Here is a 288,358-nt window from a genome sequence, read left to right on the forward strand (position 1 = left end):
CCAGGGAATGAGTGAGGTCCCTTCCCCAGAGATGGTAACAAATCCTTTTGACTTTAAAAACAGAACCAAATTGCCTCCATTTCTTCTTAACTAAGAGGTTACCTCACAAGGACTTGCGGTTAATCAGGTGGCAGCATTTCTTCATTAAGATGAGAGTTCCCTCCCTTCCTGCTTTATAATATAGTTTTTTTTTGTTTATTTGACCCTAGTGGAAGCAAATCAAAGACGATGTAAGAATGTGCCTTTAGGAATACATGGGATTAACTCTCTTTTGCAAAAAGTTATTGCAGTGTTCCAGAATGGGAAAACTGGGTAATAGAAAGATGTTAACTTACTCCAAATTTAAATTCTCTCAGGATGTCTACCAGCTCCAGCTTCACCAACTGTCCTGTGTTGCCTTTGCCTAGGTTCTGTCAGAGGCTTCCATCTGATAACCTGTGCATGACCACCGTGGGACCGGCTGGGTGCCACCAGGTCACGTTCAAGCCTGACTATGTGGAATGGATTCCCAGTGGGGCAAAACTTCAACCCAATAGGAGGGCCTTTCCTCCACCTGCACTGACTGGCTTAAGATACTGTTCACATACTTGAGAACACAGTACAGTGGGTTAAAGAAGCAGGTGCAGACAGCTGCAGAGAACTTTCCTGTACTGGCTCTCTCTCCTTCCTCAATTCACTCCCCTTCTTCCTCACAGTGCTTCCTGGGGCTGCACCCCCTAATAAATTTAAGTCCTTTGTCTTGGCTTCTACTTTAGGCAAAAGCCAGGCTAAGACACACTTTTACAGGAAGAACAGTATTCTGTAGTTCACTTGGAAGAATAAGCTATCACAAAGTGTTTCATTCTTTTATGAAAGATGAAACATGATAAAGGACCAGCCCAATCAAACATTAACCCATATTATAAAACCGTAATGATTATATTAGTGTGCTCTTCATGCAAAGAGAACGAGGCAGAAAATTCAATTAAATAGAAGAACTCAGAATTAGCTGCCTACTGTGTTTCTGGTCCTATGCTATCTACTCTACATGAATTATCTCACTTAATCCTCCCCACAGCCCTGTGTAACAGGTATCATTTATGTCATCATTTTCTAAATTAAAACAAAAAACCCAAAGCCTGGAAGCTTTCCCAAATTTACCCAACTAGTATGCTACAGAGACAGGATTTGAACTGTTTAGTAATAGAAAAGTATATAATAATATTCAGTGAAAAATAAGCATGTAAAATTATATATAGGTACAATCCTCAGGTGATAAAATGTTAAAATGAATAGATAAAAAGATTAGTAGAAAATAAATCCGATTCTTAGATGTTTCCAGATTGGAATTCAGGACAACTTTTTTCTGTTTCTTTGGAACTTTTTGTGCTGCGGCAGACACACACAAGATGACTACACTTCCAGGTGTCCCTCTAGATATGGTATCATGATCCATTCTGGCCACTGAAGTATGGGAAGTATTGCGTATGCCACTTCTGGCCCTGGCCCTGGCTGTCTGCAGAGGATCTAGCTGATGATTCCAAGATCCCAAAGGACTCCAACGCCCCAGAAGGCAGTGGAGCCACTAGATGAAAGAGGTTAGATCCCTAGTTGCTGCTAGCAGAAGAACAACCAACAATAGGACCATGACATAAATAAGAAATAAATCTTTCATTGTGTTTATTTCTCAATTAAGCTACTGAGCTTCGGGATTGTTTAACAGTCATTTTAATTATCTTAACAAATACATGTAGTTGCCAATTTTTTAATGAAAAAGTAATTCAAACAAAATAAAACGTTAGTTTTTTGGCTCAAGAATTCCAAATTTAGCCAGTGATTTTTTTTGGTTTTTAACTCCCTTGAGGAGGTAAGAAGTTCTATGAATTTCTATGAAATTCTATGAAGCACACTCAAGGCACTAATACAATAGCAACAGTAGCAACAACAACAATAACTAACTCACTTCAGGAATAGAGCTTCACGAATTTGGGTAGTTGTATACAGTCATGTAACCATAATCAAGATCTAGAACATTTCCATCACCCCTAAAAGTTTCCTTGAGCCATTCTGTGTGTATCACCTCTCCAGCATCCTGCCCCAGGCAACCACTGACCTGCTACACTACATTTCGCCTTTCCCAAATTTTCATATATGTGGAATCACACAGTTCGTAATCTCTTGTGATCGACTTCTTTTGCTTAACCTAATGATTCGTCCATGTTGTTGCATATATTAATATCCCGATTCCTTCAGTTGTTGAGTTCCCCTTTTTGTCAGCATGGAGTCTCTTGAGTTCTAGTTGTGTACCACTGCCCAGTTAGAGACTACATTCCCAGGTATGGCTGCAAAATCAAATTCACTTCAATGAGAGGTGTGCAGAAATAAAATATGTGATTTCTGTGTTACTGCCTTAACAGCAAGTTGTCCTGAATTTCTTCTTCCTGATGGCTGAAAAATGTGATGACTAGAGCAAGCATGGAAGCCACATGTGTAGGCAGAGCACCTCCTTACCGCCCCTGCTCGAAACACATTCACTTAGGAACTGCGACAAGGGAACTAAACACATTTCTATCTTATTTAAGGAATTTTGGATCTCTCTGTTACAGCAGCTAAGTAATCAGCCTAAAAAATGGACTCCCCATGAAACAGAGACTATTTTGTGTTAATCTTTGTAATCTCATTATGATCTAGCTTAGTGGTTTATATTGAATAAACTTTCAGTAGCTATTTATTGGAATGAAAAGTGAATAAATGAATGAATTAGATCTACATGTAATGTTAGCCCTCAGAGAAATATTTTAAAACTTAAAATCCCACATAACTTTTATTTTTTCAATGATTTCAGATAAAATATGTTCTGCCAGATTTGGCCTTGATTGTTCTGCCAGATTTGGCCTTGATATATCATAATATGCCTAAAATTAAAGTTGGTAATGTAAAAGTATAGAAAATGGACTAACTCTTAGAGATAACACCTATATAATAATGCTTTATTTTTTTGTTTTTAAAGTATTTTATAGAATTGTAAAATAATATAATCAAAGGTAAAATACGGATAAACAATTTAAACTAATTTCACATCCAAATTTATACTTTGTTCTTTCCAAGAAAAGTTACCAACTTCCAAATCAGCTTAAACATTGCTATTAACAATTAACTGGAAATATGTGTTTCATAAAAGGTAACCAATACAAATCAAAGAGCTTGATCTCCCACTAAAAAAACCTGATTCCATGCTGACAAAATCTGATCTAAATGATTTTTAAATCTATTCCTGCATTCCTTGGAAAAATTAGCTGTGTGAAAAATATAATTAATTTAAAAATGTAATACAACTCAATAGCAAAAAATAAACAAATAAACCAATCAAATTAAACAACAGGCAGAGGAACTGAATAGACATTTTTCCAAAAAAGACATACAAATGGCCAACAGGTACATGAAAAGATGCTCAACATCCCTAATCATCAGGAAAATGCAATTCAAAACCACAACGAGAGCTGAATGAGCCAAGATGGTGGAATAGATACACACTATGCTTGCCTCATCCCATGAACACGTCAAAATTACAACTAAATTATAAAACAATCAACCTGGAGAACCATCTGAAGTCTAGCTGAGCAGAAGTTTTAAAACTAAGGATATAAAGAAGAAGCCGAGTTGAGACTAGGAGGAGGAGTGGAGACGTGAAACAGATGAAAATTGGGAGGGATATCTCAGCCACGGAGGTTCCCCACAGAGGAGCGAGGGACCCCAGCCTCACACCAGGATCCCCACAGGAGTACTGATACCAGGAAAAGATACTACATAAGGCCACCTGCAAAAAATGTAGCAGATCTACCTTATACATAGAAACAGAGAGTCAGCCAAAATGAAGAAACAAAGAAATATGTCCCAATGAAAGAACAGCAGGAAACTCCCCAAAAAGAAATTAAATGGAGGCAAGCAACATATCAGACACAGAGTTCAAAGCAATGGTTATAAGGATGCCCAAGGAACTTAGTGAGAACTTCAACAAAGAGATAACAAGTACAAAAAAAGACATAGAAACCAAAACAAAGAATCAGTCAGAAGTGAAGAATACAATGAATGAAATGAAGAATGCACTAGAAGGAATCACCAGCCGACTAGATGAAGCAGAGAATCGAATCAGAAATTTAGAAGACAAGGTAGCAGAACACACCCAATCAGAACAGCCAAAGGAAAAACAAATAAAAAAAAAAAAACACAGATCTTAATTTTAGAGACCTCTGGGACAACATCAAGCGTAACAACATTTGCATCATGGGTATCAGAAGGAGAAGAGAGAAAGCAAGGGATTGAGAACCTATTTGAAGATATAATGACTGAAAACTTTACTAACCTGGCAAAGGAAATAGACATACAAGCCCAGGAAGCACAGAGTCCCAAACAAGATGAAACCAAACAGGCCCACACCAAAACACATTATAATTAAAATGGCAAAGGTTAAAGACAAAGAGAATCCTAAAAGCAGCAAGAGAAACGCAACTAATAACTTAAAAGGGAGCTCCCATAAGATTGTCAGCTGATTTCTCAACAGCAATTCTGCAGGCCAGAAGAGATTGGCAGGAAATATTCAAAGTGATGAAAAAGAAGGATCTACAAACAAAACTATTCTACCCAGCAAGGCTAACATTTAAAATTGAAGAGCTTCCCAGACAAGAAAAAGCTAAAGGAGTTCATCACCACCAAGCCAGTATTACAAGGAATGTTAGAGAGACTTCTTTAAGATGGAAAAATAAAAAGATTAAAAATATGAATAATAAAATGGCAATAACTACATATCTATCAACAATTACTATTAATGTAAATGGATTAAATGCTTTGATCAAACACATAGGGTGGCTGGGGGCCGGCCCGGTGGCTCAGGCAGTTGGTTGGAGCTCTGTGCTCCTAACACCAAAGGCTGCCAGTTTGATTCCCACATGGGCCGGTGAGCTCTCAACCACAAGGTTGCCGGTTTGATTCCCACAAGGGATGGTGGGCTGCACCCCCGGCAACTAACAATGGCAACTGGACCTGGAGCTGAGCTGCACCCTCCACAACTAAGATTGAAAAGACAACAACTTGACCTGAAAAAAGTCCTGGAAGTACACACTGTTCCCCAATAAAGTCCTGTTCCACTTCCCCAATAAAATCTTTAAAAAAAAAAATAGGGTGGCTGAATGGATAAGAAAATAAAACCCTTACATATGGTGTCTACAAGAGACTCACTTCAGATTGAAAGACACCCACAGACTGAAAGCAGAATGGTGGAAAAAGATTTCATGAAAATGGAAACGGAAAAAAAAAACTGGGGTAGCAATACTTATACCAGACAAAATAGACTTTAAAACAAAGGCTATAATAAGAGACAGAGAAGAACTCAGTAATGCCACTTCTGGGTATTTATCTGAAGAAACCCAAACACTACTTTGAGGTGACGTGTACATCCATATGTTCGTTGCAGAATTGTTTACAATGGCCAAGATGTGGAGGCAGCCTGGGTGTCCGTCAATGGAAGAATGGATAAATAGGAGATGGTACACATATACAATGGAATATTGCTCGGCCATGGAAGGGAATGGGTTCTTGCCATCTGTGGTTACATAGCTGGACCTGGAGGATATTGTGCTGAGTGGAGTATATCAGACAGAGAAAAGACAGATGCAATGTGATTTCACTTATATGTGGGATCTAAAGAACAAAATAAACAAAATAGAAACACACTCATAGATACAAAGAACATTTTGATGGTTGCCAGATGGGAGGGATGTTAAGGGGATGGCTGAAAAATGGGAAGGGATTAAGAAGTACAAATTGGTTGTTACACAGTAGTCATGGGGATGTAGGGTACAGCAGAAGGAATATAATCAATAATATTGTAATAACTGTGGTGTCAGATGGGTACTAGATTTATCGGGGGATAGATGGGTGGGGGTTGGGGGACAGGGTGAAAAAGGTGAAGGGATTGAGAAGTACAGGTTGGTAGTTCAAATAGTCATGGGGATGTAAAGCATAGGGAATATAATCAAATATGGTAACAGCTATGTATAGTGCCCGGTGGGGACTAGACTAGTCAGGGGATCACTTCTTCAATTATACAAATGTCTAACCACTATGCTGCACACCTGAAATTAATACAAAATAATACTGAATGTTAACTGTAATTGAAAAATTTAAAAAAGGGGGAAATGTGAAGGGGAATAAGAGGTTCAAATTTCCAGGCATAAAACAAGTAAGTCACAGGGATGCAACGTACAGCATGGAGAATATCGTCAATAATATTGCAACAGCACAGTACAGTGTCAGATGGTTGCTGGACTTACGGTGATCACTTCTTTAGGTAGATAAATGTTGAACAACTATGGTGTACACCTGAAACTCATATAATACTGTTTGTTAGCTATGCTTTTTAATAAAAATCTTTTTAAAAAAACACAATGAGATACCACTTCACATCTGTTACGATGGCTATTTTTAAAAGAAAAGAAGTAAGTTGATGAGGATGTAGAGAAAAGGGAAGTCTTGTGCATTGTCGGTGGGAATGTAAAATAGTGCACGCACTATGGAAAACAGTATGGAGGTTCCTCAAAAAATTAAAAACAGAACTACCATATCACCTTGCCATTCTACTTCTGGGTATTTATCCAAACAAAATGAAAACATTACTTATAATAGCCAAGATATGAAAACAACCTAAGTGTCTCTCAATGGATGAATGGATAAAGAAAATGTGATTAAATATATTACTCAGTCATAAAAAAGAATGAAAATCTCACCATTTGCAACAACATCAGTGGACCTAAAGGGTATTATGCTAAGTGAAATAAGTCAGACAGAGAAAGATGAGTACTATATGATCCCACTTATATGTGGAATCCCGCCCCCCCACCACACACACACACAAAACCATGCTCATAGATACAGATAACAGATTGGTGATTGCCAGAGGTGGAGGGTTGGGAGGTGGGCAAAATGGGTGAGAAGGGTAAAAAATACACACCTCCAGTTATGAAATAAATAAGTCATGGGATACGATGTACAGCATGGTGACAATGGTAAATAATATTGTAATTGCATAATTTGAAAGTTGCTAGGAGAGTCGATCTTCAAAGTTCTCATCACAAGAAAAAAAACTCTGTAACTATATATGGTGATGGATATAACTAGACTTATTGTGGTGATTATTTAGCAATATATACAAATATCAAATCAACATGTTGCACTCCTAAAACTAATATATATTGCATATCAATTATACCTTAAAAAATAAATGTGTCAAAATGTTTTTTTTAAACTCATCATTGTAATAACTTAAAGACCTAGGTGAAATATTTACAGCAGAAAAATCAACAGGCATTTCACAAATATGATTTTTAAAAGATTGTGTTGCTTGCTCATGGATAAACTACTTCTACTTTGATGTCAGGTCTCCTGATGTTAATGCTTTGGTGAAAAGCTTCTTCCATGAAAAATCAAAGAAATAGTGTAGAGTCTAGATGTCAATCTACAAACATTGAGTTTTAGGGCTTACACTATTGGGAAGTGTCAATGTCTTCTTTATATCAGAGTAGTTAAGCAATTGCCAATTCATTTATTAAGAACTTCTAAAAATGATTTCCCACCAGATCTCACTCCACTCTAAGGGTGCAGCTATTTTTAAGGTTAAACTAATCCTTAGCAACTATAATTGTGTATACTCACCATCAATTTACTTACTAAAGTACTTGTTAGAAGTTAATTCTAACTTTAAAAAATGATTTTTTATCTTAGCAAATCAATGTCTTTAATTAGCATCCTTTTAGTTTAATAAACTATAAATGGTATGTCTGCATTGTATTCACATTGATATGTCAAACTACCATTTTTTCATTTAGGATAATGAAAAATCACTTAAGGCCATTTACACAGATGACATGTAAATTTAAAGTCGCTATCCATCACTAAAATATTACCTGAAATTATTAAAATGGCATTTTATTTTACGTAGAAGTTTTCTAATGTGAATTTCAAGTAGAAAGTGAGTTAAATAATTCCACAAATAGTTTCTCCCCCAAAGACTTAACCAACTGTTATTTGCAGAAAATTTTCAACAAATAATAATTATTTGCCCTACAATTAAAACTAGTATGATTATTTGAAGTTTAGAATTCCGAATGGAAATTTCTTTTTAATAATAAAAAGAGTATTTGGGGAGGACCCACTTATCTCTGGGATTGCATTTTTCTTACTATTATATTTTCCTGTGAGAGACTCAGCCAGTTTTCCTAAATTTGGGTCACAGAGAATTGGAATACTATTGTGTAATTTAATAAATTACAGTAAAAAGGGTCTCTGAAAGAGCTCCCTCTATGTGTGGTGAATTCTACTTGTCCCTTGGGTGGGGAAGAGGAAGACGGGTTGGTTGGAAGGAATGGGAATGATGAAGGTATGCTGGGCAGGGAGGTATAAAGTCAAGGTGAAAACATCCACCTTCCCTGTTCTAAGGCAGTGCTACTCGAGCTGGCTAAGAACGACCAATTGCCCTGGGGGTAGCACACACCACCTGGAACTGACAAACGGGATTAAGGATGGTGATGGGTGGCTGTTGGCTCGCAGACTGTCATCTGTGCCTCTTTGTAGAACCAGCTGCTTTCTTGGATTGAGCAGATTAATTCCAGGCCCGAAATGCAAAAGAATCTTAGAGTCATGGGATGTGAGAAGTGAAGAACTGGATGGTACTGCCCTAATATGCAGAGGCCCAGATATTTCACATGACTTTCCTGGATCCCACAAAGGACGAGTGGCTATGCTGGGAACCCAAATCTCATGACCTCTAGCTCATGTCCTTGTAGGGCACACAAAGTTCCAGTGTGGTCACAGTCCTCAGGCCATCTTGCTTCTGCAGTCACGCCAAGAGCAGCAGGGCCAGTGCGGAAGCCACAATGCAATCAGCACTGCATGCTTTGCTCCTGGTTCAGGCCTTCTGAGAAAGGTTACTGAGGACTTTGAAGCACTCCCCCAAATCTCCTACTTCTTAGCGTCTTTACTGTTCGTCATTTGGCAAGAAAAGGGGTGGGCAGAGAAGACTTGGAGTCCATGAAAAGACATTGTATAGACATTACTGCCACTAAGTGGCTTTAGAATTATTCACCTAGGCATGTAATGGCAAAGTAAAAATAAATCTAGAGGCATTTCACTCAAATATTTCCTCCAGTTAGAAGGGTAAATTCTCACACCACCACTTCGACAGGTCTTCATAAATGGGGCCCTGCAGGAGTTCATCTTTTTCCCCCACAGTTCCTACTACAGTCGTGTTCTCTTCTGCACACCTGCACTAGCCTTACTACCAACAAGTCTACCCTCATGGGCCTACAGGGTATTATGCTAAGTGAAACAAGACGGACAGAGAAAGACAAATACCATATGATTTCATTTATACATGGAACCTGCAAACCAAAATGAGATTGTTTAACACTGATGTTCCAGTGACCAGTCTGCCTGGGTCATCCATAGTACTCCTCCCCATACCCGAGTTTTAGAAATCATTTTTGTTACTGAATGCTTCCTTTGTGCAAGCATCATTTAAAATATTTTTCATATAAAAGTCAGTTATACCTTGCAATAGCCTCATGGGGTAGACTCTGATATTATATCACTTTACAGATGAGGAAACTGAGTCACAGAGGTTAAGTATGATCATGTGTCCATTGCTGTACTAGTAACTAACAGGCCCAGGACCTGAACAGGGGCATCTTGGCTCTTTGCCTCTTTCCTATTAACCACGTTTTACTGCCTCTCTAAAGGTCAGCTAGTCTGCAATAGCTGTGTGTGTGTGTGTGTGTGTGTGTGTGTGTGTGTGTGTGTGTGTGTGTGTCGTGCGGGGCGGCCTGCGGGGTCTCTGCTCCCACTCCCCACATAAGAACGCAGGACATGGTGAGGCCAAAAAGGAACACCCACGGAGCCATAGGCAAGGGAGTCATACCACTATGGTCTCACTGGAGGCTGGGTTTACACGACGTGCACCCTGCTGTCCTCTTTGCTGCCAACCAACCCACTCTCCTCCACTCTTCTTGGCTTCCCTCCGTAGCCGCGACAGTTATATTAGTGGCCAATGGCTCAATGGTTACAGCTGACGGCCAACCAGCCACAGCTAACGGCCATCTACTTCCCGAGCCAGCACCTCTCCACCTGAGGCCGAGAGCCTGGAAACTGCTCTCTGGGGTGCTGTCCCCACAGTGTGTGTGTAATATAGTATAGTGGAAAGAGAATTGATTTTTAAAAAAAATTTATTGGGGAATATTGGGGGACAGTGTGTTTCTCCAGGGTCCATCAGCTCCAAGTCATTGTCTTTCAATCTAGTTGTGGAGGGCACAGCTCAGCTCCAAGTCCAGTTGCCATTTTCAATCTTTAGTTGCAGGGGGCACAGCCCACCATCCCATGTGGGAATTGAACTGGCAACCTTGTTGTTGAGAGCTCACACTCTAACCAACTGAGCCATCTGGCCGCACCTCCCTATAGAAGCCCTGAGGCAGCTTGCTGTCTTCAATCCAGTCATAGAGGGCGCAGCCCACCGGCCCATGAGGGAATTGAACCGGCAACCCGATTTTTCAGAGCTGGTGCTCTAACCAACCGAGCCATCCGGCCGCCCCAAGAAAGAGAATAGAGTTTATAGTCAACACTTGACTGGGTTTAATCCCAGCTCCTCCTCTATAATGCTATGTAGCGTTGGACTAGTTCTAATGACTTTGTTTCCTCACCTGTAAAATAACAGAAATGATTAAGTCACCAAGCTTGAGGAATTAAATAGGTATTAAATGGAAAAGGTCTAAGTGTGCATGACTCAGAGTAGGTGCTCAATTTAAGTGAGCACCTTCTCTTCCCTTGTTGAAGAGAACAAGGTTCTCAACAAGGTCTCAACAACAAGGTTGCCAGTTCAATTCCCACATGGGATGGTGGGCTGTGCCCCCTGCAACTAAAGATTGAAAATGGCAACTGGACTTGGAGCTGAGCTGTGCCCGATTACTTAATCTGGCTGATCTGGTCAGTCTATTATCATCAATATAAATCTTATTAAGAAGAGTTAAAGAAGAGTTAGAATATACATCATGAAAATGATATATAATACTTCCTTTCAGCCTGATTCTTTGGCTTCCACACGCTTAGGTGTTTCATTAGTGTCAAAAACATGAAAGCAGTCCCGAGGAACTGGATTTTCAATGAGAAAAGGATGAGATACAGATTGACCAATATTTAAATTTTTGTTGTATATTTTTGTTTCTTGTATTTCAATAGTCTCGATATCTGAAATTGTTTGTCCTGGGCATTTTCCTTTCTAGGACATATGCTCAGGGTCACAAGAATATCACAGCCCATCACCTGCTTCAGATTTGTTCTTTTTGCCACTTGTTAAAATTTTTAAGAGGTTTTGAATGGTGAGAAAGGCAATGATCCTGTTCAACCCAAGGCAATTTGTATATTCCTCGTTCAAAAGTTGTCTAATGTATTGGACCTGTCCAAAAGTGTGTCCCAGTTTATCAGAAAAAGAACAGTTTCCAGTTCCAAAATTAGAGGTTAGACCTCTTGTAGCCAGCTCTGCTGAGTATTCCACACTCCACACTCCTCGGCTCAGGATGGAGCTCTGTCAGCTCAGGTCTGAGATTCTGGAAGGTGTTCAGTTCTCACAGCTCTTGACCACAATGTGAAGATACTTCAGGAGAGCTTCAAGGAACTGAACCTTGTGTAATTGACTTGGGAAAATGTATTTGTTGCCTGTACAATCACAAATGGAACCTTTTCTATTAGGAAAGTGTCATAAGGAATGTGGATAGCCAAACCATTTATTTCTTCTGCAGAGGACACCGTGTCTTGCTTGTTTTAACACATGGTGCAAGGCTCTCAGTACACCACCAACTGAAAATCATCACAGCCTTAACTGAGACAAATCCTAGCCTTCCCACGCTGTCATGGAATAGCAGTATTCCATTCTCTGCCTCCACATAGCAAGTATTTAACATGTTTTGAGCAAAATACTTTCTGTGCTTCTGTCTTTGAGGAATTCCACATCCTCTAGTGTTTGGTGATTCAACGTTGACCTTGCACACTGCTGTATTTTACAATGGGCTTTTAGAGTGAGTTATATCCAGGGATAGAAAAAAAGGACATGGAAGGAAATACAGAAACACCTTGACTAATAGAGTAGCAGAATAGAAAGAGAATTAGAGCCGGACGAGCTGGTTCCAGCTCTGCCACTTGCTAGCTTTGTCACCTTATACAATTTAACCTCTCTGAGTCTCAGTTTTCTCATCTGTAAAATGGGGGTAACACCAATCTTACATAAACTGGATCATAAATAGTGAAATAAAAATAAGTATTATTTTCTGTGCACTTACTGTGTATAGTATTTGGTCCAAGCACTGTAATGTTAAACTCATTTAATATTTACAATATTAAGGGATAGAATTCTATAGTGATCCTGATTTTACAATGTTACAGTGAGAAACCTGAGGTACAATAATAGCCATAATGGGAGTCATTACTATCAATAACTATAATGTCATGAATACTGTTATGATCTAAAAGCGTTAACAGCTAACAATGAAAGTAAAACCAACAGAAATTCTTCACTTTAAAAATGTATTATAAAAGCAAGATTTGTATAGGAAAAAATGAGTAGGGGTAAGATAAATCATTCTTTAGACTTACACATGATTTCTTTCCCATGCCTCTTTCTCTAAAATGATAGGTATTTATGAAAACCATTTGCCATGAATAAGCCTTATTATGTATGTATACAGCTCTATAAAGATGTAATTAAAAACTGAAATTATTTGCAAGTCCTAGAGAACAGAGAAAATGGGAGAAAGTATAAAAACATAATTTAAAAAAAATCCCAAAATTAAAAGATAAGTTTCCAGATGATAAAGGGCTAGCATAGCAAACAAGAAAAGACCTTCACCAAGGCACATCATCAATGAAATTTAGGAACATCAGAAAAAAGAAATGATCCTAAATGCTTCTCCAAAAGGACAGACAAGCAAACTAAAACTGCTTGCAAAGAGTCAGGTATCAAATAGTATCGAACTTCCCAATAACAACACAGAAAACTAGGTGGCAATGGAGAAATGTCTTCAAAAGTTTGAGGCAAAATTATTTCCAAACCTAAAACATTACACCCAGACAAATTAGCAATTATTTCTGACATTTTATGATATTCAAAGACTCGAAAAATTTACCTCCTATGTATACTCCTTCTCAGGAAAATACTAGAGAATCTGCTCCACATAAAAAAGAAAAAAAAGAGGAAGCAAATAAAGAAAAGGGAAGACTTGAGATACAGGAAATAGAGGATTTAGGAGACTAAGGAAATTCCCAAGAGTTAGTGAAAGAATGTTCCAGAATGACAGCTGTGCAGCAGTCCTGGATAGCAAGTCCATATTTGAGCAAGAAGATCGAAAGCCATGGGAGAGAAATCTCCAGAGAGGGGAGAAGGGAGCTGATTGATTTGCTGTGTTTAGCTTTTGGGAAAGTTATTTTTCAGTTGTTTGACAGATATGTTACAGCATTCAAATACATTAGGAAGAATAAAAAGCTGTACAAAAAAAAAAAAAAGAAACAGTCAAAGTATACTACCTGAATGAGCCATAGAAAAGATTTATGTAGTCCTATTAATGCAAACAATGACTGCTGATTTAGCCAAAAATTGAAATTTCATTGTACTGAGAAGATGGGAGATGGAGAGCGGACGGGATGGGGTAAGACAACTATAGCCTCGGCTACCTTAATATCAAATTGACATTGTCTAGAATTCATAAACCAAGAAACTATATTATAGACATATTACTATGTGGAGAAGCAAATGAAAGAATTGAATTTGGCTGCCTCTGGGTCATCAGTTTGGGGGTTGGTGAAAAGACGTAGGGAGGAGAGTGTTGATATTCAGTAAGGCTTTTAGGTGTGTGTGTGTGTTTTTTTAATTGAGATGTAGTTGACATATAATATTATATTAGTTCCAGGTGTATGAACTTTAAGGTTTTTTTTAATTTCAAAATATGTAAATATGCTCATGTACTACCTTATAAATGAAAAAACAAAAATAAATAAGGTATTTTAAAAAGGCTCATCTTGAGTAGGCAACTCATTGGAGATGCCACTAACTTTAAGAAGCTGCGTTTAGAACCATATTAAGTGATTCGAATCTGATGGTTAAAGATTACAATTTCTGTTTTTTTTAAATCCTGAATTTAGGAAGTTTATTTTAATGCCCAAAACGGACAGAAAAGAAACAGAACAATTAAGGACGAGAGCTGTTCAATCAGAGAAAGAGAAGTAAAGAGGGGAAATTAAAAGAAGAGCAAATAAGTTAGAAGAAAGCACTTGAAAAAGAAGTAAACATTGAAAGCCGAGGAACTTGGTTTCACGTATTCGGTAGAAACGGGACAGAAGACTGACTCACAGAGATCTATGCTGGTCTACACACACAAAGTAACAGAGGGAAAAGATTTAATGCAGGCAAACAAAACATTTAAAAAATTACTAGTAATTAATCTGAAACTAGTTACTAAAAAGGTTACTTTTTTTTTCTTTTGAGCCTTAGAAAGGAGACCCATGAAAGTATATACCGTGTTTCTCCGAAAATAAGACCTAGCCGGACAATCAGCTCTAATGCGTCTTTTGGAGCAAAAATTAATATAAGACCTGATTATACTAAATATATTATATTATATATTATATTATATTATATTATATATTATATATTATATTATATTATATTTTATATTATATTAGTTATATTATATTATACTATACATATAGTATATTATACTATACTATACTATTATATTACACTATATTGTTAATTATATTATTATATTATAAAGAGCTGGTCTTATTTTAGTAAAAGACCTGGTCTTATACTAAAATAAGACCAGGTCTGTGGGGACAGAATCCCAGAGAGCAGTTTCCAGGCTCTTGGCCTCACGTGTAAAGGTGCTGGCTGGGGTAGTAGATGGCCATCAGCTGTGACTAGTTGGCCATCAGCTGTAACCAGTTAGCTATTGGCCACTGATCTAACTGCTGTGGATGGGCTAGCAAGTGCGGATTGCAGTTAACAAGTGGTTTGGTTGGTTGGCGGAGAAGTGGACAGGTGGATTGCAGATGATGTGGCTCCTACTTCCTGTATCTCCAACCCAGCCGCCAGCGAGAACATAGTGGTATGAACCCCCTATCCATGGCTCCGTGGGTGTTCCTTTTTGGCCCCACCATATCCTGTGTTCTGGTGCAGGGAGCGGGACCAGAGACCCTGCATTACAGGGTCTTGTATTAATTTTTGCTCCAAAAGACTCATTAGAGCTGATTGTCCGGCAAGGTCTTATTTTTGGGGAAACAGGGTACCTAAAAGCGAGAATAGAACTAATACACTTCGAAACGGGAAAAGAACATTTCCAAAGAGGCTGAAAGCCTCCAAGTGTGAGTAAGAGATTCCCATGATGGGGAGCAGGCTTCTATGGAACAGAGGGGAATTAAGGCAAATGAAGATCTGGGGAAAAGGCCACTCAGAAATGTAGCGTTCTCCGCCGCCCCCCCCCCCACAATTGGGAACAGGTTTGACTCTGAACTAAAACTCCTTTCCATCTTCTATAAGTTAATAACTATTTGTACTACATACATTTCCAAATATTCTGAGCTTCTGGGTAAAGTGGTATTTAAAGCATCATTTCTATCCATCCAATGCATTACGAGATTTGAAAGCTTGTGCAACACTAGGTAGATTATTCTAAAGCAAAAGTTGCCATTCTGATGCCACCATTATTTATGGTACCAGAAGTCTGAAGCCCTTTAAACTGTGTGAGAAGAGGAAGAAAAATGCATTATATTTTCTGTAAGAAGTGTAGACACTGACTGCTTGTTCTACAATTCATACAGTAATTTATTTTTTAATCATTTCTCATTATAGTCACAAGAATTCTAGGAATACACACAGCTCTGGTCTGGAGTATTCTTTTTCCCCTTAAGTTCTGGGCCTGGGTTTCAGTTTCTGTCCTCTGGTGAGGAAGAGCAAAGTGAGAGTCTTTCTGAGAGATCCCACCAGTCCCCTGCGTCCAGCTTTGTCTTATGTTTGCCTTTCATCCACTGGACAGCGGGCTTAGAGAGGTTGTCTCTGCCAACAGCCTGCTGGGGGCTAATTATTGCAAAAGGTACCACGTACATTAATTGATTTTAGTTTAATATGATTTGTAAATTTCGTTTAGCATGTAATCTACACGGTCAGTTATGACTAAATCCCAGGTTGTGTTCCTGCTGGGAACTGGTTCTAGCCAATGATCCTCATGTGTCATAGAGTTTATTCATGCAATTCAGTCAATTTTATTTTTCCCCTATGGGAAGACCTCTCTAATAAAATGATATAAAAAGTGCATTTATTCCACAAATATCTGTTGAGCACCATCTTCTAGGTACTGAGGATTCAACAGCAAGTCAAAACCTACAGAAAGCCCCACCTTCATGAAACTGATCTTGGGGAGGATAATGCCAAGGGAAGGAAAGGCAATACGAAACTAGGTTTCTTTTTAATGACATGTGCGTGTGGGCCAATGTTGTAAGAATTTTTTTCATGAAATGTGGAGAATTTATACAGGTATTTGCCATGTAAAACACTTCTGGATTGGAAAACTTCAGTTGGAGATTGGTTAATTCGTGTGGTAACATTTTACTAAAGTAGAATGAAATCAAGTTATACAGCAACTCTCTATACTATAGATTTGGTTATGGTGCAAACAAACACATGTAGTGCTTAGATGTCACTTCCTGTACCATGAGAGCCTATAAATTGTTATAACCTAATTCCTATATCATCACATGGTTCTCCTTAGATGTAGCAAGATCTCTATTTCTGTAACCTTTTAGAATACAGTTTCAATGCTAATGTCTGACATTAGTCAATGACAACCATGCGCTGCACGACATTCAGCCAACAATAGACTCATATACAACGGTGGTACGCCATAGAGCCTAGCTGTGTAGTAGGCTGTACCACCCAGGTGTGTGTAAGTGCACTCTGTAATGTTTGCACAGTGACAAAATCGCCTAATGATGCATTTCTCTGAACGTCTCCTAGTCATTCAATTGTGCATCACTGTACTATCTGCCTTAGGAGGCGTCGTAACTATTATATGAGAATTCTCTATTTATAGTCACAGAGAAGCAGCAGCAGCAGCAACGATAACAGAAAGGACAATAGTCAAAGTTGTGACAATCATTCAGATTTTAAAAAGGAGATAGTGCAGTGGGAAAGAATGGGCAAAGAACCGAAAGAATGGGCAAAGAATCGCCCAATTAATCCAGTTGGCTTACATACAGAATTACTACTCTACTTCCCCTTGCCAGGCAAATGACAAGAAGAAAGTAAAAGGGTGGACTGCTAGGGAGTCACAGACAGCGTAGGAGCCCGTGTCACGGCAACTTGGGTAATTGAGGTTCCTTCTAAGTTCCCCATTAACTGGGGATGAAGACAGCTAGTGGAATATGGTTAAACGATTTTTTATTTTGTTTTTTCATCAAGGCAGAGAATGGAGGGAATCACTCATGGCATTGCACTAAAATAAAAGACTAGTGGGAAAGGCAGTGGTTCTGCAACTTTCGTGTGCATCAGAATCTCCAGGCGGGCTTTTGAAAACACAGATGGCTGGGTCCCCAGCATTTCTGAAGCAGTAGGTCTGGAATGGGACCAGAGAATTTGCACTTCTAACAAGCTCCAAGTGTTACTGGTGCTGTTCGTCCAGGGATCACACCTTGACAACCATTTGAGTGAAGTATACAAAGAAAGCTGTAGAAAAGGGAGGGTGTATAGTCTAAAATGACCCCCATTATCTTTGTGCCCCTCTTCTTGAGTACAGGTGGAATCTATAAATATGGGATATCATTACCATGATTAAGTTAATAAATTGAGTAATGTAAAGAGATTATCCTCAGTGGGTCTTACCTAATCATGTGATTCCTTAAAGAAAGGTAAAGAGTCAGAGAAACATGTTCCAGCTAGCCAGGTAGAAAGCCATGCTTTGAACTACCTTTGCAGATCACATGTCACTGATATTTAATTAGACAAATATTTATTAACTGACTACTATTTGTAAGACTCTAGTGGGTTTTTTAGACATCACAGTTCTGTTTTTCTAATAGGAGGAATAATATAAGAACACAAACTATTTTTCTTCAAGGAAGATTATAATAAAACTCCTAAGAGTTAGTTAAAAACTCCTAAGAGACATAAGCAAAGTGTTATAGCAATTTAAAGGAAGAATGGGTCACATCTGGCTGGGAAAAAAAAGATTTAATAGAGACAAAGGCATGAGAGAGAGTGTTAAAAAATAAGATTACCATAGACCAAGAGATTAGAAAAAAAAAGAGCAAAGGGGTTGGATAAATTGGAGTATACTATATTCCAGGGAAAGAGACCAAATAAACAAAGGCTTAGCTGTATAAAAATATAGAAGGCATATTTGCAGAATTACAGGTAGTCCTGTACGGCTGGATGATATGTACCAGGAGGGGAGCAGAGGAGGATAAGGCCAGAAAAGTAAGTTGTAAAGCCTTCTAAATATCAAAGAAGAATCAATAATTGGGAGAAGGAAGTGGGAATCAGGGACGAGGCTTCTATAGTGGGACTAGAATGAACTGATTGGACATTATGCTGATGATTTACCAACCTCAAATTCCTTCTTTTCTGCTAACAGGTCCAGGATTCTTCTAGAGCCTTATATTACCTTCCCATTAAATATGAACACGTGTTTGGGGATATTAAGAATAGGAATATGAGGTACAGGAGTCCATTATACTTAGAAGGAAAACCTTCTCAGCAGTTTGGAAATCTATCATCTATTTCTCCAGCAATTTACACGTACTGAAAACAGCTTATCCCTACCTTTATTACTCACTCTTAATTCTAACTTGGTATCTATATCCCAGTTGCTTAACCTTCATTGCCAATTTGGTCTTCGTTTAGTGAGATTTTGTCTCCTTGGCTTTCCCTTTCTAAGGACAGAAAATTCTCACCGTGCTCTTCTGATAGTGGTCATTAGAATGTAGCTATCTCTATGAGTCAGAAGAGTTCCTGGTTCCTGATGTTGGTCAATTTTCACTAAGAAGTTAAGAGTAAATGAAGATAATTCCTCACCATGTATGGTTTCAATCCCTTTTTGCTCTGTGCACCCCCCACCCCATCCACTGGGCACTGCTGTGTCCACTGGGTACATCAGGCCCACAAGGCCTAATAGGTACCACCACATTTTATGTGAATGACCAAACACTGTGGTCACTTCCATTCTACCATCTCGTCTACACTATATAACTGCATGGTTTTCCGTAAGAGGTAGAGATATCATCATAAGATTATAGAACACTTCCCTCCCCAATACCATCACCTCAACAGAGCTCCAGAATAACAGTGTATTGCAATAGAAAGAGCTGTAAGACACAGATTCTACTTAAGAAGTTCTTAGGGAAACCAAAAGATAGCAGGGGAGCTAAAACACACACACACACACACACACACACACACACACACACCTAGAGGAAACTGAAGCGTCTGGCACAGCTACAGCACACATTAAACACAGCCCAGCTCCTAGCCACATTAACATAATACTAAAAGCCTCAGTTCCTATTACCATATATATCATGTCTGGCTTTCAGCAAACAGTACAAGGCATGCTGGAAAGCAAGATGAGGTTAAGACACCCGTCTTGCAAATGACATGCTGCCCTTCTCCTGCTCCTCTTCCCAATGGCAGAGGGAGAACTTAGGACCAACTGAGACTGTGCTTTGAAGTGAGGGAAGGCAGAGAGTTGTGGTCTCAGCAGCACCAAGGGGATCCGCAGCCACGTTACATGGTTGGAATACTGGCTCTGCTACTTACCAGTTGTCTGTCTTGCTTGGCATTTCCACACTTCCTATTCCCAATCTGTGAAATGGTCCCTACAGAAACCTCACAGTGTTGTTTGGACTGGTAAATGGAATAATAACAAATTGGGCACTTACAGTTCACCAAGTACATAATAAGCACTTAAATATATTAGCTATGATGATTCACCATGGCTAGAAGTTATTCAGAAGTTATCTAGATTTCCACCATGTTTCCCGTTCTCTTACTATTAATAATATTCCTGTATTATGGTAAAGATTGTATTTTGATGCATGGTGTAGGTAAATACCAAAGAGCCAGGGTACTAATTTTCTGCCTGCAAAGAAGAAATTTTATTTGTTCCTTTCTAAATTCAACTATATTTAGAGCACATTAATACATCTAGTGTCCACTGCTTCATTTCTAAGAGATTTTGATGCCTTCATTTCCTGGTGTTAAACTAAAATTCACTATCAGCAGTAGGTACCCACTTAAATGATCAACAATTCTCCATTAGAAGAAAAACTCAATTCTTATAACAGCATGACTAAAGGATGATGGCTTTTCAGAGTAAGAGTGTCCTAATCGGAGAAGATGATTTCTAATTTTAAAGAATTTAAGTGAAATATTTTACCTATCAGTATAATAAATAGGTGATTTAATACATTGTATTATAACTTGTGAACAAAACTACTGGCTATAGGTTTGTTTAAGTTGTTTGTCCATTCGATATTTGACTTTTAAGTGACTACCATGGCTATGGGTTTGGGGCGGGAGCAAATGATCTCCCGTGTCTTTCCACTGAAATCCCACACCATGAACATTTGATATATTTTACCTGCCTTAAAACACTCATTGCTTTCCATTTTGGTGCCTTACTTTAATTCTTGATGAAATTGTTTCCTTGCTACAATGGTGTATCCAATTCTCAATGATTATTCATAAAAGTACCGTATGGTTCCAGTTATTTTCAAAGTCAAAAATATTTATAGTCCTGACCCTGCAATGCCTATACATATACTCTTTCAGATGAAGCCACACACACACATTTGTTGTACATTTTTGTGGTGACAGAAAACTGGAAATAATCCAAATACCTACTAGCAGGAGAAAGGTTAAATAAATTATTAAATTTCCCTATGTTGGAATATTATGCAACCCTTAAAAACAATGATATAGATATTATCTAGATTTAAAAGAATAATGTAAATATTTATGCACTGATTGCAAATATGTAAATATGCTCAAATAATATTGATAAAAAATAAACCTGCAGAAGAATATTATCTCAAACTCTGTTAAAAACAAACAAAAACCACATTGGCACACAGAGAATTTATAGAAGGATACCAAAAAAATCTGTTAATATACTTAATTCTGGGAAGTAGGGATAGGGAGGGAGAGGTAAAGAGGAATTTACTTTCCACCTTATTGTCAATTTTAAGTTTGAATGTCTTAGTATTTATACAAATAAATGACTAGAAGGATTTCAAACATATATTTTAGGTACAAAAATAGGTTTATTTTTAATAAGTGAATGATTTATTTTTAACAAAATAATATGTAAGTTTATAATCGTATATCATTTTTAAATACTATATATTTTTTACATGTATTGATAAATGCAGGCATAAATTAATGTCTGGAACCATAAAAGAATGTATTAATTTGGAATTAAATTATTATTTGAAAAAGTATTTACTTGACAAAATGCCTGTTAAAAGTGTTTTGTTCCCATGCTTGCTAACTTAAAATATCCAGTCATTTTTTGGGCCAAGAGTATAACTTCCTGAGGTGCTGGTAAATTTATTAGTTCACAAAATGCCTCCCCAACAATTGTAGACACTGTAACAAATCAACTGACAAATAATTGAGTTGCTATACTGCAAGGAGGATTTAAAAATATATTTTTAAAAAATTATTGAAGTATAACAGACATATTAAAGTGAAAATCAGAAGCTCAATGAAATATCACAAAAAGAACACCTTTATAACCATTACCCAGGTCAAGAAATAGAATATTACTGGTACCTAAAAAAAGCCCTCTTGGTCCCTTCCCATTTCTAAATCCTCCCTTCTTCTAAAAGATAATAAATACTCCAATTTTTATCACTATCAATTAGTTTTATCTATTTTTAAATTTTATATAAATGGAATAACAATGGTTAGTTCATTCTCATTGCTTGAATGGATATTTTACAATGTTATTTACATAAATGCTGCTATGAACCTGTCTTTCAGTGTACGTGTAAATATGTATGCATTTCCACCAAGAAGTGGAATTACTGGGTCATAAGGTATGAATCTGTTCGGTTTTAATAAATAACAAAATCATTTTCTAAATTACCAGTACCAATTTACATTCTTACCAGTAATATAGGAGTACCTATTGTTACACATCCTTCACACATAGTACTGTCAGGCTTTTCTACTTTATCCATTCTGGTGGATTTGAAGAGATATCTCTCTGTGGTTTTGATTTCTATTCTCCTGAAGAGTAATGCTATCTTTTCATATCTTCATTGGGCATTTGGATATCCACTTTTGAGAAGTGACTGTTCAAGTCTTGCCCACTTATCTTTTGGTTATATATCATTTTGTATTGATCTGTATAAGTTCTTCCATATTCTGGATATGAGCTCGTTTATACAGGTTGCAAATACTATCTTTTCCTCTGTGGCTTTCATTTTTACTCTCATTGATTTGAGTCGTAGAAGTTCTTAATTTTAATGTAATCTAATTTACCAATCACTTTCTATTTAGTGCTTTTTGTGTTCTGTTTAAAAAACTTTCGCCTATTTTAAGGTCCTGAATATAATCTTCTATTTTATATTCTGGAAGATTTAATGTTTAGTGTTGAACATTTCATATTTGTATCTACAACCTGCTTGTAATGGATTTTTTGTGTATGCTATGAAGCAAGGGTCCAGTTTCATCTTTTACCATATGGATAGCCAATTCACTCAATATCATTAATTGAAAATATGTCATCTGTCATAAACAAAGAGACCATATGTGTATGTGAATTAGATTTTAAATCTCTGTTCTGGTCACTCAGTCTTTTTTTCAATCTTTTTGCCAATTCACGCCCTTAATTACTTTTATACAAATCATATTTGATAGATGAATTCTTCTACACTTCTTTTTCTTCTTTAAGACTCTGCTATTCTTGGTCCTTTGCATTTCCACATAAATTTTAAAATCAGCTTGTCAGTTTTCATAAAAACCTGCTGGAATTTTTATTGGGTTTGAATATATTCATTACATTAAACTCATTGAATTTAGAAAGAACATCTTTATAATACCAAATTTTCCAATTCAAACATATTTATTAAGGTCTTCTATGTTTTTGGTAATGTTAATAGTTTTCTGTGTAGAGGTATACATCATTTATTAAGCTTTTCTTAGGCTTTTGATGCTTTTTAAAATTATTCCACATGGTACATTTAATTTTTTTTCCTTTTTCTAAGTCCTACCTATAGCTAGCTGGTACACAGAAATACAACTGATTTTTGTATATTGATTAGGTACTCAGCCTTATTGCTAATGCTGTTATTAATTCTAAAAATTTATCTGAAGATTGTTTTGACCCAATCGTATCTCCTGTGAACAATGAACATTATTTTTTATTTCCAATCCTTATATGTTTCTTGTCTTTTTCTTGCCTTATTGCAGTGGCTAGGACCTTCATTACACTATTGATTGGGTATGTTGATATTGGGTATCATTATCTCACCCAGATCTTAGTGAGGTTTTCATCATTTCACCAATAAATACAATATTTGCTATAAGTTTTTCTCTATAGGTATTTTTGTCAAATTCAGTACATTTCCTTCTATTCCTAGTTTCTTAAGATTTTTTTAAATAATGAATAAGCTGTGTTGTACCAAATGCTTTCTCTGTATCTACTATGATATCTTGTAATATTTCTTCTTTTATCTGTTAATATAAATTCATTAACGGATATTATAATGTTGAATCAGACTTTCATTCCCAGATTCATTTAACAGTCCTTTTGGACAAAGGCACCGTATAGTCCCTTTTGCGAAATCATTTGGGCCATCTCCAGTTTCTCTCTCTCCTGTGTCTCTGTCTTTGTCTCTCTGTTTCTCTCATTCACCACTGCATCCCCCTAACATGGCACCTGACACCCATGGGGTCATCATAGGTACTAGCACTTAATAGATACTAAATAAACATGTGATGACAGCAACTAGATGCTTTTAGTTTAATTAGACAGTCTGTATATATCATATATCACAGAACTCTGTAAGATCTTTTTCTTTTAGCCTAGTAATTGTTTGCATCAGATTTTAGGAAATAGCCCAGCAGAATGAAGTAATATGTTTAGAATTCCTTTTAATAAGGGCATTAAAAATTAGTATATGATTTAGGTGCTGTGTTTCTATGAGAATATCCTGATTAGGATTTCTGGAGAGTCTGTTAAATCATTTATTTTAGGAATAGGCTTTGGAAGTTGAGAGACCTTGATTCTAACGCCTGCTGTTGAGGGAGGAACACGCCTGGCATATACTCAGGAACGTTGAGCAGGCTGAGGTGGCCAGAACAGAGTGAAGAGGGGGGACTGTAGGAGGTAAGATTGGAGAGGTGGGCGTGGGCAGATCATGTAGACCTTGAAGACTATTGTAAGGACTTCGGATTTAATTTATTGAAAGGGTTAGCCATTGGAGCGTTTGAGCAAAGAACATGATTTGACTTGATCAGTGACATGAATTGACTTGGGTTTTTACAGGGTAAGTCTGGCTTCTCTATTGAAACAGGCTGAAGGGCAGCAAAGGAAGAAATAGGGAAACCCAGTGAGGGAGATTATAATAGTCCAGGTGAGCATTAATAGTGGTTGGACCCACACGGTAGCAAGGGAACTGATGAAAAGTAAACAAATTCTAGATGTATTTTAAAAATAGAGTATATGAATTTTCTGAAAAATTGAACATGGGGCTTAAGAAAAAGGGGTCAAAATTAACTCCAAAGTTTTGGCCTGAGCCTTTAGAAAGATGGAATTACTATTGTGTGAAATAAGATATTCAGATTGTAGAAGGAGGAGGTTTAGGGAGAGGGGTTAATACCAGAAGTTCAGTTTGGGATAGTTTAAGCTTGTAATATCTATTAACCATCCAAACGGGGAGGCCAAATAAGCCTGGAGTACACAGATTAGGTCCAGGATGGAGATATTTATTTGGGAGCCACTAGCATGAAAATGACAATTAAAGCCAAGAAAATGGAAAGATCACTTAAGGAAGGTATGTAGACATAGAAGAAAAGAGATGCATGGACTGACCCCCAGCAGTATTTAGAGATTGGGGAGAGGATAAACAAGAGGAACTGAAAAGGAGTAGCTTGAAATTGAATAGGGAGACAAGGCAAGTATGGTGTCCAAGTACAGGAAGTATTTCGAGGACAGAGGATAACCCATGAGGATCTGCTATCCGGTATGTGAGGACTGAACCAACCTGGGCCTAACAATATTATAGCACATTGGATGACTGAAGAAAATGCTGATGCGAAGAAGGGAGGTAATTTCAGTTCTTGAATGGATGAGAGGCTATGGGATTCAATATATCAGTCAAGGGGCTCACTTTGCCTTATTGCCAGTTAAGGAGAAAACAAGAAGAAAATCTAAAAATGCAAAAGTAGGAAGTCATCTGAGCAATAAGAAAATATATCCTAATAAACCTGTAAAAACCTGAAATGCGGTTATCTGGGGAGTTACTTCAATTTTTAGAGACACTCCATAAATAAAATAATGCTTTTCACCTGGCAGTGGGGTAGGGCACTCCTGTTGGATAATGTTCAATTTCATCCCATTATTCGATATGCAATTAAACTTGCTTACCAATCCCTTAGTAGAATGCACACACACACAAATGCCTCTAAGAATATTTTTGAACAGGAAGGGAAAAAAACCTTTCGATTAAAAGAATAATTTTTGTTATTGTCACTGTTTCATAAAACAAATTGTGGTAGGTTATTCTTTTGCCAGCTTAATAACCAAGTTGGAAAGAGGGACCCAAAGCAAAACCTATGGAAGTTAATGTTCTAAACACTCATTAATGTATAGTAAAAGACTAAAATGACCCAGTGTTTAGCAATTCTACTTCTGTAATAACATGAGTATTGAAACTGGAACATTTTACAAATATGAATTCGAAAATTTTGGCTTGATCCATGTTACATACAAGTAGTAAAAAACTGACTTTGAAATATTAATTTTTAATATCCAGTTTCAGACTTTTTTCAGTCTTAAAAATCATGCATTATTAAGAATTAATGTACAAGAGATACTGTTTCACTATTCAAAACTTCTACAGTTCGCATTCTAAATGAGTATAATGTTAAAAATAAGCCATTCCTGTACACACTTGGTTGTTTCCTTTATTGGAGATTACAACAGTTCTGTTTCTACCTTCCTGGGATGAAAACTAAGGGTGAGATGAGGTGAGCTGAGTGGCTGGCTGTGGCAGAGAAACAGGAACAGTGAAGTGACAATAAAAATGCTTAGTCATTAAACGACCAGCACTTACTTACCTAGACAACATAACATCCAGATTTGGTAAGCTAGCCTAAATACTTTTCCAGTTTTCACGACAAAACCAACTCACATAAACATAAATAACTTAGATGTTTGGGTTTTTTTAAGAACAGTATTCATATTGGCACCACACATTGTACCCTCCACCCCACCCTATTAGATTAGTGACCTTGGTAAACTCACCTCTTTGAGACTCAGTTTCTAAAGAATCTTCCTGGCTTCATAAAGTTACTTTGAGGAGCAAGTGAGATTTTAAGTGGTAAAGAGCCCAAAGCTCTTTGAATGATTATTGTGATTTAATAGCAATACATTAGTTTCCTAATTGTAATTATGTTTCAAGGGTGGAGAAAAGAAGGCAGAAGTTCCTATATTTGTGTGGTCTTGAACTTCAATGTCATTGATAATGCAATTGGATAAAATTTTAAAAAGGTAGCAAAAGATATATGAAGCCAAAATTCCCTAGCCCATGTCTAAGTTAGTAACTCCCTTCATATTCCTCAGACCCCTGTGCAAACGGACGAGTTGTACATATTCACTTGTGGGAGTTAAAAAAAAAAAATCTCTATTTTCTTAAACATACAAACAGAAAATTATATTAATATCATCATCAGTGATGGAAAGAATGTAAATGTTTTATGACTAAAACTGCACATATGTTCAATTATTTTGTTTTTAAACAGTAATGAAGTAGTATTAAATAAAATAAACAAAAGTAAGGTAAATAAAGAGAACAGGTGTTAGGGATTCAATTAATGGGAGACATCACAGATTTTGTTTATTATAGCATCCATAAAAAAAACTACGTTTTTATGAGAATTCCACAACTTACTTTCTGCTATGACACCTGCTTTGAATCAAAGAAGAATTACTGAGTAGTTACAATCAAACCACCATTTACTGGACACATCCTACACGCCTAGCTCCACCGACTGCCTTCTCAATATACTAGTGTGCGCCTTTTGGAGAACATATTACAGAGCACCACAATTTTGCTTTGTCATTTTAAGGAGGAAACCATGATCTCTCTGCGTCTTCAATCGCTCTTAGTACCCTGCTCTATTTTTCCACAGCACTTGATCCTCCTCTAACATAGTGTATATTTTGCTTACTTATTTGTCTCTTATTATGTGTCTCAATCCACTAGAATGCAAGTTCTGCTGAGCAGGGATTTTTGTCTGGCTGGTTCCTTGATGTATCCCAAGAATTTAGAATAGCTCCTGACACATAGAAGCAGATGAATAAATATTTGTCAAATGAATTCTTCTTAAGTGTGCCTCTTTAGAAAGATTAGGCACTCTCCCTTGGTTCCATGCTAGGTGCTAGGTTTATAAGGTTAAATAACGTTTTTGCACCTTTTGACTTAATATTTGATCTCAGTGTTATCTTACTGGACAGCTTTATCCAGTTTTGTACAAACAATCCATCAATGTTTTCTGTAATGACTGTCCCCGATACTGAAAGAACAGTAATTGCCTTAAATCAATAGTTGGCTCCATCCAAAACTTTCTTAAATAATCCTCTATTTCACTGTGATTTCTTTTCTTCTAAGATCTTTGTTAATGACTTGCATGATGTTAGAAAGGTAATCTTTCTCTGTGAATGTTTCTTTGCGAAAATTCATTATTACTTGTATCTATTTTACACTCTTTCTAGGTTTTCGGGTTTTTCTGATAGTGTGACTAGGCCCTTTTTATCATTATCTTCATTTTCTTCAGCTGTCCAGTCAATACTTTTTTTATTTTACTAGTTTCAGGTGTACAAAACAATGCAATACTTAGACATTTCAACCCCCTCCCCAATCTAGTGCCCCTCTGACATTGTATATATCTATTACAATGCCATTGACTCTATTCCCTATGCTATACTCCATATACCATGACCATATATATATATATATATATATATATATATATATATATATATATATATATATATATATTATAGTTGACATACAATATTCAGTCTATACGTTTTGTTTATCTCATTTTGTTCTTTAAAATTTTCAATCACTCTGTGTGTATGTGTGTGTGTGTGTGTGTGTATGTGTGTGTAAAACTGTCTTTATTCTTGTAGAAATCAGTATTGATTCTGAGACATTACAACTTTTAAACTTTACGTACTTTCACCTTTAAAATTTTTTTGGTAGGCTCTGAGATTTCTTCCTACCCTGCAGTCATTTGTTTTTGACTACAGGTAGTTTTAAAAAATAGGTTACCATGATCTTGTGAATGATACAGATCTATGAGCTCTTGACCTGCTGCTTAAATTTCCTTTCATGACAACAACATCTTGTGATATCTTTAAAAACTTTCTCCTCCCCACCTCTATTTCTTAATTTTTCTAAAAATTTAAAATGTGCATATTGAAGGCACAATACCTTGAGAGTTCTACATATTAATTTTGTATTCTGGTTGGCAACTTATTTTGGTCCAAAAGGAACTACTATAGTTATGACCTCTTGGTTTCATATACCATATTAATATAAGAATTTTTAAATTATACTGCAAGAGTCTATTATGTTTGTGGGTTATGCTAGAAACAACGTAATATTAGATTTTTTCCTCCAACTCTTAGTTTTCCCCACTTGAGGTATTCACTCTAGAAGATACATCTTGACCTTTTCTGTCTTCATTAGCTCCAAAAACACACATATTGTACATGTCCTCACATTCATGGACAAGCTAATCTAGATCCTTTTCTATTCCAGAGCTACAAAATTCTAATTCAGAATTTAAGTTATTTTGGAGGGTGGATACCTAACAACTTTTGACTGCTATTTTCCTTTGTTTTTGCCTAGTCATATTAAAGATGTTTGCTCCAAAAAGCAATCTGTTCTCCCTTGGTTCTCAGAACTCAGTTATACTAATACCATACGTAATAGTACTAAAATGTGATGGCTGATCCCTTAGCTCATTTAAAAAGGGCTCCTGATTTTTCAGCTTTTTTACTTCCTATCAGATTAAAGTTCAGGTCATTAAGTACTCTGAGACAAATTGTGATCTGCTTCCACTCCAGTTTCCAATCAGGACCCTCTTCCTATACCAGCCATAGATGGCGTTTATGTATCATAGCAGACGTTAAAATATATTTACTTTACAGATGTGTTCATCACTTTAACAAGAGTTATTAGCCATGGTATCTATCATGAAAGAGTTTATAATAGAATGAGAAATAAGATACTGAACAATTGCTTATGAAATAAAGATGATAAAAACTTGAGTGGGTGGTCAGAGACTAGGGGAATCAATGAAGAATAAAGGACAGATAGGGAAGGATGAGGGTGGGGAGCAAAAGCATCTTCTCAAATATGGGAGTAAGAGGTAATGTTTTGTGTTTGTGGAAACGCACTAGAGAAGAGGGAATGTAGGCTTGTAAGCCATTCAAAATTTTGTATATTATGAGAAAATTTACAGAAATATTGAACGTGTAACAAAATATTCACTATCAAATATTTCTTTTGCTCATAATTCTTTTTCTGAGTATGAACATTTTCTTTATGCTTTTTAGAATTTTTGTCTTGGCACATCCCTGGATATGATTTTATGTTTATTGAGTACAATAAAATTTAAACATGGTATTTATATTAGATTGGTGCAAAAGTAATTGCGTTTTTTGCAATTTTTTTTTTAACCTTTTAAACCGCAATTATTTTTGCACCAACCTAATAGTTATGACCTGGGCTGGAGTCCCATTCTGAACTATATATGAAGTGTGTGACTGTAGCTTCTCTGAATCTGTTTCTGTACGGATGAGATGGAAATAATAGCTGTTCATGTTACAACGAAGCTCAAAACAATTATGTGATAGATTATAAAAGGTCTACAAATGATGTGTTCTTTATTAAAATTGTAAATGTGCATTTACAAACATAGAATAATAGTTCTTTCCTTCCTTTTACTTCTTTTTTTATTCTAGGATTTAAATGCAGGGGATACATGATTCACCATTTTATTGTGGACAGAAGCTTTCATTCTTTATCTGGAATGTGGCAGCAATCATTCTCTAGTTAGATCTAAATGATTGAATTGCAAGGTGAACTGTATTGGTGACTAACTCATTTTCCCTCACCTCCAGCACCTTTTCTTCCCAAGATCAAGCAATTTTCCTGTGTAATGAACTGTATCTGCTATCAAGTGGCCTGGAAATTAAGAGGTCCACAGCACCTTCCAAGTCCTCATTTCCTATTTGGTATCATGATGTCTTTTGCTGCTATATCACTGATCTATGTTTTCCAAGGCTATACAAAGGAGAAATGCAAAAATGAATGAACTGCAGAACAATTTTATATATGGGGGAAAGCTTCAATCAATTTTGAATTATCCAGGAGATGGTTTTCTAGCTAATGGGTTGTCAAATTCTTTGCGTCAAATTCTTTTGTCTGGTTGATAGCCTTTTGGTCAGTTCTATGCTGACTAGCAATGGAAGGGGAGTAGACTCAATAAAGACATGGCTTAAAACCAACATCAACCAACAAAAGCAGATTTTAGCAGTTCAATTTATGACCGTAACATATGCAAAGTCTGGAGAAAGTGAGTTCATAGGAGGACAAAAATATGTAAGTAAACTAGGTAATAAAAAAATTCAGGCCATTCATTTTTTATTTACTATGATTCTATAGGTACAGAAAATAAAGCAAGGAAGAGCTAATCAATTTAGTCAATCATCTCAAGAGACTATATTTTTCTCATATAGTCAAAATCTTTAATCTTTTATCAGACAATATTTGAGTAATTTTTCCTCTAATCATTTCTGCTATTTATAATATTTGATGAACAGTTAATGTTTTTTATTCATATATTACTTTTTGGCATTTACTAAAAACGTCACCAATTACATAATGAAATAGCTGCCAAAAAATCTTGGATATTAGCCCCTTATCAGAGGAACTGTTTGCGAAAATCTTCTCCCATTCAGCAAAAAATCTTTCATACTATTATGATATTAGCTGAAAAACAGTAACAGATATTTGTCAGTGATTTTACCAATCAAAAGCACAGTATCAAAAATGGATAAAATCAGGAAATAAGTTGAGCTACTAAAGAAAAAAGGTAATTATTTAATGACAGTAATTCAATATACATAAAATGACTAAATTCCACAACTATTTACAATATTAAAATAATGTAAATTGCTACTTGTAATAGAAAAACATGTTAAATAATGTTGACTTCAAATGTGCATGCTTATGTACCAATTTAACTAAAAATGATTTTATCAATAACTAAAATATGGCTACTGAAGATAAAACAACATAATTATCTAAACTTACACAGCAACAATATAAAACAATATTAAAGCTAAAAATAAAATAATAATTTGGCTCTTTGTGGGCATTTTTTGTGATCTTTAGGAACGCTTTATATAGTAAGCTAGAAAGAAAAATTTAATTAAATTCAGTAACATTTGACAGTTAATAGAACTGGCCAAAATGAAGGCAGATCATTTCAGAGACAAAACCGGTCATAAAACAAAAGCCAGTCCTCTGCAAAACCTTTGGAAACAAAAAGCAAATTATTTTTCAAAACTCTATCAGAGTAGATTTAACATAATAGTCAAACAGTTGTTATACCATTTCATTTCAGACCTCTTCTTACTCTGCCTTTTGTACTTTTTGCTTTTGTATCTGTTTTGACGTTTGCACTATTCAAAAGCACCTCCATCAGAGGGTGAACAAGAGAAAGAAATTAAAAATAATCAACTCAATTTATGCTAATCAACTTAGTTAATATTAAATAGGTTCCAATAAAACACAAAAGAGCTAATTATTCAAAATTCATTAATATTTGACTTTAGGAATAATTTCTATAATGATAAAGCTACAGTGAAACTTTAACATTCTGTTTTACAGTTTTCAAAATTATTTCCCCATTTCATGTGATACTCACCAAAACCCTGGAACTATACAGGCAAGTCTGGTTTATATAGGGAAATTAGGTTTGATTCTGCAGAAAAAGAACTCAGGCTCAGAGAAGTTAGGTGATTTGTCCAAGGTATACCCACAGTAAAGAATTGAGAATGGATTCTCAAATCTCATTCATTCATTCATTCATTCATTCATTTGCCTTTTGCTAATACTAAAACTGTTCTTCCATTTCCTAAGTGCCCTTTTCCAGATGAAGGCTGTCATGATAGAGAGCCAAGAAAAGCCATCTGAGATTAAGAATTTACCATAGAAAATTAGCAAAGTGGGAAATTGGCCAGAATTGTATAGTTTGGATGTAGATCAAAAGTAAAAATACTGGCTAAAAGATTTGTAATTTTGTCAGACTATGCTATGCCTGTGCCCATTAGCAGGGTTAAGAGTTGACTACATATTTTGCAGCTTTCAATAGAATCACTTTATCAAGATGTTGAATATCAGTTTTTCTAGTTTACAAGTACCACCCCTTAGTGAATAACTGTATATACTCAAAACAGTTTGTAGGAAGATCACCTAGTCCTTTGCATCTATTATTAAAAATTACCATCGCTCATGGCTTTGAATAGATAAATGTGTTAATGACACAAAATTCAAAAGTAAGTCTTTCAATTCAAAGTAAGTCTTTCATAGCTAGCGAGGCATCATTGCTTCTAAACCCTTTCAATGGAGACAGATAAACAATACACTTTTAAAAATCATGGACGCATACTGATATCTTCAATTTAAATAAATTCAACACCTTAGAGTTCTTCCTCATTATTTTCCACTCCATGTTTGTATCTCTCTCCTTCCACATGAGAATCCTGGAACCTCACTGTATTTCCCATTTGCTCTGTTCTACGACATACGCAAAACAATTCTGTACTGTATTTTCCACGGTGAAATCTGTACTCTACAGAATCTATATGGGGGTGTCACTTCTACATGTCAGAATTTTGTCACAGACAAAAAAAAAAGTAAGTCTTTCTCTCTCCTGTACTTCTGCCTCCCAGAACTACTCTCTAGAGGCAAACATTGCCACCATGTGTCCTTCCACAGATTGTCTATGCACTTACACGTGTGTGTGCGCGCGTCCATGTGGGCGTATGTGCAGTAATAGCAAACTGTACACACTGTTCTTTACCATGGCTTTTTACCTGACTTAACTTTTTACCTCTGAGAGCTTTTCAGATCAGCTGTTTCATTCTTTTTACATGATTGCATAGTATTCCTAGAAATTCCTTTGAATTACTCTCCAATTTCTAATTTATTTAATAGTGAAGTATATTTACTCAAGAATTCCAAAATTGCTAACCTTTGCTAGCATATAAAAAGATCCTTGCAGTTGACTGATTATTTCTTAAGAGCAAGCAAGAATTAAAACTTATAAAAATTCTAAATCCTTTTAATAGACATTTTTAAAACAATCCAGTAACATGCTTAACTAGAATCTAAATGAATGTGTATGGCAAAAACTAGGCATTATTGTAACTATACAAACTATATATGTGAAAAAAATTGAATACTAGTGTTGGGGTAGAAACAGAGATGACCGCTTTTACTCTAAATATTGTGTAATGTTTTAGTGGACACATTTAAGTGTCTCCTTATGTCTCGTGAGTTGATAACACCTTCATTCAAGTAGTAGGTCCTGAAAGAAAATGAACCAGATGAAGACATAGGTACAGAGGTTAAGAAATGGAGAGGTCCTCTGTGCATATCTAAAGGTATTCCAAGTGAGCCCCTGGCCACTCTCCTATTCTTGGATTCTATGGAAGGAAAAAGAAAAACAACAAAAACTTACATCCTCATTATAAATTCCTTTTTTTTTTTTTTGCTTAGGTTGGTTTGAATTGTGTTACACAGAAACTGGGAATATAATCAACAATGCTGCAAAGATTTTGTAAGTCCAGATGGGCACTGGACTTATCAAAGGGATCACTTCTTAGACTGTGTAGAAGCATGACCAATGTACTGTACAACTGACGCTGAAATAGAATATTGTATGTCAATTTGAAGTAAATATATATATGTACGTGTGTGTGTGTGTGTGTGTGTGTGTGTAGTCCCGGGAGGTGGAGTATCACATAAAGGGGACAGTGAATGGTATTGCAGTTATGTAAGATGTCAGAGGGATAGTAGCTTGGGGAAGAGGAGTTACCACTTTGTGAGGGGTATAAATGTCTGTTATGTTGCTTACCTGAAACTAATAAAAAACTAAGACAGTTTTCATATTATTTAATGATCTTTAACTTGTATTTTTAAAAAGGCCTACATGCTATCTAATTGCATTGCAAAGAGTGTTATCCTAGGGTAGTAGGTTTACTTACTGTGTAGACAATTCTTCAGATAATGTAATTAATGTAAGCCAACAGTATTTTTAGACAAGATAACAAATATTCTAACTGTTTAACAAACATGGTAATATCATTTCTTTTTGTCCTTTAATTACAATCATTCCACCTATGCCTGAAATGACATTTTCAGAGATAAAAATTATCTTTAGCCTTGAACAAAAAGGGACTGTGTAGGAATTATAGGGAATTGTGTTCTTAATATCCAACTCTAATCATTGTCTGAGAATTTGCTTTTCTTGTTTTTATTACCTATCATTCACTGTTTACCATGTGCCAGGCACTATGGAAAACACTTCACATACCATATCGTATTTGTTCTTCACAAATCCCAGTGCCAGAATGACTCACAAATGGCAGGAGTTTTCCTTCTTTTCCATAACTATTGAGTGTGAGTCCCATTAGACAGGCATTGCTTTTGGGGGAAAATACAAAGATAAAAAGCGCAGACTAGGAGTTGGATATAACACATATAGTAAAAGTGATAAATGCTACAACGATGGTATGTACGAGGTACTCTGAAGGATGTGAGGGAATTACTAGCTATGTGGGGATGGTTGTCTAATTGTCAAGATTTCTGATACACCTGGAGAAGTGCTGCGATGATTTGAAATCCAGGGAAAGAAAAACGAAAATGCCTACTTGGACATATGTAAGGTAATCTGGAAGACAGCTGAATATGAAAGGGAGGATGTTAGCTTTTATGCATTAGGCTGGAGTAAATATAATGGTGGAAACAGCAAGTATCAAATAATACATTGCAGACTCTTTTGTATATTAATTTATCATAATTTTGATGGCCTGCCATGTACTAAGGCAGTACTATAACATAGAAAGTTCACTACAAGAATGTATAACCAGAAACAATTTTACTAATACTGTAAACATTGAAAATACTAATTACGCTTTATATTCCTCAATTTGTAAAAACAGCATTACACTCTTGTTAATATAACCTAGAAATGGGCCTCATCTGTGCTTCATGTGGATTGCCACGTCTTGTGTCTGTGTTGCTTTTCCTTGCTGAGTTACTCCTTTATAAATGATTATTCAAGAGAAAAAAAACTTTTAAAGCTCTCTTAATGCATGATGTTCTGCTCACTTTTTCTTTTCCCTCATAGAACACTAATTAACATCTTGTATAATGTGGATACTCAGCTTTTAAAAAAACCCTTTCATGGCTGACAACTGTTTTTAATATAAGGTCCCAAATCCTTAGCATCTCCGTATGATCTGGTGCCTGCTTCCCTAACTCTGAAGCCTCATCTGGAATATGTATTCCCTTTATTTGATGCTTTCATTCTATTGGAATTATGTTCTTAATATCCGACTCTGATCGTGGCCTGAGAATTTTCTTTTGTTGTTTTTACTACCCATCAGTCACTATTTACCATGTGCCAGGCACTATGGAAAACACTTCTCGTACCACATATCTTATTTGTTCTTCACAAATCCCCCCAACGCACTATAGTTTTATCTGGAGATTTTTGCATATGCCGTGACTTCTTCCTTTAACACTCTTCCCCCAACTCTTCTCCTGACAAATTCTATCACTTCTCCAAGAAATTCTATCACTGCAGGTTAGTTTAGATGTCTCTCCTATGTATACTGTATCTCCCGAACATTTGTGTAACAGCCCCTTTGACAATCTGTTTCTTCCACAACCTGTAAGTGTCCTGCAGTCAGGGATTGTGCTAGGCATTTATAGCCCCATGCAGTGTCCATCACGTAAAATATGCTCAGGAATACTAGTTGAATAAATGAACCAATGAATAATGATTAAAACTTCTATTGTGGCACAATGCTAAATGTTACCTAAAAAGTAATGAGCAATTAGCATAATGCTTTAGAGCTGTTTGTAAAGAAAAACAATATTTAATAAATCAACATTCAATAAAAACATATTTCTCAATCATGAAACTTAGAATTTGCATACTTTGGTAGACAGAATTACTGGCCAAAGATGTCCATGTCCTGCTCCCCAGAGCCTGTATGTTGGGTTATATGGTAAATCGGAATTAAGACTGCAGATGGAATTAAACTTACTAAGCAGCTGACCTTGAAATGGGGAGATATCCTAAATTATCTGGGTGGACACAGTGTCATCACAAAGGCCCTTATAAATGGAAGAAGGCAGAAAGAAAACTAGTGAGCTGGCAAAATGAGGACTCTGCCTGATGTTGCTGGCTTTGAAGATGGAGGGGGTTGAGGTAAGGAATGTGGGTAGCCTCTAGAAGCTGGAAAAGGCAAGGAAACAGGTTCTCCCCTAGAGCCATCTGAAGAAACCCAATCCTGCCAAAACCTTGATGAAACCCATTTTGGACTTCTGACTTCAGAACTGTAAGATAATATGTTTGCATTATTTTATGCCACTACGTTCATGGTAACTCTTTTACAGTAGCAATAGGAAACGTCACACACATACCCCCATTGAACAGGATTACCTTTGGCTGCATGTGTGAGAAAACCTAGGATAATGGTAGCTTAAAGAAGATACACATTTCTCTCTATATAAGAGATCTGGAGGGAGGAAGTCCAGGGTTGGTTATGGTATTCTAGTGTCAAGAACTCAGGCTCCTTCAGTCTTGTTGCTCTGTCTTTCCTAACTTTAAGGAGGTCTAGCTGGCAGATCTGATTCCCACCAAGAGGAAGAAGGGAATGAATGTTGCACCACCTCCTTTTGAAGGATGTCCTAAATGTTACACACATCACTTCCACTTATATCTCATTGGTCAGAACTGAGTAGCACAGTAGCACCTAGATACATGCAAGCTTCACTCAAGCAGCCATGTGATAAGAGTGGAGGGTTCTATTAATAAACTGGGAAGAAATATAATGGGGACAACTAGCTATCTCCATCTTAATACCATAATATTGTGATGTTTTCCCCTCATCTCATTGTTTTAAGGCTATAAAAATCTCTCCTAGATTTTGGATTAGGGCAGTGTTCATTCCACAAATAGTTATTGAATAATTACTATGTAATAGACTGACGAATTTCTAAGTATTTACCAGATTTTGCATATATGAACATTAGGACATGAGTGTATGGTTGGTCAATGGATGACATTTATGTCACACTTAAAGTTTAGTGTTGTAATTAATGGAAATAGAATTCTTGGTTGATAATAAGGTGAAAAAATACATTTTATTTTTATATGTGTATTACCCAGGGACCTGGTAGGAAACAGATGGCATTCTCAAAGGGTAAATTGAAGACAGTCTGATGAAGAAACTATTTACAGAGATGTGGGCACGCTTTAAGGGAACCAATAAGGGATAAAGTACCCAAGGACTCACAACAGGAGGAAACCACTACCATTTCTAGGCCTGGAGGAACAAAGAGAAGAAGCAGTTTCTGGAACTTGCCAAGACCCGTAGTTAGGGTACAGGGTTGTCTGACTAGAGCCATGGCCTTAGGTAGAGGAATGAAGCTACTGCCAAAAGACACAGACAGGCAGGAGGGAGTTTGGGGGAAGGGGAAATAAATATCCTGACCTCTCTCTCTCTCTTTCCTTCCTCTGATCATTTGCCAATGCTCCAAATTGGCTGAAACCAAATAGAAACCAGAGGGTAAAGAAACCTGGGTGACGTGGTCCACAGAAATCAGCCGCTCACAGCATGGAAAGGCAGAGAATGGACTTTGAGGGACAGAGAATAACATGAAAAGGCAAAGCATATTACAGAGCTAGAATAATTCAAAATATCTTGAATAAAAAAGAAAAGGAATTTATCTAAACAGAGCTGTGTCAGACCTGGGATAAAGAAAGATGGAGGAAAGAATGATTAAAAAGTAAAACAGTGGAGGGGGCACAGTGTGTGATCTATTTATGTATGTAGAATAAAAAGAGTGAGCAAAGAAATAGAAGCATAAGATGAAAGAATGAGAAGGGTCTGACCAGGGATCTTAAAGTTGCGGATATATTTGAACACAGGGTATGTCTAATTGGCAACTTTTTCATGTGAGTTCAACAAAATACTGGGACATCTAAAACCTGTTATTCACTGAAAATATTTTAAATATATATATTCCAAGGATACAGTGGCAGTAACTGAATATCTGTGGAATACAGAAGGCCAGAACTATAGGTCAAAGAAACAGACATACTCTGTAAGAAAACCAGCCAACTGCTAAAAGAAGTTAAGATGCCAGAGAAAAATACATGAAGACAAAGGGGGAAAAAAACAACAGAAACAGGTATCAGCCCTCTGATATCATGGTGAATACTAAAAATTTACTCAAATATAAAATATGCAAGTTGCTCTCTCTCTAGCACAAATTATCTATAATTGTTTAGTATAGAAAAAATGCTATTCATGTTCATGTGTGATATCAATATTAGCAACTATAACCTATCTTCTGTGGAATTGAAAGCAATTTAACTACTGTAATTTTATGAAAAAGATTAGCTTTATTTTTTGGATGTCCATTAACCTCCTTCAAACATCTCTAGTTTTATACTTACATCTCTCCATATGAGACATGTTCCTGAAAAATTGCCCCCCAAATAAGAAGTTCCATGTGTTAACATTTCATTGACTTATATTAAAAATAGGAGCCTTGTTCCCCAGAGGGGGAAATGGCATTTTGTGGTGCAATAGATAATAAAATCACATGGATGTCTGGGGAAAACATTTGTCCCTATTATTCCCTCCTGGAAGGCTATATCATGGGTCCTAAAGACAAGTGTCGGTTCTGCATCACCCTCTAGTCATATTTCCTTCCTGCCTCAATCATTGCAGAATGTGGTGAAACTGCAGGCAGCGAAATTACGACTGCCCTCTTTTGTTTCATTGTGAATCACACACATACCTAGAGTCACTACTGAGCCAAGGATTGAGGAACAACTTTAGGGGATTCTAAATTCTGTACTTTGATGGATAACAGGTATCAAATTTCTTCTTTTTCCTTCAAGCTCTAATGTTAAAATCACATGTTAACGTAATTAACTTAATTAACATAATTAATGTCATCCTTCCATGAACATGACCAACTTTTTTATTTTTATGAAGATTGTAGAATGATATAAGTTATACTTGTCAAATGTGTTCAGGAACTTAGGTACATGGAAATCAGACCCAATGTGGAACACCATGAAATATCTACATTTGAAACTTAAAATAATTTTATGTCAAATTTTACCCTCACTTACACATGAATCTCATATGGAAAGCAAATAGCAGGTGCAAAGGGTTCATGAAAAATTTATAGGAAAAACTCAATACTGAAAATATTCTACCCATTTACATTTTTCCTGTAAATTTAGAAAAGATTACAGTAATTCATTTTCAGCAAAATACCTCTTCTTCAGCATATGCAATCCCAGTGCTCACTAGAAGTAATGTGAACATTTCACTGACATTAAAAATAGTATATATTGAATAGTATATAGATGATGGCACTACAATTGCTAAAATCCAACAATACAGAATACACGTTAAACTCTTATTAGTATCCCACCATGTTTGATTTAAATGAACTTAAATTCTAATAAATTTATTCCTTTTCTAAATTTATTTTAAAGGCTTTTTCCAATTTTTTAGTTATATTTAAGAGATAAGTGCTATCACAAATGCTTCAAGTTTAAAGCAGCAATTTATTCTGAGATTTACTTTTGTCTGCTTTCTTTCAAGACCAGATTTCAATAACTTGGGGAACATTTACAATAAAGTATATTAATAAAATATTCAATTTATAATATACATGATTACAGGACTTTATAAAATTGAAATTTTGTGTAGGAAGAGTTGGAATATCAATAGTATTTCCTGTACATATTTTTTAAAATAGGGATGAACTGAGTTAATAATTTGGGGAAAATGATTATTGAGAATCTAAAATCAAGACCAATTAGTCTCAAAATAAGACAGGATATAAATGACAGTAAATAGCTGTTTATGTCCATGATTTCAACTGCTCCTACGAACAAATGTGATGAAGGTAAATTAACAATCCTTATTTTATAGCCAAGAACAGATTCTGAAAAGATCAACAGTATTATTTTAAAAATATTTACTTATTGAGCATGTACTATGTGACTAGGTATTCTGCTAAGTGCTGAGGACACAGGCATGAACAGAATAAAATAATAATAATAATAATAATAATAATAATAATAATAATAATAAATCTGTTCACATGGAGTTAAATAAGTCTGGCCCAAGCTAACTAAACCAGTAAGCACTAAGGTATGGAAGAAAATGATTTCTACTTTGTACCTGAGCCCCTTTCACTTTATCTCTGATTTCAAGGTGAGGATGAACACTGAAGGAAACTTAGTAGGGAGGTACAAGACAGGCAGGAAGATAAAACAGTGTGTGATGTTTCCTAAGTTTAAGAATAAACCAAACGTATGCTAGAGTTAGAAAGTATTTTTTTTTGGACTGGAAATTACGGTAACTGTAAAAAAGTTGTGTTTGTTGGGGAGGGGGCGGTGTTGGCAAAGGACAAATTCTATAACCTGATCCAGAAGGCAAATGAAGAACATTACACAGTTATAAAAAGGTAGGAAACTTACCACTTGAATAAAGCAAAGCATGGACACCCTTCTGGTTCTAACATGCCCAAGTGCAGTTAACATGGCATTGAGGAAAGAGAGAACTGCCTGTACTTAAATGATCATTAAGAATAATGAGCAGTTTTGGCACGGAGGATGAGAGTAGATATATAGACATCATATATAGCAAAGAATATTTACAGTCACATTTCATGCACCCGTAAATAATGTATTCACTTCTCAAAGTCCCAAAGCCAACGTGAGCGAGAAAATTTTCATTTATACTTATATTCAGGATTAAACTAATATTAAATTACCAGACTTCAGCTGTAAATGTCAGTTGAAAGGTTTGAAGAGATTATTAACGAATCTTCTAAGATTCTGGAGGGTGTTTAAAAGATTCTTTTAACATAATAAAGAATCTTGCAATAGGTCTGACAAAAATCACAGGCATGCATTTATCGAGCACCTACCGTTGTGAGCACTGTGCTGGGCAACTTTATTTCTAGTCCTCTAATGTCATGTTCCAGTTTTCTCAATTTCTATACCAATAATTCGTAGACTGTTAATTTATAACTGTATCATTTGAAATACAGCTCAGCTCATTGATTTCATAAAATTGGTCCCCAAGACTGTCCCTCATTTGAAAGGGAGGTGGGAGAAGTGGAAAGCTAAATCCTACTGACTACGTCAGACCTGACTTCCTTGGTATTTGTGGTGTTATCTATACGGTCTGTTGGACATGCCCCAAATTTATACACAGTCAGGGACTTGAGATAAGATGAGCAACCTGTCTCAAAGACCGCATTTGTTGGCCATGCTTGTTGCCTTAACGTCCTGCGTACGGATAACTGCCCGTTTAGATGGTAAGCCATGGCCTGTTACCACCTTAACTTTGAATCTTGACGCCCCAGATCTCGTGGGACTGCTCTAAGGGGAAAGCCCGGAGGACCGCTCCGCGCAGGGCGGCTGGGCGGGGGGCAGGCGGAGGTGACAGGTGAGTCGGCTGTGGACGAGGAAGTGAGACAGGGGCGGTGTGGGTATGACTCATTTGGCTTCCCCGCCGAGGTGGCTGGCAAGCGGAACTTCTAGCCTCTCTTTCGGTCCAGCTGAAGTTCTATCTCATTGAAGTCACTTCCCATCCCGGTTGCCGGAGGGGAAAAACCACGCGTGTCAGGGAAGGGAGTCAGAACGGCGGGGCGGGGGTCAGGTAGCCTCCCTCGTGACGCCGCGCGTCCTCGCGCTCGGAGGCTGCTTCCCAAAACAGTCCTTCACCGTCCCCGGACCTGCCCTTCTCCTAACCCGGGGAACTCCCCGGGGGAGTCCGGGGCACGACCCTCTGCGGAGCCCCGGGGTGCGCCGAGCGGACGAACGCTGCGTGGGAGCGGAGCCTACCCTTGAGGCAGAGGGAAGACAGGTTGTTCCGGTGACTGAGGACACAAGGTCCCGACTAGAATCGGTCAGACCCGTACGAGCCCCGAGCGTTCGCGGCGGGTGTGGCCAGCTCAGAGGCAGAACGCCGGGGGACCTCCTCCTTTACCTTTCTCACAATGACAGCCTGTCGCCCGTCTGACCAGGTCCCCACAGTTTCCCAATGTCTCCCTCCCCCATCCCAAGACACCTGAGGGAAACTTTTCCCTCGCCCCTCGATTCAAACACAGCTGTTTCCAGCGTTGCCGCAAACCGTCCTCTCCCTAGCAACAAGGTTCCGGCCGTAGAGCGAGCGGCTCTAGGTGTAAGGAAGGTGATGTCGTAAAGCCGCGAGTGTCGTAAACCAGGTGCGGTGGGGAGGGGGGAGGGGTGGAGGCGGAGGGGTGGGGGGGTGGAGGGAGGGAGGGGGAGGAGGTGACTCGAGCATTTAGACACAAGCGAGAGGATCATGGCGGATGGCCCCAGGTGTAAGCGCAGAAAGCAGGCGAACCCGCGGCGCAATAACGGTGAGTGGCGGAGGGGACCGGGGAGCGGCGGAGTCAGGGGGAGCCGGGCAGCCGGGGCGCCCCGGGGGTGAGGGGGGCGAGCCGGGCTGGGGGCGGCCGGGGCAGGGACTGGCAAAGTGGAGTGGGAAAGTAGAAAGTAGTGCTCTCTGCCCCCCTCCGCTGCCGGAGCCGCGCCGCGGCCGCTCGCTCTCCCTGAACCGTTATGTCTCTTACCTGGTCTCTCTCCGCCTAGCGGCTCCTGCCGCCCCTGCCGCCTCCCTGGACCGTTAGCCGGCGCCGCCGCATCCCCGGCGCAGGGCGAGCGGTCGGGACGCGGCGGCCACTTTTCTGGTCCCGGGTGGAGAGGCTGTTGCTTCTTTCTCACTTTTCCCCACTCTTCTGCCCCTCGCGCCTCCCCGCTCCCCCTCCTCCTCAGCCCCCTCCGCCGTATTCGCCCTCGGCGCCCAGGCCCCCGGGAGCCGGGAACTAACTTGTGCCGGCGCTGGCCGTGCAAAGTGGCTTCCGCGCGTCGCGGCCCCAGCCCGCGCCGTCGCTTGGGGCCCCGCGGCTCGGGCCGGGTGGGTCGCTGCGGGCGGGCGATGGGACGCGGTGGCCCGGCTGCGTGTCGCCCGTGCGCGCGTGTGCGCGGGCGCCGGCGGGGCGCGCCGCGGGGCGGCCGGGGCTCAGCCCGCCGCGGTAAAGTTGGGACCGGCCGGCGCGCTCGCGGAGCGGGGCTTCGCGGCGGAGGCGCGGGTCCCTAAGTGCCCCTCCTCCCCCGCGCCCCGGCCACCGCGCCCTGGGCCGCCGAGGCGAGCCCTGCGAGGGAGGTCCGCGTCCCGCGGGGCGCTGGCGGGGCGGCGGGGACGGCGGGGCGGCGGCGGGCGCCTACTTGCTGCGGGGGGCGATCTGTGGAGGGCGGCGAGCCGGGCGGCGGGTGTGTGTGTGTGTGGAGTTGTTACCTGGTTAGAGACGGGGAAGCAGCCCAGACAGAGCTCCCTCCCCGGGGAGGACTCCTGCTCCGCGCTGGGATGGGGCTGTGTGCGTACGCCTCTCTCTTTTCTCTTTCGGTTTTTGGGGAAGTTGTTACCTGAGCCGGACGCTCGGAGCGCTGAAGCCGGATAATGGAGCTTGGATGGCGCTCGCGGTCTCGGGTGGAAGGGGAGTGGGGGAGGGGGAGGGCGGACTGACGGACGTGCGGGTCGGCTGCTCGCTCTGCAGCTGCAGTGTTTATTGATCGGTGCTGATGTGCCGGGGAAATACACACCCCTCGGCCTGGCGTGAGAGTTTTAAATAAATAAAGAGAGAGACAGAGAGAGAGAGCGAGAGCGAGAGAGAGACCCGAACATGTGGTGGTTGTAGCACATTCGCCTTTGCCAGTTTGGAGAGACGTTGTAAGTTGATTGTATTTTTTGCTTATCTCAGGGGCGATTCTGTGCTTTCTCTCCCTCCGGTTCAGCAGCGAAATGCCTGCTGATTGTTATTGTCTGGACAGTTCCTGTGGCGAGAGGGGCAAGACGTGTCCGCCCGGGGGCGGCAGGAGCGCGGGGAGAGGCCCCCGCCCGCCGGCCGGGTACCTGTTTGTATAATAATGGGCGGCAACGGCTCCGCCGCCGGCTGCGGCCCAGGCTATATAAGGAATTACACGTACATTTGGACCGAGGGGCTTGTCTGGGTTCCTGCGTTATTTTTAAAACGAGTTTTTAAGAGTAGGGAAATAAATGCGCCTATAATGGAATCACGGTCTCTTCCAGAAAATGAGGAAATGCGTGTTTAAGTAAAAACTCTCGCGATCCCCCCCCCCGCCCCCTCCCCCGCGCCCGGGCTCCCTTTTCTCCCTCCCCTCTGGGATGCGAAACGCGAGGTTTTGTAACCTTTCCTGGCAATTTTAGATTTTGTGTGGGATTTCCTGTCTAGAAGCAGATACGAAGGTTTTTAAGCTGTTTCAAGATGTTTCCTGACAATCGTAAACATTTTAATATATTTGAGCCAACATTAAAATCAGTGCTCCCACGAATGATTGCCGTTATTCAAATATTTGCGTTTAGAAGCACCAAGCAATTATGATCGATAACTAATATTTTGTATCCTCATTGTGAGAGATGACTTGTTACAGTAAGGAGCAGAGCCTAGGCTATTGCAATTTTAATTTCCTGTTTTAGCGTCAAATACTGTGTGTTCTGTATTGAGCTGTTGCCGCTGTTGCTGATGTGGCTTTATGAAAGGTAAGTTGGTTCGGAAAGGGTTGTTCGCTTTTTACCTTATTTAAAATGTTCATCGCCATAGAAAGGGGCTTTTCTTGTTGCTGACGACATGTGTGTGACATGTGAGCCTGAACCACCCAGCGTCTGTGCAGCTGCTGTAAACATGTTTACCTGAGCAGGAAAGAATGGATTTTTCTCCTAAAGATCCTGTGATGTGAATATTACACCCATAAGGCATATCAACAGATGACTTAAGGGGGAAAAAAGCTATCCTGAAAGGTACTTGAAATCAACAGGAAAAAGAGGTTCTCGGTCGCTGCAGCAAATGGCAACTTGTGCAGGTAGAAAAAAGATGGTGTTTAGTTTTCTCCTGTATGTATGTCAGCCCCCTCCTGTCTGCTGCTTTCATTCTCAAGGGAGGGATTTATTTACCACGCTTACTGTCAGTGTTTTTCCTTTGTTTTTAATATTAGAAAAACAGATTTGGGGCTGCTTAGCACAAAATGTCTTGTCTGCAGTATGCATTACTCTGAGAAAACAAAAGGTGTTTAAGATAGCACTATGCTACTACAGGTATCTTCCATTTTCGTCACTTTTGGCTCTCTCCTTGTGTTTCTTTTTGTTCTCAAATGCATTTCATCCATTGCTGATGATTACTGCCGTGCTATTTGATTAAGCTTCATAATTTGCAAATTAAAAATGAAGTTATATATGCCATTGTGTTATGAAACCTCAGGGTAGGTGCTGGTTAATATTTCTTAGCAACGCAATCATATTTGAGTTGCAGTTGTTTATTGGAGAGAATTGCTTGGAAAAACGTGAAGTCTGAAATCTTTTTTAATGAAGAAATAAATGATGTATACGGTGGCAGGTAGTCATGGAGATACTTTATGCTATTATTCATATATAAAATTTTGTTCATTTTAAAATAAGATGTGCAGATTTAACTGCTAAGCCTCCAGTAAAATATTTTAATTTCCTTTCTGGAATATATTTGCAGAGTAGGACATTAATTGGAGAATCAAGTAATGTAACTTGACAGGGGTAAACGAATTGAGCAAGGTGTGGCCAAAGCATCAAACCTTATATAGGAACTTTATGATAATGATGTTAATCATCTATAAAAGAGTGGCATTAGAATTGTTTAAATCGATTTTTAACCATTTATAATGTAATGCTTTATTGTATTTTAAAAATCTGTTTTCTCATTTTCCACTTCTATTCTCTGTGTGGTTTTTTGTATGCATGTATGTGTGTTTATGTGCATTTTGGAGAAATGTAGTCTAGCTACTAATGACCACATGATGATTAATTCACTTTACATGGAATAGCAGGTACATATCTTTCTGTCATTTGCACCATTTTCACTTGCTGTCTTTGGAAACCACCAGTAGAGGATGCTAACAAAAATGATTATTGGTGTAGTGGTACCATAAGTCTGTTTATCTCCTGTTGATTGGGACCTCTGTATTGATTGGGATCTTTCTGAGTCTTACTGTATTTCAACTAGCCTTGGATAAATTCGGCATAGGCATGTTCTACTCTGATAGGACTGGAGAGGTAGGAATGTTTTAACGTGAACATTTTTATGATTTTGAGCTTTTTAAATCTTGAAATCGAGTTTGCTATCAATTTAGTCTTGCTTGAGACAAGTTGTATTATTGCCTTTTAAAAAAATCTTTTGTTTCATGTTGTTAGGTTTGGAGAAGAACATGTAATAATTGGCCCATATTTATTTTGCATATTTACTATACTTTTTAACCTTTTTTATTCATAGTAAGAGGCCTCAAAAAAGATAATTTTAGAGGTCAAAAGATGTAAATGGGTAAATATGCTAAGAAAAATTGCAATTAATTGATTGGTAATAGTGTGTAATTATTTTCCTGTTACTTATGTAGACTTAAACTATGCATGAGTTGGCAGACAACTACTAATGAAGGTGTTAACTGGCAGTCACTCAAATGTTAGTGCTTTTTCGGTTATATCTGTTTCTTCCCCTTCTATTTAAGAATCAGAATCAGGTAGTACATACATTTTAAATTTATCAATTGTAAATTAAGGAATGTAAGTTGGTTTAGAGGTTTTAAATGCAGCAAATAAGTCTATTTGTTAATGATTGTATGCTTGTATTAAAAGAATCCTTTTCAAGAAATATGTAAATTGATATTATAACTTATACATATAAATAGTTGCACAAGACTTAATGAATTTAGTTATGTCTTTTTGGTTTGTGCCCTTAAATAATTAAGTTGATATAACTGTAAACTTTTGGGAGCCTTTCATTGATCAAATATTAGAAGTATTTATTTCCCTAATTATTTTTAATGGTGTTTCTATAGATGTGCCAATACCAGTACTGTAATGGAATAGTAATACTGTTTATCCTGAATTAGGTAGAATTACGTGAATTTTCAGGTAAGCCTGTGTGAATTTCTCATTTTAGTACATCATGGTTCTTTGTGTGTGTGTAAATACAGTTTTACATTTCCTGATACATATTTCTTGATAACATAATTTCCTGATACATAATTTGGTCATCTCCTAATAGAGCTCAGTAGTGACTCGGTGTGATTCATTTACTTTTTTTATGAACTGGGAAGCTTTACTACAAAAACCATGACATTCATAATTGTAGCATGGAGAAAACTTAAAGTATATTATCAATTGAAAGGATCAATCACTTGTTAAGATGACCCTCATATAAAGAGCATATGAAATTGGTTAGTACTTTTTTTCTTTCTCTAGTATTTTTGAAATTCCGGACCCTATGTGTGCAATTTTAGTCTCTTTGAAGCATGTGGTGAGAAAGTTCTACCAAATTGGGAATATTTCAAAAATAATAGCACAATTATTTCTCATAGTTGTGTTTTTATTTTCCCCCTTTTTTTGCTTTTTCCTGTATAAATCATCTTTAAGCATGTGATTAGAGCCAGATGTAAACATAGATGCAATATGATGTGGAATTATATTGTTAGCTACTCTTAACTACCTGTATTGAATTGCAGTAGAGGAGAATAAAAATTGTGCAGATATTGGAACAAGATACGTACTACTGTGCAGAAGTGTAATGAGATATTAGAGGACTTGATGAAATTGTATAAATAGTATTTAGGATTGAAAAAAGTTTCTTAATCTTTATGGCTTAATCACTAATTTATGAGGAAATGCATATTCATTTCTATTAATAATAGCTAAAATAAAAGCTCATTGTTGAAAGAAAATTTTTAAAATTTGAATTAGAAAAGTACCCCGATTAGGAAATATAATGAAATGGACTTTTAAAAGGCTACATGTTATACATATTACCTGCTAAGTAATCATTGGACTAGATTTAAGTTAAACATAGAAAGTAAATGGGTATACACCTAGTAGAAAAAGTTTTTTAGCAACCCAAGTTAAAAGCAAATCTGATCTATTATCACACAGGCATTGATGTAGGAAATTATATTTTCCTTTGAATGGAGCAGTATTTTAAGAACTGTATTCCTAAAGGGAGTATTTTTAGGACATCAGCTTACCAAATAAAAATTTTGATTATGGTGTGAGCAATGTCTAGATTTTAACATTGATGGAGGTGGTTTTACTGCTTGTTAACCTGAAACTGGGCCCCTTGAAAATATGGCAATATACCATACTACTTAAATAGCAAAATGCTCTGATAAGTAAAATTTATCTTAAGATCGTTTCCAGAGAAAAAAATATTTAGAACTCACTTCATTAATTTTTTTAAAACATATTTTGGAGTATATCATTTACGTGTAGATAAATTGAAAGATTCCTAAAGGGAAGGGGGAAAAAGCCGAATTCAAGTCTATACTTGTATTATAGCTATTATGTTGTTAGATTCTTGAGTTTTCATCATCTAAGAAGTCATTTTTATCTCTCTTGTCTCTTCAGTCATCTTTCTGTTATTTAATACATGTTCTGTTACTTAATTCATGTTCACCAACCTACAATAATATGTTGTCATTTTCTTAAGGTCTTTATATCCATTTAATCCACAGCTCTAATGGAATGTTTGGTTTTTTTGTTAAATGCTGAATGTGACTAGATTGTTGATTTAAAAAATCATCATTCTCTCGGAATCTTAGATTTTTTCTAATATGGAAGAGATATTTAGAGATCATTTTTTAATCTCAAAATTGATACAGATAAGCTGAAATTTACAGCCTTCAAGTAGAAACTAGGTAAGACCCTTTAGCATGTGTCTTGAGAGGCATTAATAGTGACATGGTATAGCATATGGTAAAATCCTTTAAGGAGTAGGTGTCTGAACCTAGGCTCAAGTTAGCCTTGCTCTGCCTTGGATAGGGTGTTTCCCGGAAAATAAGACCTAACCGGAAAATAAGCCCTAGCATGATTTTTCAGGATAACATCCCCTGAACGTAAGCCCTAATGGCGTCTTTTAGAGCAAAAATAAATATAAGACCCTCTTATTTTCGGGGAAACACGATACTTGAAATGATTGTGAAAATCACTGTATCTCTTTAATGTTTTCTCCTTTCTGCCCTAAAAATCTAAGTTGCTGTTCACTCCTATTGCTACATAATTTTTCTAAATCTCCTGATACGGTTGTTTTTTACTTTTGAGAGGGTCATGGAGGGGGAATAATTGGAGGAGAGAGAATAATTTTATATGAATTAATATTAACTAAGAAAATAAATGAAATAGTTTTGGACTGGAGGAATTTTGTAGAATCATCCAAATCCATTTGAGCAGATAAGTAAACAGATTCAAAAAGGTAAAAGGACTTTGCCAAGTTCCTATTACTAGTTAGATAAGACTAGGTTACTGCTTTTCAAATTCATAGCTCAGTATTCCTTTTATTAGACCATTTGGAGCATATGTATCTGTGATGGTAACAAGCAAAAACTACATGCCATGAATTTTCAAATTTATCATAGTTAAAACGAAAATGTATTGTGTAGAATGTTCAGTCATCTCAGAAAAAGGGATTTCTAACCATTTACATAAATCTGTAAATGTAATAGTTAATATGACTATACCACTTAAAGCACTTCAGATGCAGGGAATTAGTTTACTGATACTTAGAGGCATACTCTCATTATTTGGATTTTAATTTTTCCTCTTCATTCTCAGCCTCAACTGCCATTTACTCTGTCCTTCCCAACTCTTACTTGTACCCAATCTAATATGTTTTTATATATGTACTTGCCTCTGTTCTAGTAAAATTATGTAGTTCTTTGTGTGTTTTGCCTCTGTGTAACTGCTGTCTTGCTCTATACTTTCTTCCCTCAGCATGTTTTCAATCTGTTCATGTTGTTGCATGTACTTGTAGTTCATTGTTTCTAACTGTGCAGTATTTCATGGTTTGCCTCTAGTATAAGTTACTTGTCAGTTCCCCTAATGATGGATGTCCAGGTTGACTCCAGCTCTTAGATACAAATAATTCTGTAATAAATGTCTTTCTACATGTTGCTAACATCTGTGGAAGAGTTTCTCTGGAGACATATATCCAGGTGTGTTATTGTTAGGTTATAGGTTAGTCTTATGTTTGGTATCACTAAATTCTGCCAGATTGTTTCTAAAATGGCTACACCAATTTTCACCTTTTCCAAAAATCTATAAAAATTCTAATTTTCTCACATTTTACCAATTTTTGGTATTGTACAATGTTCTACATTTTCCTAATTTGACAGTTAACTAAAATAGCATTGTTGCTTTCATGTATGTTTCTCTTTTTGCCATGGAGAGTGATCATTTCTTCATATCCATGCTATATACCATTTGAATGATCCTTTCCATGTCTGGCCTCTTCATATCCTTTGCCCTTCTTTTTAGTTAGGTTTCCACTTCTTACTCATTTCCCAGAATTCTGTTTATTTGAGAGACTAATCCCTTGGTAGTTTTATTTCCTAGCGTGTCAGTCATCTGTTGATTTGACTATGGTACAGGCATCCTTAATTTTAATGTATTTAAATCTGTCAGAATTTGACTTTGTGGGTAGTAAGAACTCCATCCTAATCCATAAATTGCAAAGATATGCTAATTGTTTTGTAGTTTTACCTTTCATATTTAGGACTTTTATGCATCTGGGGTTCACCTTTTCAATATGGCATTTCTTTCTTAAGCGGAACAAACATAGTGGTCAAGAGTTTGGGTTGATCCTGTAATTTACTAGCTTAGTCACCTTGACCAAGTTACTTAGTCTCCTTGTGCTTGAATTTCCCCGTATGTAATATGGGTATGATAATTTCAGAGTTGGGAGGGTTAACTGAGACATATAAAGCACTGTGCCTAATACATGTTTTAAGTATTCAATAAATGTTTGTTTAAAATTTTTGCTTACATTATTAGATTATTTGTTTTAAATATATTTTGTATCAATTGACATTTAATTTCTTATCCTCTTGCCCAATATTAGCTCAAACAGCCATCTAATAAGATGATGTTGCAAAATCTGTTCATTGTTTCTGCAGCTTTGACCTCAAACATTGCTTAGTTGTTCTAGGCCAAATGATAAGGCTGTTTGTTAAATCAGTAATAGAACAGTAATGTACACTGAAGCCTCATATTAATGCTTTTTTGTGACGTCTTTCAGCTTGAGGAAGGCTGCTTTGGACTCTCTTTAGGGGCATTATATTGGGAAAGACCTCACCATTTACTGTTATGTAAAATATTGGCATGGACTTGACAGATAATGTCTGGTGTTACTCTGTTGCATGAAGGAGCCAAGTCCAAGGAAGCTAAACTTTATATTCCCTATTTGAAAAGCCTAAGGAGTGTGGAGTCCATAGCTTTTCATACACTCATTTGGTTTGGAATATATTTAAGAAGATGCTTGTCTTACTGTGCTTTTATGGTACAGATGAAGGAAATCTTAAGACAACAGTTAAAGTCATGCCCTGTTCGGATGTGTGTGTGTGTGTGTGTGTGTGTGTGTGTGTGTGTGTGTGTTTTAATAAACTTTATTGAGGTGCAAATATACACCATTATGCATGTACATTTTGATAAGTTATGACATACACCTGTGTAAACACCACCACAGTCAAGATACAGAACGTTCCCATCCGCCCCCAAAGTCCCTGGTACCTGGTCTCAGTCAGTCCTGCCCACCTCTGGCCCAAGCAGCCAGTAATCTGGTTTTTACCACTAGAGGTTAGGTTTGCTGTTTCTAGAGTTTCATGCAAACAGAAGCATACAGTGTGTATTCTTTCGTCTGCGCAGAGTAATGTTTTTGAGATTCGTCCACATTACTGTTGGTAGCAATAGTGCATCCTTTTTGTATTGCTGAGGAGTATTCCGTTGCATGAATATATCACAGTTTCTTCATCCATTCACCTACAATGGACTTACTATTTAGATTTCTGATTCTTTGCCATAGAATAAAGCTTCTGTGAACATTCACAGGCAAATTTTTGCACAGGTATATGCTTATATTTCTCTTGGATAAATACCCAGAAATAGAAGTGCTGGGTCATATGGTAAGTGCAGGTTTAACTTTATAAGAAATTGCCAAACTGATTTCTAAAGTGCATGTAACATTTTATATTTCTACTACTGATGTATGTAAAGTTCTAGTTGCCACAATCCTTGCAAACATTTGTCCATATTTTTAATTTCAGCTATTCCAGTAGGTGTGTGTTAGTATCTTTTTTACTTTAATTTGGATTTTACTGATAATGATGTTTGAGTATCTTTTGATGTACTTAAGGGCCATTTGTATATTTTCTTTTGTGAACTGTTGCAATCATGTGTCTGCTTTTAATTGGATTGCTTGTCTTTATTACTGAGTAATGAGTTCTTTATATATTCTTTGTTGGATGTAGCTTTTTGGAATATTTTTATCCCTTTCTGTGGCTCATCTTTTAATTTTCTTAATGTTCTCATTGTAATGCCGAAGTTGTAAATTTTGATGAAGTCCAATTTATAATTTAATTCTTTTAGGCTGTGTGCTTTCTGTGTTCTAAGAAATCTTTGCCCACTCCAAGAAGATGTACTTCTATATTTTTTAAGAAATGTATAGTTTTAACATTTAGTTCTATGATCCATTTCAGATTAATTTTGTCTCTACCCTGTTTTGATCTTCATCTACAAGCCTGCCTGAAGTAGCCTTGAGTAGATTGCAAGAGACAAAAACTTGGTCTTTACTCATCAAAATTCGATATGAGAATTTCTATTTAAATCTTTTAAAAAATATGTTTTTCAGTACTCAACTATGAACCAAAGCTAAAGCTAGTAGAGGAACACAAATCCTGCTGTTCTGGTTTTATACGTTTTTAAACTGAGAGCAATTGTGTTGTACTCGGCGTTTTCAAAAATTCTCATGTCCTTGACACATTTGTAATTCATGGAGACATACTTCAGTAAGGCTAAAGTTTCAGGGAAAGATGCCCAAAGAAAATGGCCATAGTTAAGCAAAATGTGAATGTTATCTTCATGGTCTCTAATTTCCTGTATGGTTTCAATGAGTTTAGCACTATACCAATTCTTTTTCACATTCCATAGCTTTTTACATGGGGAATTTGTTTAAATCTACCATTTATCTTGAGTTCATTAAGGGACATGATTTTATTTTTTTGACATGAAAATGTACGCAGCCATCTCTAAATTCCTTGCATACAGGTTCCCTGCTGTTCTGCTGAAGCTGCAGTGTAAAGATCTCCAGTTACCTCCAAGAACCATGAACCTTTCTCCATCTTTATCTTATTTTACTTCCCTGTATTTGATATTGCTGACTCTGCTGGAAAGTTTTCTTCCTCAGCTTCCATATTATTACTCTTGTTTTCTCATCTCTTCCCATTCTTTCTTAGAGCTTCCTCTTCGGTATTACCCAGGGCTGCTTCTCTTCTCACTGAATATGCCCCACGTAGACGTCTGACCCAACCCAACGCTCTTAGTTTTAGCTGTGCTGGTGTTTTCAAAATCTTTATCTCTTGCCCAGAACTAGACTGAGCTTGAAATATATGTGTACAGTTGTCTCCACCTGTATATCCCATAGGATTCTCAAACTTGACTTGTCCAAAGTTGAACTAACTCCTTTTATCTCCCACTTAGGCTTGCTTTCCTTCTGCATTCATTGTTTTGTTAGTGCCACTGCCAATGTTTATGCTTCCAAGTTAAAACCTAGGGTTAACCTTTCCTCTCACAACCTGATAATCAATTCTGTCATTTTCTGCCTCCGGAATAGCTCTCAAATCAGTCTCTCTCTCTCCATTTCTATTTCTGTTACTTTACGATCCTCCTTTTTCACCCAAACTCTTGTACTAGCCTATTGTTTCTCTCCACTCTTCTCTGTCATGCTGGTTGCTTCCAAAATTATCTTTGTAAAAAAACAAAAGTCTGAGTCAGTCATTCTCCCAATTAAATCCCTTCCCTGGTTCTTATTAACTCACTGGATAAAACTAAGATCCTTAACGTGACACACAGGCCCTGATTTATGATCCTTTCTATTGATACTGCTTCTTTCTATCTGCTGCCCACCTCCCTGCTACCTATGATTCATAGATCCCTGTATCTATAAGCTTTTTCCTCCATGTCTTTGAATATGCTTTTGTCCCCTGTACCTGAAATGTACTTCCTTTTTCACTACCCCATGTTTTCCGGTGTATTTTGAAAGGTGAACAGGAATTCCTCTCAGGTATTTCTTCCAAAATGCTTTCTCTAATCCCTTTTCCATTTGTCATGGAAAGTTAGTTATCTTCTGTTACACCTGTGAATCTGTCTTTCATACTTATTGTACTTACTCTCCTGTATCATGGTTTGTTCGTATGTCATCTTCCTTGACTGTGGTTTCCTTTAGCATGGAGACGGTCTTACTCATGCTGGCATGCCAGTAGGCGGGAGTAGTATTTGTAATGGCATGCCACACGCAGCACCTACTGCATTTATACTATTACTGTGTGCCAGGTGCTGCTGGGAGTGCTTTACGTTTATTAGCTCATTTGATTCTCACAATAATACCATCACTATTTTTAGACCCTTTTTACAGATGAGGAAAACAGCAAAGAGAGATTAATGTACCCAAGGTCACCCAGCTAATAAGGAGTAGGACAGGGATTTGAATTCATTTAGTCTGACTTTAGAATCTGTGCTCTCAGCCATTGCTCTTCGTTGCTTCTCAGCGCCTCTGACACATGGTGGGCATTCAGTGCTTGTTGAAGGAATGATTAAAAATGTCACTGTCCTGTTCCCCTCTGTCCCAAGGTAACTTGAAAGACTTGGTAATGTACTTAGGCTTTGTTTTCTTGTGTTTAATGAATATTTAAAAGCATATACATCTGAGTTGGTTATAAATTATTTTTAATTGGAAATTGAGAGGTTTTTTCAGTCCATTCTTAGATTGGTGATTTTTCATTTAAATTAGAATAGTATTTCCTTTAACTATTTTTTCCAATAAAAAGGTAACTTATACATCAAATAAAGCTACTCTTACCTTGGCATGAATTATTATTATGTCAGTTACCTTGGTATAAATATTTGATCTTGATTTTTAGCTACATACTTTACCTCTCATTTTGTTGGGGCTAAAGAAAAAATGTTTTGTTACTTAGGTTAATTATAGTTACATTTATTTACTTATTCATACTTGTGTTTTTCATGCCCTAGTAAAACGTGTATGTCACTGGACTAACTCCCATGTAATTCTTATTTTTAAAGTAGTATTTTTCCGTATGACTTTTTTATTCCTTTTTATCACCTATTTCTATTTCTTGAAAATTCATTATAACTACTGTTATTTTTGCCATATATAATGCTCACTCTTTTGCCCAGATTTGTGAGAGAAAAATAAGAATGCACATTATACAGAGTAGTACTAATTCCACTATCCATATGTGTTTTAAATTCTTTTATTTATCCTTTTGAGTTAAAAGTATAACTCTGGGAATCAATAACAATATCCATATGCAAAATAATACGCCAGAATACAGTAATTGGATTTGTTTAACTTACCACAAACTTGCAACCACAAAGAGTTCTTGGCCTTTATGATTGGTAAATATCATAAATTTGTTACCAGTACATAAAATTTCTTATATCTTGTATCTGTTCTTGTGTTTTGTAATTATTTTACATAAAATTTCTTGTACCATAATATGTTAAAAAATAAATAATAAAATTCCTTTATAATACAAAAGATGAGTACCTAAATTTAAAAAAATATACAAATTTGAATTAAAAAATTAAAATGGAAGATATTTTTCCCCTGAAAGCTTGGGCCAAAAACATGGGTGAGCATTATACATAGGAGCACGTTATACACGGCAAACTATGGTAATTTGTACCTTATTTTTTGTTTTTAAAGCGCTCAGTTTTTTTATACTCCGTTTAGCTCTGTTTCTGTCTTGAATATTCTAGATATTAATTCATAATTCCTTGTGATCTGGCATCTTTAGGTGCATTTATAGAAAGAGCTTTGAACTGGGAGATAGAAGTTTTAGATTCTGATACCAAATCTGCCATTAATTGACCTATGAAATTAGAAAAATAATTCAAGTTATTTGGCCCGACGTTTGTTCATCTGTAGAATGAATATGGAGGATTACAGTGAGCTAGGCAATGAGACTCTGAAGGTAAAAGATGTAGTATTTTGCCCTAAAGAGCTTACAGTGTACAGGGAACAAAAATAGGAAAACAAATCTTTAGAATATAGTTTGGTAACTAATGTGATACTCTGCTCCACAAACATAGGGGGGATGGATAAGTCTTAAAGGATGTGTGTGGATTATTTTAGTAAAATGTGGAAATAAAATTCCAAACGGGAATAGTATGTGTAAAAGTACAGTGAGCGCACGTGCACAAACGCACACACATTGTGGGACATACAAGTCACATATGTTGAACTCTAGAGGTGAATGGAGGAATAACTAGAGATGAGGCTGGAGAATTATAATAGATAGGAAGCAAACAGAGAAAAAAGTTTTATATCGCCATGATTGGATTTATCTTGGAAGTGGGGGATTCCCAAAGGTCTTGCAGAAGGGAGTGACATGATTATATAACTCACCATTTCATATTCCTTATGTATTAAATGATTCAAAATTAAAGAATATATATGCTTGCTTTACTAAAAGTGGGAAAAACTATAAAAGTAAATGCTTCTTTGTCCTGTTTTCCTGAGTTTTTGCTTGTATATACTATAATGTTAGTAGATTGACATAGTATTTGCTCTAAAATGGTGCTGCCACCACCATCACTGTCACCACTGTTGCTTTTACCATTATCGTCAATATCGATATAAAAGGCTTACTTTAGTAGGGTGGCCTTGGTTAGAGTTGGATACTGAAATCTGTGTACCAAGTTGGCTTTGCACTTCTGAGCTCGGCACTCTTATAAGGAATTGTGTATTTTTATTTCTTTTTTCTTTCCAAATCAGTAAATCACAACCCATACAAGAGTGTTGTAGACTTAGAGTTTTAAGGAATAAGGTGGTTTTACTGCCATTCATTATGGTTATCCAAAGGTGTAAAATCCAGTGTTGAATATTACTAGATAGTTTTCTAGATTGTTTCTGGCACTTTTTAATGGTCCTGTGTGGAGTTTCAAACATGTTATAAGGTAGGTACTTTGATATTAGTTCTCTACCATAGATATTTTATAAAATACAGTTAGGTGATCCTTGCAATTCTTTTGCATAGCATGATCCCAGTACTTGCTTGCCTATGATAAATGAGGCTAATGAGTGAGCTGGCTATTTTATTGTCTACATTAAAATGAGCATCTACAAAACTTGCAAATTCCAAGTAAAATGAAACTTTACTTACCTGAATGTTTCTCATTCAAAATAGCTGTAGGCCTGGTATATGTTTGCCTTGTTGAACAAAAAAAAATCATTTTTTTTGATACAAGATACATTAAAACCAGTGCCTTTTTAGAATAAAATACTAAGTGCTGAGGAAAACACACGTTATTGTGTTTTAACCACTACCGTGTTTCCCCAAAAATAAGACCTATCCTGAAAATAATAAGCCCCAGTTAAGATCATCAGCCAGATGGATGCATTTAGTACGTTATGACAATGTTCCAGAAGAAGACATGACTGTATTTGAATAAATGTAGATTGTTATACATGAAAAATAAGACATCCCCTGAAAATACACCCTAATGTGTCTTTTGAAGCAAAAATTAATGTAAGACCCGGTCCTATACGGAATAAGATCCAGTCTTATTTTCAGGGAAATACGGTATGTTAATAATTGTTGTGTAAACAAAAGTCTTATCTATATATCAGGTTTCTAAATATTCCACGTGTAACCTAATTTATATGTTAATTATGGGGGTTTTGTGCTCCATATGTTCTGTACTATACATTTTTCGTCAAAAATTTAAAACTTAACCTCATTTTACTAAGTACTCATTTTAACTTTTTTAAAAAGTTTATTGGGGTGACAATGGTTAGTAAAATTACATAGGTTTCAAGTGTACAATTCTGTAATATATCATCTATATATCACATTGTGTTCCCACCCAGAGTCAGTTCTTCTAACATCACCATATATTTGACCACCTTTACCATCTTTTGCTATCCCCCCACCCCGCCCTATCCTGTGGTAACCACTTGCTGTGATAAAATTAATTAATACATCCACTAGAAAAGAAATTGAAATTGACATTATTAAATACAGTTGAAGATGCACATATGCAGGGATCCAGTATTTCCATTCCTACGTACACGTCTTCGAGAAACCTCTCTACAGAGGTATCAGGTGATGTATGTAGTTGTTCGTGTAACCCTGTGCATAATAACAAAACAACAAAACACTCAAATATCTATCAACAGTAGAATGAATAGTGGTATATTTATACAATGGAATGCTATATAATACTGAAAATGAATGAATTACAGCTGTGCTCAACAACTTGGATTATCTTGGGAATATAATGCTGGAACAAAACAAACCTTAGAAGAATATACAGCATGGTTTCAGTTATATAAAATTCAAGAACATGCGAAATGAAGTAATATATTGTTTAAGGCTACCAATATAGTATAACTGTTAAAGGGAATGATAAATGTAAAATTTAGGGATGAGTGAATAACATGAGTTTAGGGAGGGACATGAGAGTACATATAAGAGCTAAGGTAAATCAAGTATTTATTGTTTATTCTTTGTACCTTAAACTTATTTTATAGAATTTTATAGAATTATCAATATTTAATATTAATGATTACTGATACTGGATTTAATATAGCATAATAATTTCTACCCCTAGGTGTGAGATACTCTAAGATGTATTCATTTATTTCAAGGGGTACAGACAAATTTAGTTCTTTTACATTTTTCTAAGTATTAAATTTACATGGTTTTCTACCTTCATAAAATTTTCATTTATTGACCACATTGTAAGAAGTTTGAGAAAGGCATTGCCTTACCTTATATTTTCCTAACTTAAAACATATATGATGTCTATTTATACAACTGCATTTGTGCATATAACATTTTGTTTCAGAATAGTACTATTTTTTTTATTTATCAAACACTTAATAGTATTTATGTATTAGACACTATTCTAAGCACTTTAGAAATGTTAATTCATTTAATCTGGATTAAAACCCTATGAGGAAGATACTATCCTCATTTTATAGGAAAGGAAACTGAAGCACAGAAATTGTTGCCTAAGGTCACAAAGCCAGTAAGTGGAGCCTGCATTCCAACTTAGGCTGCATGGCTCCATACTGGGTTTAACCACAAAGCTGTAAAAGACCATATATGAAGTAGATCTCCAAGGGGAATATGCCAACCTTTCAATATCTTTTAATTAATAGGGTACTGTTATTGAAGTTTGCCAACATATTGTCAGACTATGATGAAATGATTATGTGATTTCCTTTCCTAAGACCGTTAAAAGTAATATTGGCAAATGATTTCTTATAGATATTGCTTAAATTTACTCTTAAATGAAATTCGTGTCCCTATATTCGTGAAATGAGAAAAGTAGGCAGGTAAAAGTACCTCTGAGTCTAATTGCAGATATACCCTGCTGCACAAATGGTGATAGTGACCTTACTTCTTTCGAATGTGAGTTGAAGTCTTAATTTAAAATCAGAAAGTTTAAGTGTAGCATGTATACATTTGGGAAAGCAATATTTGATTTTCAGGGATGTTGACATGATACTTTTAGGAGATTCTTATGGTAAAATAGTTAGACTGTGAATAGAGAAAATTAGGCAGTTGTGATTTGAGAAGAAGCTAATAGTAATATTTGAAAGTGAGGCACTAGGGGTAAAGAGAAGTATCAGACACATCCTTTTAGAGCAACGGTTCTTTACCCATTAATGGGTCACACTCATAAGAACCTAAGTCTATAGGAATTTCCATGTAAATCACGGGTTTTATAACTACATGAAAGTCTTCCCATGGGTCAACTCCTAACCCTGTTCCCATTTTAGAGCCTTTACTTTAGAGGTTCTTGAGAGATTTCATCCTGTAGCTGTATGAGTATGCTTATGATAAATGGTGTCTCTAAGAATTTCAGCTTTTCTTTGTGTTGCTCTTTGTTAGCTACTTCAAATAGCTTAACTTTCAGTGACACATGGTTTTATCAGCAGAACATATGACTGTTAACTGATTTTTTCCTTTTGAGCTGAAACTATGTAAATTCACTTTCAGAGGTTCTTCAAAAGACAGTATTTCCTACTTAATTTATGTGAGTATCCTATTTTTCTTTTATAAGATTTAAGCACATATGTAGCATACTCTATGCAGTTATTTACTTTAAAAAAAAAAGAAGGCTCTTGCAGCTGAGATAAAGACATTCATTTTTTAAGAACACATGTAAATGTACAGCAATTTGCAGCTCTGGCCATTGGATAATTTGGGATGTTCACAAAGAACTTTGCATAATTATGACAGTGTCCATCCACATATGGTGTTTGCCCCCCTTCTTTGTTAGGGAGATTAGGTTATATAACATATGGTATTTTATATTATTTTAAATTAATCCATCTTAGGCACAGCGCAGGAGAATAAATTAGACCCTTGGCAGATTTTTGGGTATGAACTTCATGAAACGTTTCTTGGAAAGTGAGAAATATTTCTTATTTTTTTTTAGAATCTTATATTGGTGATATTAATTTCAGGAGTACAATATAGTCATTTTACATATTTATAGCTTACAGTGTGATCACCACATTAATTCCACTAATCATCTGTCACCATGCAAACTTATCACAATATTACTGCCTATATTCCCTTCCCCCTTATCTCTATTCTCCCACTCCCTCTTTTATGGTAACCATCCCTTTGGTCTTTGTTTTGTTCTGTTTCTTTTGTTTTGTTTTGAGATGCCACATATAAGCGAAACCATACAATACTTGTCATTCTCTGCTTGGCTTTTTTCACTTACCATAATACCATTTAGATCAATCCATGTTGTCACAAATAACAAGATTTCATTCTTTTGTATTTCTACATAATATTCTACATAATATATATATATGGATAAATATATATATATATATATATATATATATATATATCATCTGTATATACATACTACTTTTTTATCCACTCATCTATGGTTGGACAGATAAATATTTCTTTATTGTATCTTTTAAATTAATGCAAAATTGCTTTGTTACTCCATCCTTTATTTTTGTGTGTTAAGGACGGTAGAAATTGATATTAATTTTTTTCCCTTTAAAAAAATTGAGTAAAATGAGACCTCTAGGATAATTACATTATTTAATTGGTGGCTTTAAGTATCCATGTTGTTACTCTTTTCCTCTACTAAGCACATGCTGCTTTTGGCACAGGCTGTATTTCCTTCAGATGTCAAAATACTCAGGGAAACAGTTTATGTATTATTAACTTATACTTTTGGTACAAACTTGGAACCACTTGGAGGATAAACTATAGTAATTTAAAAGTCTGGTTTTTGTTGAATGGAGCTGCAGCTAATCTTTAAAATCCATTGATAACATTTTAGTAATAGCACTTAACATTCAGAAAGGAAAATAAATCACCTAACTTTTCATTTTCAGTTTTATGTAATTTAACAATTTGGTACTTGATCACTTATTTGCTATTCTTGGTATGAGAATCAGCTGGTATAATGTAACAAATATTGAACGATTGCCTACTGTATTGTAGACACTGTGGTAATTGCTAGAGATACAATAATGGATAAAGCTGTGGTTCTGCACTTGCAGAGCTCACAGTCAAATGATGGCAGAGTCACAAAAATAGATATTTGTAGTACAGTATAGTCACTATAATACAGAGAAATGGAAAAAATGGCCAAAGAAAGCATTACTGGAAGAGATAAAGTGTGAACTGAAGGGGGGATAGATACTGTCTGAGAGTCGAGGTGAGGAAGACAGAGGGGAATGCGAGCAGGGGACCAACCTAGGGCGGAACAGGAGCAAAAGCACGTCGTGGAGAAACAGCATGACGTGTTCTGAAAGTACAAGCAGATGTGTGTTGGTGGTAGTATAAATGAAGGACAGAGAGTGAAGGAGAGGTATGAAACCAGATCATGGAAAGTTTTTTTATGCCATTTTTAGGAGCTTAGACTGCATCTCTCGTTGTATGCTTTGGGAAGTCATTGAAGAGTTTTAAGCAGGAGCCTGATTTGATAAGTTTAATAGATTACCCTGGTAGCTCTTGTAGGTGACAAATTTGAAGGGAAAAAGATTGGAGGTAGGGAGGTCATTGGGAAGTAGTTGGCTTAATGGGAGCTGAGAAGGGCTTAATAAACTAGGGCTGTGTTACTAGGAATGTTAAGGAGGGAACCGATTTCAGACTCTTCACATTTGTTGTTGGTAAATAGTAAATTCAGCAGGACTTAATGTTTGGAAATGACCAGTGGGGGAGAAGTGGACAAGTTTAACCTCAAGAGTTTCTAGCTGGGTGACTACGTGGATGATGGTGGCACCAAAGAAAGATTACACGAGTAAGGAGCAACTTACAAGCTGAGGAAGTCAGTTTTGGATACTTCAAGGCTAAATGGTCGTGAAATCATCAGTGAGGGAGATCGAACAAGCCAACTGACTTTTTGAATCTGATCTGCGGGATGTGAGCGGCAGCTCTGGGCTGGAGAAATCAATATGTAACAGGTGATGGGAACCATGGGACCGTATAAGAAGTGGATGTGGGCTGAGGAGAAAATAAAAGAGGGAAGATGACAGGATATTGGGGAGCATCAGTTTTTCAGAGTCAAGTAGGGAAAAATAAGCCCCACAAAGGAGAAAAAGAGCTAACCAAGAACAAATAAAATCATCAGTGGACCGACTTCTGGATCCAACTGAGACTAGAAACCACTTTTTTTTTCCTTTATTTTTTAAATTAAAATTAATGGGTGACATTGGTTAATAAAATTATGTAGGTTTCAATAGTATAATTTTATAATATATCGTTTATTAAACTACACATTTTAAATGGAACAAATTTATATGCATAGTTGTGATTTCCTTAGATGCCCTCTGCAGCCTAAATGGTGGAGATCACAATGTAGCATTAAACTAAGATTGAGGTTATGATTTTAGGGAAACTAATGTGTTGAAGTTAGAGAAGTTTAGATGATCAGCTGTGGCAAATATTGCATATTATGTGCTGTGCATTATTCTGTATATATATTAACTCATTTAATTTTCACCACAGAAGATTCTAGAATTAGAGCAGGGAGGTACGTTTTGTTGTCTCTTGTATTCTCAGTGCCTGACATATAGAGTGGGCTCAAATACTTGTTGAATAAATGAGTGCATATCAAGTACATACTTTTATTCCCATTTTACAGAAGTAGAAGCTGGACAAGGAAAAATTAAGTAATGTATGCTATTCATTGGCAGAGCTAGTAGGGAAGGAAGTGAGCTTAGGAGAGGGAACCGATAGAAAATTGAGGGATTCTCGGACTGGAGATGTATCTCTATGAGGTGCAGCAGAAATGAAGGCATGAGGCATATACAGAAGAGGAGGAAGAATGTCAGAGTAAAATGTTGGAGTGTACAGTTTTTTGAGGTGGAGGTGTTCTGGATGCTGACGAAGGGTCAGAGTGGAGTAGAGAATGTTCATTGTTGAAGCTCTGTGGGCACCTGTGTAGATGTTGGAAGAGTCTAAGGTTATAGAGTAGAAGTTTGGGTAGAGAGGAGCTGTTGTCTGGAGATGTAGAGATGAGGAAGGATAGAGCATGGAATAGATGGATGTCCTTTTTTTTTCTTTTGAGTTCCAGCTTTTTAACATAGGTTAGATCTGGTTTGCAGAAAAGACAGGAACAAACTGGGTTTGCTGAATATGATTTATTTTACCCTTCTGGATATGGATAATCTTGGTGGAAAACTTCAAAAGTACTCAAAATATAAATACAAAAGTTGAAAGTTTTCCTGATATTCCAGGCATAGTTAAGGTATGAATTCTAAATGTTACATTTCTTCCCTGCAAAAAAAACCCCAAAAATACCAACTTCACTTTTTCTTCTAACGTAGTAGTAGGGCAAAACTTTCGTTTGTGTGTGTAAGCAGCACAGCTCACCTCGCTTGGTAGCTGTTGGGTACACGTCCCGAGGATGGTACAAGCAAAATACACTTGCTCTTGGAAATCTTTAGCCACTGCCCAGTGAATTGCCGTTGGTTCCCATTCCCTCACTGATCCTTTTTACCCTGCTCCTTCCCAAGTCTCTCTTTGAAGGCTTTTGTTTCAAGAAGCTCTTGATAGCTTTCTTTCTACATTACATTATGGCAGAGAAAAAAGTAAAATCCATTTTAGCACTGAATTACAGTTAACATTTTAAGTTGAGCATTTTCAGAATGTTTTGATAACCTAAGCAATCCTGTTTCATGTTTAAAGAATAGTTCAATTTAATATTTCATTTGGTTTGAAAGGCTCTAATTTCTTTTAACATACTTTGGTAGCATTGTAATTTCTGTCCTGAATATTTCCCTTCAGAAAAATAAAAATATTCAGTTATTTATTATAGAATTGTGCTAAACTTACAATTTAAACCATAGCCTTTTTTATCTAGAATTTTTCATTTTTTGGTTGTACAGTAATGCAATTTTGTGTTTGTGTGTGTGTGTGTGTGTGTGTGTGTGTGTGTGTGTGTGTGTCTTTCCCACAAATGAGAATCATCCTATGAAAAGCTCTTAGGAAATTCAAGGTAATCAAATATGTTATAAAACGTGTATAATGAAAAGGTTGGAGGAGATGCTTTTTAGAGCAGATGTACTCTGATTTTGTGGTTCTCTATACTCTGCCCACTTCTTAGTAAAGAGCAGCTGAAACACTGCTAAAGGACCTTTGACACAAAACCAATGAAGGCCCCAAGTATGATTTCACTTTCACCTCCTTTGTAAACCTAAATGCTTGTCAAGTCAGATGTGTGTATAGAGCTTTTCACTGAATGTCCCTTTAGGAGAAGAACAAAGCTGGGGGTCAACTTGGCACAATCCCAACATTTATTTGTTCTATTACAGAGGTTTGTTGGGGGTTGGGGTGACAGTTCTTTCTGAGAAGAACGTGGAAACCAAGTGTAGGTGGACTTGCTGTCTTCTCCACACTGTTCCCAGCAACTTCACTGGGTTCCAGTGATTTCCATGTTAACAGAAAGCAGACTAGGTGGGTTGCTTGTCGGTATTTGTGGTTCCCATTTGATCCAAGTATCTCTGTTATATAATAGGCACATTAACTGACAAATTAAATCAAAGCAAGTATCTCACTTTTGGAAGTACCTCACTTTTCCTTTGTCAGAAAAATAGATTGTCTCACAGGAGTTACTATCATAAGTTTTTCATGTGTTCAAGGATGTGTATAGTACGTATAACGTTATTGGTGTTTTTCTGTGTAAATTTTTGTAAATCTGGTAATTTTGCCAATTTATCAATTTTTAAATATAAAATAGTGAAATATAAATTTAATATTTAATTACTATTTTAACTTTATAGTAATGAAAATTGAAAATTCTTGAATCTTATTTTTTTAAACCTTCTGATTTAGGTTCTGATAATTTATTTGAAAATTAGGAATACGCTTTTAATAGCAGAAGCTGTCCTTACTGGTTATCATTGACTAGAAGCAGCAAACAGTTGTTAATTGTTAAAATATAAGAAGATTGTAGGGGACCATATGACAAAAGAACGACGTAGGTTTGCTTTACCTCATAACTTTGTTTCAGAAGAAAAGCTCTGTTCAGTGCCTTGGGTGAAAAGACCAACCCCCACCTCCTTTTAGAGGACGATTATGGGAAATTTCTTGCTAATTTGGACATTTCAACTCACAAGAGTTATTTTGAACATACTGAGCTGAAGTTGTGGAATGGTTAAGAACTTAATTCATTTTTTCTTGTTTTGCTGAATCGATAGTTTAGTGATTAAAGTTTATGCTGTTAACAGATTTAATAAAGAAATATTAATTTAAAACTTTAATGAAAAGCCTTACAGAGAGGTGATGTTCAATAATTTGATATGGGAAAACATAGAAAATCAAAATATTTAAAGATTTATCTAGATAATAAGATATGACTAGAAGAAAGATGTTTTCTACCAGAACTTGTTTTGATTTTAACAATTTTGGGAGAGCGTAGGGAGTTGGGGAGGTGATTAAGCCCAGATTAACCACTAACATGCTAAATATCCAAGCCCGTAGGCATTTCACTAAGCCACTTATGTTTTCAGCATTTTTGTCGACTAGTCTTTTCATTTACAGGGCTCTGAATTTACTCCTTTTATCCATAACTACATTTAGCTGAAGATTAAAGCATACATTGTAATAGATGAAAAGAGAATTTTTGGAATTTGTATTATGTAATAAATTTTATTAAAGCTATTTAAAATATAAACATGAATTTCAACTTTTAGAATTATTTTAGTGACAGGAAGGTAGACTGGTAACCTAAAATTAATCTTTTTCTCTAAGTTTGTTTTGTCACATTCTTTAGCTAACATGGTAAATATAAACCCTCCTTGCTTTAAGTAATCCAGGTGGACAAAACTACTTTCCATATAACTCTTGATGTTTCCCACAAAGTTCATCTTTACTAAGCAGAACACGTATGAGACCAGTAGTCTAAAAGGAGGCTATTAGTAACAACAGCCTCATTCATTCATAGGAATCATCATGTTATAAGGGAAGTCAACTTCTCTAGATCTTACACAGGGTTTTGAAAATGCTGAAAGAGCCTAAAACACTTTTCTTTGCAGATCAGCAGTCAGAAAAAGATAAGAACACTTTCATTTACTCTAAATACTGTATCACTTTTGAAAAGGATTTGAATAAGACTGACTGAAATACAGATTTTTAAAAGGGAAAGGGACTTGAAAAAAATCCAGTCCATTTGATCTGGTTATTCTATAGCTAGGAACTGAGAACCTCAAAAAGTTACGTGATTTGGTGTAGAGCATAGAGATATTTTGAAGCAAAAGATACAATTTCCTTCCTGGGTTTGGTTGGTCAAAAGTGTAAACAGTCATTGTGAAAATATATGGAGGTTATAGGGGACCATATGATTAAAGAACTACTAGTTTAAAGTTTGTTCACAGTACCTCATCCACTTTGTTTCAGAAAAAAACAACAACAAAAATACTATTCAGTGACTTGTGTGAAAAACTGACCTTCCTACAAACACAAATTATGGGAAATTTCTTGCTAACTTGGGTATTTCAACTATTTCAGTGTTATTTTTAGGAACCAGATAGTTGTTTTTCAGAATGAAAGTTAGGGAGACTCAATAGCATAAGCGTTGTTAATGTGTGGAAACCTCAGACCTGAAATAAAGGTAGAATGGTATCAGTTAGGTACTTAAAATTTGAATGAAACAATACCGTTTTGAGACATTTTATCAGTTGTCCTTAAAAATTTATTTTAAATTAGATGGGTTTGGGAGCAATAAATTTTTTTGTGTGTGGCAAAAAATGCATATATATAAATGGAACTTTCGTATATCAGTTGTTCTTTTCTGTTTTCGAGGTGAATAAGGCATTCTAATGTGCTCATCTGTTATGTCTTGATAACTCTAGAACAGACCACTTCCTGAAGAGAGTAATGAAATAGTAACTAAAATAGGAAAAAAAAATCCTGTAAAAAAAAAGTAATGTGTTTTTTCACTGGCATTTTAATCTCGGTATTGTTTCCTATGTAAGGGAAATTGAATAAATTTTGTCAACTTATACATAAGTCCTATTTCTGTCTTAAAGGTATAACCATACATGTCTGATGATGTCAATTATCAGGTCTTTCACTTACAGCTTACAGAATAAATATTATCAGACCTTTGAGTCTTAAATAATACGAATATTGTTTGCACATTTTTTTGCTTGTTTGTTTTGATGATAGATGCACAAAATATTTTTCCATCCTCAGACTGTACTTCTGCTAATTCAGCCCTATCTTTGGGGTTACGATTAGACAAGATTTACTGTTTTTTAATAGAGAGATTTTTGAAAGGCTTCGAACTATGGAGGATCGTTTGATACTTTGATAAGTGAGATAAGGATCGTTTGATACTTTGATTTAGTGCTTTAAAAGAGGACTTTAGAAAAAAATATCTCTCAAAACACTTGGAAGGTATCTATTCTAATTTTCCTAAGTAAAATGCAGTACAGCCTTAGAAAAGGAAAGTCTTTAAGTTTTATTTGGGGTTTAGGAAACTCATTTTATTTTCACTCTAAAGTGATTGATTGATCAGGGCAGGTTTTTGTTCCCTGTAAAGTGCTAGGGAAAGAAAATGAATTGTGCAATGCCAATTAAAAAAAAATTAAAGCAGATATATTTCTTAGAGAAAGATCATACTCTCTCGCCCATAATCTTTTCTTCTTTAAAATAAGGTTCCTCTCTTAGTTCTGTAAGTCTTAATATAATAATATCTTACTCATTGAATAGCTAAGGATTCATTTGATTGAAAACATTTATCCGATCACTTGGAAATGATGTCATAAAAATGGCAGCATGAGGTGAGCCTCTTGAAATCTCCCCAGGAATTTACAACAAATTGAGTAACAATAACTCCACAAAGAACTCCCTGCACAGCAGACAGGCAAGATGAAGAGGCCCACTACTGAAATCATCTGAAGATGGGCAAATTGAACCAGCGGGGAAGGAAGGAAGGGAAAAGTGTGGAGACAGAGCCGCACGGGCGCAGGACGCAGACCCCGAGCTCTCTGCATCCTGGAACTACTGCAGCTGTGGGAGAGGGAGAACCCGGATTGCTAGGACTCTGCTTATGGCTCACAGGACTGAGGGGGCAGCGTATAACACGGCTGAACCCAATGATCACGGCAGAGATCTCGCAGCAAAGACTGAGGGAAGAAGGCTGAAAACGGTGGTTTAAGCCCTCACTGCCAAGTAAAGAATGGAAGCCTTAGGCACTAAGACTAGCTGCCCCCTTCCTACCCTCCCAGAGCTCACCCTGCCCTCACCTGCCCAGTGCTAGAAGCAGAACAGTAGCAGTGTCAGATCAAAAGAACAGAATATTTTCAATTCTGAAAACTGTGGTCCGCAGACACGGACTCGCAGCCCAGTTAGTTCCAGCAAAGGGGAGAGAGCCGTAGAAGCGAACTGGCTGTGATGGTGGTCACCGCCATTGCTCTGGGTTACCTCTCACAATCCACCCCGCCCCTGTCTCCACCTATCTGGTCGGATCCCTGAAGGAGTAAACAGAACTGCTGAAACACGGGCTCTGAATCTGGTGCAGGAAGAGCTTTGGAACTTCAGAAGTTCTCCACATCCCCCCACGGAGGTGTCGCCCTATGATCCAAGCGAACTGTTCACAGAGGAGAAGGTCACATTCCAGAGAATCCCCCCATTGTGTGAGAAGCCGGAATAGTGCAGAGAAAATGTAACACTACAGTGCAAGAATAAAAGGCTGCAGTCAGAGAGAAAATAAAACATTCTACCATCACCTACTGGAAAACAAAAGAAAGATCTCTTTCTATCAACTTGTTGCAGAACCCACTCCTGTAGATATCTAGGAAGAGAAATAATAAATTATTAATTGCCGTGAAGAACCAAGGTAACAAGACAGCTCAAAAAGAAAATGAAAAGTCTCCAGAAAACGAACTTAAAGACATGTGACTTAAATGACAGAGAATTCAAGATTGCAGTTCTTAAAAAACTCAACAAGATCCAAGAAAACACAGACAGGCAGTTTAATGAACTCAGAAACACAATTAAAAAAAGGGAATATTTTACCAAAGAGATTGAAATTTTAAAAAAGAACCAAATAGAATTTCTGGAGATTAAGAATGCAATAAAAGAAATGACGAAGTAGCCAGCTTAGGTAGTAGAGTTGAACAGATGGAAGGAAGAATCAGTGACATCGAAGATAGAAATCTGGAAATTACACAGATGGAAGAACAAATAGACTTGAGACTTAAAAGGACTGAAAGAACTCTACAAGAACTTTCTGACTCCATCAGAAAGAGCAATATAAGAATAATGGGCATACCAGAAAGAGAAGAAAGGGAGATCGGAATAGAGAGTATATTCAAACAAATAGTCGACTAGAACTTCCCAAACTTGTGGAAAGAACTGGATCCTTGAATCCAAGAGCAAATAAGACACCTAATTACTACCTCAATGCCAACAGGCCTTCTCTAAGGCACATTGTGTTGACGCTTTCAAAAATTAACGACAAAAAAAAGCAAATCCTCAAGGCAGCCAGGGAAAAGAAGATGGTAACCTACAAAGGAAAGCCCATTAGATTATCATCAGTTTTCAACAGAAACTACAAGCCAGGAGGGAGTGGAATCAAATATTCAAACTACTGAAAAAGAAATTATGAGCCAAGAACATCATATCCAGCAAAGATATCCTTTACATGTGAAGGAGGAATAAAGACCTCTCCAGACACAGAAGCTGAGAGAATTTCCTAACACACGACCTGCGCTACAAGAAATACTGAAGGAGGCTCATTCAACCAGCATAAATAGGGATGATTTGTGACATCCAAAACATAAAACGGGGAAGAGTAAAGGCCTGAACCGGAATATGGGAATGGAAAAAGTAACCATGCTGAAGAAAATGGAATACTCTAAATCTGAAACTTTCTTTTACATAAACTTAATGGTAACCACTCAAAAAAAAAAAAATCCAGAACTGAAATATGTAGCATAATCAAAAGAAGAAACAGATGGAAAAATCATAGAATATGAAAAAATCATAGAATACACAGAAATAATAGACAGCAACAAAAAGGCAAAGAAACAATGGAGACATGGTCTTACCAAAAAACCAAAGACAGAATGATATGCAATCCTCATATATCAATAATCACCCTAAATGTAAATGGACTAAACTCACCAATAAAAAGGCACAGAGTTGCAGATTGGATCAAAAAATCTAAACCCAACCATATGCTGCCTCCAAGAGACACATCTCAGCTACAAGGACAAACCTAGACCCATTCCAAGCAATTGATATCCAGAGAGATGCAGATGTAGCCATACTGATATCAGACGAAACAGACTTCAGGATAAAAATGGTAACAAGAGACAAAGATGGACATTTCATAATGATAACGGGGACTATACAACAAGAAGACATAACAGTCATCAGTATTTATGCTCCCAATCGGGGAGCACCGAAATATACCAAGCAACTACTAACAGAACTAAAGGGAGAAATTGACCAAAACACAGTTATACTAGGGGAGTTAAATACATCATTGACAGCTATGGATAGATCATCCAAACAGAAAATAAATAATGAAATAGCAGTCCTAAATAACGCATTAGATGAAATGGACATAATTGACATATATAGAGCACTTCATCCTGGAACATCAGACTATACATTTTTTTCTAGTGTACAGGGAACATTCTCAAGGATAGACCATATATTTGGACATAAAACTAGCCTCAGCAAATTTAAGAAGATTGAAATCATACAAAGCATATTCTCTGATCACAAGGCTTTGAAATTGGATATCAGCTGCAAAAAGAAAGCAGGAAAAACCACAAATATGTGGAGATTAAACAACGTACTTTCAGAGAACAATCAAAGAAGAAATAAGTGGAGAGATCAAAAGATACATAGAAACAAATGAGAATGAAAATACATCCTACCAAAATTTTTTGGATGCACCAAAAGCAGAAATTTATACCATTACAGGCCTATCTCAAGAAACAAGAATAATCCCAGATAAATAATCTCACATTACACCTTAAAGAACTAGAAAAAGAAGAACAAATAAAACCCAAGATCAGCAGAAGAAAGGAAATAATAAAAGTCAGAGCAGAACTAAATGAAATAGAGAACAAAAAGACAATGTAAAATATTAATGTGACAAAGAGCTCGTTCTTTGAAAAGATTAATACAATTGACAAACCTTGGTTAGACTCACTAAGATAAAACGAGAAAAGACTAATAAACAAAATCAGAAATGAAAGGGGGAGGTTATCACGGATGCCACAGAAATACAAAGGATCATCCAAGATATTATGAAGGACTATATGCTGTCAAATTCAGTAACATAGAAGAAATGAACAAGTTCTTAGAAATATATAGCCTTCCTAGGCTGAATCACAAAGAACTGGAAAATCTAAATAGACCTATCACCAGTAAGGAAATTGAATCAGTCGTCTGAAACCCCAAAAGCAAAAGTCTGGGACCAGATGGCTTCACTAGTGAATTCTACCAAACCTTCAAAGAGGATCTAATATCTGTTCTACTCAAACTCTTCCAAAAAATTGAAGAGACAATAATACTCAACTCATTTTATGAGGCCAACATTACGTGGATACCAGAGCACAGAAAAGAAAACTACAGACCAATATCTCTGATGAATACAGATGCAAAAATCCTAAACAAGATTCTAGTAAATCGAATACAACAATGCATTAAAAATGTTATTCATCACGATCAAGTAGGGTTCATTCCAGGAGCACAAGGATGGTTCAACATACTCAAATCCATTAATGTGATACATCACATAAACAAAGTAAAGGACAAAAATCATATGATTATATCAATTGATGCAGAAAAGGCGTTTGACAAAATACAACATCCATTTATGATTAAAACACTTAATAAAATAGGTATAGAAGGAAAATACCTTAATATAATAAAGGCCACATATGACAAACCCTCAGTTAATATTATAATTAATGGTGAGAAACTGAAGCCCTTTGCTTCAGTCCTGAACGTAGAGGTTCAGGAACATGACAGGGATGTCCCCTATCACCTCTGCTTTTCAACGTTGTTGGAAGTCCTCACCAGAGCAGTCAGGAAAGAGAAAGAAAAGGCATGCAAATTGGGAATGAAGAAGGTAAATTGTCACTCTTTGCAGATGACATGATGCTATATATAAAAAACCCTAAAGACTCCACCAAAAAGCTATTAGAAACAATGAATGAATACAGTAAAGTTGCAGGCGACAAAATCAACGTACAAAAGTCCTTTGCATTTCTATATACTAACAGTGAAATCTCAGAAAAAGAAATAAAAAAAAAAAAACAATTCTTTTGCAATTGCAACAAAAAGAATAAAATACCTAGGAATAAACTTAACCAAGGATGTGAAAGACCTATATGCTCAAAACTATAAGACATTTTTAAAAGAAATTGAAGAAAGACACAAAGAAATGGAAAGACATTCTGTGCTCATGAATTGGAAAAATCAACATAGTTAAAATGGCCATATTACCCAAAGCAATATACAGATTTAATGCAATCCCCATCAAAATCCCAATGGCATTTTTTGAAGAAATAGAACAAAAAAATCATCAGATTTGTTTGGAACCACAAAAGACCCCGAATAGCCAAAGCAATCTTAAGAAAAAAGAACAATGCTGGAGGTATCACACTCCCTGATTTAGCTTGCACTACAGGGCAACAATAATCAAAGCAGCATGGTACTGGCAGAAAAACAGACACGTAGACCAATGGAATAGAATTGAGAACCCAGAAATAAACCCTCATAAATATGGACAGATAATTTTTGACAAAAGCAAAAAACATACAATGGAGAAAAGACAAGCCTCTTCAATACGTGGTGCTGGGAGAATTGGAAAGCCACGTGCAAAAGAATGAAACTGGACTGCTATCTGTCACCGTGTACCAAAATTAATTCAAAATGGATCAGACCTAAGCATAAGACCTGAAACAATAAACTGCATAGAAGAAAACATAGGCACTAAACTTATGGACCTTGGGTTCAAAGAAGATTTTATGAATTTGACTCCAAAAGCAAGGGAAGTAAAAGCTAAAGTAAATGAATGGGACTATATCAAACTGAAAAACTTCTGCACAGCCAAAAAAACCATCGACAAAATAAAGAGGCAACCAACTGAATGGGAGAAGATTTTTGCAAACAGCACCTCTGATAAGGGGCTAATATTCAAAATATACAAGGAACTCAACATACAACTCAACAACAAAAAAACAACCCAATTGAAAAATGGGCAGAGGACCTGAAGAGGCATTTCTCCAAAGAGGACATACAAATGGCAAAAAGACATATGAAAAAATGTTCAACATCACTAATCATCAGAGAAATGCAAATAAAAACCACAATGAGATATCACCTCACCCAAGTTAGAATGGCTATCATCAACAAGACAAATAGTAACGAGTGTTGGAGAGGCTGTGGAGAAAAAGGTACCCTCATACACTGTGGGTGGGAATGCAGACTGGTGCAGCCGCTATGGAAGGCAGTGTGGAGGTTCCTAAATAAATTATGAATAGAATTACCATATGACCCAGCAATCCCTCTCCTGGGTGTCTACCCCAAAAATCTGAAAACATTTATCGATAAAGACATGTGTGCTCCAATGTTCATTGCAGCATTATTTATGGTGGTGAAGACATGGAAACAACCAAAATGTCCTTCGATAGATGAATGGATAAAGAAGTTGTGGTATATATACACAATGGAATACTATTCGGCGGTAAGAAAAGATGAAATAGTGCCATTTGTGACAACATGGATGGATCTTGAGAGCGAAATAAGGCAGACAGAAAAAGTAGAGAGCCATATGATTTCACTGATATGTGGTATATAAAACTGAAAAAAACAAACAAATGAAGGATCAAAAACTCATAGACACAGACAATAGTTTAGTGGGTACCAGAGGGTAAGGGGGGTGGAGGTTTGGAGATGAGGGTAACGGGATCAAATATATGGTGATGGAAGGAGAACTGACTGGGTGGTGAACACACAATGTGAGATACAGATAACGTATTACAGAATTGTACACCTGATATCTATGTAACTTGACTAACAGTTGTCACCCTAATAAACTTTAATAAAAACAAAAAAGGAAAGAAAGAAATTCAGTGACAAAGGGAAGAGGGAACTGGAAAATTACGGAACCCAGGGACATATTTAGTAAAATCATTTTAACTAAAAAAAAAAAGAAGGAAAGAAAGAAAGAAATCACTTGGAGAAACTTGTCAAATTTAAAGATTCCCCTAAGATTCTTTTTCAATTGTCATGAAGAGGGTAGGGGAAGTGGAATCTGTATGCTAAACAAATGTCTCAGAATTCTTTAGATTTCTCAAGATTAGAAAGCACCACCTTAGTCAAAGGTATAAACTTCCATTTATAAAATAAATAAGTCATGGGGATGTAATGTACAGCATGTTATAGTTAATAATACTGTATTGCGTAGTTGAACATTGCTAAGAGAGTAGATCTTAAAAGTTCTCATCACAAGAAAAAAAGTTTGCTACCATGTGTGGTGACAGATGTTAAGAAGACTTATAGTGATCGTTTTGCAATATATACAGATATGGCATCATTATGTTGTACACTTGAAATTAACATAATGTTATTAATATATCAATCATAACTCGATAAAGAAAAAGAAAAGAAAACACTTATTTGGCCTACATTCATGCATTTTTTAATTTGTTCCCCCTACACACACACACACACACCACTAGTGAACACTACTATAAAAACTTTCATAAACATTCTATATTGTTCCATTATAGTTCTTTTAAGTGGATATACCATCTCCTCATTATTGGACAAGTGCTTTATTTTAAATTTTTTTCTTATTATAAATACCTGACATGAATATTGTCTGACAATTTACCCTAGGATAGCATCCTAGGAGTGGAATTATTGGGCATACCGTTTTAAGGCTCACAGTACATATTGCTAAAGTGCTTCCCAAAAGGCTTTATCAGTTTATATTCTTCAGTGTGAATTTCAGGATGCTTTTGGGAGGCTGGTGAGGACATGTAGCAGAGAGAACCAGATGATACATAGAAACATGGTTTCTAGTCTCTGCTATGCCACATACTAATTATAGATATCTGGGTTATAAGGTAACTTGGGTGGACCTCAGTTTCCTTACCATAAACTTAAATGAATTCTAAGTACTCTCCCAGCTGTAATTCTCATTCTATTTTAAATAAAAAATGGGTTTAAACAAGGAGAATCAATGCTAATATTTTACGAAGTGGTTTGTCTGGAAGGAAAGGAGAAGCAGGGATAATCCAATGTACCTAGAGGAGGGAGGAAGCTAGGCCAAGTGAACAAGACACCTGGTTTACTCTTTGAGTATTTTATCTGAAGAAAAATGGAGTCCAGTCAAATTATATCATATAAACACTTCTTTTGAGACTTAGAGATTTCAATTTTAAATACAGAATGAAAGTATAAGGAAATATGTTTGAAGCTTTTCAAAAGAAGTTGTGTTCTGTGTGGGTTACAGTTTACAAATCCAATCCAAAAAAAAGAAAAGTTTGTTAAAGATTCAGACTCACGCAAAAGGCACAATATTTTCATATTTTTAGAGTAAATGACTTTGTGGTGACAAAGGGGGCAAAAATTCTGTATCATCTCAAAAACTGTAAGGAAAGGTTACCTGGGCATAGGTTAAACCTGATTATTTGTCTTTTCAAGAAGGAACTACCTTATCTCTGCCTTTATTCAAAGAAGACTTAATCTCTATTAATAATTTAGGCAACTAAACAGCATTAGTGGTTGTGAGAGAAATCCGACTCTAGCCTTCATCTAGCTCATCAGGAATCAATACTACATTCCAGACTTCAGTAAAAAAAATCTCGATGGCGTGTCACCAGTGGAGAGAGATTTTCTTGCACCAGTTTAAGGCATTTAATTATTAAACAGATACAAATAAGAGTAATAATAAAAAGGTTGAGAAATTAGCATTTTTTATAATTAGCTTTCTAAATTAAGAATAACAAAAAATAGTTTGTTAATTCTTAATACCCTGTGATGAAAGTTACTAGGTGATTTTTTTTTTGTCTGTTTTTAAAAATTGACACTTTTGGTGTGATAGTAAAATTGTCAATTAAAAATGTAAATTGTGTAAAAGTATAATTTACAGTGTTAACAATGTTTTCAAGTAGAAAAAAATCAAATGTTTGCTGAATAGTGATAGTTTTTAAACTTTGTTAGTCTTTGAGTTCAAGTATAAATGATAGATATTTAGAGTTAGAAATAGTGAGTTCGTTGCCTGACTGAATAAATAATTCATATGGCATAAAAGCGGCTTTTTTTCTTCCCAGTTCCTTTCTCCCCATTATATTCACTTGCTCTCTTTTAAAAGGATCCTTTACAGCCAAAGAGTAACTTTATGTGAATGTGCAAGAGCTTGGGCATAGTAGTTGCAACCTCAGTGTTAGCTGAATATCTGGGGTCACTTAACAAAATGAAGAATCTGTTTTAACTGTATATTCTCCAGTGGCAACTAAAAAAATATATAGTCATTATAAATTGTTAAGCTCTGACCTTATGGTCAAGTTGTCTTAGGAATTTCTTTTAGTAAAGAACATTTTTATTTTTGGATCTAGTATCTTTCGTAGTGTCTGCCTCAAAGCAAAGTTGAGTTTTAAAATGAGTAAATCATAAATAAATAAATAAATAAATAAATAAATAAATAAATAAATAAATAAAATGAGTAAATCATCTAATTCTGGTTTTTTAGAAAGCTTTTTACTAGATTAAATTACATTGTCAGAGTTAGTCTGGTAAACATGAAAAATTTTTTATTCTTCATATGGTATTTTAGACTTCTTTGTTTTCTAGGAATTATGTAGATTATATTAAATATTGATGTGGAATTCCATATTTTCTACCTTTTGTTATAGCACCAATGTACAAATTCTGCTAGGTAATTTTTTTTTTTTTTTTTGCTGTTTAAGTCATAAAAGGCTCAATGTTTTAGTGGATCAAAATAATTGTCTCTCTAGCCCAGTGATCACTCTGACAATGACACCACTGGAGATGACGATTATCTTTCCTTAATCAACTACATCCTTCTTTTTTGTAATAAATTAGTGTCTGATATCCTTAAGAGATTAAGGGGGAGGAAGGAGGTGAAAGGGGCTGAAGGAGATCAAATATATGGTGACGGAAGAAGATTTGACTTGGGTAGTGAACACACAATGCAATATATAGATGTATTATAGAATTGTACACTTGAAACCCATATAATTTTGTTAACCAATGTCACCCCAATAAATTTAATTAAAAATTGATAATAAAATGTTCCTTGAAATTTCTGTGTTCAGCACAATTTCATTGTATAACAGTACTTTTATATTTATGTAACAGAAATTTAAAGTAAGATACAAGACTGTAATCCACACTTGTTATCAACTGGAAATATTTATGAATTGATATTTTGCTGCTTCTCCAGAGAGCTGCTTCTCTCACTGCTATTTCACTGATACAATATTTACCCTTGAAGAAGTTTCTAAGTAACGTAAAGCATTATGTTTAGTATAATTCAGCTGTTGTATAATTCAGTGTTTATTGTATGCTATTCGTCATGACAAATAAGTTGTAATACATAGACTAATACATTTTATCTGTATGTTCTACTTTGATATGACCATACTCTCTGTTACCTGTTTACCTTTCTTTTTTGAATTTCAAGTGATGCCTTCTTATTTTCTTATTTGTAAGACTTAGTGATTCAGTCAATATTAACTTTATACATGCACAGTCATTGTGATTTTATGACACATTATGATTTTAAGTACTGAACCATTAGTTTTAATCTAAGTATAACCCTTAGTAATTATTGAAACTTAGGCTTTACCATGGTTTTTCACAATTATATTTCAGTAGTCACAGAAACCACATATTTTTGGTTTTTATTGGCCATTTGAGTGTTGACATTGGTATTGTTGAAATACATTTCTAAGTATTTCACTTATCAATTGCTGCACAACAAGCCACCCTAAGACGTAGTGGCTTCAAACAATAGTAATATTTCTCTTCATTTTGGGTGTTGATTGGGTGAGTCTTGTGTGTAGTGTGGTCTGTCTGGGGTGCTAGGAAGGCAGGGCAGTCCAAATGGCCTTACTCACATGACTAGCAATGAATGCAGGCTGCCAGCTGGGGACACAGCTGGGGCTGGCCCCAGGGACCTTGGCTTTCTTACTTGTGCTTCTCTTTGAAGTTAATTGGGCTTCCTTACTGTATGATAGCTGAATTTCAAGAAAGAATGTTCCAGAAAGCAAAGGCAGAAGCTGTAGCTCTTTAAAGGCCCTGATTCTGGAGTTACCTAGAGTCACTTCTGCCCATTTTAGTGGTCAAACAGGTCACAAGACCAGCCCAGATATTGATTTGGTTTTAAAGGATGTCTACAAAGACAAAAACCAAATAAATAGTATGTTAAGTATAACAGACAATTGAAAGAATGAAGGTAATCATAAGGAAGAATTTTTGGACAGTAGTAAAAATAATTAGATATTAGAATAGGTTTCCCGGGAGAATATTTTAAAGAATTTAACGTGTAACAGTGTAATGGATTATGTGGGATGTGTTGAAAGTGAAAACAGGGAAGAAGGGGACTTAGTTTAGTTAAGCCTCTCTGTTTATTGAAAGTTAGGGGGAACGTTTCATTTTCTCTAGGAAAAATGAATGAGATTGGAATCCCATTCCATCTTCCTATTTCTGAGTATTGACTTTATAAGTTATTTTGGGGAATAGCTTTTAAATTTTATGTAAAGCACTGTTTTTTGTATCTGTGTTTTTGGGGGGTACATAGCACACAGTGAGAACCTTTAAAATTACCTATTTGCATAGCACTTCATTTCAGAGCATGTTGATGCATATTTTCTTGATTCTAAGAGATCACCAATTGTAAGACACACCCTTTGATGTAATAACTTTCCTCTCTTTTTGGAACAATCAAATACTATTCTTGGGGAAGGGAGGAGCATTCTATATAAGGATTACTCTGAATTACTTTTAGCCATAGCCACATGCTGCCCTTGACCTCTGGCACTTTGGGGATTGATAGCATAATTCAGAGGCACATCCAGGAATTACTTTGACTTGGTTTCCATTTCCTATTTAATTAAACTTGTAGCTTTTTTATTTTTATTAATTATATTACGTATCACTAGAAGTTAAATAACTACTCTGGAAAGTCATCCAGAAGAATTTAACAGACAAGTATTTGGTACCTGCTCAGAATTATCTCTTACTAAACCTTTTAAATATAAATACATGTCAACAGGCATTCATAATAACTTTTTATGTCAATGCTGCATTCTAGTGATCTTTATAAAGACACTTCAAGAGGTAATTAGGGATTTAACGTTAAGTTAAAATTCAACTGTGTATGGTTCTATCAATGTAGATAACTGAGGTAACAGATAAAAGGCATATTCTTAGTTACGTCTTAAGTCCGTACATGGATAGGCAGTGACAAGATATTATAACCTGTGTAATGTCTGGCAAGGTTCTTTGGATATCTACTGTAAGACTCCTCTTGATATGAAAAATGTTAAAGTGAAAAACAATATGCATTTTAGACTTGAGAAAATACACTATTGCGTCCCCCGCAAATTCCCACCCCCATACACACACAGGTACATAAGAAAGAGAAGGAATTGGATAGTGTTGTGTGTTTTTTAATTTAAAAAGTTTATTAGCGTGACAATTGTTAGTAAAGTTACATAGATTTCAGGTGTACAATTCTGTATTACATCATCTATAAATCCCATTGTGTGTTCACCACCCATAGTCAGTTCTCCTCCCATCACCATATATTTGATTCCCCTTACCCTCATCTATCACCCCTTCCCCCACCACCTTCTGGTAACCACTAAACTATTGTCTGTGTCTATGAGATTTTGTTTCTCATTTGTTTGTCTTGTTCTTTTGTTGTTTTTGGTTTATATACCACATATCAGTGAAATCATATGGTTCTCTACTTTTTCTGTCTGACTTATTTCATTTAGCATTATACTCTCAAGATCCATCTATGTTGTCACAAATGTGCCTATATCATCTTTTCTTACCGCCGAATAGTATTCCATTGTGTATATATACCACAACTTCTTTATCCAATCATCTATCGAAGGCCACTTTGGTTGTTTCCATGTCTTGGCCACTGTAAATAAAGCTGCAATGAACATAACCTGAATAGACATTTTTCCAAAGAGGACATACAAATGGCCAATAGACATATGAAAAAATGCTCAACATCACTAATCATCAGAGAAATGAAAATAAAAACCACAATGAGGTATCACCTCACCCCAGTCAGAATGGCTGTCATCAACAAGACAAATAGTAACAAGTATTGGAGAGGCTGTGGAGAAAAAGGAACCCTCATCCACTGTTGGTGGGAATGCAGACTGGTGCAGCCGCTATGGAAGACAGTGTGGAGGTTCCTCAAAATTTTAGAATAGAATTACCATATGACCCAGCAATCCCTCTCCTGGGTATCTACCCAAAAAATCTCAAAACATTTATCTATAAATATATATGTGGATAGTGTTCTTAATTAAGGTAAAGAATCTTGAGTGTTTGATGCTTAAGGTCAAACAATAAGTGGTAGATCTTATTGGGATTATAAACCAGGTCTTCAAGACTTCCAGATATATGTACTGTACTATGCTACCCTTTCAACAGTAATTTAGTAATGGATTAACTTCAATTTAATGAAGTTCAGTTTTTCAACATATATTTATTAAATGCTATTAATTATATGCCAGGCATTATATTAAATGATATTGTAAAACAGTAAAGAAGACAGATAAGTTCTATGTCTTCATGAAACCACCAATTTTGGAAAAGACAAACTAAACAAATAATTACAACTAAGATGAACATTAAGGTAGACGTTATAAGGTGATATGAGAGTATGTTACAAGCAAACCTAACTTGGCCTGGAATGGTGGGGCAGTGTTGATGGTCAAATCAGGGAAGGACAAGGGAAATAACTTTTAGGCTGAGATGGAAAGAATCAGCATTAGTCAGAGAGCATTGCAAGTAGCAGACATAGCATCTGCAAAAGCAAAATGAAGAACTAAAAGGATTCTGGTGTGGCTGAGCATTGAGAAAGAGAAATAAAGGTGAAGAGGAATGCAGGAAACTGATTATGTGATCTTGTTCAGGATTTTGGCATTTATCGTAGAGGATATTGGGAAGCTGTGGAAAGGTTTTAAGCAGAGGTGTAACATGATTAAATTTTCATTTGAAAAACATGAGTCTGACTGCAGTGAATGTAAAAGCCTGGTGTTAGAAGCTATTTCTGTAGTTCAGGTTGGAGATGATGGATACATCAATGAAGTTGGACAGATGGGATAGATTTAAAATTTGGGAGGTAGACAAAGCCTAGGGATTTGACAGAAATATAAAACTAATATTGTTCCAGCTATAGAATTTTACTGCAAGTTCATCTTCAAAATCCTCATCGTACCTTGTGCTTGATGTTAGGAAGTGTCTGTATTATAGAATATAATTTAGAAAGTATTGTTCCTTAAAAAATAATTCATGAATTGAGCTAATTTCTGTCATTATGTGTTTGATTCCATTAAATAGTATAGAGTGAACTTAGTTTCAAAATACAACTTGGCATCTTAATTTATATGGTAAAGCATATAAGTAATTTTTTTCATCTAAGTAATTTTGTACATACATGATGTATATAAATATAGTGCATGTGATTTTGTTCACACAACTTATTAATCAATATCAGGTTTGAAATGTGACTGAATATTTAGGACTTTCCTGTTCTTGGTTGATTGGTCAAAACTTAGATGAGGAATTTAAACAGCTTTGTTTCAAATAGCATTCTATTAAGAAAGACTTTTTCCTTTATTATAATAAGAATTTATTGCTGGATCATTGGTTCTAGAAATAGGCTCCTAGTTAAATTAGAAGATTCAGGAGGAAAGAGTTTTAGAAACATGCTTCCCTGAATGCCTTACGAACTGCTTTATTTCCTTAGCCAATAGTATTTTTTGTGCACTTATGGCTATTATTAGTCTGATGTTCTGATTGTGGCCCTGTGAGTATTTAGGCTGATTGTTGCTAAATTTTTCATTTTTTCAAAAGGATCCTGAAATATATATTTTCATGTGAATTTGTTGGTAATTTAAGTGTTTTTAAAACACTATAGTAATAAAGTCTATTACTATATGGCAAACTATGCCTGTGGATGAATTTGGCCCACAGGCCTCAGTTTTACAGCCTCTGCTTTGTTGAGGTCTTTAATCACTATATAAAGGTAAAAGATCAAAATTATTTCTAGGCAGGGTAAACGTCAAAAGGAGAGAAGGGAAAAGGAGGAGAAAATGAATTACTTTTTAATAAGAAGTATAAAACTAATTATCTAGTTGTACTTTTAGTTTAAACTGAGTTCAAAAAGAAATTCACTGTCCCTAGAATAATTTTTATGTACATCAGAGTATACTTCTAGCTACTTCCACTATCCGAATATGTGTAACTAGAACTCAGGGAAATGTGATTGTTTGGGTATAGGGAGCCAGTGAACCATAGATGAGAGTCTAGTGGTTCTCTCTTAAACAGGAGTCAAGTATAGCAGAAACAAGAGACAGTTGATATCAGAGAGAAATCAGACTAAGAATATAGCACTCTGAGTATATACTGGACCCATGAAAGCATTTCTGTATTAAAATCGTACTTTGACTTTTATATTAATGATCAAGAAGCTTTGGACAGGCACTCAACACGGTCCACTAATAGGTGCATGAAGGAGTTTGTATTATCTGAAATTTTTGCTTGCGTGAAACACCATCTTTCCCTATCAACCCCAGGAAGTACAAGGTAAATCTGGTTAATCTACTCTCTAGCAAAACTTGTATAGCTTCTGAATTGAAGATTTTTTTCCCAAAAAAATTCTCATCACTTAATAGACACCTCCCTGTAGAATAAACGATGTGGGCCATGAATGGAACAAAGTTTGTTTAGGAAAATACAGTTCTTTAAATTAGCTTTATTTTAAAAAAATGTATATTCTTTTCCTCTTCTCCAAAGGATTTGTGTACCATTATCTCTGTAGTAGTGTCATCCTTATTATCTGATTATAAAACTGAAGGCCAATTTATGAGATTATTTAGAGCAAAAATAAATACTTATTTTTAGAATTTTAAAAATCTTTGCATAGAAAATGCTAATTATATATTTTAAGTACCTATCATTTTGACTAAAATATTATAACCAATTGGCATATTTCATTTCTTTCAGTTTTCAGATTTCTAAGCATTAGCCCAATATTTTAGTATCTGGGTCACACAGTCATTACAAACAAATCTAGGCCAAAATGCTTTATGCTTCTCAGTTGCCAGCTTAGTTCTCTGACCATACTCCGACTTTTCTTATTTGGTTCCCTTTCTGTTTACTTATTTTTGCACAGTACTATGTTAGTTCTTTTTATAGAACTCATCTTATGTCTTTTTGCCCCTGAATCAAGGTAACAGAGCAAATAAATATACTGGTGGCTGCTCTGTTTTAGAATTGTTGCTCTGCAGAGGGTCACACATGTTAAATTACCTACTGCAGTGCTAATTATTGTGTGAAAACTTGTTTAAAATGCTAGAGAAACTGTGTTCTGGCTCAGAAACTGTAACATTTTTTAAAGATTCAACCTGTATGCAATTTGGTACTGAGAGCCTCAAAATTTCTAAAGCCCCTACAAAATTTTTAAATGTTGCCTTATTCCATCTCGTCATACTAGATGGTATAGTGTTTTTCTTCAAGTAAAATGAGAAGTCTTAATGTCATGGTATAAAAGAAAGGAGAGGGAAAGAAGAGAGGAGTAAATTGTAGCAGCAAAAATTTCATCTTCACTTTTGAAGTACTGTGGGCTGTAAAATTCCATCTTGAAACATTTTTTAACTTTGAGTGGGGTAGAGTTTACTGGAAGTTTCCTAGTTACTTAGTACAGTTTTCCTTTTCTTAAAATTAAGAACTTTATATACCTTTCTGAATTTTCAATATTTGTTTTGCTAAATTTATTATTGATTTCACAGAACTGTATCTCATTTTGAAAGTATAAAATGCTAACAGGTATACTTCTTGAAAGTTTCTAGATAAATTAATAATTTATTCATTTAATATCATTGGACATTCAATTAATACATTTTCCAGATAATAAATGTTTACCTTCTTTGATTGCTAAAATATTTCATCTCAACCATTCTTATTGTAAAGTATCTTAGAAAGCCTTATATACTTTAATGACCTTGGATTGTTGGTGAATATTTGTTAATCCAGTGTCTTCAGGGGCTACTAAGGTAGGTCAGTAGAGCCATTTGTCCTTACAGTTCTCAATAGCTATCGTTGCTTTTTCAAAGCGCGATATTAACTATTATACCTACTAGCATAGAGAGAGGTGTCTGTGAATAAAGTAAGAGAAAGAAGGTTCTTAACAGGCTTGAAGAGCACTTAAGTGAGGCAAGTACTGGGACTTTATGATGTTTATTTTTGTTTCACTTAGTGCCTAACCTCTGCCCCAGGAGCCTGCCCCTTGATACCTATCTTAGCCTTAAAAAGGGGGTGGGGGGGCATGGTCCTTGGCAGTGTTCCAGATAGTAATAATTAAAAAGATAACCTTAGATTTTGGAGCTACAAACTGATGGGGATTATAACTAGATCATTTAATAGCTGTGGGATCTTAGGCAAGTTCACAGAGATAAAATGGGTATGTTATACCTCTCTCAGGGTTATGAGTGAGGATTAAAAATGATGGATCTTAAATCTAGTGTAGGTGGTATTTTAATAAATGCTAGTTCACTTTCCTTACATTTTAAGATAAGTGACCCATTTAATTTGGAAATGACATTTGACTATTTTAGTATGATTCTGTAAAGATTAATGAGTGAAAATCCCTAAAATATGGTAGCTGTTAAGATCTGTTTATTCAGAAACAGATGGTATATAACAAGATATTGTTGATTAAATTGATCATGAATAAAACATGGTGGAATACTTTCAAAGATGGAAAATCTTAAAAACAAATTCAGATTTAAAAAAACTTTTTAAATAAAATGTGAAAAGCATCCTTTTTTAGCCAATAAAACTAATCATGTTGAAATATTTTATAAAAATCTCCAGAGTTTATAAGCTAGTAAGTGCTATTTTCTTATTGCAACGGTAAATGATACCCTATATACCATGTGTCTAATTTAAAAACCTTAGGGGCCGGCCCAGTGGCTCAGGCATTTAGAGCTCCATGCTCCTAACTCCAAAGGCTGCCAGTTCGATTCCCACATGGGCCAGTGGGCTCTCAACCACAAGGTTGCCAATTCAATTCCTCGAGTCCTTCAGGGATGGTGGGCTGCACCCCCTGCAACTAAGACTGAACACGGCACCTTGAGCTGAGCTGCCGCTGAGCTCCTGGATGGCTCCATTTGTTGGAGCACATCCTCTTGATTGCCGGTTCAATTCCTCGACTCCCGCAAGGGATGGTGGGCTGGGCACCCTGCGACTAGCAAGGGCAACTGGACTGAAAGGACAACAACTTGACTTGGAAAATATCCTGGAAGTACACACTGTTCCCCAATAAAGTCCTGTTCCCCTTCCCCAATAAAATCTTAAAAAAAAAAACAAAAAAAAACAAACCTTAGAGTTCTCAAGGCCATTTTTCATTTACTAGTGCCACAGCAGTGAAGCACCTTTATTGCAGTGAGCTTCACCAAAACAATACTGCATAGGTGTTCTAGTAAATTGCATATTTATTGTTACGGAGTTTTATAATTGTTCTTAGCTTTTATGTAATCCATTTGCAGATCAGACTATAGTATATTGTCCATTTAATAAGTATACTAAATACACACCTAGTGCCACTGGGTTTTGATGATACTAGAGTGAAAAAGCAAAAAAGCATGGCCACTGCCTTTAAGTAGGTGTCTCGCAGTAATATAAACTACTTGAGAAGATCCACACACATAATATAATGGAATTCTACAAAAATTGCCTATTTAAAACTTTCAAAAAAGGCCAGGGAGTGGGACGGTGTGTGGAAGCAGGGTTTGAGCAAGAATCAAAGATACAATTTAAAATTTTCTTATGTTTGGGAATAACAACATGATATTTTAAAGGTAAATCCTCTCTAACAAAGCAAGGATTCTCACTTCCAAAGAAAATAAATGAGTTTTGTTGTTGAGAGTGCTTCACAGGTACTTGATAATGTTTATTTGTGCTGAATATAGCAAAGCTTTACTATTGATCCTTTTTATATTGGACAAGTTGAATTTGTGAATATTTTACATTTAACATACATTTGTGTGCCATACTACATATAGGGAACATAATCAGTAAACTCTAAGTTATCGCTTGTATAGGCATATGTGTTCAACGCTTCTTTCTTCCTCAGTAGCACCTTTAAGACCTTTTGATATATCATAAAGAAAAAGCAGTTGTGAGCTGTTTGGCTCCAGCAGACGAGAGCTGATTGAGTGTGTTTGTATTTTCCTACTGCCAAGTCTTTGCTCAAACTGCTTTCTCTGCCTTTGCTACCTAAGGTGAATCCCTGTCCTCTGCTCTAAACTAAGGCCACCCCAAGCCCACTTTTGACAGCTTCTACTATCTGCAATTTCCTTCATCCTGAAATAAGAGGTTGGAGTAGAAAGTTCCTAGAAAAAACAGGTAATCATCCGATATCTGGTTTGTTCCTCACAGCCAATTGATTATTTAAAATAATCCTTTAGATTCTCATCCCTGTCCTTTTTCAAAGCCAGGGTAAGACTATCATAACATACCCCATCGTGCATTCCATTGGCAAAACAGGCTTTCTGAAGTACTAATTAAGGTTTTGAGGAGAGGGAGTCATACGACCATCCTTTCCAGGATGCAGACTATGTACTCTGCGGTCCGTGTACTATCCTGAAATGTCTGTAGTACTCCAAGTTCCTGCTCTCTGCTTCCACTGTTTCCTTTGACCTGAAATGCAGTTTCTCTGTACCTACTAAAATCCCTTCTCTGAGCGCCTAGCTCGTACTTTCTCATTGAGCTGGAACAAGACTACTGTGATACTTGGAAGATGATGAGAGGTTATTTTCCCAAAGAGATTCTTACCTTGTATTTCTCCTTAGCAAGTATACCACATGAAATGAGTGGGCAAATATTTGAACATTTGAGTCTCATGCTAAGTTTAGTCACATGATTATTTTTTAAAAGAATTACTTGCTGTTCTCTACCCAAAGAAGAAATTAAGTATATAAGCTTGTTTAGCTGTTTGTTGAACCCAGGACTCCTTCCTTATTTCTGAGTTCCTCTCTACTCTTGAGTACATAATAGAGTCATTGGGAAATAACCCATTGGGGATGGGTTGTATGTGTTTTGGAGAAGGAAGTAAATCTATCATTGGACTTTTAAAACAGGAGCCTTTTCTGTTTTAAAGTATTTTGCTTCTTGTTATTTTATTTATAAGGTTGAATTGATGCAAGCATATCTATTTCCTTTAATACAGTATTTAAAACTTTGGTGTGATATTGAATTAGAATCTCTGGGCGTGTGGCCTAGGACTCTGCATTTTTATTAAGCCTCAGTTGAGTGCTTACAAAGGTGGTGGTGGTGGTGGTAATAATGGTAGTGATAATAACAATTGTGATATTCTGCTTTTGAGGGTTATATGTGCCTGGTGTACTCTTCTAGACAGTTTACAGCTATTAACCTACCTAATGTTCACAGCAAGCCTATGTGGTAAGATGTGATTATCTTCCTTTTTCAGACGGAGAAACTGAGGCAGAGAAATTAAATATAATAACTGTTCCCAAAATAACTTTCTTATAAACATGGTAAAAATCCATGGAGTGAGGGATATTTCTTTGGTTTATTAAAACAACAACAACAAACACTTTGTAAAGGATTGCTGGGAATGATACAGAGAAGCTGGTTTTTATATGTATTGGCATATCAATATGCTAATTCTGTATAGACTGCTTCAACAACTAGACCTAAGTATAAATATCCTGTATTGCTTTTAGGAGGCCAGTCACAATTCTAGGTGAAAAGGCAGGCATACACACACATACCCACATACTTAGCATCCTGAGGAAAACGTTACATACACACTATATTGAGACATTATTTTGTGACCAAATGGAATATAAGTAAAACTCTTTGAGCTCTTATCATTTTCCTTTAATAGCTTAAGATGAATCTTGACTTTATATGATAAAATGTTTATCTTATTTTTAATAAGAATGGTATGAATAGTATATGCCCTTTGGCTCATAGATTAGACAGTAAGGTGCAGGGTGTGATGGTTGTGGTGGTGGTAGGGTAGAACTAATTTGTTTAACATCATTGCCGGTTCAAAAGAGTTTTGGTGACTGACTTTAGGTGTTGCTAATGAGTACTCTAACTTTTGAGACCACTAGAACTAAAAAGTATATTTTACTAGAAACATCTTATGAGTCATGACTAAATAGACAGTGAAATCTAAGTTGAGTTAGTGGCCAACTTTTATTCTTACACCTAAATCTAAGCAGTATTTCAGCTATTTCTTTTTATATTTCCTATTTACAATGTTTCTGACTTATCTCTTGCTGACCATTTATATAGAGGGTGCCAAAAAAATGTATACTTTTGTATTCATCTTTTGTTATCAGTACATAATGAGTATTACAATTTTAATAGTTTTTTTTTTCCTTTCTTAAAATGTGTATACATGTTTTGGCACTCTCTGTATATAGTTGGGATGAGTTTTATCACTTGAATTAGTCAAGACTTTTTATTTCTAATGCTATCCATGTGGCATGCTTGCATTGCTAGACTGGATAAACTGGATAAAATAGGATTCTAGGAAGTGAAAGAAAAATAGATGTGATGCCATGGAGCATTCTAGGAAACGTTCTTTTTTAAAAAAGTCTTTTATTTATTTTAAGTGTATTTTCCCAGGATCCATCAGCTCCAAGTCAAGTAGTTGTTTCAATCTAGTTGTGGAGGGTGCAGCTCACACTGGCCCATGTGGGGATCAAACTGGCAACCTTGATGTTACGAGCATCGCTCTCTAACCAGCTGAGCTAACCGGTCGCCTTGGAAATCTTTTTTATAGAAAGTTGTGATAAAATTTTATATAATCCTCAAACTAATGTTCTTAGTCTATAAGAGTGGGGCGTAGACTAAAGGTTTGCCTTGAAGCTGATAAAGGTGGAAGTGGAGGTATCGGGTTTAAATTAATCATATACTTTTCTTTCTCTTATATTATTAATTGGTTTATTGCATTTTCTGAGGCTGATGATCTGAATGTTTGAGATTTGACATGGAGGTTAAAACATTGAAATCTTTCTAATAATATTATATCTCTTTCTGGGGTGTAACTTTTATTTCCTTGATTATAGTAAAAGAAGCATTTGTTCTTACTGGGTCTTGATTTTACTGCTGACTTGCTGTGTCACTTTGGACAAATAATGTCCTATTATTGGACCTGTTTCTTCACTTATAAAGTGAAGAGTAATGTTAAATTATAAAACTCTTACAAGTGGATTAGTAGAACATATTTAAGATTATACACACACACAGTGCAAGTTACTTCCTGCACCCCATTGCTGGAAGGTGCAACTGGTTTTGTTGCGTAGCTGCATTATTGGTAACGTTGTTCACACCAAGAGAATCATTCTGTGCTTATTGATTCATGATTTTGTTAATCTGCTAGGGCTTTTCAAGATTGTCTTTTTTTTAAAGAAAAAATATTTATTTGTAATATAAACAAAGTCCTGTTACTGGTTTAAGATTATGTCTCTTGGATTAAAAGTTAAATTATCACCGTGATGATTGGAATCACTAGGATGTGTGACATGAACAAATTTAGAATAATTTCTTACACTGAAAGCCTGATTTTTAATATTTGTGTATATATATTTACATGCTCTATAATTTCATTTGGCTAAGGAATTTATCTTTGATCTTTTGATCTTCTTCCAGAGTGAGGACATAAATACTTCCATAGCCATATTCTATATTTAATTATTATTATTATTATTTTATTATTATTTTTTTTAAGGAGGGCGCAGCTCAGTGGCCCATGCAGGGATCGAACCGTCAACCTTGGTGTTATTAGTACCATGCTGTAACCAACTGAGTTAACCAGCTAAACGTATATTTAATTAATTTTTGCTTTATGGGTTTCATCAGGCTAACTAAGAGTAAATCAGGAATATGTATATGTGTATATTTCTGCTTCAAAAATGCTTCTTGATATAGTCTTCTCAGATCAGCTCCACATGTAACAAACCTATTCCAACAATTTAAGCTGCCCCAATCTACTTGTTTCTTTCTTGGAATTCTAACCATTCATATGTCTTTATGAGCTGTTTTCTCCTCTCCTCAGCCCCATGTCAAGTTTTGGACTATAAACTCCTTGAGAAAGGAATTAAACTTTTCCTTTGTTTCTCATAGTACCCAGGAAACAACTCTATTAGTCTCTGAATAGTTTGCAAATGTTATTGCTATTGAGGATTTTGGATTAAAATTATTGGATAGAATAGAATAAGCCTGTTTCTAGGATATCAAACTGTTTGGGGCCAGTGTGATTAACTCAGAGACATTTTGTTAAGCTGTAGGCTTTGTTCTGAAATTAGTTTCTCTTTTTAACTATAAGTTGATATTCACTGTATGTTCTCACTTATATAAAACTGTGGTATTAGGTTATCAATGTCTTTCAGGGTATAAGTTGGCTAGCTGTGCATGCGCATGTACACAAGAACTGTGTGTGTGTGAGAGAGCGAGCAGGCACACAGAATATCTGAGAATTTATGCTAAATGCTAAACATGTATGTTTAGCATTTTAATCTGAGTCTTGGATAACTACCTAGTTATGTGCCCTTAATTTTGGATCTGTTATAGTTGACATTCAGAAACAGTTTTTAATCAGTGGTAAACACGATACTTTAGGAAGATAAGGACATGTTTTCCTTTCCTTTCCTGTTTTCATTTTAGCTTTCTTCCATTGTATATTTGTCAAAGGCTTAAATTGTCAAGGATAAATAATTATTGAAATGGACCAGCTTATAGCCGGGCAGAAAGGATATTGGGGCTCTAAGGTATATCTTAACGTTTGGGGGCAATTTAATATGCATAATTTTTGAGAAGCATCAAAACAGACTGTAAAACTCAACAGTTATATAACACCTAATGGTCAAAAATCATATATAATTGATAGGTTCTACAAAGATTAGCTATAAATGGTAATTAAGAGAAAAAGAGCCTAAATTGGTGCAGAAAAGGGGCTGAGTTGTTTTTACACTATAATTAGAAGTTGATAACTATAAATTTTATCTTCTCAATACAAAGAATAATGTTTTCAGGCAGGTCATGTCTCTTCAGTGCAACCTTGAACTTCTTATGGTATGCGCTACAAGTAGTTGATGGTTTAATAAATATGTTATGAATATAGATGATACTTTCAAAGTGTTTCCAAATATTTCTGACTATAATTTATAGATATATTATTGAATAAATGCCATCTTTATCATGTGTTAATTTGAGTTACAGAATAATTGAGTGAACTTCTTTTGGAAGCTTCAATTGAAGTTTACTTAAAACCATTCTCTGAAGATACTAGAATTTTAAAGGATTTTTGGAGGGGATGAGGGCGGTGTTGGTCCTAGCATTTCTTCTTAAACATAATTTTATGACTGCTTGAAAGGAGGCAAATGAAAGTCATTCACTTTATCTTCAGTTCAGAGTCATTGCTCATTATCAATTGGTAGGTGTGGAAACAACTTAATAAAGTTTGGGTAATGTAGTTTCAGTTTAAATTCTCAACTGGCAATTGGCCGAAAACTCCCATCTGAAGACATGAGCATCCAAATGTCATTTTGTGATTTGGCTACTGTCTGCTTGACATAGGAAGGCCCTGTCAAGAAAAACTTATGGAGTGACTATCAAAAGAAAACCAATGGTAAGAGTTTTCACTTAAATTATGATGTGTGTGTATGTGTGTGTGTGTATGTGTCAAGCGCACTAACTTTATAGATAAGAGATTTTATATGCTTAATGTTGATAAAAACATTTAAAATGTGAAAATCAATTATATAGTTCATGTCCAGTTTAAGAAATTCAGTTTTTTGTACTGTAGTTATTTCTTTTTAAAATAGCTTAAGTGTTGCTTAAGTTTAGCTTTTTAGAAAAATTATACCAAACTGAATTCATCTGTTATTTTCATAGATGCTTCTTATTTAAAGTAGATGTCATAAATTTTGTAATAGTCTGTTGATTTCTGTTTCATTTTTTCATTTCCATTGTAAAATGATAGAGGGGGCAAAGAAAGTATAACATATAATAATACCACTTAGTTTAACATTAGCCCTTTAAAAATGTATCATTGCTACTATACCTCTGTGGAAAATACTAAATTCTCAAGATTATATATTTATATATCCAAAATAAAATGCAATAGCTGTTTATAATAGCTATACATATGATACCACAGTATCAAATTTTGGTGGTGAAATCAGACAGCTTTCCCCTGCCTTACACATGTTTGCACTGAGAAAATAATTCAAATTTGGCTACATTTTTATGTGCTTCAGGTGACCTTAAAATTTAATATTTTTATCCTCATTGTATTTGGTTCCTACTTATCCCTTTATTTGGACATTGATGTTGTGTCAAATCTGTGATTAGTTACGTTCACTATGGGGAGGAATGGAAGTAGTAGCTTATAAAGGTTGAATTCTAAAATCACTGTTTATCAGAGCTTATTCTAGTGTCTCCAAGGACATAGTAGCTTTGTGATAACTGGATATTGTGCAGTGAAGGTCAAATATTAATAATAGATTGTGACTCTTGTCAAACTTACGATTTTTGAGATTGAGATAGTTTTGAGTAATTTTTTTCTTGCTCAGTTAGAGATGTCTGAGTGATGTTAATTGAATTTGACCGTGTTATTAACTGTTTCCTAGAGCTTAATAATGAACATATCAGGAATAGCACCTGACAAGTACCTAGCATAGCATCTGTTATCCTGTAAGCATTCAAACGTTGACAATTAACTCAGTACTGTAGATGGCAACAATTGTCCTTCAATCTATCCAGTAATTTGATTTTTATAAATATTGTCTGTTACTTGCCAGCCATTCAGCTAGGTGCTGAGGATAAAACGGTACAATTAAAAACAGGTATTTCCTGATTGCTCTTGAACTTACAGATGTTAATTGCAGTGCAGATAAAATTACATAGACAAATGTAAAATTGCAACTGGAACCAATCCTATATAGAAAGGTATTAGTTGCCATGAGAGTGGAAGCAATATCATTGGTGTGTAAATAAAGCATAGAACCCACACATTTATTTCTTGAAGTGAATTGATAACTTGTTTTTTGAAAAAGTTTATATTAAATGACTATCTTCTAAGCAAAGTATACAGAAAGACTAACTTCTAACCATGGAGAAATAATTTTTTTATGTTATAGTACTGTTTTCTCAGATTTCTTAAGAATTTACAACGAAGCCCATGAAAGTAGCATTCTTATTTGAAAATTTCACTTACAGGAGAGAATTCTTACAGGGTCCTTTATAACATTTCAGGATTAAATGTATTGAATAATAACCCCAATTTCTTCAACTGAATTTAAGTTAATTAAAGGATGTTAACCATAAAATAACTTGTCCTCTCCTTAGCAACTCTTTTCCATTCTACTATCAATCCAGTACAGGGACTTACTTATCACTCATTTTATATCATTGAATTGTTACATGCAGACATTTTTTAATGGTAGTGTGATTTCCTTGACTTTTATCCCTTTATAAAGAAAATAATTTTAAACTTAGTTTTTTAATAAATTTATTCTACAATATATATATTTATTAAAAATTTGAAAATAAAATGGTTGAGCATTTGGATGCCTAAATGTTTACACTTTTTTGTAGGACACAGAGAATCTCATCTAAAGGAAAGACACTAGTGATGTTTGAAAAATAATGAAGTTAACTTTTTTTTCTAATTTATTTTTTATTAAATTTATTGGAATGACATTGGTTAGTAAAATTATATAGATTTCAAGTATACATTTCTGTAATGCATCATCTATCTATTGCATTGTGTGTTCACCACCCAGAGTCAGTTCTCCTTCCATTACCATATATTTGACCCCCCTTACCCTCTTCTACAACCCTCCCTCCCCAGTTGTTTTCATATGTTACATCTGTCAGCATTTTTAAAAACCTTCATTGAAAAGTAGCTCTTCTTTATTCAGCTGATAGTATAAACAAGCTGAATCAGAGTATACAAGCTGGTATGAATCTAAAATCAGAAAAGCTTACTTTTTTATAATATAAATGATCTTTCCCTAATTTACTACTAAAATATATAAACCATTTAAAATATCAAATAAGTATAAATCTTTGTCAAATGGCATAAACTCAAATTAAGTTGATCGTTAAATTTTTCCTCAAAATTAGTATGTTGAATTTAATTTCTATAGTAAGTATCTAAATTTAGTTTTTTCTGGCTATACTCCAAAGAAGGTCACCAACATCTTTTTCAAGTACTGACTTGACGATCTTAGCTCAAATACCTAGGCAGTTACACTTGACAATGCAGGGAGAAAACTGTCCTTCCCATTTCTTCCAGAAGGACAGTCTTAAGACAAATGTTCCTTGCTGAGTAACATACCTTGTAATGCGCATGACATTGTTTCTTTGACAGTTCCTTTTTGGTTCTGTGCTGTTAGCTTTCATTGGTCCATGATTTCAGGTGGAGAATTGGGTCTTTAGCCACATAAATACAGAGGGTGCCAAAAAAAAAATGTATACTCATTTTAAGGAAGTAAAAAACTGTATTAAAATTACACTGATAATAACCACTTTGAGCACCTTTATAACTGCAGAAGTCAAATGTGACTTGTATTCATCTTTTGTTAATGATATATATTGTGTTACAATTTTAATACATTTTTTTCTTTTCTTAAAATGTGTATACACATTTTGGCGCCCTCTGTATATTTAATATACATAGGTATGTAAACATCACAGGTGGAAGATGATATATAGCATTTCTTTTATTGAAATGAATGAAAAATGACCCTTGTTTCTAAGCAATCAAAGGTCTACCAATAGTTATGTTTTTAACTATACAACTTTCAGTATAGCAGACAATGAAGTACCTGATTGGGTGTGTATGTTGTAATGTGATGGCTTCTGTTTTGAATTTGGGGGTTACTACTGTCAAAAGAAATGGTGATTAATAGTAGTGTGGAATTGCAAGTTTAAGAAAGGAAAATTTTAATAAAGGTTATTGTTTATAATTGTGGGAAGTAAAAGAACGTTTTCCGTTCAATATAAGGAAGACCCTTTTAAATGTGGGAAATAAAATAGATTCCTCCAAGATTCATTCTTTTAAGAATTTGATAGAAGTTTATAAAGAAGGAACTCTTGGTGATTTAACTCATAGGATTATTTGAAAGAAATTTGTGGCACATCTTAAAATTAATATATTTATAATGATATATATATAATATTTTACTTTACTATTATATGAATAGATTCTACTAGCAATGTTAAGCTACTACTTATAGTGGGATCTTTTTAAGTGAACTTAAGAGAGAAAAGAGCAAATCCCATTCATTCATTCATTCATTCTATAAATTCTTACTGACAACCTGCTGTATGTCAGGCACTGCACTAGCCACTGGGGGCATAGTCACAAATAAGACTGATGTGACCCCCTGGTTATAGTAAGTATATCAAGAAAGATAGATATTAAATAAGTAATTACAAAAAAGTATAGCGTTTCGTGACATTATAATAACAGCAGTTCTTTCTTAAGGATACCTTGAGAATTGCTCTATAGTATGCTAATCATTTAATCAGTTTACTTTCCTCATGAAATGAGGTTATTCATTTTGACATAAAAATTGGATAAAAATTATTTGAGAATGGATTGTAGAAACTACTAGAGACTGAAGTAGTCTTGAGACGTGTGTGTGTGCATGTGTGTGTGAGTGTATCTTATTTAAAACAAGAAACTGCTATAGAAAGGTCTTCAACTTTCTGAGGTACCAAGAACTGTGAATATGAGCAGAAGAAATGCATAATGCCTATAATGTATATTATGCATTATACAGATAATCTAATAAAATTATTTGTATCAGTGCTACTTTACAAATTTCTGAATTGTGGTTAAAAAGTTGGGTCTAGAATCATACTGGCTGTGTTTGAGTATTAACTCTGACACTTAAAAGCTGTGCCGTCTTAGGAAAGTTGTATAACTCCTCTGTGCTTCAGTTTCCTCACCTTTAAAATGGGGATAATAAGAGTGCATACCCTACAGAAAAATAAATTATTGATGCATAAAATGCTTAAAACAGTGTCTAGCACACAGGAAGTGCTTATGGAAAGGGCTCTGTACGCTATTGTTGTAGTTAACAGTAACAATCATGATAACTTCCTCACATCAAAAGTGTCCTATCTAATTCACAGAGTTGGGCCAACTGAAATAATTGCAGAATGGTGCTTCAGATATGTACATTATACTACAAGGAGCTGTTATCTTTATTCTACCAAACAACGTGTCAGTGAAATTCTCACCCAAGTTTCGGGACCTCTTAGCAGAAACAGCCGTCACTCCAAGTCCTGCCTCCATAGATGGCATCTCCAGGCCCAAGGTTATCAAGGTGATCTCATTTAACCTGAGATTTACTTTATCTCAGGCATCATGGAGATGACCCTTGATGTTTAAGAAAGGAAATAGCACAGGTGTTCTGTTTACTCAATGGAAGATATAAGCCCAAATCAGATTAGAGTACGTTTGTCAATGAAATGACTGTGTCAAAATTAAATATTCTTTTCCCTGCAGAAACCTCAACAAAGGATCCCTTTCTATAATATGTCTCCATTATATTTGTAAAATTAATCATATGTAGCACTGCTAGTTATTTTATGTACCTTAGTAAGAAGCAAATTGTTTTGTCTCAAGATAGTCACATATTACATTATCTACTTCTATACATAATTTGTAAAAATATTTTTAAAGTTGTAAAAAAGTATATTTTTATCTAGATTTTTTTAAATTAAAGTTTATTGGGGTGACAATTGTTAGTAAAGTTACATAGATTTCAGGTGTACAATTCTGTATTACGTCATCTATATATCACATTGTGTGTTCACCACCCAGAGTCAGTTCTCCTTCCATCACCATATATTTGATCCCTTTTACCCTCATCTACCACCCCTCTCCCCCCGTACCCTCTGGTAACCACTAAATTATTGTCTATGTCTGTGTTTGTTTCTTCATTTGTTTACTATATCTTTTAGTTTGATATTCTATAGCAAAATATTTTAAGAATTCAGTAATTTTTGCTAAGTAATTCTTGTTGGAAAACAATTTCAGGGTAAAATTTAATCTGACATTTGCTTTGAACTATGACTGTATGGCTTATGTCTATTTATGTAAAAAGAGAATTTATATATTTGTGGATTAATTCAATTTAATTATCATAAGTGCAACTTTAATGAATTGTTTTCAGATGAAATATTTGAATTAAATCTGAAATAGGCATTTCATAACCTAGTGTCTTTATTTTCATTTGCAACACAGACCTGTTTGTTTCATTGTAAGATGCTAAAAGAGAAAATTCTTTGAATGCACAAGTATGGTTTCCCACAACCACAATTTGTTTAAATAGAATTAATCAACAAGTGCTTATTGAAAACTTACTACCTATCTATCACTTGATAATAGTAATATTATGGCAGCCTAAAAGAGTTATGCTGTCACTCCACTTAGGCCCTGGGGAGACTAGAACAATGGAAAGAACACTTAGACATGCGATAGAAAATCTAAGATCTTGTTTCTGCCCTGCCACTAATAAACAGAGAGATCTTAGATACATGAACCTATTAAGATTATGAGGCTCTCTTAGCATCTTAGTCTCATTATATGTGTGTGTGTGTGTGTGTGTGTGTGCACTGACGTGTATACACACATATATTTGTATATCCATCCCAAATTATTGCTCCAAATTGAAATGAAAAGCTAAAAATTCATGAAGTATTTTAATGTCCAAATATACTAAGCAAAGAATTCTATACTATCAAGTATTTTACATGATTTCATGTGAAAATACATTATTGATTGTTATATATACTATTTCAGAACTTCTCAAATATTCCCACATAAATTATATACTGTTCTTCAACTTCACAAGGGAAATGAAAATTCCTTTAATTTCAAACTGATTTCCTTGTTACACGATTAAAATTTTTTTCTAATAAACATTTTCAACAGGTACCAAGTTATTTTTTTATACCTTTGGACTAATTTTTTATAAACCAACTTGAAATAGCTGCAGCAGTCATTAGCAACTCTGCTGTTTGCAATGCTATAGGGCCTTTCTAGTTCTGCAAATAGCATCATGAGTTCTCAGATTAATTTACAAACTCATTAAAAAGTAGATTGCAGCATTTTAAGAGGAAAACAAAGCATTTATGTACATATGTACACACACACACACACACACACACACACACTTCTTTGCTTTACGAAATGATCTCTCTAAATCACTTAAGTACTGTGTACTCCTAGTAAAGAGGAGTAGTTGGGAGCTGCTGATTGAAGCACTATTGTGTTATCCAGCTCTGTTGATCTGCTAACCATAAGAAGTTGGTTGGTCTGCCCATTGAACTAGATGCTACTACAGTCATAATTGGAATAATTTTAAATACAAAAAAATCAAAGAGTTAAAATAACAGATGCCATTTATAGGCTTAATAGAAGATTTAAGAACACATGTATTTGTGAGCTGCTACATTTTAAATGATAAAATGTTATAAGGGCATTGAATGCAAGCATTTTTGAACAAAGATAATATTTAAATTTATGAATTATTTGGAGGCAGTATTAGCATGCAACCATATGAAAGAAGACTGAAATTTATAATAAAATTTAACATAAAGAAAAGATATTTTTCAGGATTTGCTTACTGTGGTATCATATGGAAGAAACATCTTATACATCATTAACTAATCAATACAGTAAAGGTGAAGTCAAGAGCCAGCAAAAAGAACCTCCGCAATTTCTGTGAAAATAAGATGACAAGTAGACATTCGATCTCATGCTGTAGAATGCTTTTTATTAAGAAAGGAATAAGTGTTGACTGCTCTTTGGTGGAGGAACAGGTGGTGGAATACACAAGGCCTGTAAGGAAGTCTTTCAGGTTTAAATGTGGATCTGCTATATACTTTACCTTCTATCATTTGGAGCATACTGTCTCCTATTATTTGGCTGAAATTAATCAGTCTTATTCAGAAAATTTGACCTATTGAAAGTTCATTTACATTTTTAAGAGGAGCATATATTAATAAATCCAAATAATCTATGTATGTTAAACTTTTGTCTGTCATTCATTAGAGTACCTGAACCTACTAAGTATAAAACATCGTGCTGTTTTATATTTAACACAGTGAGGCTGTAACATACTACCTCCTATTGTGTGGCTGAGACTAATCTGTCTTATTCAGAGAAGGGAGTATCAGTTGGTTAAAGAACGAGTCATTTGAATCATGGGACAGTTTTTGAAAATGCAGACCCAAGTAATATGTACCATTAAAATCAGAAGGCAGTATGAGTTTATTGAAATATGAAGGAGGTAAGAAGATAATAAAATAAAATAATTTCCTTTGCATTGGTTCAATGTGCTCTAAAAACAGTTATATCTTTGTTAGTTTATTTTGGGAGTGTATAAATTATTTTTGTGAAATTTTGTTTTTCTAAGTTACTATTGAATTAGAATTTACAAAATTTTTTTCTCTACAAATGTACATAAACACAGTAACAATATGTACAAATCAAATTTAATTTGTTAATGAATTTTAGAATATGGTCACCTCTGTGCCAATCACAGGGCGATCTGTCATATCTTTTGCATCTTTTGTCTAGGTTGTGAGTGTTTGGTATGTAGTATGTTAGTAGATAACTCCATTTTTACTTATACTGGAATATATTTGGGTTACAAGATCATGTTCCAGGTGCCTGATTTTTAAAAGCTTATTCTAAAAAATTTCAAACATATACAAAAGAGAGACTTGTGTAATAAACTCCCTGCATCTATGGCCCAAATTTAAGAATTAACAAAAATTTGCCACATTTGGTTCATCTATTTCCTCCTTTTTTTCTCAAGTAGTTTAAAGCATATCCCAGACTTCATCTTTTAACTCCTGTATTATTCAATATTCATTGATATTTTTCTTATATAAGCATAATACCTTGCCACTTTAAACAAAATAAACAATACTTCTTTATTACCTGACATTATCTCTCTATTTAGTTTCCCCTGCTTTTGATTCAAAATGTCATTTTACATTAGGTTTGTTTATTTAGAATCCAAACAAGATTCATACAGCGTTTGGTTGTTAGGACTGTTCTATAATTAAAATGTCTGTTATTCCCCTCCACCATTTTCCCTTCCTCCTCCTCTCACACCTCTACCCTCCTTTGCTTCTCTTCGTCTTTTCTTTCCTTCTTGTTCATGACTTGTTAGAGAAACTGGGTAAACTATCCCATAGAATAGTTACCATTCTGGACTTTTCTGTTGGCTCTCCTAGATAAACTTATTTCTCTAACCTCTAAACTTTCTGTAAATTAGAGTTTAGCTTAAAATACTTATTAGATTCAGGTTAAGCTTTGATTTTGGTGTGGAGGGTTGACAGAAATACCTCATACATGGGGCTGTTCCTTCATACTGCATCACGTCAGGAAGCATATACTGTCTGTCTCCAATAAGAGTTTTCCATCAACCTTTCCTTTCGTAGTTTCATCCATTGCTAATTAGTCTCTGAATCAATTCTAACATTAGGGTTTACAAGATAATGCATTTTTAAATCAGCCACCGTTTCTTCATGTGTTAGTAGAAATTCTTTTATAAAGAAGAAATTTCCTCATAAACTATGGCTTTTTGAACTCCCTGAAATAGTTCATCCTAGAAAGAAACCTGGTGCTTTTAACATCATCTTTTAAATACCTAGTTTAATGTCCAGTAGTAACTTTAGATGTGAAGAGCACATAGCACGTAGCAAGTCCCCATGTAATTGTAGGATTTTTATAAAATAAAGATGTTTCTTATTTGATTTTCATGAACATTGTCAGTATTAGGATAACTTTATATAGTCAACATATAAAAGGAGTTGAGGACCTTTTCCTGGTTCTTCTTGGTCAAATATTCTGCTTTGTGATGAGTCACTAGTGATGAGTTGATCTTCAAAGAATAGGGTACGTTCTTAGGTCAGCAAGCTGAACAGCATCACCTAGCAGAGTAATAACATTTAGGTGGGGATGATTTTATATTGCTCAAATGATATAAATTCAGGGATAAACAGTCACCATTTTTATTACATTTATTGGGATAACATTGGTTAGTAATATTATAAATTTCAGGTGCACAACTTTGTAATATGACATCTGTGTACTCTATTGTGCACTCACCACTGGAAGTCTAGTCTCCTTCCAACACTATATATTTGACTCCCTTTATCCAATTTGTCCTTCCCCACCTCCCTTTTCTACTGGTAACCACCATTCTGTTGTCTGAGTTTGGGGGTTTTTCTTTTGTTTGTTTATGTTTTATGACCCACATATGAGTGAAATCATCTTGATCTTGTCCTTTTCTGTCTGACTTATTTCACTTAGCATAATACTCTTAGGATCCATCCATGTTGTTGGAAATGGCAATATTTCATCTTTTTATAGCTGACTAGTAGTGTTCCATTCTATGCGTGTGTGTGTGTGTTTTGTGTGTGTGTATACACACACACATATGTATCACGTCTTTTTGTTATTAGTTTATTCAGTAATCACCACTAACTCCATTTTTATGTAATACTGCTAATGAACATAACCTGAAGAAGAAATAAAACCAAAATATTTTTTTAGGTGACATGATTGATTAGGAAAATCTATGGCAGTATCTTTAAAACTATTTATAAACAAAATTTAATAATGAAGAGTTGTATATACTATATTTTTATACTAGCTAAAAAACATAATGGAAAAAGAACCCAATCAGAATGGTAACAAACAAAACATAATACTTAGCAATACATTTGAAAAAGATGTTAGTCCTTTAGAAAGAAACCATAAAGGAGTGACGTCAGAAATATGGCCACATGAGGGGTTCCCTCTTGAAGTTACAAGTTGAGTAGGTGTAATTCAAAGAGATCCACACATCAAAACATCTGAAGGTTGGCGAATTACTGCAAACAGGGGAGTAGGGAAGGGAGAAGTGCAGAGATGGGAGTGTGGATATAGACCAGCTCACTGTAGTCCCGGGAGAGGGGGGTATTGAGACTCCAGGTACACACTATGTGACCCCAAGCATTCCTGCCTGAGTGATCATCATGTAATATGGCTGAACCCAGCATTCGGAGCAGAGACTTCGGGCCAAGACCAAATACAGAAGTGCGACAACTGTGGTCTAACAGCCCTCACTGCCAGGCAGAAAACAAAGGCACGGAGCCTGCCTCCCACCACTCTCACAGAGCTCGCCTCCCCCACACCCACCAGTGCTAGCAGCAGGCCCCAAAAGAAATTGTAGCAGTGTCAGGTTAAAGAGAAAAATATCTACAACCCTGAGAACTGAAGAGAGAGTTCTTGCCTGGCAGATGTATATTGCAGCTACTACCAGTGATAAGGGAGGAGATACAGTGGCGGCAAGGCAGCTATGGTCTGGCAGTCACCATTACTCAAGAGGGGAACAAAGACACAAACACACCAGGGGGTCTCTCCCAGCCCACGCTGCCCACACTTTTCCCTACTGATCCCAGCAGAGGCCCACAGGACTGCTAAGGCACGTGGCTCTACATTTGGCTGCAAGGGCCTTTGAAACCCATCACCCGTCACCCACCACATCCTCCCATGGTGGTGGTGCCCTGAGACCCAGGTGACCTGGTCACAAAGGAGACGGCCACCTTCCTCTGCGAGAAGCTGGAACAGGGCAAGAGAGAATAAAATGCTCCAGCACTACCTACTAGAAAACGAAAGACCTCTTCATATCAACCTGCTGCAGAATTCACTCTCATAGAAGCCGAGGAAGAGAAATAATTACCATGAGTAACCAAGGTAACAAGGCAGCTCAGAAACAAAATGAAAAATCTCCAGAAAATAAACTTGGACATGGAAATGTGTGACTTAAATGACAGAGAATTCAAGATGGCAGTTCTGAAAAAACACAACGAGTTGTAAGAAAACTCAGATAGACGGTTTAATGAACTCAGAAATAAAATCAGTGAACAAAAGGAATATTTTATGAAAGAGAATGAAATTTTTAAAAAGAACCAAATAGAAATTCTGTAGCTGAAGAACTCAATAAAAGAGGTGAAGAATGAAATAGCCAGTTTAGGAAATAGAGCTGACCAGGTGGAGGAAAAAATTAATGATATTGAAGATAGAAATCTGGAAATGACGCAGATGGAAGAAGAGAGAGACTTGAGAGTTAAAAAAAAAAAAAATGAAAGAGCTCTAGAAGAACTATGTGACGCCATCAGAAAGAGCAATATAATAATAATGGGTATACCAGAAGGGGAAGAGAGACAAGGGCCCAGGGAGCCTATTCAAACAAATAGTTAACAGCTTCCCAAATCTATGGAAAGAACTGGATTCTTGAATACAAGAAGCAAACAGAGCACCTAATTCAATCTTAACAGGCCTTCTCCAAGGCACATTACATTGAAACTTTCAAAAATGAATGACAAAAAAAAAGAATTCTGAAGTCAGGGAAAAGAAGTTTAAACCTGCAAAGGAAAGCCCATTAGATTATCATCAGATTTTTCAGCAGAATCTCTACAAGCTAGGAGGGAATGGAATCAAATATTCAAACTATTGAAATAGGAATTACCAGCCAAAAATAACATGTCCAGTAAAGTTATTTTTTAGATCTGAAAGAGTAATAAAGACCTTTCCAGATATAAAGAAGCTAAGGGAATTTTCCACCACAAGGCCTGCATTACAGAAAATACTGAAGGAGCTTATTTTACCTGAAACAAAAAGACAAAAGGATACAAAACTATGAGTAAGAGGTCTAACAGGCAGATGGAAGCAGGAAATGGCAACCAGTACACAGACTAGGGCACGACACACTTAAACATAACATAAAGGGTAAAGGAGATTTAAAACACATTAATAAAAGAGAAAAAGACAATTTGCTGTTGTTACTAAGAAATTAACTCACAGAATAAATAGGTATAATTTGTGACAACAAAAACATAAAAGGGGAGGGGGTAAAAGACTGAATTTGCAAAAGGGAATGGAGATAAGATGCATGCTCAAGAAAAAGGACTACTGTATATATGAAACTTTCTTTTACATAACTTTAATGGTAACCATTCAAAAAAATACAGAACTGAGACACATAACATAAAAAAAGAGGAAACAAGGTGGGGGGAGGAGGACATAGAATACCATCAAAAATAACAAATCAGAACACTAAGGTAAAGAAACAATGGAGACACTGAGCTACCAGAAAACAAAAAGATTAAATGGCTATAGGAAATCCTCATATATCAATGATCACCCTAAATGTAAATGGACTGAACTCCCCAATAAAAAGGCAAAGTAGCAATTTGGATTTAAAAAAAAAAAAGCAATATGTTGCCTTTAAAAGACAAATCTCTGCTACAAGGACAGAGACTCAAAGTTAAAAGATGGAAAATGATGCTCTAAGGAAATGGGATTCAGAGAAAAGAAGGTGTAGTCATACTTACAACTGACAAAACAGACTTCATGATAAAAAAGGTAACAAGCGACAAAGATGGATATTTCATAATGATAAAGGGGACAATACAACAAGAAGACATAGCACTTGTTAATGTATATGCTCCCAATCAGGGAGCACCAAAATATTTAAAACAACTACTGACAGAACTAAAAAGAGAAACTGACAAAAACTCAACTATAGTAGGGAACCTAAATATTCCATTGACAATTATGGATAGATCATCCAAACAGAAAAACAATAAGGAAATATCAGCTTTAAATGACACATTAGACCATATGGACATAATTGACATTTTTAGAGCACTTCATCCTGAACACCACACTGTACAGTCTTTTCTAGTGCACATGGAACATTCTCAAGGGTAGACTATATGTTCAGACACAAAACTAGCCTCAGCAAATTTAAGAAGATTGAAATCATACCAAGCATATTCTCTGACCACAGTGCTTTGTAATTGGAGATCCATTGCAAAAGGAAAGCAGGAAAAACCACACATGTGGCGATTAAACAACATGCTACTAAAGAATGGTCAAAGAAAAAAATAAAAGGAGAGATCAAAAGTTACATAGAAACAAATGAAGATGAAAATACATCATATCAAAACTATTGGGATGCAAGCAAAAGCAGTACTAAGAGGAAAATTCATATCATTACAGGTCTATCTCAACAAACACGAAAAGTCCCAAATAAAAAGCATTACATCTGAAAGAACTAAAAACAGAAGAACAAATAAAACCCAAAGTCAGCAGAAAGAAGAAAATAATAAAAATTTGAGCAGAATTAAATGAAATAGAAAATAAAAAGGCAATAGAAAAAGTTATGCACCAAAGAGCTGGTTCTTTGAAAAGATCAATAAAATTGACAAACCCCGGGATAGAATCACTAAGGAAAAAAACAGAAGACACAAATAAAACAGAAAGGAAAGAGGAGAAGTTATGACAGGTACCACATAATATACAAGAATGCTTGAAGGATTACATGCCACCAAATTCAATAACCTAAAAGAATGGACAAGTTCTTGGAAATATATAAGCTTCTTAGACTGAATCACAAAGAACTGGAAATCTAAATAGACAGATCAACACTAAGGAAATTGAAACAGTCATCCAAAACCTTCCCAAAAGTAAAACTCGAGGACCAGATGGCTTCACTAGTGAAATCTACCAAACATTCAAAGACGATTTAATACCTGTTCTCAGACTCTTCCAAAAACTTGAAGAAGAGGCAATACTTCATAACTCACTTTATCAGGCCAACATTACCCTGATACCGAAATCTGGTAAGGATAACACAAAAAACAAAAACTACAGACCAGTATCTCTGATGAATACAGATGCAGAAATCCTAAACAAAATGCTAGCAAATTGAATACAACAATACATTTAAAAGATTATACATCACGACCAAGTGGGGTTCATTCCAGGGGCACAAGGATGGTTCAGCATATAAGGTCTGACAATTAAATTCATGAACATATCCTAGAATAAGTGCTACATACCTCATTGCTGAATATCACTATGGTCACCTTCAAAGTACTCCCCTTGAGAAGCCATGCACTGACGCCAGTGCCTTATCAACCTTTCAAAGCAGTTTTGGAATTCTTTTTGGAACGGCCATGACAGTTATCATCGTATTACCATTGATGACCTGAATGTCATCAAAATGTCTTTCTTTCAATATTTCTTTTATCTTTGGGTAAAGAAAGAAATTATTGGGAGCCAGATCAAGGGAGTAGGAAGGGTATTCCAATACACTTATTTGTTTTCTGGCCAAAAACTCCCTTAGTGTGAGCTGCTGCATTGTTGTGATGCAAGAGCCATGAATTGTTGGCAATAAGTTCAGGTTGTTTTCAACCTGAACAAAATAAAGGATAAAAATCACATGATCATATCAATATATGCATAAAAGGCATTTGACAAGATACACATCCATTTATGATTATAACACTTAATAAAATGAGCATAGAAACAAAGTACCTCAACATAATAAAGGCCATATATGACAAATCCACAGCTAATACCATACAATGGTGAAAAACTGAAGATTTTTCTTCTATGATCAGGTGCAAGCCAGGAATGCCCATCTCACCACTGTTAATCAACATAACTTTGGAAGTCCCATCCAGAGCAGTCAGGCAAGCGAAAAAAGGAAAAGGAAAAGCATCCAAATTAGGAATGAAGAAGTCAAATTGTCATTCTTTGAAAATGGCATGTTTCTTTGTATAAAAAACCCTAAAGATTACACCAAAAAAAGCTATTAGAAACAATAAACAAATACAGTAAAGTTGCAGGATATAAAATCAGTGTACAAAAATCCATTGTGTTCCTGTATACTAGCAATGAAATTTCAGAAAATGAAATGAAAAAAGAAATTCCTTTTTAAAATTGCAACAAAAAGAATAAAATACCTAAGAATAAACTTAACAAAGGTTGTGAAGGACCAACACAGTGAAAACTACAAGACATTATTAAAAGAAATTGAAGAAGACACAAAGAAATGGAAAGATATTCCATGTCCATGGATTGGAAGAACCAACATAGTTAAAAATGGCCATATCACCCAAGGCAATATACTGATTTAATGCAATTCCCATGAAAATCCCAGTGGCATTTTTTTAAAAAAATAGAATAAAAAATTGTCAGATTTGTATAGAATCACAAGACTCCAAATAGTCAAAGTAATTCTAAGAAAAAAGAACACTGCTGGAGGTATTGTACTCCCTGACTTCAGCTTGTACTACAGAGCAACAATAATCAAAAAAAATCAAGGTATAATGTTAGCAGAAAAATAGACACAGAGACCAATGGAACAGAATTGAAAACCCAGAAGTAAACCCACATATATATGGACAGATAATTTTCAACAAAGGAACCCAAAACATAAAATGGAGAAAAGAAAGCCTCTTCAATAAATGGTGCTGGAAAAATTGGAAAGCAAAAGAATGAAACTAGACTGCTATCTGTTACCACATACCAAATTTAACTCAAAATGGATTAAAGACCTAAACAAGACCTTAAACAATAAATTGCATGGAAGAGAGCATAGCTACTAAACTTATGGACCTTGGCTTCAGAGAGGTTTTTATGAATTTGACCTCAAAGGCAAGGGAAGTAAAAGCAAAAATAAATAAATGGGACTATATCAAATTAAAAAGCTTCTGCACAGCTAAAGAATCCATCAACGAAACAAAGAAGCAACCAGCTGAATTGGAAAAGGTGTTTGCAAACAAGATAAGGAGCTAATATCCAAAATATATAAAGAACTCATGCAACTCAACACCAAAAAGAAACAATCAATTAAAAAATGGACAGATTACCTGAACAGACACTTCTCCCAAGGAAAAAAAAAAAAACAGCCAACAGATATATAAAAAAATGCTCTTCACTATCTATTAGGGAAATGCAAATCAAAACAGCAATGAGATACCACCTCATACCTTTTAGAATGGCTGTTATCAACAAGACAAGTAGTAACAAGTGTGGAGAGTTTGTGGAGACAAAGGAACTTTCATACACTGCTAGTGGGAATGTAAATTGGTACAGCCACTATGGAAAACAGTATGGAGGTTCCACAGAAAATTAAGGACAGAGTTACCATATGACCCAGCAATCTCTATATCTGGGTATCTACCCAAAAAGATATGAAAACATTTATCCATAAATATATATGTACCCCTATGTTCATTGCAGCATTATTCATGGTGGCCAAGAAATGGAAACAACCAAAGTGTTCTTCCATAGATGATTGGATAAAGAAGATGTGATACATGCACACAATGGAATATTACTCGGTCATAAGAAAAAATATTACTCAGCCATGTTGTCATTTGCGACAACATGGATGGATCTTGAGATTACCATGCTAAGCAAAGTAAGTCAGACAGAAAAAGTCAAGAACCATATGACTTCACTCATATGTGGCATATAAAACTGAAAGCAACAATCGAACAAAACAAACAAAACTCATAGACATAGGCAACAGTTTAGTGGTTGCCAGAGGGTAAGGGGAGAGGGGGAGTGGTAGAAGAGTGTAAAGGGGATCAAATATATGGTGATGGAAGGAGAACTGACTCTGAGGGGTAAACACACAATGTGATATATAGATGATGTATTACAGAATTGTACACCTGAAACCTATATAATTTACCTAACCAGTGTCACCCCAGAAACTTAATACATTTTTTAAAAAATGGACAAAGGCCTGAATAGATATTTCTCCATAGAAATTATGCAAATGGCTAACATGTACATGAAAAGGTGCTTGGACATCATTAGTCATCAGAGAAATACAAATTAAAACCATAATGAGATGGCATCTCACACCTGTCAGAATGGCTATTGTTATTTTTTGCCATATATCTTTTTTTGTATTTTTTATTAAATTTATTAGAGAGTGGTTATTAAAAAAACAAAAGATAAGTGTTGGCAAGGATGTTGGTGGGCATGTAAATTGGTATAGCCATTATGGACAATAGTATGGAGGAGGTTCCTCAAAAAAGTTAAAAATAGAGCTAGCTTATGATCCAGCAATCCCAGTTCTGGGTATTTATCCAGAAGAATTGAAATCAGGATCTTGAAGAGATGACTATACCCCCACATTCATTGGAGCATTATTCACAATAGCCAAGATACGGAAACAACCCACATGTCCATCAATGGATGAATGGATGATGAAAATGTAGTATATATATACAATGGAATATAATTCAGTTTTTAAAAGACAACCTGCCATTTGAATAGCATTGATGGAGCTGGAGGAAATACAAACATGGAAATACAAATACCGAATGTTCTTACTTATATGTGGAATCTAAAATAGTCCAACTCAGAGAAGCAGAGAGTAGAATGATGGTTACCAGAGGATGGGGAAAGGGGAAAATGGGACAGTGATGGTCAAAGGGTACAGAGTTTCAGTTATGCAAGATAAATAAGTACTGAAGATATACTAACTATAACTATTTAAAATTTGTAGAAGGTAGATCTTATGTTAAGTTTTTACCACACACACAGCAATAATAATAAAAAAATAAATTTGATAAAAAATAATGAAAATAGAAAAGGGGGAGAAAACTTTGGAGGTGATGGATATGTCTGTGGCCTTCATTGTAGGGATGGTAGTTTCACAGGCATATGTTTATCTCCAAATCCATTGAGTTGTATACATTAAATGTTTACAGCCTTTTATATGTCAATCATACTCCAATAAAGTGGCAAAAAAAAAACCATTAACATTTGAAAACATATTAAGATTCAAACAAATGAAAATGAACTTTCTGAAACATGAGAATATTGGCACATTATTTGGCAGTAATAATTTATAGATTATTAGGTTTACTTCTAACTTTTAGAATTCCTACTGATTTATTTTATAGGGATTCTTCAAAGAAGGTGTCACCCTACTACATATCAAAAACTTTTAAAGCAAAAGTGTCAAAAACAGTAGTAATGATACAGAAATAGATGTGTAACCCTGATACTAGAACGGATCCCTCTGCCCCTTGGAGATTTAAATAGAAATTTTCCTTGAACCCCTGCGTTCTTGGTCAGAGACTCATGAGAAATGCCCCTTGTCCTGTGAATTATGCAAAGTCCTGTGCCTGACATATGACCTCATATTTCTTGCCTCTGCTTGCATGCCACCCTGATTTCTGCCAGTGTCAATGCGGATGTGAAATCAGTCCCTTCACTAGTTTCAAAATTTTTTTTAGCATTTCATGAGTTTAAAAACTCTGAGTAGGTGATACAACCAGCACATTATTATCTTAACTTTTTGCGTAATACATTTCTGTCCACATCCATGTCCTCGTTCTACTCACATACTTTCCTAAATTCATGCAGTTGCCTTCTTAAGGGGAGTTCTACAAAGCAAACATTTTTCCCATCTTGTAAAACATGGATTATTGGAGAATTATGAGGAATCCAAAATTAGTCCCATGTGTGAGGTCTGACAGTTAAGTTCACGAACACATCCTAGAAAAAGTGCTACATACCTCATTGCTGATATCACTATGGTCACCTTCAGAGTACTCCCCTTGGGAAGCTATGCACCGACGCTGGTGCCTAGTCGATCCTTCAAAGAATTTTGGAACTCTTTCTGGAATGGCCATCAGAGCTGTTATCTTATTCTTGATGTTCTGAATGTCATCAAAATGTTTCCTTTCAATATTTCCTTTATTTTCGGGTAAAGACAGAAGTCATTGGGGGCCAGATCAGGTGAGTAGGGAGGGTGTTCCAATACAGTTATTTGTTTACTGGCTAAAAACTCCCTCACAGACAGTGCCGTCTGAGCTGGTACATTGTTGTGATGCAAGAGCCATGAATTGTTGGTGACAAATTCAGATTGTCTTAACTTTTTCACACAGCCTTTTCAGCACTTCCAAATAGTAAACTTGGTTAACTGTCCAATTGGTACAAATTCATAATGAATAATCCCTCTGATATCAAAAAAGCTTAGCAACATTGTTGCAACAAGTTCACGAATTTAATTGTCTGACCTCGTATGATACAATATTCTTTCCTAAAGGAGTGGCCACTTACAGAATATTCATTCTGTGGTATTAGGTAGTGGTATTTAGTGATACAACTGCAAGACTGATTAGACAAATAAATGTTTTCATCCTTTATACAACGATAGGAGTTAAAAAGAAAAAGCATAAAAAATAACTTTACATCTCATATTTGAAGCATTAGTAGAACTCATCAAGGTAAAGATGTAGTTCAATATTAAAAATTTTGTTAGGTTAAAATATTATACTTAAAAGGATTACAGAAAGTTGTGGAAAATATATGCATCAAAAGTTACAAAGAAAATATTAACTATAATAATTTATGTTGTAGAATGTGCAGATTTAGACATCGATATCCTAATACATAAATGACAAAAATCTGACATTAAGATCCTGAAAATAAAGAAACACAAATAATAAAAAATGTGAGGGTAAAACATTTACTCATCCACTTATAACTTACAAAATAAAATGACTTTGAGATACAATTTTTTCATTGTTTTAAACGAGCCAACTTTTTAAAAAAGAAATCTAATTTTGACAAGATAAATAATAATACCAAATTTGGGTAAGGTAATACAGGAATATATGCTGAGAATCGCAATAATGTTCAGATATTTCACTTGTAAGAATTTAAGAAATAAATACTATGTTCATTATAATTCATGTGTGTAGAAAAATGCCAAATTTAGAGACTACAGAACATTAATGTAAAATACTATATTGTCTTAAATGATTATTTTTGAAAATTGTAAAACCACTGTCCAATGGTTTTCTGTGTTGATAGAAATACTCTGTAATTTTCACTGTCCAATAATGGTTAGCCATTAGCCACATATGGCTCCTGAGCACTTGAAATGTGGCTAAGGCAACGGAAAAACTGAATTTTTAATTTTATTTAACATTTAAATTTAAATACTCACATGGAACTAGTGGCCACAGTATTGGACAGTGCAGTTCTAGAAATATGGAAAAATGTTAGGTGTAAGTGAAAATAAATTAGGAAGTTTATATGTTGTGATTACAAGTATGAAAATACCTATATGTACATATAGAAAGTGATATTCACAATTAAAATATTTGTGTTATAACATTCATAGACACAACAGTTTAGTGGTTACCAGAGGGAAAAGGGAGGGGAGAGGTAGAAAATGATAAAGGGGTCAAATACATGGTGACAGAAGATTTGACTTTGGGTGGAGAACACACAATGCAATATACAGATGATGTATTATATATGATTGAAACCTATATATTCTGTCACCCCAATAAATTTAATAAATAGATTATTGGAGGAAAAAATCCTATGACCATCTGAATAAATGCACAAGTGATGAAAGTCAGCATGTATTCAAGATATATAATCTCAGCAATCTAGGAGTAGAATTTCCTTTACTACTTTTCTTTTCCTTTCCTTTATTTCACCATGTTTACTGGTGTAAACATGTAAAAATGTTTTTACATGTTTCCTATCAGGAATAAGATTAGGGTGGCCCACTGTTACTGGTTCTCTTAACATGTACAAGATGACTCTGTCCAGTGTTGTAAAATGAGAAAAGAAAAAAAGGCATAATGTTTAAAACAGAAGAAAAAGCCTGCTAGTATTCAAAAATGATATGATTGTGTATGTTGAAATTCAAAAGGGATCTAGACATAACCTTTTGGGATTAATAAGCAAACTTAGAAAGGTTGCTGGAGAGAATATCAATGTACAAATATATCTGTATGTATCAGCTTAATTAGAGTATAAAATTTCAGAAAATGATAATTTTCAATACTATCAAATATTTACAGATCAATTTAACAAAAGATTAGCAAGAGTTGTTGGAGAAAGCTGTAAAACTTGAGAGAATTTTAACAGTCAGATATCCCACATAACAGTTTGCATGGTTTTAGCTTGTCTCCCTTTAATGCTGTGGCTGCCCTTCCCCTGCAAGATAAACGTTAACAGTTGGGAACATTACTTAGCAGAATGTGACTGAGATTACATTAAAGGCATACAAAGGAGACTACCGTTTTGGTTTTATATGACAGACTTCCAAGCATATATTTCACCAATTTTTTAAAAGCCACTCTTTCTCTTGATACAAGAAAGCGAAAAGACTTCCTGTTCAGAATGCATGAAATGAAATGAACCTATTAAAAGGAAGTTTTAAATAGAAAGCAAAAATTGTGTATACTTTTACTAAAAATTCAAGCGACACCCCCAAAAACTTAAGAAACAAAATAAATTTACAAGAAAATGTCATTTAAATGCTTTGAAATAATTTTCCCAATATAAGATAGCTAAAACGGTAATGTCACGTTTGTTACTGCTTAAGTGTAGTAAATGGCAAGGCCCGTACTACATTTGTTTTTCTCTCTGTTTCAAAAATGCAAAAATGTTTCTTTGGGCCACTTTAGCCCTTATAGATTGTTTAAGAAGGGCAACCATGTGTCCCTATTTTCACCTGTAGTCCTAGTGTAAGTATGAATAATCCCTTTTACATATTTGAAAGTGTTTCAGTTTGTATAGCAGATTATACGGTTACACTAGTTTTAAGTCATTGCCATCATTTTTGACATAGCAAAAAAATAAATAAATAAATGGAGAGAGGGAGCAAGAAAAGAGAATGAGAGAAAGTTCCTAGAAAATAATATTTGACTCCCAAAGTAAGTACTTTTTAAAATCTTTATTGATGAATAATTAATAAATATAAATGTGTATGTTTAAAGTAAATATAGATAGATAGATGATAGATAGATAGATAGATAGATAGATAGATAGATAGATAGATAGATAGATAGATAGATATTTGTGGTAGGATTGAAGGAAATGGGTGATTTTTAAAAAATGCTAATTACAAGGTCAAGTGAAAAGAATGCAGCCCTCCAGCATTACACTGTTCAATATGGTGGCCACGCACTGGATAAGGCAGTTTAAATATTACTTAAGTAAAATTTAAAGTTTAGTCCCTCAGAGGGCTGCGAGACAAACTTACCGCAAGAGTTAAAAGAATCCAGATTGGAAAGCTTGTATAAACAAGCCTTATTAATGCTTTTACTAATTTACTACCCAAGACCAAATTTTGTTTAGATTCCTCACTAATGAATACTCAAATCTTGCTTAGATTACTTTCTAATGAACATTGATTTTCTTTGTCCTGTCAGTTTCTTACAAATTCATTGTTTCTTTGTCTAAAAAGTGTAAAAAGGATCTTAGTTCAGTCATCTCTTTGAGCCTCATTTTATGATCTGAGCATCATGTTATGATTCTCCTGTGCACATATATTAAATTGTTTTTTTCTCTCGTTAAAAAAAAATTAGTCACACTAGCCACATTTCAAGTGCTCAATAGTCACACATGGCTAATGTTCACCATCTGGACAGAGTAGATACAGAGCATTTTTACATTGCAAAAAGTTGTGTTACACAGTGCTGCAGACAGAACTGATGAAAGTAGTATACTGGAACAAGTCATTGAAAATTTATTAGTCGATCATTTCCTAAGGTCACTAATGAATTAAAACTGGAAATTGGATTCAGTATAAAAGTGTAAGAAACAGTATCCTAAGACCCTACATTTGTAACCTAGATCAGCACTTCATAAAGTATGGGCAGTGGACTAATGCTGGTTTTATCAGTCTGTGACTAAATGCTTACTCTCAATTTCAGTACTTGTTTAGAAACTTTTATAGCAAGGTGATATTTCTGTGTCATCCAAGCAAATTACCTATCTTTTCTCACCGAGGGATTGACCAGTTTGGTTATTAAAAAGTTGCCTAGAGAGTTTTATGTACTTTGAGCAGTATAGTCCATGAGCATGGGTCCACAATGGAAATAAAGAGTCCTTCATTGCACAGTATGAGAGACATTGGTCAAGATAAAAAAGAGCAAATACGTTGCTCAGGGCAGTTTTGTATAGAACCTAAATTAGTTGTTAGTATAGCTTAATAATGTATACTTACTTACAAGTGGAATTAAAAAATGAACACTAAATCTCTGAATGTGGTAAATTTAGACTTCATTCTTCCTGATAATGGAAATGAGGCAAAAGATCCATTATCCACAAAATGAGTAAGGATTTTAAAGAAATTCCTAGTCAGTGCCTCTGTCCAGAGAACTTGTTTCCTCGTTTTACCTCCTGGGCCTGGGAGATTCAACCAGCTCGCAGAAACTTTTCCTTTCAGCAAAATTTCCAATTTAGCATTTTCCTTTACCACTTTAAAGCTCCTGTTGTCATATTGTTGCACTTACCGTGTTTCCCAGAAAATAAGACCTAGCTGGACAATCAGCTCTAATGCGTCTTTTGGAGCAAAAATTAATATGAGACCTGGTCTTATTTTGCTGTAAGACTGGGTATGATATGATATGATATGATATATGATATTATATGATATGATATATGATATAATATATATTTTACTATAAGACCTGGTCTCATATTAATTTTTGCTCCAAAAGACACATTAGAGCTGATTGTCCGGCTAAGTCTTATTTTTGGGGAAACAAGGTAGTTCTTTGTAACTGTTTTTCATCCCTTACCCGGAAAGTTAGTTTCAGAGGCTTACAAGATGTCCCAAATAGGAAAATTGTTTTAAATTAAGTGAGCTATTAAAATTTTGTTTCAAAATCTCTTCCTTTTTTTTCATGTTTTAAGCCTGATTTCCTGATACAACCTATTAAATCGAATTATTTGTGAAATGTGGAAAGCTTTGTACTACTATAATCAAGGCATAATGTGTCAGCTAAAGCATTATTTTAATGATAAGAGGGAAGCATAAATCCTAAATTTACTACCTGTTTTCTTATTGTGGTTTTGGCTATACATTAAATGGTTGTCTATACCCTGAAATAAAATATTCTATATGCTGTATCCAGTTTGTTTTGGACTGATTCTATTTTGTGGAATTTCAGGTCAAATGGAATCTAATACTTTGTAATAGCCCTGATTCTAGTGGCCTTGCACTTTTTATTAAGTATTTATACATACATATTCAGTCCTTTATCAGTATTATTGATCTATTTGTTACTGATTTCAGTGTTTATTCTTTTTCTCCCTAATTTATCAAATTTGGAAGGAGTTGGAAAACACTTGAAGGAAATCAATCTCTGTTTTTAGTAATAGTCTATCAATTACAGAAAAATACATGAATAGTATTCAGCATTTCTTGTTAATTATTTTAAGATTGAAAAAACATATTAAAATAAGTATGAAAATTATACTGATAGAATGGTATCTCCTGATTTCAGTTTTTTAGGCAGAATTACAGATAGAGAACCGTATTATCGCCTAATTTATATAGACCTCTTCAAAAGATAAAAAATAATACAAAAGTATTAAGAAGGCATGTTACTTTTTATCTACCTTAATATTCTTATTCTTATATTTGATATCTGGTAATATATTTTTAAGGTACAGCGTGTGATTTCCTGATCTTAAAATATCCCATTCCTTTTCAAGAGTTTAGGTTGCAAAAATTACAATATTTTTCTCATAAATATTTTATATAGCTTTTTAGAATATATTATTTAATATGTAATTAAAGGTTGATATTGTTAATATCTTTTATATAACACATTTTGAAACTGCTCAGAACATTTGTAGACTTCTGATTGTTTTATTTTATGCAAGTTTCAACCTTGAGAATATTGACTAATTGGTTAATATTCTTTGTATCACATTGGTTGTATCATATTGGTTAATATTCTTTGTTTTTAGTGCTTATTATGTGCCAGGAACTACTTGAGATTTTAAACACACACACACACACACTCTCTCTCTCCATTTCCTCTGGGAGCTTGCATTCTAGTAGATTACTTCATACATGATTCTGTGGTGTTTAACACAACTTTTCTGTGTTAAGAGCTCCTACTTTTCTGTTAGTTTTCAAGAAATGCATATGTAGTTATTTGGAAATACAGATTTATAGAGATAGGACAAAATTTCTTCAAGGTTCGTTTAACTCATTGCTTTTTAATGAGTTTAGCTTTACTAATTTTTTAAAATGGAATTTACAGCTATGGTCATTTGGCAACCCAGAATCTTTCCCTATTTTTCTCAACTTCCCAACTGATAGTTCAGTGCTGGGATGGAAGTTGAACTAGTCACTTTAGGTTTTGGGTTTAAGAAATAATATTTGAAGCATATAGTATTATTTAGGGCAGATCCTTTTTTTTGAAAACCGAGAATGTGATTCTTGGAATACCATTGAATTTACCTAATTTATTTTCTTTAAAACCTACTTTTTGTAATATGGATAGATAAACTTGAACCAGATGGTATAATCTCAGTATAATATTTTACTCTTCTCTCATCCTTCAGGAAAATCTTAAAACTTCCACCACAAGAAGATTAAAAAGAGGTCCCTCCTGCACCAAGAAAGATCTGCAGATCTTTTTCAGTGTTCTTGGAGGTGCGGGGTGTGAGAACTTGATCAGTTTGTGTCAACCACCTTGTTCTCTAAAGGTAAGCACTGTGTAGTGAGTGCACATTCATGGGCCCAAGCTCCTAACGCAAGACTGGTTTTGGAATGCTCCATTGAGGGTTTGAGACCATCATCAGACTTTCTCACAGAAGGGGGTCTAGGCAGCCACTTGTGGACAGAACATCACACACATCTATAAAGAGATGGTTTTCATTGTTTAGAAGTAAAGCATGTCCTAGGGATGTATGGATGTTTTCGTTTTGTTTTGTTTTTTTAAATCTCACTTATAATAAGACTTATCTTTCAGTTGAGTCTGCATCTTAAATCAGTTTAATAACTGCTGTGGCTGATCCCTCATCAAGAACTCTTCTTGGGTATCTTGACATTTACATTCAAGAAGTTTGAAACAGTTACAGCATTTAAGCAGTCTGGTGACTTATTAGCTTAAATTGAATAACTAGCTTTGAAGAATTGCTTTTCATGATCTTTTTGAAGCTGTTTCTTACCTTTACTTCAGAGAAAACCCCTCAACCATTTTTTAATCTCTATTAAGCTTCAGGAAGTATGGGAGCAAAGTTCTTCTCAATCTTTATTAGGTATATGATCATAAAATTTCTTAAGTCAGATTCTAATAAAAAATATCACTTAAAATCAGCAGTGTTTTTCCTATCTTGCAATGTTTTCCTGTCTTCAGAAAATGAAGACTATGTAAATTGGTCCACCAGGAAACCTTGTGAAGGATAAATAATGTCTCAGCTTTACTTCTAAACTCTAACATCAGAAAACCTTATTGTCCTTTTGTACAATTTATTGACACCTCTCAAAATCACCAATCCTAATTTAAATTGTCATTTGGTTATTCATTGGCTATGAAGAAGAACAAGGAGCATGTTGATTTTGGAAATGTCATTAATATTAAAAGTAGATTAGTATTAGATTAGAATAACATTGTCTGCCACAAAGAGACTAAATATCTAACAAAATGTTTCAGTATAATCATTAGGATACTGTAGTATTGGCAGTAAGAACTGAGTGCTGATGAAAAAATTAAATCTAAGTGATTTTGGAAACTTTAGTTCTACAGAATGTGAACTTCTTATGAACAATTAAATTTGGGAGAAATCTGCTCATTTTTATCTGGTAGCTGTCTTTGTTTATGGTAAATTTTATTGTCTTTTCAAAACAATTGTCCTTCTAATATTTATGTAATAAAAGATATTGAGGAAAAATAAACCCCTTTGTGTTTGCTGTTTGAATGAGAGAAAAAATACAACTTAGACTTTTTTTGAAAAAACCTTGAGAACCAATTTACTTTTCATTATGGTAATATTTGAGGAGTTAGAACTAGTTTTGCTTATTGTAACTGCAGGTACCTTTAAAAGACGTAAATCTCCAAAGTACATAGAGGGTATATTAGTGAAGAAATACAAATTATTGGATATTTAGAGATAACTTCTCTATATAATTTTTTTTGAATTTTTATTTGTAAGAGTATGTTAAATATTTTTAACTTTTATAACCGCATGGAACAGAATGAATGAATGTCTTCACTGTTTGGGTCAGTTGAGAAAAAAAATTGAATAAAAGCTAAACCACCTACTGAAAATGTAAGATGGGATATAAGAATAACTAAACATGTTATTTCTTACATAAACTAAAGCTTTATTATAACAGCATTTTTTAAATTTAAAAAGCCCCCCCACACTTTAAAAAAATATTTGTCTTAGGATACTATTGGCAACATATTCTGTAAAAAGAAAACTTTATGTCACCATTCTAGAACTACTGTTCTAATTTCAAATCTGTTATGTGGCATGTATGTATATATAAAATGGGGACCACTGAAATTTGGAGTATCAAAAATAAGATCTTTTCTCAACAATTCTTATAAATAACTTATCAGGCAACAAAATAAACTTGTTTTATAATTTGATAATATATAGGAATAAAACCCAACATAATGGCACTGAGGGAGTCTTCCATTGGAACTAGGATCTGGGATTGATCTTTATATTTGCATAGACATACTTAATCATACAATATATAAGGTACATACTACTGTTTGTTTTAAAAGGATCATAGCCAATCCATGGAAAACAGTCCCTATTAGAAATTTAGTTCCCTTAGTATGATCATGCTCTCTACCTACTCTAATAGCTAGAGGGAGGTGAGAGAGGAAACCCTGTGATTACCAATATTTATTTTTTTAGGGAAGGAATAACAAAGAAATTCTAGCCCAACCCTCTCCTTAAAGCCATCAAGGTCAGCATTGTCCAGTAAAAATATAATGCAAGCCACACATATGAAGTACATATGTAATTTTAAGGAATTTTTTTTGTAGCCACATTAAAAAAGTTAAAAGAAACAGGCAAAATTAATTTTAATTATATTTTGTTTAACCTAATATTTTCAAATATATTATGTCTAAAATATTATATATTTAACATAATTCATATTTATAAATTTATCATACAGTATAATAAATAATAAATTTAATATATAATATGTAATATATTATATAATTATAAGTATATATAATTATATATAATTTAATATATAATTATTTTTATTATTTTATATAATATGTAATACATAATATTATATATAATTATTACACTATAATTATATAATATAATCAAATGTATTTAAAATATAATCAATATAAAAATTCATGAGATGTTTACTTTTTTCATACGGAGCATTCAAAATCTGATGTATATCGTATACTTAGAGAACATTTTATATTGGACTAAACTAGCCACATTTCAAGTGTTCATAGCCACATGTGGCTAGTAGCTCCCATGATAGACCGTGCAGATCTAGAACAAGAGTGGAGCTCTCATTTTAGCATCATCCATTCTGAAGTCCATTTGGTAATGTGTGAACTCCTCTGGTTTAAAGTCCCCAGATTTAGCAGAACACTAAATAAAACCAACAAAAAACCAGGCTGCCCAGTTTAATTTGAATTTCAGTTATATCACAAATAATTGTTTAGTGTAATTATGGCCCATGCAATATTTGTGACATACTTGTAAAAAATTGTGTATCTGAAATTCAAATTTAACTGGGTGGTCCTGTATTTTACCTGGCAATCCTACCCTGGTTTAACTGAGTAGAAGACATCAGGCTGGCTGCCTAGAAACTTCTAGGACTAGACGAAAGAGAATTTTCCTTTGCAGAGGATTTTGATAACCCTCTGAAAATTAGTACGCAAACCAGAAATTATCTGTATCCCGTTTCTTACCAATCCTCTAAAGTGTTTCAGACAAAATAGCAGCTTATCTGACGGGGGCTCAGTCCTTACATATTTAAACATTTTATGTCTAAATCATTACATTAAGCTATAAGCTTTATGAAATTTTATGAATTGAATGATTAGTTACTAGAGTTTATAAAATATAAATTGTCTAACAGCACATTACTAGTATCACATCTTATGAAAAACAGTCCACCCTTGGTGATAATCTCAGCAGTTTTCAGGGTCCTGGCTGTTGCCAGTTATTTTCCTTCCATTGGTTACCACTGCAGCTGTCACATAACTCTCTAGTTGGCGAGTATTAACACAAAATATTAAATTGCTAAATGCCAGGATAAGGCTTACCTTACAAGTATTTAAGCACTTGTACTTCTCTGCTCTAGTGTTGACCATTGGATCCTAACCCAGTCAACAACCAGTCAGTTCTTATACCAGTAGCTCTCATTCCTCCTAAGGGCTTCTTTTACAGAGGAGCAGCTTTCCATTCTATGCTTAAAACATTTTTAATTTTCGAATTTTAGTACCATTTTTAATGCATGTAACAACTTCTTTAGTAGTGGTTCTATCCCCCTTAAGCTCTAGAGGAAAGACCATTTATAATTCATGTTCTCTAAGGACAGTAATTACACCAGCTCCACACTGCCTCTCAGAGGGAACACTTGCCTTCACCAGGTGAACGACTATAGGTGACAGCTCTGCTTCATTACTAACTAGGCAGGTAGATCCAACTGCCAGTGTGGTTTGGCAATTTAGTACTTCAGTTTAAGTCATGGCGCATTCCAAATCCATTCACACTTAGGAGAATGTACCCAAGAGTGTGGATGTTTATAATTACTGCATTTCCTTCAGAGAACAAGAATTACAGGTAAGTATCTTTTTTTGGCAGTGATCCAAAAATTATTTTTAAGTAAGAAATTTAAGGATCAGAAAGTGTTCTCCTTCCCCCAAAATAGTCACCTAAAAGATCTGAAATATAACCTGCATTATAATACTTTTCTTCCTCACTTTAAGAAGGAATTGAACCTGGCAGCGGTTGTGGGGTTAGGAGGAGACAACTTATTGTCACTTAAAAGCTGTGAATCTCACGTATTTCCACGTCTAGAAATATCCTAGGTTTATGTAAGAATCTTATTTTGCCTAACTTCTAATGTCTAAGGTATGATTTATTTTGTCAAATTAACACCTACACTGTGTATAGATACGGTGTTCAGCCTTTCCAAGCTGATATCTTTAATCACAATGAGTAAATTAATGGATTGTTTGGGTTTTCACTTTTATTCTCAAGACTGGCATCCTTTTCTTTAAAGGCTTTAAATTTATTTCTGAAACAAAATTTAAAGCTACAAAATACTGTGGGTATACACTAGCTTCCTTATTACTGAGTGATATTTGGATGAGCTTCACAGGGTCTGTGAATGCCTTGAAATTATAATTATATTTTGTATGCACATGTTTTTCACTGGGAAGAGTGTCCATAATTTTCGTCATATTCTTGAAGGGTTTTGTAACAAAGATTTGATGAGTAACTACTAATCTAGTCTAATGTCATTAACTTTACCGATAAACTGAGTTTCAAAGAATATAAGTTACTTGCCTTCATTCATTTGAAATTTAATACTTGTAAAAACTAAAGTTTATTTCTAAAAAACGTACTTATTTTTAGAAGGAAAAAGTTTTAACTTGAATGAATTAAACTTGAGAATACCAGCCTAAATGAGAGCGGTTGATTTGCTAATAGTTTTTTCTGTTCTACCCTTTGACTGGAATCGTTGCTGGGTGTTACATTAAAAACGGCCCCTCAATAACGTATGAGACTGTGTGATAAATTATTTAAGATGGATTAAAGAAAAATGAATTATCTATTTTAATTTACATCCTAATTTTCTCTTTTCAAATCCTACCTCCAAAAAGAGTAACTGAACCCCAAGAAAATAGGCAAATAATTTTATTTTTGTTATTTCCAGAGTATTAAAAAGGTAGTTAATTGTCTTAACATCACATTGAGCATTGTTGGAACTCCTGGTTCTGAACCCTAGTTAAAGAAATTTTATAGTAGACTGTACATGCTTCCAGTTGTTTCTCAGTGTAGAGTATTTTAAGGTCATTCTTTTTTATCGTAAGATGCTTTTAATATTACACTAATACTTTAGAAATGGTAGGTAAGCAAGTTCTATATTAAGAAAACTAATTTCTCCAAATAAAGTAATAAGAATTTTTTTTTTGCTTTCCTCTTCCTGGTACTAGCCAGTAAAGTCTGCCTAATTTAAGATTTAATGAATTTATAAAGTGAATGTTAAAATAAAAAGAAATTTTAGGAATGATACACAAAAGAGCAATTATTTACCAAAAGGAATAGAAAAAATTTAGACAACTGAGACACAACCTATATTTTAAATTTAAATTTAATTATAATTCAAGTTTTTAAAATGTATAGTGTAAAACTCATTCTAGAAAATGGCATTGATTCCCAAAATAGATTACAATACTTTTTTTCTCCTTTGAGTGTTATCATTCAAGTTGATGATCACTCATGCTCTACTGCCTTTATAGCAAGTAACCTTTTAAGTAAGCCAGATTTTGTTTTTTATCCAGGAATAATTGTTTGTAAATATCACTCAGTACGTCCCTGTGTTATTTTCCATGTGTAACTATAACAAAAAATTTATAATTCTACTATTCGTTCATCAAATTATTTTATATGTAACATAGAAAAGCTTAAATTCTCTTAGGAACATTTGCAAATATTTATTGCTTTTCTTAAGTTTAGGTAGACAGATGTTAAATGTTCTCTTTGCATTCAAACTGAAACAATTGACCTACTCACTCATTTTACTAAAGCAGTGGTGGAAACTTGGGTTTTTAATGGCAGATTAAAAATAATGAAAAATTTGAATGTAGAGAAGTGGACATTTATTTGGAATCAATTTCATTTCAGAGTTGTTTAAAATAGAACTTTTCAAATAAAGTTTCAAATAAGAATTATTAAAAGTGACTTCTTTCTGTGTGCCTACATGCATGACATCTGTCTTTCTGTGTATAAACAATTAAGCATTTTACTCTTCTTTCCTTTAAATTCATGTATCAAAAACTCTTTTAGCAATTCTATTACATATAATGCAATAAATACACTTTGAAACTGCCACAACTACCTGCCATGTTCTTGTCTGGGAAATAAATTTATTCAGTCAGTCATGAAATATATCAAGAACTATGCGAATAGGGTGGAAAATAAAACATATTCCCTGCTCTGACAGAATTTACAGTGTACCGAAAATGTGTGATAGAGTAGTGCAAAGGAAGATAGGTGGGATTGCTGACCTAATCTAGGGGTCAGAGAAGACTTTCTTGCAAAATGAAATTTTAACGGAACCTGAGGCCTTATTAGTACTTAGTCAAACAAAATGGGAAGGCAGAATAAGCATACATATAGAAGCCCTGAAGGGAGAAATAAAGACACATTCAAGACAGAATACATGGAGAGAGGGAAATATGAGACTTGATGGTAAAACATCTTTTAAGTTATTATAGATACTTGGCCTTTGGGCTTTATATTAAAAGCAGTGGGAAAATAATGAACATCAAATTTGTATTTTTTTAAACTTTTTGTTAAGCCCTAGTATACATCTAAAAAAGTGAGCATATAATAAGAATATAGCTCCATGAATTTTCACAAACTGAATACACCTGTGTGACCATCACCCAGATGAAGAAACAGCATTATCACCATCCCAAAAGTGCCCTCTCATCTTTCCTTCCAGTCAGTCTTGCCCCCCACCCACTAAGGAGACCTCTCACCTGACTGCTTACTGCTTAGATGGTATTAGCGTGCAGTATATGCTCCTCTGAGTGAAAGAAGCCAGACACATGATTATGTGCTTCGTCTGTCTTATTGAGTGTAGTTGCTGATCACCCTCATGGCTATATACTGATGTTCCATCATATGAGTGTACCACAAGGTTTTTCTGAAATTGCTGCATTTACCTATGCCAGATAGAAAGATGTGGAGTAAGAAAGCCTCGTGGTAATTCTGGGAGAGAGATAATGGAGTTTGAGCAAGTGTACTGACAGTGAGGATGAAGAGAAGTGGGTATAGCTAGAGAGACTTAACTCCTAAATAGTTAACTCCTAAGTTTTAGGAGTTAAAATTTATAGGACATGGGATCAATTGGCTGAGGGGATGAGGAATACAGACAGCACGGATAACTCATGGGTTTCTGACTGAGCAGAAGTAGATGGCAGTGCCCTTTATTGAGTCCAAAACTGGAGAGGAATGTTGTTGGAGTTTTAGTGATAGATGGGGATAATTAATCCAATATCCAATATAGTTGAGGTACCTGTGAAACATTGCACATGTCTGTTTTGTACAACTAAATAACTGTTTGTTAACTGGATGAATGCATTCATTAATAACGGTGCTAACAGCTCTTCTACATATGGAAAGTTGTAAATTTTGTCTTCTCACTATCCTTCACCTCTAAATCTCACCAGATACTCTTTTTTTCCCTAAATGTTTGTGGGAATATTTTTGTCACATCTTACGTTTTTTCTTTACATACCCACACACACACACAGAGACGTGCCAAAAAATGTATACATGACTTGTATTCGTCTTTTGTTATCAGTATGTGAATATATTGAGTATTACCATTTTAGTACAGTTTTTTCTTATCATAAAATGTGTATACATTTTTTGGCACCGTGTGTGTGTGTGTGTGTGTGTGAAGTAGTGCTCATTTTATATGCATGCAGAGTTGCCTTCCTATATACATGATATATGAAAGGCACTGTCATGCCTTCATACTTTAAAAATTATTTCTTGTCATTATAGTCTTTCCTTCAATGAGCACAATAACCACACCTTAAAGTGACTTTGAAACGATTTACTTAGATATTTGGCAAGACCTAACGTGACTAAATCAAATGTTCATTAAACTTTGGTAGAGGAAAGGAAAGATCAAAATGAGGTGGACCCTGCAGCTAGAGCACAAGCCTAGGCAGGGTGCCCAGGAGAACTCCGGCCATCAGAGAGCAGAATGAAAGCACCTCCTTTGGAAGGTACCAAAGCGGTGGGATTGCAACTATGAACAAGGAACTTGACCTTCTTTACAATGCTGCCTGGGACTGGTTGTGCCCTTGGGAAGTTTTATGGAGAGAGGAATAATAGGTATCGCACTGAATAAAACAAATGCGTAGCACGTAGCAGAGTACAAAATAGACTCAGCAGTTTACCCAGTTTACAGCAAGAAGTTGTGGTTCAGTGCTACATTTAGACCACTAAATTTGAACTAAAGTCAAGGTAATTTATCACGTCCATGAAAAAAGCAAAACTGAGCAATCTTGATCATGCCTTTCAGTTAATAGTTTTACCAAGCTTTGGGCTCTATCATCTATCAGATTTTACAGTTTTTAAAATTCAATGTTACATTTCATGGAGGTTTTTTTCAGTTTTTGCCTGTGATCAACATTTGACATAGTGAAATCAGACCATTACTTTCAGAAACCATTTAAGTTAATTCACTTATTTAACATATATCTATGAGATATATCTCATATTTATAATAGTGTTATAGCCTAAGGTAATGACGCAAAGAGGTAGTTCCACCTTTTGCTACTTGCACTATAATTGCGGGACTCAGAACATACAAAAACATTGTATTAATACAAATTATTACAGTATTAATGGAATAGTGCTTGAAAAAGCAGTGAATCCAGGGAAAAGAAATTATAAGCTATGATATCAGAAAAGAAATGATGGAGGTGGTGGAATTTAATTTGGGTCTTGGTGAATAGGATGGACTTTTAATAAGTGTGACGAGCACTGCAGACAAAGGTGACATCAGGAGAACAAGTGGCATATACTGGGCACGGTGAGAAATGGTCCAGACTGCAGCAGAAAGCACAACCTGGTGTGTGGAGAGAGAGGAGTTTCATTAAGGTTTGACCATATTGTAAGTAGCTTTGAATTATTTAAAAGTCAGCAGGCATAAGAGCATGGAATGTTATCTTGATTTTTAGATTATCCGTAAGTACAATTTTACTTGTCATCATGTAGTAATTATTTCAATTTTTACTTTTATAGAAACCCTACATAAAATTACCTGAAGGAGCAAAGTGATTGTGTTTTTAAGTTCAGAAAATCTTCACCTGGGATCTATGGATTAGCTTCAAGGAGTCTGGGTCTCTGAAATTAAAGCAAAAATTTGGATGTATATCTTATCTGGAGAAAGAGTCCATTGCCTTTATCAGAGTCTGAAAAGATCTGACAATCCAAAAGAAGTTAATTAAACAGCTTTTGCCCGCCTGGCTTAAAATATTTTTAACCTAACTCTTTTGTATATATGTTTTTTAATATAGGGAATAAAAAATAGAGAAATAAAAGCAACTGTTATAGTGCTTTGCTTTTCTCTCACTATTTACAGGTACAATATTTAAGAGATAATCCTGAAAAGTGTGTCAATTAGATTATATAACCAGAGCTAGTAGATTTTTTATGAATTCCATGGCTTGCAGTAAAAGGACACCAAATTGCTTTTTTAGATACAGTCATATTTCTGAATGTGAGTATGCTATTTCAAGTAGAAATTTCTTCCTACTTTTAGACAAACATATGTCTCATCTCTACAGAACATAAACAATTTTAAATAAATGTCCAACTTTAATCCTGAAGTATGACTCACCTGGATCATATTTAATCTCTTATTCAACAGTTTAGCAAATCATAGCCATAGGCCAAATGTAGTCCTCAGCCTGTTTTTTATATGGCTACAAGTTAGGAATTGTTTTTATATTTTAAAATTGTAAAACCAACAAAAAGGACTTTAAGCGATTAGGATTATTAAAAAGAATATCCAACAGAAACTGTATGTGGTCCTCAAAGTCTAGAATATTCACTGTCTGGGCCTTGGTTTTTCACCAATCCTTGATTTAAAATAGTTCAGTTTTTACGCTCTCCCAAATTACATGTGTTATTCTACCAGAAGATGTATTGCTTGTGTATCAATATTTTTGAAGTTGGGCATATGGTTGTACAATTCTAGCAAAACTGATTTAGGTAAGGTAATCTGTATTCCATACTGGGTATTCAGGTAATAGTTCAGCTTTCTAAATTCTGGATTTGGACGTGTATAAGCGAAATGTGAACTTAGTGACTTATTTCAAAGAACTATGTGAATATAAAAGTAGGTTTTATTCTTCATGAATATATAACGTACCAACCACAATAGAGATCTACTGGTAAAGTATAATCTTTATGTTTAATTTAATATAAAAATGTAATCTTTACTTTTGAAGATAGCACTTACCTAAAGCAAGTTTATTGTTTAAAGGCAAAAGAAAATACATATTTAACTGATAAAGTGTTGGGCAGGACAGTTGCTAAAAAGTATGTTATTCATTGGTTTGTTTAACATTTATACTTATTTTTATGACTTAAATATATTTTTTACTTTTTTATTAATGTTTGAGACACTGATTCTAACTTTCAGAAAAATACTAAAATACTCATTAATGGAGATTTATTATGTCATAATTAGTGAGTCTCAAAAAATTGGGGCGATTTTGACTTCTCTCTCTTGCATCATTAATATTTTCTTCCCTACTAGATCTTTTCCATGAACATATAAATAATACTGTTTCTTTCCTCCCATATTGAAAAAAATTCTTGTCCCCAGTTCTCCCTTCAGTTACTGCCCTATGTCTTTCCATTTACAACTGCTCTCTCTGAAAGAGCTGTCTGTACTTTCTGAAGTCAGTTTCTGTGAGCCACGCCACTCCATCAAAATTACCCTTGTTACTGACCCTCATGCTGGTCACTTCTCAGTCCTCATCTTACTTGACCTGGCAAGCAGCATTGAACACTTTATTTGGCTTTCAGATACCTACACTCTCCCAATTTTTCCTCCTACCTCTTTGGCTGCTACTTTCAATCTCCTTTGCTGATTCCTTTGCATTTTCCAACCTCTAAATTTGGAATACTCCAATACTTGGAATTTGGACCTCTTTTCTGTTCACATTTACTCCCCTGGTGACCTCATTCAGTACCATAGCTTTAGATGACCATCCATTTGCTGATGAGCAGAAGTCATTTGGTGTTCTCAGAATGTAAGAGAATAAACTAAACTCCTTATCTTACCCCCACCAAAACTTCCTTCTCGGGCCTTCCCCATCGCAATAAATAGCAACTACATTCTTTTTAATTATTATTAAAGTTTATTGGGGTGACAATGGTTAGCAAAGTTACATAGGTTTCAGGTGTACAATTCTGTACTACATCATCTATATATCACATTGTGTGCTCACCATCCAGAGTCAGCAGCTACATTCTTTTGATCAGCCTTGTTGTCAATTCCTAGAGTTCTTTCACCCCACATCTGATGATAATTTCCCACATCTCTATCACCGTATTCTTTTGTCTGTACTCTTAAAACACACAAAAAATCCAGTCACTGATCACCATTTCCACTGCTACATCTCTGATCCAAGTCGCCTTCACGTCTTGCTTATGTTATTGCAAAAGCCTCCTGCAGTTGGTCTTCCCGTTTCTGCCTTTGATTTACTTCAGTCCATTCTTAATACAGCAGGTAGAGTAATTATATTAAAAATAAGTCATATTATGTCACTTGTTGGATGAAACTCCTCCCTTGACTTCTCATCCCAGTCAGAATAAAAGCCAAGTCGTAGATGTGGCACTATCCCCAGCACCCGTTATTCTCAGACTCGGACTACTTTTCTCTCCTCACTCCCTCTGCTCTAGTCATACTGGTTTCTTTGCTGTTCTTGTAAGGCAAGTTCTTGCTTCAGAGGTTTTCCACTAGCTCTTTTATCTGACTGTAATACTCTTCCCCTATTATCTGCATAGCTCATTCCCACATCAATTTGGGATTTATATTTAAATGTCAACTTAGGCTTTTTTTTAGTCACTCAATGTAAAATTGCAAATTTCCCTCACACTACCCCAATTCTCCTTCCTCCTTTATGTTTCTTCTCTTGTAAGCCTTATTACCGTCTACTATCCCCTATGTTGTACTTACCTTTCCTATTTATTTTCTGCCGCCTTCCACTAGAATGTAAAAGCAAGGATTTTCTTTCTTTTGTTCACTGCTCTATCCTGAGCACATAGATGTACTATGCCTGGCTCATGTTATATACTCAGCTAATATTTGCCGAATGAATGAATGCAGTTTTAAAAAATAGTCAACACAAAAAATTTTAAAAATAGTTCCAAGATTTTGAGGGCCCTTGGATCATTTAATAAGCTCTCATATATTTCAGTAAACAACAGGCGTGGAAATATTACTAAATACTGATATTATAATATTTAGAGCTTGCTTCTTTGAACAAATCCTTGGTTTTGATCATTTATTTATTTAATTTTATAAGTGGAATACTGAAGAAATGAATACTTGAAATTAAATATGATTATCATGTATGCTGTAGTATGGATTTTTTTAAATAATGTTTTTGTTATTAAAAGCATTGATAATTAGTGCAGTAGTAAGAATTTTTTTAATTAAAACTTTAGTTTGAAATAATTTAGATTTACAGAAGAGTTGCAAAGATAGTGCAGAGACTATACCCTTCGGGATTCTTGTTTTGTGTTTTACAAGTTTATAAGCTTCAAAAAGCATAAAACAAATATTAATTCAGTCTATCAATAGAGCTTCTGTGAAGGTTATTGCTTTTTAAAATATTTTTTAAAACCACCAAATAACTACTGCTTTTCAAATTTTTATATTTTTTGTCTTGACTACATGCATTACTATTTTAAAGAATTGTAGTCATACTGTGCATTTCATTTTGTTTCCTGATTATGACACCCATTCTTTCATGTTTCATTATAGTCTTTATTACTGTCTTTTTATATGATGTAATAATAGGCCATGTTGCTAATGTTCATTATTAATAAAATATTCTTCTGTTGGAGGTTACCTTCCAGTGTGGAAATCAGAATGTAAAAGAAAGTATAAATGTGAACAGTAAGATTTGTCATCTAATTAAATGTAGGATAAAGAAGATTTAAATAAATATCTGTCCAAGATTGCACCAAAGTATCCCGAGTGGCTAAAAAATAATGGTTCTAGGAAAAAAATAGAGGATGAAGAAGGAATAACTGTGTGAGTGGAAGGAGAAGGTATTCTTGAAATGATGAATTTAATTTTAGAGGAAACCTAACGGAATAGACAGAATTGGACTGAGTGTCAGGAGACTTTGATTAATCATGTGGGGACCGTGGGCAGCCATTTATTTCTCTGGCTTTTGGTTTTCTTAATGATTACTCAAGTCTCTTCTCACTTTGGGTCAGTTTCTGTGTCTTTTGTTTTATTTGAACTTCATTACTGTTTTCTCTCATTGTTTTCTAGTGCCCTTTTATAAAAACTTGAGTTTATAAAATATGAAAGGATAAAATGTTAAATCCTGGGTCTACTGGAAATTAATATTTCCTTAATACAGAAACACTTGACACAGGAAGTGCTGAGCTTCCATTTCATTTTATCTTTCTCTGCTAGAAGCAGCTTCTCATGATCAAAATTTGGAGCGAGAAAGATTGGATTTCAGTCCAAATTTCAAAAAAGCATTCTGGAATTTTCTTTAATATATACTTTGGGAGTTCTATTAACTACCAGAAATCCCAACAAATTATTCAGAAAAAAATAGTGCAATAAAAATATAATATCATATAAGTATATATATATATATATATATAATAAATCTAATAAATATAATCTAAGGGAGGCAATATGATATAGAAGAAAAGAGCAGGCTTTGGAATTAATCAGCTCGGGTTCAAACATCAGTTTTACTACTCTACTAGCTGTATAACCTTAAGCATATCGAAATGAAAAGCTTGAATCTAGAGGATGATTTACTTTCTTTCTATGCAAAATTGGAATAGTAATATTGAATTTGCAGAATTGTCATGAGGGTTAGAGAAAATGTTTGTAAAGTTCTAAGTACATAGCCTGATATTCAGTAAACCGTAACCTTTATCAAGTATCATTAACAGTTGTTGTTATATTAATAGTATGCATTTTGTTCATACTTTTTCAAAATCGTACCTGTATTAAACACTTCTTCTAATTACTGTCCTGTAATTAAATTAGAATCGTGTGTGTGTGTGTGTGTGTGTGTGTGTGTGTGTGTGTGTGTATGAGAGACAGAGACAGAGAGAGACAGAGACCATGCATGGGGTTTCTAATATTCAACTTTTTGGCAGTTTAAACTATTTGGCAAAACTAAAGCATTATTTAAAAATTCTTATTTTAGAGCTTCTGCTCATTCAAGTCTTAGATGAAATAATGTGTATTTTTAAAGAAATGTTTCTTCCATATAAATGCCTTTCATGTGCTTTTCTTCTAAGAACACTTGTTAGATTCAGCCCAATAAAATTACTAGAAGTACACTTTTTAGGGAGTTTAGGTCATATAATGCAAAAATGTTTTGTGATAGTATTGGGGAGCTAATTTTCTTCTCCTTAAAGATTATTGGTTATGTTTGTTAATGTTATAATAGCGTATTATCACTTTATATACAAGCTTATTTTCTAGTGCCAAGGCCAGAAGAACTTCCCTGGGTACTGAACTCGAGGAAAGTTCTTGTGGTTCTCACTGGCCTCTTTTGGAAACTTTATTTCGGGGAGCTAACAAAAATAGATGTGCTTCATTGGCTTGATTTATACTTTTGAAAGGAGGCCTGGAACGTTCTTTATTCAAATATGCGCACATGTGGAGGAAGGAAGAATAGTGAGAGAACCGTGATCATGTAGACATATCATGAGCTTCAAAACAAAGAAGAAAAGATGGATGAAAACGACTTCATGGTTCATCAAGAAAGATTAATCAGGAAAGAGAAATAGGAAAAGATGAAAAATCAGAAGGAAATAGACTTTGAATATATATTTTGAATATATATTTTTATGACAGGATCAGAAAGATTTATGTTCAAGACAAAACACATGTTGAAAAATAAAAAGAACATAAGGATGCAAATATAATTAATGACAAATACTACGCTGTCAGAGGACCGGTTTTATATTGGAATTGATTGAAACTATAGTAAGATTGCTTTGTTTTTAGATGAATCTCTTTAATTTTGGTGTTCTTCAGGAATAGGTACATTGATTTCTCTCTTTTATGTTATATTTCTTTTATGATACGTTTTGTACCTGGTATGGACTCAGTAGGTCTTGTTCACTTAAGATTTCTCAATTCATAAAATATATTTATACTATTGTTACTTCAAGCATTTTTGGTGTTTGTTTGTTTTTCAATTCCCTACTTGTTGTTGACCAAGACATTCCGTTCTATCATAATTATTCTCTCAAATGGTTTGATTACATTATTGCTAGAAAGAGTAGGGTTTATATATTTGTAAAATTGATTTCTTGTTTCTTCTAAGTTGCAGAAATTATTCATTTGGTCTAGGGACACCTTATCTCTTAAAAATACATGAAATTTGAACAGTTATACTTCAAATACCTTATGATACATTTTGAAGACCTGTTAAGCCACTGGTCCTTAAACTTTATCAGAATCACCTGGAGGACTTATTTAAACAGATTGATGGGCTCTTTCGTCATTGTTTTTGATTTAGTTGGTCTGAGATGGGGTCCCAGAATTTCTAAGAAATTTCTAACAAATTCCCGCGTAGTGCTGATGCTATTGTTCTGTGGACCATACTTTGAGAACCACCACACTTAACTAATAACAGAGTAGCTTTACTTTACCTCCAAACAATTAAAATTTAGTAATGTTTGAATTGCATGCAGTAAGGGTAATATTGTGACTCTTTTTTTTTTAACCAGGTTATACCATAGAGACAAATAATGACCATTTTCCAGGTAGTTGGTAATTTCCTCTGTTATTTAAACACCAAAACCACTTCTTCGTTTAAAGATCAATTACTTGTTTAAAATTAGGATAACTTTCCCGTTTATTTCTTGCATTTAAAAATAGCATTATTTCTAACACTAATATGAAAACTCATTTTTAAAAGTAAAAGTCTTCAGAATAGTTATCTGCTAGATCAGACAAAGTAATATAAACAACATGCTATAGAATCTTGCTGTCTCTGCTTCCTTAAAAGATCCCTGATATTGTGGGTATTAATGATTTTTACTAGTGTATTATTCATATGACAAATTCAGCTTTGCTTTTATAAAACTTAAACATTTCAAAAAACACTTTAAAATTAGATACTGCTTAATATCTCTTGTGCTTTTGCTTTAAATAAAAACAAATTGATGATGCTAATGATAAGGTAAGACTGTCCTATTTTTTTCAAAAATCATACATATTTTTTGAAATAATAAAATACACTTTAAAATAGATGGAGAAAATATGGAAAGCAAACTCTTGCTGAAAATTCATATAGTTTTTAAGGGATAAACTATGTAAGTGTTGATTATTAACAGCCTGGTCTATATTGATTATATTGATTATATTAGATTTCCACTGAAGATATAAAAGATTCAGTATATTACCCTTTTGGATATTTAAAAATAGTAAATCACTTTTTTTTTAAGAGCAGGAACAATGTGTTTGAAATAAATTCATTTTATGGCTGCAGTTCTGTTTGAAAAATGTATCTTGATACAGTAAATTGTTGCTTCTCTGCTGTGGACGCTTCCTTTTCCACAACCTTTTTACTTTTTACTCTTTTTCAAGTCTTTTTCATCATGGTGAATCTTATTTCAGAAAGAATAAATGACTATTTACTTGTTAATAATAAATACAGGCTTCTGTTTATCTGCCTTTGTATATTTTTTTACTTGCCTTTATATAGCACTTATCTATGCAAGTTGCAGGTAGAAATTTACTAAAAATGTTACCAACTTTTTGGCTTTTAAATCATTTTTTTAATCTTGTTAATTGATTGCTACTCTGATCCTTTTGATTAAAAGCAGAATCGTACCTTCTACTTGAGAGGCTTTTTTTTTAACCACTGTAGAAAAAAATAACATATTTGGTCATATTTTAAGTTTATAACTGCTTGCTTTCACATATTAACTACTTTGCACTTTGTATTTGTGTAGTTTTCTAGCAAGTCGATCTTTTATGCATTTATTATATCTTGTTTTCATTCTACAAAGATTAAGTAACAATCAAAATAACTTAAAGACCATTGGGAGGTATTGTGTCAATAAGTTCATTTTTTTCAGACTGCATCTCTCCTTTTATTGTTTCAGTCTGAAGATAGGAGCAGTATCAGAGAGTGAACATGGTCTTTGCCTGTAAGCCCTGTGGTGGCTAAGATAGATGAAGGCAGAGGTGACTGACATTAGAAGAAATAAGTTTTCAACAGTAGATTGGGTGAGGGGATGAAACAAAGTGAAGGTCACATAAGGAAAAAAGCAGGCCATGGGCATGTGACCTGTGCAGTTATACCTGGCCCAGCACTCTGAAGGGCCCTACACTTGGTTTAATACTCTGCTATTGCCATCTTAAAATTTTTAATTATTTGCAAACGGGCCCCTGAATTTTCATTTTGCGCTGGATCTCCCAAATTGGGTAGCTGTTCCTATAATAGATAAATAACAAAAGAAAAGGAAGCAGAGATTTCTGCTGTGTTCTTTATTTTTAATTAAATTTAGTGGGGTGACATCAATTAGTAAAATTATGTAGGTTTCAGGTGTACATTTCTGTAATGCATCATCTATATATTATTGCATTGTGTGTTCACCACCCCGAGTCAGTTCTCCTTCCATCACCATGTATTTGCCCCCTTTACCCTCTCCTACCACCAACACCCCCAATCCTCCCTGATCCTCTGGCAACCACTAAACTGTTGTGTGTGTCTAGGAGGTTTTGTTTGTTCGTTTCTTTGTCTTGTTGCTTTCAGTATTATATGCCATATATGAGTGAAGTCATATGGTTCTCAACTTTTTCTGTCTGACTTACTTTGCTTAGTGTGATAATCTCAAGATCCATCCATGTTGTTGCAACTGGCAGTATTTTATCTTTTTTTATGGCTGAGTAATATTCCATTGTATGTATATATGTACAACATCTTATTTACCCAATCATCTATGGAAGGACACTTTGGTTGTTTCCATGTCTTGGCCACCATGAATAATGCTGTAATGAACATAGGGGCACATACATCCTTACGGATAAATGTTTTCAGATTTTTGGGGTAGATACCCAGAAGATGGATGGCTGGGTCATATGGTAATTCTGTTCTTAACTTTTTGAGGAACCTCCATACTGTTTTCCATAGTGGCTGTACCAATTTACATTTCCACCAGCAATGTATGAGGGTTCCTTTTTCTTCACAACCTCTCTGACACTTATTACTTGTTTTGTTGATGATAGCCATTCCAACAGTGTGAGGTGATATTTCATTATGGTTTTGATTTGCATTTCCCTAATAGCTAATGAAGTTGAGTATCTTTTCATATATCGGTTGGTCGTTCATTCTTTTTCCCAAGGTAACCAAAATAGGAATCTACCTATTTTTAAAATGATGACTTATAGACATTGAAAAATTGTGGAAAATTAGCGTAATTTGAAAGCAGTTATATGTGTATGCATCTTATGTACCAAAGGAATTGGGTAGGGAGGTAACAGCTTGTTAAAATATTTTTATAAAAATATCAAACTTCCAATAGAGACTTTACCAAGTAAATATATAACATACAGTTTGAGAAGTAAAAACAATTGGAAATACAGAATTTTATTCCTGAATTAACCTACTAAATGTTTTTGCAAACCATAATAGTGTTTTCTTCACCCATAAAGCCCAATGTTTTATATTGAGTACAATACTTTATATTTGGTAATTATTTCCTCCCAATATTGTTATTATCTTTATCATGGTAATTGTTTTTTGCTTTTACAGTGCTTATAAAGTTTACTTTTAAAAGATTTGGGAAATTTAAATTTAGAAATTTAAAATTCCAAACGTTATGATTTTTAAAGAGCCATCAATTTCTTTTTTTATTTGATAGGTACATTGAACTCACCTATTTAAAATGGAAGTTATTGTTTGTATCACACCTAGATCTTTTTCCAGATCTTTTCCTTGCTGAAGTTTACTGTTAATAATTTCATTTGCTGCATAACCAAGCTAAAACTTAAAACCAAACTGTTTTACATTCTTTCACATGAGAGTTCTTTTATTCTAATAAACTGTGGAAAATGGGTCGGGGAGAGGATTGTCTAAATTCATTAAGGATCCTTACAAACTTAAGTGAGCCAATATAAGATTTTCTGAAATTTTTAATTCTACTTCACAGATCTGAGTCATAATTCATTATATTTAAACCACATGATATAGAATAAGACTCTCTTTTACAAACAAAATTGTGAAAAAGATAGGAGTAGGGAGAAATAACTGACAATACTCTTTGTTTTCCACAGATTTAATATAAATATGAGCTCACTTTTGTAAAGTGTCTGATAGTATAATGGAGAACTAACTTTTTAAAACTGGAGGAGGGAATACCAAAATTTTCATTATAAGATGACTCTACTTGTGGAATTTCTATTTTAAAATTGATAAAATATGTGTCTTTAAGACTCCTCTTACATAATTTTTAAGGACTTAGTTGGCTCAATTTTGGATCTCATTGGCTTCAGTCCAAAATCTATTAGCCCTTAGGAAAGTCTCTCCTGGGTTTGTAAAGTATTCCAAAAGAGCTATCAGGAAGCATCAGGCTGAAGGGTTAAGAGGGAGTACTGTTGTCATCCTAGTGAAGGGTTGAAACTCTTCTATATCCTGGAATTATAATTAAGAGAGAGAGCTCCAACTTAAAGCCAACTGACTTACCCTGCAGTTTCTCCCATTGCAAAAGGGCATTTTTTAAAGAGTCATATAGTTATACTAATTTTTAAAAGCCATGGAGTCTAAATTTGGACAAGAATTATTTTATTTAATTTATTTTATCCAGAATTACAAGATTATATATTAAGATAATATAGAAAATAAAATATATTAGAGATACTAGTTTTGCACCTAGTTTTGCATGACACTGTACAAGGTAATAACTGTAAAAATAAATCTAAATATAATATCTGCTTTTCAGAAGCCTGAAACATATAGTATCAACATAGACATGTATAAGACATGCAAGCAACTGAACAAGTAGCATAAATAAATAAAGTAATAAGTGCATTTTGGGCTTCACAGGTTATCTTGTTTCTGCTGGATTGGCCTAGCAAAAAATTCATGTTTTTCTTTAGCCTCGAAAAACTCTATACAGGAGGTGGAATTTTAGACATTGTATAGATGATGGGAGAAATTGCTTTTGACAAGCTGCAATGAAAAGGGAAGATAACATGGGATTACAGATACAGAGGTAGAGAAGCACTGGCTTTAGGAATAGGAAGGCAATAGATTTTTGGTGATGTAGAAATAGAAAACAAAACCTACTGGGTGAAAGGACTAAGGATGTTTGTCAAAAGAAAGGAAAGGGACAAACAAATAGAAAAGATGAGAAAGCTGATGGAGTCTGGCTGGTGAATTCAGTGATAGTATTGTTCACTAATAGGCGTTTCAGTGGGTTTTCCTCCAGAGAACAAAGTTTGAAAGAGACAAAATACAATCTACTTAAAGAGATTTTAATTTATAGTCACTGTAAAATTTCTTTTTCTGCTATTAAAAAATACAGAGATGGTTTGCATCTTTAAAACAGATTTATTTACAGTTTAACTTTGTTTGTAGGCTGAATATTTTATAATTCTATTTATAACAGTTAAAATAAACTTGAAGCAGTGTACAGCTGAAGCTGAATAATAATAAACGTCAACTATAATTTAATATATATATAGTCACAGGATGTGGAGTACAGCATAGGGAATAGAGTGAATGGAATTGTAACAGCGATATACGATGTCAGAGGGGTAGTAGATTGGAGGGAGGGAGGTTATCACTTTGTGAGGGGTGTAAATGTCTATTGCATTGTTTTGTATACTTGAAACTAATAAAAACATTGTTTTCAAAAAAATAAAATAAACTTGATACTTATCAACATAAAACGATAAAATGTCTTGGTGTCTGTACCAGTCTCTATTTCCACCTGTCCCTAAATCAGCTCTGTTGGTTGTCTGCTGTTGCATCAAAGCATGTCCATTGACAAGAGCTTTCCCCTCCCATCACCTGGCAAAACCCTGCCCCCTTTCAAACTTTCAAACTATTTACGCTTAGTAACCTGTCCAAGGACTAGCAAATCGGAAGGCAATTTTTATTTTCTCTTTTCTCTTGACCCTTTTCAATCTTAAATAGGATTTTTGTGCATTGCTTAGTTTCTGTGTCTCTGTCTTTGTTATTTCAAAATGTGGAGGTAATAAAACTTTTTCGCCCCTTTCAGAATTAAATGAGCTAATGAATCAAAGCACCCAGCATAGTGCATGGCACATAATAGTTGAGTTTTTAGTTCAGCAGATGTTATTTGTATTTCCTCTTTTCAATTGGTAAGAACTCTACTGAAAAGGTAATAATTTACAGGGAAAAAATTTAAATGAATTGCAGTGTTTGCCCAAATTTTGGGTTATAGTTATACAGAGGATTATGTATAAATTTGTTCTCATTACATAAGGTATCAGGAGTTTTCTCTTTACCTTAGTTGTTTTGTTTTTAAAAAATGTTAATTGGAGCATAACCAAAAAGAAAAACCATCACTGTTCTACAAAGGATCCATCAAATCATAATTATATTTAAATAAGTTGGAAAATTAGTGAGAGGGGTCGTTATATGAGACAGGTTATATACTTAGTTCTAATTTTAGTTATGAAATTATTTGCTTCTCAAACTAAGGTTATGTCTCTCATTCCATATCTCCATCGATGACTCAGTGATTTTAGAGGTTACAAAATGTTTTCACGTCCCTACTTGTAATAATTCATGGATTATCTGATCATAATATCCGTCTTGTGTGGCATCATATTGGACACTTCATGTTATTTATAGCAAGCCTTTGCCGGTCATAACTGTCTCCCTTCTGTCGTTCAACAAAGTAAAATTCAGTCCTCATTGGTTAAAAATAGCAGAATTGTCAACTAAACTTTTTGATATACCGTATTTCCCCGAAAATAAGACCTGGTCTTATGTTATTTTTTGCTCCAAAAGATGCATTAGGGCTTATTTTCAGGGGATGTCACCCTGAAAAATCATGCTGGGGCTTATTTTCTGATTAGGTCTTATTTTCAGGGAAACACGATATTAAATGAGCATACATCTCAAAGCATGATAAAAGCATTACTCATACTTGATAAAACTTAACTGTTGATGAAGATTTGGAACTAAAACTTACCATAAGTGGACCAGCTTCGTTCTTAAAAGGTTATTAAGAAACAGGAATAATAGATTTCATTCAATCCAGTGTTAACAGTTCTGCATTGTTTCTTATTCAAAATCATTTTTCTATCTTCTTTGCCTACTTTCATCATCCTTATTTTATAGAGACTTTTACCTGGTTGCTAATGGTGAAAAGCAGTGCTTTGAAGTCTCTCCTTGGAATAAAAAGTCTATGTTTCCAATATACTTAGTTGTTTAAGAAAGAGAACATGATTTCTGTGTCAAGATGGTGTAGTCCTATAAAAATAGATTTGTTTTACCTTGCTTATGTAATTTTGGGAACTTAAACGTCAAGAAATTCTTGAGAACCACTGGCATGATATGTGTATAAAAAATTACATTTTTGACAAGTAGCACTAAGAATATTTAGCCCATATATGTTAAATAAATTATGCAAGGATACCTTAAAAATCCCCTGCAGCTGCTACTACTAGTCTGCCTACTACTAGTCAGAAAAAGGTCTCTGATCATGGGGGTAAGGGGCAAAGTCATGCGTGGTGGGATCACATCTCTTAAAGTCTTTCACTTACCTTTGGTTTTTCTCAAGTGAAAGATTCTTCTGTACTTCAAACAATTTTAATAAAAACACATCCAATCTTATGATTTTGTTTAAATCATCGTTTTTTTTTTATTTATGTGATTCATTTTTGACATTAGTAGAGCCATTTACTCGATACGTTGATGTTGTCGCACAACAGCCTAGCCAAATGTCCCTTCATGTCTTTCTTTAAGGAAGAAGAGTTTGTGAAATTGTGCCTTTCTGGGACTCTGTTCCATCCTTTGTTTACACCTTATGTCTCTCTGTCTGGTCCCCAAAATATGGTTTGCAGCCAAAGACAGGTAAGGTACCTCACGGGAGATACAACCTAAGCCAGGCGGAACTGAGTGGGGACCCCAAATGAGTTTCCTTGGACAGGTATGGGAAGGGGCCTTGCCTCCCCCTCCCCCTGCTTGGGAAAGTCTATTGCTGGCTCTGACTTTCCCCATGCACCTGGTTCCACTTCTCTCAACAGAGTTGTTACAATGTGAAAGACTTGATCCTGAAAAGGTACATACTTTAGGTAAAAACATCCTGGGTCCTTGTGCTTCCGCTGTTAACAGACAAAGGGTAATTGGCATAAACATTTTTCTGTTAGGAAGTCTGAGCCTCACAGACCGTGTAAGAAACAATGTTGCTTTCTTGTAGTTGTAGACCTCTCAATAAAAACCTCCAGCCAGCTTTATTCTGGGCGCCAGCCCTCTGAGACTGAGAGACCCCTGGCCTTCAGAGAGATTTAACTGCATTAAGTCTCTGGTTGTTTCTTGCTTAAAAACTTAACCCAAACCGCCCCTTCTCACCTCGTCACTGCCCTTGTTGCGTGGGACGCGACACGATGACATTCTTTGGCAAATTTGTAAATATAATTTGAGGGATTATAAATACAAAAAAGTGAAAAATTCATTTGAATGTAAAACTTGTATTTGGAATATTTGTTGCCGTTTTTGCCTTCTTACGGGTAACCTAGAAACACTAATATTGATTGGTCGTATTGTTTCATACCATTTATAAATGATTATTAGAAACAAATGTTAATTTCTCTTACATTGTGTACAATAACAAAAAAAGTTATTCAGAGTTGTCCAATGTTTGCAGAACTACCCTGATTGACACTCAGAAATTTAAAAGGGCTTCTGATCCTGAGATATCTCCTTGCTAATCAAAACTGGCATTATTTGTAATAATCTTAAATGTAAATGCTAATGGCTTGTTGGCTTTCTATTCCACCTTATCATTGCTGGTATAAAAATGTGTTGAAATGTTTGAAATTTGTTTCTCTTATGTTATAGTTTACATCTTATGTAGAAGTGTGATTAATGAGGAGTGATTTTTTTTCCAGATGTTAAATATGGCATACTCTTTACTATTAACACATAGTTATAACACATAGTTATAAAGACTATCTTGATTAATATATTTGTTCTTGATTAGTTATAATTTAATATTTTGTATATTTGGGAAGTTTAGTTTTCAGTATATTGATAAGTGGGTTCTTAATCGTATCCTCTTTTTGTGATTTGACTTCTAAGCCACAATTGGTGTAAATATGTTGACCATTTTCATTTTTATATTTTACTACTATAATATAAAATAAAATAGCCTTCACCACTACTGGCCTCCATCTTCAATTATAGCCAGCCCAGCTCCCATTGTTAGTTTTTACTACCATCCATGTTCCAGTGGTCAACCCGCACAGCTGCACCACACTTCTTGCCCCCACTTCCACACAAGTGCTTTCATTTGGCCACCACTACTATACATGTCCACCTACAGCCATATCTGGGCCCTGCAATCTCCCTGGTTCCCACTACTGGACGTGTGCCTAGGAATGACCCCCACAGCAGAACTGTCACACACAGTTGACCTTGGCCCCTGCTGCCATGAGCACACCTGCAGCTGGCTCCCCTCCCGTGTATACGCTCATAACTACTCCAGCTCTTGCGTACCCAAGCCCACTCACTGCTGGACTTGTAGACACTGCTGAGGACCTCACCAGTCCTCACACTCACTGCTGATCCCAGGCTGTTACCATCCATGCAGTTGATGGCACAGACCCCAGCTGCCATACCACTAGGTTCTCCCTCCCATACTGGTAGCTGCCGTATGCTTCTCCACTTGGCATCAACTAGACCTACTTCACTCTTTCACACCCTCAAGTGGCACCCATGCACCCATCCTTCACACCTTCTCACAGGTGAAGTTCTTTCCTATGTAAGCCAACTTGTAAAATCTGGAAAATGTGATTGCTTCTTCAAATGCACAAACATCAATAAGAGGAAACCAGGAATATCCAAACTCAGGAAAACATGATACCACCAAAGAAACTCTAAATAAACTTCCTATAACCGCCCCTAAAGAAATGGAGATTCACAGATTACCTGAAAATAATTCAAAATAATTGTTTTGAGTCTCAGTGAGCTACAAGAGGACACTGATAAACAATTTAATGATGTCAGGGAAATAATGCAACAAAATGAGAAGTTCAACAAAGAGGAAAATATAAACAACCAAACATAAATTCTAGACCTGGAGCATACAATGGCTGAGATTTTTTTTTTTTTTAAAGAAAAGAAAAAAGAAAAAATGCAATCCAGAGCATCAACAACAGACTCAATCAAGCAGAAGAAAGAATCAATGAACTCGAAGTCAGGTCACTTGAAATCTGGTTGGAGGGGAAAAAATAATGAAAAAGAGTTAAAAGACGTGATTTATGGGACACTCTTAAATGAATCAATATACAAATTATGGGGGTCTGAGAAGGAGAAGAGAGAGAGAAAGGAGCAGAAAGCTTATTTTAAGAAATAACTGAGAACTTCTCAAATCTTGGGAGAGAAATAAATATCCACTCTCAAAAAGCCCATAGGACCTCAAATAGATTGAACATAAAGAGGGCTACACCAAGAAACATTACAGTTAAACTGTCAAAAGTCAAAGAGAATTTTGAAAGTAAGGGAACCCCTACAAAGCTATCAGTGGCTATGTCAACAGCAACCCCATAGGCCAGAAGAAAGTGGAATGATATATTTCAAAGTAATGAAAGAAAACTGTCAAAAAGAATACTGTACCCTCAAAGGTGCCATTTAAAATGAAGGTGATAAAACCTTTCCCAGACAAATGAAAACAGAGGGAGTTTGTCACCACTAGAATTGCCATAAAAGAAATCCTTAAGGGAGTTCTTCAAATGGAATTGAAACATGACAAACAGCAACATGGAAACCTATGAAAGTATAAATCTCACTGGTGAAGGTAAATATAGAGACAAATACAGAATAATATAACACTGTAATGGTGGTGTGCAAATTACCTGTAACCATCATGTAAATATTAGAAGATAAATATATTAAGATTAACTAACTCCAAAAATTAAGTTGGGTGACAGATTTGCAATATAAAAATAAGTAAATTTTGATTTCCAGAACACAAATGTGTGGAGAAAAGCATAGAGTGTATGCAGTTGAACTTAAGTTGTTAGCAAATTTAAATGGATGGCTATAAATACAAGAGTTATGTAAGCCTCAAAGTAATCACAAAGAAAATACTTGTAGTAGATGCACAAAAGATAAACGGCAAGAAATCAAACCAAATGACTACCAAAGCAAATAACAGAAGAATACAACAGGAGAAAAGACAGGAACAAAAAGAACTGCAAAACAAAACATCAAAATGAAGCTAGTAAGTCCATACCTATCAATAATTACTTTAAATGTAAATGAATTAAACTCCTCAATCAAAAGTCATAGAGTGACTGAGTGGATATTTTTAAAAAGATCTAGTTATATGCTCACTACAAGAGAGACACACTTTAAAGATACATGGTAGAAATGATAACCAAAAGAAGGCCGACATGGCAATACTTATATCAGAACTTTACAGCAAATAGAATAATAGTAGGAGAGTTTACCATCTCACTTTCAATGTTGGATAGAACATCAAGGCAGAAAATCAATAAGGGAACAGCTGACTTGAACAACACTATAGATCAATTGGACCTAAGATACATATACAGAACTTTTCACCAAACATCAGCAGAATATACATTCTTCTCAAGCACACATGGAGCATTCTCCAGCATAGATCACATGTTAGGTCACAAATGTCTTAACAAATTTAAGATGATTGAAATCATACCAAGTGTCTTCTCAAACCATACTGGAATAAAAGTAGAAATCAATAACAGAAAGAAAACAGGAAAATTCACAAACATGTGAAGACTGAACAACACACTCAAACATCCATTCAGTGAAAGAGGAAATCAAAAAGAAATTTTAAAAAATACCTTGAAACAAAAGAAAGTGAAAACACAACTTACCAAAAATTATGGGATGCAGCAAAAGCAATACTAATAGGAAATTTTATATCATAAATGCCTATATCAAAAAAGAAAGATCTCAAGCAAACAGTCTACCTTTACAACTCAAGGACCTAGATAAATAAGAACAATCTAACCCAAAATTTGAAGGAGGAATGAGATAAAGATTACAGCAAAAATTAACAAAATCCAAAAAAATCAATAGTTTTTTGAAGGTAAACAAAATTAACACACCTTTAGATAGTTTAAGGAAAAAGAGAAAAGACTAAAATAAAACCAGAAATGAAAGCAGAGACATTTCAATGAATGAAACAGAAATAAAAATAATTGTAAGGGCCTATAAAGAACAGTTATATGCCAACAATTGGATAACCTGGAAGAAATCAATAAATTCCTAGAGACATACAACCTACCAAAACTGAATCAAGAAGAAATAGAAATCAAATAACAAAGATGTAGAATCAGTAATTTAAAACACCTTCCAACAAAGAAAAGCTAAGGACCAGATAGCTTCACATGGGAAAGTCTACCAAACTTTCAAAGAAGAACTAATACCAACCCTTCTTAAATTCTTCCAAAAAAACTAGAAGTAGAAAGAATACTCTTAAACTCATGAGGTCAGCATTACTGTGATTCCAAAGCCAGACAAAAACAAGAAAAAAAAATTGCTGGTCAGCATCTCTGATGATGAACATAGATGCAAAAATCCTCAACAAAATACTAGCAAATCACATTCAAGAGTACATTAAAAAGGTTATATACCATGACTAGGTAGGATTATCCTAGGGATGCAAGGATGATTAAAATATGAAAATAATGTGGTACACCACATTAATAGAATGAAAAACAGAAATCACGTGATTGTCTCAATAGATTCAGAAAAAGCATTTGACAAAATTCAGATCTTTTTATGATTTCAATATAAACACTCAACAAAACAGGTATAGAAAGAACATACTTCAACACAGTGAATGTCATATATGAAAACTAACACAGCTAACCTCATAATCAATAGGAAGAAACAGAAAGCTTTCTCTCTAAGATTCAGAACAAGGCAAAGATGCCCACCACCACCACTACTCACAACATACTACTAGAATTTCTAGCCGTAGTAATTAGTCAAGAAAAATAAATGGCAACCAAATCAGAAGAAGTAAAATTATCTGTTTGCAGATGTCATGATCATATATGTAAAAAACCTTAATGACTCCACAAAAAACTGTTATAATTAATAAATTTAGCAAAGTTGCAATGTGCAAAATCATCATACAAAAAAATCATCATACAAAAATCAGTTTCATTTTATACACTAACAAACTATCTGAAAAGAAATAATGGAAACAATCTTATTTACATTAGATAATGAAGAATAAATTACTTAGGAATTAACCAAAGAGATTAAAAATTTGTACACTAAAATAAAAATTAAAAAGCACTGATGAGGGAAATTTGAATAGACACAAATAAATGGAAAGATATTCCATGTTCATGGTTTGGAAAATTAATATTGTTAAATATCCATACCAGCCGGAGTGATGTGCAAATTTAATTCAATCCTTATCAAAATCCCAATGACAGGTTTTACAGAAATAGAAACAGCAATCCTCAAATTTATATGGAACCAGAAAAGACCCCCAAATAGCCAAAGCAATCTTAACAAGAAGGACAAAGCTGGAGACATCACTGTACCTGACTTCAAATTACATCACAAAGTTACAATAACCAAACAATTTGATACTAGCATAAAAACAGACATACAGACCAGTGGAACAGAATAGAGAACCCTAAAATAAACCTATGCATTTGTAGTCAACTGATCTTTGACAGCAGTTTCCAGAATACACTATGGGGAAAGGATTATCTCTTTAACAAATGGTGTTGGGAAGACTACATGCAGAAGAATTAAAGTGGACCGCTACCTCACACCATCCACAGAAATCAACTCAAAATAAATTAAAACTTAAATGTAAGGCCCGAAACTATGAAACTCCTAGAAGAAAACAGAGGGAAATGCTTCTTTACATTGGCCTTGGCAATAGTTTTTTGGATATGACACCAAAAGCATAGCCAACAAAGGCAAAAAATAGACAAGTGGAATTATATCAAAAAAGCTTCTGCACAGCAAAGGAAAATAACCAAAAAAAATGAAAATGCAACCGCAAAATGGGAAATAATATTTGCAAATCACATACCTAATAGGGATTAATATCCAAATATATAAAGAATTTATATAACTCAATACCAAGAATACAAATAACCCAATTATGAAAGAAAAAGGACCTAATAGGCACTCCACAAAAGAAGAAATTCAAACAGCTGAAAGGTATATGAAAATGTGCTCACCTCTAATCATCAAGGAAATGCAAATAAAAACCAAGAGCTATCACTTCACATCAGTCAGGATATCTGTTATCAAAAAGAAAAGATAATAAATGTTGCTGAGGATATAGAGAAAAGGGAAACCTTATACACTGTTGGTGGGAATGTAAACTGGTACAGCAACAATTGAAAATAGTATGGATATTGCTCAAAAAATTAAAAATAGAACTACTGTATGATCTAGCAATATCACTTCTGGGTATATGAGGTGCAATCAAACAATACGGTGAATGTTTGAGTAAAAAAAATTTATTACAGTAAAAAACATACTGCCATTAATCCCCTTCAAAATACTTCCTCTCGCTTGGAATACATTTATTCCGTCATTCTTGTCACTTTCGAAGCAGTTCTGGAAGTCCTCTTTCATGAGTGTCTTTAGTTGCGCTGCCGTGGCTGCCTCGATGTCCTGAATCAATTCAAAACATTTACCTTTCATAGTCATTTTGACTTTGGGGAAGAGCCAGAAGTTCCATTGGTACCAGATCCGGTGAATGAAGTGGATAAGGACACACCACAATGTTTTTGACAGAAAGTGCTGTACCAGAACTTGATGTGTGACATGGAGCAGTCATGATGAAGGATGATTTATGACACAGTTGAAAACACACCTTCTCTCAACCATAGCTCACACACGACTGACTGCACCGAACAAGTTGAACCTTTTCACACACTGTTACTTAGGTTCGACATCCCGTTTCCCGTATTGGAGATGCCTGCCTTTCCGTTGGATGGCACTGAGCAGCAGCATTCACCATATTTTGTGATCACAGTGGAGGCTCCATGTCACACATCACTTCTGGTACAGCACTGTCAAAAACATTATTGTGTGTCCTCATCCACCTTATTCAACGGCTCTGGCACCGTGTGACTTCTGGCTCTTCCACAAAGTCAAAATGAACATGAAAGTAAATGTTTTCAATCGATTCAGGACATCGAGGCAGCCATGACAGCACAGCTAGAGATGCTCATGAAAGAGGACTTCCAGAACTGCTTCAGAAAGTGGCAAAAACGATGAGATAAATGTGTTCGAAGTGAGGGGGAGTATTTTGAGGGGGATTAATGGCAATGTGTATTTTATTGTAATAAATTTTTTGTTTGAACATTCACTGTATTTTTTATCACGCCTCATATACCCAAAGAAAATGAAATCAGGATGTCAAAGAGATCTGAGGCACTCCCATGCAGCATTATTCTCGGTAGAAATAGCTAAGATATGGGAACAACTTCAATGTCCTTCAACAATGAATAGTAAATAAAATGTGGAATGTATAGAATGTGTGTGTGTGTGCGTGTGTGTGTGTGTATGCAGGTACATATGCACACACAGAGGCTTAAAAAAGGAAATTCTGCCAATTACAAGAACCTGGATGGAGCTGGATGACATTATGCTAAGTGAAATAAGCAAAACACAGAAAGAGATACTGCATGATCCCGTGTCTGTGTGGAATCTAAAATAGACTCATAGAAGCAGAGTAGAATGGTGTTTGCCAGGGGCTGAGCAACGGTCGGGGGAGGGAATGGGGTGATGTTGGTCAAAGGGTACAAAGATTCAGTTATATAAGACAAGTTCTACAGATTTAGTATACAACTTGGTGATTATAGTTAACACCACTGTCTTGTATACTTGACATCTGCAGAGAGGATAGATCTTAAACCTCATTACACGCACAGGCACAAAATGGTAACTGTAGAGGTGATGGATATGTTAATTAGCTTGATTGTGGGGTTTTTTTTTGCACAATATATACATATATCAAAACATCAAGTTGTACACCGTAGATATATATAACTTTATGTCAGATATCAAATAAAGCTGTTAAATTCGAGAAAAAATATGATTTATTCAAGAAATAAAATAACCAAGTTCTTTCCTGCTTTCAGATATGGTGTAGTAATATGTATTTTCTAGTTTTATTATAAGCTTATGGTTATCTACATGATGATAATGTTCCAGCCTGATTAAAATGGAAAACAGGAAATTAAAAATATTGAATTTGAATCCTCAGTCAACTTTTTAGTTACTTTTCCCATCAGATATTGAAGCAAAATTAAAAATATGTTACTTGACTATAGATTCAAAGCACTAGGTATGTGGTACCTAGTCTATTCTGCAGATATCAAGCAAACCTTTCCGGTAGAAGCAGTGTCGGCACCAAGGAAGTAATTAGGACATTTTAGTCTCTGATAATCTCCTGCAGTCCCCCAAACTACACCAAATGAACCTTATAATCAAAGTACTGTGTTTCCCCGAAAATAAGACCTAACCAGACAATCAGCTCTAACGTGTTTTTTGGAGCAAAAATTAACATAAGACTCAGTCTCATGTTAGATAAGACTGGGTCTTATAGTAAAATAAAACCGGGTGTCATATTAATTTTTACTCCAAACGATACATTAGAGCTGATTGTCTGGCTAGGTCTTATTTTCGGGGCAACATGGTAGCAATGTGTTTTTGTTCTGTAAGTACAGCTGTAAGACAAATCCCCAGCATTCTCTCCCTCCAGAATGCTACCACTAAGCCTTCACATATAGAAGTTCTGGAGCCACCTCTGAGAGGAATGGACTGCTAAACATAGACAAGTAAAAGTCATCCTGAGACAAAGCGCAAGAGTTTCTGGAATGGGAATATGAACAAAGGTCCAATAGTAAAAAGAGAGCCAGGTGAGCTGGGAAACGTAGTTCTCCACGGCGATAGTATAGATTTGGTTGGAGGGCAATGGTGAGGTGTGATGGTCATAACAGGAGCCAGGTTGTGAAGGGCTTGATAGGCCATGTTAAGAAGTGGAATTCTTATCCTAAGGGAATCACTGAAAGGTTGTGAGTTAAAGAATAATGACAAGATCCTATTTCATTGTCAGAATTCTTCTGAGCCCAATTTAGATTCTTTATGTTTCGTACTTTTTACTAATCAGATTTTTTTAAATGTTACTCTGTATTATCTTACTCTTAAAAAATATTTGTAAAAAATATTTGTATTTACAAAAAATATTTGTAAATATTTTAAATGTACCACAATCCTCTGTATTATCTTACTTTCAAAAAGCATTTTAAATGTACCACAATCCTATTGTATGAAAAAATAAAGAATCTAAATTGGGCTCAGAACAACTCTGACAATGAAATAGTATCTCATCTTTTTTTTTTTTTTTTTTAACTTACAACCTTTCAGTGATTCCCTTAGGATAAGAATTCCACTTCTCAACATGGCCTATCAAGCCCTTCACAACCTGGCTCCTGTTATGACCATCACCATTGCCCTGCAGCCTAATCTATATTCTGGCCGTAGAGAACTATTTCTCCCAGCTGCAACAATATGGGTGGACCTAGAGAACATTATTCTAAGTGAAATAAGTCAGAGAAAGACAAATACCGTATGATCTCACTTACATGTGGAATCTAAACAATAGAATAAATGAGCAAACTAATCAGAAACAGTCTCAGAGATTTAGAGAAAAAAACTGAAGAGTTGCTAGGTGGGCGGGGAGTGGGGATGAGGGAGAAGGTGAGGGGATTAGAAAGCGCAACTGGTAATCACAAGATTTCCACGGGGATACGAAAGACAGTTTGGGAAATGTAATCAATAATGTTGTAAAGATTTTGTAGGGTATCCGATGGACACTTGTCTCATTAGGGAGACCACCTCAGGGATGATGTAGATGCTTGATCACTGCACTGTACACCTGAAGCTGAAGCTGAACAATAATGAATGTCAACTATAATGTATACATGGTCACAGGACGTGGAGTACAGTATAAGGCATAGAGTCAATGGAATTGGTTTTTTGTTTGTTTGTTTTTTATTAAAGTTTATTGGGATGAAAATTGTTAGTAAAGTTACATAGATTTCAGGTGTACAATTCTGTATTACATCATCTATAAATCCCATTGTGTGTTCACCACCCAGAGTCAGTTCTCCTTCCATCACCATATATTTGATCCCCCTTACCCTCATCTCCCAACCCCACCCCCCTTACCCTCTGGGAACCACTAAACTATTGTCTGTGTCTATGAGTTTTTGTTTCTTCATTTGTCTTGTTCTTTTGTTGTTTTCAGTTTTATATACTATACATCAGTGAAAGAATATAGTTCTTGACTTTTTCTGTCTGACTTATTTCGCTCAGTATAATCTCAAGATCCATCCATGTTGTTGCAAATGGTACTATTTCATCTTTTACCAGAATAGTATTCCATTGTGTACCACAATTTCTTTATCCAGTCATCTATCGAAGGACACTTTTGTTGTTTCTATGTCTTGGCCACTGTAAATAAAGCTGCAATGAACATTGGAGCACATACATCTTTATGGATAAATGTTTTCAGCTTTTTTGGGTAAATACACAGAAGAGGGATTGTTGGGTCATATGGTAATTCTATTCGTAATTTTTTGAGGAACCTCCACACTGCCTTCCATAACGGCTGCACCAGTCTGCATTCCCACCAACAGTGTATGAGGGTTCCTTTTTCTCCACAGCTTCTCCAATACTTGTTACTATTTGTCTTGTTGATGATAGCCATTCTAACTGGGGTGAGGTGATACCTCATTGTGGTTTTTATTTGCATTTCTCTGATGATTAGTGATGTTGAGCATTTTTTCATATGTCTATTTGCCATTTGTATGTCCTCTTTGGAGAAATGTCTCTTCAGGTCCTCTGCCCATTTTTCAATTGGTTTGGTTTTTTGTTGTTGAATTTCATGAGTTCCTTGTATATTTTGGATATTAGCTCCTTATCGGAGGCATTGTTTGCAAAAATCTTCTCCCGTTCGGTTGGTTGCCTCTTTATTTTGTCAATGGTTTCTTTTGCTGTACAGAAGCTTTTTAGTTTGATACAGTCTCATTCATTTATTTCACCTTCTGCTTCCCTTGCCTTTGGAGTCAAATTTATAAAATGCTTTTTGAACCCAGCATCCATAAGTTTAGTACCTATGTTTTCTTCTATGCATTTTATTGTTTCAGACCTTATGTTTAGGTCTTTGATCCATTTTTAGTTAATTTTGATACACGGTGACAGGTAGCAGTCTAGTTTCATTGGTATTCTATGACTTTTCCCTCTATTTCTTCTTTTTATGTTACATATTTCAGTTCTGGATTTTTTTGAGTGGTATCATTAAGTTTATGTAAAAGAAAGTTTCATATTTAGAGTATTCCATTTTCTTCAGTATGCTTAGTTTCTCTATTCCTTTGTACCGGTTCAGACCTTTACTGTCTCCCCTTTTATGTTTTTCTTGTCACAAATTATCCCTATTTATGCTGTGAGTTGATTTCTGTGCTGCAGTAGCAAGCTGTCTTTTTCGTCTTTTTTTTAAGGTTTTGGCTTTTTTTTTTCATTCTTTACCTGGTATGTTATGTTGAAGTGTATAGTGTCCTATTTTGTGTATAGGTTGCCATTTCCTGCTTCTGTCTGTTCCTAATACTACTCATGGTTTTGTATTCTTTTGCTTTTTTGTTTCAGGTTGAATAGCCTCCTTCAGTATTTCTTGTAGGGCAGGTCGTGTGCTAGAAAATTCCCTCAGCTTCTGTATGTCTGGAAAGGTCTCCATTCCTCCTTCAGACCTAAAGGATATCTTTGCTGGATATATTACTCTTGGCTCATGATTTCTCTCTTTCAATAATTCGAATATTTGATTCCACTTCCTCCTGACTTGTAGAGTTTCTGCTGAAAAATCTGATAATAATCTAATGGAGTTTTTTTTTATAGGTTACCAGTGTCTTTTCCCTCTTGAGGATTCTTTCTTTGTCGTTAATTTTGACAGTTTTAATAGTATGCCTTGGAGAAGGCCTGTTGGCATTGAGGTAGTAATTAGGTGTTCAATTTGCTCATGGATTCAAGGATCCAGTTATTTCCACAAGTTTTGGAAGTTCTCATCAACTATTTTTTTGAATATACTCTCTGTTCCCTTCTCCCTTTCTTCTCCTTCTAGGATGCCCACTGTTCTTATATTGATCTTTCTGAAGGAGTCAGAAAGTTCTTGTAGAGTTCTTTTATTTCTTTTAACTCTCAAATCTCTCTCTTCTTCTATCTGTGTCATTTTCATATTTCTCTCTTTGATATCACTGATTCTTTCCTCCATCTGGTCAACGCTACTACTTAAACTGACTATTTCATTCTTAATTTCTTTTATTGAGTTCTTAATCTCCAGAAATTCTCTTTGGTTCTTTTTTAAAATTTCAATCTCTTTGGTAAAATGGTCATTTTGTTCTTTGATTGTGTTTCTCAGTTCATTAAACTGCCTGTCTGTGTTTTCTTGCATCTCATTGAGTTTCTTAAGAACTGCAATCTTGAATTCTGTCATTTAAGTCATATATTTCCATGTCTTTAAGTTCCTTTTCTGGAGACTTTTCATTTTCTTTCTGAGCTGTCTTGTTGCCTTGGTTATTCATGGCAATTACTGATTTATTATTTCTCTTCCTAGACATCTACAGGAGTGGCTTCTGCAACAGGTTGATAGGAAGAGGTCTTTCTTTTGTTTTCCAGTAGGTATTGGTAGAATGTTTTATTTTCTTTCTGATTGCAGCCTCTTTTATTCTCTCTGATGCTGTAGTGTTATATTTTCTCTGCTGTTCCAGCTTCTCACACAGTTGGGGGGATTCCCTGGAAGGCGAGCTTCTCCTCTGAACAGGTTGCCTAGGTCACAGGGCTGCACCTCCATGGCAGGATGTGGAGAGCTTCTGAAGTTCCAAAGCTCTTCCTGCACCACTTTCAGTGTGTGTGTTTCATCAGCTCTGTTTATTCCTGCAGGGATCCGCCCAGATGGGGACAGGGGTGGGGTGGGTTGTGAGAGGTGGATGTGAGCAACGGAAGCGACCACCAGCACAGCCCGTCCTTCACCCAGGGCTCCCTGCTCTTCGCTAGAACTAGTTGGGCTGCGAGTCTGTGTCTGCGGGCCCGCAGTTCTCAGAACTGCAAATATTCTGTCCTTTTGATCTGACACTGCTACCTTTCTGCTTCTAGCACTGGGCAGGTAGGGGCGGGGAAAGCTCTGGGAGGGTAGGGAGAGGGCAGCTAATCTTTTCCGTGCCTATGCCTTCCATTCTTTGCTCGGCAGTGAGGGCTTAAACCGTCATTTTCACCCTTCTTCCCTTAGTCTTTGCTCCGAGGTCTCTGCCGTGAGCAGTGGATGCAGCCGTGTTATATGCTGATCCCTCAGGTGGGACTGTGGGCCATAAGGGGCGCCCTAGCAGTCTGAGTTGTTCTCTGTCCTGCAAGTGCGCTAGCTCTGGAATGCAGGGAGCTTGGAGCGCTATCTGTGCTCTACGGCCCACGCCGTGGCCCATGTCTCAGCATTTCCCCCTTCTCTCCTCACCCCCCATTAACCAATTTGCCCACCTTTAGATGATTTTAGTTGCATGCCTCTTAGTCTTTCCTGTCTGTTGCACAGGGAGTCCTTTGTGGAATTATAGTAGTTCAATTTGTTGTAAATTCCAGGGGAGATTTCAAAGGCTCACCTCATGCTGCCATTTTTATGACGTAATCCCATGGAGTCAATGGAATTGTAACAGCGATATACTATGTCAGAGGGGTAGCAGATTGGGGGAGGAGGGGTTATCACTTTGTGGGGGGTGTAAATGTCCAACTATTACATTGTTTTGTTCACCTGAAACTAATAAAAAAAAGAAAAAACAAAAAAATTACAAAATAAAATTAATTAATTTAAAAAGCGTTTTAAATCCGTAAATCAGTGATTTAAAAACTTTAGTTTTCTGAGAAGTAGAATTCTAAAAAAGTTTTAAATTATGCACAGCTCAGTATTTTAAAACAGATAAAAAGAGAAGTCCTTTGTTTTTAGTTCTGGTTGTGTTTGGTGTTTATTTTGTTGTGTTTAATGATGGGCTCATGGAGTGGTAAGGATGGTGATCGTTGTCATGGCTGCTTGCCTCTTCACTGATATTAGCAATTGTGTTCTAGAGTGACTTTATGTTACAAGGTAGGGCTCTGTGGTTCTAACTGGTGGGTAGTAGTTTTCATCCTATATTTTGGTTGTCTCCTAGGCTTTTATGTATTCAAAAAATACATACTAAATTTTCTTGGTACTGGTGATATTCCTCTGAGCAAATCAGACACAATGCCTGACCAATGGAGTTTACAGTATAATGGAGGAGATGAATATTAAAAAGTAATCATACAGTATAACTACAAGCTGTGTGATAAATGCTGTGCAGAAGAGGTAATTTACATTGGGAGATCTTTGAAGAAGTGATATTTAAGTAGAGATTTAAACTGGGATCTGATGGATGAGTAGGAGGTAGGCAAAGACAGAATGTTCCAGACAGAGGATGTAACATGCATGAATGCTCTGAGGTGATAGTGAGGGATAAAGCTGGAGAGGGAGGCAGAGGCCAGATGTGGAAAGCCAAATTAAGGACTTTGACTTTTACCCTCAGTATAATGAGAAACCAAAGGTTTTGAACAGGGGGATGGAATAAGATGATTTGTCATAAAAAGATTACTCTGGCTGATGTGTGGAAATTGGAATAAAAGAATAGCTAAACTGAATACAGAGACATCAGTTAGGAAGATACCGCAGGAGTATTCTACATCTGGCACACAGTAGGTACTTAGTAGTTAATTGTGGATTAGCTGGTGATAACTGCAGGCATACCTGGGAGATATTGCTGATCCTGTTCCAGACTTCCACAATAAAGCATATCATAATCGTTTTTCTGGTAGAGGGTATTGCCTTCAATTTATAAAAAAGGCAACATCTGTGAAGCAGAATGAAGTGAAGCACAATAAAACAAGGTATGCCTGTATATCACTGTCTCTGTTGTGACATCTTAAATTATTCATACTTTAACCATCAGTTAAATTGAATATTATCAAAGAGTCACAAAGAGTGATACCAACTTATATTAACTTTTCCTCATACAATTTCAGATATTTTGAACTGCTTCTTCACCTTGACTGGTGTGAAAGTCATTCGTTTGTTCATTCATTGATTTATCCATTCATTCATCCATTCATTCATTCATTCATTCATTCATCAATATTTATTTGAGTGCTTAAAATATGACAGGTACTGGCTGTGAGCTGAGGATATAGAATCAGTGAATAAGATAGACATGATATCTGCTATCACATAAGTGATTTCTACTCTGGTTAACCAGATCTGAGCAAAGCAAGCAGTATATTTACCTCATGCCTACTAAATTATGTGGTGTGGAATTTTCCTGTCTATCCCAGCCTCAGTATCTGGAATGTCTTGAATCAACCATGAATCCCTCTTATCAATTAACAACATCTTTCACTTATCTCCTCTTGGTTCTAATTTATGCTACTGGGTTACTACTTTGATTTTCTTCGCTGACAATACAGCTCCTCTTTAGTCCTAACACATGTCAGGGATCTGACAACCTAAAGATTGAATCCCAATTATCCTTTTGTCTTAGAAAAGCTGGAACCCTGCTTAACAGATTATCCTTCTATTTCTGCATAACGAATTACCACAAATTTAGTTTAAGCAACACACGTTTATCACCTCACATTTTCTGTGGGTCAGGAGTCCAGATACAGCTTAATGGGTCCTTTGCTTAATTTTGCAATCAAGGTATCAGCCAAGCTGCACTCTCATGTTTCACTCAGGGTTCTCTTCCAAGCTCATTCAGATTAGTGACAGAATTAATTTCGTTACTCTTACAGGAAGCCTACCCCTTTCCATAAGCAATTCACAACATGGCTCTTTGCTTCTTCAAGGACAGCAGAAGATAGTATCTGCTGCTTCAAGTTTCTCAGCTCAGGGGAGGCCTAAGTCCTCTTTTAAAGGTTTTGCCTGATTATATCAAGCAAAATCTCTTGATAAACATAGGATAATCTCTTGATAAACATAGGGTCAACTGATTTGAGACTGATTTATGCAGAATCCCTCTACATTTGTCATAAAATGTAACGTTATAATAGGAGTGTTATCCCATCATATTTACAGCTCCAGTCCACATTTAAAAGGAGAGGATTATACAAAGGTATGGATCACTGGGAGACAGACATCTTAGAGATCTGCCTGCCTCATTGCCCCATCATGAAATCTCACTTTTTTTGGCTTCCCAAAAGGCGTGCTCTTTTTAATCTCTCTACAGTGGTTCTTTCTGCTTTCTCTTCCTCAATTCCGTAAATATTCAGGTTCCCCTTAACATCCCATTAAACATCCACCCTGTTTCTTAACCCTATATGTATTGTTTTCCACTGGCTGAGGACCAATTTCCTTCTTCTAAAAATAAAACTAAAAGCAAGTTCTTTCTCTAATCACTTGCTGAAGAGCACACTCATCAGATAATGAATAAAACAAAAGAAATCTATTACACTACTTCCTGCCATTCTTAGATCCATTTGGGGAAATAGAGGAGGCTTCCTAGCTTAGGGGAACATAATTGGTTAAAGCTCCAGCCACTCAAGGTAGGATAGCTGTTCATGGATGGTGGAAAGAACCCTGCAGGACAGATGGGAAAGCTACCAGATCAGGGGATAGACATTTGTGCATGCAGGTTCTACATGATGCAGCCACAATAGCATGGAGTGTTTTCCTGTTACTCCAAGTGCCTACGTATAAGAGTTTGGGTATGGTCATGGCTTTTATTGAGAGGGGCCAGACATGCATGTGTTGGTTAACCCACAAATGATTTTAAATTATATGACTAAAAATAGATACATTCTTACAATTTAAGTGTAACATTTGCACCTGAATTCAACCTCTGTCCTCTGGCAAAATTGAGGATCTTACATATAACTTAAGGCTTTCAGTCTTGTGCAGTCTTCCTAATTTAGGAATAACTTGATAAAATTTTCTTGGAGGAAGCAGTTCCCTTTAACCCTTTCTGAAACTACCTTCATCTCTCTTTTGTTCTGATTGGTTTACCCATTAAAAACAAGCTTTGGAAAAAAAGCTTAGACATTACCTCTCTGCTAAAGCATTTTTATTTTTAGAAACCTATCCTCGGTGTCCATCCTTGAAAAAAATTCATCCTTATTTTCTCTGTTTCTTCTCTACCAGATTGTAGGTGTTTGTATTAGTTATGTATATCATAATGTATTATAACTTATTTATTCACGTTTGTCTACCCTGCTGATCCTTGGTGATAGAAATTGATTTATTCGTTTTCATAACTATAGTGCCTAATATATGACAAATTCTCAATAAATGTTTTAAATAAAAAATGAATTAGTCATTTCAGGAACCCAAATCATATTTCCACCCACTTGACTTGAAATGACTAGATCTGATCCCGTCAGAGCCAGATACTGACCCTGGCGAATCTGTATTAATTTGCTTTATAGATAGGTGCTTGAACTACTGTCCATCCTTTCTGTAGCCAGTTTGGTTATTCTTGACTAGAATTCTCTACCCCCACATCCCACCACAATGTTTTAAAGTTGTAGGATCAGTTTTCCAAAAAGGTGTTGTGTTTGGGACGAAACATTTATGTCTTGAAACCCTATAACACTGCAGAAACTATAAGAAAAGCAAAGTGCTTGGAAGAGGATGCAGCAGTAGCCAGGGATCTTCATTATAAGTCTCTCCATTTGAGTGAACTACTGAGGATATGAAATAGAAAAATAAGAACTATCATCCCAGCATCTTTAAATTTATGGTATTAAACAAAGAGCTTCAGAAATCCCCATATTTTGAAATGTACGCTATATTTTTAAGGTTGTAAATGCAGAATAATTTTAAGGTTATATAATATTTGGACCACAAGGAAAGTAATTTTATATTCATACTTGACAGAGAGCTAAGTCAAAGACAGCATTTTCAGATTATCATCTCCACTGAAGAAAGATCTTTGTATATTTTACTGCTGAAAAGCAGCATTAATGATGGTTCAATAGCATCATTAGAATGATGGAAGAACATGGCTTCCATATCAGAAATGTACTTTTAAATACATGAATTAAGTCTATAAAATATTAATGACTGTAGCATAGGAGTATAGAATTAAAAGAGTTTGATATGGATAACAATGCTACGTTAATTTCAGAAATCTCTGTGTACCTCTTTTTCTGGAATATTGATGGAAATTAGTTTCATGGTTTTCTCTATGATAGTCAGCCATTTTCTGTTGGCACTTGCCTTGTCAGAAGTAAAGATAACTGACTACAATTAACTAAAGTTTTTATTCAGAAACTATTTTGTGAATGGAAAACAGAGTCCAGGAGGTAACTAACTTTTTATTGTGCAAGAAATAATGTTTTTAAGCTAACAGTTCTAAAATCAGGTGAAGGAAATGAATGATTCAGTAAAAATTGGGTCATGCATGTGAATTTTTTAAAAGATTGTAAATCTTTTCTGTTTTCAAATTAATTCTGATGACAAAGGTTTATGCAGTAGATATACTCCGCAAAAGTTGTGTTCACTATATAATATAAATACATAAGGTTCAGTGGAACTAAGGAACTAAGTAGTCAAAAACCTCTAATTTGTTTCTTCCCAAAATGTTTTACCTTTTGAGTTATCTATAAGCAGGCACACTTATAAAAGGAAATGGAAAAATGGGGGAAAGTTGGTTATATAGCAAGCTTGTACATCCAGAAAATTTCAAGATTGAAAACTTCAAGGAGGGAAGGAAGAAGAGGGTAAAGAGGACCAAATATATGGTGACAGAAAAAGATCTGACTTTGGGTGGTGAACATACAATGCAATATAGACGATTTATTATATAGAATTGTACACTTAAAACCTATATAATTTTATTAACCAATGTCACCCCAATAATTTAATTTTCAGAAAAGAAAACAAAGTACAAGTCTGAAAACTTTATGAGAAATCTTAAAATAGTTAATTAAAAGCAAATCTGAATGTAGTTACTTATTACCAAATGTTCTTCAGGCCCAGTCTTTTGATTCTGTTACTCCTAAAAAGAGAAATTTCAGTAGTGCACTACTCTTATTTCAATTGGTAGGGAAGGTGCTACCAGTCTCACAGTATTGTTCTGAGGTAGAAAACCACTCTGGAATAATTAGGAGAGTTTAGATTTTTTTTTTTTTTTATAATCAGTTGTTACAAAGGACACTTCACACAAAGCCCAATTATTGTTTTGTTTTTATCATTGTTTGTATTGTCCTTGTTTTGTTTTGTTTGGTTGGTTTCAGCTTATTATTTTAGACCCTTGCCTTCTAAGTGGTATTTTATCTCCTTATTCTCAATTTTATTTTTTTCTGAAAAGTTCTGCCACTCAGTTAAAACATTTTACTATTTATCTAACACATTTTCATAAATACATATTGAAGAAATAATTTAGACTATCAGCTATATGGAGTAATTAATAGCCAATGGCATCATCGAGACTAAATTTTCCTTGCAGATAGTCTTTTTATCATGACTTTGCATAGCATTTTTTCAGGTAGATCAACAAATTGATCATTATATTTTACTTTTATTATACCATGAATAATGTCTAAGGTCTCAGTAAAGTGAATAAAATTTATTGGGGAAGGTGTTTCGTTTTTTAAGCTGCTGTGTTAAAATGGTGCTGCAGTTTAGTTTTTCCACTGAATATACAGAGTGCAGACTTGAGACATAGGTAAAGGTTTCGTTAGCTTTCTTTATTTTGAACATTTGAGCAATACACAGTTCTGTTGTGCATTAGAATCAGAATTCCTTATGTACAAGAATATTTACTACCTTCTTTGTTTCATTTCAGAATGACTGTAGTTAAAAATGTATGAGGCTATTTATAATCAACTCTGTGGCAATGATTAAGGAGGTGTGAATAATAGGTTATTGGAACTCGACAGCGCCTGGTTTGCTAAACTAGTGTTAGAACATTATGCTGCTCAGATGTACTTTATTTCTCTAAGATGGCAATTGTCTTTTGACATGTGGATTATTGGTGTAATATATTCCATAGGTTTCTTTCTTTAAAATGTTTTTCCAAATCATAGGATTTTATTGATTTTATGTTTTAAACCTTCTTCTGCCTAATCAATCAATATTTTATGCTTACTAATAATAACCTTAGTATAGATTCTCAGTCAATCAATATATATACACAGAGGATTGGTCTTTAAGCACAAAATCGGCCTTCTATCTGAAGCTTTCATATAAGATAAATGCAATCAAGTTTTTATCTTTTTAATTAAAAAATTTCTTACAGAAAATTTTAAAACGTTTGGTAGGTTGACATTCAGCAATTGTTGCTTTGGGAGGAATGTCAGTACTCCTAAAGAAATTTGGGATAGCACACTATACTTGGTATGTCAGTAAACCTTTATTAATTTTAAATACAAAGATCAGAACAATTGGAATTGATCAAATTTGGATGAGACAATATTTTGACCCATTTTCCTCAGTTGTGATCTTGTAGTATGAGTCTCCCACAAATTTTAAATTATGTCAGTTGTGCCCATTTTTAAAGTTTTTAAACTGTCTGGCTTGAAACTTTTTCACTTGAGTTTTCCTTTGTTTTATTTTTGCAAGTCTGAAAAATTATTGTGTAGCAGCTTGTATTTTGATGGAATTTTAAAGGCATATTTTTCTAGAAATAAGCATCTTCCCATATGTTGAGAAATAGGAATGCAAATGTTTGCCAGTAGATGGAATAATGATTTGAATGCATCAAACAATATTTATATGCAAATATATATAAACAGCCGAAAGATTTTGTGAAATCAAATGTGATATAACATATTCAAAGCACCTAACAAGAGACTTCTATGTATTATTGGAATACCATAGTACTTTGGAGAGAATTGCAGATACCTGTTTTTAATCCTTACTTTCCTAATTACTCTGTGTGAATTTAATGTGCTTAACTTCACTAAACTACATACATCTTTTCCTTAAAAAGTGGTAGTCTCACAGTATAGTTCTGAGGATGTTCTGGTTATAGTGCTTTGTAATTTGTAAATTGCAGTAGAGTTGTAAATTTGGAGATGTTATTTTACTCTTTGTCGACTTGAGGTTTCAAGTTGAATATAAAACGTGACCTAGAGAAAACATGATTCAGCTTCCCCAGAATGACTCAGCTTGACAGCTGTTCTTAGTTAAGAAGTACTTGGGAAAAACAGGACAGTTTGGTGAGCTCCCTACGGATAATCTTTTGACTTCTGCGGTGTTTCCCCGAAAATAAGACCTAGCCAGACCATCAGTTCCACTGCATCTTTTGGAGCAAAAATTAATATAGGACCCAGTTTTATACTATATTATAAAAGATCCAGTATTTTAAAATATATTATATTGTTATATGATACCCAGTCTTATAGTAAAATACGACCGGGTCTTATATTAATTTTTGCTTCAAAAGACACATTAGAGCTGATTGTCTGGCTAGGTCTTATTTTCCGGGAAACATGGTAGTTCATTTTGGTCTTCTGAAACACTTCCCTTGAAAGATAGTTTTATGTCTATAACTTCACTTTAAAGTCTTTAGAATACTCCGATATTCTGATTATAGAGTCAGTCTAACTACAACCGTGGAGTATTACAGAGAACCCTCGTGTTGTTTAGGTTTTACAACTGGGGATGTCCTGTGACTGACTGTTCTAGTGCACAAGCTAATCCCACCCGTATCCTGTTTGTGAGCAATTGGATAGATGCCTGGAAATTCTAGTGCTAGATTGTGTACTGTCTACAACAGAAATCTCTAGTTTGAGTGAGAGATTTTACCTTCTCCCTAAAAAAACACCTCTTGTAGGTGAGTCTCTGCTTCAAAAGGCAGGATTACACAGCAAGGTAGATTCTTAGTTATGTCTCCACTATCATGCTTTGGATAGCCCTTCTCATTGATCTGTATGGATGACATATTTAAAGAAGAAATATGGGGCTGACGTCTTTCTGCATCACTAAGGAAACAGATTTTGAATTGTACACTTCTTCCTATAAATATAGAAGAGATATTTGGGGGGAAATAATTTGTTAATTATTTAAATGTTTAAGAATAGGAAAATACCATTCCCATCATTGCAGTCTCTGTTGCTATTCTATTCTCTTTACAAAATGTCAAAATGTGTGGTTAAACCTTGTCTTAATTCAGAAAAGAATTCTATTGTTACATCTCAAGGATATATGTACAGTGAGTCATGTGTCACTTAGTGATGGGAATACATTCTGAGAAATGCGTCATTAGGCGATTTTGTCATTGTGCAAACATCATAGAGTGGTGCACTAACACAAACCTTAAAAGGTATAGGCTATATAGTGTAACCTGCTCCTAAGCTGAAAACTGCACAGCATGTTACTGTCCTGAATACTGCAGGCAGCTGTAACACAAAGGTAAGTTTTTGTGTATCTGAACATATCTAAACATAGAAAAGGTATAGAAAAAAAAATACGGTGTAAGAGATTTCTTTTAAAGCAGTGCAACTGCATAGGGCACTTACAATGAATGGAACTTGCAGGACTAGACGTTGCTCTGGGTGAGTCAGTGAGTGAGTGGCGAGTGAGTGTGAAGGCCTGGGACGTGACTGTACACAGCTGTAGACTTTACACACACTGTCCCACAAGCCCTCCTCCTGCGTCTTTCTGACAGGGTCAGAAATAGAACATTGGAAGCTGACAGTGCTGCTCCCTGAACAGGGATGTGGGCCGCATGGATTAGAAACATTGAAGAGAAACTGGCTGGGTAAGGTGTAGGTCACCATAGTAGTGAATAGGAGTGAAAGGTGACCTGAGGATCAGTAGGAATAAGAAATCAAGATGGAGAGGTAAAGGAACAGGGGCTCGTCGTGGCAACGTGGTTTCGGCTATTGCATGTTGGAGCAGTTGTCAGATTAAGAAACTTTCTGGTATTCATTAAAAAATGAAGGTGTTTAACGTGGAGACGGTGTAGAACTGAGGCCTCAATATTTTGACTTTGGAAATTGGTTTTTGATTCCACTTGACCCTATGTGGCACAAAGAGCTCTCTCTGACTTTGAATTGATGGAAGAAATAAAACTTATCTATGCCTTTACATCATTATAACCTGAAAATATTTCCAAAGTATAGGGACAGGCTACCACAGAGTGCTTTCATTAAAGGGAAATACTTGTAAAGGTAGCTCCTCACACAGGATCTTAAGTCCTCAACAAGGAATTTACAGCAGTGTACTCTGAAGACCATCGGGCTAGATTTGGAAGGGCAGTAGCACCCTCTAAATATGTAGTGCTGAGGAGATAGGCTCCTTTGTGCTGAAACAGGTCAGTGGTTGACTGACTGGGATGTAACCTGTGTACGCAGAATTGAGATGCTGTGAGTGAGAGGGAATCTATTGCCAAACCCCACAGATAATTGCTTCTGTCAGACAAAAAATGAATCCTCCTGAACCACATATCCTTCCACTTCTTACAGGAAATTCAGCTTCACTATAATCTTATGGGACCACTGTCATCTATGTGGTCTGTCGACTGAAACATCGTTATACGGCATCTGTCTGTAATAGTGCTGCCATTTACCAAAGCACTGTGATCAAGGGCAAAGCTCCGGAATCATTATTCTGAGTATAAATGATAAAATCATCGCTACTAAAGAATTCTAATGCACATGTGACAATGAAACCTCCCTTCTATCTAATTGCTATATCCTCACCCATAATTAGTGTATTAATCAAGACTGTTTTGGTTATAAGTTTTAGAAACCCAGCTCAATCAGTACACATAAGCCAAAAGGGGGATGAGAGCAGTGAATGGATTTTATTGGCTCATATAACTGAAAAGTACAAGAGGTGATGGTTTCAGGTATTGATTGATACTGGGGCTCAAACTATATTATCAGAACTTAATCTGCTTGTCTCTCTCCCTACCCGCCCCCCACTCTCTAATCTCTAACTCTTTCTCTCTCATCCCCCATCTGAGACATAAAAGACTAGAACTGGTTGCTTTAAAAGTCAATCTCAGGAATGCTATAGACAGAATGAATACTTTCATACTTAAGGGGAGGAGTCTGATAAGATTCTAAGATTCTGGTTTTGATGCTCTTAGTATGCAATTGCATATGAGCTTGTAATCCAAAGTTTTCAATTTTCTTATTTAAACTTATAAGTGATATTTGAAAGAACACGTTTTTAAAAAATTTCTTACTGTGGATAACTACAAGGTGAAATGCTTGTAAATTTATTTGTGTCCTGGGTGAACTCTGTGTGTGGGGGGGTGTGTAGGAACATTTATTAAATCACCTATTGTGTATCATTTGCTGTGTTAAGCATTTACATAAATTGCCTAATTCAATCTTTAAAATAATCTTATAAATGGTTATTATCATGTTATATATGTAAGAAAATTTAACCAAGAATAACCAGCTATCGGGTGTTTGAGCCATAATTTGAACTCAAATCACACTGACTCCAAAGCCTCTGTTGCATTGTTAGATTATACCTTTATGGCTTCTATTAATAAACCACCTCCTTAGGCAAGCCAAATACTACCCTTTAATATAGTATCTTAGATGGCTACTATTTATGGATATCACTTGAACTTACTAAAAATTATTTTTTTCAGTTTCCTAATTATTTAAATAGCCATATGACTTTTATCTAAATTTCCTAATTTAGCCATGTTAAAATTTAACAAACCAATTTGAATCATAACTGTGATTTTATACTTTTTTAATTTCTACCACTGAAAATATAGAATAAAATTTACCCTTAGCTAATGATTAATGTTACTTGGAAAATAAATTGCTACATAGCATACATACAATTTATATAGAAAATAAAAGTTTATGAAAATATGTTAGCTCTTATTTAGATCATAAACCTTTCTAGTTACAGAAACAGTGTTTGCAATAAACTTAAGTAGCAAAATAAAATTTTAGACAGAGGCTTTAAAAGCTAACATAATATAAGGTTTACAGTTAATTGCTTCATTTAAAAGGTAATTATTTTTATTTGCTTTTATTGAAGAAATAAGTTATTTACTATATGGTACACATCCTTTTGCATGGAGTAAGGGTGATTTTGCAAGGACCAAATCAATACTTACTTTACACTGTATAAATAGTGTATTCGCTATATGGATCATGGTTTTTCTTCTCTCACCCAAAAAGCAGATTTAAGGAGAAATATTTTCTTTTCCCAAAAAGAAGCTTTAGGGAATGATGCATAGTCCTAAATTGGCAGCGGGCTTTTGTATATATACAAGTATCTAATCTCTCACCTAGTTCCAGTTTACATATCTTGGTTGTTGAGCAGAAAAATACCTGGCCAGAAGCCCACATACCTCTCCTATTATTCTTCCTTTAAATGTGGTCTTGCATGCCAGGAAGCATTGCCTTAAACGAAACTGGAAATAAGAAGCAGCGTTCATTATGCTATAAAGCTCTAACTACTGTGTGAGTAATAGAGGGCAAATAGAACTCTACAGGCCAGCCTTAGCTTTTTGGTATCCCAGAGTACATTGCAATTATCTTGGTAGCTAAAAATCTTAGTGTAATTGAACAAAATTTATTTTATAATTTAATTTTAACAAGCTTTTATGAATTCCATCCACTACTTTTAGTAGGATATAAGGATTGTCAAATCAAAACAGCAGGTGCTAAAACTTTTAAAAGTTAGGAATCCTACAAAACTATATGAGAATAAAACTAATCTGTAAATCCCAGGTGTTACTAATTCATTCAAAACAAATTTAATCAATTTATTGTTTAGAAAGTTAATGTTACTTGTAAAACATTTCTTTTAACTACATGTACAGAAGTCTTTGGAAAACTTGAAAGTCATAATTAGTAGTCCATGATTATGAACTCGAAGACCTGTTTAGTATGGTTCTAGGTACTTGCACTGTCGCATCTTTGCCATTGATATTTTTGCCACAAGCATTTTTGCCATATTGGTCACAAGGTAATTTTGCCATAAAAAAGGATAAAATAACTGGTTGACAGTTTGGGTATTTTTGTCTTTCTGTTTTTGATTTGGTTTCATTTCTCCATTGACAAATTCTCGCAGTCACTCCCATTTTTACATGATATTTAAATTTTAGCTAGTCCCCGTAATGGTCTGTACATGTGGTGGTGGTGGTGGTGCTGGTCCTAAAATAGTTAACATTTCTTCCAAATGATGATTTGCCCTAAGAGTTGATTACTTATTTTGAAACACAGTATTTTGAGAGGAGAAAGAGTGGCCTGAGGGCTTTCTTTAAAAGTACAGAGTTGAACCCACATCTCCCACAGAGTGAAGTGCTTAGATATAATCCATAAAATAAGTTATTTGCGCAGTATTGCCGTGAATCTACACACATTTTCAATAAAGTCTTCTTAATTTTGTTACTCACTTTTTCATGTTTCATTATGTTCTTTTTAATGTCCTTCTTTTATTTGTAATGATTTTATCTTTTTTATAGGGAAATTGTCTTATGGCCAACTAGTTATTTGGCAAAAATGTTTGCAGCTTTTTTTTTTTTTTATAAAAGCTTGAGGCAAAAATGTCAACAAAGATGCTTACAGACAAAATACCAGAAACGATATAGTTTAACCAATAAATAGTAAGAGGAAAGATTTTCTTTGAATCTTTATTTATGAAAATATGAAGTTAAGCAACATAAGTTGACTATTAACAAAGTAGTCTATTATAAACACAAAAAAATTGATACCCAGTGTTTATAAATTTGGACAGGAATGCATTAAAATTTTAAAGATAAACACAATCACATGGTACCGGTCTTATGTAAAACCCTAAATAAATATTTACTGATTTATAAATATTCAGTTCAGCAGGTGTTTTATTTTGGGCATATTTATTCCTATTTGTGCCTAGTAAAAAAAAAAATATATATATATATGGCATTTTATGGGACATAGTATCATACCATATATACATAACAATATCATGTCATATATATACCTAGATGTAGATATCAGTGTTCTCTGCCCTCAAAAGGCATGTACTCTTATTAAAGACTTAAAACAGGTATGTAAAGTACTGAAAGAATTATACCAATGATATTTAGTAAAATGCTAATTAACTTCCCCCAAATATAGTACAGACCAGCACTTTTGAGAATTTATCTGATGATAGAAATGTTCTGTATCTATTCTAAGAGGCACTAGCCACATGTAGTTATTGAGCTCTTAAAATATGTCTAGTAGGAATGAGGACCTGAACTTTATATATTATTAATAAGTTTAATTAACACAAATGTGAATATGTACATTTGATTAGGGGCTACCTTATTAAATAGTACAATTCTCAAAAATTTTTGACCTCAGGATCTCTTTTTGTGTTTTGTTGTGCTTTGTTTTAACATGACAATATTTTATTAGTATCATGAAATCTATTAAACAAATGTTTATTAATAGATAAAATATCCCATGGAGATAAAAAACACTGATTCTTTTTTAGTCAATTTGAACTTTATTTTTTTTTAATGAGAGTTTATTGGGGTGACCATGGTTAGTAAAATTACATAGATTTCAGGTGTACAATTCTGTAATACATCATCTATGTCACATTATGTGTTCACCACCCAGAGTCAGTTCTCTTTCCATCACCATATATTTGATCCCATTTATCCTCATCTACAGGATCTCCTTACACTCTTAAAAATGCTTGAAGATCCCAAAGTGCTTTTGATTATGTGATTTGCGTTTATTAATACTTACTGTATTCAAAATTAAAACTGAGAAAATTTGAAAGTATTAATTGATCCTTAATAATAATAAAGATACCTGAATTCTCATATCTACTCTGCATTCAATCTTTAATTTGTTTTAGTTGAAGTGTATTAAAACCTAGCCTCACACATATATGTAGTTGGAATGAGCCTTTTCAGATAATTGTGGCTATCCTTTGATTACTACACCAAAACTGATCAGGTAGCAGGTCTTAAAGTTTAGTGGCAATGTGGAATCTGAAATCATAAAGTGAATTTCATAGTCTGTTACATTAAAATCCATTGGTTTATCCTGAACTTTAAATAGATCTTTTACCAAATCGTGAATTTATAACATCATGTATTAGTCATTGGGAATATATTGGTCTGATGAGTTGTATAGATCTTCTAAACATTGACACATTTTATTTTACCATGTCAAAAAAAATCACCAATATTAGCACCAGGCTCTTCAGAAAAGTCTTTAGAATTAAGAAGCTGTGAAACTCACAGTGGCAGTTACATGCTTTCCAAAATTCTAATTTACACCTGAAAGCTCAAATTTTATCATGGGCAACAAATTGGTCTTTTGTTTTCCTTAAAGTGACAGGCTTATTTGGTTTATTTTTAAGAAAATGTCTGCTAAATACTCAAGTCTGAAAAACCATAGTTAGTTGTTCTTTCAAATAAAATCGGTGTACCATGAAAAAAGCAACTAGTTAAGCTCAAAACAATTGCATGCTTTGATATCCAGCAGAAGTTTTATGTGTATATCCCATTTTGTCACACAATATTATTATAAAGACATGTACTAAAGGATCAAGATTTAACAAACTTATTTTTACCACTTCATCAGGACATTCTTAAGTGAAACTGGCAATTTTTTAATGGAAATGAGTGGCATTGAAGAATGAAAGGATACAGTTTGTTGCTACTGCCTTAAATTGTTTTAAGGCACCAACAGTTTTACCCACCATTGCCTGTACATCAATGTGAATGTCAAAAGATGAAAAAGACAAATAATGTAACACCTTAGTATTATAAAAACGCTCTTGACCTTGCTGGTATAGACAACAAGGAAGGAGAGACATTGCCGTTAGCTAGAATAAGTTGGGGAAGGCATTACGATAGAGTTCAGTGTAATATGCATGCTCTGCTTTGTTTCTTTTACCTGCATTTTTTCTGTAAAAATAAACATAAGTAGGAAAGTAGTACGTTAAAAATTGTTTAACCATGTTTGTTTGTATTTTACTTTTTAATCATTCATTGATTCAACAAATATTTGAGTGCCCACTTTGCCTGAGTTCTTATTGCTGAGAAATAGGAAATATCTAGTGTTTACAATCATTATCACGCCAATACAAGCATCTTTGCCCCTAGGTTATAGAGTCCTTCTCCATGCGAGGCACTCTATGTACTTTTAAATGCATTAATTTAATCTCCATGGCAACCTCAAGAGGTAGATTTTTATAGAAAATCCACTGGATTTTTGTTCCAGTTCTCAATTTTTTGTGTAACTAGACAAATTATTTAGCTTCTTTGGATTTCAAGTGTAAAATAGGTGGCTGAGACCTATCTGCAGATCCTTTTCAGGTTTAAAATTCATCACTTTAACAGATTTTACAGCAGGATAATCCTTTATTGACACATTATAAGAATACTCCACACTGTATTAGGAAGCCATGAAAACAATTACAAAAATCGTTAACATAAACTTTTTGAAACCTTATAATGTCCTTTTCACCATAAAATTCATTGATTCAACACATTTTCACAGCACTTAATCCTTTATTGACATATTATTAGAGCACTTCATCTTTGACTAAAGACCTAATGATAAGCATGTGAACATAATGAAAACATCATGGGACATGGGCACTATTACAGAGATGTCAAAAATTATACAGGAGCACAAAGGTTAGAACAAGAGTCAGGAAGAACGTCACCAAAGCAGTATTGTCTCGTATGTTCCAAAATTCAACAGATATCTTAAGTGCTTCTGATAGGCCCTATAATGTTTGGAACTTAGACTAAAAGTGAACAAGACAATGTCGTTGCCCTCACAGAGCTTCCATGTTAGTGAGGAAGTATGGTCGAATAATGGCTCCCCAAAGATGTCCATGTCCTAATCCTCAGAACCTGTGAATATGTTACATCACATGACAAAGGAGAATTAAAGCATCAGAAGAAATTCAGGTTGCTAATCAGTTGACCTTAAAATAGGGAAATTATTTTGGATTATCCAGTTGGGCCCAAATTAAGGGTCCTTAACACTGAAAGTGGAAAGCAGCAGCAGAAAAAGGGCCATTGTAAAAGTAATGTGATATTAGAAAGTCTCAAGTAGCCATTGCTGGCTTTGAAGATGAAAGTGGCCCCTGTGCTAAGCAATGCATTCAGCCTCTAGAAGCTAGTAGAGACAAGAAAATAGGTTCCCCTGGGGCCTCCAGAAAGAACACTGCTCTGCCAAGACCTTGATTGTAGCCCAATGAGACCTACCTTGAACTTCTGGCCTCAAAAACTATAAAATGACAAGTGTGTGTTATTTTAAGCCTCTTAAGTTTGTGGTAATTTGTTGTGGCAGCAATAGAAAACTAATACAGAGAGAAGGAAAATAAACAAGATAATTACACATTGGATGCTTTGAAGGAAATAAACAGGATGATGTGAGAGAATAAAGGATGGAGCAGGTTAGGTTAGGTGGTCACGGAAGCGTTCTTTGAAGCTATGACTCGGGAGTGGAGCCATGAGGGAAAAGAAAGAGCCAGACAAGGAAGGATCTGGAAACAGAACATTCCAGGCAGAGGGAAAAGCAAGGTACAAGGGCTTAGCATGGAGTAAGGCTTTTCACATACAAAGAACAAAAAGACCATTTAGTGAGAACATGTATAGTGGGGAAGAAGATGAGGGCCCAGACATGCAGAGCCTCGTGGGCCATGATAGAACACTGGAAAGTCATTGGAAGATTTCAAGAAGGAGAGTGACATATTCTGCTTTATGGTTTTAAAAAATCACTCTGGCTGCTATGTGGTAAATGGAGACAAGGAACCAGTGAGATGGGTATTGTAATAGTCCAAAGGAGGGGAGACGACAGTTTGAAATAGAGCAGTGACACTGGAGATAGAAAGGTATCTAAGCAACAGGATTTGTTGGTGGGTTGGATATGAGTTCCGAAAGACGAGTAGAAATTTGACGGTAGAAGAGAAAGGACAGAGGGGAAGCATGAAAGTACAGTGATGTTTAGGGAATAGACTATTTTGAGCAGAATGGTAGAAAGTAAAATAAAAAGGTAATTGAGGCCGGTAATATTCATAGTCTAGAGACCCTTACTTGCCATGCATTTGAGTTTGGAGTTCATCTTATGTGCAATGCAGAGCCACCAGAATTTTAAATCAATCTCTGAACTGAAGTAGTTTAGTGACATATATCCTCTGTTGTCATTCTGATGTAAAGATGAATAATAAGGATATTTTAAATTACATTTTCTTAGATTCTGAGTTCAGAAAGATTTAATTAAGTACTTGCTAATGTGTTTAATAATTCATTGTGAACCTCTCGTTTATTATGTTTTGTTTGTGTTGGGGATTTTTCACTCACTTGTTGGCTCTAGTATTCTGCTTGCTTTGGAGAGGCAGTATATTCAGAGCGTGGTCTCCAGAGCCACATGGCCTCTGTTGGAATGCTGCCTCCAGGACTAATTGTTCTACCTTTGACAAGTTATGTAACCTAAGTCGCAGGTTCCGTATCTATAAAATGAGAAAAATAATAATTCTTCATGTGATTCTTGTAAGGATTGACTGGTTCATAACCGAATAACTGAACTACACATAAAACACTGAATGCTTAGTAAGTATCTCTTGGGGCAAGGTTGGGCAGGGTGTAAAACTATGTAAATGGCATTGATTGATTTAACTTCTCTTTTTATCAGCAGTAGAAATGCAATAGGGCTTAATTTATTTAAAATACTTTGAAAATATTTCTTCCTCTGTTTGTTTCTGTATATGGTATTGAAGTTTCCATTTATATGTGTTTTTCCAAGAATGTCCACTTCTTTCATCACTAAGGCCATTTACTCTCTAAGATGAAATTTACATAAAAATGTAAGTGTGATGAGTTCACACATTCTAGTTTATTGGACATTATTTATTTTCTGAATAGATTCTGTTTAAAAATGGTTGCCATTCCAACTGCTTTTCAGATAAATCAGGTAAAACAAAGCACCAGGAATTCTCTGGTACTACAATTCAAATCTGTTTAACTTCCCAGCAACATATTTCAAATTTAAAAACCCAAAGTATTCAAAATTTTCCTTCTGTGTTGCATTAGCAAGGCATAAAATAGAGATTAAATACAATGAGGTATGGAATCCTATAGTATTTATTTTCTACATAACTCTTAATCATTATTTACTTTCACATTTCTCTAATATTTAATGTATATCACTCATATTTTATAAGTACATGTATCTCAGAAGCAGAGACTGTAGATATTATATGTCTTTATTCTCCTACCTTCTGAGGTACTTAGATCAAAGGAACTAAATTTTTCATTCTAATTTTATAACTCACAAGCTTGTAACATGTCGTAATGTTTGGAAGATCTCAGTAAAACTAAACTCTAGTTACCTATAAATTGTTTGTGTTCAATGCTTCATTAAAAAATAAATTCCAATTCAAATTTTATTAGTATGATACTTACTCTTCCATGTCTAGACTCGGAATTATTATTGCTGTATTGAAATTTGGCCCTCAGGATCGCTTCCAAAGAGGAGGTCCCCTCATTGGGTACTATGAAGCAGTACTTGGATTTCTCTGTACTGCCATTCCTGTAAACAAGAGAGGACTAATCCTCAGACCACATCCTTGAGGTTCATGACCTGTTTCTTTCTACTTATATGATTTCCTTTGTGGTTGCTGGTGTCCAGTACATGGCCAACAGGTTAAAATAATACTCACTGTATTTCTAGCTTAAAGGAATCTGAAAATCCCAAGTGAAAGGAATTAGAATAAAATTGTGTCCTCTCCCTTTACCTTATTTTTCATAACCAGTTCAGCTATGAATCAGTGGGTCTCAAAACCAAAGAAAAAGTGCCCTCTGGGATTGTTAAACAACAAAATATTTCTTAAAAATGTTTTTTAATTGAGAAAACTCAGAATCATGCCAGCTGCTATAGTAGAGACTATTAAGCATATGATTGTGTGTGTGCTGCCCTAACCTGTATTTGGGGAGTGTCAGTTGCCTTTCACAAAGGAAAGCATATGCTCTATAAGGCCTTTCTCCTGGGTGTCTGTGCCGTATGTGTGCAGCTGCCCTCAGAACTAGCAGGAAGGAGCAGAAGTCACTTTTCGTTTTACGTAACATCACACTTTATATAGCTATGAATAGAAAAGGGGAGTGTTACTCATACTTTAAAACAGATTGCTGTCTTTCATACATAAGAAAAATAGAACTCATTGTTTTCTAATAAGAATTTAAATTGTTTTATTTCAAAATCCACGAGATGTGTACTTACAGCATAGTATGTATTTTCTTCTTAAATATAATTTTAACCTTTAATTTTTTAAATTTTATCTTAATAAATTGATTGTTATTTCTAATTATATCTATTGTTATTGAAATTCAGATAACAAAAATGTTGAGAAAATGTTTCCCCTGTTCAGTTTTCTAAAGTTCACTACTAGCAACAGTATGCTGAATATTATTTCAGACATTTTCTTGCACATTTAAAATTTATCTTTTAAAAAAATTATAAAGTAATATAAACATTTAAACAGTATAGAAGGAATAATTTTTTTAAAGTCTCTCGTTCCTTACCACATTTCTTCATTTGTATGCCTTTCTAGACATTATTTTTTATTATTCAAGTACATATATGTATACTGTCATCTTCATTTTCTGCAAGAATTGAATCAAACTATTTTAGAGGATTCTTCTCTATCTCACTACAAATAGATATATCTTGGGTGGCTATTTAGGGGTTTTTTTGTAATTAAAACCGTTTGCAGATAAAAATATGTATGTATATTTGCACACGTGTAAGGGAATTTGTAGGGTAAATATCAAGAAATTCCTGCATCAACAGGTAAACATTTAAAATTTTGACAATTATTACCATATCAATACAACAACATATAAGAATGTATTTGTTTCCTTAACTCTTGCATATACCTTGTGTTATTGGTATTTTTTATACTTTATATCACTTATGCTTTGATATCATTTTAAATGATGCTGGACATCATTTATTGAGCAATTAGTATTTATGGGCAGTGTTCTACATGCAGGGAGCGCAGCAGTGAATACAACAGAAAACAATCCTGCCCACATGGAGTTTACATTCTAGTGAGAAGAAACAATGAAATATAACATAAAATATTATGTCAGTTGGTGATAAGTATTCTAAAAAGACATAAATTATAGGAGAGAGTGGAATGTGCTCTTCTGGTGGGGAGGTCTATAAATTTCAATAGGGTAGTCATGGAAGACCTCTCTAAGGAAGTGAAATAGAGCCATGCAAGAAGAGCATTCCAGGGGGAGTGACATAAGTACGAAGGCCTGGAGGCAAGCAGCCAGTATACCTGGAATGGAGTAGAAGACGAAGTCTGAGAGTACGGAGGAGCAGGAGCCAGCTCATGAAAGTCCTTTGCATCGCAGTGAATGAGGTGGGAAGCCATAGACAGTTTACGAAGAACAGTGACAAGATGTAGACGGATTTCTTCATCTGCTATATTGAGAACTGACTGTAGGAAGGCAAAGGTGGAAGCAAGGAGAACAGAAAGCTGATGACAGTATTCTCGGTGAGAGATGACAGTGGCTTAGACCAGGGGGGTAGTGCTGGATAGTTGGTTGTACGTGGTCAAATGCTGAATACATTTTAAGGTAGTTTTCTCTATATATGGGGAGGATGAGAGAAAAAAGGGTGTCAAAACTGACACCAGGATTTTTGGCCTGAGTAACTGGAGGAATAGAATTGTCATTTACTGAAATAAAAAAGACTGAGAGGATCCAGAGTTGGGGTTTGGATATGGCAAGTTCACCTATTAGACATCCAAATGGAGATGTCAAGTTGGTTATACAAGTATGGACTTCAGAGGAAAAACTGGGGCTGGGATAGAAAGCAAAGAGTCATCTAATGGTATTTAGAGCCATGAGACAGATTGCGGTCTGAGAGATGGAAGGAAGAAAACGGAAAAGTAGCAGTCTTTGAGTTAGAAAGAAAACCAAGAGAGTCAAGAGAAGAGATTGTTTTGAAAAGGAGGGGGTGGTGGATTATGTAAAATGCTGCTAGTAGGTCAAATAAGAAGAGGAGTGACAATTGTCATTGGATTTAACAATGTAAAGGTTCTTCACAATCATGACAAGAACGATTTTGTGACTGAAGTGGGTTTCAGAGAAAATAGGAAGAAACAAATAGGAAATAAGTGTAGGCAGCTTTTTAAAGAAACTTTACAGTGAAGGGGGACTGAGATATAGAATTTGGAAAGGTGGAATTTAATCAGACGTAGGAGTTTAGCCACAGTAGGGCTTTTGAAGTCAAAGTAAGGCAAGAGAGTTGAGTGTATGTACGAACTGACAATATTATAATGATAGAAGATTAAAGTAAGTTTCTCTTTAATTAGTGAGGTTGAGCATCTTGTTACATGTTTATTGGCCATTCACATTTGTGTTTGTGTGAATTGCCTTTTTGCATATTCCTTCTGGGTGGTTTATCTTTTAAGAATTCTCTGATTAATAAGGTAACAGCCTTTGGTAACGTACTGAAAATATTTTTCACAGTTTGTCATTTGTCTTTGACTTTAATTTTTTTCTATGTATAATTACGGATTTTGTGTCATGCTTATAGTACCCTTCTTATTCTAAGACTTTTGTTACTTTTATGATTTTGTTATTTTTAAAATCTTTGATTCATGTAAATTTCATTTTGGTTAAAGTTGTGGGGTGGGAATCTGATTAGCAAGACTTCCATATGTTTGAGGGATCCACTTCTGGATTCTATTCAAGTTCTTTGATTGTCTGCCTATCTCTGTACCAGTATAAACCTGTTCCCATTTCTATAGCTTTCAGATACATTTTCTATCTGGTATGAGTAATCCATGTTCTCCTATCACAATAATTACTATTCTTTTTTCAGAATTTTCTTGAATATTTTTGTGTTTGTTTTCCCAGAAAATAATGCTAAAAATACATATTGAGCACTTATATACAGTACTGGATTAAGTTTTTGCATATAGGATTATTGTTATCATTAAGATGACCCTACTAGAAACATACAGTCATTATCCCCATCTTAGAGATGAGAAAACTGAGGCATGAGAAGATTAAATAACATGCCCAAGGTGGCATGACTAGTAAGTGGTGAAGCTGTCATTTGAACCAAACAGTCTGGCTCCAGAGACTGTGCTCTTAAATCTCCTTATAAACTTTGGAATCATTTAGTCTAAATCATTTAGATTTAGAATCGAAAATATCATATTAGTATTTGGATCAGAATTGCATTAAATTTATAGATTATTTTAGGTAGAATTAACATCTTTATAATATGAAGTTGTTCTATCCAAAATGAAAGTGTGTCTTCATTTGTTCAAATCTTTTATGACCCTCAGTAGAGTGCTAAAGTTTTCTTTATATACGTCCTCCATGTTTCTTTTTTTGTCTTCATGTGTTATCTTTTGAGTTGTTATTACATATAATTTTTCTCCTGTTATTTTTAGTAGGTTGTTGTTTTATTGGAAAGCTATTTTTTCTGCTAAATTCATAGTCATTTACTAGATTTTCTAACTGCTATCTGCTAATAGTTTTTTCGTGATTTTTCTTGAATTTTCTAGAAGCGTATCATCTGCAAATCATAATTTTTCTTTCTCTTTGCCAATATTTGTGCTTTTTCTTATTTAAAAAATTCTTGTTCTGTTAGAATACTATTAACTAATAATGATGACAGTAACCATCTTTATCTTATTAACGCCTCTGATACGTAATCGTTTATCATGATAGCAACTTCAGTTTTCTTTTTATAAGAATCAGCAAGGAATAGCAAATTTTGCAAACGCCTTTCAGTGTCTAGAGAAGTCACGTTGTCTCTCCTTTACTATGTTAATATAGTGTCTTCTCTTATATGTTTCCTAATGTTGACTAATGCTTGATTTATTCTTTTAATGTATTACTAGATTTAATATTTTATTTAGGATTTTTACATCAGTGATCACCAGTGAGACTGAATTTATGAATGTGTGTATGTGCGTGTGTGTGCTCTTTCTCAGATTTGACTGTTACTGTGCTGGCTTCATAGAAAGAATTTAGGCTCTTTTCATTTTCTTCTCTTTCTACAAAGCAACAGAAATATCAGTCCTTTGACTATCTGAAGAAATTCCCCTAGGAAAACATCTGGCACTTTTGGGTGGTTAACTATTTGATAGCTTCCTAAATTTAGTCTATGGTCTGTCTACCTTTGCTATGTCTTGTGTAATTTCATAAATTCTATAAAATAACTTTCTCAGAAAGTTATTTAATCCATGTTTTCAAACTTATTTGCTTCGATTTGTGGAAAATATTTATAAAGTAAGTCTCTAAGTTTTTTTCTAGTTATAACTACATTTCTATTTGCATTTTAATATTGTATATTTGTGCCTCTCATATTTTTTCTAGGATTAAGTGGGCTAGAAGTTTATCTATTTCGTTGATTCTTTAAAGATCTACTTTCTGACTCAGTTTCTGCATTTGTATTTTTAATCTCATCATCGCACTTTACTTGTTTTTTTTCTTACTGCCTGTATTCCATAAGTAACAAGTCATATAAATTAAAAAGCATCCTTTCTATAAATGCAGATTTTACCTATGAAGGAAATCTTAGTTAATAATTTAATGTGAATTATCTTAGTCCAGATACTTTCCTCACATAAAGAACCACCTGTTTCTAGGAATGAATTTGGTTTAATCTGCTAAGAACTTTGCTGTTGAACTGTTTCATCTACCTTTTTGTGAGTTATATTAGCATGGACTGAAATTAGCTCACTGAGTGAGTGGGAGTTTTGATAAGACAGGGAAAGGGGAAGGAAATTGGGATGGCTCTTGTCGGGGGCATATAGACAGACGACCTATGGAGAATGGGGGAAAGGCCAGAACAAAAACTGAGAAAGTACCACAGACAAATCCCATGAATACTTAGTGATTTTTCTGAAATGAGAGAGGAGATAAAATAAGCACTAGGATTCTGTGCATGATGGCAACCCTCTCTCTTGCCTTTCCCTATCAGTGTTCTCTGTTAATAGCTTGTATCTGAAGGCATTAAGAGCCACCAGCCCTTTTTACAGGGGTAAATTTCAGAATCATTGACTTCATTGGACTTAGAGTAAATTAAAATTATTTTGAAAATGTAAAAAGAGGCTATCGTTGTTCAATTTAATAGGCACCCTAGATTTTAGATATTACCTATAGAGGGAATTAAAAACTCTTCCTCCAAATTTGCTAAACCATTAGTATTGATTAAAACCTAACATATTCATGGTGCTTAGAGCACTCTGAAAATCATTGATGCTTATTTTTAAAGGATTTACATTAAAATTAAATATACACATTGTATGTTATTTATTATATTACTTACATGTTAAATATGTATATCATTACATTATAATCTTTATTATACAGCAAAATACATATAGATAGTTAATAAATATTATGTACAAATTAGGTCAAAAGCCAGAATAACAAATACAGTGGATACTGAGTGTAGTATTTATAGACAACGTGCACCCCTCTTTTCTGGAGTAATGTTTGCAGGAGTTTTCTCTAACCCTATGAATTGTGACATGACTTCTTTCCATTGCGTGTGCTAATTTACCAGTCTTCTGGTTAACACTGTAGTTTTGCCTTCATTTTCTTCAATTATCAGTAATACTTAAGTATACTGACGTATTTCTTCAGAAAAAAAGAAGTGTGGCCCCACATTCAATTCAACAAATAATACTCTACCTACTGTGTGGAAGCAGTTTGCCAGGGACTCTGTTTAGAATAAAAACACTGTATTGTGGCGCTATTTTTGTCCCAGATGATGTTAAAGAATAATGGAAATATTCAGTGTCTCCTCCTTTATCTTCATATTTCAGAGCATTTGTGCCTAAATTGTGTTGTTCCCAGCATAATGCAAACGTAAAATATTCTACTTAATCAAATTATAATCCATTATTCTGGAGAACATGATTCAAAGTGTATGTTTTTCTAAGTGTTTCTTAAATTATGACAGTAGGTTATTCTGATATATGTAGAACCATTGGTTAGAAGTAGTCTGTTAGTTTTTGAGGATCAGTCTTATGTCTTTCTCTAAAAGAGATTTTATCATTGTTTTCTGCCATGCAGATGAGTGTGTGTTTGGGAGTTTGGTAGGAATGAGTGGGACATGGTTAAGCGTGTATTAATGGCAAAATGTAATCAGAACTTCCTCTTTGGGGGAAAAAAATAGCCCTTGTACACCCGAAAATACGTTGAAACATGGCCTTAGCCTGCAGCTTTAATCAACTCGTGCCACAGTTATCACCTGTCGGGAATGGAAAACCTGAGAGTGAAATCTGTCTCCATCCCCCCCCCTCGTCTCTTCCGTATACAAGCTACAAGCTTAGTTTGTTATTCGGAGCTACAATAAACAGTGTACGGTACCGTTCCCTATTTATAAAGCATTGAGATGATCTTGCTTTTATCTTAATGACAAGTTGAGATTGTATAATTCTTTTTTTAAACTCTAGTCATCTAATTCTTTTAGTATAATTGCACATTACTTAAGAAACAGATGTTTGCATGGGAGTGTAATTTGTGCAGTTGACGCGGTGCTGCATGCAGTCAGGTGCAAGAATATGCTGCGTGAAGGCTTCTAAAGGTTTATTAATGCAATGACGATGTTACCCCATGGTATACTGTTTGGGTATTATTATGGGATTTTAATGGTTAAATTCTTTAGTCATTTGAAAGTGTTTTCAGTGGAAAATTGTTAAGTATGGAATTCCAGGGCCCGAGAATAAGCTAAACACAAAACTACGAGTTTAAGATTATTTATCATTAGTGCAACAATTTTCAGTCAGGAGGGCTTCATACATCGTAGCTAAAGAATATGGACTACGGAGTCAGGCAGACCGGGATTTGAATCCAGCTCTACAACTTAATAGCTACATGACCTCAGGTTATGCAGCTACTCTCTCTATATATATGTGTGTGTTGTTTATGTTGTTGTTGTTACTATAAAAGGCGGTATTATAGTACCTACTTCCTAGGAATTGTAAAGATGCAGTGAGATGATGGTGGTGATGGTGGTGATGATGGTAGCAAACACTTCTATAGTCTTTACTTAGGTCAATGTGTGCAGGACACTATCTAAGCTCAATACATTTTTCTGCCATCAGCTCCTCACAACCACCTTACGCAGTGTGGATACTGTTGTATCTGGCATTAACTGTTAGCAAATAATACCTATGAGAACTGTACCACTAAGAAGCCAGGGTGTCCTTGGCCACACTTTGGTGATGATAAGACTGCATTCAAAATGTTACCATCTTCTATTGAAATTTAAATTCATATTGTGTATTGTAAAATGTATTTAAAGATTTTTGAATTATTTACTTTTTCTGTTTTCCTTTATCTTTGTTTTCTTGGAATTTTATTATTTTAATTAAATCTCAGAACCAAAAGTTGACGACTACCTGTGATTGTTAAGACCATACCACTCTTTAAACAAACTATATTTATTATATGTCTTAGCCAAAGGTTAAACAGTATAAAGGTATGGCAATAGATGGGCAGACAATTAAAATAACTGACACTTTTTAGTGTAAATACATTTTCCAGATCTTTGGCTACCAGAATTTATCAAGGGCCTGCATTCTCTGTACTTTTGATGTTTGGGCCCTATTTTTAAAATCAGCTCTGTAGCTCCACAGAAGGATAGATCCAGAAACACAAGGAAGCTTGCCTGTTATCTAAGTTACGATAGTCAATATAAGTGATTTTTCACTTTTTTTCACAGCTAAGTGACTGTGAAGCAGAAGACAGTGAGAAGCCTTGGAAAATAGTTATTGGTCTTCTTCCCATCTTAGCCAATAAAATGTATTGTTTTTTCTTTTATTTTTCAAGTTTTATACATATATTCAAAACATACTTTGGGAAAATTTATAGTCTTCCATATCACAATAGCGGCTTATACTGGGGCCCCAGAAGGAGTTTTTCTAGAGTCCTAGAAAGTGGCAGGTATTCTTGAAGAGTCCTTTGCGCTGTGGTTGACTCGCAGGCAGAATAAAACACCTGCAGCTCAGGATAAAGAGAACTTAGTAAAAAATATGAAGCAGGCAAGTTAATGTTTGAATCATAATGAATATAGGTCTGAAAGCCTAATTATTGGGAAAGTTTCATGCTCCAGATTCTCTAATAAGTGTGCATGCTAAATATACAATCTTGAGTCAACCAAACAACCTACAACTTACAAAATTGATAATGCTTAAAGTACAGTATTATATTATTAAAAGGCAAGAATAGCACCAATATAAAACCATGGTCAACTCAAGATACTAAAGAAGCACTAAACCCTTCCTTCAGCAAATAGTAAGAATTTCAACTATCCATGCATGTCTGAGCATAGTGAGCTTCGCAATGAGCCAGTGTGCTGGCCATATCTAGTGGAATACAGAATCAATTAATCCTCAGTAAACACTAGAAGTGCTCTAATTTTAGTAAGTAGCATAATAAATGACTATGTACCACACCAACTTTAAATGACTTTAGAAAGTCACTTAGTGTGTTACTAATAAAGAGCCCTTGAAAATAAAAATGGAAGTTAATAACATTGTGCATTATTTGCCAGTAAGAGTCCTCACTCAAATACATACACCACACACAAACACACACACACACACACACACACACACACACACACACTTACATCTTACTCTCAGTTAAAGGCTCATCAGTAAACCCTTGTTCCAACTGTGGACCATCCTTTGAGAATCTTTCCCTTTACCCACATAAACAGTTTCACAATTTATTCTGTTCATAGCATGGCTGGACTACAAGGAATTCCCCATGTTTCCATAATTAGCTACTTAATAAGTTTTCCCTTTGACTCAGCAATTCCACCCCTACTGATATATCTGGCAAAAGTATTTAAGGAATGGCGAAAGATACATTTATAAGAAAATTTATAATGACATTGTTGCTTAATGTTTAAACACTGGAAAGAAATGAAATTTTATCAATAAATGATTGGTTAAATTATATTTGTTCAATGAAATGCTGTGTAGCCATTCAGAGAAAAATGAGAAAGCTCCACATATACCTACATTAAGAAAGTTTCCAAGATATGTCATTAAGTGGTAAAAAACTAAGGGGCAAATCAGTATAATATGATCCCACATGTGTGTATTAAATATGCATACATACATTAATATATAGGATTTATATTAAATATAAGACACATGTGTGTATCAGATGAGGTCTGTGTTACAATTAAATAAGATAAGGTATATAAAATAATTAGCATCATGCCTACCTAGTGCATTAATTAATAAAATTTGCTGTTACTGTTACCTTTAAAGAAAGAGAAAAACTCAGGGAAGAGGGGCTTTTACTAATTTTACATGTTTTGTACGGTCTGAATTTTTTTTTCAATGAACATGTATTACTTTTATAATAAAATTAGAAAATGATTTGTTCTTGGGAAAAGATCTGGAAAAATGTATTCGCACTAAAGTATTAATGTCACAAGAAGACTTTATATTTTTCTTATGACACAAGATTTTGAAGAATTCCTAATGGGGGCAAAAGGGTAACTCCAGTAGTCTTTTGGACACAGGGATCTTCCCCAGGTCTGTAAGAGCAGTTTTGGAGATTTGGAGTTATTTGTACTCACCTTGATATGTACATCCATACTTTTGATTGTATTTCTTCTTTCATCTTCTTAGGGTTTATGTGTGTATTTATATGGGAAGAGGAATATATATGTATATCATTTAAGCATTTAGGTGATTCTCTTCTTTCAAGAATGGTTGGAAAATTTTAAGGAAGAAATGGAAAGAATAACTGGAAGTAATCATTGCTGAGTTATCTAAACAAAGCAAAGTTTCCTTTTACTCCCTTCCTCTCAATCTTATCCTAGTAAGAATCACCCTGCAAATAGTTAAAAAGAGGTAGTCCAGTGACTGTACCCAATGAAGTACTAAATAATTATCCCAGTAGGATGATTATTACAAGGACACTGAAGGAAAAATACTGAGTATACTATATTATTTGTTTTAGAGAATTTTACTCTCAACTATTACTCATGATTCTGTGAGCTGTAGTTATTCAGAATAATTATACATTTTTACAATGATGGTATTAAATTTTATTGAAATTCACTAAAATATGGAAAGGGTTCCCATTTGAAATTTCTGAATGTCAATTATTCTTTTCAGAATGACAGACATATAAGCATTATTTAAATTATGCCTTAAAATTATGTAGAAATTTGTATAAATTGGTTGTTTCTGAAGTCAGTGAGGATTAATATGAAATGCGTGGGCTTAATTGCCAATCTGAAAATACTTTTCTTGTGATAAATTTGATGATATATTGCTATTTTATTAGGAGAGATAGACTATTTTCTTAAATTGTAATACTTTAAAGATTTGAAACCCTAATTGTACATAAACAGTATCATGTAGAATAAGCTCATTACGATTAGAGAGGATTTTAATACCATGTTCAGGAGCACGGAATATGAAACCAGACTGCTAGGGGCAAATCCTGGCCCTGCCAATTCCTAGTTGTATGATCTTGAACAAGTTACTTATCTTCCCAGTGTCTTGGTTTCCACTTCTGTAAAACAGGGATGTAAGTAATAGTTGGTAAATAACTGTGTTTCATCGGGTTGCTATAAGGATGTAAAAATTAAATGAGTTACTATTTATAAAATACTTGTACCTGTAGTAAGTATTCAATAAGTGTAGCTACTGAAAGAAATATTGAATCATAATCTGTTTTAAATACTTTAAAAATTTTGTTTTTACTGAAATGTAAAAACTGAGTTTTGTACTAGTTGGTTTTGATTGGTTTCTTTCTTATTTTGTCTTACAGTTACAAATTATAATACTGTGGTAGAAACAAATTCAGATTCAGATGATGAAGACAAACTCCATATCGTGGAAGAAGACAGTATTACGGATGCTGCAGATGGTGAAGGTGGTGTGCCAGCCGATGACCCGCCAGCAGACCCGACAGTGTTACCAGGGGGCAGCGACAGAGAGGGCGCTGCCAAGGGCTGCTGGGACGCTGACGGCAAGTTTAACTTATTTTTTATTATTATTATTCTATTCTCTCGATTCTTTTTAAAAAATATCTAAACTGAAAAGATAAATTGGATAAAAATGTCGAAATGATTTATAAATTTATTTCTCTGTTAATCAATAGAAGGTATCTTTCTGTTTATCTTTTTTGGTAGATGATGAGGTAGAATAATAAAATTATTTTGACCATATATACGATGCATATAATACGTTAAATTCTGGTCATTTTTTTAAAGAATCAAGCTTCCCATAGACTGTGGATAAAATGGAACCTATCTTTAATTTCATACTAGAACCTCAATTTAAGAATCTTAGAAACCAATAAATTATATTTTGGTACAGTAAAATTGCATAATATAATGTGCAAAAAATCCCAAACACAGATAAAACATTAGTGTATTTTTAATGTTCATAAGCCAGCCTGTCCCCCTCCTTGCCTCCCTTTCTCTCTCTCCATCTCCATATACATGTGTGTGTGTGTGTAAATCATCATATATATAGATACAGATAAATATAGATGTAGACGTAGACGTAGGTATATGGCATCCAACTCTAAGAGAGGAGAAGTCCTAAAAGAGTTTCTGAATGAAACAGTGCTGGTCTTGAGTTATAAACCGCCAGTAGAGATTAGTTAGGTACAGGACAGGGAATAGAAGGTGCTTCAAGCAGATGACACAGTATACATGAAACCACAGAGGTTTGAACAAATTGTGTTTGCAGAAAATTAGATCAGAGAAAAGAGGAGGAAAAGAGGAGGAAGCGCATTGTGTGCTACTTCAAGGAATTTGAACTTAATCCTGGAAGCTATGAGAATAACATCATTGATACATAATTTTGAAATAAGTCTGGTAGCAAATATGGAAAAGAATTTTAGAAGAGGGAGTCAGAGGCAGGAGGTAGTGCCTTCAGTAAGGAGGCTATAATAATTCAGCAATGATAAGAGTTTTCGAACTAAAGAAGTAACCCTTGGGATTGGAATAAAGGGAGAGATTTGACAGCAGTGTAGGAGGTAGAACATATAAGATTTTGTTGGTTTTTATGTGGAAGGTAACATGACAGGGAAGGACTAACGTGGCTTCTAGGTTTCCGGAAAATAGAACCAAGAAAGGTTAACTTGTTTATTTCATTATCATAATTGGTTAATGGCAGGACTATTCTCCTGTTAACCTTTAATACTGAGTTCAAAACTTTTGGGTGCAAGAGTTTCTTAACATATTTCCTGTTTGTGGCTGGAATTGATCCATCAACGTAGTTGATCCAAAGTCTTAATATGGAAGCAAAAAGGAAATTGTTTCTCTGGAAAAGCGGGGAGATAAGGAGAATGAGATAGATGGAGGTTAAAAAAAAAAAAAGGAGGAGGAAAAAGAGAAGAGGAAGAAGGGAGAAGGAAGAAGGAAGGAGAAGAAAGAAGAAGAAAAAGAAGGAAGAAGGAGAAAAGAAGAAGAATCAATGAACAGGTTCTGTTTCTGAAAATATGTTGTGATAGATTATTTGGACTAACACTGAAAATAACTAATGTTAGATTTAAAAATAAATAAGTAAATCTTCTTGAAATTTTAAAGAGCTAACTAGATAGTGAGACAACAACAGATCAAAATCTCAGTGAAGATAGGAATCTATAGAGATAAGCAGAGCACAACATAGAAGACTTTTGGGCCTTAAGGATATTTGCCTTACCAGGGTAATGTAAGATGTGCTCTTCAGGCCTTTGAGAAGAAACAAAGCCTTGGACCACCGAAAAGTTTAATAGCAGATCCTCCCGTAGTATGAATTGCATCTTGACTTTATGATGAACCAAAAGCAAACCCTCTGCCATCCTTACCATCCTTAGGAGTTAGCAGACAAAATTACCTTGGTTAGGAATTGGGGGAGTGGAAAATTATCTCTGAGGAATAGTCTTGCTTTGACTCACAGCTCAAATTCACATCACTGGGTAGCCTGATAAATCTCACGTCATAATTGAGTTTAAGTTGAAATGGGTGCTAATATCCATAGGCACCAAGAAGAAGCAAGTACAAATCTTTTGGAGAAACATACCTTCATCCTACCACTATAGAAGTCTCCCAGATCACTTTGCAAGAGGACAGCAACTTGAGTGAGAATTACTAGGAACAAAAGGAAGCAGAAATTGACTCATAAAGACTTTTAATGACTAGAGTTATCTCATACAGATTATAAAATGACTGTCATATTTAAAGAAAAAGTTGGCAAACTTGAAATTACCCACTCCAACAGAATAAAATATAAACAACAGATTTTAAGAAGAACCAAATGGAACTTCTAAAAATGAAAAAAATAAAATAATAAAAATTCAAAACAATGGATTTAACAGTAAAATAAACAGATGGAAGAAAGAATTAATGAATTAAAATATGGGGGGAAATTATACTAAATGCAACTCAGAGAGACAGAGACAGAAAAATAAATAAACTAGCATAAGAGAAATGAAGGATAGAGTTAGAAAGTCCAGTATATATCTTAATTCTAGGAGAAGAGAGAACAGGAAACCAGCAATATTGAAGAAATAACGGATAGATTTTTTTCAGAATCGAAGAAGAACAAAGCCACAAATCAAGAAGCCCAACAAACTTCAAAAAGGATAAATTACCCCCAATAACATTATGGTGAAATTGCAGAGCATTCATGACAAAAAACAAAACTCTTAAAAGTAAACCCAAGAAAGCAGATTATATTTCAGAGAGTGGCAGTTAGACTGACAGCTAAATTCTCAATAACAACCTCTGACAGCTAAATTCTCAATAACAATGATGGTAACTAGACATAGTAAAATGGTGTCTGTCAATACCCTTAGCAAAAATATCTTTAAAGAAAGGTGAAATAAGGCAATTATTTCAGACAAGCTGCAGCCGATGAAAACAGAAAATTGTTATCAGTAGACTCTTACTAAAATAAATTTTAAGGCATATATTTTAGGCATGAGGAAAGAAATCTTTGATAGAAAGTCTGAGATGTAACAAGAGCAGAGAAAGTAGCATACAAGGTCTGACAACTAGGTTCACAAACTCATCCTAGAAAAAGTTCTACAAACCTCATTGCTGAATATCACTATGATCACATTCGAAGCACTCCCTTTGGGAAGCTATGCACCGATGCCAGCACCTAGTCCACCCTACAAAGCGATTTTGGAACTCTTTCTGGAATGGCCATCAGAGCTGTCATTGTTGCACAAGTTCATGGACTTCGTTGTCAGACCTTGTATAAGTAAAAATAGATAAACACATAGTATTTCCTATGAAATACTAACCAAAAAAGCATGTGTAACTAAAATTAATTTCAGATGATGTCGACTTTAAGAATAAAAGCATTATTATAGATAATAGGATCACTTTATAATGATGAAAGATTAAATTCACTAATAAGATTATTTTAAATGTTTGTACCTAATAACAAAGCCTAATATATATATATATATGCGTGTGTGTATATATATATACACATACATATATATACATATGCATATATACATATACATATATACATATATAAAAATATACGTATAAACATATACATATATATGAATGAAAAATGAATGAAAAATAGGCAGTCTACAAGGAGAAAAACAGAAATCTACATTGTAGAAGATTTAACATACCTCGGTTAGTCATTGATAGAAAAACCAGTGAGGATATAGAAGATTCAAAAATAAGTAAGATATATAGACAATGTACTTAGTAACTGCAAAATAAATACATTTTCAAGTATGGAGTATTTTTAAAAATCCAACACACAGGGTAATAAAGCAAATCTCAACAAATTTCAAAAGATAAAGTCATACAGCGCATGTTCCTTGAACACAATATAATTAAGCTAGAAAATAATAAGATAAATAGAAAATTATGTTTGGAAATTTTAAGAAACACACTTTTAATGTATGTTCATGGGTCAATAAATCGTAGGGAAAATGAAGAAATATTTTGAACTGAATGGTAAAAATATTACATTTCAAAATTTCTAGGATATAGTTAAAGCAGTTTTTAGAAGAAATGTTAGTCTTAACATATTTTAGACAAGGTTCTGGCTAAAAGTTAATGAGCTAAGCGTCTGTCTCAGTAACTTAGAAAAAGAACAGCAAACTGAGCTGTTTGAAATTAAAAACCAAAAAGTAAGTAACATAACTTGAAAATAAACCTACAAAAGATCAACATAGGCAAAACTTTATTCTTTAATAGTTTAATAGTTTAAAATCTGTGGATAACAAGATCAAGAGAAAAAAAGAGAAAATACATAAATAGCCAAAATCAAAATGAAATAGAGGACATAACTACAGATACTACAGATATTGAAAGGTAATAGGGGGAATTGTGAACAAATGGATGCCAATAAACTTTAAAATGAGGATAGGCTTTTAGAATTTTTTAACCAAAACTGCCTTAGGAAGAATGAGGAAACATGAATAGCCCTATGACCTCTAAAGAAATTGGTGATCAAAAACATTCCCTCAAAGAGGAGGTGAAGAGATGGAGCAACTCACTCTTATGCATTGCTGATAGGATTGTTGATGGTATGTCACTCTGGAAAACAGTTGGGAAGTTTATTATAAAGTTAAATCTATACTTACGTTATGACCCAGCAAAACCACCCCTGGGTATTTTTCCCTTAGGAAATGAAAACTTAGGTTCATACAAAAAATTGTACACTAATGTTTAAAGAAGCTTTACTCATAATTGCCAAAAACTGGAAACAATCCATTGTCCTTCAACAGGTGAAACGATAAGGAAATTATAGTACATCTGTGCAATGGAATACTACTCAACAATAAAAAGGAACAAACTATTGATATCAGCAACACCTTTGATGAATCTCAAAGCCATTATGCTAAGCGAAAGAAGGTAGTCTCAACAGGTTATGTAGTGCATGGTTCCATGTATACGCCATTTTCAAAAAGACGAACTATATGCCTGACAGCAAATCAGTGGTTGGTTACCAGGGGCTAGAGGGGGCGAGTATGACTATAAAAGGATACCAGTGGGGAGTTTTGGGGGATGATGGTGCTGTCCTGTGTCCAGATTTTGGTCGTGGTTGCAAGAATCTATACATGTGTTTAAATTCATAGAATTTTACACCAAAATAAAACACAGTAAAATTTTCTGTATCACAATTTACATGTGTGTATGTATACACACACACACATACACATATGTAAATTATGTTTGCAAACTGTTGCAACGATGTTGCTAACCTTTTATTAAAATCAGAAGGATTATTCATTATGAACTTGTATCAACTGGACAAACCAAGTTTACTATTTGGAAGTGCTGGAAAGGCTGTGTGCAGCTACACAAAAGCAACCCAAACTTTTCACCAACAATTCATGGCTCTTGCATCACGACAAAGCGCCAGCTCACATGACACTGTCTATGAGGGAGTTTTTAGCCAGTAAACAAATAACTATTGGAACACCCTCTCTACTCACCCGATGCCCCCAATGATTTCTTTCTTTACCTGAAATAAAGGAAATATTGAAAGGAATACATTTTGATGACATTCAGGACATCAAGGGTAATATGACAACAGCTCTGATGGCCATTCCAGAAAAAGAGTTCCAAAATTTCTCTGAAGGGTGGACTAGGCTGGCATCGGTGCATAGCTTCCCAAGGGGAGTACTTCAAAGGTGACCATAGTGATATTCAGCAGTGAGGTATGCAGCAGTTTTTCCAGGATGAGTTCTCGAACTTAATTGTCCGACCTCGTATATGTATTTTGTATTCTCTCCTACAAATAAAACCAGTCCAGTTGATGTACTGGTAAGTTCTACACGTTTAAGGAGCTAATAATTCCAATTTTAGACAAGTCTTCCAAAGACTAATATAAGAGGCAAGATTCCCCAACTTTTGAAATGAAGCTGCCAGAATCTTGACACCAAACCAGATAAGCATAAGAAAGGAAAGTCATGGACTGATTCAAAACACAGGCACAAAAATCCCAAACAAAATATTAACTATACTTGATATATGTTTGTACATGTGTGAAATACCAGGTCAGAATAACATTTAAACCAATTTAAAAATATTACTTTAACAAATTTAAGTGGAACAATCAAATATTCCTCTCAACAGATACAGAAAAAAACGTTTAGTAAAATTCAGTACTCATGAATGGATAACATAAAAGCTAGCAAACTAGAAATAGAGGGTACTTCCTTGATGTAATTAAGTATGTCTGTGTACAATTTATCACAGATACATTTGATAAAATGCTGAAAATACTTTCTTTGCAATCGGGAACAAGGTATGTCTAAACAGAAAGAAAATGATGAAAGAAGAAAGCTTGGAAGATCAGGAAGGAAGAAAAAAACCTTCATTTGAAGATACATTCCTTTGATAAATAAACTATGTTTCTAAACTTTAATGAAATGCTGATTCTAAGCTTTTCCTCACCTAACTTAAAATAAAATTAAAAGTTATTATGTGCCACACCATGTTCAGAACAGTCTTGCTTCATCAAGTACAATAAACAATAAACACAAAACTGTTTCTTTGATAAACAGTTTTGACCAAAGTAAAAAATCAGTATCAACCACTGAAAACCACAACTCAAGATAATTCTGGCATCCTACCCGGCAAAAAGTATCCTTTCCTATTGCTAGAATTTAGAATGTCTTTGTGAAAATATACACAGAAGATTATCAGCACTGCCTAGTGCTGCAAGACAACCAAGACTTGTTGCTAGAATGTTGGATCAGAATCGTCAGTAAATTAATTAAAATCTATGGATATCAAAGTTAGTAACTCTTAATAGTTCATTTAGTTGGTTACCATTTAATGGCCTGTAATCATGCATTCCAATGAAAGTTTATGTCTTCAGATCTGAACAGGGAACTTCTGTCCTTAAATTGCTTTGTGGCTCAAGATGATCCTTGTGGCTGAATTTGAAAAATTATCTTTCAAATTGGACATGATTGACCAAACAAAGCTGATCCTGAAGCAGAATCAGAAAACTTGAGTTACCGCAAGAAGCATTTACTCTAAGGAGCAGTCAAGCTAAACCTAGTCAGGGGAGCTCCACTCTGTTCATACTCTCAGGTTCTTTTCTTTCATGGTAACTGTCTCCACTGCTGTTCTTGTGTTCTTTACTTTTGTGTGTGTCTTATTAATAAACTACTACCCAATGTAAAAAACAAAGAAAACCTGTAGGGTGTCTTGATCATATCACTATTATAACTTCAAGAAGTTACAAATGTGTAAAATTTCCTGCCATTAAATACAAGAGTTTAGCAATATTTCATTAAAAAGTAGAGTAGCTGCAACTTAGGTTTTCAAAAGGAAGTTTAGATGACCAGTTGTTCAATGAAGAATTTCTTGTCTAGTTACTTGAGGATGAGCAAGGAGCAGTAAAGCAAAGGCACTTGACTCTTACTGAGCTAAAGGAAGCCACGTCATCTATGACAATTAGCTGTTTTATTATACAGACTTTTAAGAAAAAGGGAAACAATAAAGAAAGTGGTCAGTGGCATTTTGCTGTGCGACAGATCAGCATGTGAAACTGGTATTTACACATCTGTGACATAGTGTGAATCAAAAGTCTTAAAGTATATTGAAAAATGTAATATGCTATTGAAAAGTTAATTATATGCTAATACCTTTAAAAGACATTCTTTCTTGTGAATAAAATCTTAAGTTCGGGTCAAGTTCTTAGAAGAAGGATTATATAGAAGAAATATTTTTCTATAGACATTAAATAAACTAGAACATGTTCACTTCCAGAAATAAAATTTTTAGGGTTAATTAAGTGCTGTTGTCTCAAAATACTATCAACGTTAAATTTTCTTTGTAGGAAAGATAGTATAACTTGGCAGTGTTCCAACATATTTATCTTCATCTTACAGGAGCTTCTTGTGGTTCAGCCAAAAACTCTTACGCTTGTGTCAGTTAAACGTTTTTAAATACATACACTGTTACTTTTCAGACACCTGTTTTATAGGCCCCTCATATTTCAGTTTTGAAAATTATGTAAAACTAATCCAATAATTTAATAAAATATTGTTTAATATGCTAGCTATTTCTTAATGTTTTGAAATGGATGAATTTTTTAAATGATCCCAAATACTAGTGACTTAAACATTTTTCTGATTTGAAGTTTTTTAAACTCTATAGAAATTTACATGTTTAGAAAAACACCAAGGCAAGGAAAACTTCTTTATAATAAAGATATTTAAAATTCTGATCTTATAGTCCATAGCAATGAGGCTGTCTTGGGCACAAGTTATAAGAAAATACTATAAGTAACCTAAGCAAAGAATACGTCATTTAGTATATAATTCAGCATTGAGCCAAATTGTATTCATCTTTCAAGATTCAGTTTAACCTACTCTTGGGCACCTTTTTCAATCAAAGGTTGTTTGTGATGTAGAAAAAGCTCAGTACATGGCTTCTAGTCTTCACTGTACCACTATGTCTCTTGATTTCCACTTCTGCATCTATAAAATGATGAGTGGGCCAAATGACAGTGGAGGCATTTCTCACCTCTACTTACAAAGGGATCCAATTCCACTTGCACTAAATATACAACACTAATATTTAAGTACCTCTAAATATCTCAGTATTAAGAGGTATCACTAATGAAGTAGTTTGGGCTTTCTCCACACAGCTAAACCTCAGTTGTACACTCTTTCCTCTTTAAAATCTCAATCAAACAAATCTGCTACCTACAGTGTATGTAGTTCCTTTTGCCATTATCTTTACAGTATATATTCAAAATATTGTTTTCCAAAGTTACTTGGGTTATTTCTTGTCTTCACCACCCTCTTCAGTGTGTTATATGATTCATTTATAGTTTAGTTAGGTTTGTTTATAACTATTTCTTTTTTCATTCTCCCTGTCTGCTGAGTGATTTAAATTTGTGTGTGTGTGCGTGTGTGTGAAAAATTGCCCTGGTTATATAGGTAAGCTATACAAGAAGGGTATACTCAGGGAATTGTCACACACACACACACACACACACACACACACCCATGACTACTACCCTGTCCCCGTTTTCCCTCTAGTTAATTTTTTTTTCTTGCAGAGTTAGGGGTTATTCTGAAACTACTTTATGTGCATACTGGAATTGAACAAATAAGTAAGTATATTGAGGATAATGAGACTCAGATTTCTTCCTGTTAGAGAAAGAAGTTACAAATAAGGCAAAAGGAGAATGCTAGAATAAACGCTCTGGTGTTTGATTGGATTCAGAGATATAAGCATAAACTCATCGTTCTTAATCTACACAAAGATAAATGATACAGAAATACAGATGCGGTATATGCAGGTGTTAGTATACATGTATATGTCTCCTAGCTCTATCTGCTAAGAAGACTTGGAAGCAGTGACACCCAGTAATAGTGGAGCATATCTAGTACCTAGATGTGGGATTCAAATACCATTCTCCAATAGAATACCAAGGCTCCTTTCATAAATGGCTGATTCTAAAATTGAGGTAGGAAAAATGTAAGATAAGCCTGGAACAATAAGTAAGAAAATGCTTTTTAAAATGTTATTTATGAAGATATGTCAAAAAGACACAAAAGCCAACTTGACGGAGCTCCCAGTGGCCAAATCTGGAACAATTTTAGCTGCACAATGATAGTATTGGATTGTAATCTACAGAATAAAACATCCATATTGATACAAATACTTAAATATATGAGGAGAAGGGAAAGTTCTTCTTTATAGTGAGATTCCAGTTATAAATTAAGAAGTAACTGGGGAAATGGAAAGTCACCACTAGGCAAACAGCATGATGATAATGTTGCAAGCAAGAACCATCAATGGATGCTAAAATTAGTGAGTGAAAGTATAATGAGAAAAACGGATGTTTACATAATCTCAAAGTATTTCTCCACCAGATACTTATTAATTATAAAGATACATAAGTACCTAGGATAAAGAAACTGACTGAGACCACTTCAACTAGATAATCAAGGTTAATGTCACCAGTAATAATTTTTGTGACATCGTATACCACTGGTAAAATACATTAACAAAGCCACATCACTTCGGTGGTATTGCTCAAAATGCATTTTCTCAATCTAATCATTAGACAATATTGGATAAATCAAATTGAGGGCATCCTACAAAATAAGTGGCCAGTATCTTCAAAAGTATAAATGTCAAAGTCATAGGAAAACAGACTAAAGCAACTTGTCAGAGATTGATTGGATTGTCAAAGTTTGGAGGAGACTTTGGAGACATAACAACTAAATGCACTGTGGGATAAAAAAAAAAAAAACAGATCTTAGTGGGAAAACTGGCAAAAGTCAAATACATTAGTTAACAGAATTGTATAAATGTTAATGTAATGATTTCCATAATAGTATTGTGATTATGGCAGATGTTCTCATTAAGGAAAGCTGGTTGAAGGGTATACAGGAATTCTGTACTATGTTTACAACTTTTCTGTAAATAAGGTTTTAAATTAAAAAGTTTTTAAAATCATCAAAGTGAAGCAAAACCCCTTTTTGTTGGGTTTCATTAGTATATCTGTTCTTAATGAACAGTAATGAAACAAACAGAAGAACATTGAACCATCATAATTCAGCTTACAAAGTGCATATGCTGTCAGACCTCTGGTTAGGTCTCTGGCCTTTGTCCCATTTCTTAGCCTGTCTAACAGAGTATCTAATATCTGCTCCCCAGGGGACGCAGGCAAGGTTTTCATGGTCCAGTTGGTCTCCCTCCGCACTGCAGGGTGACAGCTTATTTCCCCACCATCACAGAGCTGTTGTCAGTCACTTGATCGTTGGGGGCAAGGATGAATTGGGCTAATTCTGCCTTTCATTAGGACTTTTCTAGTGAAGTCTCGTTTGGCCTGGCTCTTTTCTGAAAAACTGGAGAACATGGCTCTTTTCTGAAAAACTGGAGAACTGGGAAGTCTGACACAATAAATGAACATTCAGTTGCAATTCTAACTTTTACAGATTAGCTAAGAAAAGTAATACTGAGTAAATGTACCTGTACAGTCCTACAGCGAATTGCTTTTCCATACTTTTTTTTCATTTTTGTAAAAACTTCGTGTGATAGATATTAGCTCCATTTTATAAATAATGATACTGAGGCTCAGAAAAGTTAAATATCTTGCCAAATGACACATTAAATATGGAAAACCAGATTCAAACTCAAGTCTATTTGACTCCAAAGCATGCTGTTGTGTTTTTTTCACTTACAGGTTCAACAGAAAAACATATATATACATCATTACATGAAATACATATATAAAAGAATAAGGAGGTAATTTCATCATAGCATCAGTCCCCATCCATATAGAGCTCTTCTTTTTTGGTGCTTCTGTAAGCAGTGAACTCTTCTCTTTCATGCTTCCCTTTTTAATTGACTGTGACCTCCAAATTTTAATTTTATTTTAAATGTCTATTTTTATATTTTAAATTTCCTCTTGATATTTCTCTTTAGACTTCATTTTTATATTTTAAATTTGAAAGTCTCAAATCCCTTATTTCATAGGCAAGTTGTATATCCCTTTAGATTGTAAACATCTTAAGAGCAGTTACCATGTCCTATACTCCTTTTGAATTTCCCAAAGCCTCGAGCAAGACTAGGATCCAGTAATTACTAGATGATTAGTAGTCTTCAGATTCGTAGTGTCTAATAAAACTAAAGCAGCAAAAAGGAAACTATTAAATACTGTATTGGAATCTTAGCCAGCAAATGGATGTTATCCTCAGTCTTCTTGCTCTGAAATTATTTAACCACTTGATTGCTATTCTGCTGCAGCCATGACAAATTACTACAACACTAACTGGCTTAAACAACAGATTTATTATTTTATAGCCTGCTGGTTATACTTCCATCACAGATCTCACTGGGCTAAATTCTAAGTGTTGACAGAATGGCATTTTTGGAGATTCTAGGAGAGAATCTATTTCCTTGCTCTTTTGGGTGTTGGCAAATTTCAGTTCCTTTTGATTGTAGGCCCCAGGACTCCACGAAACAGTTCCATCACCAAAGAACTCCTTCATGCTACCCCTTTTTAGTCATACCTTCCTTCTACCGCAAACTCGGGCAACTATGCTTTGTTCTCTCTCACTAGAGTTTGCGTTTTTGAGAATGTCATATGGATGAAATCATACAGTATGAAACATTAGTATCTGGCTTCTTTCACACAGCGTACCTTTCAGATTCATTCAAATTGTTGCATGTATCCATAATATGACTCTTTATTACTGAGTACTATTCCATTGTATGGATACACCACAGTTTATCCATTTACCACTGAAGGAAATTTAGGTTGTTTCCCATTTATGGAGATTATGAATAAAGCTGCTATAAACATTGATGTATATGTGTTTTTTGTGTGAACATGGTTTTCATTTCTCTACGGTTTTAAATACCTAGAAGTGGTATTGTTGAGTAATATGTTAAGTGTATGTTTAATGTTTTGAGAAAATACCAAACTGTTTTCCATAGTGGCTGTACCATCCCACGATTAATGTATGAAAGATCCACTTTCCCCACATCCTCACCAGTATTTGATTTTGTAAGTTGTTTTTCACTTCAGCCATTCTAATAGGTGTCTTTTTATAATGTGTTGTTTTCACTTGCATTTCCCTAATGGCTAGTGAAGGTAAACATCTTTTCATGCACATATTTGCCATCTTCATATCCTCTTTAGTGAAGTGTCTCTTCATGTCTTCTGTGCATTTTCTAATCAAGTTATTTGTTTTATTATTATTATTAAGTTTTTAGTGTTCCTTACAGTTGTGATAAGTATTTTCTTTCAGTCTGTAGCTTGCCTTTTCGTTCTCTTATCGTAGTCTTTCACAAAGCAAAACTTAGATTTTGATGAGGTCCATTTTATCAATTTTTCCTTTTATCTATCTTGCTTTTGGTGTCATGTCCAAGAACACTTTACCTAACCCTAGATCACCAGAATTTTCTCCTTTGTGTCCTTCACTTTTTATTATATATATATATAGAGAGAGATATCACATCTTGTTATCCATTCACACATCCATGGACCACGGACACTTTGGTTATTTGCATGTCTTGGCTATTGTAAATAATGCTACAATGAATGCTCACTTTTTAAAAAACTATAAATAAGCTCTTCTTTAAGAGTAAGAAAATGTATATTATAATGTTTACTGCTTGAACTTGTAGTCCTTTATTATCATTTTTAATATCTGCTGGCTCTGTAGTGGTACTCCCTTTTCATTCTTGATATTAGTAATTTGTGGCTTCCCTCTTCTTTTGTCAGTCTTTCTGAACATTTTTCAATTTTATTGATATTTTCAAAGAATCAGCTTTTTGTTTCATTATTTTTTCTCTATTTTCTGTTTTAAATTTTATTGATTTCTGCTCTTTATTACTTCTTTCCTTCTGTTTGCTCTGGGTATATTTTGCTCTTTTTATTTTTTTAACACAGAAGCTTAGAATTTAAACTTTCTTTTATACTATAAGCTTTTAATACTATAAATTACCCTTAAAGCAATGCTTTAGGTACATCCCACAATTATTTTTCTTTTTTAAATTAAATGTATTGGGGTGAAAATTGTTAGTAAAGTTACATAAATTTCAAGTGTACAATTCTATAATACATCATCTATGTATCACATTCTGTGCTTACCACCCAGAGTCAGTTCCCCTTCCATCACCATATATTTGATCCCCTTTACCCTCATCTACCACCCCCTTTCCCCCTTACCCTCTGGTAACCACTAAACTGTTGTCTGTGTCTATGAGTTTTTGTTTCTTTATTTGTCTTGTTCCTTTGCTGCTTTCAGTTTTATATCCCACATATGAGTGAAGTCATATGGTTCTGTACTTTTTCTGTCTGACTTATTTCACTTAGCATAATAATCTCAAGATCCACAAATGTTGGTATGTTGTTTTTAATTTTCCTTATTGACCCATAAATTCTTTAGAAGTGTGTTAATTTCCATAGTGGAGATTTTCTATCTTTCTGTTATTGAGATCTAGTTTAAATTCATTATAGTGAAAGAACATACTTTGTATGATTTCATTTATTTTAAATGTGTTAAGTTTTGTTGTATGATCCTGGCTATGCTCTGTCTCCATGAATGTGCTGTGTACGTTTGAAAAGAATATGTATTCTGTGGTTGTTGAGTGAAATGTTCTATAAATGTCCATTGGATGTAGTAGTTGTTAGTGTTGCCTAGTTCTTCTATATCCTTGCTGACTTTCTGTTTGCTTGTTGTGTCAATTACCAGATTTTGCTGATGTAGTAGTTGTTAGTGTTGCCTAGTTCTTCTATATCCTTGCTGACTTTCTGTTTGCTTGTTGTGTCAATTACCAGATTTTGCTGTATATAATGCACATTTTTTTGTCCAAATTTGTGAGGGGAAAATATGGATTCACATTATACATGGGTAGTACTAATTCCATATATATATAAATGTTTTTAATTATTTTATTTGTGTTTATGAGTTAAAAGTGTAACTCTAGAAATCAATAACAATATCTGCATGCAAAATAATAGCATGGAATAGAATAATCAGTTTTGTTGAACTTGCAATGATGAAAAGTCTTTGGCCTTCTGTGATATGTAAATACCATAAATTTGTTACCGGTACATAAAATTTCTTGTACCTTGTATTTGTTCTTGTGTTTTGTAATTATTTGTTACATAAAATTTTTTGTACCATAATGTTAAAAAATAAATGCTAAAATTCCTTCATAATACAAAAAAAAGTACCTAAATGTAAACAAATAAAAATTTGAATTAAAATGAAAGATTTTTTCCCTGAAAGTTGGGGCCAAAAATGTGGGTGTGCATTATACACGGGAGTGCATTATACACTGCAAACTACAGTAATATACGAGGAATATTGAAGTCTCCAGTTATAATCATGGATTTGCTGCTACTTTCTATTCTGTCAGTCACATATTTTGAAGTTTTGTTGCTGGATGCATACACATTTAAGATTGTGAGGTCCTCTCTGTGAATTGACTTTATCATTTTATAGTGTTTCTCTATATCATAATTTTCTTAGCACCAAAGTTTACTTCGATATTAGTCACCCTCGCTTTCTTTTAATTAATGTTTCATTGGTATTTCTTTTTCCTTCCTTTTACTTTTAACCCACCTATATCATTAGATATAAAATAACTTTTTTGTAGAGAGCTATAGATGGAGCTTGTTTTTTCAAATCTATTCTGACAGTCTCTGTCCCTTCATTGGCTTGTTTAGACTATTTATATTTAATGTAACTTTTGATGTTTGGATTTAGGTTTACCATTGTATGGTATTTCTGGGGGTTTTTCCCTCTGTTTTTTCATCTGTTCTCCTTTCCTGCTTTCTTTTGGATCATTTGAATATAATTTAGTATTCAATTTTCGTTTATTTATTTCATTTTTAACTATATCTCTTTATGTAGATTTTTTAGTAGTTGCTCTATAATCAACTTAGAATTCATATCGTACCACTTTAGGTGGAATATAGAAACCGTACTCCCATGTGGGTCCCATCACCCCCCCTTCTTTATGTTGTACTTGTCACATGTACTGCATCATTTCTCTTGTTCGCTTTCATTCCTGACATTTCAAGTTTCCCTCTGATATCATTTCCCCTTGTTTCTGAAGATCTTCCTGTAGTAGTTCTTTTAGATCAGGTGGCAATGAACTCTGTTAGTTTTCCTTCATCTGAGAATGCCTTTATTTTATCTTCGTTTCTGAAGTGTAGTATATTTTCACTAAATACAGAATATGGGGTTGATAGCTTTCTTTTCATTTACCACTTTAAAAATGTTCCTCCTCCTTACGGAATTATTGATTTCTAATGATAAATCTGCTGTCTTTGAAATCATTGTTCCTTTACAATCATGCATTATTTTTTTCTGGCTCTTTTCAGGATTTATTTTAAACTCTAGTTTTAGGAGTTTTATTGATGGTTTGGGACTGGATTCGGGGGGTTTAATCCTGTTTGAGATTCAGTTAACTTCTTGAATCTGTTGTGTCGTTCTAGGACTCCAATGGCATGAATATTAGATATTTTACTATTGTCTTACATATCTCTGAGACTTTTTTAAAAATCATTTTACTCTCTGTTGTGCAGGTTGGATAATTTCCATTGATCTATCATCAGGTTCACTGATCTTTCCTCTTTCATCTCCATTTTGCTATTGAGCCTATTCAGTGATTTTATAATAAAAAAAAAAAAGTATTACTGTATCATTCTAAAATTTCCTTTGGGTTCTGATTTATATCTTTTATTTGCTGATGAAAATTTGCTGAGACTTTGTCTTTCCATTCTTTTCAAGTGTGTTCACCCTTACTTCTTGGAACACTTTTATAATAATAGCTAGTTTAAAATCTGAAAGGTAAATCATCGCCAGCAGACTGGGGAAGAAGACATGACAATAATTTCAACATCTGTGCTTTCTCAGTGTTGCCATCTTTTGATCATATTTTACTATATAAGTTGAGATTTTCCTGGTTCTTCATATGCCAAGTAAGTTTGGATTTTATCCTGGACATTTTGAATATTATCTTTTGAGACTCTTGGTCTTATTTAAATCCTGTGGAGAACTTGATATTTTTGGTTTAGCAGGCAACTTATTCAGTTATATCAGTCTCTAAGTTACAACTAACTTTCTCTGGGTAGTGGTCATATCCCATACTTCAGTTCTCAAAGTCTGTGCAGAAGTTTGGGCATGGACCCAAGAGTTCACAAACAATTTGATGGGGTCACTTTCCTGTTTTCCTCCCTTTCCATTATCTCACCAATACTTTCAGTTCTCTTGGACTCCCCTTTTTAGTCTTCTATCCCAAAATCTGGGACTGTATTTGCCATACTTTGCAACGTATTTAACTACAACTAGGACTACAGGAAAAAGAGCTGCAATATAGGGAAAAAAAGAACTCAGTGGAAGTTGTACCACCCTTTTGGGGCCACTGCTCCTCTGATTGGAGAAGAAAGTTACCCTCCTTGGAGTTTTGGGTACCTTTCGGCCCTTACTGTCACCACGGTCTCGACCTCTACCGTGTGGTGACCAGGGGGCTGGGACACAAGAGAATAGAGCGGAAAATGAGTATTTTTTCCTTCTTCAAGCACGTTCCTACTCCTTGAGCCTAAACTAGTTTTTCCTAGAGCTTTCTCTGCCATTTTCCAGTGTCCACTTCTTGGCTTTAGGCTGCCTTGAATCCAGGCCAGGGAGTGGGTGGAATCATTTTGAGTTCAGTGGAACTTTGAATTCTTGTCTTCTTCCCCAGTCTGCCTGAGATAATTTACCTTTCCGAGACCTCAGTAGTAACTCCATGCGTTCTACCCAGGGTTTTTTCAGCTGTATTTAATGAGACATGCAGGGTGGTTTGTGCTTATCCCATCTTAACCAAAGATCACCTTAGGTATATTTTTTACCTTTGTGTAAGTTAACAGGTATTCATTGAGGTTGTGAATTACACTTACTGTGACTTTGCTGGACAGTTATACCAAAAAACATGCATATTTAAAAATTAAAGGATACAGAAAAGAAAACTAAGCTATCTGGAAATTTTCGGAAAAAGTACACAGTGAAATAAACATTCCATCCATAATTAAAGTTTGTATACTTTATGTTTGAATTCAGAAATCGACATTTGCTGTTTGGATAGTATTTCTATAGCACGGATACTAGGGTGGGAATAGCAGAGAGCAGGGTCAGGGAAGACACAAAATGAGAGAGATGTGAACTGATAAGAACCAGATTAGTGTGGTTGTGTAGATATGCATTCTAGAGGAAGAGATGAAAGCCGGAGAGGAGTCTCATTCAGTTAGCCACTCACAGTGTCTTATTAGAGATTGCTAATAATACATTACCACAAACACGTGGTTAGCAAGAGTTAGAAACACATTGGTATGAATTTCAAAAATGTTAGTTTTAGAATGTAGAACATGTGCTGTGCTAAATAATCAGTCCTGTACTTTGAACTGTTCTATCCTGCCATTGAAAGTAAGTCTTCTGGGTTTCGTTTGGGATTTTTTTGTTTGTTTGTTTGTTTTTGTTTTTTTATTATTGGGGAGCAGTTTTATTCCAGGACCCATCAGCTCCGAGTCATTGTTTTCAATCTAGTTGTGGAGGGCACAGCTCACTGGCCCAAGTGGTAATCGAACCGGCGATCTTGGTGTTAGCACTGCACTCTAACCAACTGGCCGCGCTCTTCTGGGTTTTTAATTAAAATGAATTTCTTTTGCCATTCTTGTTTTTACTTACTAGAAATTTCTTATGGCAAATTGAACAAGTACTACCTCTTTTGATCTAAACTTGTGATATTTATCTTTGATCTTTTTTATAAATTAAATTTTCAACTTTGAAATAAGTAGAGATTCACAAATAATTCACAAATAGTTTTAGATTCACAAATAATATAGAGATCCTGTTTACCTTTTCCCCAGTTTTCCCCAATGGTAGCATCTTACAAAACTATAGTCCAGTGTCACAGCCAGAATACTGACACTGATATAGGCAAGATACAGAAAAATTCGACCACAACAGGGCTCCCTAGTTGCTTTTGTACACCCATCATTCTTCCCCTCCCCTCTACCTCACCCTTAATCCCCGACAACCACTAATATGTTCTCTATTTTTATAATTTTGTCATTTTAAGAATGTTATATAAGTGGAATCATGCAGCATGTAACATTTTTGGGTTGGCTTTTTTCACTTTTCACAATTTCTTGGCGATTCATCTAAATTATTGCATGTACAAATAGTTTGTTCCTTTTTATTGCTGAGTCGTACTTCATGACTTATTTTTCAGCTACATTTTGCCATTATTTGGGGGGGTTGCAGTCTTGTTACTCCGTTTTTCTGATTTATATATTTGCTTTGGAATTTAGACTAAAAGCAAAACCGTAGGAACATTCCAGTTTTCCTTTCCAAATTGCATTTAAGTTAATCATTCATAATGTGTTGGCATCACTAAGTCTTACAAATCTTACGTGCAAGTAGACTCTCTTCTTACATTTCCTAAAGTAGGAGATCAAAACACGTAAGGGGGAATCCTACTTGAAGAATATTTAGAACAGCCCCTGTCCCAGTACACCTTCATGCTAGTCTGGGGTGGAGCAGGAAAGAGCCTGTTACTGGACAGCACCCAGCAGTGAAAGAAGTGTGTTCACATTACAGGCCAGCATTAGGATCTTACTGTTTTCATTAGTCAACATGGTTTTAGTTGTTGAACCAAATTTCCAACCCCACTAATGAGGGAAAGAATGGAAACTTCCAGTTTTTAAATTGTGGTAGATAAGTCTGGGACCAAATTCTGAAGTATGTTAAATGCTCATCTAAGGAACCTAGATTTTATTCCAAGCAGAAATGAAGGAATGAAGAAGTGAATAAATAATTGGCTTGCAGACAGCACTTAAATTAGCTATAACTAAGTAGAAAAGTTAGTAGTGTTCAAAATATCATTTTAACCTTTTGAATACCAGTGTTACCTTCCACCTTAACAAGAAGTAACTGGCTGTTTTGATTTTCATTTAAAGAGAAATAGGCATAGATATATAATAAAGGTTTATTACTATCATATCAGGTTAGTTTTAAGTACATGCTTTGGAGAGAAAAAGAAAGGATTATTAGAGATTTTCACACTTAGCAAACACTGGTGCTTATCCCTACAGTTTTGGAAAAACTTTTCCAGGAATTTTTAAACTGTGATTTTGCTGATGGCAAATATAAAATGAGAATTCTTTAGCAGAAGTCGATCTCATCGTTACCTACTTTATACAATGTTTTTGGGGGGTTCCTTTTTTGCTAGAGAGGTTTGTGCATATTTTAACTATTTTTTACACAGTGATCATCTTTAAGTAGTCATAGAAAAGTTAATGAGTGAAGAAATGCTGCTGAATTAATCCACCCAGTAATCCAAGGCACTTAAAGAAATACATGCTTTAATGTGAGCAAAGATTTTACTTGATTAGTGCTCTATTTCTCAATTCAATGATCAAACTTAGGGAAATCTAAATCAAGATTTTTGACTGACATTCAGTTGGATTTGATTGGGGTATAGGTAACTACATAATGTTTTAGTATGACTTTAAGTATTCTGATTATAATTATGATATATACTCTGCTACTATTTTTAAAGGGTTTTAACTTCATGTCTTTCATATATGCACATATTCTTAATAAATTATTATAATAAATAAAACACACCTGAATATATAAACCAAACTTTCTGCTTGCCAAAATAATCTTGACTCTGCATCTGACTATCCATATTGACTCTGATCTTATTCTGTATACAAGACTAGAATCAGCCCACTTGACTGACTTCGCACTAATGAAGTAAACATATAGGTGGCAGAAATGGATAATAGACACCTAGAAATATTTATCAGTATCATTATTATTATTTGTTACTGTTTAACAGTAGTTAGAATAATGAATAGAGTCAAAGAAAAAATATAGTGCCTTGTGAATTTACTCTGGGTACAGTGAAATTTGGTCTAGTCTTCTTTCTGGTTCTCTGTAGTTACCCAAAGGGTGTAGTGAAAAGAGGTTTTAGAGCCATTCAGACCAGAATTCAAATTTCACTGCTTCCACCTGGTAGCTGCATGGCCTAGGGCAAGTTGTTTAACCTCCTCGAGCCTCGACTTTGGGTATTACTTTTTTTCACTTAGAAAATAGGTAGTTATGAAAGTTAAAGGAAATAAGTTTATAGAGCATCTAGCACAGTGCCTAGAACGTAGAAATCTGTGCTTTGAGTGAGAAATAAAACAAGTAATCCTACTACTTATAGGTAGAGTTCCTCTTCTAAAACAAATACTAACATCCCATTTTTCTTATAATTCCAGAATTATATATAAATCTTCATTAATTTTGCATCTCTGAAATATTTTACAGATTTAATAAAACTGCTTATTTTTTTAAAAAGGCTGTACTTTCCAAGGGCACATTATTATATTTATAAAAAGAAAAATCCAAAATAAATATAATCTAAAAGTTTTCTTTTCACATTTCTAGAGGTTAAAGCGTTTGTGACACATGGATCTATTTTAATCCTTTGCTCTTTGATTTTAGCAGGAAAGGAAGGACAAGAAATCCTGGGGCCTGAAGCTCAAGCAGATGAAGCTGGATGTTCAGGTACTCTCTTGCCATTTCCTTTTGTACTAGATAGTCTTTGAACAAAGCCTTTTGTTCACTGGTTTTTGCATTCGTGAGTCCTGAATTTAGTCTATTAATATTTCCTCCTCTTTTATTTTCTTACTCTCCTTAAATGTGTCAGTACAGAGGCAGTATATGAAAGTTAGGAATTTATATTCTTTAAGTACAATTTTAAACTTATAGATTGATACAGTAGAGCAGATTTCCATCTTTAAAGATGACAAGTATAATCTACAAATAATCCAAAATATAAGTGTTTGAATGATGATTTTAATTTCTGTCAAAATTTTTACCAAGGTTATAAAAATGTAGATCTATTTTGAGTTTCATTATTAGTTACCAGGATCTGCATTAAAATTGCCCACAAGACAGAAAGCAGAAGAGAGAAGAATAAGCAAGTATCCTGGGTTATCTCTAAACCAGATGAGAATCATGAATATTGATGAGTTGAATGAACATGTCACAGCAAACAAGAGAATCAAAAATGTTTCTTGTGCTTTCTGTGAGTGAAAAAAGCCAAAATAAAGTGGAACTACAGCAAATAAAGAAATTTGCTCCTAGGTAACTAAAAGTATATACTCCCTGAGACTTAAGCCTCTTCCTCTATAATAAATTCAGATCAGATTTAAAAAGCAAAAGAGTAAGTGCGAAACTGAAATCTAGACCTTGTGTACAATTCCAGGCACTTACTGTGTCACATACGTCAGCTAGAACTCTTAGAATGTAAGCTTCAAAAATGAATTCCAAATTATTAAGACATTTCCTTAAAATACTACACTTAAAATTAGTGCAATTGTATTTTGTACATTCAACTATAAATTAAGTATTCTAACATATAGTTTTAATTAAATTTTCTGTGTTCTCTTCTTTGGTTTAACATTTATAGTTTTATTTTTTCCTTTGCAGTGAATTTTAGGAATATTCCATATAATCATATAAATTATCTTTCATTATGTAAATGAGTATGTTTCATAGTAATGTGTCAAAACACATTTTTATCTCTAAGATAAACATTAGCACTCCCATACAGTCAGTCAGCTCTGTAAAACAGAGTAGATCTTTATGCTGTTATTAATGGTATGTTCCAAATTAATTAAATAATAATGGAATATGTGATAATTTATGATGCCCGCAGCCTAAGATTTTATATTCTGCTTTTAACTTGGTTGTGTTTAACTTGCATAAATAATGTATTCAGGTACACTTATCAAATATTTGTCATGCTGAATTACACATCATACAAAAGATTTAAACTGGTTGTTTGTTATTAGTAAAATTATGTTAATAAACACAAAAGACTGTTGTTTATTACTCAGTTCCAGGTTTACAGTATTTTACCTCAGAATTTGCCCTTCACTACAAAAATGAATGAATTCTTTCAATTCGGAGTATTGAGTCGTACATAATTTCCCTCCTTCCCCACCCCCCCAAAAAAAAATCACCTCTGGAAGGTAAAGTAACCTTGTGTTAACCAGAGTTGCTGTGGAAATGTAAGTTGTCCCCACCCACAAGATGATTCCTGCTGCATTATTTCCCTGCGACGCGGAGAGTTAGGACTAAGCACACATTTAAGAAAGCCCTGATCAGTGCAGTTTTAAGGAAAGCAGGATGGAATTAGATATTGGAGACTTTTGAACAGTTCAACTTAAAGTTATGTTTTACCTTTGCTGTTGTTACGTCCGTGACTTCTGGGGAATAATGTACTGACACAGTAAACAAAAACATTGTACAAAGGTCACCATCATTCTTTCAGAACTTTGTCAGATCCTTTCTATAGCTGACTTCCTTTTGCAATTCATGAAGTTAAAAGAACTATAGTTGGAGCTTAGTATTCAGAGAGTGAAAAATTCACCCAAACGTCCTTTGTTTCTTCTGAGCGTCCCTTTTCCATTTATATAGTTAATAGTTTAGAGTTTCAGAAATTGAGAATGAAGATAGGAGGAAACTTAAGAATACTTTATTCTGTTAGAAATAGTGCTCGCTTTAGCAGCACATATACTAAAATTATTCTGATAGAAATAAAATCTCGATAGCTAAATAAAAATTTTTAGTTTTTATATTAAATGTTTGTCTCTTTATTATTGTTCCCACTAATTTGTGACTATAACCCTCTAATACTACACTTTGGCAAATTATTATAGTCCTATAATTCTATAATTTGACAATCAACTCTGAGCTTCGTCATATATAAAAGAAAAAAATTATCATTATATGTTTCTGAGAATGTGCTTTTCTCTCTAGTATTTAAATACATAAGTTTATCAGCCTAAGACTAGGAATTTTGCTTTACAGTTGACCTTTTCACAATGTGTACTTCCCAACACTTTAAATTTTATGGGTAAAACTGCAGAATTTCTGGTCTCTGCCTGAAATTGGCTTGGTATATACCAGTTCATGGAGACAGTGTAGTTTAATTGGAAAAGCCCAAATTTGCTACCAGATACCTAATGACAAACCGTCTATTCTAATAGCAATACGTTTTTATTGTGTGATTTTGGAAAAGTTATCTAACTTTTCTGATCCTAATTCTTTACCAGGAAAAATTTTAATTGAGAAATTACTATGTTTGCATTACAGGACTACTTTGAGGAAAATAAGTAACAATTATATAGCACTTACTATATGCCTGGTACAATAATAAGCACATACTAAATTAGTTTAATCCTCACAACAACTCTAAGAGGTACTGTTGTTATCCTCCTAATTTGATATTATATAAATTGATTATGTACTGCCTCATAAATTTCTTAATGGACATATAAAATGTTTCATTTTAAGTGTAAGTGATTACAAACAGTCTAATTTCTGGCATATTAAAAATTACATTTTTGACATCACTTATATTGTGAAATCTGTAACAATTTAATAACTACTATCATTCACTTTTTAAAAAATATCATTAAGCTCTTCAAGAGTCAGAAATGTTATATCATACTGTTTACTCTTTGAACTCATATTTCCAGTCTACATAGAATTTGATGCTGACATAGTATATGTTTCTTGTTTGAAGGTATTTTTTTTTTTTGATCAACTGTCATTACTTTACAAGAAAAACATCTACATAAATTGAAATTCAAGTTTCTCTTTAATATTTAGGAACCACAAAGCTCAAAAGGTTTTTTTTAAAAATTATAGATTGATTTATCATATATTAGTATCACACGGTTGCTCACAACATAAATACATACAAGTTTTAATAAATTATTATTCAAGAAAAATATTACTGGAAATTAATTTAGAGGAACTGACGTATTCTCCAAATAGTTCATATATCGATAGTTTAATGTTACTTATTTCTAGAAGAAAATGTGTTAAGCATTAATTCTGTTTTGATTTTTTGTTTAGTACTGAAATAACCTTATTCTACTAAATAAAAAGATGAAATACATTTTTGTTACAACTGATATACTCAATTCTTTACATATCTTCAGAATTACATGTAAAAAGTTATGGTTATCTATCAGTAAAAATCTTTTTAATGTCCTGTCAACTGACAGTTCTATTAAATGTTCTTCAAGTTTGTTGAAAGCAAAAATTCAAAGCCAACTAATTTGCTAAAGGATTTGTTTTCCAGTCATTAGAATCATTCACTCGTTTTCTGGAACATCAACCAAAAAGGCTTTACCAGTACTTATTCATCAAAGGACTGATACCTGTTTGGGGCTTTTATTTATTTTCCCCCTCACAAAAAGGCACCTGTTTAATATATTCAGAAATAGTTGGGGAAATTGAAATGCTGTTAATTTTAGTACCTTTTGTCAATACATTTTTATATGTTTTTTTTAATCTTACCACATGAATTAACTATATTTTGATCAATACCTTAGAACTACAAACTTGGTTCGTTCAATTTCTAGCTCATTGGTACCTAATAATCTAACTAGCGAAGCCAATTACCAGACTGTCAGCCAAATCAGATTTTCTGTCAGAAAAAAAGTGTCTCTTCATTTTGCTAATTCAAATAAGTGTGTCAGTATATATTTTGAGGAATTTTATAAAAATTTTCTCTGATGAATGTATGAATTATAAATAATGAGAAATATATAAAGTGTAAATAAATTCATCTTTTACAAATAAAATATTCAAATAGTGAGATTATTTAGATCTAATCTAATTTTTATTAATTGTAAAAATCTTTGTCTCCAAATGAGTATATTTACAACCATTTATAGTATATTGGTAAGCTTATAGCTTATTGAAGATACAAGATTCGTGTATAAAATACAGACTATATAATTCTGAAAAGTATACTATTTAAAACTCATCATTCCAGAGTGTGTGTGTGTGTATGTGTGTGTGTAGTTCCTAGGATATAGAAAATATAAACATAAGTGGAGACTGTTTAATTGAAATAAATATTTTAAAATATAATTTGACAAGATATTTTAAGTGTCTTATCAAATACATAAATTTATAAGAAATCACATAAAACACAAATTTTATTAATGAGTTTTATCTAGTTTAACTTGAAAATTTGAAGTTACATTGAAAAGACTCAATGACACTGACTTATACTGCTTTAGCTGTTCAAAAATGCTTATTGTTCCAGCTAATGACAGATGCTTGGAATTATTTTTGAGAATACTCTTTGCTTTACTCTCATCAGGCTCCTAAAAGGCAATGAATTTTTTAATAATAGGGAATGGAACAGGTGAGGCATTAAAGGGAAATTACTCTCACTCCTACTGGCCATATTATTATAGCGCTGATTTCAGAGCTTCCTAACTAGGACCAGAATATCCCCATTTCGATGACCATGTTTTACCCCTGACAGAAATCCGTGTAAACAGGAAAGACTGCAAGGCCTATAGTGAGTGGTTTTATGTTGTCTTGATTAATTAGTAAAGAAGATTTTTTCCCCAATCAGTATTTTGAATTGTTTTTCCTTTGCCAAGCTGGAGGTTTTTACACTCTGAGGCAATGCACCATATTAATGTACTGGATCAATGGAGGGATATGCTTTTTTTTCAAGTTATAGCAAAGGATACTGTGAAAGGGAAGGCTAAAGAGAAGAAACTTCAGGATTCTAAGAAAGAGTATACATTGAAATTGAGGATCTGGAGATAGATTCCCTTAAAACCAAAAGTTTCACCTTACCTCTTAAAGAGTCTTCGCTTACCCCTGGATCCAGTACCCCAGTTTGGTGTCTACTGGCATGAACTAAATAATACAATTCTTAATATATAGGAGATGCTAAATAATTAATAGCTGTTGGCTGTATTAAAAAGGAGAAAAAAAATGATGGATCATCATTATTATTAGGTCATTGACTCTGAGGTTTTAAGCAGCAGCCACCCAGAGGAGTTCTGTTACTTCTACTGTGCAGGAGATTTAGCAATATTGTTTTCACAACTGTTGAACAAAAAGATGCCCATACATCATCAGCTTCATTTGGCTCAATTTTAGCCTGGTGGGAAGTGCTGTTTTACAAATTTAGAACTGACAGTACAGTCTGAAGTGTGTAAGAAGTCACCCATGAGACACTTGGGAGGCATCCTAACCCATTACAGTTACTGCCAGTGTGAAGCAGACTTTCTCCTCTGGAGCCAGTGGGGAAAATGGAGGAAAACCTTAGTTCAGCAGCAGTGCTGTTTTAGAAACTCAGCAGCGATCTGGGCCACTTTCTCAAAGTGCAAGCATTTTGTTCTCTCTTGAACCTTTCTAAATAACTCAGGGGGGAAAAAAATGCCTCTGCTTTAGTGCCCCAGTTAAAGAGCAAGGATAGCCTAGTTTGTATATGAATACTAGGAGAAATAAGAAGCAATTTTATCAATTTGATACTCTGACTTTTATTAGAAATCTTTCTAACCGTAGGTAATAATAAAGACATTTTCTAAGAAATCACATAATTGAATAACTGAACTTCAGAGTGGTTTATATTGAGAATGATTCAGATTTAAAGTACAACTCTAAGTAAATATGATACAATCGGTTTGCCTGGAAAAACTAAGGATTGGGAACTAAGGTTTTCTCTTTTCCTTTTTTCTTTGTTTTATCATTGACTGAGAAACTAAGAATTCAGCCTACTGTGTTCATCTTCTCTGTCTCTTGTTTATCAGTAAAATGGAATAGAACTACAACTCTGAAGCTTAAAAAAGAATATTGTGAAAATTTCAAGACTTTATAACACTTTAAATATTTTTTAAAATGACTTAATAGATTATAACAGAATGAGTGGATTTTGTTTTTAATATTCAGTCACTATTTCCTACAAATTTAAGAATAATCACACATTCTCTCAAGATAATTTCTCATTTAGAAAAACTTTGTGAATGACTTGGTGGTGAAATTGCGTTTTATAAAGTATGCATTTCTGTTAGTAAAAGATGACGACTGCGACTCAGAGGCAGAAAATGAACAAAACCATGATCCTAATGTTGAAGAGTTCCTGCAACAGCAAGACACTGCGGTCATTTACCCCGAGGCGCCCGAAGACGACCAGAGGCAGGGCACACCAGAAGCCAGTGGTCATGATGAAAATGGTAAATGGAGACTCACGGTTGTTTCTCTTTCATCTTGAAAGGATTACTATTTCCATTACTCTACTGCGGGAAGCTACTCTCCCACTGTAGGGAACGTTTTTGAAAACCAAAATGTATTGCAAGTGGCTGTAGAGTAATCTCTGTAATTAATGGAATATTGTCCATAATAACTACAGTATTATATTAGGGGCATCTCACGTATGTAGGGCTGATGCCTCTGCATGTGAAATGCTTAGAACAGTGCCTGGACATTGATTTCCATTCACTGACATGGCAGCAAGTAGTAGAAATGGGAACTGGAATGACCCTTATTGCCCCTTGATTCTTTTCCACTATTATAGCAAGTAACACACGGTTGTCTGGTTCAAAACATACTAATTTGGAGACAAATGTTTTTTCTGTATCTGCTTTAGTCCACTGTGTTGTGGACAGCCAATGTGTAAAGAGTGGCAAAATGCAATCAATAATTATAAAGTGTTCACACTCTCCTGAAAAGAAATAGGTTGTCATTCTGCCCTTCCATGCACTAGTGGTAACAGGTGAAAATAGCATGCAGATGTTCCTAAAAGAAACTTTATGCGAGATCTGTACCAAATAATAAGAAGTTACTTGGAATGTTTAAGAATACTTCAAGTTTTAATATCCTAAATGTGGTTTGATTTTTCCAGGGTTCCCAGTTTAATGGATAGATTTAGCTTAATATTCAAATAATCAATGTTTTTTAAGGTTTTTTTAGAGCAGTTTTAGATTTACAACAAAAGTGAGACAGAAGTACTGAGATTGCCCATAAGTCCCCCTGGCCCATACATACATAGCCTCCCCCATTATCAACAGGACTCGCCAGAGTAATGTTTTTCTACCAAGGATGAACCTCCACTGACACATCATAATCATTCAAAATCCATAGTTTACCTTAGGGTTCACTCTTGGTGCTGTACATTCTGGGGGTTTGGACAAATGTTTCATGACATGTATCCATCATTATAATATCATACAGAGTAGTTTCACTGCCCTAAAAATCCTCTGTGTTCTGCCTAGCCATCCTTTCCCCCTCTCCCCATACCCCTGGCAACTACTGATCTCTTTATGTATCCACAGTTTTGCCTTTCCAGAATGTCATGTAGTTAGAATCATCCAGTATGTAGCCTTTTCAGATTGACTTCTTTCCCTTAATATGCAGTTAAGGTTTCTCTATGTCTTTTTATGGGTTGATAGCTCATTTCTTCTAAGAATTGAATTATATTCCATTGTGTGGATGTACCACAGTTTATTAATCCATTCACAGACTGAAGGAGATTTTCCAGCTTGTGGTAATTATGAATAGAGCTGCTATAAACATCTGTGTACAGATGTTTGTGTGGACAAAAGTTTTCAGTTCCTTTTGGTAAATACCAAGAAGCATGATTGTTAGATCATATGGTAAGAATATGATTGATTTTGTAAGAAACTGCCAGATTATCTTCCAAAGTGGCTGTACCAGTTTACATTCCTTCCAGCAATGTATGAGAGAGAGTTCCTGTTGTTCCACTTCCTTCCCAGTATTTGTGTTGTCAGTGTTCTGGCTTTTTCCTATTCTAATAGGTGTGTAGTGGTTTCTTGTTTTAATTTGTATTTCCCTAATAATATGTGAGGTGTGGAGCATCTTTTCATATTTATTTGCCGTTTGTGTATCTTTGGTTGAGCTACCTATCAAGGTCTTTGGCCCATTTTTTTATTTAGTTATTTGATTTTTTATTGTTGATTTTCAAGAGTTCTTTCTATCTTTTGGATAACAGTCCTTTATCAGATGTGTCTTTTGAAAATATTTTCGTCAGTCTGTGACTTATCTTCTAATTCTCTTGATATTGTCTTTCTCAAAACAGAAGTTTTTAACTTTAATAAAATCCAGCTTTTCAATAATTTCATGAATTGTGCCTCTGCTGTTGTATCTGAAAAGGCATCACCTTACTCAAAGTCATATAGGTTTTCTCCTGTAATCTAGGAGTCTTACTGTTCTATATTTTACAGTTAGGTCTGCAATCCATTTTCAGTTAAATTTTATGAAAGATAAGGTCTGTGTCTAGATTCATTTTTTTTTGCATGAGGATGTACAGTTATTCTATTAGCATTTATTGAAAAGGCTGTTTTTGTTCTTTTGTATTACCTTTGCTCTTTAGTCAAAGATCAGCTGACTGTATTTATGGGGATCTATTTCTGGATAAAGAGAATATCCATTTGTATATTCTCTTGCCAATACCACACTGTCTTGATTACTGTAGCTTTATAATAAGTCTTGAAGTTTGGTAGTGTCAGTCATCCAACTTTGTTCTTCAGTATTGTGTTGGCGACTCTGGGTCTTTTGCCTATCCATATAAACTTTAGAATGTTTGTCAATATCCATAAAGTAACTTGCTGGGATATTGATTGGAATTGCATTGAATCTAGAAATCAATTGGGAAGGACTGACATCTTGACAATATTTAGTCAATTCTTATACATGAACTTGGAATATCTCTTCATTTTATTGAGTTTTTTTTATTTTGTTCATCAGAGAGTTTTTCTCACATAAGTCTCATATTTTGTTAGATTTATACCTAAGTATTTCTACTTGTTTGGTGCTAATGTTGTATTAGTCAACTTTGAAATTCTTAAAGGAAATTGAGAAGGATGGTATAGAAAATAAAATATATTCCATCGCAAGGAGTCAATTATACTTTCCTTAAATCAGAAATCAGCTATGAAAAAAGAGGAGAAACAGAAGTTTCACTCCAGAATAGATAGGATTTCTGTACCTAAATTAGTGACAAAGGAAATAGAAGTAGGGTACTCCAAAATTGTTTTCTCCAGTGTGCCAAAGAACTCATTTATGAAGATTATAGATTATTTCCTCTGGGGACACTGCATTTCAGCTTAATGATTAGTGTTGTGATGATCTACTTGCATATTTGGAGAGTCCATAGTCATTGACATTGTAATCCTGGAAAGCCCTACGCTTTCTACTTCCATTTCTCAGTTGTTGTTTTTTTCTCCCAAAGAAAATGTGTTAACATTTCACCTATAGAAGTAGGTTACACAGAGGGTAACGGGGGTGGGGGGGTGGGAGATGAGGGTAAGGGGGATGAAATATCAGGTGATGGAAGAACTGACTCTGGGTAGTGAACACACAATGGGATTTATAGATGATGTAATACAGAATTGTACACCTGAAATCTATGTAATTTCACTAACAATTGTCACCCCAATATATAAACCAAAAACAACAAAAGAACAAGACAAACAAATGAGAAAGAAAAACTCATAGACACAGACAATAATTTAGTGGTTACCAGAGGGTAAGGGGGTGGGGGGTGGGTGATGAGGGTAAGGGGGATCAAATATATGGTGATGGAAGGAGAACTGACTCTGGGTGGTGAACACACAGTGGGATTTATAGATGATATAATACAGAATTGTACACCTGAAATCTATGTAAATTTACTAACAATTGTCACCCCAATAAATTTAATTTAAAAAATAAATAAATAAAAATAAAAAGTAAAAAAAAATTTAAAAAAATAAAAGCAAAAAAAAAAGTAGGTTACAATAAATATGACAGGGAAATAGAATATTTTTAATACAGAGGGTGCCAAAAAATGTGTACACATTTTGAGAAATGAAAAAAACTATTAAAATTGTAATACTCAATATATACCAATAACAAAAGGTGAATTCAAGTCACGTTTGACTTCTGCAATTACAAGAGGTGCTCACAGTGGTTATCATCAGTGTCCAGCCACTTCTGATTATGGTGAACGACTGCTTGAGTAATGTTGACCAAAGTGTCCACTTGTATACTTTTTTTTGGCACTCCCCAGTACGTATGTGTGTATATATATCAAGTTTTATGTAACAAAAATGCTTTTAGAAAGCTTCAGTGAAAGAAAATAATGAAAGCTAAAGAAATGTTCCATTGCATAGATCAAAATAAGTTAAACCTTATAAAGTCCATTGTTACAAATCAACACAGTAAAATCCCATAAAAATTGGGGTCCTAACCATTCTGAATTAGTAAAACATTTGAATTATAGAATACGTTTTCAATTTGGGTATTCATTACTTTCAGGTATATAATATAATTTAACTGCTAATAATTTCACAGTATTCTATCATACCGGCAGCATCTGTTTACATATAAATAATGACTATCTTCAGAAGCTCTTAAGTATTTAAAGTTTCAGTAGATTACACATGCTCTCCCTGCATTTCATAAGATGTGAACAGGCAAACTTTACTCCAGCAGGTTGAATTATTACCAAGTGCTGAATCAGTGGTGAAGAAATCAAAACTTTTTAAAGGTTTTACATCAAGTAATACTGTCAGTCTGAAATGTTACGCTACCTACCAAAGGAAGATCAGGATACAAAAATTTATTTTAATTTTTTGTTTTTTGTATATTCAAGGTCACAGATAAATTATAGGAAGTTCAAAAAATGGTCAGATAGGTTGTTGTTTTATTTTTAGTAGTATTGCTACCTTAAGTTTATTATAGGAATTCTAAAAAAATAAAAAATAAAACCATTTATTCCTTACGTGACAAGCCTTTATTGACAAAAAGTAATTTTTTTAAAAAAATAATTAAATAATTTTAAAAATATAAACAAAAATTTTCACTTAACTTTTAAACCTATATTCTATCACTTGATTATTATGGCAGATAATCATATTTACTTTTTATTGTTTTATGCCAGTAACCTAAAAGAATAAATTCGTATCTCATGTGTGAGAAAACTCAATAGGTGTTGATTTATAAATGTAATAACTTGCTGTTAAAAATATAAACAACCTGTCATTTTGTAAAATTATTAGTATTTTGTTTATTCATTGGAAAGATTAATCATGAAGGCAAAGAAGAAAATAGAAAATAATGAGAGCGGACAGCCCTATGACACTGTAGAGTATAAGCAGCTTCAGTAATAGAAATCACATTGTGATTGTGGTGCTAAGAATGAACACCTACCATGGTCGACTCTGATTTTTGTCATTGTAATCAGCTAAACACAATAGGATGGACGGGGCAGTCTGGCAAAGAGAATGTCCCAAATGTTGATTTCCCACTTGCCTGTACAAATAGGAAATTCATACTAAGCAAAACAAAACAAGATTTTTAAAGAAATTTCCTTGTGTGGCTAATCTGGACCCCAAAGAAGTGGATCATGTTAGAGTCATCAGCACTAGAATACTCTCTGGTTCCAGTTGCCTCGCTAACAGAACATGCCATCCTAAACTTTGGGGACTTGGGTTGTTTGCTTTTTCATAATTTGAATAAAATATTTATAGTCATATATGATACATATTTCAGTATTTTTACCTAGCTGTGTAGAACCAGATGCTCAGTCTATTATTTTGTGGGCTGGTCGTTAAGCAAGATATTTAATTTACATAAATTTGAATTCCAGTACAGATAATATATGTTTATGAGGCATTTGGAGATTGTTATGAAATTTTCTTTGGTAGTCTGTTTTTCTATGAGAAATTCAAAATGAAGGTAAAGATAGTATTTACAATAAAATGGTACTTAGGACCTTATTTCTTTGAAGATATAAATCAACTATGGAAACCTACTCTTCGTTAAATAATATTAATTGGAAGAGTAGTACTTGGATTCTCAGGCTTAGATTATTACAAATGTAAAAATGTAGTTCATTCAGAGACTTCCAATTTATTTGCTCTGCCTTTATTTTCTGAAAGCTATTATTCATATAGAATTTTATGGAAAATTTGTCAGTATATTTCAGTAGGGGAAAGAACATAAATAATCACACATGAATAGTCTTTAAAGGACAGGTGTAAATCTGGCTTCCATTATACCTTTCTCCCAATATACATTCTTTTGGTCTGAACATGGTCATATAGCTATCCAATTGCCAAGGAGTCTTAGAAACATAGTCTAATTATGTACTACTTACTCTCTGATGACAGTAACTTTATAGAATCATTTGCAAATTTGAAACAATATTGAATAAATAATGATGACATTGTTATCTTTAGAAAGATTCTGTTATGGTATACAAAGCCCTTTAACATGTATACTGTCATTTGCGACAACATGGATGGATCTTGAGATTATTATGCTAAGCAAAATAAGTCAGACAGAAAAAGTAGAGAACTGTATGATTTCACTGATATGTGGGATATAAAACTGAAAGCAACAAAGGAACAAGACAAACTGAAAAACAAAAACTCACAGTTTAGTGGTTACCAGAGGATAAGGAGAAGGGTGGTAGAAGAGGGTGAAGGAGGTCAAATACATGGTGATGGAAGGAGAACTAACTCTGGATGGTGAACACACAATGTGAAATATAGATGATGTATTACAGAATTGTACACTTGAAACCTATATAATTCTAACAATTGTCACCCCAATAAATTTAATTTAAAAAAGAAAAAATATGGATGTATACATTTACAAATATAACCTACATTCAGTTTTACTTTTCTTTGTCTAATTAACCATACAAAAGAAAAAAAGAATTAAGGCTTAGTGAAAAAAAAATATGGGACTTTGAAGTCAGCACACACTTGAATCCTGACTGCATCATTCACTGGCTGCATGACTTTTTAAGTTATTTAACCTTTCTGAGCCTCATATTTTTTCTTCTATAAAATAGAGATGAGTGTCGTCATAATGTTTTGAGGATCAAAACTGGGTAGCATAATATCTGGTACATAACATAAGGACTCCGTGGTAGCTTTCTTAACATTTTTTGAATGTTTTAAATTTAAAATATATAATCTCTTTTTTACAGGAACACCAGATGCATTTTCCCAATTGCTCACCTGCCCATATTGTGATAGAGGCTATAAACGCTTTACCTCTCTGAAAGAACACATTAAATATCGCCATGAAAAGAATGAAGATAACTTTAGTTGCTCCCTGTGCAGTTACACCTTTGCATACAGAACCCAACTTGAACGTCACATGACATCACATAAATCAGGAAGAGATCAAGTAAGTGTGAAAAATGACTGAGAGTTCACTAGCTTACCAAATTTTGAGAAGGCACCCCTCCATAGAAGGCGGCAAGGGTTTTAAAATACTGAAAAATTAAAAAGATGTAATAGACAGTATCTTGTCTGCAGCCTTATAAAAAAATGAAAGTGATTATTTATTTGAATTATCTGGTCATTTCTGAGTTAAAAAGCACATATGAGCATGATTTTAGAGATAACTAAGTTTTTTTCTTTTTCAGATAAGATCTCTTTCATCTCAATTGAATTATTTTGTTTATGCTATAACAAATAACAAATATTTCCTTAAGTTTAGAACTAGATTTCAAAATGCATTCTACTAAAATGTTCAGTGTGGGAAAATAAATATTGGTTACATAAATCACATGACTTACTACTGACTAAATTTAAAAGAAAAGAAAATAATATTAAAGTTTCATTTTCTGTGACCCAATGACTATTCTCAGTATAAGCTGTGATGTTTTCTTTACTATAGTAATGGAAGTTGCCTCCTCTTAGAATCTGAATACTCAAATTTTCATATAGTGTAGTCTACTTCTACATCGCCTTGCCTTAATTTCTACAAATATAAACAAGACGACTCTGTAAGTGTAAGTTACATGTAAGCTTTTGGCTCTGTACTTAAGGATTAAAGTCAAAAAATCTTGCCACTTCTTTTATAAGGTCCTGATAACTATCAACTGTAAACTTTAAAGTCAGACAGCACACACTTGAATCCTTGACTTCATCATTCACTGGCTGTGTGACTTTTAAATTATTTAACCTTTCTGAGCCTCACATTTTTTCTTTTATAAAATAGAGATGAGTATCATTGTAATGTTTTGAGAATCAAATATAAATTGGGTAGCATAATATCTGGCACATAGCATCGGAACTTAGTGAATGAATACTTAATTCTAACTTTAAAATCACATAAATATTCAACTGCATGGGATATGTTAAGGGTACATGTTGTGCTTGGGTCATGTGTCCAGTTTCTTGTATCAAAGGATTGTGACTATCTATATACCTAAATCTCTAAGAAGTTTGTATGTCCCTAATATCCCATAGAGAACAAGTCAGACCTTTTGCTAAGGTGATGGCTAAACCAAAAAATCAAACAAAAGATTGTAACAAAAAAAGAACAATTGTCCTGAGACAATTGTCTCAGGACTTTGGCAACAACATTCACAAAATAAGATTGGGAAAGGGGAAGCATGCTGGCAATCAGGGGCTGTAGGATCAAGATTTCCTAAGATAGATTAATGGTTAAGTCCGTGAAGGAGCACCAAAAGGAGGAGGACCTGATACAGAGAAGGAACTACTGAAGACAAACGCCATCTATTTACCATCTTCCCCTATTATTATTCTTATTTGGGACAATACAGAAGAGTGCTCTTTCCATCTTAGAGTCCTAACGTAACCACAGTATAGACAGGACTTGGGGAAAGAGCCTATTCAGGTGACATTTGGGGAGCAGACCCATCCTGCAAATGCTGTTCAACGGCCCTAGTCAAAGGAAAGGATCTCCAAAGGACAGTTCGAACTGATGGGAAAGCAGGAGATGCCGTTAGAAAAGCAAATTGTAAAAAATCATCTTAATGAGCATGAAACCCTTTTGATGATTTTTCTGATGGGTACAGGTTTTATATATGAAATGTATGATCAGACTAAGGTGAGAAAGAAGTTGTGATAAATGTGGGAACCAATAAAGTGAGGAAATATAATTGAGAGGTTTTGGAAACAATTTAAATTTCGAGGCAGTGAACTAAAGAGTAGAATGTCTAGTTTGATGGCCTTTGAAAAATCATGCCACAACTTATAAAGGTAAGCATTTCCATATCTTGTTCATTTATTCATTCAACAAATGCTTGAGTTTTTGTTATATGGCAGGCCCTGTTTTAGGTGTTAAAGGCACAATAGTGAAAAAGATGAGCCAAGTCCTTGACCGTAGGGCATGTGTTAGTCGGTGATATAAAACAGATTTAAAATATGAAAACAGGTAATATAAAGAAAAATAAAGCAGAATAAGAAGATAGAAAATGGTGAAAGCTGCTGTTTGTTTATAGGATAGGGAGACCTTTCTGAGAATGGGTCATCTGAACTAACACCTGAATGGAAGGAAGGAGGGCATTCCACTCAAAGGGAACAAAGTGAAACATGAAAAGGCCTTGAGGCAGAAACCTGTCGGGCATCACCAAAGAGACCAGTGTGAATAAAGGGGAGAAGATAGATGAGGCCAGGGAGGTATTGGGGGCCAGATGATGTAGCCCCTTATCTAGGCCATGATAAAGACTTGATTTTATTACAAAGTGTGATTTTATTCCCTTTATTCCAAAAAGGATAGTGAATTTTATCTTAATTTTTTTTATTTTTAAGGGAACACTGGCTGTTGGGTGGAAAACAGTTCGAGAGAGACAAAAATGGAAGCAGGGAGACTGTTTAGAAGCTATTGCTATAATCCAGGCCAAAGGGTTGGTGGCTTTAAACTCGGTGGTAGTGACAGACATGACATAATGAGGAATGTTGGATTCAGAATATATTCAGATGGCTTGCTGATGAATTTGTCAAGGAAATAAGAGAAAAAGGAATCAAGGATTCCTCCAAAGTTCAGGGTCTAAGCAATAATCAAGTTAATGAAGGTGGTATTCACAAAGACAGGAAACACTAGAGGAGGAACTGATTTTCAGGAGAGAAATGAAGAGTTCAGTGCGAACCTGGATTGTAAAGGAAGCAATTCTCAATGGGAGTCTGGAGTTGAGGGGAGAGGCCTAGAGCTATAAATTTGGGTTTGTCACCATATATTCAGTATTTAAAGCCATGGGTTTGGATCTTTCCTTCCTAAATGAAAGACAAAAGAAGGGAGATTCCAGTTAGGGTAAGTGTGACGCAAGTAGTACTTGCGTTAAGCTTTTGAAAGACGGATAGAATCTTTCATAATTAAGAGTAAACTCCTAATTAACAGTAAACATAGCCAAGAAATAAGGAATAGTATAAACGAAAGCAAGAAGAGAGACAGAGAAGAGCAATGTATGTGCAAAAAAAGACTCACTAAGTGACTAAATCATAGACTTCTAGAGAACTGGTGAAGGGTAAGCCGGCAAACTCAGGGTCTATGAACTTGGAATCTGTAGACTCAGAATCTGTAGTCAGGGGTTAATGGAAATCCTTTGGAGGTTTATGAGCAGAGTTCAACACAATTCAATTCAAGCAGTGCTTTTTTAAGATTAAGGGTGCAGGATATATTTGAAATATATAAAAGTGGAGAGTTGATAAACCAGACGGAAGGCTATTATATAATTCATATTTGGCAGAAAAAAATGGAAGTATTTTTTTAAATCATCAGATTAAGGTACATTTTAGAAATATCAAACATATGAAACAGGATAAAGCACTGGAAAAAGCCTGGCCTTTTCTTCTATTCGGGAGACCTCGTTCTTCTATTGAGTAACTGCTTTAGACAGGTTACTGAATTTTCTTGACCTTGGTTTCTTTATCTATAAATTAGAGTGCAGACGAGATAATCTCTAGTTCTTAGCATATATTATCTTATTTTTGCTAAATACTATACTGCTTAAAGTATGACTCTGATACTTTAAATGAGAAATTGGAGATTATTCTCTATGTTAAAATTTTCTTCCCAGTATCATCCTCCTTTTTGGTAATATTTCAAGTGTTAGGTTTTTGTGACTGCTATAATTTGAGGCCTTTAAGAAACAAAATAATCACCAAAGCATTACTTTTAGCAGATTGGATGTTCTTTATGTCTAAAACATTTTTTGCTGTGTAAGTAAAATACCAATTCTTTCTTACAGAGACATGTGACGCAGTCTGGGGGTAATCGTAAATTCAAGTGCACTGAATGTGGAAAAGCTTTCAAATATAAACACCATCTAAAAGAGCACTTAAGAATCCACAGTGGTAAATATTTGTTATCTTTCTACACCTCGAATAGCTTAGCATATGTGGTAATGAATATTGTAAGGTGATGTACACACATGATAAGAAATGCTTTGGTTTTTCTTTTAGGATAAAGACTAATCTGGAGAAATATTCTGCTTATAAACAGTATTTTATTGCGGTTTAAATCCTTAACTAAAGTATATCAAATTAATATAACATGACATACTCCAAGTTACCTTATCAGAATATAGCATGTTTTACAAGAAGTACAACTAAAACCACTTCAGCTTTCTGATGAATATTAATGTCATTGCCTCTTTTGCACAGTTAACAAGGTAATGAAAAAGGGTGTAGAGGTACAATTTGCATGAGGAAATTAAGAGATGAAGACATTGTTTAGGTGAGAGAAATAGAAACGAAACTCCAGATAGGAAATGGTGAGGAGTGATGTGGAGTTAGCAAGAGAGGGCAGCATAAAGGGAAAGAGAACTGCGGCATTAATGAGAATTTAAAAGAAATATATGCCCCCCACATCATTTTAACCTTTCTATTCCATGTCATTTTCTAAATCATTATTTACAAAATGAATATTTTTATGTGGTAAAAATACTATTTCTCTTTTAGAAATGTTTAAATAAACATAGTTATATCTGCATTTCTTCAGAGGCTCTACTTGAATAAAAGCTACCAAGAAAATTTAATAGTACCCTACATTGCATGATTGAATCTGTTTGTATCCTGAGTAATTTTGATATGCTGTTTTTATATTTAAATAATTTTAATGAAAAAGAAAACTGTTAGCTAATGAATGGGATATTATGGCATCTGTATATTGCTTATTTTGCAAAAATTATTGTGTTGACACTTATATTTTACAAACATCATCGTACAAAAAGAGTACATTTGGGTGTCTTTGTGAGGAGTGATTCGTGATACCTGTATTTTATTTTGGAACTGCAAAGGTTCTGGAAGTTTTACTGTATTGCTCATTGAGAGTTAAATAAAGTTAAAATTACCAGTTTAAAATGCTCAAACCAAGAGTCTTAAAGAAAACATTTATTCATTTTCACACTTTTATGTTTCTGGAAAGTAGAGGTTGTCTTTTGCAGCCAGCCACAGGATCCTATTTCTTAGCTCCTGTTTTTATCAATAATGCATTTTTAATAATCTCCCTTCTTACCAGAGATGACTTGAAGTTGTTGATAGAGTTATAGCTAATTCAGGAGAGCTTTTTTAAATGTTGACACGGTGTAGAGGAAGGAAAATAAAGTTTAGAGTAAGATTTATGTACAAAATGAATGTCATATGGTCCTATTGCAGTTGTGTGGGAGGATTTATCAGATCTATGGATGATACGAAGTTGGAAAACATGGGTCATACCAAAGATTAATGTAAACTGTTTCTAGATTTGTATTTTAAACAAGTTTAATCACAGGATCCTGCATTGATATTCAACAGTCAGTCTCGGTCAGCTAGTAAGTAGGGAGCTATCGTCTGTAGTACCTACAGAAAAATTTTAGGAGTTTGGATGGTCAGGATCTTTATATAAGCTAACAGTATACTGTTGCTTCTTTAAAAGCTACCATAAATTAGGCCATGTCATGGAACAAAAAACTGCACTGTCCGTTCATTATGTATTTATATCTGTCTTATTCTTAAAAGCATTTAATGAGGCTTCTGTGCCTTTAATACAACAAGAAATTTTAATTTAAAAATATGTAAAGAAAATAAAGTTAACACTAAGTAAAACAGGTATGAAGCAAATGTGAAAAAAAATGAATACTATGAAATCCTTTTCACATGCTGGAAGTGGACCACAAATCAGATTGTAAGGTTTAGGAGGTAAGAAAACTGCAATCAGTAACCAAGACCAGAGTGTCCGTGAATAAAAGGATCTGTTGCTAGAAAAACCACACTTCTTTCTTCCTGATACAAAGGCCATAGAGAAGCTTGTTCCCTGAAGCAACATAAAGAAGAAAGAGCAAAATACACTCTATATCACCCTCAGAAATAGCCTTAAAATAATACAGCAGAGAATTTAATAGGGTTTTCTTTTTTAAATAAGGTTGTTCAACAGAGTCTAGTGATATTTCACCAAAGTTCAATTCAGAAAAAGCATTTCTCCAGGATGGCTATTTGAACAGTTCAAGTCTACAGTTCTTTGATGGTCTGTTTTATTGCAAGGGAAGATTTCAAGCAGGGGTACTGAGTTTCATCCCAGGACTGATACCAATCTGCAAGCTAGTTGTTACTGGTACTTTAAATATAGAAATTGAGAGTAAGCATTTAGGAAACTGTTATGCCAAGACAATGCTATAATAATTTCATTCTATTTTATACAATATTGGTCCACAGTAGATTGGAAATTTAAAACAAAAAATAAAAATAGGAGATCCAACATGGCAGCGTAAATAAACACTGTATTTACCTCCTCTCATGACACTTTAAAATTACAACTAAATTAAAGAACAGTCAACCTGGAGAACCATCTGAAGTCTAGCTGAACACAAGTCCTACAACTAAGGATATAAAGAAGAAGCCACATCAAGACTGGTAGGAAGGGTGGAGGTGTCGACAGGCCAGCCCCAAACCTTCTTGTGATGGTTGAAAATCAGGAGGGATATCTTGACCATGAAGGTTCACCCCAGAATGACCCCAGCCCCACACCGGGCTCCCCAGCCTGGAGTACTGATACCAGGAAAAGGAGCCCCCACAACATCAGGCTGTGGAAAATAGTAGGGATTCTGACTGTCTGAGCAAGAAAGAATGATTCGCGAAACCCAGACGTCCTCTTATAGGACTCCCGTACAGCCTTATTCCCAGATACTCATTCTGGGCTTCAGTAGAAGGACAGTGACTTGGTGGGTGTCAGAGACATATGGGGAGAGTCTGAGTTATGTGGCTTCAGGGTGAAGATTGGAGGGACAGTAGCTATTTTCCTTATGTGTGTGTTTGGCGGGGAGTCCTTCTCCTATGCAGCCAGCATGTGGGCACCATCTTTCCTGTGTTCAGCCCTCCCCCACACAGCCAAATCTGAATCTCAAATGGTCTGGTGATCCTCTTGCTCCATCCTGGTGACTACCTGGGGCCCCGCCCCACCCAATTCACACAACTCCCAAGGCACTTTCTCAGCATCCATCCCTGCCCACATTGCACTCTTTCTTGGACAACTATAAGGTCCAGGGCCCCAGACAGATGGGAACTGGCCTTGATGTGCTTTGAAATTTTTGCTTAGTAACACCAGGCTCAGCACTGGCACCAAACCAGATCTACATTAACCTGGTGAACACAATTCATCTCACTGTGGTGACTCTCTGAGACCCTGTCTCACCCAACTCACATACTGCATGAGGCTGAACCTTACAGGAGCTGGCAGGTGGCAGCAGTCCTCACGGTGTCCTGGCTTTTTGCAGAGCTATCCCAAACCCAGTACTAGTGGTAGCTGTCCTCAGTTCACAGAGTGGCCTCTCTCACACACCTCCAGGTTTAGCACAGGCATATCTCTTTGTAGATTCTACCAGGTAGTCCCCAGCCAGTCACAGACAGTGGGTGTCCTGGGCCTGCATTGAAGCCCCTCCCAAGAAACCCAAAACCAACATATTTGGAGGTTGGCTTCAGACCACAGCAGAGCACTGCCCAGTTAGCCCCATAAGTGGTATACAAAAAGGGCAGTCTCAACAGGCACCAGAGCCTGCTGGGGCAAATCCCACTCAGTAGGGTAAGACCCCTGCACAGCAGCCTGTAAGTTGTGTACATGGCCAAACCCCACAGCCAGTCAGCCTAAGGGTCGGTGCCACCCAGTGATGTGCCAATGGCAATCAAGGCTCAACTATAACAGGAGGGCACACACACTCCACACAAGGGATATTCCTTGAGCTGCCGGCACAAGTGACCAGGGAGACTGCCAGGACCCTACAGGACACCTACTATATAAGGCCACCCAGCCAAGACTGGGAGACATAGCAGATCAACCTAATACAGAGACAAACACAGAGAAGCAGCCAAAATTAGTAAACAAAGAAATACATCCCCAATGAAAGAACAGGAGAAAATTCCAGAAAAAGAACTAAATGAAATGGAAGTAAACAACCTGCCAGATACAGAGTGTAAAACAATGGTTATAAGAATTCTCAACGAATTTAGTGAGAACGTCAACAGTGACAGCAAGAATAAAAAAGGACATAGAAACCATAAAAAAGAACCAATCAGAGGCAGCCAGATGGCTCAGTTGGTTAGAGCCTGAGCTCTCAACAACAAGGTTGCCATTTCAATTCCCACATGGGATGGTGGGCTGTGCCCCCTGCAACTAAAGATTGAAAACGGCAACTGGACTTGGAGTTGAGCTGCGCCCTCCACAACTAGATTGAAGGACAACGACTTGGAGCTGATGGGCCCTGGAGAAACACACCGTTCCCCAATATTCTGCAATGAAATTTATTTTTTTAAAAAATTTTGTTTAAAAAAGGAAAAAAAACAGAAGTGAAGAATACAGTAAGTGAAATGAAGCATGCACTGGAAGGAATCACCAGCAGACCTGGGGAAAAGAGGGCTGAATCAGCGATTTGGAAGACAAGGAAGAATTCGAAAATAATGAGGAGAGTTTAAGAGACCTCTGGAAAAACATCAAGCATAACAACATTCCCTTCATAGGGGTACCAGAAGGAGAAGAGAGAAAGCAAGGGACTGAGAACCTATTTAAAGAAATACTGACTGGACATTTTCCTAACGTGGCAAAGGAAATAGACATACAAGCCCAGAAAGCACAGAGTCTCAAACAAAATGAACCCAAATAGGCCCATCCCAAGACACATAATAATTAAAATGGAAAAGGTTAAAGACAGAAAATCTTAAAATCAGCAAGAGAAAGGCAACTAGTTACTTAAAAGGGAGTACCCATAAAATTGGCAGTTGATTTCTCAACAGAAACTTTGCAGGCCAGAAGGGATTGGCATGAAATATTCAAAGTGATGAAAAGCAAGGACCTATACAACCAAGAGTATTCTACCCAGCAAGGCTGTCATTTAAAATCAAAAGACAGATAGAGCTTCCCAGATAAGAAAAAGCTAAAGGAGTTCATCACTACCAAACCAGTATTAGAAGGAATGTTAGAGGGATATCTTTAAGATGGGGGGGGGGAATCAAAAATATGAATAATGAAATGGCAATAACTACATATTATCAACAATTACTTTCAACGTGAATGGATTAAATGCTCCAATCAAAAGACATAGGAAGCGAAATGGATAAGAAACAAAACCATTACATACGCTGCCTAAAAGAGACTCACTTCAGATTGAAAGACACACAGACTGAAAGTAAAGGGATGGAAAAAGATATTTCATGAAAATGGAAACAAACAATATTCTGAAATAGCAATACTTACACCAGACAAAATAGACTTTAAAACAAAGGCTATAAAGAGACATAGACGGACCCAGTAATCCCACTTCTGGATATTTATTTGAAGAAACTCAAAATGCTGCTTTGAGGGGATGTGAACATCCATATGTTTATTGTAGTATTGTTTACAGTGGCCAAGATGTGGAGGCCACCTGGGTATCCATCGATGGAAGACTGGATGAAGAGGAGGTGATACATAGATACAATGGAATATTGCTAGGCCATGGATGGGAATGGGTTCTTGCATCTGCAGCTGCATGGATGGAGCTAGGGGATATTGTGCTGAGTGGAGTGTGTCAGACAGAGAAAGAGATGCAATGCTTTTTCACTTATATGTGGAATCTAAAGAATAAAATAAAACAGAAACAAACTCCTAGATACAGAGAACATTTTGATGGTTGCCAGATGGGAAGGGCGTTGGGAGGATAGGTATAAAAGGGGGATTATGAGGTACAAATTGGCTGTTACACAGTAATCATGGGGATGTAGGGTATAGCATAAGGAATACAGTCGGTAATGTTGTAGTAACTATTAATATGTATGGTGTCATATACCTACTAGATATCAGGGTGATAGATGTTAGACAGTTTGGAGGACAGGGTGAAAATGATGGGATTAAGAAGTAGTAATTCATAGTTCCAGAATAGCCATGGGGAAGTAAAGCATAGAGAATATAGGTAATGATATGGTAATACAGTGATATGGTAATATAGTGCCAGGTGGGTACTAGACTAGTCAGGGGATCACTTCTTCAATTATACAAATGTCTAACCACTATGCTGTACACCTGAAAGTAATATAAAATAATGCTGAATGTCAACTGTAATTGAAAAAATTTTAAAGGTGGAGGGGAAAGGTGAAGGGGAATAAGAGGTTCATATTTCCAGGTATAAAACAAATAAGTCATGGAGATGTAATATACAGCGTAAGGTATATAGTCAATAATATTGCAGTAGCACAGTACAGTGTCAGATGGTTGCTGGACTTACAATGATCACTTCTTTAGGTAGATAAATGTTGAACAACTATGGTGTACACTAATATAATATGTTAACTATATTTTTAATAAACATCTTTTTAAAAATAAAAAACTACAGATAGTGTTGAAAGCACTGTTTAGAGTAATAATGGATGACTGTATATCTTTAAGGAAACCTCTAATTTTTTTATTCTCAGCTGAGTTTTAAAAGGTACTAAAAGGTGTTAAGGATCAGGCTCCTCCATTATACTCTCTAAAATTACCTGGATTGTTGCTATCTTCTGATACCCATAAAATAAGCCCTCTGCAGAGTCATCTGTGTCACCCGTCATTTGAACTCTGCATGTGGAAGTGCGACTATGATCAGGGGGCACCACACCTCCCCTCGGAGGTGAGATAAAAGAGAACCTGTTTATTCCATGGTCTCATACTAATTTTAGCCTGAAAAGTTTTTACATCAGATGCAACCAAACACCCACCTTGGCCATTTTTTTAAAAAAAATCTCAGTATTCATAATCATATAACTGTGAACGACTTCCTCCTGTAACCTCCAAGGTTTAGTAGTTGCAAACACTAACCTAAATAGATAAATTAGGTGGTGTACTTTAGCTATAAATCATAAAGCTATGAAGTTAGAAAGTAGGGGTTTTCTAACAAATATAATGACTTCAGCTTTAGAATAATTCATCTACAGACTTGCTTTCTGACAATAAAATATCAGGGTAATTCCCAAAATAATAATGATAACTAGCATTTGTTAGACACTTAACTACCGTGTTTCCCCGAAAATAAGATCTAGCCAGATAATCAGCTCTAAAGCGTCGTTTGGAGCAAAAATTAATATAAGACCCGGCCTTATATTACATTATATAAGACCCAGTCTTACAGTAAAATATAACTGGGAATTATGTTATATTATTATATTATGTAAGACCCAGTCTTATAGCAAAATAAGACCAGGTCTTATATTAATTTTTGCTCCAAAAGAGGCATTAGAGCTGATTGTCTGGCTAGGTCTTATTTTCAGGGAAATATGGTATATACAGCCACATTCTAGTTATTTGTATGCACTAACTCATATGGTCCTCACAATAACCCTAAGAAGTAGGTGCTACTATTTCCTTGTGTTTTAATGACGAGAATAAAACGGAGGCTCAGAGAGCCTAATAAACTTGGCCAAAGTCACTCATATAATGCATGGCAAAACTGGGGCTCTGACATCAGCATCCTGACTCCAAAGCCATTTCCTTATCTATTGTGCTCCTCTGCCTCCCTGTTTATAAATATAAGAATAATTATATTCTAGATGCTTATTTTCCTAGTGAGCAAGAGAGCCAAGAGAACAAGTTTGTAGCACATCTAAAAATGATATCAAATAATTAAAAATGGTAAAAAAAAAAAAGGGGAGGGATATGCTACAGCATATCCCTTGTCTTACCCCTTCTGGAAATTTTTATCAGATGCATTTTGAGTATTGAATCACATTTCAGTGGATCCCACTGGAAAGATATCGATAAACGGAATTTCCAGAGGTGAGTTAACAAGCGGGTGAGGGTTCTGAAAGCCGTGTCCCATGATGAGTGTTGGAAGGACCTGGATGTGTTGAACCTGCACAAGGGAGGATTCAGGATGCACAGAGAGCTAGCTCTCCATCAGCTTGAAAGTCTTGCTTGTAGAAGAAAACTTGGGCTTGTTCTGTGTCACATCAGAAGGGGAAACTAGGACAGGAAAGTAGGCATTACACCAAGTTGACTGAACCTGTATTCAGTAGAAAATGCTTTTTAAAAGAATCACTGACATTTACTGAGAGAAACTGAGAGTTTTGCTATATTATCTCATATAACTGCTACAACAAGTCAGTGAGAGTGTATCTACATTTATTTACATACCAAAACACTGAGGCTTGAAAAGGTTAAGCAAGTAGTATGTGTCAGAGCCAGGATCTGAAGCCAAATCCGTGGTCCTCAGCAGAACCAAACTAGACCATCTTCTTAGAGCTGCCCAGGGGCAGTAATCTCTTAAGAGAGGAGTTTTAGCAGAGACGAGCCAACGCCAAGGAGAGCAAATGAACTTTTCAGGGAGAAGGAGGCTGTCCTAGCGGGATTTTTAGGTCCCTTCCAATTCTAATAGTTGGTACTTCAAATTATCAAATTTCTGAGAAAATATAACTCACTTTTTCTAAACTTTACAACATTGACGTTGCATTACTAGGAGAGCTTACATTGACTTTCACAGTGTTTTCAATTTAATTCATTTTAATTCTTAAAAAGGAAGGGGGAGTGAAAGAGCTTTATTTTGATATTAAGTAAATAAATAAGCAGCACTACATTTCATAATTTTACAGTTAGCCATTCATTAATCTAAAAAAAGGGTTTAATATGCATCTTTTTGACGTGTGCTGTAATAGATATAAGGGATAAATGGCACACAAGACCCATCGCTTCCTACCTTATTGAAACTGATAGTCTGTAACCAAGGACTTGTAAATTAATGAACTGTAACTATAAAACTAAGGTAAAAATTATTAGGGTTGTATGAAAATATTTCATTTAGCTCGGTGCTTCTCAAAATTTTCTACCAAAGTAACCCTGACAGCCAAGAAGAACAAATGCCTGTACACTGGAAGGTGGAGGGAAGCCACTTGAAGGAGGCCTCTACCGTGTTTCCCTGAAAATACAACCGGGTCTTATATTAATTTTTGCTCTAAAATATGCATTAGGGCTTATGTTCAGGGGATGTCATCCTGAAAAATCATGCTAGGGCTTATTTTCCATTTGGGTCTTATTTTCGGGAAAACATGGTACAAGCAAGAAGCGTCTTTGACGTTGTGGTTGTTTCCTAACAATTGACCAAAATGTTGCATTTGTGCAACATTGCATAATATGTGTTTTAATATAAAAATAGTGTTTTAAATTACCAAAACCACTCTCACTAAAATTGACACTCCAAGATGCTTTCTCTGCATACCCACTAGAACATTGTTTTACATCTATCTCCGGGAGTACATGCATCACAATTTAATAAGCCAAGGCTTATAGCAAGACCTTATATTTAAAGTTTTCTTCTCAATGAAAAGACCTTTTCAAGGAAACCTTATAGATACGGGAAAGAGATATTTACATGATTCATACAATCAGGAATACTCATACTTGTTAAGTCTTATGGGAGATTTTACTTACTTTTTTCCTCTAATATTAGTTTCTCCTACAAATGGTTAGGTAGAGGGAAACATAGAAAATTATATACATTGGCGAAACAGGATAAGAAAAAAAATTACTTGAAAGAGTAGAATGTAATAGATTTGGAGTATTTGAGACTGATTTGAAGTTTTAAAGGTTAGCAGAAATATTACACGCATGTGCTGAGAAGATTCCCTATTGGTTAGCACATGTAGTTCAGACTAATGTTTTACTACTGTTTATAACATTTATGTAGGTTTTGAACTTAAAGTGGTGATTCTAAATAAAATTGTATCATAAGCAGATGATTATGTGGTAACCCTTTTTCAAATTGTTATTGCTTGTTTTGGGGAAATGTGGATACACAAAAATTGATAATTTGTTTGTTTGTTTGTTTGTTTAGGAGAGAAGCCATATGAATGCCCAAACTGCAAGAAACGTTTTTCCCATTCTGGTTCCTATAGCTCACACATAAGCAGTAAGAAATGTATCAGCTTGATGCCTGTGAATGGGCGACCAAGAACAGGACTCAAGACGTCTCAGTGTTCCTCACCGTCTCTTTCAGCATCGCCAGGCAGTCCCACACGACCACAAATACGGCAAAAGATAGAGAATAAACCCCTTCAAGAACAACTTTCTGTAAACCAAATTAAAACTGAACCTGTGGATTATGAATTCAAACCCATAGTGGTTGCTTCAGGAATCAACTGTTCAACCCCTTTACAAAATGGGGTTTTTAGTGGTGGTGGCCCATTGCAGGCAACCAGTTCTCCTCAGGGCGTGGTGCAAGCTGTTGTTCTGCCAACAGTTGGTTTGGTGTCTCCCATAAGTATCAATTTAAGTGATATTCAGAATGTACTTAAAGTGGCAGTAGATGGTAATGTAATAAGACAAGTTTTGGAGAATAATCAAGCCAATCTTGCATCCAAAGAACAAGAAACAATCAGTGCTTCATCCATCCAACAAGGTGGCCATTCTGTTATTTCAGCCATCAGTCTTCCTTTGGTTGATCAAGATGGAACAACCAAAATTATCATTAACTACAGTCTTGAGCAGCCTAGCCAACTACAAGTTGTTCCTCAAAATTTAAAAAAAGAAAATCCAGTCCCTACAAACAGTTGCAAAAGTGAAAAGTTACCCGAAGATCTTACTGTTAAGTCTGAGAAGGACAAAAGCTTCGAAGGAGGAGTGAACGATAGCACTTGCCTTCTGTGTGATGACTGTCCAGGAGATATTAATGCACTTCCAGAATTAAAGCACTATGAGCTAAAGCAGCCTGCTCAGCTCCCTCCACTTGCTGCACCAGAAGCTGAGAAGCCAGAGTCCTCTGCCTCATCGGGGTCTGGAGACGGCAGTTTGTCTCCCAGTCAGCCACCTCTAAAGAACCTCTTGTCTCTTCTAAAAGCATATTATGCTTTGAATGCACAACCAAGTGCAGAAGAGCTCTCAAAAATTGCTGATTCAGTAAACCTACCATTAGAGGTAGTAAAAAAGTGGTTTGAAAAGATGCAAGCTGGGCAGATTTCAGTGCAGTCTTCTGAACCATCTTCTCCTGAACCAGGCAAAGGTAATATCCCTGCGAAGAAGGATGATCAGCCTCAATCTGCAAATGCAAATGAATCCCAGGACAGCACAATAAATTTACAAAGTCCTCTGAAGATAACTAGCTCTCCAGTGTTACCAGTGGGATCCACCATCAATGGTTCCAGAAGTACTACGTCCTCCCCGTCCCCTCTGAACCTTTCCTCATCCAGAAATCCACAGGGTTACGTGTACACAGCAGAAGGTGCACAGGAAGAACCACAAGTGGAACCTCTTGATCTTTCACTACCAAAGCAACAGGGAGAATTATTGGAAAGGTCAACGATCACTAGTGTTTACCAGAACAGTGTTTATTCTGTCCAGGAAGAACCCTTGAACTTGTCCTGCGCAAAAAAGGAGCCACAGAAGGACAGTTGTGTTACAGACTCAGAACCAGTTGTAAATGTAATCCCACCAAGTGCCAACCCCATAAATATTGCTATACCTACCGTCACTGCCCAGTTACCCACAATTGTGGCCATTGCTGACCAGAACAGTGTTCCATGCTTGCGAGCACTAGCTGCCAATAAGCAGACTATTCTGATTCCCCAGGTGGCTTACACGTACTCGACTACAGTCAGCCCTGCAGTCCAGGAACCACCTTTGAAAGTGATTCAGCCAAATGGAAATCAGGTAAACACACACACACACACACACACACACACACAAAAAAAAAAAAAAAAAAAAAAACACACACACACAACAAGAACTCATCCTAAACCTGTTTGGTAAAATGCTAGTTTGACTTATTTCAGTGATTTTTTTCTAATAAAAATCAGTCACTATCAAGCCAAACAGGTTGTTACCAACTGTCATTTTTGAAAGGAAATTGATGAGTGTTTGCTTCAACTTTCGTGGCATCCAACGTATATTTATCAATTAAAGTTGAAAGTGTTATTCTACTGTGAAAAAGGGTAAGTCTCAGCTAAAGACTGAACTATTTGAAGCTAGAGACAGAAAAGAAAAATTTGAATACTTACTGATTGGATTTCTGTTTCTATACTTGTATTCCCAAGATTCATAATTGTTTCTGCCTTGTTTATGTTCATTAATAAATGAATATATGTTCCCATTCACAGATATTGCGCACCAGGCAAACTTAGCTATCACTTTTTATGTGGTAACACCTCTGTTTATAAAAGGCTTTAATTAAGCAAACAAAAATTAAGAATACCAAGAACTCATTTAGTGAATTTATTGATCCATGTTCCGTCATAATATATACAAAGGGTGCCAAAACAATGTATACACATTTTAAGAAAGGATTAAAATTATAATAATATATACCAATAACAAAAGTTGAATACAAGTCATGTGCATACATTTTTTTGGCACCCCTGGTATGGGGAAATGTTGTGAATCAATATGTGCATTTTCTATAACTTTACCCCCAAATTCATGATAGTTCTAGATAGAGACATTTTGTGTGACTATTATATGTTTCATTGTCCAGGCTTTTTCAGTGACACTAACCTTGATGTCTCTCCATTTTTCCCATCAATTTCTGGTTGAATCAAATGAATAATAGAGACAAATCTGATCTTTTATTGAAATATTCTATAAGTAGATGCAGCTAAAGTAATTAAAATGTCTTCAAATGTTTTTCTGCTTTCCCCCCCTTACATAGTGCTACGAATTGAGTTTCTTACCATTGTGATAACTCTTGAAACAAATTTTCACATGACCAGTGAATTCACCTAAAGTTTTAGTGTATAGAACACTCTGCACAGTTCTGAATAGTAAAGGGGTAGCCACTAACATTTCATTTAATTTTACGACTATATCCAATAGCAATGAAAGTAGAGTCAACTTACTTAGCACCCACTGGCAGCTCCCAAATGACCCAGACAAATGGCTACATTTTTCCCATCTTACAAAGCCATAAGAAATGGTATGGAAAACCTTTCAACTTTTAGAAAATGTGTGAGTCTAGAGGCAATAGAATGGAAGTCTTTACAACAGACACAAGGATCCAAGAAGACCCAGTGTCACCACAGGCTTCCTGCAGGATTATCCTACCTACATGAGGGCCTCCTGCCCAAAATTATCTTCCTAAAACTGCCTGAAATGTTTTTATTCCACTGAAAATTTAAAGATTCACTTTGAATAACAACTATTCTTATTTAAAAATATAGACTCTCCTGCATTGTTTTTCCATCTTGCTCCTTTGAAAAATGATAGAGCAAACCTCTCTCTTTTGAAGAAGACTGGAGGTTAGTTCATAGAACTCTGAAACTCTGGAAAATACAATTTAAAAACCACCTTTAAAAAATTGAATCTTAATTTCTGCTTCATGAAACCCAGAAAGAAAAAATGAAGGTAAAGGATCCAGTTAGAAATTAGTGATTGTTTAGGAAGCTCATAGTTAAAACTTTCTGCAAATTACTCATAAAGTAATGATTCACAGGGAAATAAGTAGATATTGTTACTATACATTTTGTTACTACACATTCTTTCTTTTTTGTGTCCTTTCTTTCTAGTACCAATTGACCATATATTTTTGTGATAGTTGTGACTCAGTTACTCCAACCTCATTTTTGTCTCTAACCCCACCATTGGAGCCTAGATGCAGTGATAAGCAGTATAGTTGTTTTGGTCAAGTTGTTGAAAGTATAAATCAATGTACTTATTTAATCCATACTGTTATTTGTCTCTTGTTTATCTTTTAAATTTAAATTGAATTTTCTTCACTCTTTTTTTCCCTTCAGGATGAAAGGCAAGACACTAGCTCAGAAGGTGTATCAAATGTAGAGGATCAGAATGACTCTGATTCTACACCACCCAAAAAGAAAATGCGGAAGACAGAAAATGGAATGTATGCTTGTGATTTGTGTGACAAGATATTCCAAAAGAGTAGCTCATTATTAAGACATAAATATGAACACACAGGTATGTTGATGAACCTGACAGTTTTTGATAAATCAATCTTTAACCCTTTCCATAATCTGAAGTGCCCCCAAAAGCCTTATGAGGATTTTATTTGCTTAAAACCACCATTTTATTTCATTGCTGTGGTTTTTTGTTTGTTTGTTTGTTTGTTGTTTTTGCAGGCAAAAGACCTCACGAGTGTGGAATCTGTAAAAAGGCATTTAAACACAAACATCATTTGATTGAACACATGCGATTGCATTCTGGAGAAAAGCCCTATCAGTGTGACAAATGTGGAAAGCGTTTCTCACACTCGGGGTCTTACTCTCAGCACATGAATCATCGCTACTCCTATTGCAAGCGGGAAGCAGAGGAACGTGATAGCATGGAGCAGGAGGAGGCAGGGCCCGAAGTCCTAACGAATGAGCATGTCGGCGCTAGGGCGTCTCCCTCGCAGGTCGACTCAGATGAGAGAGAGAGTTTGACCAGGGAGGAGGATGAAGACAGTGAAAAAGAGGAAGAGGAGGACGAGGATAAAGAGATGGAAGAACTGCAGGAAGAAAAAGAATGTGAAAAACCACAAGTGGATGAGGAAGACGAGGAAGAGGAGGAGGAGGAAGAGGAGGAGGAGGAGGAAGAGATAGAGGAGGAGGAGGTAGAAGAGGCTGAGAATGAGGGAGAAGGAGCAAAATCGGAAGGTGCCGTGAAGGATGATGGAGCTGTAAATCCAGCAAGCAGCTTAGAACAAAAAGTAAGCGAGAATAGTGAGCAAGTGTCTGAAGAAAAAACAAATGAAGCCTAATCGTTTTTCTAGAAAGAAAATAAATGCTAATTGGTAATGAAGTTTGTTCTATATTATACATGCTTTTCATGGAAACACAGTAACCTGTATACTGTGATTTCTGTTCACTACTGTGTAAAGTAAAAATTTTAAAAACTACAAAATACAAAAAAAAAAAAAAGAAAAAACCACACAAAAAAAATCCAGGTGTGCCTGAACCTCAGACCTAGTAATTTTTCATGCATTTTTCAAAGTTAGGAACAAGTTTGTAACATGAAGCAGATTAGAAAACTTTAAATGACTCAGAAAGCAAAGATTTAACAGGTTAAAGGAAACTGATTAATTAGATAAATATCTGGCATTGTTTCGTTTTATCAGTATTAATTATCACTCTTATGTTGGATTATTCTTGAGCTGTACAATTGGGAGAAATTTTATAATTTTTTATTGGTAAACATATGCTAAATCCGCTTCAGTATTTTATTATGTTTTTCAAAATGTGAGAACTTCTGCACTACAAAATTCCCTTCACAGAGAAATATAATGCAGTTCCAAACCGTGCTAACTACCTTTTATAAATTCAATCTAGAAGGTAGTAATTTCTAATATTTAGATGTCAGAGTAGAGTGTATTCTCATTTAAAGTGTATCGTTAGCCTTAAGAAAGCCGCCGATAGAAGAACTGAAGTTTCTTATGTGATTTAAAATGGAGTTCAGAAGATTGTCATTGAGTTCTGATTGCAGGGACTAACAGTGTTAATACTGGTAAGGGCAGCAGAGGTGTCAGAATCAGTGTTTGTAATTGTGTTTGAGGATGTGGTAACAAAGATGAAGGATATGATATGAAGCTTTGTATCTCCTTTGGCCTTAAGCAAGACCTGTGTGCTGTAAGTGCCATTTATCAGTATTTTCAAGGCTCTAACCCGCCTTCGTTTGATGTGTGGCCTACAATAACTAGCATTTGTTGATTTGTTTGTTGTATCAAAATTCCAAAATAAAACTTAAAACCACTGACTCTGTCAGAGAAACCGAAACACTGGGACATTTCATCCTTTAATTCCTCAGTATTCATTTTGCGTTGATTGACTTTCAGAATTTCTCTACAGAAATGAAAGGGAAATTTTCTAATCTGCTTTATCCATGTACTTGCATTTCTCACATGGACATGCCATTGTTATTTGGCTCATAACTGTTTCCAAATGTTAGTTATTATGGACCCAGTTTATTAACAACATTAGCTGATTTTTACCTATCAGTATTATTTTATTTCTTTTAGTTTATAGATCTGTGCAACATTTTTGTACTGTATGTCTTCAAACCTGGCAGTATTAATACCCTTCTTACTGACATATGTACTTTTAGTTTTAGAAAACTTTTATATTTATGTGTCTTATTTTTATATTTCTTTATTTATTACACAGTGTAGTGTATAATACTGTAGTTTGTATTAATACAATAATATATTTTAGTATGAAAATTTGGAAAGTTGATAAGATTTAAAGTAGAGATGCAATTGGTTCTCTTGCATTGAGATTTGATTTAACAGTGTTATGTTAACATTTATACTTGCCTTGGGACTGTAGAACAGAATTTAAATGGGAATGTATTAGTTTTACAACTACAATCAAGTCATTTTACCTTTACCCAGTTTTTAATATAAAACTCTTCAATTTTGAAATTCACTGTGTGACTAATAGCATGATGCTCTGCAGTTTTATTAAGAGATTAGCCTAACCATAAAACTCTCATTTCCTTAGCAAGCCAAATTAGGATAACCTTATATAAACAGTGTTGGGAACAATGTTTAACATTTTGTGCCAATTTGTTCCTGTATACATGTATGTAAGTTACAAATCTGACTCTTCATTTTTAAGTTCCTTGTTACATCATGATCATTTTCTAGTTTTTTACCAGACTCCCCCATCTCACAATAAAATGCATCAACAAGCCTGACCTGCTGTCATTCTTTTAATCCTTATCAGGATTTTCTTTGGAAAACTCTGTGAAATGGGATACTAGACTGTCATCCTGCACTTGATTTATTTAGGGCTGAGTTTGGGTAACAAACTAAATGTTTTAGATACTCATCACTAAATTATGGATTTTCTTGGGGTTAACTGTTTCTGGGAAGGTCAGAGTTGACAACTAAAGGCCTCCTCAGAGGTTGCTCCCTCTTCCTGAATCCCTTAACTCCCCACTCTTGATCCCACGACTTCTCATCCTTCACGTCACTCCAGGGAAGCCTGGGTTTAGGATGCCTTTCTTCTGTACTCCCACAGCTCCTGGACCTTTCTTATCCTAGCTCATAGGCAGTTCTTCACGTTCCTTCCCCACTAGGAACAGGGACCACGTCTGCCATCATCACTCTCATCCCCAGTACCTAGCAGCCTGCCTCGCACTAGTAGTAGGTGCAACAGATTTTGTGGAATGAAAATATAATTTGCATGTTAACAAAGCTCAGCTATGTTTTTACTACTCTTCAGCTTCTAATCTGAGAATATATATGTTAAATGATTCCAGCAACTTAATGACTTCCTTACTCAAGTTCTATTAAACACGAGACAAAATAGAAAAATACTCAATTATACCTTCTCTTTCTGTTGCCTTACTGGTCTGATTTGGTGTTTGTTTCTAGGTGTCTTTCTGGTGCTTTCCCTCATGGTGCATGACACAGGCTTTCAATGGGTAAAAAATGTGACCAATCCTAGTAGACTTTCTTTATTTTAGGACCCACTTCCCTGTTTCTGGCTTCACACTCCTAGGTGCTCATTAACATCATGTTGCTTTATTTTTTCTGTGACTGAGAACAGCTATCCAATAAACAAATTCACTAGACAGGGTTAGGAAATAACAATAAGTAACCCTTCTTAGGAGGCATTCATCACTGTAATAAGAAGCTCAAAGAAGGCAGTGCTTGATATATATGGATAAATGGCTAATAAACAAATCTAGGCATTATCAGAAAAGTTTTGAAAAGGAAAACGTCTGAACACTTCTCAGTATTCCCTCAAATTGCATAACAACAGTGCCCATGTTACTTGTGCCATGCACAGGTGCTTCACTGCTATTATCAAAATTAATTTTCACAAAAGCCTTACAAAATATAAAGACCATGTTCCCACTACGTGCATTTAAACTTATGGCCTGGCCATAAAGAACGTGAATAGAAAATGTCAACAAGACCTATTTACATTCACAACATGGTGAAAACAAGAACGGCATGAGATTTTTCAAATCTGTGTAAATTTACGATCAGCCTTGAAAACATGAGAATGTAAACTTAGAACAGATTTCTTAAGATCAATGGGAGGATATATCAGGACAATTAGAATATGGACTGCCTCTGAAACTTTAAAAAAAAAAGTGGAAGCTCTTCTGCCCTAATGAACATACATTCCATTCAACAACAGCAGAATGCACTTCATTTTTTCGCCAACACATGGGATGTTCCTGAAGAGAAACCATATGGACCATAAAACAACTCTCAAATTCAAAAGAATTGCAAACAAAGTGGTTTCTCTGACTACAAAAGAATTAAACCAGAAAACAATAAATATATCTGGAAAATCCCCCCTAAAAAATTATTGGAAATTAGAAAACACATTTCTAAGTACTCAATGGGTAAAAATTAATTACAATTATAAAATACGAACTATATGAAAATGAAAAAGCAACATGTCAAAGCTTGTAGTTTGCAACAAAACCAGTTCATATAAGAAAATGTATAATGTTAAATGCTTGTATCAGAAAAAATAGAGGACTCAATCATGTAAGCTTCCTTCTTAAGGAACTAGAAAAAGAATAATAAAATTAAACTCAAATCAAACAGAAAGGAGGCAATAATAGAAAACCCAGTGGCATAGAAAACAAAAACAATGGAGTAAATCAATGAAATAAGAATCTGATTCTTTAAAAAGATTAATAAAATTCGTAAACCACTAGCTAAATAGATCAAGGAAAAAACAGAAGACACAAATTACCAATATCAAGAATGAGAGAGGAGACATCCTCTCCTCTACAGAGTAAAAGGATAAAAGAAAATACTATGAACTTGATGCTAATGAATTTGACAACTTTGATGAAAATGATACATTTCTTGAAAGACCCAAAATACCAAAACTCGCTAAAGAAGAAAAAACCTGAATAGTTAAATATCAAAGAATTTAAATTTCTAGTTGAAAAACTCTTCCCACACAGAAAACTCCAGTCCCAAGTAGCTTCACTGGTGAATTCTACCAAACATTTAAGGAAGATGCTGTACCAATACACAAACTCACCCAGAAAATAGAAGAGGAGAAAACGCTTCCCATCTTAGTCTTTGAATCCAGCATTAACCTGATACCAAAACCAGATAATGACGTTACAAGAAACAAAAACTACACACCAATATCCCTCATGAATATAGATGCAAAATCCTTAACAAAATATTAGAAAATCAATTTGAGCAATCAAAAGGAAAATACAACATGACCGATTTGAACAATATATCAAAAGGAAAATACGTCATGATCAAGTGGGATTATCTCAGGATTTCAAGGTTGGTTTAGTATTCAGAAATCAATTAATGTAATGCATCTTATTTACAGAGCAAGAAAAACTATATGATCATCTCACTGGATGTTGAAGAAGCATCTGACAAAATTCAATACCAAGTCATAAAAATTCTCATCAATATACAATAGAAGGGAATTTCCTCAATCTGATAAAGGGCATCTACAAAAAACCTACAGATAATATCATAATTGTGAAAAATTACATTTTTTCCTTTTAAAATTATGAACAAATTATGCTCTTACACTTTTACTAAACATTATACTGGTGATCCCACCAGGTGCAACAGGACAAGAAAAAGAAATGAAAGGCATACAGATTGGGGGGAAAAAGAAAATACTGTTTTTGCAAACAGCTTGGTTACGTATGTACAACACAAGGAATTTACAAAAAAAGTAGGTGAGAACAGGTTACAGGATACAAGATGATTATACAAAAAATCGTTCTACTATGTAGTAGTGATAAAAAATGAAAATTTAGATTTTTAAAAACAGTACCATCAAAAAGGAGAAAAGGGGACCCTTGTACACAGCTGGTGAGAATGTAAATTGGTACAGCCACTATGGAAAACAGTATGGAGGTTCCTCAAAAAATTAAGAATTACCATATGATCCAGCAGTCCCTCTTCTAGGTATCTACCAAAAGAATCTGAAAACATTTATCTGTAAAGATATATGTACTCCTATATTGCAGCATTATTCACGATGGCCAACACATGGAAACAACCAAAGTGTCCTTCGGTAGGTGATTGGATAAACGTGGTACATATATACAATGGAATATTAGTTGACCATCAGAAAAGATGAATTATTGCCATTTGTGACAACATGGATGGATCTTGAGATTATCATGCTAAGCGAAGTAAGTCAAAAAAAGTCGAGAACCACATGACTTCACTCAGGTGGCATGTAAAACTAAAAACAACAAATGAACAAGACAAACAAAAACTCATAGACACAGACAACCATGTGGTGGTTACCAGAGAGTAAAGGGGGAGGAGGGTGGAAGAAGAGGGTAAAGGGGGCAAATATGTGGTGATGGAAGGAGAACTAACTATGGGTAGTGAACACAATGCAATATAGAGATGATGTATTATAGAAATGTACACTTGAAACATAATTTTAACCAATGTCACCCCAATAAATTCAATAAAGATAAATATGAAATATTTTGGGATAACTTAAAATATTGGCAAAACCTGTGCACTGAAAACTACAAAACATTGCTGAAAGAAATTAAAGATGCAAAGAAAATGAAGAGATATTTCATGTTTATGGATCAGAAGATTCAATATCATTAATGTGTCAATCCTCAAATTTATCTATTGATTCAATAAAATCCAATGAAAATCCCAGCCACATAATTGTAGAAACTAACAGGCTTATTCTACATTTATATAGAAATGCAAAGGACTTCAAGTAGGCAAAATAATTTTGAAAAAGAAAAATAAAGTTGGAGGACTTACACTACCAGATTTCTAGTCACTATAAAATTACAGTAGTCAGTACAGAATTGCATTGGCATGAGAATAGAAATAGAGATAATAAATAAAAACTGTTGAGAAAAGACCCACACTTTCATAGTCAACTGATTTTTGCCAAAGGTGCCAAGATAATCCAATGATAAAATTAACATCTTTTCATAATATACTGCTGATACTAGACATCCAAATGCAGGAAAATGAACTTGAGCCTTACCTCAAACCACCCAGAAATTGTTTCAAAATGGATAATAGACCTAAATATAAGCTAAAATAAATAATCTAGAAGAAAAATTACTTGTGACCTTACCTTAAACAAGATTTCCTAGCTAAGACACTAAAAGGATGAATGCACTATAGAAGAAAAGAATTGATGGATTGAACGTCATAAAAATTGTAAACTTTTGCTCTCCAAGGGATACTGCTAAGAAAATCAAAAGGGAAGACACAGAATGGGAGAAAATATTTGCAAACATATCTCTGTATGACCAAAAGAAATGAAAACGTGTCCACACAAAAACCTGTACAGAATGTTCATAGCAGCCTTATTTATAACAACTAAAAAGTGGAAACAACCCCAATGTCAGTCAACTAATGAATAGGTAAATGTGGTATATCCACACAATGGAATATTATTTGACAACAAAAAGGAATGAAGTACTGATGCATGCTGCAATGTGGATGAACCTTGAAAACCTTACACTAAGTAAAAGAAGCTATTCACAAAGGACTATATATTATATTATTCCATTATATGAAATGTCCATATAGGCAAATCAAAGAAGACGGGAAGATTAGTGGCAGGGAGAGAGTAAATAATGACTGCTAAAGGATATGGGTTTCTTTTGGGGGTATAGTGTCCCAAATTAGGTTATGGTGATATTTGCACAACTCTGTAATGTATACTAAAAACCATGGAATTTTATATTTTAAATGGGTAACTTTATGGTATGAATTATATCAACAAAAAATTTTTTAAATATATGTATATACATTTTCAATTATAAAGAACTCATACAACTCACTATTAAAAAGACAATGCAGTTTTTGGGAGGGGAAGAACAGACTATCAAAGAAGGTATACAGATGGGAAATAAGCATATGGAAAGATGATTTATATAATTTGTCATTAGGGAGAGGCAAATTAAACCCACAATGTGCTATCACTAAACACCCAATCAAATGGCTAAAATTTGAAAGATTATCAGTAATATCAAAGGTTGGCCAGGATATAGATAAACTGGAACTTTCATACATTACTGGTGATAATTTAAGATAGTATAACCACTTTAGAAAAATAGTTTGTCAGTGTCTTGTAAATACATACTTAACATATAACCCAAAATTCCCACTCCTTGGTATTTACCCAAGATAAAGGAAAACATGTCCACTCAAAGACTTGTATTAAGATGTTTGCAGCACTTTTAGTCGTCGTAGCCAAACTGGAAATAACCCAAATGTCTGTCTCCTAGTGAATGAATAAATTGCAGTGTTTCCATATAATGGAACACCACTCAGTAATAAATAACAAACATGTAACAACATGGATGAATCCCAAAAGTAGATATGCTAAGTGTAACATGATTGTGTGATGGCTACACAGATATATATACTTGTAAAACTTGTAAAAATTATCCTTTTTCATGTCAACCTCATCATATAACCTCCATTTCCTTTATTAATTAATAAAGATCAAAACAGCAGGTAATGAGCACTGGCTTTGTGTTCTAAATATCTATTTGAGTTGTGTTGCCATTGTTTTTGTATAGTAACTCAACACTTCTGTTATTGGAATAGGTTTCCTTTTAATCCCCAAATACTAGAAGGTGGAAAGGGTACTATCTCTTAAATGAAGACATTCAAGACAAATTACATTGGATTTTTAAAAAAACATCTGGATCTTCAGAAAATGTTGTATTCTATCAGGTTGGTGCAAAAGTAATTGTGGTTTAAAAGGTTAAAAATAATTGCAAAAACCACAATTACTTTTGCACCAAACTAATATTATTTGGGACTTGTATATTTTTTATTGTGGTAAAAAAAAATACACAACATAAAATTTACCATTTTAACCATTTTTAAGTATACATTTCAGTGGCATTAAGTACCTTCACAGTGTTGTGCAACCATCGCCATCATCCATTTGTCATCATCCTAAGCAGAATCACTCCCTATTTCCCCTTCTCTCCATGCCCTCTTAACGTCTATTATATTTTGTCTTAATGAATTTGTCTACTCTAGGTTACCTCATATAAGTGAAATCACGCAGTATTTATCTTTTTCTGTCTGGCTTGTTCAATTAGCATAAAGTCCTCAAAGTTTATCCATATTGTAGTGCGTATCAAAATTTCCTGGTTTTTTATAAGTATTTCTTTTTCAGTTACAGTTGATATTCAATATGATATTAATTTCAGGTGTACAACATAGTCGTTAGACGTTTATATAATTTATGTAGTAATCCCCCCCCCCATTAATCTAGTACCCACTTGGCACTATACATAGTTGTGGCAATATTATTGACTATATTCTCTATGCTGTACTTTATATCCCCATGACTGTTTTGTAACTACCAATATGTATTTCTTAATCTCTTCACCTTCTTCTCCCAGCTCCCCAACACCCCTCCCCTCTGGCAACCATCAGTTTGTTCTTTGTGTCTATGAGTCTGTTTCTGTTTTGTTCACTTGGTTTGCTAATATTTTGTTGAGGATTTTTGCATCTATGTTTATCAGGTATATCGACCTACAATTTTCTTTTTTAGTAATGTCTCTGCCTGGTTTTGGAATCAGGGTAATTGTGGCCTTGTAAAATGAGTTTGGGAGCCTTGCCTCCTCTTTAACTTTTTGGAATAGTTTGAGAAGGATTAGTGTTAATTCTTCTTTGAATGTTTGGTAAAATTCACCTGTGAAACCATCTGGTCCAGGCCTTTTTGTTTGTTTGTTTGGGGGGGGGGGGGTACGAGTTTTTTTATTACTAATTCAGTGTCATTAGTAGTAATCATGTGGTTCAGATTTGCTGTTTCTTCTTGATTCAGTCTTGGAAGGTTTATGTTTCTAGGAAATTAACCACTTCTTCCAGATTATCCAGTTTGTTGCCATAACTCCATTATTTCATTACAGACACAAATATTTACCAAAGTAAAAACAAGGAAAATATCAAGACCTACGAGAAAGTACAGCTTTTAATTCACTCAGCATTTACTGAAATTGAATTTAAAGGTGATTTGCTTAGTGTTAAGGGCATACCAAACTGCCATGTTCATATTCCATACATTATCATGTATTAGTCAGGTGTAGATAATCATACACCTGACTGATACATGATCCTGGGCAGATTACCTAACATGTCAGAGCCTCAGTTTCCTTGCTGGTAAAATGGAGATGGTGTTAATAGAACCCACTTGAAAAGGTTGTTAAGATTGTTAAATCAGTTCATACGTTGAAAGCACTTAGAACAGTGCTGGGCACCTTGTTGGTGCTGCATGGTAGCTGTTGTTACCTGTATGAGGTATGTGTCGTGAAAGATAAAACATGTAGAAATACCATAGTGTGCCACAGGATACTGGCATACACACAAAGAAGTACAATTCATGGGAATACAAGGAAACTGCCTCTCCTTTCTTTCCCAGGCTTCACCATCATTTGGGTCTTTCCATTCATACAATTAAATCTCTTTATTACCTCCTATCCTACCACAAAGAAACCTCTGGTTTCTCCCAGTCAGATAGACCTAGGTTTAAATCACTTCTCAGATTCTTCATTTATGAAATGTATTTAATATGCTCCCTCAGGAGGATTAAATGAGAAAATGTGTATAAATGGTTTGATCACGTGTCACATACAGTAGGTGCTTAATAGATTTCCTCTCCTAAGTATTCTTCACATGCTGCTCGATTAATCTTTCTTAAGGACAGCTCTGATTATAGCTTTTTATTCATGTTTGACAACTGCTTATGGAGTACAAGCCAAATTCTTTAACATATGCACCTTGTTTCCACTAATAACATTGAGCGCTTTTTGTCAGACACTGGGTAGTGTAATTCACTTATGAACTCTTTAATCCTCATAGCAACAATTTGACAAATGTCCTGTGGTATAATAAATATGAATATATATGCACATATTTATGAATATATATTCATATTTACAAATATATATTAATATAAATACATATATGGGTGTGTGTGTGGGTGTGTGTGTGTATATATATATATATATTCAGAGAGAGAGGGATTGTGGGAAGATAACAGAATAGGAAGTATCAGAAATCTGTCTCCTTACATAGACAACAATTGCATTGACAGAATATGTCTAATGTAACTATTTTGGAACTCTGGAATCTATTGAAAACTTCACTTCCAATTTCCAGGAAATGACTTAGACAGTAAATTGCAGTTAATTTCAGTCAATTTTAGCTCTTAGCACAGTAGCAGCTACCTGTCCCACACCCCCAGGCCTGTGAAAGGCAGCTATATGTGTGTTCCTGGAGTATCTTACACACAACTTACAGAATCTAGGGTGAGCAAAAAGAACTCTGTCTTCCAAACGTCAGAGACCTGTGCTCTGATCACTGATTGCTGCTTCTGATCACAGAGGGGTGGAAAAGGTAGGTGGCCATTTTTGTACCTCCTCCCATTGTTGCAAGCCCCTCTCCTTCTAGATAATGTGACTCCTAACCTCCTTCATGTTTCACTTCTTCTGCTTTGGGAACCTAGAGATTGGGACATTCAAAAAGAATTGATATATGGGGATAATTAGAAAATGACTGTACATACCTAGGGAAAGGCTCAGAAAAGACTTGAGAAAACCTTAAATTTACACTTCAGGCAGATCCTTGGCACAGAGACAGCCTACCCAAACATAAAAATAATAATAACAAAGAGCTAACTCTGGGGAAGAGGGAGAATATGATTTCTAGAGTTAACACATTATTAGATTCAAATGTTCAGTGTTCAACAACAACAAAATATTGCAAGGCATACAAAGAAATAGGATAGTATGGCCCATTCAAAATAAATAAATAGAAACTATTCCTGAAAAAGACCTGATGGCAAGTATACTAGACAAAAACTTTAAAACAACTATCTTAAAGATACTCAGAGAACTAAAGAAAAATGTAGAGAAAGTCAACAAAATTAACTGTGAGCAAAATGGAAATATTGATAAGATAGAAACTCTAAAAGAAAACCAAAAAGAAATTTTGTAGCAGAAAAGTACAATAACTGAAATGAGAAAAAAAATTCATTAAAAGGATTCAAAAGCAGAACTGGGCAAGCAGAAGAAATAATCAGCAAACTTGATGATAGGGAATGGGAATTATAGAGTCTGTGGAACCACCGAAAGAAAAAAGACTGAAGAAAAATGAACAGAGCCTAAAGGACATATGGGATACCATCAATTGAACCAACATATGCATTGTATGGGGTCCCGAAAGGATGAAAGAAAGAGAAAGGGGAAGAAAGAATATTTGATGAAATAATCACTGAAAATTTTCCAAACTTGATGAAATACTTAAGTATAAATATCCAAGATGCTTAATAATCTCCAAGTAAGATGAAAGTAAAGAGACCTACACCAAGACACATTACAATCAAACTGCCAAAAGACAAAGAATCTTGTAAGCAGCGAGAGGTTGTAGTATAAACATAGAATTAGCATATGATGCAGAAATTTCACTTCTGGGCATATACCCAAAAGAATTGAAAGCAAGGTCTCAGAGATATTTGTACACCCATGTTCATAGCAGCATTATTCACAGTAGCTAAAATATGGAAGTGACCCAAGTGTCCAACGGATAAATGGGTAAGCAAAATGTGATATATACATACAATGGAATATTTAGCCTTTAAAGGGAAAGAAATTCTTCAATATGTTACATCATGGATGAACTTTGAGGCCATTATACTAAGTGAAATAAGCCAGGCAAATACGGTATGATTCCACTTATATGAGGTACTTAGAATAGTCAAAATCATGAAGACAAAAAGTATAATGGTGGTTGCCAGGGACTGGGGGGAGAGGAAAATGGGGAGTTGTTTAATGGGTATAGAGTTTCAGTTTTATACAATGAAAAGAGTTATGTGGATGAATGGTGGTGATGGTTGCACAATATGAATGCATTTGATACCACTGAATTGTACATTTAAAAATAGTTAAGATGGTAAATTTTATGTTATGTATATTTTACATAAACATTACATTACTCCTGAGTGATAGGAGTATCTTTTGTTATTCATAACAAGCCTATTTCAACCATACCTATGTTTATGCTAGCAAGGTGACTTAAAGTAGGCCCTTAGATATTTTCAAGAGAGGAACTGGCCATGCCAGAAAACCCATGCACGTGATAAGAGAGTTGGAACTACCAGCCCCACCTCTGACCTCCAGGGAGAGGAGTGGGTATGGAAATTGAATTCAATCAACAGCGGCCAATGATGTGATTAATCATGCCTACATAATGAGGCCTCAGTGAAAACTCTTGAACAGTGAGGCTTGGGGAGTTTCTAGGTTGGTAAACATATTGATGTGTTGCGAGAGTGACATGCCTGGATAAGACTAGGAAGCTCTGCACCCCACCCACCAACCCTCTACCTTGCCCTATATATCTCTCACATTTGGTTGTGTCCTTTGTAATAAATTGGTAATTGCAAGTAGAGTACTATTCTGAGTTCTATGCATCATTCAAGTGAATTATCAAGCATGAGGGGTAAAGTGTGGGGAACCCTGAATTTATAGTCAACTTGGAAGAAGGACAGTAGTCTGGGGAACTCATTTGCAGCTGATTAAGTGGGGACAGTCAGTTAAGTGGGACTGAGCCCTCAACTTTGGCGTCTGTATTAACTCTAGGGACTTAGTGTCAGAACCGAATTGAATTATAGGAAACCTAGTTGGTTTCAAAGAATCAGAGAGTTAGATGCTGTTGGAATGACACAACAATCACACACTATTCCCATTTTAATGATAAAGAAACTGCAACAGAGATGTTAAGTGACTAACCCAAGTTAGGGGAGCTGTGGGAATGTTAGCCCAGTCTGCCTGACTCCAGAATCTATGCTTATAACCTATAACCATGGCCACATACCTGAAGTTTAACCATAAATGAAACACTCCAAGTTTTCTATAGATAATTCCATACTTTCCTGCTTTTGTGTTTTCGCTCATGCTACTCCTCTTACCTAGAACACTTCTCTCCCATTTCCATGTACGAACACTCCATCAAGGTCAAGCACCAGTGCCAGCTCCTGCACAGTCTCCCCCGATTCCCTGCTGTAGTCATGAGAATACACCTCAAATACCTGCAATGACAGGGATGGAATTGACCTTCAGACCATGGCTGCCCTCTGAATTTCATTATTGTCCTTGTGTGGAGGCCACATTGCCAGGGGGCTGCTCCTAGTCCATGACTGAATGTGACAGGAACTCTAAGGCAGGTCCATTCCTGGGAGCCCCCAAACAAGTCTGATGGGGGCTTTGGCCCGAGAACTTCAAAGGCCTGGCCAAAGCATCCTTGGGCTGCACACACTTCCACTCACTCTCAGTCCCTCCTTCCTGGGACAGAAGGTGGACCCTCCTTCCTGCCTTCAGAGGTGGACTTGCATGGAGGCTTGCTAGCTCTCCCAGGTTTTTTCAGCTTCCTCCCCATTTTCTCAAAGCTGGTACCTCCTAATCGAATCATTGCACATTTACTCCTGACTTGGAATCTGCTTCCTGAAGAGCTCGGACTGCCACATTCCCCTCAGTTGAAATAATATTTTCCATCTCCTGAGCCTCTATAGCCTCTTTTCAGCGCCTCTCTCATGGCTCTTAACAGTCGTTAAGCTTCTCTCAAGGATCTGAGTCCGAGTCATATTTAATCCTTCTCTATACTTAGTGCATGGTCAATAAATATCTGTTGACTAAGTAGATGAATAAATAAGGATGTGAGACTAGGAAACACAGTGTAGCCGGGAAACATTTCTCAAAGTGTGCTCTCTGGGATGTGCATGAGTGTTATTTGGAAGGAAAAAAATAGAATTCCACAGCCAAATACGTTTGGGAACTGCTGAGCTGAACAAAAAATAACAGATGGCTTTATGTATGACTTCTCAGCGCATTTAAGGTGCTGCTTTTATTTTGTGACTCTCCAGGAAGCAGAGTCCTTATATGATCATAGGATTGGTGTTCTGAGGAACCTAGTTTGGGAACCATAATTAGGAAGACCAGGTAAAACTTCCAAGAGGCACTGTGTATCTGAGCTGATTCCGAAAGAATTGTAAGGGTTTGAGTAGGCCAAGATGGAAGAAAGAATAAGAAGGACTTTCCAGGCAACATTTCATAAACTAGAGAGGCAAGAAGACATAAGGCACATTCAGGGAAAGACAGGTAGGGTATGTTCAGGGTATGTTCAGTTATTAAAATATGTCTTTGCAATTATGCTTGTCAGTTTGCAAATAAGATTTATATCTTTCAATTTGTGTTTTGATTTTTTTTTCCAACTTTACTGCATACCCTTTAGTTTATAGTAAGGTTCCTAGAGGAGCCTGACGTGTGACAGGCCGGGAAGGGAGGCTGAGGAGGAGCTGCATTTCATACGGATATTTGGCCTTTGTATGATGCTTAAAGGTTTCTGCTCCAGGAAATGATGGCATAAATGGTGACAAAGGGAATCACTAGTTTTAATTAGAAAGGCATGCTGCACGCGAAATGGTTTGCCAAGAAGAATTCCATATGCTGCAAAACCAAATGAAGCAATCTCAGGTTTTATATTCAGGGCAATTTGTTTGTCACATTACTAAATCCATGGCCATAATAAGGCTTCTGTCATGCTTAATGTTCTAGTTTGCAGTAAGTGTCATGGGAAAGAACCTATTTAAACCCTATTAGGATGAACAAATTATTTTGCATCAACTTCTTTGGAACAGAAGCTGTAAATCACATCTTCTCTCTTTCTTGGCTCTTTTCTGGCTCAGATTTGTAGCCTATACTCACATATGCGGGGCAGCTGAAGTTTGTATCCTTTAAGCAAACGTAAAGCCTTTTCACTTCCAGAGATGTTTAGTGCTTGTAGATATGATGTTTCCATCAAAATGTTCGAGTGTGTCATGACGCAGACAGAAGTACCTATGTGTGCACACCACTTCCTCACCAGATCATGGTGCAGTGTCATCGTGTATTGCTGCTGACTTTGTGCTCTTAGGGAAGGCTGGTTGTTGCAGATTTGAAAACATCCTAATCAGTACCTTTCTCTCACATGGCAAATGCTATTTTGTAAGTTGAAAATACATTACTCTTCAATATTAACTGATGGTGTCGTGCGGGGCAGCAGGCGGGGTCTCAGCTCCCGCTCCCCACATAAGAACGCAGGACATGGTGAGGCCAAAAAGGAACACCCACGGAGCCATAGGTAGGGGAGTCATATCACTATATTCTCACCGGCGGCATCCGCCTCTGCAATCCGCTCTTGCTAGTCCCCATTTTTTCTGCTAGTGTAGCCATGGCAGTTATATTAGTGGCCAATAGCTCACTGGTTACAGCTGATGGCCATCTGATCACAGTTGATGGCCATTTACTACCCGAGCCAGCACCTTTCTATGGGAGGCCGAGAGCCTGGAAACTGCTTTCTGGGGCTCTGTCCCCACAGATGGGAATGCTGAACAAAGTGTATTCTAGATCTGACATGTTCCCTTGGCTTGTGTCATCCCAAAAAGTCATTTTAATTTAAATTGTTTTTCATTTTAAACTACATTTTGAGTTTTAATTATTTCAAATCAGTATGGGAAAAACTTCAAACTCTTCCAAAGACAATATTTGTTATGACACTTATAGTAAGTGAGACAATGTTTCCTTGAGGGTATGTTCAGTTATTAAAATATGTCTTTGCAGTTATGCCTGTCAGTATGCAAATAAGATTTATATCTTTCAATTTGTCTTTTGATTTTTTTTCCAACTTTACTGCATACCCTTTAGTTTATAGTAGTTTATAGCCTAGGACTTTTTCTCAACACTTCTCTATCTAAATGTACAACCACCCCCACTGTTTCAGACTTGACTACAGGAATCCCTGAACGTGTATGTACTTAGTCTTTCTCTTCATTTAGTCACACTAATTCCCTACCCTAACCTTTGTTTGTGCTTCCCTCTATTTGAAACGCTGTTCCTTTTCCTCCTCCCAAGGTTAACTTCTGTCACTTGCCCAGAGAAACCTTCCTTGACCATCATAATTGACTCGGTGCTTCTTGTATCTCATAGCGTTTCCCTCCTCCTTAGAACTTAACACCATTGTCATTTTCGTGTTTGTGTGATTATTTGTTAGTAGCTTGATTTTCCCTAGGCCCTAATCTCTCTGAGTTATGGGGATGGAGGGTGAGATAAGGGAAGTGGTATATCTTTTCTATTATGTAGCATATGAAATGACATTGAATGTAATTATTTAAACACTTTACTATGACTTCCAAGAAGTCTGGTTTAGAAAATTCCCAAAGAAAACTGAAATGAGAACAAGAACTGCCCAAACTTGAGAAAAGTTATGCTGATTTTTGAAGAACACTGGATCTGCTTTGGCCAGTAGAAACAAGTGAGAAGATGAATCTATGTAATCAGATAAACATACCACTGGCATAACTGTTTAAGAAAAAAAAAGGTGAAGGGGAATAAGCGGTACAAACTTCCAGTTATAAAATAAATAAGCCACAGAGATGTAGTGGACAGCACAGGAAATAGAGTCAATAACATTGTAATAACTTTGCGTGGTGACAGATGGTTACTAGACTTATCATGGTGACCACATTGTAAGGGTTGAAATACTATGTTGTACACCTGAAACTAGTATAGTACAGTGTGCCAACTATACTTCAATAATTTTTTTAAATAAAAATAAAAACTGCATGAAAAAAGACAGGCAAATCAAATGAATGCTGAATTAAAGGATGACTTAACTGACACAATAAAGATATAACAATAATAAAAATATTAAAAACTCAGCCTTAACAAACGTAGAAAATCTAAACAAAATAAATAATTTCTGGAAAAATATAAAATTTTTAAAAATGGAGGGTGGACAAAATGAATGAAATGGATCAAAAAGTACAAACTTCTAGTCACAAAATAAATAATTCCTGGGGATGTACTGTATAGCAAGATGACTATCGTTAATAATACCATATTGAATATTCGAAAGTTGCTAAGAGAGTAAGTCTTAAAAGTCTTCATTACAAGAAAAAAAATTTTCATAATTATGTATGATGACAGATATTAACTAGAATTATTGTGGTGATCATTTGGAATATATACAAATATCGAACATTATGTTATTATACCCCTGAAACTAATATAATATGTCAATTATACCTCAATTAAAAAAGATTTTAAAAATGGCACAAGAAGAAAGTAGAATATCACATAGACCAATAATTATTAGGGAAATTGAATTAAACATTCCAAAAGTACCCAGACCCAAAGGGTATTTTTATGAACTGAATGTTTGTGTCCTCCCCAAAATTCATATGCTAAAGCCTAATCCCCAATGTGATGGTACTATGGGGTAGGGCTAGGGTTTCCGGGTGGGAATTCACATCCGTTCTCAGGAATTTTTTTTGCTTTCCCATTCCTGAATCCCGAGATATAAACTGTTTTCTGTTCTCCACGATGAATTGTTTCCATAAAATGACGGCTGATACTACCAACCACCTGGGTTCAAGGAGCCGATTTTCCCAATTTCCCGATCAACTTTTCTTGAGATTCGGGAACAGTAAAGTAAAAATAATCCCTGAGAAGTGGCGGGAGTTCCCACCTGGAAACCCTAGGTAGAGCCTTTGGAAGGTGATAAGGTCATGACAGTGAAGCCCTGTGGGTACAGAGCCAGAAGTGCAGTTTCCAGGCTCTCGGCCTCACGTAGAAACGTGCTCACTAGGATAGTAAATGGTCATCAACTGTGATTGGATGGCCAGCAGCTGTGGCTAGTTGGCCGTCAGCTGTAACCAGTGAGCCATTGGCCACTAATATAATTGTCATGGCTATGTTAGCAGCAAATGGGGGCTAGCAAGAAGATGGTGGCTGAGCTAGCAAGAGCGGATTGCAGAGAGGTGGATGCCGCCAGCAAGAATATAGTGGTATGACTCCCCCATCTATGGCTTCGGGGGTGTTCCTTTTTGGCCTCACCATATCCTGCGTTCTTATGTGGGGAGCAGGACCAGAGACCCTGCCGGAGGCCTTGCCTGACAAGCCCTCACCAATGGTATTAGTATCCTTATAAACGACACCTCCGAGAGCTCTCTCACCCTCTTTCTGCCACATGAGGGCACAGCAAGATGGCCCTCTATGAACCAGGAAGGAGGTCTTCAGCAGACTCTGAATCTACTGGCACCTTGATCTTGGACTTCCCACTTTCCAGAACTGTGAGAAACGAATGTTGTTTAAGCCACCCAGCCTATGGTGTTTTTGTTATAGCAGCCCAGATTAAGACAGATCTTATGGGTGCTTTCTGCCAAATTACAATGAATAGATAATCCCTGTAGTATGGTTGATTCTAAAATTAGATAAGGAGAGTACAAGAAAAGTAACAGTTCTTTCTACCTATGAACCCTAAACAAAATATTAGCTAACCAAGTCCAGTGGGTATTGATGATGCAGCAGCATCAAGAAAAATTTATCCTGGAAATTCAAGTATGAATACACATCAGAAAAGCAGTCACATTAAGGGCTAAGGTACTGAGGACTAAAGGCAAAATATGTTATTATGACAATAAATAAAACCGTACTGGAGAACATTCAACACCTATAGATTTCTATTTTTAAAAAATATTCAGAAAGCTAGGAATATAAGAGTACTTTCTTATTTTGACAAAATCTAAATACCAAAAAATCATACTTGGTCAACAAAAACATCACGCTTAATAGGAAAAACCTAAATATTCCCTTAAAGATTGGAAATGCCTACCATCATCATTACTACTTAATATAAATCTGGAGATACTGACAATCACTATGAGACAAGAAAAGGAAACAAGAGCTTAAAGAATTCAAAAAGAAGAGATAAAACTGTCTTTATTTGAAGATTTGATAATCTACATAAAAAACCCAGCAGGACAATTAGATGAATCATTACAACGAATAAGAGAGTTCATCAATACTGCAAGATAAAATATCAACTCACAAAAATTAATATAATGTTCCTTACTTATGATAGACAATTTAAAAATAAAATGAGATACTATTCATAATAGTTATAAAAACTATAATGTATGTAGGAATAAGTCTAATAAAAAAGGTAAAAATTAAATATTAATGTATACAAAAGAAAATTCAAATAAATGGTGAGATATACTATGTTCATGGTTGGATGACAGCATTGTAAAGCCAATTTATTCTCTAATTAATGTATAAGTTAAATGTAATGCCTAACAAAATTCCAACTGGATAATTTGAGAGGGATTATTTGAAAAGTTCAAAGACTCTACTATAAAATGTTTATGGAAAAATTAAAATGCAGAAAAATTAAAATTAAGAAAGTCAGTTTTGAATAAGAAAAACAAAGAGTTGGACAATCCATCCTTTTGGATATTGACACAATTCAAAACTACAGTAATAAAATTTGGTGCTGGTACAGGTACATACCAATAGGCAGAGGGAACAGTAAAGAAAGCTCAGAAACATATAATTGGTTTCCATATTTGGAAACCATATTACTTGTGGATTCCATATTTGTGAAACTGCTTATTCTCTAAAATGTGTTTGTAACCCCAAAATCAAGATTGATGGCACACTGGCAGTCATTTGGGAACATGTGCAGAGTGGTGAAAAATTTGAGTTGCCAGGTATGCATGGTCCAAGCCAAAGTCAACATTGCCTTCTTGTTTCAGCTTTCATATCGTAAACAAACATCATTTTATGGTCTCTTTAGTGTCATGTTTTTCACATTTCTGTACTTTCTGTTGGTGATTTCTATGGCTCCGAGCATAGTCCTGAAATACCGTCTAGTTGTGATGCGCCTTATGGAAAAAAATACATGTCAGATAAGCGTCCTTCAAGCATGAGTTATAATGCTATTGACCGTGAGTTCGATGTTAAGAAATCAACATACAGTACATCCAGAAAAAGGAACAGGAAATGTACCAATCTGTACATGAGGCTACTCAGGAAAGTGCTAATGTAACACCTAGACGGCCTGGTGAAACTACGGAAGAAGTGGAAAAGCCACCACCTTTGAGGATTCATGAGATAATGACCCATAAGAAAAGCACAATGGACACAGCACTGGTGTGAGGCTAAAAGCCAAAAACATATGATCACATTATCCAGGGTCAGGAAAATGCTAAACCCTTCTTGGCTGGTGCTGTCTGGCTCACAAGTTTCAAAAGGTGAGACAGCATGAAAAATGTTAAATTTGCAGGAGGGGAAGGTTCTACAGATCAGAAGGCTGTGGAAGAATTTTAGAAATACCTGCTAAGTGTAATAGAGGGAAAGGGTTATATGTGGAAGAGCAGTTTCTCAATGCTGATGAGATTGGGTTGTTTTACAAGGATGTTGGCAAATGAACCTATAGAATGGCCTCCAAAGGCCCTGGCTTTAAATCATTCAAAGGCTGAAATAAATTATTTCTGAGAAATACATGTTAAATAAGGTGTCTTTAAACAGAAATACACAGAAAAACATAGTTGTGTGTTGATTGGTTGATGACAATGTGACCAGAGGCTCAAAGTAACTTAACTTTGTATTTCCCCTAAGAACAATGGTTTCCTATATATCAATTTTCTGTTAATTTAGGACTATTCACTAATTCAGCAGTAGAAGATAATTTCCCTCAATTGGGTGTTTTTGTGTTGTTAAATTAATTAAACAAGGAGGCCATTAGGCTCTAATACTGTGGCTGCCAAGTAAGCAAACCAAGATCTAAGCTTGTAAATGCCTCAGTGTTATAAATTGAAATGCTAAGGACAACCAATCACAAACGGCCAATGAGGCTTTAAGCTACAGCCAATCAAATAATTTCCTTTCTTTGCTTCCTTTCTCTGTATAAGTGTTCCCCTAGCTCACATCAGCACTGCCTGTATGAATAGACACTTTAACAAATGGGAAATCCAAATTACTAGGGAAAATACGGAGAGACGCACAAATTCAATTAAAGAAATGCAAAGGAAAACAATAAGATAGTATTCATACAACTAGAGGGAAAAGTTAAAGTGGATTAAATTACTTGACAGTGCGAATGTGAAAACAAAAACCAGGAACCCTCCTGGACTGCTGATGGAAGAATAAACTAGTTCAGCTATCCTACCAGTACGTAACGTAGTGACATTAAAGCTGCCATCTCATCGACCTAGCAATCCCACCTCTGAGCATATAACCCAGAGTTCTCACAGAGGCCTTTCCTGGTGGGAGGTGGGAAGTAGTTCGCAGCATTGCTGGTAGTAACGGAAGCTCAGAAATCAAAGTGTTTATTGCTAAGAGAATAAACAAGAAACCATATGGAATGAATACTGTTGAGTTCCGTGCGATGTAGAAGCTGCAAAATAGATCTGTGTACAGCAACAGGAGAAGGTCTAAAACACTGTTGAGTAAGGAAAAAAAGGAATGGAATCAGAAATGCACTTAATATTTTGTATTTTACATAGATGCATATACTGAGTGGCCATAAAATCTGAAACATGAATGACATTTTAGTTTTCCAGATGGATCCCCCTTGATGACTTCTTCTGGAGTATAATAAAGGCCCAAGTTTATTCAGTATAAATCAGAGACTCAAATTGTCAATGCCAGCACACCGCTCCCTGATGTGGAGAGCAGGCGAGAGAAGCTTCTTGTGCTTCTGAATCCTTCAAAAAGACATTTGGTAGAGTGCCTACTCCACCAGAGCATAAAGGAGTCTGCCTGCCAGGCTGACCTCCCCCTCTCCTACTGGTCCTAGCCTCAGATTCAGCATCCTTCCTGGTACCAACGACTGTCCAGGAGGCCACAGACGCCAAGGCCACTGGTGTCAGCCAGGGTCCCAAGCCCGCTGTGGCAACCCATTCAAAATGATCTGAGTCTTCCTCAGTACACAATTTAAAAGGGTGTCCTTGTCTAAATAACCCCATGCAAGCACCCCATCCTCTTATGAGGTGGGGAAATTTTGTAGACCAGAGGATCTGGCTCCGTGAAAACACCAGCTTCTTATATGTGGGGAGAATGTTGGCTTGAATCTCTTGGCTCTGGGCAAAATGTCTTGCCTTGGAGGAGCACCGAAGTCTCCTGCCATTTAACTCTAAAGTTAAGGGCTGTGTATCAGCTCTGTACCAGACGTGGGCAGCAGCACCCGTCCCACCATCCTGCTGACCTGCAGCTCAGTGTGGTGGACAAATGGCCTGAAAGTCAATGCCTGACTTAAACTGCTCAGGGGTCCCCGGGGCCTTCAAGATGGAGTTCAAATGCTCAAGCCATGTCTGAGGCTCTTACAGAGTCCCCTGCTTGCCCCTTCGCAGTATCTGCAGCCTCCAGCCAGCATGCCATGCCCTAAATACCCTTATCCCCAGGCCTAAAATGCCCATCTTGCCCCCACCCCTTCCCAGCCTGGTGGAAGTGCCTCATTCCTCAATTGCTTCTCTTTTCCCAGGCGGGGCTCACTTAACCATCTCATCCAGTGCCCTCTCAGGAACTTAACACAACACACCCAGACCGAGCCTAGGCACTATCCCTCTACTGGACTGAAAGCGCTGAACAGCATCAGGAAGCAGCACCACACACCAGTGTCTTTCGTCTGTGTCCTCAGATGAAAGGGCCTCCTTGCTGAACAGGTCTTCAAAAATAGGTCAGACTCGCCTGCCTGTGATGACTTCTGCAGAGCCTACCAGACGACAGGGGGCCTGCTGAGATGACTTGTTAAGGTTGAACTAAATACACATCAAATCCCATGGAGGTGGTCAGTCATGATCTGGCTTGAGGAACAAGTCACCTTCCTTTAATCTTGAGTCAGTGAGAACCCATGGTAGAGAATCCCCTTAGGTTCTCATTTACTGGCACAGTCCTGGGCATTTCATCCTCACATGTACTCTGTTCCAGGAGAAATCCAGAATACACAGAGCATCTAAGGGAAGGGATCAGAATCCCTGTGGAGAGTCTGTCTGTGTGAGAGGGTTTGAAGGGCCCGGGGCACCTGGGCCATCACGCGCATGGCACAAAAGAGCTACTGAGGATTTTGAAGTGAAATCATCCATGAGTCATCAGCCACACTCAGGGATATAACGGGGGCGTCACTTGTGATACAGCAGGTTTCCAGCTAGCCTCGGATGACCTGTGACAAAAGGACGATTTAGAACGTCTGTGTTTGGGCTGACGATGCCCTGAGCTCCTATGGTGCGACATTTAGGCAAAGGCCTCAAGACTTTCCAGCCAGGATGAGGCTCAGGAGAACCAGCCATTGCTGCTAACACAGCCCCCCACCCCAATTACAGAGGCTTCTGGGCATACTGCTCCCCCACCCCACCCCTGCAGCCCCTGGGATGGCCAAGGCCAGACTGAGCTGTAATGTGGTCCATTTAACACCAGAAGCTGGGACTGGACCAAGGAGGGAGAGGATTTGAAATTTCAACAAGGGTACAGAACAGAGTCAGTGTGACCTGCAACGAGTCACTTACCCTCTCCAGACCTCAGTGGCCTGGTCTCTGCTCTCCATGGGCAGGATGACAGTCTTTATGATGAAATTAGAAAATGTATAGGAAAGCAATTTAAAGCGATGTTGCACAAGTAAACTGATGACCGTGTATATATGGTCATGGGAGGTGGAGTACAGCATAAGGAAGATGGTCAGTGGTATTGTAACAGATATAAGATGTCAGGGGTAGTAGCTTGGGGGAGGGGGTTATCACTTTATGAGGGGTGTAAATGTCTGTTATGTTGCTTTGTACATTTTTTTTAATTTTAAAAAATAATAAATAAAAATAAATAATAAAAATAATATAATAAAAATAATAATAATAAATACATAATAAATAAATAAATATTTCCTTAAAATAAAATAAAAAATAAAATTATGTTGCATGATAGAAATATAAACTATTTTCTGAGGTCCCTTCCAGGCCTAAGCCATATGTTTCTGTGAAATCCAGACTCCCAAGGGCCAGTGGCATGGTGACTTGGCAAGGTGAGTATGGGCCATTCATGGGGAGCCAGGGGCTGGGTGGCGACAGGCCATCTTCCCAATGACACAAGCACATGGCCATCATAAGGGATGATTGGGTCACATGGAGAAATATAAGCATATCACAACAATGACACCTGTGGACCTCAGCATCTGAGACACCTCCTCATGAAGCTGGGGATATTTTCCTATTGGTTTGTTCACTCCTAAGATCTAAGAATCCATCATCGATTGTTCTCGCACAGAAAACTACAGAAGCCAAGGCGCCATGGCTGCCATCACAGTGGTGCAGCACTTGGGGGAAAGGTAAGCTCCAGCTGAGGTGGGACAGACAGCGGTCCATCTGCCTCGTTGTTGTTTTAGGGAGCCAAAGCAACCACTGCCCCTAGGAACACTTGCGAACCTACAATAACTATTCCCCCAGTGAAGACAGCAGTCAGACAGCAAGTTGTCTTAGTGGAGAAGAGACTTCTGAGAGGGGTGGAGGCAGCCGGTAAGGTCCAGCAAGGGAAGGCAGCGAGGCTGTGGACAGTTTCCCGACCCACATCCCACAGGCCAGCGATGTCCTGGTGGAAAGGCCCAGAGGGTGCTTAGCCCCATGGAAGGAGCTCTCCCTCTTGCTTTTGTTTGTGTGGGCCTTTTCTCTGGTACTCTTTAAAAGAGCTGACTGAGTTTGTCCAGATTTTGACCTCTTACAACGCATATCATAAGTTTGGTTTGTATCTTATATTCTTATCTTGAAATGAACCATGTGGTCATTCTTTTTGGTTCACTGTCTTTTTTTCCAGCACGTCCCTGAGGGCAGCCTACTGTCACAGAGCCACTCGAGGAAAATGATTAAAAGGAGAACTTGGCTGCCAGGATTCATTTCTCCATTTCTCTCAGTCATTTCCCCTCGGGGGCAAACCTGGAAAGATGAATGTCTGTAGCCGATTGGTGAGCAGAGATGCCAGGGGCCCCAGGGGGTTCATGCTCCTCTGATCACTCAGCCTCCCTCGCTCAGTTCTTAGGTTTATCTAGAAAAAGCACTTTCCTATCCATCTGTGGAATGATTATATAAATGTAACATTTCATCTACATCAGCTCCTGGAGGCCTTGGCATTGGATTGACTTAACGCTGGCGGAACAGAACGCAATCCATTTAGGGGACCAGGAACATCTCAAAAATGTCCTTTCTTCCCATGCCAGCTGCGCCATGATGACATTTACACAAAATGAGATAAGATAATAATATTTTTTGAAAACCCTGATTCTCCGGCTCTGTGCCACAAAATGAAATTAGCCCAATTTAATTACACATGACAAATGGCTGGGCTCATCTCCGTGCAGTACAGCAATCGTTCCCTGCCTCCACGCACCTCCAGGAGACCACCCTGTGGGGCTGACATGTCTCCCTCGGGGCCACCTCCAGAAGAAAGCCAGCTGTGATCCAGGCTTCCTCTGCTGTTTATCTTGGTAACTGTTGCTAGGACTGGCCAGTGGATTTCAATTGCCTGGAGCAGAGCTGGCCATACAGAAATAAAGAGTCCCAGAGGGCTTCCAGGGTGCAGGGCTCCTGGCCCACTGCCCAAAGCACATGGGGCCTCCACTGGCACATCTGCTACCACCTGCAGCCTCCTCTTCCAGCATCCAGCATGGCCCTACCCTGGGAAGCCATGGGGTAAACATGCAGCTAATGCCCCAAGTCCTTTAAAATCCTGCCTCTCCTCTTGGGGACCCCTCCTGCTTGAGCTACAGCTTTTGGTTCCCCTATCACAGAACAGATTGGGTTCTTAGGTATAGCCTTTCCTGGTGTGTGGCCTGTCTGTGAGCTCAGGGTCTCTGCATTTGCCCAGTAATACTTTTCAAGCACTTCCTGGGCCAGGCCCGGCAGAGGTGCTGGGGATTCAGAGGTAAGAAAATACACAATGCTCCCCAGCAAGCTCTCACTGGACTACCCAAAAGGATGAGACAGGCCCTGCTCTTGCCCCACAATGCAGGGCTACCATGGAGGGTTTCACTTCCCTCCTTTTCCAAATTCAGAAATATCTTTAGGTGCAACAGCTTTCTAAGTTGCTGAGCAAAACATACAAGACAGCTTCTGGCCTCTGTCTTCATCCTAAAAAACGAAGTCAGCACTTCCCAAAATGTAAGAAAAACAACAGTGAAATCTAAACTCCTGAGTAACAAAGGGTAGGTTGATGGGAATGAGGTGTCCCAGATACTGAAAGCCACGTGCAGGTAAAAAGGTGAGACTCCGGAGCTGTATAATGATTCTCTGTCCTGGCTCCGCCTGTGGCTGCGCTGACCGCTACACGCAGACTAAGGAAAGCTCAACAACCTTAGTATCCAGTGAGAGCTGATGGACCCAAGTGAGAACGGCAGTTTCCTGAATTGGAGTTATTTAGAGTTAATAACTTTGATTCGTGTGGGACAATGACAGGAGTGATTTCCCTGAAAGACACAAGATTCACAGGATACCTAGAGATGGAAGAGACTCCCCTCCTCTCTCCAACGTGCGAGTGATCTTCTCTTGCTGGCTATGAGTAAGACCGCTTGGACAATGGTCCGTTGATGTCATATGTCCAGGACACAATTGTATATGTGGGGGAGGAAGGGGGCGGCTTGCATCCTTCCAGGAGGTAGAAACCTTGGGAGTGGAGATTCCAGGAATCCAGGAAGCACGAAGCAATTCCTGAGGGGGTTGTGGCTGCCACAGGCTGACCTAAAGTTAGGCCCCACCCCTCCTCACCCCCAGGCTGAACATCCCCAACATAAAAACAGGATGCTCTGCAAAGTGCTGAGCGTGCAAAAGAATTAGCCTGCCTGCCCCAGCATTCCTCCTCTTGCCCTGCCGAGACAGAAAGGAAGAAAGGTGGGCGTGGACCTTGGGCCTGTGAAGGAGGAACAGGGCACCCTTAGCAGTGGAGGGAAGCAAGGGTGGGGGTGGACCAGTTCCGAGCTCAGTGCTGCAGTTTGTCACTCACCAGCTATAGGGCTTTCATTCTCAGTTCCCAGTCTGTGAAATATGGCTGAAGGCTGAGAGGAAACAAGACGTGCCGACCCCTCCCTGCCATGGCCAGCTGTGAGGTGGGCCTGCCAGGCCCAGAGCTGGAGGCCCAGCTCTGCACTGCTGGGTGTGAGCGGTGTGCAGAGAAGACCCAGGAGAAGGAGAAGCAGGAGGGAGCAGCAGGGCGAGAGGGAGCAGGGCCTGCTTCTCCACCCTCTGCTGTGGCCCCTGTGGACCTGAGTCCGGCAAGACCCCTTCTTCTCCACCTGCCCCACCTCCACACACCCACCAATCTCAAGGCTATGTAATCCCTGCAGGGCTTCACCAGGCTGTAAACTGGAACAGCAAAGGACAACGTAAGCCCAAAGCTCAGAGACACTGGCCACGTGCAGAACTGTGAACCATCGGGATGGCTTGGGGTCCTGGGGCTGCGTTCTAGTCCTCAGACCCTGCCCCCACCTTCCTTGGTGAACTTGGCTAAGTGCAGCAGCTCCATGAGCCTCAGTTTCCTTGACTGGATGATGGGGACTTAGGCGTATTCTATGAAAGGCTGGTGGAGCCCAATCCTGACCTGAGCCCCTGACTGCGTCTGCCCCTGGGCTGAGACCATCCCCGTCTGGCCCTACAGGGGCTGGGAGGGTCACATCCCTCCATGGGGTACCCAGGCCCATTCTCCTCACCCTATTAATCTACATTATAGCCTGGTGTTCATACAGAAAAAAAAAACCTGAGGTTATGTGTACAAGTTGTTTCTTGCAACATTATTTACAGTGACAATAAAAGGAAATAACCTACATATTCAATTGAGCAATGGTAGAAGAAATAATAGTGCATTCGACTACGAAATCCATACTGTGAGCTATTAGGCAGTTATTAAAAAGAACAGGTTAGAGCCACATATAGTTACTGATAAACAGATTTATTGTACATTGGAAACAAGCACATTGCAGAAAGTATTTTGTCTTGAAAATGCAGATCTCATTTATATTTGAATGACTCTCAAGAAAAGCATAAAAGAATATACTTCAAACTATGAATATGAATTCCCTCCGGGGCATAGAATTTTTCTTTGTATTACTTGATGTCTTATAAGCAAGTATTTTGAAATTTAAAAAATCAATATAGTAGAAAAGTTTAATGAGAAAAACAATGTTTCTGCTGTCTCCTCAATAACCATCCACTCCTTATTGCCGTGTTTCTCTGCCTTCCTGTGGCCAGGTGACAGTGGCCAATGGACTGTGAAGACCAGATATGTGCAACATCTGGGACAAGATCTCTTAAAGAAAGGAGTGCCTCTCCTTCCCTCATCCTCCTTCCTGCTCTGGGGGCATGGACATGATGGCCGCAGCTCGCCCTGAGGACCTGAGGCTCAGAACAACGCTGTCAGGACAGCTGAGCAGGCGGCCTGGAGAGCCTGGTGTAGGGATGACGGAAGACCCGTCCTACTGCCCTGAAGTGCCTTCATCCAGAATTTTACTTCAGAGGGACAGAAACTTTGATCTTGTTTAAGCCACTGTTATTTTGGGTCTCTTACATGCAGCCAAATCAGTTCTCCTTCATATAAGAAACAAAAATTAGACTCCTTGGTCTTCAGAGATTCTGCTTATAATGCCATATCTAGAGCCAGATGGGGACACATCCAGGAACTGGACATTTTAGCAGAGAACAGGAACAGGATGTGTTCGATGGGTGAGAGAGAAGTCTGAAGCCCAGGGCTCACACAGCTGGTAGGGAGAACACCAGGCCCGGAATGCAGGCTTCTGACTTCTGCATTAGCACCTGGTCCTGAGGTGCCTTCAGTTCCAGCTGCAGGACCTCCCTGAAAGAGAGGCGTGGGACCTAAGAAGGGCTCTGCAAGAGAAGCAATCTTGGGCACGAACAGTCTGTACTGTCCTCCCAACAGGAGTCTAGACTGGGCCGCCACCCTTTTGGGCCTCCCTTCCCTTTCTTCTCTGGGCAGAGCCAAGCCTTTCACCAGCAGTTCAGTACCTTGGCCTCTAAGGTAAGACTTTCTGGAACGAAAGGCTGTCCTGGAGTGAGTTTGGGCAAAAACTGAGTTCTTTCTGCTCTATGTAAAGCTCCTGGTCTACGAGTCACCCTTCCCTGGTTAAAGCGTAGACCCTCATCCAGGGAAAGATACGTTGGAAGAAAAGTGTTGCTCCCTGCTCAAGAGTGTCATCTGGGAGCACTCTCCATTGTCTCTCTGGTTTCTGGAGTGACAGTGCAAGAAGGGAGAGGAGCACGTGGGTGACACAAAGGCTCAAAACCACAATCACACATTCTGGCCTGTCTTAGTCAAGGAATGTGATCTCAAAATTCGAATAGCCAACATTTTATGACTCCCAGGTTTTTTTCAAACTTCCAAATTTTCTGGAAAGAATCTGATTAACCCAATGCCATTTGGTGCCCCCAAGATTCTACACCCACCCACATGAACTACAGAACCGCTCTTGGAAGGCTTTCCAAAGGAAGAGACACAAAATGTTAAATTGTACAAGGCATAATATTCTTTAGGTCCATCCATGTCTTTGCAAATGGTAAGATTTCATTCTTCTTTATGGCTGAGTAATACTCCATTGTGTAAACATACCATAGTCTCTTTATCCAATCGTGGATTGATGGGCATTTCAGTTGCTTCCATATCTTGGCTATTGTGAATAGTGCTGCAATCAACATCAGGGTGCACATATTTTTTTTCGAATTAGTGTTTTAGATTTCTTTGGATAGATAACCAGGAGTGGAACTGCTGGGTCAGATGGAGAAAGACAAATACCATATGATCTCACTTATATGTGGAATCTAAATATATAGGTTGCGGGGGAGGGGACCTGATAGTTGCTAGATGGGAGGGGTTGGGGATGGGGGAGAAGGTAGAGGGATTCGAAAGTACAAATTAGTAGTCACAATATAGCCACAGAGACATGAAATACAGTTTGGGGAATATAATCAATAATGTTGTAAACATAATGTAGGGTGTCACATGGATGCTGGACTTCTTGGGGAGACCATGTCATAGACTGTGTAGATGCCTGACCACTGCCCTATCCACCTGAAGCTGAAGGTGAATAAGCTGAAGGTGAAGGTGAATAATATTGAAGGTCAACTATAAATGAATATATATATACATATATTCATGGGATGTGGAGTACAGCATAGAGTCAATGGAATTGTAACAGCGATATACAATTTCAGAGGGGTAATAGGTAGGGGAGGGGGTTTGTCAGTTTGTGAGGGGTGTAAATGTATAACTATTACATTGTTTTGTACACCTGAAACTAATTAAATAAATAAGTAAATTCTTCAAGGCAGGCAACCCAGTGGGGCGGCAGGGGGAGCGCTGCTCCATGGCTCCAGATGGAGAACACCAACATGCCCTCCTCTCTTCTGTTATCACTGGCAGCTTCATGGAGGGCACTTGGGTGGCAAAATGGGGTTCAGGTCTGCCCTTTAGGCACAGCGTAAAGGCTCGATCAGCTCATATGACACTTGTGACTATTTGAAGAGGAGCTATGCTATTTACCATCATGCTTTCTCTACTTCTCAAAACTAACTAATAACATAAAGAAGATTGTGATTGTGGTTAGTCTACTCTAAAAACATGAAAATCTTTAATCTCTCATTTGAATATCAACAATGAATATGCTAATTACAAAATGTGCTTATAGCAAGTCAAACAAGAATTCACTAACCATTGTATCTTCTTTTAATTGCTTGAAAATGTTAAGACAACTGATTCTGAAATCTTTTATTGTTTGGTATTATCTATCACTTATTTGAGACTGGCCCCTTTTCCCCTCCTGCCTTCCTCTCCCCTAGTTAGTCCAGTTTACTGGGATTAAGACTGTTCCTTAATACCATCACCCCAGAAATTCCATTGGAAAATGGGGGCCTGACCGTGTTTTTGGTTGGGGAGGGAGGACCAAACTGGACTTTCGTAACATCCCATTCTACAGGGCACTGCCGTGCTGGGCTCCACCCAGTTTGCCCAGTTCACACACTTGAATTTTAGGTAGGTCAGTTCACGATGAGAAAGCAAACACCATGTAGACAAGGCCCATTGCAACCTCCTGCTAGGGGCTCTGGGTTCCAAGGTAAATCTGGAAAGCATAGAGTCTTTTAAGTACAGACACTCCATTTCATAGCTGCTATTTATTAGCAGAACCCAGCCTGTATTAGCTTTCTGTGTTGCATAACAAATTACCACAAACTCAGTGGCCGCAAACAGCACGCATTTGTTATCTCACAGTGTCTGAGGGTCAGGAGTCTGGGCTGAATCTTCCATGTGGGGTCTCAAAAGGCTGCAGTCATGGCTGAGCCACGTTCTCACTTTGAGGCACAACTGGGGAAGAATCTACTTCCAGGTTCCTTCAGGTTGTTGGCAGAATCCAGTTCCTTGTGACTCTATGACTGAGTGCCCACCTACATGCCGGCTGTGGGCTGGAGGCCACCCTGGGGACCTAGAGGCCACCCACACTTCCTCCCTCCCTGGGGTGTTAGCAGTCTTATACTATAACCTGATCATGACATCCCATCATGTTTGTCATATTCTGTTAGACAGAAGCACAGGTCCTGCTCCCACTCAAGGGGAGGAGATTGTACAAGGTCATGGACAACAGGAGGCTGGGGTCACGGAGCTCCCCCCCCACCGAAAGTCTCTGCCACACAATTCTTTAGAATTTGTTTTTGAACAATGTCTGCAAAAGTACACCTATTGCATTTTGGGAAAAGATCACACAAGGAAAAAATATTATTAGTCCAGAGCCCATGGGCTAAGCAGTAGCCAGCAAGGGCCCAGAACTCACCTGCCCCCCAGCCTTGCCCCCTGCTCAGGGCACTCTGCTCTAAGTGAAGGGGGGTGGCGGGGGTGAATGAAGACCTTGGCCTGTTTCTCATGCAAAGAAGCATAGACTATTAGAGCTCAACAGACACGCATTATCATCTACTTCAGTCTCCTCATTTTGAAAATTTTATAAAACTCAGGCCCAGGGAGGTTAAGTGACTGGTCTTGAATGACACGGGTAGCTGCAGGCAGATCTGCTAATGGAATTGTGTTTCAGTCACCAGCGTTAGTACCTGCAGAGGTCCAGGGTCATGCTAGACACTGAGGACCTGGAGATGAAACAGGCTCAGACCCTGGCTGGAAGCATCACCATCCTGGACCCCCAGTCAGGCATTTCTATGACACCTGCTGCCCCTGCTTTGTCTTTTAAGATAACTCATGCTGGCTCCAACTGGCTCTTGACAAGACATTCCAGGGAATGCCAGTGGAAATACATTCCACAGAAGCCACACAGCATGACCAGGTGGTCAGAAAGCCATATGCAAGTCTAAGAAGTGTGGGAAATATCAATGTACAGGACATGTCCTCACAGTCCAGCATAAAAAAAAAAAAAAAAAAAGCTGGCGTAGCAATACTTATACCAGACAAAATAGACTTTAAAGCAAAGGCCACAACAAGAGACAAAGAAAGACCCAGTAATCCCACTCCTACATATTTATCCAAAGAAACCCAAAACTCTACTTCAAGGAGACATGGGCATCCATCCATGTGTTCATTGCAACATTGTTTACAAAGGCCAAGATGTGGAGGCAGCCTGGGTGTCTGTCGATGGATGACTAGATAAAGAGGAGGTGGTACATATATACAAGGAATACTGCTCGGCCAGGGAAGGGAATGGGTTCTTGCCATTTGTGGTGACATGGATGGACTTGGAGGGTATTGTGCTGAGTGGAGTGTCAGACAGAGAAAGACAGATGCAATGGGATTTCACTTATATACAGAATCTAAAGAACAGAATAAATAAACAAATAGATACAGAGAACATTTTGATGGTTGCCAGCTGGGAGGGGAGTTGGGGAAGAGGATGAAAAAGGTAAGGGATTAAGAAGTACAAACTGGTTGTCACAGAGTAGCCAAGGGGATGTAGAAATATAGTCAATAATATTTTAATAACTACGTATGGTGTCAGATGGGTACTGGATTTATCGAGGTGTTAAGCTGGAGAGAAGTTGGGGGTTAGAGTGAAAAAGGTGAAGGGATTAAGAAGTACTAATTGGTAGTTCCAAAATAGTCATGGATGTGTAAAGTGAAGAGAATATAGTCAATAATACGGTAATAACTATGTATACTGTCAGGTGGGTACTAGATTAGTCAGGGGGATCAGTTCTTAAATTATATAAACGTTTAACTACTATGCTTTACACCTGAAATTAATATAAAATAGTATTGAATGTCAACTGTAATTGAAAATGTCTTAAAAGGAGGGAAGGTGAAAAGGAATACAAGTTTCAAATTTCCAGGTATAAAACAAATAAGTCATGGGGATGTAATGTACTGCATAAGGAATATAGTCAATAATATTGTGATAGCTGGTACAGTGTCAGATGGTTGCTGGACTTATCATGGTGATCACTTCTTTAGGTATATAAATGTTGAATAACTATGGTGTATACCTGAAACTGATATAATATTGTATGTTAGCTATATTTTAATTTTTTTTAAGAGAAGATGTCCTAGAACAAACACTGAAGATTACCAGCCTTCAAGTGATGGGCTGAGCTGAAGACACTAGGGCAGAATGGCCAAAGAGACAGAAGGAAATCCAGGAGAGAAACTAAGGGGAAGGGTATTTTGGAGAAGAGGGGCTTCCGATAGGGTTTAACAGGGCTTATGTATGGAGAATGCTGCAAAGTGTCCTGGGAACCAAGTGACCTTGGTGAGGGCCATTCCAGGGAAGGTAGAAGCTGCTCCACAGTGATTAAGGAACCAGAGGGAAGAGAATAAGGCATGCAAGTTAGGATTTCACACATTTTAAAAGGAGTTCATCTGTAAAGGGAAGATGAGAGAAGGCTGGGAGCTGGAGGAAGACATTGGGAAAGGTTTGTCAGTTTGTTTTTAAGATGGAGAGACTTCAGCATTTTGAGTTAATGGGACTTGGAACCAGCCTGGCTACCAGTCATTCCAAGGAAGGAATATCCGAGAAATGGGATAAACCCAGGATTGATGTCTGAGTTTTGCTCTGCCACTTACTCTGTCTTCAAGCCAATTATTTTTCCTTTCCCGGCTTCATTTGTATAATATTTTACTTCAAAATACTGTTAAAGTTAAGTCAGAAATGCACATGAAGTCACTTTACCAGTAATAATCATTATTTCCAAATATGAAGGCAAAGGAGATGGCTGAGCGAAAAACACTTCCAAGCTTTTCAAATCTGAGAGTCTGGGAAATTGCCATGTGGACGACTGAATCAGAGAAATGCTGGCAGGAAAAGTTTTAGAGAAGGAAGAATGACAAGGGTGGTTTATGCAGGCTGATGCTGGGTCATGGCAAGACATCAAAAGTGGAAATACTTAGCAGATATGTGGAGTCAGGGACCAGATGTAGGAGAGAAGTCAGGAATGGAGAGAGAGTGCTGGCACTCCTTAGCCCAGAGGTGAGCAGTGGGTCAACACGAGGTTGTGTAATGTTTGGCAGACTCACACAAGAACATCCATAGCTGCCTTGCATTAGCAGTTACTTTGTGTCAGGCCTTTTACCTACAATATCTTCAAACCTCGTGATTATCTGCATTCTAGAGTGGAAAAAAATGGGACTCAGAGAGGTCACCCAACTAATAAATGGTGCAGCCCAGAATTCACATGCAGCCACTCTGGCTCCCAAACCTGCATTCTTTCCAGTATCTCATGCTGCTCCAAAGAATGGAGCCTGAGGGGAGAACTGTTTAAGAGACAAAAGGAAACAGCTCATTGGACAGACAAACATTGAGAGGGTGAGATATTATGGAGGCCAGGAAAGGATAGAGTTTCAAGATGGAGCAACCGGCAAACAGTTCCATATACTTCAAAGAGACTAAGGAGAAGGAGAACTGAGAAAGTCTACTGAATTTGGTAAGCAGAGGGTTACTGGTGACTGTGGACGGTTGGAGGGGCTGTGTCGGTAAAAACAAGGTGTCTGCACCGGAGCAGGATCTCTTCCTCTCACGTCCCCACAGTGGTGCTGGTGGAGAAATTTACTGTGGTCAATTCAACTAGTGTCTGATGGTCACTGGCAAATCAGGAAAGTAAAAGCCAAAGCCCTCATCCTCATGCAGCTCACAAATTAAATGGGGACACCAGCTTTCAAATATAATGACCAGATAACACACAGACTAAAGGGAATACAAGTCTGTCCCAAGCTTCCTCCCACTACCCTGACTTCTGTCAGCTTCTGGACAGGTGGGATCTGAGCTCCCGAGAGCGCTGGGCCAGCCATCTGTGTGGCATTTGTGTGTGATGGCAGCAGAAGCCCTGCAGGAATGTTGACAGCCCAGAAAGCGTGTGTAGCTGGAGAAGAGAAAGGGTACAGTACAGAACTCTAAATAGCATGAGTAGTTAGGGGATAAGCCGGGGGTGGGGCGGGGGAATGGACTCCTAATGACACTGAGAAGCAGTGACCAGAGATGAAGGAGGACAGACATGAGTGTAGGAAGGGAAGATGGAAACCAAGGCTGAGTCCCTCATTCAAGTGCCTTATTTCACCTGGAGCCATTGGAGATGTTTTTCATTCTCTTCACCTGCTCTGTCCTCTTCTTAACAACAATCTCAACCCCCTTGCCTTGGCGGCTCACTTCTTTCCCATTCCCTCCAGCAACAGATTCCGCCTTATTTCCTCTTTCCTGACTCATTCCCTAACATCCACAGGCCAGTGAGTGTCATCCGGGCAAGGGAAGCAAGGCTCTGGACTCTTCCTTCCTGTTCCACTTCCTGCCACCTCTCACCTACTACAGGACAAGAGAAGACAAGCGGAATTCCTCTGCTGGACCAACCACAGGCTGGGGCACCCTTGCCACAGATGCATTCAGCTGCCACAGTGCCTGAAATACCAGCGTTATCACCAATTCCTTTGGTACAGAATGATTCTCTACTTTGGTTCCTGTCCTAAAATGTAAATGTTTCTGGAAGGGTGACAGCTTTTGTTTCTAACACTCTAGAATAAGTCACCGAGATGTTTTTGATGTATCTCGTAGAATTAAATACCTTGGGAGTTTGGGGGCAGCAGGGGTTGGCACTAGAGATGGTTTAGGCAATAGGGGGAAGGTGGAGGTGCTGACAAAAATCTTTTTTTTTAATTCATTGGGGTGATATTTGTTAGTAAAATTACATAGATTTCAGGTGTACAATTCTGTATTACATCATCTATAAATCCCATTGTGTGTTCACCACCCAGAATCAGTTCTCCTTCCATCACCATGTATTTGATCCCCCTTACCCTCATCTCCCACCCCCCACCCCCCTTACCCTCTGGTAACCACTAAACTATTGTCTGCAAAAATCTTAACCCATCATGCAATTTGTCCTGGATTAACCTCATCCCTTGAGTTGAATTCAGGGGAAGGAGTAATAATCCATTTGTAGCTGAGGCTGTAGGTGCTCCAGCCATGTCCCCTTGGCCTACCTCAGAACTTACCTGCAGACATTTTCTGAATAACAGTGGAGAAAGTCAGAAGATCTGGAGAGTTAACGCCCTGCAGAAACTTACGGGAGTTAATTCTGAGGAATGTTCTACATGGTCTCTGAGAGGGTCCCCAGTAGGATTGGGCCCCTGTTGCCCACATTCATTAGTGCACCTTTTATTGCTCATTCCTTAGACTGCTTCTTGGATCGCCTCTGAAAAAATCTAATTATTCCCAAATTCTTACTTCAGATGATGCCTTGGAGAAAGTATTTACAAACTAAGATACCGGATATAACAGACCTTTCCCTGTAATTCCCAAAAACGATGGAGGAGAAAATAAAGCCTACTCGATCCTAAAAAAAAGAATTCACAGACCCAGAATTTAGAAATGTGCTTCAAATTTTTAAATGCCAACAACCTTTGATCCAGTAATTGTACTTCTGGAAGTTCACTTTAAGAAAAGGAACAGAGTGTGGGAAAATGTATATATAAGGCTGTTTATCACCATGCAGAAGAGTATATTTGTAAAATGGGAAGCAACTTTAAGTTCCAGCAATAGCAAATTGGTAAATATTAAATTATAGTAATCCTATGTTGCCATTAGAAATAATGATATAGATTTTCTCCATCTCTCCATGTCTGTGGTAAGTTAAGTGAAAATGCAGATGGCAAAACATGTGCCGTGTAATCACTTTTGTAAATATACCTACATCCATAGGTGAACGTGTGTGCAGAATCGGGAAGGATGACAACAAAATGTTAACAGTGGTTATCTCTGAGAGTGGAAGAATTGGGGATGGAGGATCATTTTCATTTTCTTTTTTCTTTATACCTTTCTGAATTGGATATATATATATATATATATATATATATATATATATATATATAAAATAATTAAAACAACTTTGAAAACTGCAAAAAAAAGAAAAAGAAAAATGTAGAACGTGATCTATGGTCTTGGCCACACAAAATGAATTCCATAGCTCAAACTCCCATTCTCCCAACAGGAGCTATTGGTCTCACCACCTAGAGGCTCTGCAACAGACCCACAAGGGGAACCGTCCCACCTAGCCCAGCCCAAAGCTTGGCAGTGGCAGTTCTAAGCACGTCAGCACATCCATCTGCTAACTGGCGGCAGTGGGAGAGCACGGCGCGTCATGTGTCCAGCATGTGTGGCCCCATCTGAGTCAGAGGAAAACACACGCAGCCCTGCATCTATGCTGGAGGTCGCGTGTCAGCCTCGGTCGCGCCCCCACCCCCGCTTGCAGACCACCTCCCCTCCCCCTCGCCTGCTTGGGGCCTCAGCTGGAACTCAGCAGGTCCCCTTCCAATTTGCTGCACATTCGGGAGTTCCTTATTCCCACGGGAAGAACTCGTTGTCATGGCGATGTGAGAGCCTCCCAGCCCTGAGACCCGCCGAGAAGGCCAAATCCTTCCCGCAGCAGTTCTCCCGGTGTCCCGGGCTCTGCGGTGGCTCCGGGGGCCTGTCCTGCCCTGTTGGAGAAGGGTTTAGGCTCCGGATTCTTTGCGCTTGTGGGGAGGAGAGGGCATCAATTAAAGACAGTAGGTAAGAGAGGGAAGGGGAAAGAAGACAAATGGATAAGAAGGTCTTATTAAAAGTCCCCGGCCGCTCTGCCCTTTCCCCCCACCCGCCGGGACTCCTGAGTCCTTTGCAGACTCGGGTTCTGGGTGGGGACGGCAGACACTCTGCTTTCCTCTCAACGGCTTCCAAGAACCGCGGGGCATTTTTTAAAATGTCTGGAACGAAGCACAAGGAATGAAGCTTTAACGTCTCCAGCCCCTTCAGCCTGGGACTGAAAAGTGAGGGGTGGGAGGTGGGAGGTGGGAGGAGATCGGAGCGACCAGCTGAGCCCTGTGATGGTGGGTGGACCCGGCTGGGCGGGGTGTCGGCACTCAGACCCGCTGGGGGCGTGCCCGCCGGACTGAAGCGCAGCCGCTGCTGGAGGGGTGGGGGCTGGGGATGCGGTCACGTGCGCCAGGCGGGTGCTGGGGCCAAGACCCGTCACCCCAGGGCCCGCCCACTCCTCAAAGCCCACCGGGGCACCGAGGCAGCACCGAGCTTACAGACCTCAGCTACTGGAGAGCCTCCCGTTCCTCACTCCAAGGTGGCTGCCCCGGGGGAAAAGCTCCAAGCCCAACACTGACCGTCCTGGAAACCCTTTCATCTCTGCTCCATCAGCGGCAGCTCTTTGATTATTTCAGTCACCAGGCTTTGGAGCCTCCGACCATTACGATGCTGTAAATGCGTGGGTGCTTGCTGGCTCAGAGTGGGGCACGTGTATACCCAGGGGTACCCCCTTTCCTCAGCCTTCTTCCCTTCTCCTGCTGCCTCCCCACCCCTCAAGCCTTTGGCACTTGTGGTTGCAATGAACCCTAGATTTTTTTCCAAGAGTCTTTTTCCCTTTAGCCTCTCTGTGCACCCACCCACTCCGACACCTGACATTTTCCTGCAACTCCACCCTTCCTCCCGTTAGTGCGCAAGTGCTGGTGTACGCCTCTTCCCTTCCCCTCCATCATCTGTCCAGTGAGATGTCAGCTCACCCAACAGGCGAGAACACAGCGAGTCCACAGACAACTGCCCACTCAGTCTCGGAGAGGAGGCTGCACCTCACAGCAGGCCAATGAGGAAATAGTGCTTTTGACAACCCGAGGCATCATGTTTCATGAGCCAGCCAAATGTAGAAAGGATTAACTGCTTCACCCAATAAGCCCACATCTGTAGTTATAGTCTGACTGGGATAAAATTACCCTGGTTATTAATCCTTGTGCTTTAGGGTATAAGCTGATCACCAGCTGGGATCAGGAAAAATTCCACCCCAGCTCCTTACAATCTGCTCCCCCCATTCTCATCTGCCCCATCTCCTGTGTATATTGTTGCACATTTAGTTCTGCAAACCAAGTGGATGGCCACCAATGGAGGTTCCTCTGAGACAGGACAGCTCCAGTCTGTCCTGGACAGGACTCCATTCCATCACGTGAGTATGTACTGAGAATCTACTATGGGCAAGACATTGTTGGTCTCCACTGTAGTGGAAACAAAGACCATTCCATCATGGCCCTTGTCTTTTCCATGCCAAGGAAAGCTGAAGTGGGTGGTCAGAAACTGCAAGTGGTTTCTGGGACTTCCTGCTCTGAGGCGCCCTGGGTGTATCAGATGGCCTCAGGGAATCCAATTTGGGTATGGGCAGTATTCCCAGACTCACTGCCAACAAGGAATGGAGCCATTTCCTCCAGCCTCCACTTATGTGGCCTCTCCCTGCAGTGAGTCAGCAGGACAGGCCAAGATAGCTTTGTTTCTATCTCTGATCCTTTCAATGTAGACCCCAAATCTTCAAGCACTGGAGACTTCCAGGAGTCCCCATTTCCCTTGGTGGGACCAGGAGGAGAGAAGTAGGTTGACAGCTAGGGTTTACTCTTTCCAGATCAGGCCTGGGGCTACAACACAAAAAGAAGTGACATCCCTGAGAAGCCATTTTGCCCAGTCACTTCAGACCTGCCCCAGTATGGGCTGACCAAGTGATTCAGCATCCGAATTGGGACCTCTCAATAATGAAAAGAGGTGCCACTGTTAATGACGTGGAACTTCCTGAGCAAACCAGGATGAGTTCACCTTACCTGAGGGGTCATCTCCATTGGGAAAGGCCATCAGAAGACGCACCACTGAGACACAACGGTTTGTTAGCTCCTTCCTGATGACTTCCCTGTGCTTGTCAGCCCTCAGTCCCCTTCTGTGGATACGTCTCCACTTACTTCAGCCCTTCCCCTCACTTCATCTCTTTCGCCCCCTACACCTGAAGCATCTGTATTTGCACTCTTCAACCTTGGATTAGCCCAGTCTATCTGTTTTTATTGTGCTCTATCCAGGATGCTGGGAGATAATAGAGCTTGTCATCAATGATTTTCATTAAGTGAATAAATCTGGGTTGACCCCATAACACAATTATGCTTTCTGCCCTTGAAGGCTTTTCAACATTATTCTGTTGGCTTTCTTATTTCACATGATAGCTTTCCAAACCTTTGGTAGCCTGAATCCCCATCTAGCCCCTAACTCCTGGCAGAGATCCTAACTTCACCAAAAACAAAAAAACAAAACAAACTTGAGATATGAACCTCTTAGATTTTCTAAACTCTCCTCTACCTCCAAACTATGTATATTAAGGGGCACCCCTCTTCAGTAAAATCTGCCCCTTTCTGTTCTATCTGTGTGGTCCTCATGGGTGCTGGCATGTGGTCACGTAGGACCTCCTCTCTACAGCCTAGCCACAATGTATTGACCCACAGTTGAGCTCTAAAGACTCAAGACGGACAAGTGAGAACCTTTCTCTGTAATTTTGGGTTTGGGGCCAAGAGGGCCAGTCTAGTCTCTCTCCCATCGCTATAGCTGTCAGCCTTGTTTCCCTTCCATGTGGAATAAGCTGAGGGCCTGCAGAGCTGAATGAAGAATGAGGTACATGTAGGGGATCTGAGAGCAATGTACTGTCGCAGTCCAGCTCCCTCTCATCTTCCCTCTTTCCTGATGAAGAGTGCATTGCAAACTATGCCCACTTTCTAGTGCTCATGCCTCTTGGCTCCAGCCTTGGCATCAGCAACCGCTTCTTCTGTCTTGAAACTTGTACTTCTCTTGATGGTTTTCGTCCTGGTTCCTGCTCTGACACAGAGAAGCTTGACCTGCAGAAACTGTACCAGAATTTAAAGGTACTATGTAGCTAAAGCTCTAGACTTTTCCAACCTTCCTCTCACTCCACAAAAATTCAAATGGTCTGTGCCTGCTCTCTTGGAGCACTGCTAAGGAGGAATGATTCATCTAATAAAATAATTGGAGCTAAGGTATTAATGGGTGCGCTATTTTGATAAATGCTCTCAAAGACTTAGCTCAGAGTCTCTCAAATGTGGATGGTGGTGGAAGGGGATGGTGGAGACCAGGGATGGGGGCAAAAAAAAAGGGACTAGGGATATATAATTGAGGGTCTAAGAGTTTTTATGACATATTTTGTATTTTCACTTTAAAGGCAATCATTGCTTAATTGTGTGTTTTAGTTTACCATTCCATTGGCACCCAGTAATCACCCAATTTTAGTGCAGTATTTCCAAAGTGGAATGTATTGTCAATGTTTCAGAGAACTTCTGCTTCTAAAGTGAGTCTCCTTGTCCCTCAGTTTGGGATGTACTGACTCAAGGAATCAGCATCCTTGAAATGTGAGTGTTGTCTATGTACTGAGCAGCACCAAAACGGAGACACAGAAATGTCAGCCCCGAGTTCTGCCCTCAAAACCTCATAGGCTCATTAGGAAAACAACACAGGAACACTTAAAACATCAAATATAAGCATGAAGTAACAATGTGAGACATGTCGCAAAGTGATATGTTATTAAGTGAGGCAAGCAACACTTTCTATGGGAGATCAGAGGCAAACAGAAATAGTCACTGGAGGCTTCCTGGGTTGGGGGAGGGTCTTGTGGTGCTGCTGGTCTGGGAATTGAGCAGGCCCTTAAAGTAGGAGTCACAGAACCAGAAAAGAGAGAGATGCTAGACAACAAGGAAGCCCAAGAGCCTACAAAGTTCTGAGCTTGAGATCAGAATGAACTGAATGGATGGTTTAGGGGGGTGGGGGACACAGTGGACAATGTTTAGTTACCCTTTTATCAAAATGAGCACATACTCAGACCACCAACATATAGCAAGGACTCCAACAATTTTTGTTTAAGAATTTACTATTTATTATCTTTTTAAAGCATAAAGAAGACGTTATGGGGAAAAATCAGAACAGAGTTGGACTTCCTTACACTTATGTTACGGTTTTTAATATTGTTTTATATTTACTTCTGTGGAGAGTAACTGTGAGACCCCATAATGATATCAGTGCTTAGGATCTCTAAAGACCTCATGCAGCTCTTTAGAGGAAGATACAGTTGGGGGCATATTTTGGGAGACTTGAATTCCACGTGAGGCAGTCAGACTCTGCATGTCTTGATGTGCAAAGGGCTTCAACGGTAATGGCAACCTCAAATTCTCTGGGTGTCCAGCTAATTATTCCTGAGGTCATACATCTAGTCTAACACTGGGTTTCAGATCCTCTGCTGCATGGTGTAAATTTACAAGGCTACACACATGAGAGTTTTCTTTATCGCAGTGATTATGTCTCTTTGTTTCATTGCCATTGATGATTGGCCTGGGTTGGAAGAGATAATGTTCCTTTGAATGCAAAGCCTTCAATATTGCAGAATATTCCCCTATAATAACATGATATTTATTGCTTTTATTAACCTGACAGTCTGGAGACAATATTGATGCTATTTATACAACATTTTCATTACTCCAGGGGGATACTGTTTTGCTGTCCCACATGTGCTTGGGACAGTGAAGAACTGGAGATATGATGCCCTGAATCATAGATAATCTGAGAAATGAGTGAATGAATAAATGAATAATTAGAAAGGATTCATGCTAGGTATCCCAAAAGGTATCCCAAAACTGTTATTGAGAGGGAAGTTGGAATGGTTGCTAAGGACTCTTCCAACTCCAAGAACTCTCGTTGTATCAGGGACAGGTCAGGGGAACACATTAAATTCTCTAACAGTCTCTCAAGAGAGACCCACTTTCTGTCCTTTCCCTAGAGCTTTCTTTAAAAGACCGCATCAGCTTTCTCCGTGGTTATTTCAGTTTCTCCAAGCCTCAGGGAAAAAAACGTTATTTCTAATGGCCAACTCAGGTTCCTTAAGTGTCCATCTGCCTGGTTCTTTAATGAAAAGTGCTCTTCTCAGGTCAGGGTAACACTGCTGCTATAGCCAGTCTAGGATTCAAGTCCACAGAAGGACTTGGTGGGGAGAAAAGGAGAGGCATGTACAGAAACACAATTCAAGGTGATGGGGAGCTGGCAGGAGGCTGAGGGCAGCCCCAGGGATTTGCTCCGAAAGAGTAATTACACTGAACACCACAGATCTGCAGGCCAGCCTCACTGCCCAGAGCGTGGCCCTGACGAAGGTGGATTGCTTCAATTATCTGGGCATCTTGATGAATGGGCACTACACATGCTCTGGGGAAGGTGGGAGGAAACGAGCCCCAGATTAATCACTCACGGCGTCACTGAATAGAGGGTGTTTGGAGCCTGTGGGAACCAGAAATGGACAACAGGTTCACAAAAGCAGAGAGGGAGACTGAAAATAATTGGGTCTTGATTAGAAAACAGAAAGAAAAAGGAGGGTGGCAAATACAATACTGAGATCCATCTGATTTAGGTAGTGATTTGCATAAAGATAGTGGTGATTAAAGTAGCCCAGGTAGGAATGAATGATGAAGTTCAGTCCTTGGAGGTGCCCAGCCTACAGTGTGACCCAGGGCTGGGGACTCAAAGGTAACCCCAAATCAGAGAAGACGGGTCTCAGAGGCAGAAGAAGGGAGATGCCACAAAATGGAGTGAGGAAGGAGAAGAGAACTAATGCAAACAACCCCCAAAGGCCTTTAGAGGAAGATAAGACTGTATAGAGTTCCCAGCTTTTTCTGGAATTTTAACAACTGCTCATTATTAGTGGAATCTTAGTATTTCTCTGCCCCCAAATTGCTATGGAGTGTGTGTGTGTATTTAAATAAAGTGAGTTATTTTTTTCTTGAGAAATGTTTGTGTATGTTCAGCATTTAACGTATCATAGATGTTCACTGAATGAATAATAAAAGCCAACATGTATTGCACTTCTACTATGTCAGGCAATATGCTAAGTGCTTTATGTGAGTAATTTAATCCACATAATCATCCCATGGGGTTTTTTTTTTTAATCTCTCTTTAACGGATGAAAAAAAACCTGAAGCTCAGGTAAGTGAAGTAACTGGCTCAGCTAGTAAGTGACATATATGCTGGATGGAAGGGAAAGGAGAGCGAGGAAAGGAGTAAGAATGAAGGGAAGAAGGAAGGAACACCTTAAGAAAGGGCTGAGATGTCTCAGAGAATTTCTTCAGAAAATCATTTGTCTTAACAAAAACGTGCCTGGCAGACGGATCCACTTTAATTCCCTTTATCGCCAGGTGGTGAGTCCTGCAAAGGGCTGTGAAAACTAGCACAGCTTCACAAGGGACTGAAAGAAAATAAATGACAGGACAGGATTTTAAATGAACATAGAAACTATGACACAAGCAAGCGTAGTTCTTTAGGCTGTTAACTCATGCAGGCTTTAGCAACAACGTGAAACAATGGGACAGAGAGGCACTGGGCTGCTCATTTTCCAGGGTGCTGATTGCCGAGAAATGATTCTATTACCCTCGTATAAGCAGGTTTTATTCAGAACAATAACAATAAAAACCACTGAGCGACTGAGTGAAACATAAACAGGAAAATGAAGGTTAGATGACCGCACAGAAATGCAGACTAAGTGGTCTCCCTTGGGTGCAGGGAGGCAGGACACAATGTTGACTCTGTGCTACCTAGCAGCCTAAGCAAAGAGGAAAACAATCTGTTGCAAGAGCTATGGCGTCCACGGGACAAAAACAAACCCATAGTTTAGAGGAAGCACAGCCTTTTCTGATGCTGAAACCTCAGATATTTTGGTCCTGGCAATATCCTCAATAGCACCCTGCAACGTTACACTCAGCAGATTTCACGTTTATGTCCTTGGACGCCATGCTGACCATTTTAGACCTGCAGCAGCAGCAACAGCAACATCTTTTGAGGGCAGGAACCCAAAGGCATTGCGATACCCTGCTTGACAAAAAAGGCCTTTTTTGCTACTACTGTTCCTGTCACTTCCTGGGAGCCAAACCCCACAATAAGAGAAGCAGCGGTGGGCTTCAAAATGCTGCCCAGGGAATGCCACTATTGGAGGTTGTAGGGACAGAGTCCCAGAGAGTAGTTTCTAGTCTCTTGGCCTCACGTGGAAAGGTGCTGGCTCGGTTGTTAGATGGCCGTCAGCTGTAATCAGATGGCCATCCGCTGTGACTGGGTGGCCATCACCTGTTACCAGTTAGCCATTAGCTACTAATATAACTGCCAGGGCTACGCTAGGAGGTTGGTGGGTTGGTTGGTTGGCAGGGAAGTGGACTGCGGATTGTGGCTAGCAAGTGGGGTTAGCAAGTGCGGATGATGGATTGTGGATTGTGTGGATCCTACTTCCTGTGTCTTGCTCAGCTGCCAGAGAGACTGGGGTGCAAGAAGACCCCCTGTTGGTGTATTGGCGGATGTTTTCTTCCTGTGTCTCCAACCCAGCTGCCAGCGAGAATATAGTGGTATGACTCCCCTACCTATAGCTCCGTGGGTGTTCCTTTTTGGCCTCACCATATCCTGCGTTCTTGTGCGGGGAACAGGAGCTGAGACCCTACATGACAGAGGTCTTGTTCCCAACAGGTAGTGCCTGAGTCAGCTGACCTGCCCAGAGATGGGAAGGATCCAGTCATCTGCAAGAAAGCCCTGAATGAACCAGAGAATAACCCAAGGAGAGAACAGGTGAAAAGCGGCAAACCACTTCTGAGGTATCGGAAAATGCAAATCAAGAGAAAGCTGCTGTCTGGGCTGTCTCCACAGCTACCTGTCCTTAGAAGTGCTGGGATAGGAAACGCAACCCTCAGCGGCCAGAGCATGGTTAGATGGCAGTCCATTTCTCATGGCTGCTGGGTGGGCTCCCACAGATGTTTAAGGTCCGATTTTGACTTTGGTTCAATTAACATGGGCTGAACGTGCTTCCCCGAAAATAAGATCTAACCAGACAATCAACACGAATGAGTCTTTTGGAGCAAAAATTAATATAATATAATGTAATATAATGTAATGTAATACAATATAATACTGGGTATTATATTAATTTTTGCTCCAAAAGACATTAGAACTGTTTGTCTGGCTAGGTCTTATTTTAACTATGTATTTTAACTTGTTTTAACTTATTTTAATATTTTAACATAACTATGTTTTGGGGGAAACATAGTTATGTACCCAGACTGCTGAGCAAGCCACTTGTATGGCTCAGGCTCAATTCACCAACATCGACATCTCTGAGGTGAGCATTTTTATTATTCACATTTCAGATTAGGAAACTGAGGCTCAAAGAGGGAGAGGCCTGAGGAATAAATCTGTTGGATGTTACACGCTACAATTATAGTAGTGATTACATCGCTACGATTCCTGCTGCTACTACTATTTCTGCAGCTGCTGTTGTAGGTATGGGGCCATCCCATCTCTCCATTCCCCAAGTGGGTAAAGATGAGTTTGGCTGTGACCCCTTTTTACATCACTCTTCCAATTCAAAAGAAAAAAGACTTGGCAAGTCATAAACAGACTACCGCCCCCCCCAATAAAACACACACACACACACAAACACTAGATCATGAAAGTGTCCTGAATTACCATGCCAAAGTGACTTTGCCCCTCTTTGCTCTCCTGCTTTCCTTCAGACCTAAGCATTTGTGATGTATTTTCAGTGTCCCTTTTCCAGACCTGAGGGGTTCAAAGATGAACCTAACACAGTCCCTATGCTCAAGAGCTCCCCACTATTGAGGAGCCAGACAGCAGTTAGGTGTGAACTCCTGGCACAGGGAGCTGAGAGACCACAGAGAAAGGCCCCCAAGCAGTGAGGAGTATAGAATGAAGACTTCACCTGCCTGGGAAGTTAAACATGAAAAAGGAGGAGGGGCAGGAGGCGACAGGTGCCGAGGCTAAGGTGTGAGATGCGGCCTGGTGAGGGAGCTGCTGCAGCAGGAACCAGAGGCCAGGCTGGGTTTGGGCTGGTTCCCAATGGGGGGTGATTTTATCTAGAGACAAAATGCCTACAGACATTTTTGGTTGATGAAACTTGGTGTGTGGGGGTGTGCGAGGGTGCTACTGGCATTTACTAGGAAGAGTCCAGAGATATTGCTAACAACTCTACAATGCCCAGGATTGTTCCTCTCATCAAAGAACCATCCAGCTCAGAATGTGCAAAGCTGAGAATCCTTGCACTGTAGTCATGAGAAACTGCAGGGGAGGGGCGGTGGCAGGTGGCCCACCCGAGTGCCACAATGCCCTCTAAAAGACCATCTCAGCAGCCCCAGCTAAGGCAGCTTCAAAGTTCAGCCAGCTGGGAATGATGGGCCTGTTACTTGCTTTACTTCAGCGACACAGAAAACTGTGGCATTCCCTCACCAGGCAGGGGCTGAGCTGACACAGCAGTGGCAGTGGATTTACCCTGACTCACTCACACACTCTGGCCCATTTTCCCTTGTGGCCGATGGCACAGAGGTAAAAGTTGGCAGCGCTAGTCTGTGGTGCCGGACTAAGGCAAGAAATGTGAAACTGCGATTGGTTCATCTCTCCCAGGTACAAGTTCAAAATGTGGTAAAAGCTACTTTGCAGTACAACTTGGAGCTATGAAAAAACAGAAATCACCTAAATGTCCAAAACAAAATGTGTGACTATTACCCATTTTACATCCATTTCCTAGAATAGTAATCTCTTATTTTAAATAATAACTGTTACAACATCTAAAATTCTTATGATAAAACGTTAGGTGAGAAAAGGAAGGTGCAAGCTTTTATTGAGAATTCAATCTACTACAATGTTTTAAATTAGCATTTGTGTATGAAAAAGTATAAGCAGAAATACTCCCAAACGGTCGGCAGCTCTCTAAGGTGAGATCATGGAGGATTTCTTTTCCCATTCTTCTCTGTTTCCTTAGTCTTCTGTAATGTGGTTATGATCGCTTTCATAGTGAATGTGTCGGTACATACGTGTACGTGCATGCCAGTGTGCGTTACATAGGATGCTTGTATTCTGAGTTCTTTCTTCACCCTCTGCAAGGGTGACGGTCAAAGCACAGGAGAGGGGAAGGGAGCATCTGGGCTCAGCAAATGCTGGTCCATCGGGTGAGAAGGTGAGCAGGGGGTCAATAGAAAGGGATTGCCTGCTTCCCACATCCTTGGGGGTCATGCCTGGACTGACACCCCAAGCCTGAAATTTTTTCCCTACAGAGAAGTTTCAAGGTAGACATAAAACTTAATCCCCATCTGGGATCCATGACACCCAGTAAGATAAACCACTCCAATTTCGCAGCACTGTTGGGACTGCTCCAGGAAGTCCTGATTTCCCGTGGCCCTCAAGTGCTAACCAGAGGCTCCTGTGACCTCAATTCCA

At 36.1% G+C, this 288,358-nt stretch overlaps 1 protein-coding gene across 19 annotated transcripts; it reads left to right on the top strand.

Annotated features, from left to right (window-relative positions):
- The first annotated feature begins 42,955 nt into the window (after window positions 1-42,955).
- On the top strand, window positions 42,956-242,295 carry ZEB1 (zinc finger E-box binding homeobox 1). Of its 19 annotated transcripts, none has more exons than XM_081057851.1 (11): window positions 43,006-43,095; window positions 93,103-93,257; window positions 118,872-119,015; window positions 186,310-186,510; window positions 207,496-207,555; window positions 213,897-214,058; window positions 220,823-221,025; window positions 224,840-224,945; window positions 234,890-236,700; window positions 238,776-238,956; window positions 239,118-242,295. In XM_081057851.1, the coding sequence occupies exons 7-11, from the start codon at window positions 220,996-220,998 to the stop codon at window positions 239,735-239,737; spliced, it is 2,748 nt and encodes a 915-aa protein (XP_080913977.1). In that variant the 5' UTR covers window positions 43,006-43,095; window positions 93,103-93,257; window positions 118,872-119,015; window positions 186,310-186,510; window positions 207,496-207,555; window positions 213,897-214,058; window positions 220,823-220,995; the 3' UTR covers window positions 239,738-242,295. The 19 variants fall into 19 exon arrangements, with proteins under 19 accessions (XP_080913973.1, XP_080913975.1, XP_080913982.1 ...); XM_081057852.1 differs by lacking the exon at window positions 43,006-43,095 and adding an exon at window positions 45,802-45,848 and having other exon boundaries at window positions 93,206-93,257; XM_081057850.1 differs by lacking the exon at window positions 93,103-93,257 and having other exon boundaries at window positions 42,992-43,095.
- Window positions 242,296-288,358: the final 46,063 nt, after the last annotated feature.

The sequence above is a fragment of the Rhinolophus hipposideros genome (assembly GCF_964194185.1).
Source record: "Rhinolophus hipposideros genome assembly, chromosome: 1".
NCBI lineage: Eukaryota > Metazoa > Chordata > Mammalia > Chiroptera > Rhinolophidae > Rhinolophus > Rhinolophus hipposideros.

Excerpts from the sequence above, each read along its gene's own strand:
- ZEB1 (XM_081057847.1), top strand. The coding sequence starts at position 43,038 with ATGGCGGATGGCCCCAGGTGTAAGCGCAGAAAGCAGGCGAACCCGCGG. Across the intron at positions 224,946-234,889 it reads GCACTTAAGAATCCACAGTG|GAGAGAAGCCATATGAATGC; the intron begins GTAAATATTTGT and ends TTGTTTGTTTAG. Across the intron at positions 236,701-238,775 it reads TTCAGCCAAATGGAAATCAG|GATGAAAGGCAAGACACTAG; the intron begins GTAAACACACAC and ends TTTTCCCTTCAG.